The 281,312-nt window shown below is 49.8% G+C and overlaps 9 protein-coding genes and 1 non-coding gene across 27 annotated transcripts; 4 read left to right on the top strand and 6 right to left on the bottom strand.

Moving 5' to 3' along the window:
* The first annotated feature begins 28,517 nt into the window (after nucleotides 1–28,517).
* On the top strand, nucleotides 28,518–46,487 carry LOC104674267 (protein FAM131C). Of its 2 annotated transcripts, none has more exons than XM_030913021.1 (7): nucleotides 28,518–28,758; nucleotides 40,569–40,684; nucleotides 41,736–41,771; nucleotides 42,071–42,164; nucleotides 44,201–44,383; nucleotides 44,649–44,759; nucleotides 45,545–46,487. In XM_030913021.1, exons 1-7 carry the CDS (start codon nucleotides 28,737–28,739, stop codon nucleotides 45,823–45,825), a joined length of 843 nt encoding a protein of 280 aa, XP_030768881.1. In that variant the 5' UTR covers nucleotides 28,518–28,736; the 3' UTR covers nucleotides 45,826–46,487. The 2 variants fall into 2 exon arrangements, with proteins under 2 accessions (XP_030768881.1, XP_030768882.1); XM_030913022.1 differs by lacking the exon at nucleotides 28,518–28,758 and adding an exon at nucleotides 41,238–41,290 and having other exon boundaries at nucleotides 40,635–40,684.
* Nucleotides 46,488–46,947: 460 nt separating this feature from the next.
* On the bottom strand, nucleotides 46,948–60,493 carry CLCNKB (chloride voltage-gated channel Kb). Of its 4 annotated transcripts, none has more exons than XM_010378532.2 (20): nucleotides 60,350–60,493; nucleotides 59,647–59,753; nucleotides 58,554–58,682; nucleotides 57,589–57,717; nucleotides 56,187–56,326; nucleotides 55,811–55,888; nucleotides 55,649–55,727; nucleotides 54,999–55,124; nucleotides 54,551–54,635; nucleotides 54,339–54,440; nucleotides 53,637–53,721; nucleotides 53,189–53,362; nucleotides 52,695–52,764; nucleotides 52,422–52,532; nucleotides 51,827–52,040; nucleotides 50,454–50,587; nucleotides 48,736–48,824; nucleotides 48,487–48,570; nucleotides 47,733–47,819; nucleotides 46,948–47,384 (listed from the first exon to the last, which is right to left on the bottom strand). In XM_010378532.2, exons 2-20 carry the CDS (start codon nucleotides 59,744–59,746, stop codon nucleotides 47,337–47,339), a joined length of 2,064 nt encoding a protein of 687 aa, XP_010376834.2. In that variant the 5' UTR covers nucleotides 59,747–59,753; nucleotides 60,350–60,493; the 3' UTR covers nucleotides 46,948–47,336. The 4 variants fall into 4 exon arrangements, with proteins under 4 accessions (XP_010376834.2, XP_010376835.2, XP_030769455.1 ...); XM_010378533.2 differs by having other exon boundaries at nucleotides 48,487–48,567; XM_030913595.1 differs by having other exon boundaries at nucleotides 57,589–57,789; nucleotides 60,350–60,430.
* Nucleotides 60,494–63,295: 2,802 nt separating this feature from the next.
* LOC104674268 (protein FAM131C-like) lies at nucleotides 63,296–68,600 on the top strand. The gene is made up of 6 exons (XM_010378539.2): nucleotides 63,296–63,334; nucleotides 64,184–64,219; nucleotides 64,514–64,604; nucleotides 66,975–67,157; nucleotides 67,423–67,533; nucleotides 68,320–68,600. The coding sequence occupies exons 1-6, from the start codon at nucleotides 63,296–63,298 to the stop codon at nucleotides 68,598–68,600; spliced, it is 741 nt and encodes a 246-aa protein (XP_010376841.2).
* Nucleotides 68,601–69,723: 1,123 nt separating this feature from the next.
* Nucleotides 69,724–81,967, bottom strand: CLCNKA (chloride voltage-gated channel Ka). Its single transcript, XM_030913596.1, is given in 21 exon segments — nucleotides 69,724–70,147; nucleotides 70,496–70,582; nucleotides 71,234–71,314; nucleotides 71,840–71,928; nucleotides 72,284–72,417; nucleotides 73,452–73,665; nucleotides 74,058–74,168; nucleotides 74,322–74,391; nucleotides 74,826–74,845; nucleotides 74,848–74,998; nucleotides 75,276–75,360; nucleotides 75,976–76,077; nucleotides 76,191–76,275; nucleotides 76,645–76,770; nucleotides 77,298–77,376; nucleotides 77,460–77,537; nucleotides 77,837–77,976; nucleotides 79,197–79,325; nucleotides 80,123–80,251; nucleotides 81,192–81,298; nucleotides 81,906–81,967. Coding segments are annotated over 20 exon segments (2,058 nt in total). The 5' UTR covers nucleotides 81,292–81,298; nucleotides 81,906–81,967; the 3' UTR covers nucleotides 69,724–70,099.
* A 3,201-nt stretch (nucleotides 81,968–85,168) lies between these two features.
* Nucleotides 85,169–89,975, top strand: HSPB7 (heat shock protein family B (small) member 7). Of its 6 annotated transcripts, none has more exons than XM_010370797.2 (3): nucleotides 85,169–86,195; nucleotides 86,754–86,887; nucleotides 88,176–89,975. In XM_010370797.2, exons 1-3 carry the CDS (start codon nucleotides 85,997–85,999, stop codon nucleotides 88,353–88,355), a joined length of 513 nt encoding a protein of 170 aa, XP_010369099.1. In that variant the 5' UTR covers nucleotides 85,169–85,996; the 3' UTR covers nucleotides 88,356–89,975. The 6 variants fall into 6 exon arrangements, with proteins under 6 accessions (XP_010369099.1, XP_010369097.1, XP_010369096.1 ...); XM_010370795.2 differs by having other exon boundaries at nucleotides 85,892–86,195; nucleotides 86,742–86,887; XM_010370794.2 differs by having other exon boundaries at nucleotides 85,892–86,195; nucleotides 86,739–86,887.
* Nucleotides 89,976–98,343: 8,368 nt separating this feature from the next.
* Nucleotides 98,344–101,431, bottom strand: SRARP (steroid receptor associated and regulated protein). Of its 2 annotated transcripts, XM_010370793.2 has the most exons (3): nucleotides 101,288–101,413; nucleotides 98,687–99,114; nucleotides 98,344–98,640 (listed from the first exon to the last, which is right to left on the bottom strand). In XM_010370793.2, exons 1-2 carry the CDS (start codon nucleotides 101,367–101,369, stop codon nucleotides 98,687–98,689), a joined length of 510 nt encoding a protein of 169 aa, XP_010369095.2. In that variant the 5' UTR covers nucleotides 101,370–101,413; the 3' UTR covers nucleotides 98,344–98,640. The 2 variants fall into 2 exon arrangements, with proteins under 2 accessions (XP_010369095.2, XP_010369094.2); XM_010370792.2 differs by having other exon boundaries at nucleotides 98,344–99,114; nucleotides 101,288–101,431.
* Nucleotides 101,432–108,733: 7,302 nt separating this feature from the next.
* Nucleotides 108,734–117,368, bottom strand: LOC115900720 (TBC1 domain family member 3B-like). The gene is made up of 10 exons (XM_030942315.1): nucleotides 117,320–117,368; nucleotides 116,559–116,681; nucleotides 115,669–115,736; nucleotides 114,746–114,845; nucleotides 114,212–114,358; nucleotides 113,047–113,247; nucleotides 112,764–112,992; nucleotides 112,538–112,638; nucleotides 112,153–112,295; nucleotides 108,734–108,820 (listed from the first exon to the last, which is right to left on the bottom strand). Exons 1-10 carry the CDS (start codon nucleotides 117,366–117,368, stop codon nucleotides 108,734–108,736), a joined length of 1,248 nt encoding a protein of 415 aa, XP_030798175.1.
* Nucleotides 117,369–129,208: 11,840 nt separating this feature from the next.
* On the top strand, nucleotides 129,209–163,556 carry ZBTB17 (zinc finger and BTB domain containing 17). 5 transcript variants are annotated; one of them, XM_010370790.2, is made up of 16 exons: nucleotides 129,209–129,358; nucleotides 132,192–132,278; nucleotides 156,832–157,038; nucleotides 158,192–158,380; nucleotides 159,078–159,218; nucleotides 159,528–159,653; nucleotides 160,217–160,473; nucleotides 160,572–160,714; nucleotides 160,811–161,111; nucleotides 161,516–161,603; nucleotides 161,696–161,812; nucleotides 161,892–162,012; nucleotides 162,221–162,351; nucleotides 162,684–162,893; nucleotides 163,002–163,091; nucleotides 163,170–163,556. In XM_010370790.2, exons 3-16 carry the CDS (start codon nucleotides 156,834–156,836, stop codon nucleotides 163,451–163,453), a joined length of 2,403 nt encoding a protein of 800 aa, XP_010369092.1. In that variant the 5' UTR covers nucleotides 129,209–129,358; nucleotides 132,192–132,278; nucleotides 156,832–156,833; the 3' UTR covers nucleotides 163,454–163,556. The 5 variants fall into 5 exon arrangements, with proteins under 5 accessions (XP_010369092.1, XP_030769491.1, XP_030769492.1 ...); XM_030913631.1 differs by having other exon boundaries at nucleotides 162,981–163,091; XM_010370791.2 differs by having other exon boundaries at nucleotides 129,218–129,358; nucleotides 159,056–159,218.
* Nucleotides 163,557–164,938: 1,382 nt separating this feature from the next.
* Nucleotides 164,939–268,044, bottom strand: SPEN (spen family transcriptional repressor). 4 transcript variants are annotated; one of them, XM_030913627.1, is made up of 15 exons: nucleotides 267,722–268,044; nucleotides 234,038–234,358; nucleotides 230,500–230,976; nucleotides 196,194–196,354; nucleotides 194,707–194,907; nucleotides 189,449–189,600; nucleotides 186,378–186,503; nucleotides 185,910–186,023; nucleotides 184,454–184,567; nucleotides 183,071–183,171; nucleotides 169,164–177,327; nucleotides 167,744–168,253; nucleotides 167,383–167,577; nucleotides 166,539–166,697; nucleotides 164,939–166,099 (listed from the first exon to the last, which is right to left on the bottom strand). In XM_030913627.1, exons 1-15 carry the CDS (start codon nucleotides 267,802–267,804, stop codon nucleotides 165,968–165,970), a joined length of 11,010 nt encoding a protein of 3,669 aa, XP_030769487.1. In that variant the 5' UTR covers nucleotides 267,805–268,044; the 3' UTR covers nucleotides 164,939–165,967. The 4 variants fall into 4 exon arrangements, with proteins under 4 accessions (XP_030769487.1, XP_030769488.1, XP_030769489.1 ...); XM_030913628.1 differs by having other exon boundaries at nucleotides 165,506–166,099; nucleotides 196,194–196,351; XM_030913629.1 differs by lacking the exon at nucleotides 230,500–230,976 and having other exon boundaries at nucleotides 165,506–166,099.
* On the bottom strand, nucleotides 195,011–195,111 carry LOC115892587. The gene has a single exon (XR_004052453.1). It is a non-coding gene; the product is annotated as a small nucleolar RNA U13 (small nucleolar RNA).
* Nucleotides 268,045–281,312: the final 13,268 nt, after the last annotated feature.

Genomic DNA, 281,312 nt, shown 5'->3' with positions numbered 1-281,312 from the left:
ATAAATAAATAAAATAAATAAATAAATAAGAAAATAAAAGAAAAAGGGAAGAGAGACAGAGAGAGCAAGCTCCTGTTTATCTTCTTCTAAGGGCACTGATCCCATTCCTGAAGGCTCCATCCTCATGACCTCATCTCCCCCATCTCCTAACACCATCCCATTGAGAGTTAGGATTTCAACCTATGAATTTGGCAAGGGGGACACAAACATTAAGTCTATGCTACTATGAAACACGTATTTGTATTTTGACGAAGTGCAATTCACGTTTTTGTTTCTGTTTTTTTTTTTTTTTTTTGCTTTTATTTATATGTCATGTATTTGGTCTCCAACTCCATTTCCTGGCACACAACTCCTAAAACCCTTAGAATCCCCAAAGTGACATCTTTGTGTGTGTTAATAAGTGGACTAATGGCTAGCTGCTCCTCAGTAACTTTAGGCTGGGGCTGGTCACCAGAAAAACCAAGGCATGATTAAGTGCTTAGTTCTTTCAGCCTCATCTCCCAATCTCTGGGAAGGAGGGAGGTACTCAAGCTTAAATTGCTCATCAATGGCAAATATTTTAATCAATCACACCTACATAATGAAGCCTCCGTAAAACCCAAAGGACCAGACCTAGGGAGCTTCCAGACAGATGAACAAGTGGAGGTTACTGGAGGGGGCGCTCACCCAGGGAGGGCATGGAAGCTCTGTGTCCCATCCACCACACCTTGCCCTTTGCCTCTCTTCCCCTCCCCTCTCTTCCTCTCCCCTCTCCTCTCCTCTTTTTAAAGACAGTCTGGCCAGGTGCTGTGGCTCACTCCTGTAATCTCAGCACTTTGGGAGGCCGAGGCAGGCAGATTTCCTGAGGTCAGGAGTTCGAGAACAGTCTGGCCAACATGAGGAAACCCTGACTCTACTAAAAAATACAAAAAATCAGCCAGGCACGGTGGTGTGTGCCTGTAATCCCAGCTACTCAGGAGGCTGAGGCAGAAGAATCGCTTGAACCCGGGAGGTGGAGGTTGCAGTGAGTCAAGATCGTACCATTGCACTCCAGCCTGGGTGACAGAACGAGACTCTGTCTCAAAATAAAATAAAATAAAATAAAATCTGGTTTTCCCAATATAATTTCTTGAAAACCACCTCCCCACTGAATTTTTTTTTTTTTTTTTTTTTTGAGACGGAGTCTCGCTCTATCTCCCGGGCTGGAGTGCAGTGGCCGGATCTCAGCTCACTGCAAGCTCCGCCTCCCAGGTTCACGCCATTCTCCTGCCTCAGCCTCCCCAGTAGCTGGGACTACAGGCGCCCGCCACCTCGCCCGGCTAGGTTTTTTGTATTTTTTTAGTAGAGACGGGGTTTCACCTTGTTAGCCAGAATGGTCTCGATCTCCTGACCTCGTGATCCGCCCGTCTCGGCCTCCCAAAGTGCTGGGATTACAGGCTTGAGCCACCGCGCCCGGCCTTTTTTTTTTTTTTTTTTTTGAGACCGCGTCTCACTCTGTCACCCAGACTGGAGTGCAGTAGTGTGATCTCAGCTCACTGAAACCTCTGCCTCCTGGGTTCAAGCGATTCTCTGCTTTAGCCTCCCAAGTAGCTGGGACGACAGGCGCACACTACCACACCTGGTTAATTTTTGTATTTTCAGTAGAGACGGGGGTTTCACCATGTTGGCCAAGCTGGTCTCGAACTCCTGACCTCAGGTGATCCGCCCGCCTCAGCCTCCCAAAGTGCTGGGATTACAGGTGGGAGCCACTGTGCCCAGCCTGCTTGGTTATTTTTGACTGACCTGCTCATTGTATTTGAAAATTATTTGTGAGAATAATTTGAGGCCTAGGATGATGACACCCAAATTGTCCCTTCAGACAAGTTTTTTTTTTTTTGCTTCTACCAAGCACTTAGGGGCACTACTACGAATCCAAGGCCACTTTAATTCAAGTTCAAGACTTTCATCTCATTCTTCTTTTCTTTTTCCTTTTTCTTTCTTTTTTTCCTTTTTTTTTTTTTTTTTTTTGAGACAGGGTCTTGCTCAAGTGCACTGCAGTGACACAATCATAATTTACTGCAGCCTCCATCTCCCTGGCTCAAGTGATCCTCCCACCTCAGCCTCCCAAATAGCTGGGACTGCAGGCGCACGCCACTAGGCCTGGCTAATTTTTTAATTTTTTGCAGAGATGGGGTTTCACCATGTTGCCCAGGCTGGTCTCGACTTCCTGGGCTCCAGTGATCCTCCCGCCTTGGCCTCCCAAAGTGCTGGGATTACAGGAGTGAGTCATTGTGCCTGGTCTCAAGGCTTGAGTTTCTTGAATCACTCAGGATTTGGTTTTCATCTGGTTCATCCTTGTTCTGAGGATGTCTCAAAGGTATTGTGGGGTATCAGGCACCTTACCTTGGACAGAAGGCTGGGCTTGCCTTTTATCCTGCCCCTCTCAGCCCCCGTGAGGCCATCAAAGCTACAGCTCAGTTTCAAAGCTGTTTCTTCCGGATTGGCAAATGCCCTCAGGGAAAATGTGGCTTTCTTCTCCGGATTCTTACCCTCTCCTCTCCTAGATTTTTGATAAGGGATTATTTCTTTTTTCTTTTCTTTTTTTAAGACAGGGTCTCACTCCGTCATCCAGGCTAGAGTGCAGTGGTACAATCACTGTAGCCTCAGCCTCCCTCAGCTCAGATGATCCTCCCTCCCTCAAGCTCCAGAGTAGCTGGGACTACAGGTGCATGCCACCATGCCCGGATAATTTTTGTATTTTTTGTATAGATAGAGGTCTTTGTTTTTTTTTTTTTTTTTTTTTTTTTTTTTTTTTTTTTTTTTTTTTTTTTTGAGAAGGAGTCTCACTCTGTCACCCAGGCTGGAGTGCAGTGGCCAGATCTCAGCTCACTGCAAACTCCGCCTCCCGGGTTTACGCCATTCTCCTGCCTCAGCCTCCCGAGTAGCTGGGACTACAGGCGCCCGCCACCTCGCCCGGCTAGTTTTTTGTATTTTTTTAGTAGAGACGGGGTTTCACCGTGTTAGCCAGGATAGTCTCGATCTCCTGACCTCGTGATCCGCCCGCCTCGGCCTCCCAAAGTGCTGGGATTACAGGCTTGAGCCACCGCGCCCGGCCAGATAGAGGTCTTTGTATGTTGGCCAGGCTGGTTTTGAACTCCTGGGCTCAGGCGATCTGCCCACCTTGGCCTTCCAGAGTGCTGGGATTACAGGTGTGAGGCACCTAGCCTGGCTGATAAGGCATTCTTATTGCCTTGTTAATTAAACAACAACAACAACAGCAACAAAAACAAAAAACCAAAACACTTTTTTTGTTGTTCAGATGGGGTTCTCACTATGTTGCCCAGGCTGGTCTTGAACTCCTGGCCTCAAACGATCCTCCCGCCTCAGCCTCCTAAAATGTTGGCATTACAGGTGTGAGCCACTGAGCCCAGCCAGAAGATGGTTTTTAAGAAACTGGATCAAGGGACTTTAGTTGTCCTCAGAAGGAGTGTTGGTTCAAATTACAGATCCTATCATGACTCAAAGCGGGAGCCCCGGCAAAGCTGTTATTTCCCACAGGCATCAGGCTGTGCCTAGCCCAAGATGAACCCTCTCTCTACCTATCTCCAATCTCAAAGCTCTGCACAGACCTTTGCCACCAGAAGCCACCCTAAGTCAAGGTCCCTTGCTCTCAATTCTGGTCCCGAGGGTGTACGTCTCCATCACTGTGGTCATTCACCATCCAACACTTATGTGGCACCCATGTACGCCAGGCCCATCCCAGGCACTGAGGATTCAGCTGTGAACAGGACAGAGGCAGGTTCTTACCCTTGAGGAGGGGAATGACAGTAGGCGACAACCCAGTGTACCCAAGTTTGGGAGGGAGAAATAAGAGCCATGGGATGCATTGCAAGGAAGTCCAACCAGGAGAGGCTTCCTGAAGGAGGTGATATGTAAGCTGAGGCTTGAAGGATGTGTAGCAATTATCAGGCAAACAGGAATATGGGAGCAAAGGGCGTTCCAAGCAGAGTGAAGGACATCTGTGAAGGTGCATAGTAGTGAATCGGAGTGGAGTGTGAGGGAGGAGGGCACTGACAGGTGAAGTGGGAGGTGGGTTCAGCACCCTTGTTGGGCTTTATGAATTCCCCTTTTCGGTTTGTTTGTTTGAGATGGAGTCTCGCTCTGTTGCCCAGGCTGGAGTGCAGTGGCACAATCTCGGCTCACTGCAACCTTCACCTCTTGGGTTCAAGTGATTCTCCTGCCTCAGCCTCCTGAGCAGCTGGGACTACAGGCGCCCGACACCATGCCTGGCTAATTTTTGTATTTTTATTAGAGACTGGCTTTCACCATGTTGGCCAGGCTCGTCTCAAACTCCTGACCTCAAGTGATCCTCCCACCTCGGCCTTCCAAAGTGCTGGGATTACAGGTGTGAGCCACCGCGCCCAGCATGAATTCCCCTTTTCCCTCTTCCCCTCCAAAAGATGGGGCTGGAAGCCTGGAGGATCCCACACTTGAGGGAAAACGAACTCTCTGGATCTTCCGTGTGAAATGATCCCTTTTTGGAAAGGTCACTGCCCTTGGTGCACACTTCAATCCTCAGCTTCTGCCATCTTCTCTTTCTGCCCGGGGCAGAATGGAGGATGCCACATCCCCTTGGCGAATGAGAGGCAGGATTTGAGGCTGAATGGAGCCACAGAGACTGTCTTCCTCAACTGCCTGCCAGCATCCTCCTTATAAACCCTGAGGCTCCGCTGGGCCCTTCCTGTGGCACCTCCGGCTCTGTCCTGGTCATCCTATTTGACTTGGATGTGGTCCCTGATCCAAGGAACGAGGAAGGATGGGAATGGAAGGGTACGGAGCCCTGACCTTGAACCTTGGAAATGGCCACAAGCAACACTTCTTCCTACCTGGCCAACAGTGTAGTGATTGGGGACACATGGGATCCCTGGGTCTCACATGCTCCTCAGGTTACCCCAGCATCAAACCTAGAAGGAAAAGACTTGGTTAACCCTCAGGGAACCAGGGCTTGATAGAGGAGACTAGAAGATTCCTGTCTTGACCACTCAAAGTTTGATAGAAGGGAAGTTTTAGTTTTGTTTGCTTGAGACTGAGTCTCACTCTCCCACCCAGGCTGGAGTACAGTGGCGAGATCTTGGCTCTCTGAAACCTCTGCCTCCCAGGTTGAAGTGATTCTCCTGCCTCTGCCTCCCAAGTAGCTGTGATTACAAGCACATGCCACCATGCCCAGCTACTTTTTGTATTTTAATAGAGATGGGGTTTTACCATATTGGCCACACTGGTCTCGAACTCCTGTCCTCAGATGATCTGCCCGCCTCAACCTTCTAAAGTGCTGGGATTACAGGCATGAGCCACTGCACCTGGCCGATAGCAGGGAGTTGAGTGAGTAGTTTCAACTGGGGAAGGGCTCCCTTTAACCAGTTATCCCACTTGCCTCCACCCCACCCCATTGTCCAGATGGATAAACTGAGACTTGGTCACATGACAACTGAGAGGCAGAGGCAAGACTGAACCTGGATCTCCTGACTCCTGGCCCAGTGCTTGCTGCTTTCTGCCATCCTCTCCACACAGATGCCTGATGGTGGTGATAATGGTGGTTGTGGTGATGGTGGTGGTGATGGTGATGGTGGTGATGGTGGTGGTAGTGGTGACAGTGGTGATGGTGGTGGTGGTGGTGGTGGTGGTGGTGGTGGTGATGGTGGCGGTGGTGGTGATGGTGATGGTGGTGGTGACGGTGGTGGTGGTGGTGGTGACGGTGGTGATGGTGGTGACGGTGATGGTGGTAGTGGTGGTGGCGGTGGTGGCAGTAGTGATGGTGGTGGTGGTGATGGTGGTGGTGACGGTGGTGACAGTGATGGTGGTGGTGGTGGCGGTGGCGGTGGTGGTGGTGATGGTGGTGGTGGTGCTGGTGGTGGCAGTGGTGGTGGCGGTGGTGACGGTGGTGGTGGTGGCGGCGGTGGTGGTGGTGGTGACGGTGGTGGTGGCGGCGGTGGTGGTGGTGGCGGTGATGGTGGTGGTGGTGGTGGTGATGGTGGTGGTGGTGGTGGTGATGCTAGTGGTGACAGTGGTGGTGGCGGTGGTGGCGATGGTGGTGGTGGTGATGGTGATGGTGGTGGTGGTGTTGACGGTGGTGATGATGATGGTGATGGTGGTGGTGGTGATGGTGGCGATGGTGGTGATGGTGGTGATGGTGACGGTGGTGATGGTGGTGATGGTGGTGGTGGTGGTGGTGACGGTAGTGGTGGTGGTGATGGTGGTGGTGGTAGTGGTGACCGTGGTGATGGTGGTGGTGGTGATGCTAGTGGTGACAGTGTTGGTGGCGGTGGTGGTGATGGTGGTGGTGGTGGCGATGGTGGTGGTGGTGATGGTGATGGTGGTGGTGATGGTGGTGATGGTGCTGGTGATGGTGACGGTGGTGATGGTGGTGGTGGTGGTGGTGACGGTAGTGGTGGTGGTGATGGTGGTGGTGGTAGTGGTGACCGTGGTGATGGTGGTGGTGGTGATGCTAGTGGTGACAGTGGTGGTGGCGGTGGTGGCGATGGTGGTGGTGGTGATGGTGATGGTGGTGGTGGTGGTGGTGTTGATGGTGGTGATGATGATGGTGATGGTGGTGGTGGTGATGGTGGTGATGGTGATGGTGATGGTGGTGGTGGTGATGGTGGTGATGGTGATGGTGATGGTGGTGATGGTGATGGTGGTGGTGGTGATGGTGATGGTGGTGGTGGTGGTGGTGTTGATGGTGGTGATGATGGTGGTGATGGTGGTGGTGGTGATGGTGGTGATGGTGATGGTGGTGGTGGTGATGGTGGTGATGTGATGGTGATGGTGGTGCTGGTGCTGGTGGTGGTGGTGATGGTGTGGTGGTGGTGTGGTGTTGCTGGTGGTGGTGATTGGTGATGGTGGTGGTGGTGATGGTGGTGATGGTGATGGTGGTGGTGATGGTGGCGATGGTGGTGGTGACGGTAGTGGTGGTGGTGATGGTGGTGGTGGTAGTGGTGACCGTGGTGATGGTGGTGGTGGTGACAGTGGTGATGGTGATGATGGTGGTGGTGGTGGTGGTGATGGTGGTGGTGGTGGTGGTGGTGGTGGTGGTGGTGGTGGGTGTGTCAAGGCTTGCATTTGGGTTGTGGTGAATGGAGTTGCAGGGCCAGCAAGGAGTTAACCTTCTCCACCCAACAACCTGGAAATGCGGCCTCCTGGGAACAGCTGGCGATGACAAGGCCCTTTCTCACCTTGTCATGCTTCACTGGAGGCTGACATTTTCCTGGCCCCTGGCTCCAGAGGCATCAACAAAATGGGCTGAACAAAACACGTCTCGTTCAGTTGTTCTAAGACCTTGTCAATGCCTTCTAGCCAAAGACCACCAGAAACACACCTGGACAAAGCTGAGTTTACTGCTCATTGATACGAAGGAAGACGCACACCTCAGGAAAGCGAGGGGTGTCTAACAGGGTGCAGGAAGGACTTAGAGGATTCGGGCTCATGTTGGATGCTTTTGAGGAGGGTTCAGGGAAGTGGAGTTTGCTCTGAATTTTATTCTGTCACGAAGCGGGAGGTCATTCTTTGATTGGAGATCTTAGGAATTTTTATCTACAGGGGGAGAGGAGTGAACTGAAACCAAAACTGTAATTGGCAAAGAAACCATCGTCATTTGTTTAGCCAGGAGAGAGGCACGTTTGCTCATTTTTGTGATTTGGGTCGCTTTTGTTTCTTTTTGTCTGTGTTCAGATATAATTGTGAAATGGTCTTGTTTTTTGTCTTGATCATCACGGTCATAGGGTGACCTTGTGTAATGCTGGTGATCTGTGAAATGGAGTCTCTCTAACAGGATCACACCAAGGGCTAGATGGGAGGGCCAGGCAGCTCCAGGCTGTCAGGGGCCGCTTCCCTCTTTCTTCATTTGAAAGCAAACAGCATGGAGCCTGGAAAGCTGGCCGCATCGCACAGGGTACTCATGAGGGGCAAATGTTAGCTAGGTGTCATTCGCGAGCCCTCAGCTGCAGAGGAGGCTCTGCTGAGGTCAGGAAGCTGGAGAGCCTTTGGCATCAGATGGGTCCTAATCTTGGCTGCTCACACTTTTGGTCGCTTTGCAAGTCACTTTCCCCTTTGCAACTTCATTCTTTGAACAAATACTTAGTGAACAGCCATCATATGCCAGGTTTTGGGGACCTTGGGCCAGTGCCTTAACTCCCTGGGACTCAGTTTATCCCTCTAGAAGATGAGACTATCCTAGCCTGGACAATAAAGCAAGACCCTGTCTCTACAAAAATAAAAATAAAGAAAATTAGCTAGGTGTGGTGGTGCATGCCTGTAGTCCCAGCTACTCAGGAGGCTAGGGTGGGAGGATTGCCTAAGCTTAGGAGGTCAAGGCTGTAGGGAGCTGTGATCACGACACTGCCCTCCAGCCCAGGCCACAGAGTGAGACCCTATCTTAAACAAAACAAAACAAAATAAAACACACACATGCACACATACAAAACAAAAATCAAAACCAAAAAAAAAAAAAGAAAGAAAGAAAATGAGACTATTGCTGGTACCTAAAACAAATTAGTGCTTACTCCCAGGGTTGCCATGAAGTCAAATGGAAAACTCAGTGTAGAGGTTCAGGCACAGAGTCCTGTACATGCCACCTGGACCTCCCAGGGGTCCTCTGGGCCTCATCAACCACTTCTGCCTAGTGGCCCTTTATTAGTAGAGAACCAGGGCCCATTCCAGGTTCAGCCTGCTCTGGAGAACAAGGCCCCTGCCCCACAGCCCAGGGACCTGAGACCCCAACTGGTCCCCAGGCAGATCTGGGAGTGCACAAAGCAGGAGGAGGAGATCCTGGGGTTTGGACCACCCTCTCCCGTCTACACTTCCAGCTGCTCTGGAGGCTGGACCATGTGACACAGTAGAGGACTGGTCCTTGCAGGCAGCCGAGCCCCTTGTTCATCTGACACTGCCCAGGTGTCAGCTCCACCTCCGCAGGCAGGGTGCTGCCTGTTCCTTGGGCTTGAGACTGACCCTCCATACGTTAGGGGGATGCCCTTCCAGAAGTGACATTCTGTGACTCTCTGGCCTTCTCTGGAGCAGCAGTGGTGCCAGTGCAGCTGCTGGGCCTGGGAAGGCAGAGAAGGCACCAGGGCTGTGGGGGTGGAAGAGGGCATGTACCATCCTGCCTCTCAGGTGTGGAGGAGGGGGTGGTGACAAGGAGGGTGTGAGAACAGCACAGAAGGAAGTCTGTGTACCCACAGACTTCCAAAGACCACCAGAAACACACCCCAACAAAGCTGGATTTACTGCTTGTTGATATGAAGGAAGACACACACCTCAGGAAAGCGAGGGGTGTCTAAGAGTGTGACTGGGAGGTGACGGTGGGAGGGCCCTTTGCATGGACTTGAGTGGTGTGGGTGGGGGTGTGTGCCTGGGTGCACCCGCATGGGTGTAGATGTGTATATGTGGGTGAGCAGGACTCTGACAGAGGGGTGGGTGCATGTTTGTGTGGGCAGGTGTGATGCCCCTTCTGAGACCTTGGATGGGTCTCAGAAGCAGCCTGAGTTTAGGGTTCAAACTGGCCTGAGTTATCCCCAGTTGAGCTCCTTTCTGGCTGTGTGACCTTGGCCAGGTCACTTGCCCTCTCTGAATCCCATTCATCCCTTCCACAAGTACACCTTGAGATCTTGCTGTGTGCGGGGAGCAAACAAGGCAGAGAAGGTCCAAGCCTTCATGCAATTGGTGGTCTTGCCTCAGTTTCCCCATCTTTAAAGTGAGGGTGGCAATATCTGTCTTCCAGGCAACATCTGTCAAATGCAGGGTACGGGGGGCCAACTGCTCAGTGGAGGTCTGTTTTCTTCCTCCTTCTGGAAACCTGGAACTGCACGCCTTCTTCCAAGGGACACAGCTCTCAGCTGGTGGACAGAGGGAGCCAAGCTCCCTCCACTTAAGGCACGACCCAGTTCCCAGATGGCCCTTGCTCTGTTGTGCTGGCAAGGGCCCTGGGAGGGAATGGCAAAAGCATCTGGGCTGGGTGGGTGAGACAGGGGCCTTGGCATTCCAAAGAGCTGGGCGCTTCTGGACAGTGGAGGGGCGCAGGTCTGGAGGACAAAGATCCTCTGTTGGCCCCCATCAGAGTCCCCCCCACACACCCAGTACAGGCACCGGGCACCCATGTACGTGGGATGGAAACTTCTCCAACAAGTTGGGACACCCTCCTTCTCTGGGTGGGCGGGGCTCACGGGGCGGGGGACTGGGGATAGAGCAGAGGAGGTGGCTGCCAACCTCCCACTGGGCAGTTGTTTACACCCAAGTGATGAGCTGGCTCTTGGCTTCATCACCTGCTCACCTGGCCAGGTGTGGCAGGAGAGGCTGGCTGTTCCTGCCTGGCCCCAGTCAGCATTCAAGGTTCCGGCCCCGCTGGGAGAAGGCACGAGACTGAAGGGGTGGCCAGAAGAGGGATGGCTGAAGGTCTTTGCTTAGAACCCGATGTCTGATTTCCTGTCTGCCTGATTTCTCTCACGTGCCCACAGCAGCCCTGGGGTGTGAGGAGCTGCAGTTCCCTCTGCGGGGGAGGCTGGCAGAGATTTAGGGCATCCCTGGCCCAGAAAGGATGATGCCCTGCAAGAGGGGTTGGTGACCCCTCTTTTCCACGTCAGTGAAGCTTTGGGGATCTTGATAGAGGTGGCTGCCATCTGCCAATCCAGCAGGCAGGTGAAGAGGAAGTAGTTTGTACCCGAAGTAGGAAGGACTCAGGTTAGACCCAAGAGAGTCATTGCAGCCCACAGAGGAGTTCTGGAGTCAGAAATGGATGCTTCCTTGCAGGACCTGCCTTTGGTGGGCTTGGGAGGTAGAAGAGAGGCCAGGACAGTTGGAGGAAGGGGGTAGGTCCCCTCTCCCTCTTGCCAAGTGAAGAGCATGTGGAGCCTGCACCCAGCTACCCACCCACCCATTTCCCTCCACGTTGCCAGCCAAGAGAACCCAGGCCTAGGAGTTGCACAGTTAGAATTGTAGGGAGGTCATGAGCAAGCTCCTTTAACTTCCCTGGCCCCAGTTTTCATCTTCTGTATGATGGGCAGCATGTATTTGACTCTCAGGGCCTGGGTGAGACCAAACTGTGTACCAGGCACTTCGTATGCACCACACACAGTGTACCAGGCACATCATATGTGCCACGCATGGTGTACTGGGCACTTCGTATATGCCACGCACGGTGTACCAGGCACATCGTATATGCCACGCACGGTGTACCAAGCAATTCGTATGTGCCACACACAGTGTACCAGGCACATCATATGTGCCACACACAGTGTACCAAGCAATTCGTATGTGCCATGCACAGTGTACCAAGCACATCATATATGCCACGCATAGTGTACTGGGCCCTTCATATGTGCCACGCACCCTTGTACATGATGCCCTTGGCTGCTGCTTCTGAGGCAGGCACCATTATAGACCCATTTTACAGATAAGGAGATTGGGGCTTAGAGTCCAAAGGAGACACCAGGTAGGGCAGGATATGTCCCTCCCGTGGGTCCCTGTCCTCTTCCAGAGAGCAGGCAAGTGAGGCAGGTTCTCAGACTGTGGTATGCAGGAGAGGCTGACGGCTCAGCTTGGGCTTGCACTGGCTCCGGCTCGGGGAGTTCTTATTTTCTAGGCAGGATGTTCTCTCCTGGTCGCCTTCCAGAGTTTCATTTCTTTTTTTTTTTTTTTTTTTGGTTTTTTGAGATGGAGTCTCGCTCTGTCCCCCAGGCTGGAGTGCAGTGGCGCAATGTTGGCTCACTGCAAGCTCTGCCTCCCAGGTTCACGCCATTCTCCTGCCTCAGCCTCCTGAGTAGCTGGGACTACAGGTACCCGCCACCGTGCCCGGCTAATTTTTTGTATTTTTAGTAGAGACGGGGTTTCACCGTGTTAGCCAGGATGGTCTCAATCTCCTGACCCTGTGATCCGCCTGCCTCGGCTTCCCAAAGTGCTGGGATTACAGGCGTGAGCCACCGCACCCGGCCCAGAGTTTCATTTCTTGAAGCAATGCGTCACAGCTGCAGAGTTGGTCTCCCCTAATAAGGATGTGGGAGCACTGGCAAGTAGGTCCCCGTGCCTGCTGTCCTCAGCTCACAGGGCTCAGCTCACAGCCGGCCCCTCCGCTGTCCAGGCAAGAGTGCTACTCTCTAGCCCTGTGGGTAGCTCCTGCTTCCTTGCATCTGTTTCTGGGTTCTGGGCATCCGTGGCCCAGGTTGTTTGGTGCTATGGTGTCGAGAGAGGCGGGAGGCTTTCTTTGTTCTGCCTCAGTTCCAACCTCACTTTTGTTACATTCAAAAGACAAGAGGGATGGACTTCACACACCATCAGGTACACAGTGGGCCACGACACCAGGAAGAGGAGGGGCTGCCTGACTCCAGTGCCTGCACCTCCAGTTTCCCTCCCTCCCTCCCTCCCTCCCTTCCTTCCTTCCTTCCTTCCCTCCCTCCCTCCCTCCCTCTCCTCCTCCTCCTCCTTCTTCTTCTTTTCTTCTCTCTTCTTCTCTTCTCTTCTCTTCTCTTCTCTTCTCTTCTCTTCTCTTCTCTTCTCTTCTCTTTCTTCTCTTCTCTTCTTTGACAGAGTCTTGCTTTGTCACCCAGGCTGGAGTGCAGCGGCGTGATCTTGGTTTACTGCAACCTCTGCCTCCTGGGTTCAAGCGATTCTTGTGCCTCGGCTTCCCAGCGTGCTGGGAGCCACCGCCCCCTCTCTTCCCCCTCCCCCTCCCCCTCCCCCCTCCCCTTTCCCTTCCTTTTTTTTTTTTTTTTTTGAGACAGAATCTTGCTTTGTCACCCAGGCTGGAGTGCAGTGGTGCAATCTTGGCTCACTGCAACCTCCACCTCTTTGTTTCAAGTGAGTCTTATGCCTTGGCCTCCTAAAGTGCTGGGATGACACGTGTGAGCCACTGTGTCCAGCCTTCAATTTCTTTATTTTTCTTTCCTCCCCATCATTCATAGGCATCCATTAAATCTTATTCCCTCACCCCTCTTCTATCATCTCACTGAGGCCCAAGCTGTGGCCTCCTCCTTTCACCTGGGCTCTACCCACCTCCCTCTAGCCTCCAGCCTGGCCCCTTCCTGCACCCTCATCTGATCACCTCCCACCCCGGTGCTGAATCCTTCAACAGCTCCCCTTTGCCTCCTGATGAAGTCCCAACTAGTGGCTCTGGCATTCAGTGCCTGCCCTGCGGAAACTGGCCAAGCGGTGAACCACGTGGGCCTGCGGGGCCTTCTTCTGACGGCCAGTGTCCAGGCGCTGAGTCAGCCCTGTGTGTGGAGGTGAGGGAGACAACGGCTGCATGAGTCGCTGGGGAAACTGAGGCCCCAAGAGTGGCCTCAAGTCCCATGCTCCACGTCCCATGGTGGGGAAGCTCAGCAGAGGCCCTGCCCCTTTCCCCTGGGTCTTGCCCCTGTGGGCACTGGGCCCCTGGGAGCCAAGTGGCCCATGGATAAGGCTGAACCCTCCTCCTGCCCTGTTGGTTTCTCAAATCCCCATAAGTCAGAGGTGAAGAGTGGGTGGTATTCTGCGCAAATCACCCTCAGTGCTGTGTGTACCCATTGGCCCCGCTGCCCGCCTGCCCGCCTGCTGCTCCCCGGGGCCATGCATATCAAGGAAGCAACGAGCCCAGCTACCCTTCACAGGCAGGTTTGGGGCACAGGCCCCTGAGAACTCCTCCCAACTCTGTCCCAGGGGAAGCCTGCAGCTCGGCCCACTTCCCCCTCTCCAGGCAGCGAGGTCTCCACCCTGGTGCCCACCCTCCTGGCCCTGCCCAGGCGGCCTCCAGCAGGTTGTTTTCCCGGCTGGGCCTGGCTCAGCCTCCGGGGCCTGCCGGTCACGTAGCCAAACTCGTTCCTCTTCTCCTACTGCCCAGGCTGCTGAGCACAGCGGTTTCCTGCTGGGGAGAGCACAATGGAGCCCGCCCCAAGGGACCCACCCCGGGGAGGCGCCAGCCCAGCCAGCTGTGAGCGCTGTGTGTCCCAGGACCGGGCCCACGCCCTCTCTGAGCCTTGGTTTCCCTCCTGAGAAGTGAGGAGGTGAGGCGAGGTCATGGGAGGCCACTCTCCAGTAGTAACAGCCACCTTTCCCTGAGCGCCAAGCCCACGCCAGGCCCAGCATCCCCACGTCCTCACCACCAGCCTGTGGAGGGGGGCAGGGGCCAGGACAGAGTGAGGTTAACTCACTTGGCCACAGCCGAATCTCCCTTTTCTGTCCAACATCTCAGAGCTTCTTCCTGTCTCCTGTTTGGGAATCTGCTCTCCCTGTCCCCATCCCTGCCCTACCATCCCCTTCTTCCTCTCAGGAGGTGCCCAGCCAGGGCTGGTGCAGAGAAATAGGAAGAAGTGTTAGAAAGTACAAATTAGATCAGAGGGCACCTGGACCAAGGTGGTCCTGGTCTACCTGCCCCAGCTGGCTGGTGGGAACGAGAAGGTTTGGGAGCTGTGGGGAGAGGCTGAAGTGGAGAGGCACAGGGAAGAGGGAGAGGGACTAGGGAGGTTCAGAGGCTGAGTCAGTGGCCCTACAGAGTTCTGTTCCTGCCTCCTTGCCCTCCTGCTTCCGCCCTCAGCCCGAACAACCTCTTACTCCTCTTCCACCTAAAGCCTGGGACCCAGGGCCTCTCAGTGGTGGGAAGGAGGGAGAGGGCTACCCTCCCCACAGTGACACTGCCCCAGGATGTATCAACGAGCAGGGAGCAGGGAGGACTCCCCAAGTTCTCACAACCTCAGTGTGCCTCCCCAGTGTAAAGCCATGTTGATGGGCTCCATTCCCAAGTCCTGGGTCAAGTTGAATTAATCCCAAGTTGGAGCACTAGAAAACTGTTATTTGCAAATATTATTGTTACCATTTAGAAATATGTGCACAACCTGTTTTGTCTTTCAAGAAAACTATCCACCTATAAAAAACTACCTTGACAAAAACAGTTCTGGTTTGACTGATCATTTTGTTTCTTTCTTTCTTTTCCTTTTGAGATGGAGTCTCATTCTTGTTGCCCAGGCTGGAGTGCAATGGCACGATCTTGGCTCACTGCAGCCTCCACCTCCCAAAGTTCAAGCGATTCTCCTGCCTCAGCCTCCCAAGTAGCTGGGATTACAGGCACCGGACACCAAGCCGGCTAGTTTTTTTGTTTTTTTGTTTTTGTATTTTTCATAGAGACAGGGTTTCACTATGTTGGCTAGGCTGGTCTCGAACTCCTGGCCTCAGGTGATACACCTACCTCAGTTTCCCAACGTGCTGGGATTACAGGCGTGAGCCACTGTGCCTGGCCCATTTTGTTTCTTTCTTTCTTTTTTGTTTTTTTGTTTTTTGAGATGGAGTTTCACTCTTTTTGTCCAGGTTGGAGTGCAGTGGTGTGATCTTGCCTCACTACAACCTCCGCCTCCCGGTTTCAAGCGATTCTCCTGCCTCAGCCTCCTGAGTAGCTGGGATTACTTATAGGCATGCACCACCATGCCTGGCTAATTTTGTATTTTTAGTAGAGATGGAGTTTTACCATGTTGGCCAGGCTGGTCTTGAACTCCTGACCCACCCACCTCCGCCTCCCAAAGTGCTGGGATTACAGGCGTGAGCCACCGTGCCCAGCCTCGCATTTTGTTTCTTTAAGCAGTAAGTGTATGCAGTGTGGGTCCTGGGTGAGCCAACATTGCACGGTGGATACATTTCTATGTCCACGTGCTATTGGAACAGAAGGCACCCTAAATAGAAATGTTGCTTTGAAGCAATATTTACAGAACATGCAAACTTCTGTGTTTGTATTTGGAAAAAATAAAACAGATTCTTGTTGCTAAAGGAAAAAAAAAAAAAAAAAAGAACAAGGCGCCGGCACAACGGCCTAGGCTTGTAATCCTAGTACTTTGGGAAGTTAAGGTGGGAGGACCGCTTGAGCTCAGGAGTTCAAGACCAGCCTGGGCAACATAGCGAGCTCCATCTCTACAAAAAATTTAAAAAATTAGCCGGGCCTGGTGGCATTACTACTCAGGAGGCTGAGGTAGGAGGCTAGCTTGAGCCTGGGAGGTTAAGGCTGCGGTGAGCTGAAGCCAAGCCAAAAAAAAAAAAAAAGGCAAGCAGGCGTGGCGGCTCGCACCTGTAATTCCAGCACACTTTGGGAGGCTGAGGTGGGAGAATGGCTGGAGTCCAGTAGTTTGTGACCAAGCCTGGGCAATATAGTGAGACCCTGTCTCTATTTAAAGAAAAAAAAAAAAAGGTGACTGGGCTTGGTGGCTCATGCCTGTAATCCCAGCACTTTGGGAGGCCGAGGCTGGTGGATCACCTGAGGTCAGGAGTTCGAGATCAGCCTGACCAACATGGTGAAACCCCATCTCTACTAAAAATACAGATATTAGCCAGGCATGGTAGTGCACTCCTGTAGTCCCAGCTACTTGGGAGGTTGAGGCAGAATTGCTTGAACCTGGGAGGCAGAGGTTACAGTGAGCCGAGATTGCGCCACTGCACTCCAGCCTGGGCGACAGAGCGAGACTCTGTCTCAGAAAAAAACAAACAAACAAACAAACAAAGGCACAGCCCAGACCCTCCACCTGACAGTGCCATGGTGTGTCCCCAGAAAAGTGGGTCCCCAACACGGGACTTCCTCAGAGCACCGCTGAGGTTTCTGGTGAGAACCAGGGAGATGGGGAGGAGGAGTCCTTCCTTGGCAGGGCCTGGGAGGCTCCCTTAAAGGAAAGAGGAAGTGACTACTGTCCCCAGAGCCACCTCTCCCCTCCTCAGTCCGAGGCCTGGCAAACACGCTTGAAGCCCACCACCCCCAGCCCTCCAGGATCAGAAAGCTTGACCTTGCCACTGCCTAGCCCTGAGAAGTGTCAGCAGAAATCCAACCCTGAACCCCGGGGTCCACAGAGGGACCTGCTCCAGCCCAGCTGACCCACGCTCTCCTCCTCCCCTCCTATCTCCACCTTGAGATACGGAGAGCTGCGCTCTGGATGCCCTCTCAGGTGATGGAATTTGGAATCCTAGCACTTGCCTCTCAGAGCCTCCGTTTACTTATCTGCACAACCATCCTCTAAATAATCCCACTTCCTCAGCTGGTCGTGAGGACGAAAAGGGATAATGTACATGAAGAGCCTCACCCAAGAGGTACAGAATCATATGAATGTTTATTTATTTTTTTCTTTTCTTTTCTTTTTTTTTTTTTTTTGAGACGGAGTCTCGCTCTGTCACCCAGGCTGGAGCGCAGTGGCGGTGATCTCGGCTCACTGCAAGCTCCGCCTCCCAGGTTCACGCCATTCTTCTGCCTCAGCCTCCCGAGTAGCTGGGACTACAGGCGCCCGACACTACGGCTGGCTACTTTTTTTTTTTTTTTTTTTTTTTTAGATGGAGTTTCGCTCTTGCTGCCCAGGCTGGAGTGGCATGGCGCGATCTCGGCCCACCACCTCTGCCTCCTGGGTTCAAGTGATTCTCCTGCCTCAGCCTCCCGAGTAGCTGAGACTACAGGCATGTACCACCATGCCCAGCTAATGTTGTATTTTTAGTAGAGACGAGGTTTCTCCATGTTTGTCAGGCTGGTCTCAAACTCCCAACCTCAGATGATCCACCTGCCTTAGTCTCCCAGAGGGCTGGGATTATAAACATGAGCCACCGTGTGCAGCCTAATTATTGTATTCTTAGTAGAGATGGGGTTTCGCCACATTGGCCAGGCTGGTCTCGAACTCCTGACCTCAGGTGATCACCCTCCTCGGCCTCCCAAAGTGCTGGGATTACAGGCGTGAGCCACCGTGCATGGCCATGAATGTTTATTTCTAATTGTTTCACCCACCTTCTGTGTCTCCCACCCAGCCCTTTCTCTCCTACACGTCTGGCTTTTTAATTTCCACTGTTGCCTCCTCTTTGGCCTCTAAGTCTGTGGAAGTTCCCACTTCCTGATAAAACGTGTCCTGGAGCCTGTTTCCTCTCACCCTTCCCCACCTGGCTTCTGTCTTTCCCAGCAGGTTTTAAAGCCCAGTTCAGGGAGCCAGGTGTGGCGGCGGTGCCTGTAGTCCCAGCTACTCGGGAGGCTGAGGCAGGAGGATTGCTGGGGCCAGGAGTTCGCGCCTGCAGTGAGCTGTGATTGTGCCACTGCACTCTAGACTGGGAGACAAAGCAAGACCTGTGTTTTAAAAAAGTGGGACGTTGGGGAAGAATTTTTGTTTTTTTTTGAGACAGAGTCTTGCTCTGTTGCCCAGGCTGGAGTGCAGTGGTGTGATCTCGGCTTACTGCAACCTCTGCCTCCTGGGTTCAAGAGATTCTTCCGCCTCAGCCTCCTGAGTAGCTGGGACTATAGGTGTGTGCCATCAGGCCCGGCTAATTTTTGTATTTTTGTAGAGATGGAGTTTTACTATGTTGGCCAGGCTGGTCTCGAACTCCTAGGCTCAAGTGATCTGCCTGCCTCAGCCTCTCAAAGTGCTGGGATTACAGGCATCAGCCACCACTCCTGGCCGGAATCTTTTTACAAGAAGGGAAAAAAGTCCCATTTGGGGAGCTCCTACATCAGTCCCTTATCCCCTACCCCAGCAGGGAGCTCAGAGTTCCTACCAACTCAAGGAACCAGGACCTGGTGGTGAGCAGTAGGGGTGGCAGGACTGTAGAATCTGCACATTCAGTGAGTTTGCTGGGGGGCTTCTGCCCACTGTTTTTCCCCAGGAAGGAACATCTTGCAGGCAGGTGAGCCCTGGGGCTCACCCCTCAGCTGGCACCACCCTGACCTAGCCTTGTGTCCCCTCCACACCTCTGCTGGGAAAAACACTTTCCCACAATGTGAGTTTCTCCCCCACTTTCCCACCCGTTTTTCGGATTGGGAAGGCAGGAATGGGCTGGGCAGGGCTGGGCAGGGCTGGGCAGGGGAGACCAGCTGGGCTGTGTTTGTTTTTGGGGTTTTCCTCTTAGACTGGTTCTCTAAACAAAAGGCCTGGATGGTTGTGGAGGCAGAGCCAGCCCCAGCCCCTCCTGAGGCCAAGGGGGTTCCAACAGAAGATTATGTGGGAGGGGGGCATTTAGAGTCCCCCCAGGGCCATGTCCTCTTAGGGAACATTTGAAGCCCAGTGACATGGGTGCTATTTTCCTGTTTTACAGAGGAGGAGACTGAGGTTCAGAGAGGCCCAGTGATGCACCCAGTGACAGCTGAGAAGGGGCTGGCAGGGGATGTCTCAGCAGGAGGGCTTATTTTGGCGTTGCACTGGGTGCTTGGCTACCCTCTTCTCCTTCAAACTCCCTCTCTCCCCTCATTGCACCCTCCCCCCGAAGTCGTGTTTCCTTCCCCAAATCTCCCAGCCTGCGCCTCTCGCTCTTTCTTCTCCAGGCAGCTCCATCCTCAGCTTTGTCCTCATCCGCCTTTCCCAGTGTGGACATAAGCCCCTGGTGGCAACATCCAAACCACTGACACCAGGTTATAACAATGCCATTTCAGGCGTTTGCATGGGCCACACTCTGTTCTAAAAGGCGTTACCCAAAATTAGCTGCTCATTCCTTACAGCAGCTCTGGGAGGTGAGTATTCTTCTTATCCTTGCTTTGCAGGTGAGAAAGCTGAGGCCCAGAGAGGGGACAAAACTGACCATAGGTGGCAGAGCTCTATTCAAACCCAGGCAGCCTGGCCCCAGAGCCCACACACTTGCTTCTCCAGGTTTCCCCTCTGGTTCTCCAGCCTAGACCTCCGACCTGGGCTCTCCCAACTAAGGAGAGATGGCAGCTATGGTGGCAGAGGTGCCCTGGGCACCATCCCTGCCTAGCCCCCACCATAGCTCCCATCTCACTCTGCATTCGGCCTAGTTGCTCCATGACCCCACCCCACCCCCTTGGGTCCCATTCATTCATGGTCACGTCCCCATGCCCAGCACAGCAGACGTGGCACACAGTAGGGCCTCAGCATGTGTTCTCAGAGGAACAAAGCGGATTCCAGTCTTAGATCCAGCCCCAGCTTCCCCAGAGTGCCCTCTGCTGGTCAGACCAGACACTGCCCCAAGGCCTCCAGGCCGTCAGCCCTGCTTGATCCCGCATCATCTAATAAATCCCTGGGTTTATAGAGCTCCTTTCTCCCACTGAGCTCAAAGCACTTTCCCATCTGTGATCTCTCTGGCCTGGGACCCGCCCCAGAAGTGTGGGAGGGCCGAGTATTCATCTCCCCATTTTACAGAGACGAACCAAGGCCTGGAGAGTGATGGGACGAGCCCCAGCGTGCTGCTGGCAGCTGCAGAAAAGAACTTACAGGTCCATTCATCCAGCCCTCTAGGGTACAGATGAACACACTGAGGCTCAGAGGGGAACAGACTTGCCCGAATGAGTCCTGGGCTAGAACCCCGGTGTCCTAAATGCCATCCAGGGCTTTCCCACGACATCAAGATCTCTGCCTGCAGAGACAAGGAGCAAGGCCTTGACCAAGTCATCAAACACAAGGAGCCTCGGCTGGGCATGGTAGCTCACGCCTGTAATCCCAGCACTTTGAGAGGCTGAGGCAGGCGGATCACGAGCTCAGGAGATTGAGACTATCCTGGCTAACACGGTGAAACCCTGTCTGTACTAAAAATCCAAAAAAAATTAGCCGGGCGTAGTGGCGGGCACCTGTAGTCCCAGCTACTCGGGAGGCTGAAGCAGGAGAATGGTGTGAGCCCAGGAGGCGGAGCTTGCAGTGAGCCGAGATCACACCACTGCACTCCAGCCTGAGCGACAGAGCTAGACTCCATCTCAAACAAAACAAAACAAAACTAAACAAAAACATAAGGAGCCTCTATTGTCCCGTTGTACTTCCTGCTCCTGCCTTCCTCCCATGGGATGACTGACAGCGAAGTGCCACAAGGCCAGGTGAGGCCAGGTGAGGTGGTGATGAGAACACTGGCCCCTACTGCAGATTTGGGCGGGACCCTCACCCTGCCTGGCATAAACAATGACCCAGGAGGAGGCCCCCTTCCAAGGCTTTGCTTTCAGAGGGGCCAGTGTTCTCATCACTGGCCTGCTACCCAACCCTGCCCTGGCTGACCTGGTCGGGGATCAAAGGTGAAAATATATGGTCAAGCAGTATGACCCTGAGCGTCAGTTCCTGTTCCCTGTTGTACCCCTCCTGGCACTTTGGATTTGTCAACTTATTTATTCCAGGGACTTGTTAATGTTGTCTCCTCTGCCACACTCTAAGCATCATAGTTCACTGTAGCCTCAACCTTCTGGGTTCTAGTAACACTCCCACTTCTGCCTCCAGAGTATTGGACTACAGAGGCATGCCACCATGTGTGGCTAATTTAAAACATTTTTTTTGTAGAGACAAGTACTAACTATACTGCCCAGGTTGGTCTCGAACTCCTGGGCTCAAGTGATCCTCCCATTTTGACCTCCCAAAGTGCTGAAATTATAGGCATAAGCCACCAGGTCCAGCCTATTTCAGCTTTGAGGGCTCTGCCATCTCTGTCTACACCACTCTGCCAGGGGAGGGTGAGGTAGCCAGAGACAATAGGTAAACAAATGAGTGTAGATATGTTTCAATAAAACTTTGTTTAGGCCGGGTGTGGTGGCTCATGCCTAAAATCCCAGCACTTTGGGAGGCTGAGGTGGACGGATCACCTGAGGTAAGGAGTTCCAAGACCAGCCTGGCCAACATGGCGAAACCTCCATCTCTACTAAAAATACAAAAATTAGCCAGGATTGGTGGCACACACCCGTAGTCTCAGTTACTCAGGAGGCTGAGGCAGGAGAATTGCTTGAACGAGGGAGGCAGGGGTTGCAGTGAGCCGAGATCATACCACTGCACTCCAGCCTGGGTGACAAACTGAGACTCTGTCTCAGATAAATAAATAAATAACATAAAATAAAACAAAACCTTGCTTACAAAAACAGACTGTTGGCTGTATTTGGCCCATGGGCCATAGTTTGCTGGCCCCTGCTCTTATCTCCAGAACAGCTGGACCACCTCCAGACCATGGATGTGGCCTGAGCTGTTCCCTCTGCCTTGGAGTCCGAGTATGGCTATTCACTGTCAGCTGTAACCCATTGTAGGTGCTGCTTCAATCAATATTTGATGAATAAAGGTGTGAACGGAGAGTGAAACAGGCAAGACCTCTGTGGGACTCGAAGGATGTGTGAGGTATGGATTGATCGTGACAGGGTGTGCAGCTTGTGCACATGTCCAAAGGCAGGAATGGGGGGCGACCCTCAGGCCCCAGGGGTTACCAGGCTCAGAATCGCCCCAGGGTCAAGACAGAGGGGAATGCCGAGAGTCTAAGGGCTGCCCCAGCATGGTGATGGCTTGGACCACCTTCTCCCCCTCCTAGGGTTACTGGGAGGGTGAAACAGGACAGGAGGGAGGGTGTCTCCAGAAAGCTCCCAACACACAGAAAGGCCTCAGCTGCCATGATGATTATCGGTACTCTTTTGTTTTTTTTGTTGTTGTTGTTGTTGTTGTTGTTTTTTGAGACAGAGTTTCGCTCTTGTCGTCCAGGCTGGAGTGCAGTGGCGCGATCTTGGCTCACCGCAACCTCCGCCTCCCGGGTTCAAGCGATTCTCCTGACTCAGCCTCCCGAGTAGCTGGGATTACAGGCATGCGCCACCACGCCCAGCTAATTTTGTATTTTTAGTAGAGATGGTGTTTCTCCATGTTGGTCAGGCTGGTCTTGAACTCCCAACCTCAGGTGATCCTCCCGCCTTGGCCTCCCAAAGTGCTGGGATTACAGGTGTGAGCCACCTCGCCCGGTCAACTATTGGTTCTGTTAATAACCCAGACACCTGAAACTACCCCTCAAGCTGCCACCAATGGCTTGACCTGGTCAGCAGGGCTCTCGCCACACTGGGGCTGGGCCCTCGTAATGGCCATGAAATGTCTCTGGAGGAGCTGGGGACACCTGTTTACTCACCAGGCTAGGAGATTTCCCAGCACAGGGACTGGATTCATCCATGTTCCCAATGCTCAGGACAGGGCCTGGCAGCATGGCTGTGTCTCCTGCATCAGACTTGGAATTCCCTAAGGGCTCTGTCTCCCCCATCAGACTAGCGGCTTAACTTTTCTGTCTCTCCCTATCCCACCTAGTCCAGCTGGTTGCCTGGGAAGCGCTCTGACCTGACATCCAACTCCAGTCAGAGCCTGGAAGTGAGAGTGGGTATATTCCAAGAATGGCCTGTGACTTTCTCAGGCTCCCCAGAAAGGCCCCAAGCCCCAGCCCCGGGGAACCCCCAGGTAGGGCCAGGACACAAGAAGTGACACCTAGCACCTGACCCCTCCAGACGGGAGCAGGGGGTCCTGCTGGCTGTGGGGTTCCAGTCCCAGCTGTGCTCCTAACTGGCCTTGGTTCCTTTCCTGGGGCTCAGTCTCCGCATCTGTACAATGGGGGTCAGGACCACATGTCGTCTGACTTCAGGAGCCTGGCTAGGCTATACAGAGACTTTGTGCAGGTATGTAAAAGGTCTTCCCTCTGGGTAGATGCACCCTGTGAGTGCACAGCTTAGCGGAGGTGACACCTTTGTGCTAGGAAAAAACCCGCCCTGTCCTGGGGCAGACAGAGCTCTACACAATGGTAGAGCTCAGGGCTTTGGGACCAGAGCATGGGCAGGTTTTGGTCCCCTCCCGCTTAGCCAGGCACCTCTGTGCAGGGTGCAGCATGCACCACCTGGAGCCATGACTGGGGCTGAGTTACCAGCGGGGTACTTTCTGGGTCAGCTGACCGCAGGAAGAAGGAAAGGAAGGCCACAGAGAATGATGCTGTCCCAGGCTGCCCCCTGATGGCCAGCGGCTGCCTCACATTCACAGCTCTGGAAAAGCAACGGTTCTAGCAGGGGGCCTTCCTTCCCACCTGCAGAGATCCTGAGATCTAGGAATTGGGGTACCAGCCCTCTGAACCTTGAGGAAGGGACCCTATCACAGAGCAGCCACCATGGGCCAGGACAGGGCCGGGCATCTTAGAGATGAACTCAGGGCGCGTTTTTTTTTTTTTTTTTTTTTTTGAGGTAGAGTCCCGCTCTGTCATCCAGGCTGGAGTGCAGTTGCGTGATCTTGGCTCACTGCAACCTCCACCTCCTGGGTTCAAGTGATTCTCTTGCCTCAGCCCCCAGAGTAGCTGGGATTACAGGCACGTGCCCCCACATTGGCTAATTTTTTTGTATCTTTAGTGGAGACTGAGTTTTGCCATGTTGGCCAGGCTGGTCTCGAACTCCTGACCTCAGGTGATCCTCCCACCTCGACCTCCTAAAGTTCTGGGATTACAGGCGTGAGCCACCGTGCCCAGCCCGGGACACCTCTTTTCCCACCAGGCTGGAAGCTCCCAGGGAGCGGGCTGGTCTCATCCCAGTGTCCTCGTGCCCGGCACAGTGGCCGTGTCTCCTCTGTTAGGCTTGGAGTTCCCTGAGGGCTCTGTCTCCCCCATCAGACTGAGAACTTACCCTTCTCTCTCTCTCCCCAGTCCAGCTGGTTGCCTGGGGGTGAGGCAGAGAGATGACCTAACACCCAACTGCAATCAGCAGCCTCTGGGCCCGAGCCTGGAGCTGAAAGTGGGCCCATTCTGAGGTCAGCCTGTGGCCTTCTTTCTCATCCTCCACCAAAAGGCCCCAAGTCCTGGTCCCTGGAACCCCCAGGCAGGGCCAAACCTCCAGAGAAAGCAGATAATTCTCCTGGAAACTCATTTGCGCCTCCATCTCACCGAGAATGAATGGAGCGGGATTTGGTTCACAGATGAGGAAACAAGAGATGTGCTTTGGACAAAGACTGGATTCCACTGCGAGGCCCTGCAGGAACTGCCATCTCTATCCTCCTCCTGGGACCTGGTCCCTCCCTCCCACCTCCAGGCGGTGACCGTGGCCTAGCCTCTCTGCCTTGGAGGCCCTTCCCTCTCTCTGCCTAGCTAAGTCCCACCCATCCATCAGCTGTGGGCTCTGTCACTGTCATTTCTCTGGATGTGCCCTTCATGCCTAGGACCAGATGAAGTCCTCTTCTCCACTCTCAAGGGCTCCTTTCTGAGCGCTTCCAGGGCCGTGATTGTAAATGTATCTGGGTCATTATTGGATTAACACCTGCCTCCCACATCAGAACCATAAGCTCCAATGAGCAGGGCCCTTGTCCGTCTCATTCATGCTGTAATCTCGGCACAGACTGCACTTGTCACACAGGAGGTGCTCAGTGAGCAATTGCTGGATGAATGGAAAGTTGAATCAGTCCCACGTTCTAGATGTGGGACCTTGGAAGAGTCTCACTTTCTTGCATTCATTCAGCAAATACTTACTGAGCATCAATCTACTGCATGTTGGTTTTGGCACAGAATTCAAACCCAGATCTGACTGGCTTCCGATGCTGTTCTCTTTCTGCTTTTTAACCTCGGCCCTTCTTGCGATGTTTGGGGCCTGGGGAAGGGGTCCAGCCCCACCCTCTCCCACTGGCTCCTGGATGTCATATATGCCAGTCTGCTGTGGCCCCCTGCCTCCAAACCTTTGTGCACACAGAGTCTTCTACCACCAACAGCCCACCTGACCTTCAAAATCTGCTTCTAGGGTCATGATCGCCTGAAAGCCATCCCCACAGCCCTTGGCAGAAGTGACTCTCCTGTCACACACTTGGCTGGCATGGAGATGCAGCACTGTCCACCCTGACCCTGTGCTATTTATGCACATGGGTCCTGCAGCGTCCCCACCCCACCCCCCAGGGCTGCCAGGGCAGGGCCTGGTCTGATTCATCACTGTAACGGTTGGCCTTGATTAATCTTTCTCTGATCAAACCCTGCAGCAGCTCCTCTCCACACTGCAGCGCCCAGCCAACCAGGGCCGGGCACTCAGGGCTGGGGCATGCTCAGAGCAAGGCCACAGGAGTGGGGGTTCTGCCTGGATCCCCAAAATCATGACAGGAGAATGGCCTGCCAGGTGTGAAGGGCACAGCATGGACACTCTCTCCTCCCCCCTTGCCCCAGCAGTGGGCATGGCAAAGAGGACCCTGGGGGCGGAAAGTGGAAGGTCACAGGGCAGATGGGCTGTGCGGTGAACTGGGAAAGGACAGTGTGGCCCCAGGGAGGACAACCACACAGCTTGGAGCTGTCTGGACATCATCTGCTTCAGCAGAATTCCAAGGTGAATGTGAGCATGCAAGGAGAGCCACTGCTCCTGCGTGACCTGGTCTCAGGCTGGTGCCAGGGCTGGGCTGACAGGCAGGAGACCTGGGTTCTAGTCCCCACTCTACCGCTGATTTGCTGTGTGACCTTGGGCAAGCCCCTGCCCCTCTCTGAGTGCCAATGTGTACAAGGAGAGGCTTGAGTCAGTGTGGAACTGACCAGCATGAACACCAGAGGCTGCAGAGCCAGATCTCCAGCCCAGCCACATCTCTGAGTGGGTCAGCAAGGGACTCCAGGTGGGGCCACTGCCTAGCCCTCCCTCCTGTCCCTGGCTTAGGCTAAACAGGGCACAGTGGGGTGCCCAGACATCCTCTCCCTTGTGAGCTGCCCTGTCCTCTTCTCAAGGGTCCTTCTCCCCGTCCCATCTACCCCCAAAGCTGTCAGGCTGCCAGCAGGGAGCATCAGCTGCCATGACGGAGCATCCTGCGTCATAGTGAGTCAGAGCCCTCCTTCCAAGCCAGATCCAGTCACTCTGTGACAGGAAGAAGAGGACACCGCTGCCTTTCCAAGCCCAGGTCACACAGGATGGGACCCCAGAGCCTGGCACAGGCAGATCCACTTTTCCCTCTCTGCACGAGGGCAGGCACACACCTGGCACTGGGGCATCCAAGGTGATAGAGGGCCATCCCTTCTGAGCCACGCCCTCCAAGGCCAGACCTGGAGGGTACAGTTAGGGAGGCTCTGAGCCACTGTGACTGAATACAGTGCTGACTCAAGGATTGGCACATCTGTCTTGTTCACACTGGCACACAGTAGATGCTTTATATGTATCTGTTGAATGGAAGTTCTCAGGCTTCCCTGTGGTTGTCGGGAAGCTGTGGTGGAGTAATAACACATCATACCTGTTTTTGTTCACTATCACTATTATTTAATTTTACTCCTAAGTTGAGTACCTACTACATGCCAGTCATTTTGCATATATTAATTTCATTAGCTCTCACAGCAATCCCATGAGGTGAGATTTTTACCCTAAGTTAACAGATGAAAAAACTGAGATTCAGAGAGGCGAAGCAACTTACCTTAGGTTACACAGCTTGTGTGAGCTAAGCCCTCATTCACCCAGGTCTGCTGATATCAGGGTCAGGCACAGAACTGCTCTCCACCTGGGATTACACCATATTCAGCTTTTTTTTTTTTTTTTTTTTTTTTTTTGAGACAGAGTTTCTGTCTTATAGCCCAGGCTGCAGTGCAGTGACACGGTCTTGGCTCACTGTAACCTCCGCCTCCTGGGTTCAAGCGACTCTCCTGCCTCAGCCTCCTGAGTAGCTGGGATTACAGGCACCCACCACCACCATGCCTGGCTAGTTTTTGTATTTTTAGTAGAGACAGGGTTTCACCATGTTAGCTAGGCTGGTCTCAAACTCCTGACCTCAGGTGATCTGCCCACCTCGGCCTCCCAAAGTGCTGGGATTACAGGCGTGAGCCACGGCGCCTGGCCCCTCCTTATTCATTCTTTAAAACCTTTCTCTGCCGCCACCAGCGAACCTGGCTGCCTCAACTGGAAAACAGACACAAGAGTGCCTGCCCTGCCTGGTGCACAGGTGGGCGTGAAGGAGTGAGATGCCGTGTGAGAGTGAGGGTCTCAGATGCTGACACTGAGTGCTGTGTACATGGGAAATTTTGCTAAAGGATGTTCACACCTCAGGAGCTGGGATGTGTGTGTGTGTGTGTGTGTAAATGCAAGGTGCTTCAATGTGAGTGTATAACTGTCATTGTGTGGGTGTGAGTGGTTATGTACACATGGGAGACTGTGTGTATTCATGTGTAGGTATGTGAGTGTGCGTGCCTGCGTGTGAATGCAAGTGTGCATATATATGTGTGTGTGTGACCATCAGTGTGTGAATGAGGGTATGTACACATGGGAGAGTGTGTGTGTAGGTATGTGTGTGTGAGTGTGAATAACTACAGAGGCTGTCCAGGGCTGGGAAAAAAAAACCCATGCCTCAGTTTACTTTGCCCTAGACAAGCCCTGAGAGGCAGCCTTGGCCCCCTCTTCAACCATCGCTGGAGACCCTTCATCCAGCTGCCAGGCCGCCAGCGCACTATCTACCCCCACTCTCTCTACCCCACCTCTGGGCATATATTATTTTGCGTATGTTAATTTCAATAGCTCTGAATGAGGCGTTGACAGTCAAAAGTCGCTGAACTCACAGCTTAGGGCTCTCAGGCAAGGCCTCTAACTTCTGTGAGCCTCACTTTCATCCTCTGCAAAATGGGCCCAACGGAACTGTTGTTCTTGTGCACACCCCTCCTCGCCCCCAAACCCTCGTGCCCAGTCGTCGCTGTTGTGGTTAAATTCATGTTGTTTACTTTGTGCCCCAAATGCCAGGAGTCTCCCCGCCCCCTCCTTCCCCATCCCTGACCTTCAGCCCGGGCAATCCCGGGAGGTGAGGGAGGCCCAAAGGGACAGAGGCGGCACTCCCGCGCGCCGCGGCCACAGGTGCGCCCAGGCCTCCGGGCTGCGCTCCCCCGGGCCCCGCCCGCCGCGCCCCGCGGTGTCGCCCTCCCCTGGCAGCGGCGGGCGCTGCGCGGGAGGCAGCGGCGCTGGAGGCGGCGGCGCGAGGCGAGCCGGGCGCGGCGGCAGCGGGGACGACCCGGGCTGGAGCTGAGGCCGAGCCGAGGGCGCCCGAGCCCCCCGCCCAGCGCGTCCTCTGGCTGCGCAGTGCTCAGCTCCGGGCCCGCGGAGACATGAACGCCCCGCGGCCCCACGCACCCCGGGCGCAGCGGCCCGGCCCCGCGGCCCCGTGATGGGCTCCTGCGTGTCGCGAGGTGAGGGGGCTCGGCCGGGGGTGGGGGGATCGGGCGCCGGGGACCCGTGCAGTCCCCTCGCCGCTGGGAGACCTGGGGGGTGGGGCTGATGACCCGCCCTTCACGGCCCGGCCGCACCCCCGAGGACGCGGCGTCCTGAAGGGGACAGGGCTGGGGACGGTAGGGGGCGGGGAGCAGCGCAAAGAGCGCACGTGCAGAGCTCACTGCATCCCCGCCCCGGTTTGCAGCCCCGCAGGTGACACGAAGCAGGGTCCAGTGCCGCGCTCTCATCCCTACAGCCACACACCCCCTGCCGGGTGCCTGGGAGGGGAGGGAGGCTCCGGTTCATCCTGGCTTCCCGGAGGAACTGCGGGGCACGGGGAGAACTAGCAGACCTTCCCCGTCCCACCCTTCCCCAAGACACAGGCCTTGCCAGCTCACCCCCACAACCCCTTCCCACGTCTTACCGGGTGCCCCCATCTGCAGAGCCCCTGAACCCTGTTGTCAGGAAAGGGTTAATGGTGGGGAACAGGTTATAAAGAAGGTTCCCCTGCCCCCACCTTTATCCCTAATCCTCCTCCCCACCCCATCATTGGTCAGGGGACAGAAGAGCCAGAGCACAGCTGATGTTCCCAGTTACCGCCTGGGTCTTTCTTGTGTCTGACCTGTCACCCTCTGCTCTCCCTGAGGTGGTACCCAGGGAGGTGGAGGGACCTGCCCTTCCCTGGGGGACCAGGGCAGGCCCTGGCCTCTTCTATCGGTGAGTAGGGGACACAGAGTCTTGCACAGAGATTGGGGGATGGGCAGGTTGGTCTTTGGAGCCCCCTACCTCCACCCCCACCCATCACCACCAGCTTTCCAACAGGCCGCTGGGCAACATTTTAGACAAGTGATTGGGCTGAGCCCTTCTCCCACCTTGGTCTGTTCACCCCACAGTGGGATCAGGGGGGTGTGGCTGGGAGTGGGGGTGGCTTTGGCCTTGGTTCAGGGTCTGCAGGCTGAGGCCAAACCCACTGACCACCACCACACCCATCAACCCTAGTAGCTTACCCAGAATAGAGGGGACCTTGTCCTGGGGGTATTGAGCAGGCAGCATAACGCCCTTCCCCCCATCCTCTGGACCCTAAGGGCTTCTATTCAGGAGTTCCTGTGGGCATTCAGGTAAGTGGCTCAGGATGTCTCTGGGAGGTATCAGGGGCGGAATCACGGCTGGGGAAGGGGAAGGCACAGGGTTAGGCTGTGTGAGGTTCCTTTACTTATCTATGCATTAAGCTGATATTAACATGATAGCTGCCATGTGCCAGGCACCGTGTGCATGCTGGGCATCCAGCAGGAAGCAACCCAGCACAGCACCTGGTCCATGAGTCCTGCAACCTAGTGGGAGGGGAAGGGAGTTTGAAGAGTGAGGAGTGCTAAGGATTCTTTAGGAGCACCAGGCTCCAGAAACCCCAAAGATTCTAGGCAGTCTCTGGCTCCAGGTGGAGGGGATCTGAGTGTTTCCTCAGTGGCCAGGTCCCTTCCCCTTCATTTGGCCACCCCATGCCAGGCACCTTGGGGTCCCAGCCCCAGTGGACTGGCATTTGAGCTGAGGACCCACTGAGCATGGGACAGAGGCTAAGGAGGAAGAGACGCCTGCTAAGGTCACCCTGAGAGGCTGGGGCCCAGGTCCTCTGACCCCACACCTGGGGGTCCCTCCACCGCCCCCTCTGCCAGGGCTCTTTGGGGCCACAGCAGCCAAGAATGCGCTCCCTCCACTCTTCCTTCTGCAGCCTGGGCTTCCCCAGTGCCCCCCAGATCTAGTTGTATAGTCCAGCCTTGTCCCCCTCCTGAGAAGATGGGGCCCTTGACAGTCTCAACATGCACCCAAAAAGTTGGATTGAGGTGAAAATAATATGGGGAGCCATGTGGGCAGGGGCCAGCCAGGGTCCCAGAGACGCTGGGTGGCTGCATCACTGACCCACCCAGTTCTCTCCTCCTCACTGATGCTCTCCGAGCGCATACTAGTCTGAAAGTTTTAGGCAGATAAAGCTAGTTTGGGTTACATATGAACACAGTCCTCGTCTTACGAGTGGGAAAACTGAGGCAGACGGCAGTGGAGAGACTTGTCCAGGGCCACACAGCTAGGAAAGGATAAGCCAAGATTTAAACCATGGCATGCTGACTCCACAGGCTGGGGCCTCAGTCTCTGCACTCACAGCCAGCCCTCGGCCCTGGTGCCTGCAACTGTCTACTCTCCTGGAGCTGCAGGCTCCTGTGGGCTCCTGTGCCCCCACCTGGCCCCTGCACTGGCAATCAATTGCTAATCGTAGCCTCTGAGTGCTAAGTGCCTCCTAGGCCAGGTAGGCACTGCTGCAGAAGGAAGGGTGAAGGGAGTGCGTCCACCCTTGGCCAAGGCCAAGGATTGCAGGCCTCCGGCTGATGCCCATACTGAGCCCAGAGCTTGCACCCAGCTGGGGCCATCCAGCCAAACCCCAAAACCTAGGTCAGGCCACACCTGGGAAATTCACCCCATCCCAGCATTGGCAGCAGTTAGCATCTGCATACTTGGTAGAGAGGCTAGGAGTGCAGAATAAGAAGCAGGGCTCCACCATTTACTAGCTCTGTGACCTCAGCAAGTGACTTGACCTTGTGTGTGTATCTGTGTTCCCATCTCTAAAATAGGAATTATAATATTATTGATGTCATAGGGTTGCTGGGCGGACTAAATGGCTTAATTCATGTAAGGCGTTCAGACCAGTACCCAACACATAGTAAGCACTCATACATATTAGCTATCGCTCTCATTTTTGCTTTTAATTTTAATATTGTATATATTATAATAGAGATAGGCTCTCACTATGTTGCCTTGCCCAGGCTTATCTCAAACTCCTGCCCTCAAGCCATCCTCCTACCTCAGCCTCCTGAAGTGCTGGGATTACAGGTATGAGCCACTGTGCCCGGCCTTTAATTTTTATTACCTGTCTGTGCAGACAGCTAATGCAGGCCTTCATGGCTGAAAGGGGAAACCTACGGAGGTTTTCAGCCGCATCCTGCCTCATGGGAAAGGCAGTGGGTGGCAGGCACTTGAGGTGTTGAGGACATTGAGAAAGTGATTGGGACCAGATTGAGGGAACAAATGCTGTTTCCAGGAGCTATTTTGTGTTCATTATCTATTTTTAAGCTACCATTTGTTGAGCGCTTATCCTGAGCCGGGCTGAGCCTTTGCTCTCCTGACCTAGTTAGTTCTCATTCAACCTTGTGACAAGGGACATGGGGCTCAGAGAACGGGAGGGTCTTCCCTCAGGTCACATGACCAGGGCATGGAGAGGCAGGACTTGAATCCACGTCAGTGCGACCCCAGAGCCTGAGTGTGGAAACCCTGTCCTTTGCTTTCTTATGTCCCTATAGAGAGAGAGGTGCTGTGGCTCACGCTTATAATCTAAACACTGGGAGGCTGAGGTGGGAGGATCACTTGAGGCCACGAGTTCAAGACCAGCCTGTGCAACATAGTGAAACCTCATCTCTACAACAAAACTTTTAAAAAGTTAGGTGTGTTGGTGTGCGCTGGTAGTCCCAACTATTTGGGAGGCTGAGGCAGGAGGATAGCTTGAACCCAGGAGGTCGAAGCTGCAGTGAGCAACATAGTGAGACCTCATCTCTACAAAAAAACTTTTAAAAAATTATCTATGTGTATTGGTGTGCGCTGGTAGTCCCAGCTATTTGGGAGGCTGAGGCAGGAGGATGGCTTGAACCCTGAAGGTCGAAGCTGCAGTGAGCTGTGATTGCTCCACTGCACTCTAGCCTGGGCAACAAAGACCCTGTCTCAAAAACAAAAAGAGGTGCTCAGTATATGGCCAGTGCTTAGAAAAACAACCTCTTGGAAAACTTGAATGGTCCCTATTTGTTTGGGGCTCTGCAACCAGTGGCAGTCTGTATGGAACAGAGGGGAATATTTGCCCTGCTTCTCTCCAGTTCCAGGGGCTCAGTACCTACTTCATGCCCTTGGTGCCATAACCACACTGCCTGCCCACTCATGCCCCAGTCCTCTCCTCCAGGCCAACTGATCAGCCTCCTGGCCCCACCTTGGGGGTCTCCAATGCCCTGGGGGTCGGTGGGGTCAGGGGTGAGAGTAGAAACGAGAGACCGAGAATTTTCTTCTGGAAAATCAGACATCTGGTCATGCCTGGGTGAAGGCACAAGCTCTAAGGGGACTCACCAGAGCCACCCATAGCTTCCAAGTCCTGAGCAGTCCTACACCAGGGACTGAGGAAAGGGTAGGTGGGACCTTGCCCTTCAGGAGCTCACAGGCTGATGAGAGAGGTACAGCTTTGCCCGTGGAGTAACCTAATGGGGGAGGCAGGATGCCTGAACCCTTGGAAGGATGACCTGAGGACCCTGTCTGGAGATCAGCCCTGTTTAGTGGTTGGGGCACAAGCTTTGGAGTTTCACACGGGCCGAAGTGTGACCCACCCTCATCTCTGCTGCTTATTAGTGGGTGACTTCACGTAAGTGATTTATCCTCTCTGAGCCTCTGTTTTCCTATCTGTAAAATGGGCATAATACCTACTTTGCAGGATTGTTGTGTGGGTTAAATGAGAGATCATGGGTGAATAGGCCTAGGACAGTACCTGACACAGTACTGTCACACCTGCTCAGTAAACAGTGGCGGCAAATCACTGCAGGCCAGACTTTGGCCATTAGGGCCACAGGTGAGGGAGTCACCTGATCCAGCAGAGGCCAATCTGGGCAGGTTGCTTGGGGGAGGTGAGGCTAGAGCAAGATGTTCCCAGAGACCGGGTCACAGGATGGGAGGGAGCCTGGGGAAGGAAGTGGGGAGGAGCAGGAGTGTGTGGAAGTCCCGGGGAGGAGCCCATTTTCTCTCTCCATCCTTGCACAGGGAGGGAAAGGGACCCCTTTGGATAGCTCTGAGCTGAGCCAACCCATGGATGAGCTACTGTCACGGCTCAGGTGACCCGTAAACAAACGTCCTGGGGAGGAAGGGGACACTCAGTCCACTCAAGGCCTGGCCTCTGCCAAGCTCTGTGACCTGCTGCCCTGGTAGTGATTCAACAGGCAGAGAGGCCAAGGACTCACCCTCACGGGCTTCCCTCTGCGGAGCCTCCAGGGCCAGCTCCAGCCCTGGGGACAGGACCAGAGGAGTGGCTGACCAAGATGTGTCCCTTGTCCAGAGAGAGACACTGAGGGGAGAGGGGTGGAGCGGCTGCTGTCTACGGACTGCTTGCTGTGGTAGGTGCGTCGTCCCTGCTGCAGCCCTTTCCGGGCTGGTATTATTTCACAGATGAGAATCCAAGGCTCACAGGGGCTAAGTCGCAAGCCCACCCCCTGAGCAGAAAGTGAGAGTTGGGACTTAAACCCAGCTCAGGGACTGTAAGAGGAATGCCTTGGCCACTTATGTTCTCTTCAGAGCCAAGGGCAAAGCCCGACGCGTCACAGCTGGGCAGTACATACCCGGCAATGGTTGGCTGGAGGGGCCGCATCGGCTGCAGGTCCCCTGAGAAGCTGAGCGGAGAAGCCCGAGGCTGGCCGGGGAGGAGCATCAGGGGACACTTAGACCCCAGGCTGCTGCTCAGTTCCTGTGTGGTTTCAAGAGGATGTTTACCCTCCCTGGGCTGCTGCAGAGTCAAACATGGTCCCTCTCTGCCCTCTGGGGTACAGAGCCCTGGGAGACACTCTTGGGGTAGATGGAAACCATGGTGACTAATGGGCTGGGACACAGAGCCCCAAAGAACGGCTTAAAGGAGTTGGAAGACCCTGAAGCAGATGAGAAGAGCCTGAGGGGTTGTGCTGCAGACTCACCCAAGGATCAAGCAGAGAAGACGAGTATGGGAACTGCAACAAGAGGGGTTTAGGCTGGACATCAGGAGGAACTGTCTGGGAGGTTAGACTCTAAAGCAGTTTGAAGAGGAGCTGGCATAGGAAGGCAGGAAGCACCCTCAAGATGCAGAGGAGAAGCTCTGGTTGAAGACAGAGCGATGGAGGAGGCATCTGGTTGACACCCTCTCCTTGAAGGATCAAGATGGCCCTTTTCAGGTTGCCATGGCAACCAGAAGCCTGTCACTGTTGTGGACAGAGGAGGTGGGGGAGGGAGGGGGCAGGTCTGAGAAGGGAACTCTGACCTTGAGGTCAGGAGAGTAGGATGTGGACTGAAAGAAAGGGGGTGTCCTTCTGGGAGAGGGAGCCACAGGAGCAGGTGCTAGCGGTCCCCTCGGGCTGCCTCCCAGCCCCCATGCCACATGACACTCTGTGTTTTTCCAGTTGCCAGTGGTGACGTGGCCACCAGTCCCAGCTGGGCGAAGAACAGCCTGTGATTTCACCCTGGGCTGGTTCATTACCTGACGTCCCCATGGCAACCAGCCTGTGACATCACGGGGCCAAAGTCCTCAGGGGGAGCAGGCAGCTTTGGCGAAGACACCCGAACCCCAACTGAGGTGGGGAGCCAGGCGGACTGGGGAGGGGGTGGGAGCCAGGAGTCCTCCAAGCCCACAACCATCTCAACGAATGACCTTGTTCAAGTCATGCCTCTGCCAGGCTTTGGCATCACCATCAGCCTCCGCCGTGCCCGGCTCCCCTCCCCATCAACCTCACTCCCTGTTCTGTGGCTGGAGAGTTGTAAAAAAGCTTCAGGGGGTGACCAGGGGTCCTAGAAATACCCTAACGCCTCTCAAGTTCCCAGGGTCAGCCTATGGCCAGTACCATCTGTCTGTACCTTGGCAGGCCCTGGCTTGTCCAGGATGTGCAGAATTTCCAGAACCTCAAGATTGGCAACTTGCAAACTTTTTTGACTGGACCCATAGGAATAATATATTTTGCATCATGACCCAGAATACACACACAGAAAATTTTTACTGTGTGTGTGTTGTGCACACACATCTGCACAGACTTGTGTCTGCATAAACAGAAGCTTCATAAAGTAATACTTAACGTGACTTGCAGTAATACTTAACGTGACTTGCAGTAATACTTAACGTGGCTCTGATATTTTCCGTTCTATGCCATTAAAATAAGGCCTAATCAATAAATGGCTGCATGACCCATTGAAAGATGCACCCCCAGTTTGAACATTGCCTTTGAAGGGCCTGGACAACATGGCCTTTGTAGAAATGGAGGCCCTGGAGCCCAGAGAAGGGCAGGACTAGCTCAGGGTCACATAGCGGGGACTCAGGAAAAAGAACAAGATGAGCTGAGTGCTATGGTGTGCAGGCACACAGCTCAGCCCACATGATCCCATGTGGTGGGATCTCCTCCTTAGGCCTCTCACCTCCTTAGGCCTGCCTGGGTCATGGATGGAGTGGTCAGTAAGATCTTTCCTTGGCTCCAGTCTCTGCCTCCAGCCTCCCTTACTAGCTCACCTGCTTACCTTTGGGTAGATCCCAGAAACTTACGGTCTCTTCTGCAAACTAAATCTAAACCAGTTGGGATGAAAACTTTAATCTCAGGCTGGGCGCGGTGGTTCACACCTGTAATCCCAGCACTTTGGGAGGCCGAGGTGGGCGGATCACTTGAGGTCAGGAGTTCGAGACCAGCCTGGCCAACATGGTGAAACCCTGTCTCTACTAAAAATACAAAAATGAGCTGGGTGTGGTGGTGGGTGCCTGGAATCCCAGCTACTCGGGAGGCTGAGGCAGGAGAATCGCTTGAACCTGGGAGGCAGAGGTTAGAGTGAGCCGAGATCGCGCCACTGCACTCCAGCCTGGGTGACAGAGCAAGATTCTGTCAAAAAAAAAAAAAAAAAAGAAAGAAAGAAGAAAGAAAGAAAAAGAAAGAAAGAGAAAGAAAGACAAGAAAAGAAAAGAAGAAGAAGAAAGGAAGGAAGGAAGGAAAAGAAAGAAAGAGAGAGAGAGAAAGAAAGAAAGAGAGAGAGAGAGAGAAAGAAAGAAAGACAGACAGGGAGGGAGGGAGGGAAGAAAGGAAGGAAGGAAGGAAAAGAGAGAAAGAAAGAAAGAAAAAGGAAGAAAGAAAGAAAGAAAGAAAGAAAGAAAGAAAGAAAGAAAGAAAGAAAGAAAGAAAGAAAGAAAGAAAGACAGACAGACAAAAGGAAGGAAGGAAGGAAGGAAGGAAGGAAGGAAGGAAGGAAGGAAGGAAGGAAGGAAGGAAGGGAAAAGAAAAGAAAAGGAGTCCTTAATCTCACCTCCAACTGAATGCCCACCTTCCCCTGCCGGCTAGGGCTGGTGACCTGCAGGCCACAGTGGGATCTCTACCCTGCTGACCTCTGTCCCCTCTTGGCATTCCTTTTTCCTCTGGCATGCTGGGGTGTGGCATGAGGGATTTCAGAGAAAGGGTCAAGACTTGTTATTTTATCAGGGGCTTTAGGGTCTCCCTTGACCAACACCGGCTCACTGTTGAGATGTCTGTGTGGCAGGCACCCAAATATTCATGCCTTCATTCTTACCCAAATATGCAATGAGTGCCTATGTGTGCCAGGCCCTATGGCAGGTGCTGAGATGGCTGTGGTGAAGGAAACAGACAAGGGGCCAGCCCTTGCAGAGCTCATATTCTAGTGAGAGTCAATGAATGAGATGGACACTCACGATGAGGAGGGAGATGGGAGCTATGTCCCAAACAGGATGGGGACCGAGAAAGGGTCGGCTGTAAATCAGACCATTGGGGGAGGCCTCGCTGAGGTCCCAGCATTGGAACAGAGACCTGCGTGGAGTGAGGGAGTGAATCCCTGGGTGTCTGGGAGGAGGGAGCTCCGGACGTGGGGAGGAGACCGCCAGTGCAGAGGCCCTGAGGCAGGTGTGTCTGGGCAGCTCTGAGGATGCCCCAGGAGAGGGATCAGGGTGGCCGGAGGGGAGTGAGAGGAGACAGTGGTGGGGGTGAGGTGGAATGGGGTCCTGGATCTCCCAGCTTAGCCTGTGTGAGTTCTCTGGGGAGCCATCTGGGTGTGGCGGGGGTGGTGGAGGCTGCTGACTATAGAGCCCCTGTCATGGAAGGCCTGACCTGGCTTGACCTCTTCCATTCCCTGCCCATCTTCCCTCTCCTCCTAAAGTGTTCCCCTTGCAGCATGGGGGCTGTGGTCCCCTCACCCTGCAAGCAGCCCTCTTAGCAGTCCCAGTGAGGCCCAGCCATGACTCCTTCCTAGTTGCCTGCTTTGCTTTGAACATCTCACCATCCTTGCCATAGCACAGGCTAGAGGGCTGGCTGCTTCCCAGCCCACCCCGCCCCCACCTACCCCCACCTGCTGTCTCTCACTGATTATAGAGATATTTAACTGGGGCCTCGTCTGCCTCTGCAGGCATCCCACATTTCTGCACATGATCCTCTGGGAACCTCCTGTTAGCATGTGGGGAGATGTGGTTGGTTGGAGTCAGAAGGATGGTTGATGGCTGGGGTTGCAGAGCCCGTTTCGGCCACATTAGAGATGGGGTCATCTCCGTCCCCACTGGCGACAGTGGCTTGCTTGGAAACACAGGGGCTTCAAGGCTTCCGTGTTCTCAGTTTTGGATCCCACTAGACAATTCCTGAAGAACAAGAACAGTCTCGCTCAATGGCCCACTCTACAGATGAGGAAATGGGTGAGGGGAAGGCACTTGCTCAGGTCTCGTAGGTGGTAAGGGTGGAACTGGGATTTGGACAGGACAGTCTGGCTCCAGGCCCTGACCCGGAGAGCTTTGGAGCAGCTCCTCAGAAGCTGCCCCTGAAATGAGGATTTGGGTACAATTGATATGAGGTGAACCTTCCAGAGGACGCCAGTAGGGAACGGAGCGAGAGGAGGATAGAGAAGGCCAACCAGGCAGTGGGGTGGTCTCAGGCCTGGCCTCAGCCTCATCCTGCAGGGTACTCTGGAGGGCAAGTGAAGGGGAATTTTCTGATCCCAGACAAAGGAGTCCTGCAGCTGGCAGTCACGGGATTGGGGCTGCTCCAGGTGGGGCCAACAGAAATTTACCCAGGGCAGCCCCTGTAGAAAGAGCCACAGGTGGTGCCTCTTAGAAGCCATGCAGGGCATGGGGGGCAAAAACAGGAAAAAGGAATCCAGGGGAATTGGAGGCAGCACCCATATGGTCCCCTAACCCCAGTGACACAATCTGGCCTAGAGCATAAAGTCCCTCCGCTGGCGGGCAGAGAGTAAGCGCAGGGACCATTGTCTTTCAGGGAGGGAGGATGCCTGCAGCAGGGGAGCCCTGGGAGAAGGGAGCGGGGAGACCTGGAATAGACCTAGGAGAGGGCTAATAGCATTTGCCGGTTTACTGGGTGGTCCCCGGGAGAATGGGGGAAGGCAGGACCCTGAGAAACTCCTAGAGTTGTAGTTGGTGCAGTGGGGGACACGGGGGGAGGTAGACCCGGATTTGGGAGTCCTCTTTTGCCCAGGTGTGCTTGAGGTGTCCCTTGGGCATCCATGTAGAGAGCTGGAAACTCAGTTGGGAGCTCAAGTGAGGAGTCAGGGCTGGAGGTGTGCACATGGGCAGTGGGCAGCAGAAACACGAAGGTGAGGCCTCCTGGGGAGAAAGGGTGGTGAAGGGCCAGGGCGGAAGTGTGGTGCCAGCCAGTGGGCAGGGGTGAGCCAGGGAGGAGCCACAGAGGGGACCCAGGACAGCAGCCAGAGAGGCCGGAGGCCAGGATAAGAGCGAGGCTCAATAGGGCGGGCAGGCTGCACAGCTCTAGCTCCAAGAAGAGGCTGGAGCGGCCCCCATTAGAGTTGGCCCCATGGAGGTTCCTGGCAGCTTGGCAAGGGCTGCCTTATGAAAGCCTGCTTGGAATGGGGGGAGGAGAACTGGAGGACAAGGAAGTAGAGGTGGGACACAGCTCTCTGCACGTCCGGCGAGAAGGGAGCAAAGGAACGGCTAAGTTGCTGGAAGGAAACAGTGGTCACAAGCTTCTCAAAAGACAGGAGATGCTGGGATGCTGATGGCCCCACCCAGTGGTAAGGGAACAGAGGCGTGAGAATGTGGGAGAAGGTCCAGAGCCCAACAAGCATGGCAGCGTATGCGGTGCTGGCTGAACGCTTCGAGGCGGACGGAGTGGAGAGAGCAGTGACTCCGCAGGAGGGAGAACAGAGCCCCTGAGGCGAGGGCAGGGGCAGGACCCAGCCCTGGGTAGATGGGCCAGAAGGTCTTGGGTGCAGCAGGAACAGCTCTTCCTTCGTTGCAGGAGAGAAAGGCGATGATGTGGGCAAAGGTGCAGGCAGGCTCTGGTGATTTGGGTGGAAAGATCCAGGTGACACCTTTCCAAGGATCCTGGACCCAGTGAGGGAGGGGCAGAAGCCCCCAGCAGTGTGTGGGGTAGGGGAGGGAGTGTGTTTCATGTCTGAGAAGGAAAGTTGGGGTGAAGTTGTCAGCCTGGCAGGAAACAAAGGCAGCAGGAAATGGAGAAACAGGGAAGGATCCGGGCAGCATCCCACAGGAGGCTGGGGCTACAATCTAGCACGTGGCAGTCACTTTCTCCAGAAACATTCAGCTCCTCAGATCAGATCCAGGCACAGGGCAAGAGGGTCAGACTCAAACCCGGGTGAGAGGTAAGGGCATCTGCGAGAGAGAGCTCAGAGGCCGTGCCGGAGGGTCAGCCGGGCCAGGAGCAAAAGAGGAGCTAGTCGGGAAATACCAGGGCAAATGGATTAAACGTCTCCACGAGGCCAAAAACATGCTGGAGTGTGGGTGCTAGAAATTGCGAAAGGGGGGTAAAAAGAAGATAAGGCCAGTGATTCCCACTGAAGGGCACAGGCAGGAGGACATCTGGCTGGACCCCTCCCCTGCTGGGGACTTGAGTCGGCTTCCTCTACAATGATGCTGGATAAAAATAAGGCCACATCCATCTTATGGGGGGACCTTGAACACGCCTTGTAAGCAAGAGAGGGCCGGGCTTTGCTGAGTTCCTCCTCTTGCTCTTATTTCCAGACCTGTTCACAAGTGCCCACAAGGACTGCCCCATGCCCCAGGGCACGGACCCCTTGAACCCAGACCTGCCCTCGGACCACACTCCCACCGTGGCTGTAGACCATGTCACTGGCAAGGTAACTGGTTGCTCCTCATCCCTGTGCTGCCTGTGCCCCAGTTCCCGGCCTGTCCCTTACAGTTTCCCGCAGGGAACAGAATCCATTCCAGTCTCCTTCCTTCCCTGCCAAACCCTCTTCTCCCTGCGGGACCAGGGGCCCTAAGGCCTGGTATTCAGCAGCATGAGAGGCTGGACTGGGCTGAGCATCCAGGGGCTGGACCAGGCTTGTTTAGAAGACCGTCCATCCTGAAGGTCTTCCTGCACAAATTAACTCTGCCTTGCAGACAACACATTCTGCTACCAGCCCACTACTCCTGAGCAGCCTCACGAATGTTATATATAAGTTATGTAATATATATAATTATATATTATAATTTATATAAATTATATATAAAAATTTATATTATATAATAAAAATATATTATATATAAGTATATATAAAATATAAATAATATATAAGTATGTATTATATGTAAATTGTGTATTATAATTTTTATATACTATATTATATATAATTTATATGAATATAATTTATATATAATATATATTGAAATTTTATATATGTTTCTCAGTCCAGATTGATTTAGAAGATGTCACTAAGGATCACAAAGGACCCCAAATTCTGGTGCATAATTTCCACCCTTGCCTTAGGGTCTGTGGCATGAACTCATCAGTTGATGTAATTACCATTCCCCCTACCAGCACACCCCTCCTGCTAAGCACCGCACTCAGCTCTCAGCCTCCATTATGTTATTTAGGCCTCACCACAACTCGTGAGATGAATGACATTGTCACCATTTTGCAGAGACATGTTTGGCAAAGTGAGAGCCCACACCCAAGCCCGCTTTATAAGCTGCCCCCGCTGCCTCTCCTCCCAGCACCACTGTTGCCCCCTTCTTCTTTCTCTGCATGCCGGGGGACACCAGAGCATGACCCATGAGAGGACAGACCCAGACCTCACGGAGCACCAGAAAGCTGACCCCCATCCCCACCCACGGCCGCAGGACTCGGGCCATCTGCTGGCACAGCGTGCCAGGCCCTACCTGATCCTCTCTCTCCTCTTGTTTTAGGACAAACAGATGGATTTCTGTTGGGATCCTTGGCAGGTCAGTGCACTGTGTGTCCCCCAGTCTAGCCAGCCCCAGCTGACACCCCCATCCCTCTATCCTTTGTGCCCAGCCCAGGCACACAGTCCTGCTGGCCCTGGGGGAGAGGAGTCTGATGAAACAGTGGGTGGGGGTGGTCCTGTGGGAGTTGGTAGGATCTCCCTGATTTGAGCTGCCCTGTCCCTGCCCACTGGCCAGAGGACCTGGTGGTCTGGGACACAGGGATGGGTAGTGGTGCTGGAGGGATGTTGGCCAGCAACCTGGCCCACCCTGCTCACTCCTCCTGCCCCTTCCTCCAGAGGTGCTTCCAGACCACCAACGGCTACCTGTCCAACTCCAGGTCCTGCCCCAGCAACTACAACGTGGCAGCCCTGGCCACCTCGTCCCTTGTGGGTAGGTTCTGGCTACTCTCCTGCCCTTGGAGAATGCACAGTCCCACCGTAGACCCTGGCTGTGGGAAGGGCACAGCTGAGTTGCAGGTGGGAGGACGGCAGCCCTGTTGGATTCTCTATTTTCTAAATGCTAGAGTCAATGCTGGGTTATGCGGGTCACCAGGGGACCAGTGGCTCAGGGTTCTGTTTCCATGAGTTAAACTGCTAGGTTCTCAAGAAGCTCTGCGGAGGTGGGGCATAATTTTTCAGATGTCTGTCTGGCATGGTCTCCCTGCCTCTCTGCCAGTCACATCACCTTAGTTCAGGTTCCCTGGAGGCAGAGCCTGACACGGCATGACTGTGCAGGTGATTCCCTGGAGACTGGCCCTCAAGAGAAGCGAGCAGGCAGCGGGGGAGGCAGAGGGGGCTGGGGAAGGGGTTCAGCAGGAGTCTAGCCCTGCCCACCTGGTCCCACTGGGAGCGTGGGAGCACGAATAGTACCCCAGAATTGATGGGGCTGGACTTTATATTCCCCCATTGCTGCCTCACTGGCTGCCCCTGGGGAGGACTCCGCAGCCTCCCGGCATCTCCAGGTGAGGAGGCTCCCAGGAGCTCAGGGTGGTTCTCCAGATAATGGTGTGAGCTGACAGCAGCAGCACCTGAAGCAGCTGGGCGTGGGCTCCCAGGCCAGTAGAGGGGGTTTCGGTGGCCACCACAGCATCAGGTGGCCCCAGCACTAAATCCCACCCAGCTCCCCTGAGGCCCCTGGGGCCCTCCCTCCCCACATTGGCCTGTGCCTTTCCTCCATCTCCAGCACCTTCCTCCACCTCAACTGCCCATCAAGGGCCACTTGAACCCCCACTTCCTACAAAACATCCTCTCCAATTGCCAACACTCCCCAACTAAGTGGGTGGGAGGGAGAGTCTCTGTTTTCTTCCACACTCCCATCTTTCCTGTTTTCCCCACTCTCTAATTACCTTTGTGGATACTTCCTCCTACTTAAATATTGCCATTCCTCACATCACATCATGGCTTCGGGGACCTGGGTGACTCCCAGATCTGTTCTCAGCCTTGCTTAATGGTGGTGCTGACCCATTCCTGGCAGCCTCCTCTCCATTTTACACATCCAACAGCTCTCCTCCCAAAGCCCCCGACCCCTCCTCTCTGTCTGCCCAGCCCTTGCCAGGTGTGTTACTGGGTCCCTGCAGTAACCCCTAATCCTCCAACTGGGGTGTCTTCCTAAACAGCTGTGCTAACTGCTCACTCTCTTGCTCATTACCCTGCTGGGGCTCCCCACTGCACAGGAACGTCTGAGCCCTCCACCTCATTCTCCCCAACCCTGTTCTGGCCCTGATCAGCTCCCCACTTCTCCTGTCACCCGGTCCTAGTGTGGACCCCATGTCTCACCCCAGCTACTCCTGAGCTCACACCAGACTCTTCCATGCCTTCATCCTCTTCTCATCACTGAAAAAGCCTCCAGTCTTGCCTCCATCTGTTCAAACCCTACCCACCTTCAAATTTCAATCCCAGGTCCCCTCTTCCAGGAAGCCTTCCCTGCCTGCTCTACCCACCCAGGTCTCACCTTCAGCAGAGCTGGCAGGCTACAGAGATGCTCTCTCAGAATGTATTTAATGGATCATGGAGAAAGCTGGGGACTCATGAATGGTCCTCGGGTGGATCTCCTTGGGCGGAAGGGTCTGAACTTAGTCAGAAAGGGAGTGAGGGGTGTGGGCGATCTGGGGAAGAAGCACCCAGTGGGTGGGAACATGGACTAGGGGTAGGATGCTGGGAGGAAATGTGGATGCCAGTGGGTGGGGGCATTGAGGGGAGGGGGCCGCAGAGCTCAGAGGGTTCAAGGCAGGAGTGAGAAGGAGGCTTTGGAGGACGGGAAAAGTTAGATGGGTATAGGCCCTTGGGGAGGTGTGGGGCACTGATGGAGACCGTGGCACACTGAGGGAATGTGGGGTACAGGCCACCGGGTGGGCCTGAGGCATGGAGGCCAGGCCCTGGGCTGGGTCTTGTGTCAGGACAGTCACCCAGATGCCCTCCATGCCCCAGGGGTGGTGCAGAGCATCAAGGACCACATCACAAAGCCCACGGCCATGGCCCGAGGCCGCGTGGCCCACCTCATCGAGTGGAAGGGCTGGAGTGCCCAGCGGGCAGGCTGGGAGCTGTCCCCAGCTGAGGACGAGCATTACTGCTGCCTCCCGGATGAGCTGCGTGAGGCCCGCTTTGCTGCAGGTCAGTGAGGAGGGGGACTGGCCAGGGCTCTGTGGGGGTGAAGCTGGGACCTTGGGGGGCCCAGATCACTGCATGGGCATTGTCTGGGCAGGAAAAAATAATAGCAAAGGGTGGGGGGCTGTTAAGTGAGCATTCTTGACCACTGGGGCGTGGATGGGCAGCGCTGAGAGGCAGCCACCCTCCAGCCTGTCCTGGAGCAGCTCCATCAGGCACTGAGGCTGTCCCCACCCATCCCCCACCAAGCCAGATCTCGCTGTCCCCCCAGGGGTCGCTGAGCAGTTTGCCATCACAGAGGCCACACTGAGCGCTTGGTCCTCGCTGGACGACGAGGAACTGCACCCCGAGAACAGCCCCCAGGGCATCGTGCAGCTCCAAGGTACAGCCCAGGAGGTCCGGGGGCGGGGGGGTGAGCAGAGCGGAGCTGAGGCTGGATGCCTGCCCACCACCAAATGCAGTGTGACCTCGGCCAAGCCCCTTCCTTTTCTCAGCCTAAGTTTCTTCATCTGCAAAATGCGGCAGTGATCCTTGCCCTGCCCATTGCCCGGCAGTGCCAGGAGCAGGAAGGAGAGAATGAGCACAGTGGGGGCGGGGATCGAGTGCTTACCGCACTGAGGGCTGTGCACCAGGCATCTCACGGAACCCTCACAGCAGCCCTAGGGAGGGGGTCCTGTTGTCCCCATTTTACAAATAAGGAAACAGAGGCACTCAGAGGTTCAGACACTTACTCCAAATGACACAGTTAGAAGTGTCAGAGCCGGATCTGAAACTTAGCACCAGACGCAAGCAACCGCCTTTCTAGAAGCCCAGGTTACTATTGAGGGCTTCAAGGAGCCTTGGCCCTGGGGGAAGCCTGCACTTAATCCTCCCTGACAGATGGAGAGGGACGGGGAGGGGACAGAGGCCCAGGGGAGCACTGGTTGTCCCAGTTCTCAGAGAGCACAGGCTGGCTCCAAGCCCACTCTTGACTCCTCCGTTTACTGCCTCGAGGAGGAACCTGGGGCTCAGAGGGTTTTGGTGACTTGACCAAGGTCACAACGCTCGCCAGTCACACAGCTGGATTTGGAGGCAGGTCTTCTGCCCCTTGCCCTTTCTCACACCCCCAGAGAGGGCGAAGAGCCGCATTCGGGACGCCATTTCCCCGTCATCCCGTTGCTTTTCCAGATCTGGAGAGCATCTACCTTCAGGACAGCCTTCCCAGTGGCCCCTCACAGGATGACAGCCTTCAGGCCTTCTCCTCACCCAGCCTCTCCCCTGAGAGCTGTCCCTCACCTGAGGAGACCCCCGGCACCGCTGGCATCCCGCAGCCCCCCAGCTCAGAGCTGCAGCATCGGCGGCGGCGGCCCAGGCACCAAGGACCTGAGGGTGGGACGCAGCTACCGGGCTCCCTCCCCTCCGTGGACAGCGGTTCCCTCTGGGAGGAGGACGAGGTGTTCTATAACTGAGGCCGGGGCTGTGCTGGTCCAGCACCTGCTCACACCATGACCTCGCCTGGTGGGCAGTCCAGGCATATCTGGATCCCGGGGTCCAGGGCAGGGCATCTCTTGACCCCTTGGGTAGGCACAGGGTAGGTGTGGCAGGGATGGGGCCAGCGCTCATCATGGCCTCTCTGTGCCTCGGCAGACCTGCCCCAGCAGTGGCAGCCATAACCCCTCCCCCTTCATTACTTCACTCAGGTGGGCACCTTCCCCTGCAGGGTGTCTGCCCTCAGGGAACTCAAGGACTCTCAGAGACACCAGGGCAGCCTGGCCCAGAGGAGCAACTGCCAGGCCCCCAGGACAGCTATGGAGAGAACTGAAACCCACTTAGAGTGGGGTCTGGGAACCCTGCCTGTACCTGGGGCTCAGTCCCTCCCCACTCTCTCTGTGTGTCTGACCCCAGCAAAGGTGGGGTGGCCACTTCTGGTAGCTCAGCCCCTGCTCCCCGGCTATCCTCACCAGGACATCTGTCTCTCTAGAGTGTCTGTCTGTCTGTTCCTCCCTCTCTGAACTTGCTTCCTCGGTGTCCCCTGCTCCTCGCCCCTGGGAGCCCATTCTCGCTCCTTGCAGCTCCCTCCCATCTCACTCAAGGTTCTCTGAGGACGTTAAAGTGGTCGATTCACCCTGGATGACCTTGGCCTGGTCTCTGCTGGGAAGATGTGACCTTGGGCCCCTGGACGAAGTCCGGAGGGAGTCAGGGAAGGTCCCTACTGCCAACGCTCACATAGCTGGTCAACCTGCTCCCACCTAGCCAGAGAGGGCCCTTGGAGGATGCCCAAGTCTCTGTGGACTCCTCAGGGAGCTACACTTGGGGACCCAGCTGTTTGAACTGTGGCTCAGCCAAGCAGGAGACTAGGGCTTGAGCGACACAGGGTCCTGTTAATCCATAAGGTCAAGCATCATAGACCTGGTGGGGGACCCTTTCTGCCTGGCATCTCCCTGCCAAGAAGTGCAGCATGAGGAGGAGCCCAGGGGCCCCAGCCTGCAGTGTCCACGTGACCATGGGAAACTCACTCTGGGCCAGCGCAGGTGAGGAGCTCCAGTCCCAGGTCAGCAACCTTGCAGCTGAGATGAGGGATGGACAGCGGCTCTGGGAACCAGCTTTATTTTTCTCTGGAGCCTCTCATTGGGAATCAGACAACCCCAGAGGGCATCTGTGCTTGCCCTTGGTGACAGCGTACTCCAATCTCATTATTCATTAATTGGATGGCCAGTCACTGAGCACCTGGCAGATACTGGTTTTCCGTCATCTCACACTCAGCTCTGTCCAAGGTGGGATTTGTCTTTCAAGGCAGGAGCCATCGTCACACCCAGGATGAGCCATCTTCTTCCGGGCTAGGTTAGAGTTGTCTGTTATGCCAAGGAATGGAGCTGGGTTGGAGTGGGGGTAAGTGGTGGTGGGGGAAGAGAGGCAGGGTCTCAGCCCAACCTCAGTACCAGGGCAGCTGGGGTGTCCTGTTTCATCTTACTGGACTGGCTCACTTTGGGGCTGGTGGATTTGTCAGGTTGGAAATTGCTTTCTTCATCTAGAACAGAGAAAGGGGGAGGGGGCTGGAGGAGGGATGTAGAGGAGGTTGACAGGGCGGCACCAGCATTTTTAGTCCCCTAAGGGTGGTTTCTGGGTGAATAGTAGAGCCCGTGCCACCCCATTGCACAGATGGGATCACTGAGGCAGAGAGGGGCAGGCTGGCCACTGGCCAGGAAACAAGATAGGGGAGCCAGGCCCAGTGGCCAATCTGGGCCAGGAAGAGGGACTCATCAGTATCCTCTGAATCCCCCCAGGTTTGGATGGGAGCATGCTGGTGTCCCCCCCACCTCCCCAGCCTTCTCAGGCATGGGTCCCCTGCTTTGCTCTGCCCCCGGGACCCCAGTACCTCCACCCAGGACACGCAGCCCACAGCTCTGCCCCGCCATGTCACGAAGACGGACTGAAGGTTCAACAGCTCAAAGAGGTTGTGTGCCTGGATGGGGGATTGTTAGGAAACACTGGAGGGTAGAAGGCACCCAGGCCCACCCTCTGGCCCACTCTGCCACGCCTCTGAGCCAGGAAGAGGGGCCGGGCCTGATGTGTGTGGGAGGCAAGAGAGCCAGGCCTGCAATGTCCAGTGTGGCCACTGGGGGATGCCAGAGTCCATGCAAGGGTCTGGGCGATGCCGCAGGTGGACAGGACCCACTATCCAGCACCCTCCAGCAGCACAGAGGGGGCAGGACCATCTCCAGGTTCCCTGTGGGCCTCTGCCCCTTCCCCGCCCATGTGCCAGGCTCTGTCCTGAGTGGCTAAGTCTTTTGTCCAAGATCACACAGGGAGAATGTGGTGGACCTGAAACTGAAACGCACGTGTGCCCTGGTTCAACTCCACTGTCTTTTCACCCAGATACTTAAACATTTGCCACTCTCCCACTTCCCTCATCTCTCCACATCATCCCCGCAACCCTGGCAGTGAGGGGCGACAGGGCAGGAGCTGCTTTGCCCAGTCTGCTGATGAGGACACAGGCCCAGGAGGGGAAGGAAGCAGCATAAGGCGGGCGGGGGCGCGGGTTGGGAGGGGAGGCTGAAGCCTGAGCTCCTCATCAGCTCTTTCCCCACCCAGGGGCCTCATGTGTCACACTCCCCAATTCTCCCTGTTACCTCATGCAGGGAAGTCTCTGGGGACAGCTTCAGGGTCACTGGTTCCGTGGGGCAGCCCCCAGCCAAGATGTCCTGGAGACACTGCTGGGGGTGGGGAAGGGTTACAGGGGAAAGGTTACAGGTGCAGGGCCAGCCTCTCCAGGATGCCTCTCTCAGACCACCTCTCCCTCAGGAGATCAGCGGGCCCCTCCTGTCCCAGCCCTGCTGACCGACCCCCACCCCATCCCCACGCCCCTCAGGAGTACCCACCTGGTGTCCTGGAGCCCAGGAAAGAGGCTCAGCCTGGAGGGCCTGCACCAGCTGGGCCCTTCGCACGATGCCCACCAGGATCTGGGACTCTGGCAAGTGGAGAGGGAGAGGGAGGGAGGCACAGTAGGAAGAAACAGGAACTCACATTACTGAGCGCCTACTTAGCCAGGAACTGTGCTGGTGTTCCTAGGGGGCTATTGTAACTATTGTCTCCCATTAAAAAGGACAGGAACTGAGGCTCAGAGACAGACAGGCTAATTGTCTTGCCCAAGGTCATTCAGGTGTGGTAGCTGAGGGTGGCTGAGTGAGGCTACCAGGGGGCCAGGAGGGACCCTGGCCACCACTGAGATCCCCCACATTGCAAGGCCTCAAGACAGGAGCAAGCTGGGGACGCTGGCACGATGAAGTCTATGTGTCAGGGCTGGGCTTTCTCCTTCGTTTTCCAAGAGGCTTCACATCTGGCACAGCCCCGTGAAGGTGTGAACCCAGGAGGACCCTGTGTTCTGAGGTCCTACTGTGTGCTGGGGCCTTGGCAAGCTTCACTCCGGCCCTGGGGTATCAATGGCATTGTCGGATATTTAGTTTTGAGGGCCCAGCTTGGTGTTTTTGCTTTCTGTTGAGTGGAATAAAAACTTGACACTTAGACATGTAAATGTCCCCCTTCCCTTTTAAATGAACAATGAAGGCTATTTCTTGGGTAAGCAGTGGGGTTCCACAGCCTGGGCCTGTGTTGGTTGGAGCACTTTGCTGTGGCTCTAAGGGTAAAAGAGGACTTTGTCTTCGAGGCTAATTCTTTCTTTGCTCCAGGAGGTGAAGACTCTTGGGGGGCTTATCCGAAAGCAAACATTTGCAGATGAGATATTTGGCATGTTCCACAGCATAATGCTAACAGTCTTCCAATTCGTGGGGAAAGAAGGGCCTAGCATTTGGAGTGAGAATGTCTGGCAATCATATACTCTCTTGATCCCTACTTTCAAGATGATGAAAATGCAGTACATAAAGCTTAAGTGGTATACTCACAGTTATTTAGCTCATAAATGGCTTTATCCCTCTTGGGGTGGGCATAGGGGTGACCTCACTGCACAAGGTGCCTACCCAAAGTGCAAGTGGAGACCAAAACCCAGCTGTGATGTGCTTCCCAGGTGTGCACCTTATCTCATTTGCACAGGGGGACACATGGGCTGACAGCAGACTTGAGTGAGCAGGGTTACCCCCCAACCCCGCCTTATCTTCTGAATGCAGATACTGGACTTGGACCCACAGGAAATGATGCTCTAGTTAAGGTTTCCGCAAGAAGCGGGTTCCATGCCTTTTAACAAGGGCCACCATGCTTTTGTCTTTAAGGAGATGTTTTCCTTATGGCAACAGGGATTTGGGGGAGGGGTCTCATTTGGGGAATGCTTAAAGGGAGGCCTGTAGGGAAGCTTCCAGAAGACCCTGGTGGTGTCCCCATGCTCCTACCCCAGCAGCTACCCAGGTGCCTTACAAGCACCTGGCTGACTCTCTTTAGACATGTCAACCACCCCAAGGGAGGGTGGCCATGATTTCCATTTTACTGATGAGGAAACTGAGGCTCAGGTGAAGTGACTTGCCCAAGGTCACATGGTTGGTTGCTAAGTCACAGAGCCTGGATGCAGATCCTGTCTGCCTGACAGGTCCAAGAAGGAGGCAGAGGGCATCCCCCACCCCCGACTTCCTCCTCCCTTCCGGCTGGGCACCTGCGCTCTCCACCAGGGGATACTCGGCCACGTCTGTGGAGGTCACGACCTTGACCACCTCCTCCAGGGGCGTGTCCTTGGCCAGTGTGGTGATGCTGCGGTTCATGAAGTGCTCCACCCTCACTCGGTGGGAGCTGCAGGCAGAGGGGCTCCCATCAGGTCCCGGAGTCGGGGATGTGAGACCCAGGCCGGCAAAGGGATCTGGGGGGAGCTTTGCTTGAACTGGGGACCCTGGGGACCCACAGCTCTGGAGTGTGGACAGGGCCGGAGAGGTTCGTGGAATGAGGGACTCCTGGAATCCACGGTGGGAGGAAACCTGGGGACCACGACGCCAATGACCCAGTTCCTAATTCCCAGCCCCCTGGACCCCCATGTCCCCCAGACCAGCTCCACTTTGTCCTGTTTAACCCAGCGGCCTTCCCTGGAAATTTTAATTTGAATAAAAAGTATATGCGGATGGGCACGGTAGCTCACACCTGTAATCCCAGCACTTTGGGAGGCCGAACCAGGTGGATCACTTGAGGCCAGGAATTCGAGACCAGCCTGGCCAACATGGTGAAACCCCGTCTCCACTGAAATTACAGAAATAATCTGGGCACGGTGGCACATGCCTGGTCTGAGCTACTTGGGAGATTGAGGCAGGAGAATTGCTTGAACCTGGGAGGTGGAGATTTCAGTGACTTAGATTGTGCCACTGCACTCCAGCTTGCGTAACAGAGTGAGAAAGATTCCATCTAAAAAAAGAAAAAGAAAAAAAAAAGTGTATGCCTCCACCAGGGAAAAACTTGAAAGTCTGGAAACCACTGGGGTAAGCAGCCCTGTTTTCCAGATGGGGAAACAGGTTCAGAGCAAGGCAGCAGCTTGTTGTATTTGGAGCGGGGCCTCGGACCCAGGGACTCTCAGAGCCTCTTTGGTCTGCCTCTCTGGCACCAGAAGCTGCTCTGGTCCTATCTGGTTGAGTGAAGACCTCAAAGCCCATTTCCATTCTCGTTCCACCTCCTGCTCCCAAAGTTCCAGTGAAGGCTGCAGAAGTGGAGAGAGGGGAGGAGACCCAGATCTGGTGCTGGAGCAAGACATGGCACCTCTCTGAGCCCCGGTTTCCTCAACCTGTACACGGGGCAATACTCATCCTCCTGCTGTGGAGCCCTGCTGACCCCTAGACAGACACTGAGGCCTCAAGGCCAACAACTTGCCCAAGGTCACCCGGGGCACTGGGGAGAATGGAGACCAGAGCACAGCTGTATGTCAGCCCCTCCCAGCCCCCATGTCCAAGGTCTGCTGTGGTGGCATTTCTTTTTGGAGGTGCCCTCCATCCCCCGCCCTGCACGGACACTATGACCCCCTTCAGCCAGCCTGAGGTGGGCACTGCTCACCCGATGTTGCGGCCCAGAATCCGTGGCAGGTATGGCAGCTTCTTGACAATGATGGTGCCATCGTAGAAGGAGGGCTGGCAGCTCTGTGCAATGGCGTTGGCTGCCAGCACCGCCATCAGCAAGGGCAGTGCATGCACTATCTGGCCGGTCAGCTCAAAGGCCAGCAGCGCCGTGGAGATGGTGTGCGTCACAGCCCCTGAGAAGGCTGCAGCCCCTGCAAGGGCAGAGTCAGGCAGGGCAGCTGAGGCCAGGGGCCAGCCTCATGTGAGGGCAAAACTGGCATAGCTGCAACCAGGGGCTAAGTGTGATTTGTAAGAGGTTACAGCCTGGGCACTGTGGGAAGTGCCCAGTGCCTAGGCTTGGTGAGAGGAGAGGGATAAGGGAGGCCACAGGGCTGGGGACAGGACAGGAACCATGAGGGAGTGATGGGCCCCGGGGAATGGTGGGACTTAGGAGGGACAGACCCCCATGAAGGGTGCAGGGCTCACTGGGAGGCTCAGTGATGGCTCTGTGCCCTGTGGAGCCACCGGCCAATTCTCCAGGTCCAGCCCAGCCCCACGATGCTGCCCACCCAGCAGGGCCCTGACCCACTCACCTGCCAGGGCATATCCCCCAGGTATGATGGGATTGGTAATCCCTCCAGCCACGATGCCCTCAGGGAAGATGAAAGAGAGAGTCTCCCCAAAGAGGCGCCCGATGACAGCTCCTGGCCACAGACTTAGGGTGAGGGGGAGCCAGGCTGACCCTGCCCCCACAACCCTCCATCCCTGAGGACCATCCTCAGTACCATCTGGGGAGGGTGAACCAGGAGCCATGGCCCTGCCCCAAGAACCCCGAAATTATCAGAACCTCAGGACTCCAGACTCACCATAGATGAAGATGGGCATGAAGCACCCGGCAGGGATGGGGATGGTGGTGGCCAGAATCAGCATCCAGAACTGTGGAAGTGGGGAGCCCAGGGCAGAGGTTAGAGGCTGCTGGGCAAGGCATTGACCAGGGAGGACAGGACAGGGGACAGGGGAGTGTCCTAGAGAGAAAGAGGGTGCCAGCCATGCACCCATTGCCAGAGTCTGGCATTAGGGGAGGGTCCTCACCCTGAGAAATGCCCACTCTATGCCTGGCACTGTGCCAGGTACATTCCTTTCTTCCTCCTCAGTCTTCCCAGTAACCACCCCATTTTAAAGATGGGAAGACTGAGGCCCAGAGAGCTGAAGTCACTTGTCCAGGACCATGCAGTGGGCAGGGGACACATCAGGAAGTGTGGGTGGAAGGCCTGGGCTCCATGCCACCAGGTGCAGGGAGGCACCCCCTCCCCACCAGAGCTGGTCCTGGCTCTGTGCACACCTGGGACCGGAGGCCCACCTTCATAACCAGGAAGAAAGCAAGGGTCCCAAAGATGGTGAACTGCGGGTGGTACCATTCCCACCACAGGTGCTGGGGGTCAAGCTCTTCAGGCCAGGGTGGGCTGGAGTTCCGGGTCATCAGCCCCCAGGCGTGGTTGTCGAACAGTGAGTCCAGATGCTGCTTCATGGACAGCTGTGGCAGGGCAGGTGGGAACTGGACATGAGGGACCCCGAGTGGCAGACCCCAGCCGTCCCCGCACTGCCTAACCCTGCCTGGAATCCTCCTCTGCCACTTCCCACTAGGAGCCCTTGGGCAAGGCTCTGACCTCCCAGAGCTGTAATATCATCTATAAAATAATGCCTAGGCATCTCCCTTATGGGGTATTGGGGGGATTAAGTGAGATACATGCAAAGGGGGCAACTAATAGGGCTTCCCCACTCCTGCCACCCCACTTAGGGCCCCTTACCCGAGAAGCCAGGAAGCGGCCTGCACTTGGCGGGTAGGTGATGGAGGCGAGAACCAAGGTGGCCAGGGCGGAGTACACAGGCTTGCTGTAGGGGGTAGGTGGGCTCTAGGGCTGGCCCGCTCTTTCCCACATCCCCAGGAGAGGGAAGCAGGGCCTCGCAAAGGCAGGACAGCGAGGCAAGGACCGGGGAGGAGGAAGAGCAGGAATGGGGGACATGAACTGGGCCAGCTCCAGGGGACAGCACCTGTGGGGTCAGCTCCACACTCCTGGGTATTTTTAGGGGTAGAGGCTGATAGGAGAACTGGGGCACAGACACGCTGGGAGGGAGGACAGATTGGGGCCAGACTAGGGCAGGGCTCATGCACCTGGGGCAGGAGGGCTTAGCCAATGCCACGGGCACACACGGTTTAAAGGGAGAGAGGGACCAAGAAGGGGTTAAAGGTCAGTGAGGGGGTTGGGGTTCACTGAGGGGGTATAGACTCAAGGAGATATGAGGATTAAATGGGGAGGTTTGAGGCCAGTAAAGTAGGGGGGCAGTGACTGTGGGGACTTGTAGGCGGTGTTAGGGGCTCCTCATGTGGGGCATGGGCTAGGACGGGCTTTAGGGGCTCAGGTGGGGGGTGGAGCTTTCTGCATAAGGTTGGGAGTACGGGTGGGGGAGGCGCTTGCTGAGAGGTCCCCAGCCCCTAGCCTGGAGCCTACCTGGTGGCCAGCAGTTTGGAGCTGAACCGATTGTTCTTGATGAAGCCAAAGAAGATTCGCTGACAGAAGAGGAAAGCGCAGCTCAGGATGCCACAGAGACCCCTGAGGAGCATGGAGACGAGTCCAGAGCCTGACCCCAGTACCAGGGGTCGCAGTCCAGGCCTGGGGGGAATGCCTTGTTGGACTCTCAGGGACCCAAGGCACCCACTCACCCCAGCATCACAAAAAAGAAGATCTCTGGCAGGTCGAAGGGAATGTCCACCCGGAAACTGGTCTTGTAGAGGAAAGTGATGGTCTCTGGGGAAGGAGAGCGGTGGGGAGCCGAGATGGCACTCCCATCCCACCCAAACACAAGTCCCAGACTAACAGCCCAGGGTGGAGGGGTGCCAGGTCTTGACCCAGAATCTGTCCTGGCATTCCAGAGCCTGACAATCAGGCTCCTGCCTCCCTACCCAGCCTCATTCCTTCTACCCTCAGGGCCCCTGGCTTTCATGCTCAACACAGGTCAGCCCCTTCCATCCTCCCAGAGAGGTGGGAACAGGGAGGAGGAAAAAGAGAGGGGGGGGGAAGGGAAGAGCAAGGGGTGTACACAGGGGAGAAGGGAGGGCACCTCGCCCCAGCCCCCAGGCAGGGCCAGGGTCAGGCAGCCCGGGGGCTCACCCTGCTCGCTGTTGAAGACTGGCAGGACCCGGAACATGAAGGCCCCGCAGGTGGCCGCAAAGAAGCCCCTCCAGTAATCCCAGACAGAGAAGTGGGAAGACATGACCTCAATGCTGAACAGGACGCCTGGGGGCGACACTGATCTCAGGTGGGCCCCCCACCCCCACCCACCTGTGGCTGTAGGGCCCCCTCCCCATGTTACCTCCTCCCTGACCCATCTGTCCTGCTCTGCTACAGCCCGGACAGGGACAGACAGGAGGGGAGGGCAGGGCATGGGCCCTGGGCAAGGAGGAGCCCGCTGCCCAGAGACCCGTCCAGCCTGGAATGCGGGTGTGCGTCCTCTCACTATTGGGTGAGGATGGTTGCGATCTCCATTTTATAGAGGAGTAAGCCGGGCTCAGAGAGGCCAGCGGGCCAGGGTCACACGTGAATTCCAAACCCAAGTCTGTGTAATGTTACCCTGAAGCCTCTCAGCACCGCCAATCATGTCACCCCCCAGTGGGGGGCGGTGGCTATACCCAAGGCGGGGCTGAAGTAAGAACTAGAATGAGACCCACCCCCTCCTTCAGGCTCTCAGCTGGGCCGAGGGAACCCAGGGTGTGAGGGGAGGAGCTTGAGGGACCTGGGGGCGGGGCATGAGGGGGTCTCACCGCTGAAGGGAGCTCCAAAGACTGTGGCCACGCCCACTGCCGCTGCTGCCACCAGCATTTCATTTTGCTTGCTTTTGTTCTGGGGGATCCGAGTCCGGGGCTCAGCGTCAGCCCCCTCCCTCCCCACTCCCAGTCCTCCAAGGAAGCCCCCGAGTCCCTAACCTCAGGCTCCCCGATGGTCGTGGTGCGCACACGGCCCAGGTAGGCAGCCATCATCACAGACAGGTGCACGAAAGGGCCCTGCAGAGGGAAAGGTAGGCCCAGGGCCCAGGTGAGGGCAGCACAGACAGCCTCATCCAGAGGCAGCACGGCTTCCCCACCACACCCCGTCCTCCCTCTCTCCAACCCCCAGGGCTGTCCTCAGATGGCTTTTGTCACACTCCGGGGACCTGTCCTGGCTCTTCCCCCAAGACTGAGCTTCTCAAAGGCAGGGACAAGCCCAAGTCCCCTCTGACCCAGCTTTGGTGGGGTGATGGGGTTGAGGCAGGGGTGGCTGGGGTGGGTGGGGTGCTTGGGGTGCCCTCACCCCTGCCCATACCACTTTGCCCAGGAAGAGGGTGCTGCCACAGGCCAGGGTGCAACACACGCCCACCACCTTGGCCCCAAAGTTCTTGATATCCAGGTAGTCCTCCAAGACCACACCCGACAAGATGGTCTTCACCTCTGGGATTCCAGAACCTTGGTGGGGGTGGGGAGGGCCAGGAGAGGGACAATCTCCAGATTAAAAATCTCAACACTCTACCCGCGAAGTGTTTTCACATTACGATCTCGCCAGATCAGCAGAACCCTCTGAAGTTAGGATTATTTTCCTTTGGGGACAGGGTCTTGCTCTGTTGGCCAGGCTGGAATACAGTGGTAGGATCATAGCTCACAGCAGCCTCAGATGCCAGGGCTCAAGTTATCCTCCCGTGTCAGCCTCCTGAATAGCTGGGACTATAGGTGGAGACCATTTCGTCCGCCTTACTTTTTTAAAGAGATGGAGTCTGGCTATGTTGCCCGGGCTGCTCTAGAACTCCTGACCTCAAGCGATCCATCCGTCAGCTTCTGCCTCCCAAAGTGCTGGGATTATAGGCGTGAGCCAGTGTGCCCAGCTGGGTTAGGATTCCTTTGTTTGTTTGTTTGTTTGTTTGTTTGTTTGTTTGTTTCAGACAAGGGTCTCACTCTGTCACCCAGGCTGGAGTACAGTAGTGCAAACACGGCTCAGTGCAGGATCAAATTCCCCAGCTCAAGCAATTCTCCCGCCTCAGCCTCCTGAGTAGCTCGGACCACGGGCACATGCAATCATGCCCAGCTGATTTTTTTCTATTTGTTGTAGAGAGAGGATCTCCCTGTGTTGCCCAGGCTGGTCTCAAACTGTAGGCAAAAAGCGATCCTCCTGCCTCAGCCTCCTAAATTGCTGGGATTACAGGCATGAGTCACCGCACCCAGCCTAGGGTAAGGTCCTTAAACTCATTTAGCAGATTTGGACGCTGAGCGTCACAGAGGGAATGTGAGTTGCTTACATTCCTCCCGCCAGACCTGGCAGAAAGCTGTGGTAGGATAGGGGGAGGATGGATGAAATCTCAGGCCACCACTGAGTGAGCCTTGAGCTCCCCTCTGCGAGTCTGGAGCTGGAGGCCGGGCTGAGCGGCCAGGTGGAGCTGTGCCTCCTCCACCAGCTCTTCCCTGGCACTGGCCACTGCAACAGGCTTCACAGAAAAACCTCCCACCAGGCCTCCCATCAAGTCCCAGAGGAGCCCCTGGAAAGCAGGTAGGTCCAGCAGTGACCCAAAGGTCAAGATCTGGCCTTCTTGCTGTGTCCCTTTGGGCAAGCAACATGACTCTTCTGGGCCTTTGTCTGTGAAATGAGGCTGCCGCTTCCCGACTCCCCCCATCAGAAGCCCCCTGGGATCTGAGAAGGTTTTGGCCAGCAGGGACTGGCGTGGTGACCGTGGACTCACCTCCAGAGGAGGGCGTGATGCTCTGGGAGAAGCCCGTAGAGAAAGAGACGAGGGCCACAGGGTACACAGTCCAGGAGAGATACCGGAGCAGGTGGCTGTCCCCAATCTCTCCATACAGCCACTCATGCGCTGCGGACAGCTGCGTATCAGGGAGCCACCCATAACCTCTGCAGCCCTCGGGGCTAGACACTGTGGTGCCTACTTACTGACCAGGAAATGGAGTCACAAAGAGGGAAGACCCAGGCCACCCAATGAGGAGAAGACCCCCAAGAAGAGGCAGGAGTATGACCCTGGGTCCATATCCCAGGTTTACCACTGCTTAGCTGAGTGACCGTGGGCAAGCCACTCAGCCTCTCTGAGCCTCAGTTTCCCCATCTGTCAAGTGGGCTAGTGATGGGCTCTCCTTCACAGGCTCACTGAAGACTAAAGAGGGCCACTGAGAACTAAATGACACAGGTGTGAAGCACCAAACACCTGCTTGTAGGTGTAGTAGCTCCTGCTTCCGGCAGCTGAGGGTCTCCAGAGAAAGTGTCTTAGACCCTTCCTGGCCCACACCCCCTCTTCCAGGGAGGCCTCAGGGTGGAGGCAGGCTGCTGAGAGAGCGGGGATTGGGAAGGAGGCTCCAAGCTTAGTGTTATAGGCAAGTGCCCCCACTCCCACCCCAGGGCATGGAGGAGGGAAGGAGAAGGAACGGGGTGGCTGGAAGAGGAGGCAGAGAGCTCAGAGGAGGAAGGGCTCTTGGGAACATTCAGGCCTCTCTCCCTTGTTCAGATGAGATGACTGAGGCCCAGAGAGGGGCAGGAGCCTGCCCAGGATCACACAGCAAGTCAGGAGTAAAGCCAGGACCAGATCCCCACCCAGAGCCCTCCTCCCACCTCTGCTACACCTGGCGACATCCACCTGGCATCCCCAGAGCGAGCTCAGAATCCCCTGGACCAGAGCAGCATCTGCCATGGAGGGGTTACCTTGGACAACACTCCCGACAGCCAAGTCGATGGCATAGCTGACCAGGGCCATGAGCACCCCGAGGACCATCAGGAAGTACCAGTCCTCGCCCAGGCGGAACAGCTTCTGCTTCAGCCACTCCAGGCAACCTGGGGCAGGGCATGGGGTCATGGCACAGGGTGGGGCAAGAGGCACAGGCAGTCCCATCCTAGGAGGCCTGCTGGGTTCCAGGCAGGTAGGCTGGGGCAGTGGGGTGGAGCTTGGTGGTGGACTCTGGGGTAGTCCTGAGGGGGACCTGCCTCACGTAAGTAGCCAGGCAGGATTTGTGGCAGGCAACAGTGGTGACACAGTGGGTGCCAGGACTGCTGCCCCTGCCGGAAAGCCTTTGACCTGCCCACCCTCTGCATCCCTGCCTGTATTGGGAGGTTCCTGGGGGACAGGGAGTGTGGAGGAGGCTGGCAGCTACAGCTTTCACCTGTATCCCCGCAGGGTCCGTAGCTTAGAGAGCACCAGGGTCTAGCAGACTCCTGCGTGTCCCAGGGCCTGTGGCACAGGTATCCTCTGGGTTCCCAGCAATGCCCCTGGCCAGCTGGCTACCAGCCCAGCCTGGGAGCTAGCCCTCACTGGCTGTGGGCACCAGCCCCTGGGGCTGCACTTAGCCTCCTTCTGGAGTTCCTACTTGCTCTGCCCTGTAGCTGAGGGGACAGTCAGGTTTCAAAGTGAACAAGGCACATGGGGCTCCAAGGAAAGGCAGCAAGTGCAGATTGCCCCAGCCCCTTGCTGTGGCCCCAGCTGTCCCAGCAGCTAACCCCCACGTCCCCTCACTGGCACAGGTAGGTGAGGGAGAGGCCTGGGTGGAGGATGGGCACAGTGACCAGGCCTTGGGCTATATCTCCCGAAAGGCAGAGGGTAGATGCCGGGCCCATCTGACCCACAGACAGTTGGACAGACAGACCCCTTCTCTCCCTGCCACCCAGGAGACTTTGGGCAGTGAGGTCTTGGACAAATGCCAGGAGGAGGATGGCTCCTGGACAGGGAGGTGGGGTGGGAGCTGGGCAGGAGTGATATCCTGAGTGGCCCTCCAGGGGGAAGGGAAGAGGACCTGGCTCTCACCTCGGACGCCTCGGCGGATGCGGGGACAGGGGCCCCACAGCTCCTGCAGAGTCACAGGGTCCCCTGAGGAGCCCTCACGCAGCCCCACCAACTCCTCCATCAGGCCCCTGGGGAAGCAGATAGAGGGAGGGACCCAGGTGAGCTGCTGCAAGTTCTCACGCTGCCTCTAGGCCCTTCCAGTGCTCTCCCCACCAAATCAAGAGGAAGGATTGTGCTTTTGTGTGTGTGTGTGTGAAGTTATCACACTAGGTCTGTGTGTGCCCTCATCCCTGAGGTTCCATCACTGAGGGTGTGTACCTGTGTGTGTCATTTTGTGGGATGGGGGTGGGATTCCTAGGTGTCCCCCTGTGTCTAGCAGCAGACTGGGCACAGGCTGGAGCCTAAGCCCTGCTCAGAGCCTCTTCCCCTTCTGTGGCCGCTGCTCCCACCCTTCTGGGTCGCTTGGCACTTCCGCTGCTGGAAGCAGTCTCTGCCCAGGGCTGTGACTCTCTCACTGCAGAGTCCCATGGATGGCTCTGATTCTCCCTGTCCACTGCTGAGCATCCCCCACCCCAGCCCAGGCCACAGAGGCAGGAAAAGCCCAGGCCCAGAAGGAGATCCCTCCAAGGCCACAGTGAGGTGCTGGCTTCTGCCCCTACCACCTCACACTCCGCCCTGCCTGCCTGGCCCTGGCAGGCCCCAGCTCCTTGCAGCGACCCCTTACCTGTCAGTCCTCCTGCTGTGACTGAGCTGGCCCTCCTCTCACAGAGCCTCCAGCTTCCCTGCACCTGGACAGGTGTGTGTTCCAACAATCAGCATCCTCCCCCCTTTGCTGCCGGGCCCAGGGTTTATGGCGAACACTTAGAATGTCCTTGAAAACCGACCAGAACTGCCCAGGCTGGAGCAGAGCAGAGCAGAGCTGCCAAGAGGGAGGAGAGCAGGAACCTCCCCACCCACCACAGTGGCACAGAGGGTGGTGCCCGGCTGTCCTCAGGCTCCTGGGTGCTGCTGGACAGGGGCTGGGGAGAGGGAGCTCACACACACAGCAGGACAGCGAGGGGCCATCTGCCAGGGCTGAGGCTCAGGGCTCAGGAGTCTCAGAACTGGACATGGAAGGTTTGGAAAAGCACAGAGGGAGAGGGGAGGAGGCTGGGCAGGGAAGGAGAAGGCAGGCCGGCAAAGGTGAGTGGGGTCAGCATGACCACAGCCTCCCTGTGTGCCAGGTAGAGAGTCAGCCTTCCCCAGATTAATTACCCTGAGTGCCCACGGAAATCCCACGAGGCAGGCAGTGTGATCCCGTTGTAGAGAAATGGCGTCTCAGGGAGGCGAGGCTGCCTGTGCAAGATCACAGAGGCTGAGGCAGAACCGGGATTCCCAGCCCAGGTTTGCCTGGCTCCAAAGCCTGCAGGCTGTGCCACACGGTCCTGTCCTGATGACCCATCTTGTCCAGGGCTGGCAAGGAGGTCGACACCTGGGGCAAGGCAGTGAATTGGGGTCAGGAACTTGGACTCGAGCCTTGTGTCCAGACCCTCCAGGCTCAGGAAATGCTTCTCAGAAAGCACACGTCCAAGAGCCAGCGGCTCTGTCTGGGGACTTCTGGGTAATTCCACAGACTTTGTCCTACCCTAACAGAGGATGGGAGCACAGGTGTGAAGGGACATGGCGAGAAACAAGCATGTGCCGTGTGCCTGCTACATGTCAGGAGCTTCCAGTCTGCAACTCAAGTCCTCCTCCCACACCCTGTGAATGGGGAGAGCATCGCCATTTTGTAGATGATCAGAGAGGTGGGTCACTCATCCAAGGTCACACAGCAGAGGCTGAACCCAGCCCTCCACTGTGCAACTCTTTCCCTCCCCGAATCTCCTCCGCTCCTGAGGCTGAACCAGGGCAATGGTTTGGGCACAGAACAGAAGAGTTGTGTCTGATGCCACTTTTGGGCAAGAGGTTGGGGGCAATTGCCTCCACTCCTACCCAGACAAAGCCACCCTCTGAATAACATGATGGCCCTTGAATGATTGTTAAAATCTGGGACCCTGGGCTGCCCTCTGCCTCTAGATGCCAGGCAAGTCAAATCAAAATCGAAGGTGTGTGTTGTAGGAGGTGGGACCCGAGCCCCCTTTCACCTTGGCCACCCCGACCTGTTGACTCTGCACAGCACCAGAACTGGCTGCCGCGTTGACATCCTAACCCGCAGTGTCTGGTCTGGGGCAGCTGCTGGCTACGGTCCCACAGCCGGCACCGCACTTTCATATCCACCCCCACCCCTAGCCCTGTGAACACCAGGAGGCCGAGAAGAGCGCAGCCAGGGGCCGCAGGGCCCAGTGCAGGTCCCTCCCAAACCCACTGCCTCCACATCAACCCTAATTTCTCCCCTTACACATCAGTCGCCTGGCAGCAGTAGCGGGGGCTCAGTAGAGCGACAGCAGGGGAGAACCCAGTGTGGTTCTGGGATTCTAACGCCAGCACCTCTGTTTCCTCCTCTGTCAAATGAGCTGAGCCTGAGACCTGGGTCTCTGTCTCATGACAGGATAAGGGCGGGAGTCAGGCGCCCAGGACCCGCACAACCCTCTCGCCTCAGAGCAGCTGAGGACAGGGGATGGGGGACAGGGCACCCTGAAAGAGACAGGGAGGGTATTGGTGGGAGCAGGGCGGTGCAGAGAACCCACATGCAGAGGTCACTGAGTCCCCACACTACTTTGCAGCCTGGCAGGTGACATGAAGCAGGGTCCCCTGCCCTGCTTTTATTCCAACAGTTACACCCCCACTGTCAGGTGCCTAGGAGGGGAGGGAGGCTCTGGTTATTCCTGACTTCCCAGAGGATCTGTGGGGACAGCTGGGGAGCTAGCAGATCCCCCATCTCCCACCACTCCCCAAGACACAGGCCTTACCAGCTCACCCCCACAGCCCCTTCCCATGCCTGACCTGGTCCCGCTGTCTTCAGCGAGAGGGGAAGGGAGTTTGAAGAGTGAGGAGTGCTGGGGGTTCTTTAGGAACGCCAGGCTCCCAGAGTCTGAGGGTGGCTCCAGAAACCCCAAAGGTTCCAGGCAGTCTCTGACTGGGACCAGCTCCAGGTGGAGGGGATCTGAGTGTTTCCTCAGTGACCACGTCCCTTCCCCTTCGCTTGGCCACCCCATGCCAGGCACCTTGGGGTCCCAGCCCAGGTGGACTGGCCTGTGAGCTGAGGGCCCACCAAGCACGGGACAGAGGCCGGAGAGGAAGAGATGCCTGCTAAGGTCAGCCCGAGAGGCTGGGGCCGACACAGCCCTCTGCACATCCTATGAGAAGGGATGCTGGAGGGAAACAGTGGTCATGACAAGGTTCTGAAAAGACAGGAGATGCGGGGCCGGGCACAGTGGCTCATGCCTGTAATCTCAGCACTTTGGGAGGCCGAGGCCAGCAGATCACCTGAGACCAGGAGCTTGAGACCAGCCTGGCCAATTTGGCAAAGCCCCGTCTCTACCATAAATACAAAAATTAGCTGGACAGGGTGGTGCACACCTGTAATCCCAGCTACTTGGGAGACTGAGGCAGGAGAATTGCTCGAACCCGGGAGGCAGAGTTTGCAGTGAGCTGAGATCGTGCCACTGCATTCCAGCCTGGGTGTGATTCTGTCTCAAAAAAAAAAAATAAATAACAAAACAAAAAGATTAAAAAAAAAAAAAGACAGAAGATGCTTGGGCTGCTGGGGTGCTGCCAGCCCGACCCAGTGGTAAGGGGACAGAGGGGAGAGATTGCAGGAAAAAGTCCTGAGCCCAGGAGATGTGGCAGCAAGTGTGATGCTGGCAAGATGCTTCCAGGCTGATGGAGCGCAGAGGGCAAGGTGATGCCGCAGCACAGAAAGCAAGGGCAGGGATGGGAGCCAGTACGGGATGGATGGGCAAGAAGGTCTTGGGTGCAGCAGGAACAGCTCTTCCTTTGTTGCAGAAGGAAAAGGAGGTGATGTGAGCAAAGGCGCAGGCAGGGTGGTGATTTGGGGTAGAAAGAATTAAAAAAAAGAAAAAAAAAAAGAATTCTCCATCTAGATATATTTGGAAGATGTCGCACAGGGTCACTAGAGGCCCCACATCCTGGTGCATAATTTCCACCCTTGCTCCAGGGTCTATGGCATGAACCCACTGGGTGATATAATTACCTTCTCCCCAGCGGCCCTCACCTCCTGCTAAGCACCGCACTCAGCTCTTAGCCTCCATTATGTTATTTAGGCCTCACCACAACTCGTGAGGTGAATGATATTGTCACCATTTTGCAGAGGAGGAGACATGTTCAGAGCTGTTAGGAATAGGCTAGGGATACCAGCTGGGAAACGGCAAAGTCAGAGCCCACACCCAAGCCTGCTCTATAAGCTGCACTGGCTGCCTCTCCTCCCAGCACCACTGTCGCCCCCTCCTTCTTACTCTGCATGCCGGGGGACACCAGAGCATGACCCATGAGAGGGCACCCCGACCTCACGGAGCACCAGAAGGCTGACCCCCATCCCCACCCAGGGCCGCAGGACTCGGGCCATCTGCTGGCACAGCGTGCCAGGGCCTGCCTGATCCTCTCTCTCCTCTTGTTTTAGGACAAACAGATGGATTTCTGTTGGGATCCTTGGCAGGTCAGTGCACTGTGTGTCCCCCAGTCTAGCCAGCCCCAGCTGACACCATCGCCCCCTCTATCCCCTGTGCCCAGCCCAGGCACACAGTCCCACCAGCCCTAAGACAAGAATCTGATGCAACAGTGGGTAGGGGTGGTCCCGTGGGAGTTGGTAGAATCTTTCTGGCTTTAGTTGCCCTGTCCTTGCCCCCTGGCCAGAGGACCTGGTGGGCTGGGAGACGGGATGGGTGGTACTGGAGGGATGTTGGCCAGCAGTGTGGCCCACCCTGCTCAGCCCTCCTGCCCCTTCCTCCAGAGGTGCCAGACCACCAACGGCTACCTGTCCGACTCCAGGTCCTGCCCCAGCAACTACAACGTGGCAGCCCTGGCCACCTCGTCCATCGTGGGTAGGTTCTGGCTGCAACTTTCCTGCCCATGGAGAATGCACAGTCCCACCCTAGACCCTGGCTGTGGGAAGGGCACAGCTGAGTTGCAGGTGGGAAGACGGCAGCCCTGTTGGATTCTCCATTTTCTAAATGCCAGCCCTGCTGGATTCTCCATTTCTAAATGCCACAGGTCACCGGGGGTCCAGTGGCTCAGGGTTCTGCTTTCACGGGTTAAACTGCTGGGTTCTTAATAAGTTCTGAGGGGGTGGGGCAGAGTTTTTCAGATGTCTGTCTGGCATGGTCTCCCTGCCTCTCTGCCAGTGACATCACCTTAATTCAGGTTCCCTGACATTGGCATGACTGTGCAGGTGATTCCCTGGAGACTGGCCCTCAAGAGAAGCCAGCAGTCAGCGGGGGAGGCAGAGCGGGCTGGGAAGGGGCTCAGCAGGAGTCTAGCCCTGCCCACCTGGTCCCACCGCAGCTTGGGAGCATGAATAGTACCCCAGAATTGATGGCACACTATGGCAAGAGGCTGGACTATTTTATTTTATTTTATTTTAATTTTATATTTTATTATTTTATTTTATTTATTTTAGAGAGACAGAGTGTCACTCCGTCACCCAGGCTGGAGTGCAGTGGTGTGATCTTGGCTCACTGCAACCTCCACCTCCCGGGATCAAGCAAGTTCTCCTGCCTCAGCTGCCCAAGTAGCTGGGATTACAGGTGTGCGCCACTACACCCAGCTAATTTTTGTATTCTTAGTAGAGACAGGGTTTCACCATGTGGACCAGACTGGTATTGAACTCCTGACCTCAGGTGATCTGCCCGCCTCAGGCTCCCAAAGGGCTGGGATTATAGGCCCAAGCCACTGCGCCCGGCCAGGGGCTGGACTTTATACTCCCCCACTGCTGCCTCACTGGCTGCCCCCGGGGAGGAATTTGCAGCCTCCTGGGCATATCTGGGTGAGGCAGCTCCCATTGGCTCAGGGCGGTTCTGCAGAGCCGTGGTGTGATCTCGGCTCACTGCAACCTTCACCTCCCGGGTTCAAGAGATTCTCCTGCTTCAGCCTCCCAAGCAGCTGAGATTACAGGCACATGCCACCATGCCCAGCTACTCTGTGTGTGTGTGTGTGTGTGTGTGTGTATGTGTGTGTGTGTGTATGTGTGTGTGTGTGTATGTGTGTGTGTGTATTTTTAATAGAGACAGGATGACAGGATTTTATCATGTTGGCCAGGCTGATCTCAAACTCCTGACTTCAAGTGATCTTCCTGCCTTGGCCTCCCAAAGCACTGGGATTACAGGCGTGAGCCACCGCAGCAAGCCTCGTCTTTCTTAAATATCATCATTCCTCACATCATGGCTTCGGAGACCCTGGTGACTCAAAGATCTGTGTTGTCAGACTTGGTTAATGACAATCCTGAACCATTGCTGACAGCCCCTCTCCATCTTCCACACACAACTCCTCTCCTCCCAAAGCCCCCAACCCCTCCTCTCTGTCTGCCCAGCCCTTGCCATGTCTGTTGCTGGGTCCCTGCAGTAACCCCTAATCTTCCAACTGGGGTGTCTTTCTAAACAGCTGTGCTAACTGGTCTCTCTCTTGCTCATTACCCTGCTGGGGCTCCCCATTGCACAAGGAGAATATCTGAGCCCTCCACCTCATTCTCCCCAACCCTGTTCTTGCCCTGATCAGCTCCCCACTTCTCCTGCCGCCCAGCCCTAATGTGGACCCCATGTCTCACCCCAGCTAGTCCTGGACTCATGCCAGACTCTTCCATGCCTTCATCCTCTTCTCATCTCTGAAATGAAACTTCCAGTCTTGCCTCTATCTGTCCAAACCCAACACCCCTTCAAATTCCAATCCAAGGTCCCCTCTTCCAGAAGCCTTCCCTGCCTGCTCCATCCACCCAGGTCTCACCTCCAGCACAGCGGGCAGGCTACAGAGATGCTCTCTCAGAATGTATTTAATGGATCATGGAGAAAGCTGGGGACTCATGAGTGGTCCTCGGGTGGATCTCCTTGGGCGGAAGGGTCTGAACTTAGTCAGAAAGGAAGCGAGGGGTGTGGGCGATCTGGGGAAGAAGCACCCAGTGGGTGGGAACATGGACTAGGAGTAGGATGCTGGGAGGAAATGTGGATGCCAGTGGGTGGGGGCATTGAGGGGAGGGGGCCGCAGAGCTCAGAGGGCTCAGGGCAGGAGTGAGAAGGAGGCTTTGGAGGGCGGGAAGAGTTAGATGGGTATAGGCCCTTGGGGAGGTGTGGGGCACTGATGGAGACCGTGGCACACTGAGGGAATGTGGGGTACAGGCCACCGGGTGGGCCTGAGGCACGGGGGCCAGGCCCTGGGCTGGGTCTTGTGTCAGGACAGTCACCCAGATGCCCTCCATGCCCCAGGGGTGGTGCAGAGCATCAAGGACCACATCACAAAGCCCACGGCCATGGCCCGAGGCCGCGTGGCCCACCTCATCGAGTGGAAGGGCTGGAGTGCCCAGCGGGCAGGCTGGGAGCTGTCCCCAGCTGAGGACGAGCATTACTGCTGCCTCCCGGATGAGCTGTGTGAGGCCCGCTTTGCTGCAGGTCAGTGAGGAGGGGGACTGGCCAGGGCTCTGTGGGGGTGAAGCTGGGACCTTGGGGGGCCCAGATCACTGCATGGGCATTGTCTGGGCAGGAAAAAATAATAGCAAAGGGTGGGGGGCTGTTAAGTGAGCATTCTTGACCACTGGGGCGTGGATGGGCAGCGCTGAGAGGCAGCCACCCTCCAGCCTGTCCTGGAGCAGCTCCATCAGGCACTGAGGCTGTCCCCACCCATCCCCCACCAAGCCAGATCTCGCTGTCCCCCCAGGGGTCGCTGAGCAGTTTGCCATCACAGAGGCCACACTGAGCGCTTGGTCCTCGCTGGACGACGAGGAACTGCACCCCGAGAACAGCCCCCAGGGCATCGTGCAGCTCCAAGGTACAGCCCAGGAGGTCCGGGGGCGGGGGGGGTGAGCAGAGCGGAGCTGAGGCTGGATGCCTGCCCACCACCAAATGCAGTGTGACCTCGGCCAAGCCCCTTCCTTTTCTCAGCCTAAGTTTCTTCATCTGCAAAATGCGGCAGTGATCCTTGCCCTGCCCATTGCCCGGCAGTGCCAGGAGCAGGAAGGAGAGAATGAGCACAGTGGGGGCGGGGATCGAGTGCTTACCGCACTGAGGGCTGTGCACCAGGCATCTCACGGAACCCTCACAGCAGCCCTAGGGAGGGGGTCCTGTTGTCCCCATTTTACAAATAAGGAAACAGAGGCACTCAGAGGTTCAGACACTTACTCCAAATGACACAGTTAGAAGCGTCAGAGCCGGATCTGAAACTTAGCACCAGACGCAAGCAACCGCCTTTCTAGAAGCCCAGGTTACTATTGAGGGCTTCAAGGAGCCTTGGCCCTGGGGGAAGCCTGCACTTAATCCTCCCTGACAGATGGAGAGGGACGGGGAGGGGACAGAGGCCCAGGGGAGCACTGGTTGTCCCAGTTCTCAGAGAGCACAGGCTGGCTCCAAGCCCACTCTTGACTCCTCCGTTTACTGCCTCGAGGAGGAACCTGGGGCTCAGAGGGTTTTGGTGACTTGACCAAGGTCACAACGCTCGCCAGTCACACAGCTGGATTTGGAGGCAGGTCTTCTGCCCCTTGCCCTTTCTCACACCCCCAGAGAGGGCGAAGAGCCGCATTCGGGACGCCATTTCCCCGTCATCCCGTTGCTTTTCCAGATCTGGAGAGCATCTACCTTCAGGACAGCCTTCCCAGTGGCCCCTCACAGGATGACAGCCTTCAGGCCTTCTCCTCACCCAGCCTCTCCCCTGAGAGCTGTCCCTCACCTGAGGAGACCCCCAGCACCGCTGGCATCCCGCAGCCCCCCAGCTCAGAGCTGCAGCATCGGCGGCGGCCGCCCAGGCACCAAGGACCCGAGGGTGGGACGCACCTACTGGGCTCCCTCCCTTCCGTAGACAGCGGCTCCATCTGGGAGGAGGACGAGGTGTTCTATAACTGAGGCGGGGGCTGTGCTGGTCAGGCACCTGCTCACACCATGACCTCGCCTGGTGGGCAGTCCAGGCATATCTGGATCCCGGGGTCCAGGGCAGGGCATCTCTTGTCCTCAGGTAGGCACAGGGTAGGTGTGCCAGGGATGGGGCCAGCGCTCATCATGGCCTCTCTGTGCCTCGGCGGACCTGCCCCAGCAGTGGCAGCCATAACCTCCTCCCCCTTCATTACTTCACTCAGGTGGGCACCTTCCCCTGCAGGGTGTCTGCCCTCAGGGAACTCAAGGACTCTCAGAGACACCAGGGCAGCCTGGCCCAGAGAAGCAACAGCCAGGCCCCCAGGAGGACAGCCATGGAGAGAACTGAAACCCACTTAGAGTGGGGTCTGGGAACCCTGTCTGTACCTGGGGCTCAGTCCCTCCCCACTCTCTCTGTGTGTCTGCCCCCCAGCAAAGGTGGGGTGGCCACTTCTGGTAGCTAAGTCCCTGCTCCCCGGCTGTCCTCATCAGGACATCTGTCTCTCTGGAGTGTTTGTCTGTCTGTCCCTCCCTCTCTGAACCTGCTTCCTCGGTGTCCCCTGCTCCTCGCCCCCGGGAGCTCACTCTTGCTCCTTGGAGCTCCCTCCCATCTCACTCAAGGTTCTCTGAGGACATTTAAAGTGGTGGGTTCACCCTGGTGATCTTGGCCTGGTCTCTGCTGGGGAAGATGTGACCTTGGGCCCCTGGAGAGAGTCCAGAGGGAGTCGGGGAGGACCCTTAACCCCAACACATACACAATCAGGCAACCTGGGCCACCCAGGCGTAGAAGACTCATGGAGGATGCCCAAGGCTCGGTGGACTCCCCAAGGAACCACACTTGGGTCCTGGCTTTATGAGCTGTGGCTCAGCCAAGCAGGAGACTAGGGCTTGAGTGACACAGCATCCCACTTATTCATGAGGACAAGCATCATAGACCTGGTGGGAGACCCTCTCTCCCTACCATCTCCTTGCCAAGAAGAGGGCAGCATGAGGAGGAGCCCAGGGGCCCGAGCCTGCAGTGTCCATGTGACCACGGGAAACTCACTCTGGGCCAGCGCAGGTGAGGAGCTCCATTTCCAGGTCAGCAACCTTGCAGCTGAGATGAGGGATAGACAGCTTTATTTTTCTCTGGAGCCTCTCATTGGGAATCAGACAACCCCAGAGGGCATCTGTGCCTGCCCTTGGTGACAGCATACTCCAATCTCATTATTCATTAATGTGATGGCCAGTCACTGAGCACCTGGCAGATACTGGTTTTCCGTCATCTCACACTCAGCTCTGTCCAAGGTGGGATTTGTCTTTCAAGGCAGGAGCCATCGTCACACCCAGGATGAGTCATCTTCTTCTGGGCTAGGTTAGAGTTGTCTGTTATGCCAAGGAATGGAGCTGGGTTGGAGTGGGGGTAAGGAGTGATGGGGGAAGAGAGGCAGGGTCTCAGCCCAACCTCAGTACCAGGGCAGCTGGGGTGCCCTGTTTCATCTTGCTGGACTGGCTCACTTTGGGGCTGGTGGATTTGTCAGGTTGGAAATTGCTTTCTTCATCTAGAACAGAGAAAGGGGGAGGGGGCTGGAGGAGGGATGTAGAGGAGGTTGACAGGGCGGCACCAGCATTTTTAGTCCTCTAAGGGTGGTTTCTGGGTGAATAGTAGAGCCTGTGCCACCCCACTGCACAGATGGGATCACTGAGGCAGAGAGGGGCAGGCTGGCCACTGGCCAGGAAACAAGATAGGGGAGCCAGGCCCAGTGGCCAATCTGGGCCAGGAAGAGGGACTCATCAGTATCCTCTGAATCCCCCCAGGTTTGGATGGGAGCATGCTGGTGTCCCCCCCACCTCCCCAGCCTTCTCAGGCATGGGTCCCCTGCTTTGCTCTGCCCCTGGGACCCTGGTACCTCCACCCAGGACACGCAGCCCACAGCTCTGCCCCGTGATGTCACGAAGAGGGACTGAAGGTTCAACAGCTTAAAGAGGTTGTGTGCCTGGATGGGGGATTGTTAGGAAACACTGGAGGGTAGAAGGCACCCAGGCCACCTTCTGGCCCACCCTGCCATGCCTCTGAGCCAGGAAGAGGGGCCGGGCCTGATGTGTGTGGGAAGCAAGAGAGCCAGGCCTGCAATGTCCAGTGTGGCCACTGGGGGATGCCAGAGTCCATGCAAGGGTCTGGGCGAGGCCGCAGGTGGACAGGACCCAATATCCAGCACCCTCCAGCAGCACAGAGGGAGCAGGGCCATCTCCAGGTTCCCTGTGGGCCTCTGCCCCTTCCCTGCCCATGTGCCAGGCTCTGTCTCAACTGGCTATATAATTTGTCCAAGATCATACAAGGAGAATGTGGTGGACCTGAAATTGAAACGCACGTGTGCCGTGGTGCAACTCCACTGTCTTTCTCCACCCAGAGACTTCCATTTGCCAAGCCCCCTACTTCCCTTGTCTCTCTGCATCATCCCTGCAACCCTGGCAGTGAGGGGCGACAGGGCAGGAGCTGCCCTGCCCAGACTGCTGATGAAGACACAGGCCCAGGAGGGGCAGGAAGCAGTATAAGGTGGGCAGGGCAGGTTGGGAGGGGAGGCTGGAGCCTGAGCTCTTGCCCTGCCCCAGGGGCCTCATGCGTCACACTCCCCAATATTTGTTACCTGGTGCATGGTGGTCTCTGAGAATAGCGTCAGGGTCACTGGTTCCGTGGGGCAGCCCCCAGCCAAGATGTCCTGGAGACACTGCTGGCTTTCTTGGCCTGGTCTCTGCTGGGGAAGATGTGACCTTGGGCCCCAGGACAGAGTCCAGAGGGAGTCGGGGAGGACCCTTAACCCCAACACATACACAATCAGGCAACCTGGGCCACCCAGGCGTAGAAGACTCATGGAGGATGCCGAAGGCTCAGTGGACTCCCCAAGAAGCCACACTTGGGTCCTGGCTTTATGAGCTGTGGCTCAGCCAAGCAGGAGACTAGGGCTTGAGTGACACAGCATCCCACTTATTCATGAGGACAAGCATCATAGACCTGGTGGGAGACCCTCTCTCTCTATCATCTCCCTGCCAAGAAGTGGAGCCTGAGGAGGAGCCCAGGGGCCCGAGCCTGCAGTGCCCACGTGACCATGGGAAACTCACTCTGGGCTAGGGTTGTGGGTGCAGGGCCGCCTCCCCAGGATGCCTCTCTCAGACCACCTCTCCCTCAGGAGATCAGCGGGTCCCTCCCCTCCCATCCCTGCTGACCGATCCCCACGCCCCTCAGGAGTACCTACCTGGTGTCCTGGAGCCCAGGAAGTTGGCTCAGCCTGGAGGGCCTGCACCAGCTGGGCCCTCTGCACGATGCCCACCAGGACCTGGGACTCTGGCAAGTGGAGAGGGAGAGGTAGGAAGGCACATTACGAAGAAACAGGCCTGAGGCCAAGCTTCCGGAAGACCCTGGTGGTGTCCCCATGCTCCTACCCCAGCAGCTACCCAGGTGCCTTACAAGCACCTGGCTGACTCTCTTTAGACATGTCAACCACCCCAAGGGAGGGTGGCCATGATTTCCATTTTACTGATGAGGAAACTGAGGCTCAGGTGAAGTGACTTGCCCAAGGTCACATGGTTGGTTGCTAAGTCACAGAGCCTGGATGCAGATCCTGTCTGCCTGACAGGTCCAAGAAGGAGGCAGAGGGCATCCCCCACCCCCGACTTCCTCCTCCCTTCCGGCTGGGCACCTGTGCTCTCCACCAGGGGATACTCGGCCACGTCTGTGGAGGTCACCACGTTGACCACCTCCTGCAGCGGCGTGTCCTTGGCCAGTGTGGTGATGCTGTGGTTCATGAAGTGCTTCACCCTCACGCGGTGGGAGCTGCAGGCAGAGGGGCTCCCATCAGGTCCCGAAGTTGGGGATGTGAGACCCAGGCCGGCAGGAGGATCTGGGGGGAGCTTTGCTAGAACCAGGGACCCACGGCTCTGGAGTGTGGGCAGGGCCAGAGAGGTTCGTGGAATGAGGGATTCCTAGAACCCACGGTGAGAGGAAACCTGGGGACCACATTACTGATGGCCCCGTTCCTAATTCCCAGCCCCCTGGACCCCCATGTCCCCCAGACCAGCTCCACTTGGGTCTTGTCCCAGCTTGGGTCTGTCTCACACCCACAGAGCTGTGAGATGACAGAAAACCAGTATCTGCCAGGTGCTCAGTAACTGGCCATCACATTAATGGATAACAAGATTGGAGTACAGACCCAGCAGCCTTCCCTGCATAGCTCCATTTGATTATAAAAGGGTATGTCACCCCCAAGGAAAAACTTGGAAGTTTGGAAACCACTGGTATAAACAGCCCCGTTTTCCAGATGGGGAAACAGGTTCAGAGCAAGGCAGCAGCTTGCTTGTGTTTAGAGTGGGGCCTCCAGCTCAGGGACTCTCAGAGCCTCCTTGGTCTGCTTCTCTGGGGCCAGAAGCTGCTCTGGTCCTATCTGGTTGAGTGAGGACCTCAAAGCCCATTTCCATTCTCGTTCCACCTCCTACTCCCAAAGTCCCAGCAAGGACAGCAGAAGTGGGGAGAGGGGAGGAGACCTCTCAAATCTGGTGCCGACTCTCCGTGTCACCTGGAGCAAGACACGGCACCTCTCTGAGCCCCAGTTTCCTCAACCTGTACAGGGGGCAATACTCATCCTCCTGCTGTGGAGCCCTGCTGACCCCTAGACAGACACTGAGGCCACAAGGCCAACGACTTGCCCAAGGTCACTCGGGGCACTGGGGAGAATGGAGACCAGAGCACGGCTGTGTGTCAGCCCCTCCCAGCCCCCATGTCCAAGGTCATCTGTGGTGGCATTTCCCCACCCCCAGCCAAGCCCAAACACTGTGACCCCCTTCAGCCAGCCTGAGGTGCGCGCCGCTCACCCAATGTTGCGGCCCAGAATCCGTGGCAGGTATGGCAGCTTCTTGACAATGATGGTGCCATCGTAGAAGGAGGGCTGGTAGCTCTGTGCAATGGCGTTGGCTGCCAGCACCGCCATCAGCACGGGCAGTGCATGCACTATCTGGCCGGTCAGCTCAAAGGCCAGCAGCGCCGTGGATACAGTGTGGGTCACAGCCCCTGAGAAGGCTGCAGCCCCTGCAAGGGCAGAGCCACACAGTTTGGCTCAGGCCAGGAGCCAGGGGCCAGGGGCCAGGCGCCAGCCTCATGTGAGGGCATAACTAGCCTGGCTGTGGTCAGGGCCTAAGGCGGGAATTGTAAGAGGCCATAGCCTGGGCACTGTGGGAAGCACCACAAGGCCTGGGCTTGTGAGAAGAGAGGGATAAGGGAGGCCATGGGACTGGGGACAGGACAGGAGCCATGAGCGAGTGATGGGCCCCGGGGAATGGTGGGGCTCAGGAGGGACAGACCCCCATAATGGGTGGGGGGTTCACTGGAGAACTCAGTGCCCTGGGGAACCATCAGCCAGTTCTCCAGGTCTAGCCCAGCCCCACGACATCGCCCACCCAGCAGGGCCCTGACCCACTCACCTGCCAGGGCATAGCCCCCAGGCATGATGGGATTGGTAACCCCTCCAGCCACGATGCCCTCAGGAAAGGCGACAGCTAGAGCCTCTCCCAAGAGGCGCCCGATGGCAGCTCCTGGTCAGACTTAGGGTGAGGGGAAGCCAGGCTGACCCGGCCCCCACAGCCTTCCATCCCTGAGGACCATCCTCAGTACCACCCGGGAAAAAGGTGAACCAGGATGCATGGCCCTGTCCCGAAACTCTCAGAACCTCAGGACCCCAGACTCACCAAGGATGAAGATGGGCATGAAATACCCGGCAGGCATGGGGATGGTGGTGGCCAGAATCAGCATCCAGAACTGCAGGAATGGGGAGCCCAGGGCAGAGGTTAAAGGCCGCTGAGCAAGGCATGGACAAGAGAAGACAGGACAGGGGACAGGGGACAGGGGAGCGTCCTAGAGAGAAAGAGGGTGCCCAGCCATGTGCCCACTGCCAGAGTCTGGCATTAGGGGAGGGTCCTCACCCTGAGAAATGCCCACTGTGTGCCTGGCACTGTGCCAGGTATATTCCTTTCTTCCTCCTCAGCCTTCCCAGTAACCACCCCACTTTAAAGATGGGAAGAGTGAGGCCCAGAGAGCTGAAGTCACTTGCCCAGGACCATGCAGTGGGCAGGGGACACATCAGGAAGTGTGGGTGGAAGGCCTGGGCTCCATGTCACCAGGTGCAGGGAGGCACCCCCTCCCCACCAGAGCTGGTCCTGGCTCTGTGCACATCTGGGGACCAGGGGGCCCACCTTCATAACCAGGAAGAAGCAAGGGTTCCAAAGATGGTGAACCGCGGGTGGTACCATTCCCACCACAGGTGCTGGGGGTCGAGCTCCTCGGACCAGCGAGGGCTGGAGTTCTGGGTCATCAGTGCCCAGGAATGGTTGTCGAACAGCGAGTCCAGATGCTGCTTCATGGACAGCTGTGGTGGGGCAGTTGGGAACTGGACTTGAGGGGCCCCGAGTGGCAGGCCCCAGCCACCCCCGCACCGCCTGACCCTGCCTGGAATCCTCCTCTGCCACTTCCCAGCAGGGGGCCTTGGGCAGGGCTCTGACCTCCCAGAGCTATGGTCTCCTTATCTATAGAATGATGCCCAGGTGTTGCCCTTGTGGGGTGCTGAGGGGATTACGTGAGACACATGTAAAGCGGAAAACAAATGGGGGTTCCCACTCCTGCCACCCCCACTCAGGGCCCCTTACCCGAGAAGCTAGGAAGCGGCCCACACCAGGCGGGTAGGTGATGGAGGCGAGAACCAAGGTGGCCAGGGCCGAGTATACAGGCTTGCTGTGGGGGGTGGGTGAGCTCTAGGGCTGGCCCTGCCTTTCCCACATCCCAAGGAGAGGGAAGCAGGGCCTGGCCCAGGCAGCAGCAGAGCAAGGATTGGGGAGGAGGAAGGGCGGGAGCAGGGAACATGGCCCCCTCCAGGGGGTGGAGCCTGTGAGGTGAGCCCCTCACTACTGGGTATGACTGAGGGCAGAGGAATGACACAGGAGATTAAGAGGAGAATTGGGGCAGAGGCAGGCTGGGAGGGAGGAGAGAGTGGGCTGTGCCGGGGCAGGCCATGTGCATCTCGGGGCAGGAGGGCTGGCCAATGCTAAGGCCAACACCAGGGGCCACACAAGATTTGAAGGGGCTAGGGTTTGAGGCTCAGTGAGGGGGTGGGGGTTCGCTGAGAGAGTGTAGACTGAAGGAGGGATGGGAGTTCAATGGGGGGTTCGTAGCCCAGTAAGGAAGGGGGGACAGTGACCATGGGGACTTGGAGAGGGGTGATAGGTGCTCCATGGGCTAGGGAAGGATTTAGGGGCTCAGTTGGAGGATGGGGGTGGGGCTTTCTACATAAGGTTTGGAGTCCACAAGGGGCTCGCTGAGAGGTCCCCAGCCCCTAGGCCCAGAGCCTACCTGGTGGCCAGCAGTTTGGAGCTGAACCGATTGGTCTTGATGAAGCTGAGGAAGGTTCGCTGACAGAAGAGGTAAGCACAGCTCAGGACGCCACAGATGCCACTGGGGGGGTGGAGGGAGGTAAGACCAGAGCCTGACCCCAGTGCCAGGGGTTGCAGTCCAGGCCTGGGGGGAATGCCATACTGGACTCTCAGGAGCCCAAGGCACCCACTCACCCCAGTGCCACAAAAAAGAAGATCTCTGGCAGGTCGAAGGGAACGTCCACCCGGAAACTGGTCTTGTAGAGGGAGGTGATGGTCTCTGGGGAAGGAGAGCGGTGGGGAGCCGAGATGGCGCTCCCACCCCACCCAAACACAAGTCCCAGACTAACAGCCCAGGGTGGAGGGGGTGCCAGGTCCTGACCCGGAATGTGTGTCCTGGCATTCCAGGCCCCCACAACCAGGCTCCTGCCTCCCTGCCCAGCCTCATCCCTTCTACCCTCAGGGCTCCTGTCCTTCATGTTCAGCACAGGTCAGCCCCTTCCATCCTCCCAGAGAGGTGGGAACAGGGAGGAGGAAAAAGAGGGAGAGAGAGGGAAGAGGAGAGCAAGGGGTGTACACAGCGGGGAAGGGAGGGCCCCTCACCCCAGCACCCAGGTAGGGCCAGGGTCGGGCAGCCCAGGGGGCTCACCCTGCTCGCTGTTGAAGACCGCCAGGAGCCGGAACATGAAGGCCCCGCAGGTGGCCGCAAAGAAGCCCCTCCAGTAATCCCAGACAGAGAAGTGGGAAGACATGACCTCAATGCTGAACAGGACGCCTGGGGGCGACGCTGATCTCAGGTGGGCCCCCACCCCCACCCACCTGTGGCTGTAGGGCCCCCTCCCCATGTTACTTCCTCCCTGACCCATCTGTCCTGCTCTCCTACAGCCTGGACAGGGACAGACAGGAGGGGAGGGCAGGGCATGGGCCCTGGGCTGGGAGGAGTCCGCTGCCCAGTGACCCGTCCAACCTGGAATGCAGGTGTGCGTCCTCTCACTATTGGGTGGGAACTGTTTGATCCCCATTTTACAGAGGAAGAAGCTGGACTCAGAGAGGCCAAGGGGCCAGTGGATTTCAAACCCAAGTCTATGTAATGTTACCCTGAAGCCTCTCAGCACTACCCAACCATGCCCCCCACTACCCGCCCCCCGCCGCCTCTGGGGGTGGCTATACCCAAGGCGGGGCCGAAGTAAGAACTAGAATGAGACCCAACCCCTCCTCCAGGCTCTCAGCTGGGCCGAGGGAACCCAGGGTGTGAGGGGAGGAGCTTGAGGGACCTGGGGGCGGGGCATGAGGGGGTCTCACCACTGAAGGGAGCTGCAAAGACTGTGGCCACGCCCACTGCCGCCGCTGCCACCAGCATTTCGTTTTGCTTGCTCTTGTTCTGGGGGATCCGAGTCCGGGGCTCAACGTCAGCCCCCTCCCTCCCCACTCCCAGTCCTCCAAGGAAGCCCCCGAGTCCCTAACCTCAGGCTCCCCGATGGTCGTGGTGCGCACACGGCCCAGGTAGGCAGCCATCATCACAGACAGGTGCACGAAAGGGCCCTGCAGAGGGAAGGGTGGGCCCAGGGCCCAGGTGAGGGCAGCACAGACAGCCTCATCCAGAGGCAGCACGGCTTCCCCACCACACCCCATCCTCCCTCTCTCCAACCCCCAGGGCTGTCCTCAGATGGCTTTTGTCACACTCTGGGGACCTGGCCTGGCTCTTCCCCCAAGACTGAGCTCCCTGAAGGCAACCACTGGCCTGAGTCTGCTCTGATCCAGCTTTGGTGGGGTGATGGGGGACAGGCTGGGGCAGGGTTGGGTGGGTGGGGTGGCTGGGGTGCCCTCACCCCTGCCCATACCACTTTGCCCAGGAAGAGGGTGCTGCCAGTGGCCAGTGTGCAGGAGAGGCCCACCACCTTGGCCCCAAAATTCTTGATATCCAGGTAGTCCTCCAAGATCACACCCGCCAACATGGTCTTCAGCTCCGGGATTCCAGAACCTTAGCCAGAGAGGACAGGAACAAGAAGGGGACAATCTCTAGATTAAAACTCTCGGCTGGGAGCAGTGGCTCACGCCTGTAATCCCAGCACTTTGGGAGGCCAAGGCGGGCAGATCATGAGGTCAGGAGTTTGAGACCAGCCTTGCCAACGTGGTGAAACCCCATCTCTACTAAAGGCACAAAAGATTAGCTGGGCATGGTGGCAGGTGCCTGTAATCCCAGCTACTCGGGAGGCTGAGGCAGGACAATCACTTGAACTTGGGAGGTGGAGGTTGCAGTGAGCTGAGATCATGCCATTGCACTCCAGCCTGGGCAACAAGAGCGAAACTCCATCTCAAAAACAAACAGACAAACTCTCAACACTCTACCCACACGGTGTTTTCACATTAGGTTTTTTTTTTTTCCTTTGAGACAAGGTATCACTCTGTTGTCCAGGCTGGAATGTAGTGGTTTGACCTTGGCTCATTATAGCTCTGACCTCCTCAGGCTCAAAAGTGATCCTCCCACCTTAGCCTCCCAAGTAGCTGGGACTAGAGGCAGGCACCACCATACCTGTCTAACTTTTTGTTGTGGTGGTTTTTTTTTTTTTTTTTGGGTCATTTTTTTTTAGAGGTGGGGTTTCACCATATTGTCCAACTTGGTCTTAAACACCTGGGATCAAGTGATCCACCCACCTCCCGAAGTGCTGGGATTATAGACTGTTACTGCACCTGGCCCTATTATGATCACACAGAACCCTCAGAGGTTAGGATGCATAAACTCATTTTGCAGATTTGGATGCCAGAGTCAGAGAGAGAATGCGAGTTATCCATGTTCCTCCCACCAGGCCTGGCAGATGGCTGTGTCAGGATGGGGGAGCCCTGAACAGATTCTCAGGCCACCACTGAGTGAGTCTGGAGCTCCCTCTGCTGGCCTGGAGCTGGAGGCAGGGCTGAGCGCCTGGGGGAGCTGTGTCTCCTCCACGGGCCCCTTCCTGGCACCAGCACAGGCCCCGCAGTGGAATCTCCTTCCAAGAAGCCCTTGGAAAGCCAGTGGGGCCAGCAGTGACCTAAGAGTCAAGATCTGGCCTTCTTGCTGTGTGCCTTCAGGCAAGCCACATAACTCTTCTGGGCTTTCGTCTGAGAATGAGGCTGCTGCTTCCCGATTCTCCCCATCAGAAGCCCCCTGGGATCTGAGAAGGTTTTGGCCAGTGGGGACTGGCGTGGCGACCGTGGACTCACCTCCAGAGGAGGGCGTGATGCTTTGGGAGAAGCCCGAGGAGAAAGAGACGAGGGCCACAGGGTATACAGTCCAGGAGAGATACCGGAGCAGGTGGCTGTCCCCAATCTCCCGGTACAGCCACTGGTGTGCTGGGGACAGTCAGGTATCAGGGAGGCACCCACAGCCTCTGCAGCCCTTGGGGCCAGACACTGTGGTGCCCACTTACTGACCAGTCAATGGAGTCATGAAGAGGGGAGGACTAGGCCACCCGGTGAGGGGCAGACCCCCAAGAAGAGACAGTATGACCCTGGGTCCGTATCCCAGGTTTACCACTGCCTAGCTGAGTGACCTCGGGCAAGCCACTCAGCCTCTCTGAGCCTGTTTTCCCATCGGTCAACTGGGCTAGTGATGGGCTCTCCCTCACAGGCTCATTGAAGACTAAAGAGAACTAAATGACCCAGGTGTGAAGCACCGAACACCATAGTAGCTCCTGCTTCTGGCAGCTGAGGGTCTCCAGAGGAAGTGCCTTAGACCCTTCCTGCCTCACACCCCCTCTTCCAGGGAGGCCTCAGGGTGGAGGCAGGCTGCTGAGGGAGCAGGAGGAAGGCTCCAAGTTGGGTGATCTAGGCACGTGTCCCCACTCCTGCCCCAGGCATGGAGGAGGGAAGGAGAAGGAACGGGGTGGCTGGAAGACGAGGCAGAGAGCTCAGAGGAGGAAGGGCTCTTGGGAACATTCAGGCCTCTCTCCCTTGTGCAAATGAGATGACTGAGGCCCAGAGAGGGGCAGGAGCCTGCCCAGGATCACAGAGCAAGTCAGGAGTGGAGCCAGAGCCCTCCCCGCACCCAGATCTCTCCCTGCACCACTGCACCTGGCGGCCCATCTGGCATCCCCAGAACGTGCTTAGAATCCCTTGGCCCAGAGCAGCACCCGCCAGGGAAGAGTTACCTCGGACCACACGCCCGATGGCAAAGTTCATGGCATAGCTGAGCAGGGCCATGAGCACCCCGAGGGTCATCAGGAAGTACCAGTCCTCGCCCAGGCGGAACAGCTTCTGCTTTAGCCACTCCAGGCCACCTGGGGCAGGGCATCGGAGTCCCAGCTTATGTTGGGGCAGGGGCACAGACAGTGCCTTTCCTGGAGGTCTGCTTGGCTCCAGGCAAAGAGGACCCTGATAGTAGAATCTGGGGTAATCCTGAAGGACCCTGTCTCACACTGGGGGCTGGGCAGAATTTGTGGTGGGTGACAGTGGTGGCACAGTGGGTGCCAGGCCTGTTGCTCCTGCCGGAAGGCCTTTGACCTGTCCACCCTCCCCATCCCTGCCTGTACTTGGAGGTTCCTGGGGGACAAGGAGTGTGGAGGAGGCTGGCAGCTATAGCTTTCACCTGTATCCCCGCAGGGTCCGTAGCTTAGAGAGCACCAGGGTCTAGCAGACTCCTGCGTGTCCCAGGGCCTGTGGCACAGGTATCCTCTGGGTCCACAGCAATGCCCCTGGCCAGCTGGCTACCAGCCCAGCCTGGGAGCTAGCCCTCACTGGCTGTGGGCACCAGCCCCTGGGGCTGCACTTAGCCTCCTTCTGGAGTTCCTACTTGCTCTGCCCTGTAGCTGAGGGGACAGTCAGGTCTCAAAGTAAACAAGGCACATGGGGCTCCAAGGAAAGGTACCAAGTACAGGTTGCCCCAACCCCTTGCTGTGGCCCCAGCTGTCCCAGCAGCTAACCCCCACGTCCCCTCACTGGCACAGGTAGGTGAGGGAGAGGCCTGGGTGGAGGATGGGCACAGTGACCAGGCCTTGGGCTATATCTCCCGAAAGGCAGACGGCAGATGCCGGGCCCATCTGATCCACAGACAGTGGGACAGACAGACCCCTTCTCTCCCTGCCACCCAGGAGACTTTGGGCAGTGAGGTCCTGGACAAATGCCAGGAGGAGGGAGGCTCCTGGGCAGGGAGGTGGGGTGGGAGCTGGGCAGGAGTGATGTCCTGAGTGGTCCTCCCAGGGAAGAGGACCTGGCTCTCACCTCGGACGCCTCGGCGGATGCGGGGACAGGGGCCCCACAGCTCCTGCAGAGTCACAGGGTCCCCTGAGGAGCCCTCACGCAGCCCCACCAACTCCTCCATCAGGCCCCTGGGGAAGCAGATAGAGGGAGGGACCCGGGTGAGCTGCTGCAAGTTCTCACGCTGCCTCTAGGCCCTTCCAGTGCTCTCCCCACCAAATCAAGAGGAAGGATTGTGCTTTTGTGTGTGTGTGTGTGAAGTTATCACACTGGGTCTGTGTGTGCCCTCATCCCTGAGGTTCCGTCACTGAGGGTGTGTACCTGTGTGTGTCATTTTGTGGGATGGGGATGGGATTCCTAGGTGTTGCCCTGTGTCTAGCAGCAGACTGGGCACAGGCCAGAGCCTAAGCCCTGCTCAGAGCCTCTTCCCCTTCTGTGGTCGCTGCTTCCACCCTTCTGGGTTGCTTGGCACTTCCACTGCTGGAATCAGTCTCTGCCCAGGGCTGTGACTCTCTCACTGCAGAGTCCCATGGATGGCTCTGACTCTCCCTCCCCTTCTCGGAGCACCCTCCTCTCTCCCCAACAGCTCAGGCCACAGAGGCAGGAAAACCCCAGGACCAGAAGGAGGCCTCTGCAAAGCCAAAGTGAGGTGCTGGCTCCTGCCCCTACCATCCTCTCTGCCCTGCCTGCCTGGCCCTGCCAGGTTCATGCCCCAGTCCATGCCCAGAGACCCCTCACCTGTCCGTCCTCCTGCTGTGGCTGAACAGGCCCTCCTCTCACCAAGGCTCCTTTGCTCCCAGCTCCAGTGCACCTGGACAGGTGTGTGCTCCACCAAGCATCATTCTCTCCCCGCCACCCCCACCCCCCCACCCCGCCCCGGCCCGGGGTTTACAGTGGAGATTAAAAATGTCCTTGACAAACCAACCAGAACTGTGGAGGCCAGAGCCATGCAGGGCAGAGCTGCCAAGAGGGAGGGGAGCCGGAGCCTCTCCACCCACCACAGCGGCACAGAGGGTGGTGCCCGGCTGTCCTCAGGCTCCTGGGTGCTGCTGGACAGGGGCTGGGGAGAGGGAGCTCACACACACAGCAGGACAGCGAGGGGCCATCTGCCAGGGCTGAGGCTCAGGGCTCAGGAGTCTCAGAACTGGACATGGAAGGTTTGGAAAAGCACAGAGGGAGAGGGGAGGAGGCTGGGCAGGGAAGGAGAAGGCAGGCCGGCAAAGGTGAGTGGGGTCAGCATGACCACAGCCTCCTGTGTGCCAGGTAGAGAGTCAGCCTTCCCCAGATTAATTACCCTGAGTGCCCACGGAAATCCCACGAGGCAGGCAGTGTGATCCCGTTGTAGAGAAATGGCGTCTCAGGGAGGTGAGGCTGCCTGTCCAAGATCACAGAGGCCGAGGCAGAACCGGGATTTGGAGGTTTGCCTGGCTCCAAAGCCTGCAGGCTGTGCCACACGGTCCTGTCCTGATGACCCATCTTGTCCAGGGCTGGCGAGGAGGCCGACACCTGGGGCAAGGCAGTGAATTGGGGTCAGGAACTTGGACTTGATCCTTGTGTCCAGACCCTCCAGGCTCAGGAAATGCCTCTCAAAGCACACGTCCAAGAGCCAGCGGCTCTGTCTGGGGACTTCTGGGTAATTCCACAGAGTTTGTCCCACTCCAACAGAGGATGGGAGCACAAGTGTGAGGGGACATGGCGAGGAACAAGCACATGCTACGTGTCAGGAGCTTCCGATCTGCAACTCAAATCTTTCTTCCCGCACCCTGTGAATGGGGAGAGCATCGCCATTTTGTAGACGATCAGAGAGTTGAGTCACTCATCCCAGGTCACACAGCAGAGGCTGAACCCAGCCCTCCACTGTGCAACTCTTTCCCTGCCCGAATCTCCTCCAGCTCCTAGGCTGAACCAGGGCAATGGTTTGGGCACAGAACAGAAGAGTTGAGTCTGATGCCACTTTGGGCAAGAGGCTGGCGACAATTGCCTCCACTCCCACCAGAGAAAGCCACTCTCTAAAGCTTATGATGGCCCTTGAATGATTGTTAAAATCTGGGACCATGGGCTACCTACCCTCTGCCCCTAGATGCTAGGCAAGTCAAATCAAAATTGAAGATGTGTGTTGTGGGAGGTGGGATGGGAGTTGCTGCTCTGTACGGACTCGAGCCCGCCTTCACCTTGGCCACCCCAACCTGTTGACTCTGCACAGCACCAGAACTGGCTGCCCTGTCGACATCCCGATCCCCAGTGTCTGGTCTGGGGCAGCTGCTGGCTACAGTCCCACAGCCGGCACTGCGTATCCACATCTGACCTCACCCCCAGCCCTGTGAGCACCAGGAGGCCGAGAAGAGGGCAGCCAGGGGGCGCAGCAGGATGACAGGTTTGAAGCCAGCACAGCTCTGCTGACCCTAACTCCTTCATCAACTAGAGCCTCAGTGTCCTCTTCCGCCTGATGAGGTGAGCCTGGAAACAGGGGCCTGTCTCTGCCTTATTCATCTCTGAGCCCTTCGAAGCCTAGAACAGTTCCCAGCACCTATTTATAGCACGGTTTCAATGAATATCTGCTGAGTGATGAGGGCTTCATCACTGGCCTACGAGCTGGCTGTGTGGGGAGCTGATGGGAAGAGATGTGAAGTCCCTTCTCCAGATCCCAAATCAAAATCCTCAGGTCCAAAGAAAGGTCCGTGTTTGTGAAAAGCCCCCCTGGGTGACTGGGATTCAAAGGACTACATCATCTTTGTCGCTTCCTCTGTCCCTGTGATCTGAAGGTAGAGGCAGGGGAATGGCCTTGATGACCTTTTGAGGTCCCTCTGGGCCAGTGAAGCCAGAGGACCAAGTATTTGTGTGGGTGATGCCTCGGGAAGTGGGGAAAAGGGGAGGAGGGATGGTGGGCGGGGTGGGTAACGGGATCTGACATCCAGGGGCAGTGACTCAGGCCCTCAGCACCATGACAGTGTGTCTGCATTTAGCCACCGGCTCCTGTTTCCCTGGCGAGCAGCAGGCTCTGGGCCCCCCACCCTGCCCCACCCTCTCTCCATCTCACCTCAGTGCTGGTGGCTTCCCAGTGGCCCTAGAAACCCCTCAGCCAGGCTGGGTGTCACAGGCCCCGACACGGGCAGGAAACTCTGCCAGGGGTGACAGGCCCTGTTGCTCCAGCAACCAGCCTGGCCCACCACTGTGCCCTGTGCCCTGCTCTGCTTCCACTCCACATACCACTAGCACCGCTAAGACCCCTGTAGAAGGAGCCCTCCAGGACGAAGCTCCAGACTGGGTTGTAGGGGGCTCTGATAAAACAAGAAACTGCCCATCTTCAGGAACCTTCAATCTAATAGGAAGACAGGTGAACCCTTGCCCCCGTGGGAACTGCCAGTTGGATAGGGAAGAAGAGACACAGCAGAGAGTCACAGCACACAGGAAGAGCATGTCACACTGCCAGGTGCTGTGGGAGGACTAAGACAGTCAGTGCTGGGGGCATCTGGACTGGGTGTGGGCCCATGTGAGCAGGAGCAGTCAGAGAGGCCTCCCTCTGGGAGGAGGCATTGGAGCTGATCTGGGGTGGTAGGGCCGGATTGGAGAGGACAGCAGAGGCCCTGAACTGCAACCTGGGCAGAGCAGAGGGCCTGGCTGCCTCTCAGAATGGCCTCCACCCTGGCCCAGTGCAAGGTCAGTCCTGGCTTTGCTGAGCAAGCAGGTGGGTAGGGAGGGGCTTCTCTGGCTCTTCTGGGCCAGCCTGTCTCCATAGGCATATGTTCAAACCACCTCAGCCTCTGAAGGGCTTTGGGTCCAACACACCTGGGTTCGAATCCCAGCTCTGCCACTTATGCAAGTGCGAGCTCTGCCCTTTCCAAGAGGCTTCACTTCCCCTTGCATAACATGGGAAGAGCGCCTCCACCCTCCCAGCTGTGCGGGGATCAAACGGGGCCACACTTAGACAGCTTGCAGCCAGGAGCCTGTGCCCGGAAGGCACTCCAGAAGTCAGGGCTAGAATAATTGTCTTCCGGAATTCTCTTTTACCTCTGAATGAAATCCCACCTAAGGCAGTCGCAGGCATCACCTCTGACACAGGGTGGAGCAGACAGTTGTCAGAAACATAACCTTCTAGACCTTTAAGGAGAAAGCTGCCGGCTTTGTCCTCTTGGGGCCTCTACATGTTCTGAGAGTCAGAGGGGGTGCAGGTACAGAATCCAGGTCCCCGTGGGGGCTGGCAGGGGACAGCTGCACATTCTCCACCCCCTGGCAGGGCTCAACCTTTCCTTAGAGATGGGCTGTGAAAGTTGTCTGCCTTGAGGTAAGGAACTCCTGACGTCACACAGCAGTGGTGCTTCCGCCTACCCCGTCCCCAAAGAGCCTGCACACTGATGGGGGAGGCACAGCCATGGAGGAGAACCAGAGTCTCGTGGGGAGGCACAGTCCTCAGGAGCCCCCAGGCTGATAGGGGAAACAAAACACACAAGAAACCCCAAACTTTCAAGGTTCTGGGGCAGGCACCGGGGTCCAGGTGGCAAGGAGACAAGATCCAGCCCTGTGCAATGGTGAGGAGGCCCCTGGGGCTGCTGTGGTCGGCCTGGAATGTCAGGCTGTGAGCTCAGCCCTCTCGGCCTGCGTGTGTCGGGCTGTCAGCAGGGCCGGCGCACGGGAGAAGATTTCCAGCCCCCTCTGGGCCATGGAGAGGCCTAAATTTAGCTAGTAGACAAGGGGCTGGCCCCAAGCCCAGGGACAGTCGGCCTTATAAAGCGGCCGCAGTCGGGGCTCGGCACGCTCCCCCAGAGGCCTGTGCCCACACCCTCTCCTGTCCAGCCCTTGCCCGCCTGGGCAGGGCCCGGCGCCGCCCGTGGATGAGCCACAGGACCTCTTCCACCTTCCGAGCGGAGAGAAGTTTCCATTCCTCCTCCTCTTCCTCGTCCTCTTCCACCTCTTCCTCGGCCTCCCGTGCCCTCCCGGCCCAGGACCCACCCATGGAGAAGGCCCTGAGCATGTTTTCCGATGACTTTGGCAGCTTCATGCGGCCCCACTCGGAGCCCCTGGCCTTCCCAGGCAAGTGATCCGGGCCCTGAGGGGAGGGGAGGCGCACAGGGAGGGGACATCTGCTCCAGGGCGCCACTGAACAGGCTGTGGCTGCTGGTCGGCCTGGAACAGGTGCTGCACAGCCTGCAGCCATGTGTGGCCACCAAGACAGATGTGGCCACAGGGACAGATGTGGCCATGAAAACAGGTGGGCCTCTAAGGAACAGTCGTGGCCCCGGGGGTTGGACATGGTTCCATGGCCACCCATGCTCTGGAACTGCAGCCAATCCCAGCTGGAGCCCTGGAGGGCTGGACGGGGTGAGGGGTGGGAGGCAGCCCCCAGGCTCCAGTCCTGGGGTGGGGTTGTTACAGATCTAGCCTCATATACACACACACTGTGTTGGGTGAGGCCCCACCCCCACCCCAGAAAAGGTGGGCTGTAGGAATGAGGAGGAGCTTAGGGAGAAACAGCTCGGGGGGAGGTAGGGCCTGGGGGAGCCGCCCCTTGCCCCAAGAAAAGGAGCTGGAACCCCCGGATCTGCATGCAAGGCCTGCTCCATGCCTCACTCACAGCAGCCCACCCCACAGCCCGCCCCGGGGCGCCAGGCAACATCAAGACCCTTGGAGACGCCTATGAGTTTGCAGTGGATGTGAGGGACTTCTCGCCTGAAGACATCATTGTCACCACCTCCAACAACCACATCGAGGTGCGAGCTGAGAAGGTGAGCCCCCCCCACCCTACCGCTGCCCAAATTCGCTCCTGGCTCCAATGCCTCCTACTGCCCCTTCTCATCCTCGGACCCCAGACCCTGGCCAGTGTCCCTTCCCCACCCAAACACCCCCAGGGCTAATTGAAGGGCTTGTCCCTGCAGCCCATGGTCATGGGGCCCCTCACTGCCTCTCTTTGCACCAGGGTTCCCAGATCCTTTCTTCCAGGGTCCTGGGCAGCTGAGGGAGCCTCCGGGGAATGGGAGAGGGATGGAGGGATGTGGGCAGAGGGAGCCTGAGGTCGGGGGGGCTTGAGGGTGGGAGATGATGGGTGTGAGATGGTGATGGCAGAGTGAGGACAGCTCCTCTGTAGAGGGTGGATGCGGGTAGGTGGGGAACTCACCTGGTCTGTGGGGGAGGGGTTTCTCCATGTGACACACCTCAAGCCCTCTTCCTCCCACAGCCAGAGATCCATCCCCCATCTTGGGACTCCTAAATTAGGCCCAAGGCTGGGCAGGAGCGCTGCAGTTTAGGGTCACACACACTCCAAACCACACACACCGTCTGCCCACAGGTCTCAGGGTCACTGGGTCTCTAGGGTGTCTGAGTCCAAACTTGGATGAGGCACTGGGGCCTCCACCCTGGGGAGGGCATGACCAGACCTGAAGAGGGGCGTTGCCCAGGAACAGCCACGGCTGCCAGGAGAGAGGAGAGGACCTGCCCCAGGCTCCCCCTAAGCCCCCAAGGGCTGGCTTCCTCCCCTCCACATTTAAGGGTGGACTCCTGGGCGTCCCTGTCAGGGATGCCATGGACTGGGGGCACCAGGACCCGCGGGCAGCATGTGCCAGCCCTGCCACCCCCAACAGTGACTCAGCCGCCCCAAACTCCCCTGGACACTATGTGCTGGCTGAGTTGCGGGGGAGGGGCCAGCACTCAGCCCTGGTGGGCAGATGCCCAATGTGTCTGGGGATCCAGGAAGGCACGGCTCTCCTCTGTCATCTCTGCGTTCCCCACGAGCCCCAGATGCTGAGCCACTGCCATGGAGCCGCCTCTCTCTCCAAGCCTCACCTCTTCCCCATGCCCCTTGCCTGTCCCTTAGAGCTACTGGAGCTCCGCGGAGCACCTCTGCGATGTCCCTGCAGAGCCCTCGGCCTGTGGCCATCACCACCCTGGGCAGCCCCTCCGCACCTGAGGGCAGAGCCCCTCGGCATGTGGGGCCTGGCTGCGGTTAGAATAGGGAGAAGAGGGCTGTAGCAGGACAGGGATTAGCGCAGCCTGCCTGACGGGTCACTCCTTCCCCAGCTGGCGGCTGATGGCACTGTCATGAACACCTTCGCTCACAAGTGCCAGCTGCCGGAGGACGTGGACCCGACGTCAGTGACCTCAGCTCTGCGGGAGGACGGCAGCCTCACCATCCGGGCACGGCGTCACCCGCATACAGAACACGTCCAGCAGACCTTCCGGACAGAGATCAAAATCTGAGGGCCTCTCCCTTCCCTTTCCCTGTCCCCCTGCCCCACGCCTGCCAGCAAAGCCTTCCTAACCCCATTACAACAGCCCCAGGACATCTCAGCCCAGGTTCCAGCCCCGATGCTCCCCAGACCCCAGGTGGACCATCCTCCCAAACTAGGGCCCTCTACTCTACCCAGAGCAGGCCAGGGACTCCCTGGCCTGCCCAGATTTCAGATATGGCCTCCCCCACTTAATCCAGAGTACAGGGGCTGGGATTGGGGAAGGAAGATCTAAAGAACCCGTGGTGGGTAAGGGGAATGGGACCAGCAGGACACCTGGGCAAGCTCTGCAGGACAGACAGACAGAAAAACCCTCTGATCTATGAAGTCTCTGCAGGGCAAGGGGACCAGGGACCTGGAACTCCCTTGGCCAAGGGAAGTGGGAGAGACAGAGGGAAGGTCACAGGCAGGGGTGCCTATCTAAGTGGAACTAACGCCCGAGGGCTTAGCAAGGCCAAGAGGAGACAGTCGTGCTGGTAAACTTCCCCTCTGCCAGCCTCCAAGCCCCACACCAGCGAGCAGGCTGCCTGCCCACCCTGTGCCCCCAGCCAGCTGGCTGTGCCAGGGCAGAGCCACGCCACATCTGTATATAGATGGGGTTTTTCCAATACAGCTGGTTCGTGATAAACTGCATGAAAGTCCTGCCGTCCCATGCGTGCTGGGGCCTCCAGGCAAGGCCACGTGGGGTTGGGGGCGGGGCTGGTCCTTCTCCCTCCCACAGGCCTGTGTTCCTGCGGCTGCTCCCATGCAGACAGGGTGTCAACAGCTGCTCTCAATTCCCCATCTCTGGGCACTGAGGAGTATTTCCCCTCATTCTACCTAACAGAGATGAAAGCCAGGGCATGGATGGAGTTTTGGGTCCTCAAGGTTGGACCCCAGCTTCTTGCCACTTTCCCCTCCAATTAGTCGCCTCCCCATCCATCCCCCTCTTTAATCTATGAATCTATAGCCTCGGTGTGTGTAACACACACACACACAAACCTATCGTCCTTCGAATACTCAGCATTACCATTGGTTGAGGCCAAATTCAGAGCTTTCTCAAATCAGATTTACAATCTCCATTTTCATCAATGGGGAAACAACGCTGAGCCACTGAGTGCCCGACTTCGTCGCTGAAGGTTAGATCTGAACCCAGGGTGTCAACAGCTGCTCTCAATTCCCCATCTCTGGGCACTGAGGAGTATTTCCCCTCATTCTACCTCTCTAGGGCTATGCACCCCTCCCCACATCTTCCAGCTGGGGGATGGGGGGAGTCATAGGAAAAGCCCCCATCTCCCATCTGGTATAGGGATATTCCATCAGCCTTAACCCTGGGGAATGCCTGCTGCCCCCGGTGACTCTTGGCTTCATCTCCCACATACAGAAGCAGGGTGGAGGGGAGGGGTGAGGAGTGGGTCTCAGTTAGCAGCAGTCCCCAGGGCAAGTGGCAAGCCAGCCTCCTCCCTCCATGCCTCTCTGATCAGTGTGCCTTAGGGTGGCCTCTCACTCCCACCACTCTGGGCCCCTTGGGGGAGGACTGGGGAGGGGTCTGTGGGAGAGCCCTGACGCTGGAACCTGTATACACAATAAAGGACAGTCTCACAGACTTCTGGAGGCCGCCTGCCTGGAGTTCTCTAACTTAGGACAGGGCTGGAAACCCCGAGAGAGAAACAGACACACCTTCTTTGAGATTTGGGGGTGGGGGTTGTAGCTCAAGTTAAAGCTGAAGACCTCACAAAATATGGGTGTTCCTCGGCCTCTTCCATGAACTCCCCAGACACCCCTGGGCAGGAACCCCAGGATTGTTTCTGGAAAACCCTTGCAACAGCCTCTCTTCCAACTGCCTGCCCTTCCCTTTTCATTATTTCTTTCCTTCCAGAGATATTTACTGTCCTGCTATGTGGCGGGCACTGTGCCGAGCACTGTCTCGTCCCAGGCGCAGGGACGCAAAGGTGGGCAGGCGAATCTTGAAGCCCTTCCTGTACCTAATGGGGATTCTGCGGCCCAGAGAGGCTGAGTGACTGGCCCAGGGTCACAGCCCCAGAGGCAAAGCCAGCTGGAACTTGGTGGGGGATGTCCTGGCTGGTTCAGGGAGCCTGGGGAGGGGAGCACTCCAGAGGGGTCCCCCACCCCTCACATCCCCAGGCGTGCTCGCCAGCGCAGCTCCACCGGCTGCGGTCAGGAGGAGGGGAGGGGATCAGAGCGGGCGCGGTATTTCCAGTCTCCATGACTCACTGATTCCACTGAGCTATTTGCAGCCCCGACACTCATTGGCGCGATGTTGGGGGAGGAGCCAGCCTGGTTCCCCTTCCCGCGCCCCCCACCTGGGGTCAGGCTCACCTTGGCGTATCGATCCCAGAGAGCCCTCCCTTGGCCAGCCCGTGCTGGGAAAGGAGGCAGCTTCCCAAGTGGTCAATGGGGCCGAAACCCCCGCCAGCCCCCAGCAGCCTCCCCCCCCACCCCGAGACAGCAGTTTGCGAGGATGAGGACAGCTCAGGGGACCAAGCAGCCGCTGGGCCGCTGGGGCACGTCGGGTCTGAGGGAGCCCTTGGCCGCCAGCCCGACCAAGGTGACCCTGCGGCAGGGGAGGGCGGGTCGGCCGCCGGGCTTTCGCCGGCTCCGCCCCCTGGGCGCCCAGACTGGCAGCCGCGCTTTGTCTCCCAGCGCCCCCAACCTCCTTCCAGGCTAAATATAGGCCTGGCTGCAGGCGCTGCGCCCCGCCCCCACCCGGAAGAGTAATTATAGCCGCCCCATTCATTGAGCAACTAGTGTGTGCCAGGCGCGCTGCTGATTCCCACAAGAGTCCTGCAAAGCAGGTTACTATGATTAACGGTGTGCCGAGGACACGGACGATCAGCGAGGTCAGGCAACTGGCCCAAGGTCACCCAGCCTGGAGGTGGCACGGTTGGGATGTGAATCCTTGCTATGGCTCTGGAAAGCCCTCTGCTGGGTCAACCTGGATCAGTCGCCACCACCAAGGGGCCGAGACAGCTCCCCTCCTCCTACCCTGGCAGCCCCCACATGGAAAGGTGATTCTTGCATCTTGTAGCTTTGGGGGTGAGCCCGGGCAGGAGGTAGGGGAAATTGAAAAGACGCAGCTCTCTGGGGCTGGAGACCTGTGAGAAAGTCCAGGTCAGGTAATACCAGAGACTGGGACGGGCAGAGAGGACCTAGAAGGTTTCCTCACTCTGAAGGCCTAGCCCAGGCCAAAGGCCTCCTCCTCCAGGAAGCCCTCGAAAGCCAGAGCACAAAGAGCCCAGGCAGATGTTCAAAGCCCCTTCCTAACTGAGTTTGAGTTGTCTTCAAACTCAGATGGAAGTAGCACATGCTCAGGAAGCTGAGGTGAGAGGATTGCTTGAGCCCAAGGTTTAGAGACCAGCCTGGGCAACATGACAAGAGCCCGTCTCTACACAAAATATGAAAATTAGCTGGTATGGTGACATGCACCTGTGGCCCCAGCTACTCGGGAGGCTTAAGTGGGAGGATCGCTGGAGCCCAGGAGATGGAGGCTTCAGCGAGCCGTGATCACACCACTGCACTCCATCTTGGGTGACACAGTGAGACCCCGACTCAAATAAAATAAAATAAAAAATGGCCAGGTGCGGTGGCTCACTCCTGCATTCCCAGCACTTTGGGAGGAGGGTGCTGAGGAGGGTGGATTGCCTGAGCTAGTACTCGATAAATACAAAGCCTCCCGGTACCCGCGCCTGTGCGGACCGAGCCTCCCCGACGAGCGCCGCCGCCTGTGCTGCGGCACCCGGTCCCATCGACCGCCCAAGGGCTGAGAAGTGCGGGCCCACGGCGCGCGCCTGGCAGGCAGCTCCGCCTTCAGTCCCGGTGCGGGATCCACTGGGTGATGCCAGGTGGGCTCCTGAGGCTAGCAGGGACTGGGAGAACCTTTATGTCTAGCTAAGGGATTGTAAATACACCAATCAGTACTCTGTATCTAGCTCAAAGTTTGTAAATACACCAATCAGTACTCTGTGTGTAGCTCAAGGTTTGTAAATGCACCAATCAGTGCTCTGTATCTAGCTAATCTAGTGGGGACTTGGTGAACTTTTCTGTCTAGCACTCTGTGTCTAGCTGCAGGATTGTAAACGCACCAATCAGCACTCTGTGTCTAGCTCAGGGATTGTAAACCCACCAATCAGCACTCTGTCAAAACGGACCAATCAGCTCTCTGTAAAATTGACCAATCAGCTCTCTGTAAAATGGACCAATCAGCAGGATGTGGGTGGGGTCAGATAAGGGAATAAATGCAGGCTGCGGGAGCCAGCAGTGGCGACCTGATTAGGTCTCCTTCCGCACTGTGGCAGCTTTGTTCTTTCATTGTTTATAGTTAGTCTTGTTGTTACTCACTGTTTGGGTCCATGCTGCCTTTAAGGGCTGTAACACTCACAACGAAGGTCTGCAGCTTCACTCCTGAAATCAGCAAGACCTCTTGAACCCACCAGAAGGAAGAAACTGCGGACATACGTGAACATCTGAAGGAACCCCACCAGAAGGAAGAAACTGCGGACATACGTGAACATCTGAAGGAACAAACTCCAGGACACACCATCTTTAAGAACTGTAACACCGTGAGGGTCCGCAGCTTCATTCTTGAAGTCAGCAAGACCAAGAACCCACGAATTCCAGACACACCACTATACTCCAACCTGGGCGATAAGAGTGAGAACCTGTCTCAAAAAAAAAAAAAAAAAAATTACTTTTTGTATTTGACATCTTTCACCTAGCATAAAGTTTTCGAGATTCACCTATATTGTAGCATGGACCAATAATCTGTCTTTTTTTTTTTTTTTTTTTTTTTTGAGACGGAGTCTCGCTCTGTCGCCCAGGCTGGAGTGCAGTGGTGCAATCTCGGCTCACTGCAAGCTCTGCCTCCCGGGTTTACGCCATTCTCCTGCCTCAGCCTCCCGAGTAGCTGGGACTACAGGCGCCCGCCATCTCGCCTGGCTAGTTTTTTGTATTTTTTAGTAGAGACGGGGTTTCACCGTGTAGGCCAGGATGGTCTCGATTTCCTGACCTCGTGATCCACCGGTCTCGGCCTCCCAAAGTGCTGGGATTACAGGCTTGAGCCACCGCGCCCGGCCTATCTGTCTCTTTTTAAGGCTGAAACATACTCTGCTGTATGGCTAGGCCACAATTTGCTTATCTTTTCATCAGCTGATGGATGCTTGGGTTGGTTCCACCCTTTGGTTTTGGTGATTAATGTTGCTCTGTGCACTCGTGCAGATTTTGTTTTTTTTCTTTATGAGATGGAGTTTCGCTCTTGTCACCCAGACTGGAGTGCAATGGTGCAATCTCAGCTTTCTACAATCTCTGCCTCCCGGGTTCGAGCGATTCTCCTGCCTCAGCCTCCTGAGTAGCTGGGATTACAGGCATGCACCACCACACGTGGCTAATTTTATATTTTTAGTAGAAATGGCGTTTCACTATGTTGACAAGGCTGATCTCGAACTCCTGACCTCAGGTGATTGACCCACCTTGGCCTCCCAAAGTCCTGGGATTACACTGGCCACCATGCCTGGCCATTTGTGCAGATTTTCACATAGATGAATGTTTTCACTTCTCGAATATATATCCAGGAGCGGAATTGCTGGATCCTCTGAAAGCTCCATGTTTGTTTGAGGAACTGCCAGACTGTTTCCCAAAGTGGTTGTACCATTTTACATTCTCACTGATGATTTTACTTAACTCATGGTTAATGAAGGAACCAGTAAGATGTTACAACCAGTTCAAAGAAGAAGGCAAAGAACAGATGATATCTGTAGGTCAGGGAATATTGAAATGAATGCACAGAGGTAACACTGACCTCTTCCACAATGGGGAAGGAGAGTCTACTGGACTTGAACAGGACAGGACAGAATCTGCTTGTCTGCAGACAAGAAGTATGTTGCATTTCTATGGGCTACTTACAATAGACAGAGTTGTAAAATAGCTCAAAGGCAAAGAAAAATGCTCACCCCCTGGAGAATCAGACAATGCATAGATGGTATTGGATATTTTTTGTGGTTTTTCTGCTTATTTCAGATTTTTCACACCTCTGTCACCTTGGGCCTAAAGGAAATAATGTATACAGTGGTCAATTTCCAAAACAAAGTGGCTTGAATAGGTTTCAGTCCGCAAACAGAATATACTAGGCCCCTGCTTTGGTAGCTGGCGCCTGCTTGTCGGGGCCCCCTTAGTTGCCCTCGCCCAAACTAAAAAAGTTGAGTCTAGAATGAAAGTTTACTAGCCTGCAAAATAGCTCGCTTTGTCTATTCTTAACAGCTTGTCTGACTACCTAGGTCATTAAGTGAAATACTTGAGAAAGCCCTAAACTGACTATGATTGCAATGTATTGTGGGCTGCAACAAAATGCAACAAGAAAATCCTAAAGAAAACACCTAAAACTCCTACCCAACAACCAATAGGCGACATCCAGGAAGATTGTGATCCTACAGTACTCAGCCTACAAGGAACCAGGGGAGGGACCTGCGCACTAGGGGATAAATTGCTTGTAACTGTGCTGGGTGTGCCTGCCCACCAGACACCTGATCTTGTAAGACCGTCATTAAAAGTCTCTCTTCCACTGTTGTCCGTGCCTCTGAGTCCATTCTTTGGGTTTGGACAGGTAAGTTGGTTTCTCACAGGGCTGATGACTGGTCTTACACCTCACCTTCCCAGAGCACCTTCATCACCAACCTCTATACCAATGCAGCCCCATTGCCAGCCTCATCTTCTGACCAGAGCTCCAATGGGGAATGGGCCACCATCTGCCTGCATCCCCCGCCCCCGGCATGTCCCACAGTCCCTCACGCAACATCTGCCTCCTGAACCTGTCATCTCCCCATGTCCCCACTGGCTTCTCCACCTGTGTGCTCCGTCTCAGCGAGGGCCCTACCACCCATTCAGTCCCCAGACACTCCCCACACGCTGCCAGGTCCTGCGCTGGGTCATTTTTCACCCACTCATTGAACAGCTGTGACCAGTGTGTTCACAGCACAGTATGGGACTGCAAGCGCAGTGTGCAGTCACGCTGCCTGAGGTTTGGATTTGGGCTCTACTGGTTTCCAGTTAGTGATCTTGGGCAAAGTATTCAACCTCTCTGTGCCTCAGTTTCCTCTGTAAAATGGCAAGAGAAATCATGCCAACCTCACGATTGGGGTTAGGTGAACTGATGAGGTGTGGGGTGCATATTCAACTGCCCTGTAATGACGACAGCTATAGTAACTGACGACATCAATAGTAATGATGACAGCTCCCTTTCCAGAGCGAGGATAAGTGGTATAAGTGCCTGGTTCCTCTGAATCCTCACCAATACCCCCAGGGTTCAATTCTGAAATGTCACTTTGCTGGGTGCCTGGCATAAAATAAACATTCATTATTCCGGATGAAAGGAGTATTGGTTAGAATGAGTTTGGCTTCTGAAAAACAGACCCAGCAGGTCCACACCTTCCTCCCTGTCCAGGCCTGGACCCAGTGTCCTCCAGTCTGATGAGAGGGCGACACCTGCTGGTGAAAAGCTGGCTGTGCAGCCACAGGCCGCCTTTCTCCTTGAGGGTCTCAAACTCCCTCTGCAGTCTTGTCCTTGGGGCCTTCAGGAGAGTGGAATGGGCATATGTCACCCAGATTGTACTGTAGCCTCTTCTCTGGTCCAAACCGTTGCTCTCCTTTGTCAGGATTAAGACTCAGCCTCCTGTGCCTCCTCCCCTGCAGGCAGAAGGCCGGGAGGGATCCTTCTCAAAGGTATGTCTGGCCATGACGCTGTCTGCTCACAGTTTCCAGTGCTGCCATCTGGGAATAAGATCTAAGATCTAAAGGTCTTGTTGCAGCCTGCCAGGCCGCACCTGATGCAGCTCCTGCCACTTTTCTTTTTTCTTTTCTTTTTTTTTCTTTTTTTTTTTTTTTTTGAGACAGCCTTGCTCTTGCTGTCACCCAGGCTGGAGTGCAGTGGTGAGATCTCAGCTCACTGCAACCTCTGCCTTCCAGGTTCAAGCAATTCTCTCGCCTCAACTTCCCAAGTAGCTGGGATTATAGGTGCCCGCCACCACGCCTGGCTAATTTTTGTATTTTTAGTTGAGACGGATTTTCACCAAGTGGGCCAGGCTGATCTCAAACTCCCGACCTCAGGTGATCTCCCCCCGCCTCCCCCACCTCGGCCTACCAAAGTGCTGGGAGTACAGGCATGAGCCACTGGGCCTGGCCTCCTGCCACTTTTCTGATCTGTTTGTTTTGTGCGTGCACATTGCCTGTCTCCCCAACTAGAGGATAAGCTCTTTCGTGGCTGGGCCTCATTGTCTTATTCATTGCTCCATCGCACGGTCTAGCCCAAAGCCTGGCATTCAGTGGGTGCCCAATAAATACTTGGTGAATAAATGAATGAGTGACGATCACCCTAGCCAGACTGAATGACTGCTCCTTCTGCCCAGAGCATTCCCCACTTGCTCCCCCACCCCCACCCTTTCGTATAGCTTAGTCACTGGTCAGATCTCATTTTAGGCATCACTTCCTACAGGAAGCCCTCCCTGATCTCCTCTCTCCGGAGTGGAGTGGTTGCCCTCCAGCATCATTCTGTGTTGCCCTTACTGTGGCACTTCTCAGAAGTTATGGCAATTGTCTGCCTTCTTTCTGGCTTCCCCCACCTGGCTGTGAGCTCCTTGAGGCCAGGGTTAAACTTATTCTCTGTGTGCCCTCTCTGCCTAGAAGAGACTCTACCAGGATGAGAGGGTATATACCTCACAGTTAGGAGCAGGAATATGGGCACCAGGCTTGCCTGAGTTCTAATCTCAACGGTACCAGTCTATGGAACTTTGAGTCCATTCTTCAACCTCTCTGTGCCTCAGCTCTCTAACCTATAAAATGGTCGCAAATATAGTGCCCATGTTGTTTATGTGACACAGAGTAAATGGTCAATACATGTTAAATGTTAGTGCTATTATTTGTAGGAACCTAGTAAAATAGTCATTGAATAAATTAATGACCGGGTACGGTGGCTCACACCTGTAATCCAAGCACTTTGGGAAGCTGAAGCGGGAGGATAGCTTGAGGCCAGGAGTTCAAGACCAGCCTGGGCAGTACAGCGAGACCTCTTCTCTACTAAAACTCAAAGAAGTCAAGCTGGACAGAGTGGTGCGCCTATAGTCTCAGCTACCCGGGAGGCTGAGGCAGGAGGATCACTTGAGCCCAGGAGTTTGAGGCTGCAGTGAGCTGTGATTATTCCATTGCACTCCAGCCTAGGTGATAGAGTGAGACTCTGTCTCTAAAATAAATAAATACATAAAAACTAAGTGATTTTTATCTGGGAGCCTTCAGACTGACTTCCTTAAATAGGTTGATTTAGGGTTTTTTACAGTCCTGTGCATCTCTTAGACTTACAGACACCCTCACACCACACCAGTAACCCCACCTCCTACTCAGGGAACACAGTTACCCTGAGGGGTGAACCTCCTCCCCTAACCTTTTTTTTTTTTTTATCCTTAGAAGGCAGCATGAGCCTGGTGTGCAGTAGATGCTCAATAAATAATATGTCTTATTTTCATTCGTTCAAATATGATACTCTGTTTCTGAGCACCTCCTTCCCTTTTGAGAAGCCAGGTCCCCTTATTTCCCACCTCAGATCCCCAGGTCCCACCTGGGCTGCCTTCTGGGACGGAGTCTCCTGGGAGCCAACTTCCCTGAGCCTCCCAGCCCCCACTGGCATGCTTTTGCAGTGACCTACACGTTCGCCTCTGAGCCAAGATGGCAGTAAGAGACCCGCTGCCCCTCCCCGTCATGCTGGGGCATTCTGACCTCCCCTCTGGCCTGCCCTGGGGTAAGATGACAGCAAGTGACCCTGGGGAGGGTGGATTTTCTCAGGGCTGGCCCCTTCTCATCTTTTAGATCGCACTTTTTTCCCTGCGCAGAGAGGCCCTTCCCAATCACTGCATCAGGGAAGGTCTTCACCCCAATCACTCTCCATCTAGCATCCTGTTTCAGTTCCTGCAGAGCATTCGCCACTGTACAAAATCATCTTTATTTATTGGGTTACTTTATTTATTTGGGTTGGGTTCCCTCTACCCCAAAAATACCAGCTCCAAGAAAACCATAGTATCTCCCCAGGACTTTGCAGGGCCTGGCATGTAGAAGATGTACCAGTAATACCTGCTGTATGAATGAATGAATCTCTTCGTGTGCGGGTGCCTTATCCTGCCTCTGCCACTCGATGGATGTTTCAGATGCCACTTAGCGGATCTAATGATCTTTCCTTGGCTCAAGCACAAAAGACTCCTGCTTATCTGGGGAAGCAGGGCCAGGCCCTGGGAATTGCAGCCTCTGGGCATCAGAGCCTGGCCTTTCCAGCTAATCTGCCTGCCCACAGACACAAGAGGAGAGGGCTTTCAGCGAGTCCTTGACTGTTCCCCAAGTCGAAGACCTCACAGGCACAGCCTTCACGGGTTTCTCCTTAGCCTCAGGAACCTCCTGGGGGCAGAGCGGGCTGACCGGGAAGGAAGCTGAGGCCGCAGCCCCTCTGCAGAGCGGCAGGGTGGCCCTGGCCTGGGCAAGGCATCCCCCACCCATGGGGGTCACCCGAGTCAGATGGGGCCAGTTTTCCCCACAGAACACAATGTAGGTCTTCATTGGTGGGGTGACAAGCCCTTGACTGGGACTGGGGGCTTGGGGTCGTGATGCGGTTGCTGCCAGGGAGAGCTGCTTTCCCTGGGTGCAGTCAATAACAAAAGTCAGATGAGCCGTGGGGACGGTCTTCTGATGCCCGGCCAGCTTCCCACCTAGAAGGGAGGAAGAGACTGAAAGTGAGCACAAGGAAGGAACTTTTTCCCCCCGAGACAGGGTCTCGTTCTGTCGCCCAGGCTGGAGTGCAGTGGCACGATCGGGGCTCACTGCAGCCTCAGCCTCAGGGGGCTCAACCCATCCTCTCATCTCAGCCCCCTAAGTAGCTGGGACTACAGGCTCATGCCACCACACCTGGTGAATTTTAAATTTTTTCGTAGAGATGAGGTTTTCCTATGTTGCCCAGGCTGGTCTCAAACTCCTGGACTCAAGAAATCCTCCTGCCTCAGCCCAGTCAGCACTGGGATTACAGGCGTGAGCCATCGCACCCCACCAGGACGTGCTTTCCTGAATTCATTTGTTTATTCATTTTTTTTTTTTTTTTTTTTTTGAGACGGAGTCTCGCTCTGTCGCCCAGGCTGGGGTGCAGTGGCTGGATCTCAGCTCACTGCAAGCTCCGCCTCCCGGGTTTATGCCATTCTCCTGCCTCAACCTCCCAAGTAGCTGGGACTACAGGTGCCCGCCCCCTCGCCTGGCTAGTTTTTTGTATTTTTTAGTAGAGACGGGTTTTCACCATGTTAGCCAGGATGGTCTCGATCTCCTGACCTCGCCATCCGCCCGTCTCGGCCTCCCAAAGTGCTGGGATTACAGGCTTGAGCCACCTGCGCCGGGCCCATTTGTTTATTCATTCGATGGGTTCAACTGAGTTGGTTGATACACCAACAGAGGAGCACAGTCAGGGTTTAAGTGTATGGATTTCAGCATCAGAGAGACCTGAGTTCAAGTCTCTGCTTACCATCCATCCATCTCTCTTCCAGGAGCACAGAATCCAACATATCAGTGCCTTTCAACTTTGCTGTTCCCATGAGTTGCCTGGGGAGCTTGTTAAAATGCAGAGTCTAGTGCAGTGGGGCTGGGGTGGGGCCTGAGACTCGCATTTCTTTTTTTTTTTTTTTTTTTTTTTTTGAGACGGAGTCTTGCTCTGCCGTCCAGGCTGGAGTGCAGTGGCCGGCTCTCAGCTCACTGCAAGCTCCGCCTCCCGGGTTCATGCCATTCTCGTCTCAGCCTCCCGAGTAGCTGGGACTACAGGCGCCCGCCTCGTCGCCCGGCTAGTTTTTTTTGTATTTTTTAGTAGAGACGGGGTTTCACCGTATTAGCCAGGATGGTCTCGATCTCCTGACCTCGTGATCCGCCCGTCTCGGCCTCCCAAAGTGCTGGGATTACAGGCTTGAGCCACCGCGCCCGGCCGAGACTCGCATTTCTAACAAGCCCCCAGAGGATGCGGATTCTGCTGGTCCATGGACCACATTATGAAAAGCACAGTCCTCAACCCAAGAGAGGAAAGCCCTGGCCATCTTTCCAGGTGAGAAAACTGAGGCTCAGCCTGCACAAGTGTTGGTAGGTCTTAGGGAGCATCTTGCTACTCTCCCCCTCCCCACATAATCTTGTCCACAGCCTCAGAGAATCCCATGGGTACCTGGTGGCATCTGCCCTGGCAATCCCCCAGCTCAGATCCCAGCACAGGGGAAAGGGATGGACAAACCAGCCAATAGATTTATCAATGAAGCAGGTGTCTGAGCAAGTGTATCTGAATCTAAAGCCTGTGCTCTTAAAAAGGGAACTTTTTGAGTTACCCAAATAACATACACATCCATTCTTTTAGCTACGTGCTGTGAACCACGACGTGGGCTCAGAAGGAAACTTATGTTCTAGCAGGTTGGCTAGCACAGGAAATAAAACAAGCCCGCCCTTGGCTTGAGAATCCCAGCAACCTGAGGGAGGTAGCATGTTTGCCATCAGACCCCCACTCCCAGTTAGTCTTTCTTTCTTTCTTTTTTTTTTTTTTGAGATAGAGTCTCACATTGTTGCTCAGGCTGGAGTGCAGTGGCGCAGTCTCAGCTCACTGCAACCTCCGCCTCCCGAGTTCAAGCGACTCTCCTGCCTCAGCCTCCCGAGTAGCTGGGATTACAGGCGCCCGCCACCACACCATACATTTTTTGTATTTTTAGTAGAGACGGGGTTTCACCATGTTGGCCAAGCTGGTCTTGAACTCCTGACCTCATGATCCACCCACTTCAGCCTCCCAAAGTGCTGGGATTACAGGCGTGAGGCACCATACCCGGCCCCCAGCTGGTGTTTCTGTGGGGCTGGGGTCCCTTTGCCACCTCTTACCAGAGCTGGTCTCCAGGTCCGTCTCACGGATGGTGCCTTTGAGGTTGGCTCTCCAGTCCCTGTGGTCTTCTGAGGGGGCCATGTGGCTACTTCGGAGCCTGCTAAGCTCTGGCAGGAGGGGAGCTGTCCTCGGCCACTCTTCCAGGATGTGGCTCCCCTACTGCGGGGCCAGACCTTTTATACTGACCGGATCCGGATTCTCTGAATGCGTTCCACCAGGAGCCAAAGGAACCGGCCCAGAGCAGTCAGGGGATCGCTTTGATCAACAGGGTTATGTCAACAGGATTATTGTTGGGTCAATGGGAGGCAGGCCTCCTACCAAACAGACCAAACAGACATGATTTCTACCAACTGCAGCTGCTTCCTGATTTAGGTTAGGCCTCTGGAACCTTCTCATCCAGCCTCAGTATCCCAAACCTCAGTCATTATCCAGTGGTTCCACCAGTTTGTTTTTTTTTCCCTGTCTAGGAACTATATGTAATACTACTTACTTCACATGTCCTTGAAGTCAGCCAACTGTTTTTACTGAAAAAGAAGTGCACTTGGCTGGGTGTGGTGGCTCATGCCTGTAATCCCAGCACTTTGGGAGGCCAAGGTGGGTGGATCACAACGTCAGGAGATCAAGACCATCCTTGCTAACACGGTGAAACCCCGTCTCCACTACAAAAAATTAGCCGGGTGAGGTGGCAGGCACCTGTTGTCCCAGCTACTCCAGAGGCTGAGGCAGGAGAATGGCGTGAACCTGGGAAGTGGAGCTTGCAGTGAGCCGAGTTTGCACCACTGCACTCCAGCCTGGGCGACAGAGCGAGACTCCGTCTCAAAAAAAAAGAAAAAAAAGAAAGAAAAAGAATTGCACTTTATTTTATGTATGTATGTATGTATGTATGTATGTATGTATGTATGTATTCTGAGATGGAGTTTCGCTCTTCTTGCCCAGACTGGAGTGCAATAGCACGATCTCAGTTTACCGAAACCTCCATCTCCCAGGTTCGAGTCATTCTCCTGCCTCAACCTCCCTAGTAGCTGGGATTACAGGCATGCACCACCATACCCGGCTAATTTTGTATTTTTAATAGAGACAGGGTTTCTCCATGTTGGTCAGGCTGGTCTCGAACTCCTGACTTCAGGTGATCTGCCTGCCTCGGCTTCATTACAGGTGTGAGCCACTGTGCCTGGCCGGAAGTGCACTTTATTTTAATATTATTATTATTATTATTATTATTATTATTTTAGGTGGAGTCTTGCTCTGTTGCCCAGACTGGAGTGCAGTGGTATGATCTCAGCTCACTGCAACCTCTGCTTCCTGGGTTCCAGTGATTCTCCTATGTCAACCTCCCAAGTAGCTGGGGCTACAGGTGTGTGCCACCACACCTGGCTAATTTTTGTATTTGTGTGTGTGTGTGTGTGTGTATATGCATATATATCTATATAAGCATATATATTTTTTTTTAGTAGAGATAAGGTTTCATCATGTTAGCCAGGCTGGTCTCAAACTCCTGACCTCAAGTGATCCGCTTGCCTCAGCCTCTCAAAGTGCTGGGATTACAGGCGTGAGCCATCACACCTAGCCTATTGTATTTTATTTCTGCTACTGGCCCAGATGAAAGAAATGCACTTTGAAAGGAAATTTGGTATTGCTATACTAAATAGAAACAGTATCATTTCCAGAAATAAGAGGTACCTATGCCTGGTAGCCAAGTTAGCCACCAAACATGTCCACACCCTCATCCCCAAAGCTTGTGAATATATCACCTTACTGGGCGAAAGGGACTTTGCCGATGTGATCAAGAGTATGAATTTTGAGAAAAAGATATTATTCTGGAGTACGTGGGTGAGCTCAATCTAATCACATGAGTCCTTAAAATTGGAGAACCTTACCAGGCGCAGTGGCTCACACCTGTAATCCCAGCACTTTGGGAGGCCGAGGCGGGCAGATCACCTGAAGTCAGGAGTTCAAGACGAGCCTGGCTAACATGGCAAAACCCCATCTCTACTACAAATATAAAAATTAGCTGGGCGTGGTGGAGCACACCTGTAATCCCAGCTACTCGGGAGGCTGAGGAAGGAGAATCGCTTGAACCTGGGAGATGGAGGTTGCAATGAGCTGAGACCGCACCACGCCTGCATGACAGGAATGAGACTTCATCTCAAAAAAAAAAAAAAAAAAAAAAAAAAATTGGAGAACCTCTTCTGGCTAAATTAGAGAGATGTGATAACGGAAGAAGGCCAGAGAGATATGAAGTGAAGACTCAACCCTCCCTTGCTGGCTTTGGAGGGGGAGGACGGGGTCCTGAGCCAAGGTATGCCAGTAGCCTCTAGAAGCTGGGAAAGGCAAGGAAAGTGATCCTTCCCTGGAAACTCCATGAAGAAACTTCCTGCCAACACCTTGATTTTAAACCAGTGAGACCCACGTTGAACTTCTGACCTACAGAGAAAAAATTTGTGTTGCTTTAAACTACTAAATTCTGATAATTTATTTAGTATCAATAAAAAACTAATACACTGTGCAAATAACAAAGAAAAATTTTTAAAACTAAATTTTAGCTAATTGTTGTTGCCTGTGTTATATGACTTAAAAAGTAACTGAGTAATTTATATCTTACTACAATGTCTTGCTTTCTTCAGGGTCTCACTCTGTTGCCCAGGCTGGAGTACAGTGACACAATCATGGCTCATTGCAGCCTCGACCTCCCAGCTTCATGCAACCCTCCCCCCTCAATCTCCTGATTAGCTGGGACTACAGGCTCATGCCACCTCACCAGGTTAATTTTTTAAAAAACCTTTTGGCCGGGCGCGGTGGCTCAAGCCTGTAATCCCAGCACTTTGGGAGGCCGAGACAGGCGGATCACGAGGTCAGGAGATCGAGACCATCCTGGCTAATACGGTGAAACCCTGTCTCTACTTAAAAATACAAAAAACTAGCCGGGCGACGAGGCGGGCACCTGTAGTCCCAGCTACTTGGGAGGCTGAGGCAGGAGAATGGCGTAAACCCGGGAGGCGGAGCTTGCAGTGAGCTGAGATCCAGCCACTGCACTCCAGCCTGGGTGGCAGAGCAAGACTCCGTCTCAAAAAAAAAAAAAAAAAAAAAAAACCTTTTGTAGAAATGGAGGGTCTCACTATGTTAGCCAGGCGGGTCTCGAACTCTTGGCTTCAAGTGATCCTCCCGTCTTGGCCTCTCAAAGTGCTGAGATTATAGGTGTGAGCCACCGTGCCTGGCCCACAGTTTTTGTTTGTTTTCTTTGAGACGGAGTTTCGCTCTTGTCACTCAGGCTGGAGTGCAATGGCATGATCTCAGCTCACTCCAACCTGCAACCTCCGCCTCCCGGATTCAAGCAATTCTCCTGACTCAGCTTCCCGAGTAGCTGGGATTACAGGTGCCTGCCACCACGCCCAGCTAATTTTTGTATGTTTGGTAGAGATGGGGTTTCACCATGTTGACCAGGCCGATCTCCAACTTCTGATCTCAGGAAATACGCCCGCCTTGACCTCCCAAAGTGCTGGAATTATAGGTGTAAGCTGCTGCGCCTGGTCCCACAAGTTTTTTAAAGAAGTAACTGGACACGTGTGATAGCAGGCACCTCTGATACCATGGGACAAGAAGGGTACTTCATGTCTGTGGTCTCCAACCCCAAAACTCCTAACCACAGTCTAAATATGACAAAAACACTGGACAAATCCAAACTGAGGAACATTCCGTAAAATCCATGTACAATCCCCAAACTCTCAAGATCATGAAAAACAAGGGGAGACAAAAACTGTCCCAGGCCAGAGGGGACTAAAGAGACATGAAAACTTGCTGCAATGGAGGTATCCTGGATTGCATCTTGAAAAGGACGTTGCAGAAATACTGGTGAAATCTGAATAAAGCCTGGAGTTTAGACGCTAATAATGTACTGATGTTGCTTTCTTAGTTTCGACAAACATTCCACGGTCATGTAACATGTTGGCAATAGGGAAAATTGGATGTGGTGTGTACAGCTCTGTACAACCTTTGCAGCTTTTCAATACATTGGAAATTATTCTAAAATTTAAAAATTATTATTGGTCAGGCATAGTAGTTCATGCCTGTAATCCCAGCACTTTGGGAGGCTGAGGCAGGTGGATCACTTGAGCCCAGGAGTTCTAGATCAGCCTGGGCAACATGGTGAAACTCTATCTCTATTAAATATACAAAAATTAGCCAGGCTTGGTGGTGCATGCCACAATGCACAGTGCACAACCATAGCTCACTGGAGCCTCAAACTCCTGAGCTCAAGTCATCCTCCCGCCTCAGCCTCCCAAGTAGCTAGGAATACAGGTGCACGCAACTATGCCCAGCTAATTTTAAAAGTTTTTGTAGAGATAGGGTCTCACTATGTTGCCCTGGCTTAAAAATTATTATTATTATTATTATTATTTGAGATGGAGTCACACTCTGTCACCCAGGCTAGAGTACAGTGGTGCAATCTCGGCTCACTGCAACCTCTGCCTCCCGGGTTCAAGCGATTCTCCTGCCTCAGCCTCCTCAGTGGCTGGGATTACAGGCACACACCACTACTCCTAATTTTTGTTTATTTTTGGTAGAGACATTTTTCACCATGTTGATCAGACTGGTCTCGAACTCCTGACCTTGTGATCAGTCTGCCTTGGCCTCCCAAAGTGCTGGGATTACAGGCACGAGCCACCACACCCAGTCAAAAATTATGTTTTAAACTGTGCATGGTGGCTCATGCCTGCAATCCCAGCACATTGGGAGGCCGAGGCAGGAGGATCACTTGAAGTCAGAAGTTCCTTGCCAGCCTGGGCAACATGGCAAGATCCAGTCTCTACAAAGGCTGGGTGGTTCGGCTTTGGTGCAGTCACATAGCTCCCTGCTAACTGAGCTGAAATTAAAACCCACTCAGGGCCAGGCACAGTGGCTTATGCCTGTAATCCCAACACTTTGGGAGGCCAAGCCAGGTGGATCACCTGAGGTCAGGAGTTCGAGACTAGCCTAACCAACATGGAGAAACCCTGTCTCTACTAAAAATACAAAATTAGCCGGGCATGGTGGCACATGCCTGTAATCCCAGCTACTCGGGAGGCTGAGGCAGGAGAATCACTTGAACCCGGGAGGCGGAGGTTGCGGTGAGCCAAGATCACGCAATTGCACTCCAGCCTGGGCAACAAGAGCGAAACTCCGTCTCAAAAATAAATCAATAGAAAACCCATTCAGTCTGGCTCCTACATGGCTCATGGGGCCTGTGGACTGGACTCTTCTTTTCCCTCCACACCGCATCTGCATTCACTCCACAAGCAAATCATGCAAATGGCACCTTCACAATGATGCTGAGGTGACACTTCTCACCACCTGCCTTCTCCTACCTAGTTTGAGCACTCTTCATCACTTACCCAGACTAGCCAGCTGGTCCCCCTCTCCTTCCCGATGGTATGGTGTGGTCTGTTAACACCCGAGCCACAGCTGAGCCCTCCTCTGCCCAGGACCTTCTGCTGGCTCCCCAGCTGCTCTGAGTAACAGCTAGAGCTTTGCAACAGCCGCAGGCCTCTGAAGCTGGAACTTCTGTGCCTGAGCTGCCTGCCGCTCTCCCCTGCTCACACCAGGCCGGATGCAAACTTCTCCTCTGGGTCTCAAGCATACAGATCACGCTCCTGCCTCAGGGCCTTCGCATGAGCCATTCCCGCTGCCCGGAAAGCTCTCTGGTCAGACAGCTGCTTGGCTGACCAATCACCTCCTACAAACCTTGTTCAGACCTTGCCTTGAACTCTTGGCTTCAAGTGATCCTCCTGTCTCGACCTCTCAAAGTGCTGAGATTATAGGTGTGAGCCACTGTGCCTGGCCCACAATTTTTTTTTTCTTTGAGATGGAGTTTTGCTCTTATCGCTCTTGTCACTTGGCCATGCATCTAGAGGGCGTCCAGCACAGAGTATGTGCTCAATACACAGATGAAGAAGGACAATCCACGAGACAGCTGTCCCGCTCCCAGGACCCTGGCAAATGCTGGGGATGGGGAACATGTTCAGATGTCAAGAGGAAGAGGGTCTAGTGTCTGGGCTGTTATTTGAGTGCTCTTCCTGTTCACAGGAGTGGATGGGCTGCACAGTTGGAGCAAAACCAAGATGAGTTTTAAGGGCCGCTGAGCATCTTCCCCACTGGCAGCCTTTCCCAACGTCCAGAGAGATGCACAGCCGTCTCCTGTGTGGTCCTGGATCCCTGGAGGAGGGGCCAGGCTTGGAGGTGGAAGGAGAGCTCAGTGAGGAGGGGGTAGAGAAGGGACTGCCCAGATGTGACACATCTGGAGTCTCCAAATCTGCACCAGGACAGATGAGTAGAGCTGCATTTTCCCCACCCTGCTCATATCGGCCTTTTGTGGACTTTGTTTCTGCCCTGTCTGCATTGCCCTTAGGTATTCGTTGCTACCTGTTATCACTGGAAGAAAAATGGCCATGGGCGTTCTGCTCTTCCTTCACCTCTTTCTTCTCCATCCCTTCCTTCTTCCTTCTTCATCTGTGTATTGAGCACATACTCTGTGCTGGATGCCCTCTAGATGCATGGCCAGCGTTGTCCTCATTGACGAGGCAAGATCTGAGCGAGGTTTGTAGGAGGTGATGGGTCAGCCAAGCAGATATCTGGGCAGAGAGCATTCCGGGCAGTGGGAATGGCTCGTGCAAAGGCCCTGAGGCAGAAGCGTGATTGGTATGCTTCAGGCCCAGAGGGGAGGTCTGCATCTGACCTGGTGTGAGCAGGGGAGAACGACAGGCAGCTCAGGGAGAAAAGTCCCAGGTTCAATGACCTGAGGGCATTGCAAAGCTTTAGCTCTTGCTCAGAGGAGCTGGGGAGCCATTGAGCAGTGCAAGAGCCAAACTGAATGGGTTCCAATTTCATCTCCGGCTGGGCCAACCCACCTGTGCATGAGTGACAGCACCCCGCGGGTTCCAGAGCTCGCGTGTCCGTGATCCAGCTTAGTGCCTGGCACGCCAAGAATACTTGGGAAATGGCAGGTAAGGACTGCTGCCTCGGGAGGGTCTATTCTCAGTTCCAAAGCTGTCTTGTTTGGTGAAATGCATACAGACACTGGAGATACATCCATAGACTGACCGAGTTCCCTGCCCTTGTGCTGCACTCCCCTTGATGAGACAGATGATGGGGTCATGTAAGGAGCTAAGACATCCTGAGCTGGGAAGGAGGGAAGCAGGGGCTGAGGGAGGGAGGCAACTGGTGGGGGCAGGCAGGGGTGGCCGGGATGCCTGGAGCCCAGTACTGGGGCTGGACTCTGCACTACTTTGCTTGGGGACCTACCTGGGCTCTAAGTCACTAGGGCAGACAGTGGCCAGGGTGAGGCTGGCACAGTGCAGCCCCTTCCCCACTGCTGAAGACACCACCTTTGTGGGGTGGGAGCACAGGTTTTGGGGAGTTGAGAGCCATCCTCATCCTAGAGGTGGTTGTTTCTGGAAGCAAAAATCCAGGGTTTATGCTCTTGGGACAGGGGAACCCTGGGGCCTCGCGTCCTCCCCATAACCTTCGCATTGGACAGCGAAGGCGTCTTCCTGTTGAGTCTGAGGGAGAGAGAAGTGGTGTTACTCAGGGTGTCAGCTTTCATCTCACTTAGTCCTCACAGTCGCCCTGCGAGGTAAGGACCACGATTAGCCCAATTTACAGATGAGGACACTGAGGCTCAGATAAGTTACATGGTTTGCCCAAAGTGACACACTAGGTGGCTGAATGGGGTTGAACCCAGGTCTTTTTTTTTTTTTTTTTGAGACGGAGTCTCGCTCTGTTGGCAGGCTGGAGTGCAGTGGCATGATCTCCGCTCACTGCAACATCCGCCTCCCGGATTCAAGCAATTCTCCTGCCTCAGGCTCCTGAGTAGCTGGGACTACAGGTGTGTGCCACTACGCCTGGCTAATTTTTGTATTTTTAGTAGAGATGGGGTTTCACCATGTTGGCCAGGATGGTCTCGATCTCTTGACCTGGTGATCTGCCCCTCTCGGCCTCCCAAAGTGCTGGGATTACAGGCGTGAGCCACCGCACCCAGCCTGAACCCAGGTCTTTCTGAGACAGCCCAAGCTGTTGATGGAACCCTCTGGCTAACAGAGGAGCAGGTAAAGTGAAACAAACACTTTAGAATGCTCTGGGAGTGGGGGTGTAAGGAATTGAGCCTTGTATGGGGCCTGAAAGATTTATAGTTGTCCCTCGGTGTGTGTAGGGGAATCAGTTTTACCACTTCCCACAAATACCAAAATCCACAGATGCTCAAGTCCTGATATAAAATGGTGCAGGATTTGCATACAGCCTAAGTACATCTTCCCGTAGACTTTAAATCATCTCTAGATGACTTATGCAATCACATGTCAGGTAACGATATTTCAGTCCATGCCAGAATGCACATACGATGGTTCTCCCATAAGATTATAATGGAACTGCCCTATGCCGGTGCACATCACTAAAAATTGATATCTCAGAAGAGATGGGGTCTTTTTATGTTGCCCAGACTAGTCTAGAAGTCCTGGGTTCAAGTGATCCTCCCAGCATGGCCTTCTAAAGTGCTGGGATTGTCAGTATGAGCCACCACACCTGGCCAGGTGTACAATTTTTTATCATTTATACTGTATTTTTATGATCCTTTTCTGTGTTTAAATACACAAATAGCCACCATTGTTTTTGTTTGTTTGTTTGTTTGAGACAGAGTTGCACTCTTGTTGCCCAGGTTGGAGTGCAATGGTGCGATCTTGGCTCACTGCAACCTCTGCCTTCTAGGTTCAAGAGATTCTCCTGCCTCAGCCTCCCGAGTATTTGGGATTACAGGTGCCCGCCACCATGCCTGGCTAATTTTTTGTATTTTTATAGAGATGGGGTTTCACCATGCTGGCCAGGCTGGTCTCAAACTCTTGATCCCAGGTAATCCAGCCCCCTTGGCCTCCCAAAGTGCTGGGACTACAGGCGTGAGCCACCACGCCCAGCCCACAAATAGCCACCATTGTGTTACCATTGCCTACGGTACTCAGTATGGTAACATGCTGTAGAGGTTTGGAGCCCAGCAGCAATCAGCTCTGCTATTCAGCCCACGTGTGTGTTTGGCTGTAGCCTCTGGAGGAAACTAAGGAGCAGTGACCTAAAGGCAGAGGGTGAGTCTGAGGTGGGATCCCAGGACAGGTACAAGAAGTTAGGCAAAAGCGGATGAAATATGAATAAATTTCACTGTGTTAATGTAATTACTGCATTAATAACCTTAGATAATAGCTAACGTTATTATTTAGTTAACAGGAGTGCACCCATGTTAAATTAATTTTTTTAAAGAGGTGAATTCTCACTCTGTCACCTAGGCTGGAATGCAGTGGTGCAATCATAGCTCACTGCTTCCTGGAACTCTTGGGCTCAAGCAATCCTCCTGCCTCAATCTCCTGATTAGGTGGGACTATAGGCACCCGCCACCATGCCTGGCTAATTTTTTTCACTTTTCTCTAGAGACAGGGTCTACCTGTGTTGCCCAGGCTGGTCTCAAACTCCTGGGCTCAAGTGAACCTGAACCTCCTGCCTCGACCTCTCAAATTGCTGGGATTACAGGTGTGAGCCACCACAGCCAGCCTAAATGTCTTAGTTTGGACAAATGTGCCATGGTAATGCAAAGTGTCATTACTAGGGGCAACTGGGTATAAGGTATAGAGTACACTATAGTGCCTTTTCAATTTTTCTGTGTATCTAAAATCATTTGAAAAGTAAACATTTATTTTAAAACATGAAGGTGGTTATCCTTCCATGAGTGTAAAGTACAAAACACAGGCTCACGGTGTCATCAGAAGTCAGAACCCTGGTTGCGGGCCCGGGGGCGCTGGAGCGGCTGGCCATGGTTAGCTTTGTGATCTGGGGGCTGGTGTGTTCCATCTGTGAATGTCTTTTGAGCTGCACACTTATCAGGAGGTAAGTCATGTCTTAATACATTTTCTTTCTTTTTTTTTTTTTTTTGAGACGGAGTTTCGCTCTGTCGCCCAGGCTGGAGTGCAGTGGTGCAATCTCGGCTCACTACAAGCTCTGCCTCCTGGGTTCACGCCATTCTCCTGCCTCAGCCTCCTGAGTAGCTGGGACCACAGGCGCCCGCCACCACGCCTGGCTAATTTTTTTGTATTTTTAGTAGAGACGGGTTTTCACCATGTTAGCCAGGATGGTCTCAATCTCCTGACCTTGTGATCCATCTGCCTCGGCCTCCCAAAGTGCTGGGATTATAGGCGTGAGCCATCGCACCCGGCCTTAATAAATTTTCTTACGTTTAGCACCAAATAAAACGAGGATGAGAAGCTTGTTTGAGTTGTGGGGATTTGGGTGCTTATCCAGCCATGAGCCCTGGCCTAGATGCTTCTAGAAGCCTGGAGGGAACCAAGAACATTCCAAGTAGAGGTGGCAGAGCCAAGACCCTGAGGTGGGAACACACTGCTGCATGTCTCTCACTGTGAATGAGGTGCCCTGATCGGAAGCAGTGCTGTGTGCCCTGCAGGGCCGGCAAGTCCGTGTCCACATTGTGGCTCAGTGCAGTGAAAGCCAATCTCAGCCCCCTCCGCAGTGTGGTCAGCCTGCCAGCAGGTGGCCAGCTGGTCCTCCTGGGAAACTGTGCCATCCAGGGACTGGGTGCGAGTCTTTTGTCCACAGACAGGGCACTCAGCAGTGGTGTCAGCCTGGTGAGCCTTGGTAAGGGCACGTGCAGGATGCTGAGCCGCTCCCGTCCCCATGACCTTCTTAAGGCCACTTGCTCGGTGGGCATATCCAGCAGGTGTGGTGGCCAGGAAAGAAGCAGGCTCCATCCACAGGGCGTGCCGTTTTGCTCAACTCAGGACCCAGAGCATCCTCCATAGTAATTCTCTTCGGTGGGAGCACTGGGAACATGAGCCACAGATACCTTCCGAGTCTGAGCTGCTGAGGCAAGGGCTGCAGGGCGCCCGGCTGTCAGGAAAGCCTGCACCGGCAACTGGAAGGCACGTGGTGGGGGCGCCTGCTGCGGCTGCAGCGCTGGCTGTGAGGCTTTGGAATCTCGTCCAGCTTCTGCGAGGTGAATTGTGACAGTGCAGAGCTTTGCAGTGCCAGGGTCCCCTGAATGGTCATTCTGACTGCAGCTGGGAGCCCACCACATCCCTGGTGCCCCTCTCTTCCCAGGGCTGGGGTCTAGGCCAGACCCCTCTTGGCTTGGGAATTGTGCCCTGGGAGGGGGACACTGTCCCATAGGTGGGGACAGAGGCCCCAGGTATGCTGCTGGCTGGCCGGGACTGCGAGGACGTCATGCTCACCTTTCTCTCTTGTGGCCTTGATGGGACCAGCGTCCCCATTGAACAGGATTTTCCGAGGTGTCTGGGGCTGTGGTGCAGCTTGCGGGGTGCCACACTGACTCCTTCCAGACACGCCAGTCACTGGCCACCGAGGGGGCCAGATACGGGTGCCATGCTGCAGTGGGGGTATATCCCGACCTCCCTTTTAGCCCTGATGAGCCTGGGCAGGGCCTGGTGTTGGGGTTGCCATGGGATTCCTGGGCTAGGCTGTCCCATGGTCCTGGGGCTGTCCAGGACACATTTGGAAGGGACTTGGACCCAGCAGCTCTGTTCAAAATCATAACGGGGGCAACAAGGGCCCCCCACATCCAAATTCATAGGAAGCCATGGCATGGAGTTCCAGTGGAGGAACCTCCAGGAAACCCGAGGTCCCCCATGAGCCAGGGCCAGACTGGGCACATCCTGAGTCCCCAGTGCCCCCAGAGAATGGCCTGCTGCCCTGGGTTCCATGGACGCCTCCTCATGCCACTGGGCCTTGGCCTCATGGACAGTCCCATCAGGATGGGGTGTGAAAGGACGAGGCGCCCATGGCGGGGAAGCTGACCAAATGGGCCACTGGAACCAGGTTGGTGGGCCAGGAGGGGCCTGCCTATCCCCCTGCCAGAGGGTCTTCCTGCCAGGTGAAGCCAGCACAGGCCTGGGTGTCAAGGACCCTTGCTCAGGTTTGGCTGAAAGAAAAACAGACATGGTCAGCATCTCCAGTGAGCCTATGCAGTCCTTTCTTGGCCGGGCTCTTTGGAGTCCTCAGGGTCTCTGTGTGGCCCCTGTGGTCTGACACTGAGGACACACCTGCAGGCTGCTGATCCCAGAGGGAGGGGTCTGTGCCTCCTGTGGTGGGAAGCTGTCGGGGTACAGCAGGTGGCTTCTGGGACTGCCCTCCCCCAGGGTTCATTCTGACTGGGGGCTTCCTGCTCCACACCCTCATCCCAAGACTGTTGGGCCTGGGATACAGCCTCCAGTCAGAACTCAGGTGGGAGTTCTGGATGTCACCCAGCCCCCTTGCCACCTCACATGGGGACCTGTCTCCATGGTGGGTGAGACAGCCCAGATACAGAGCCCCCTCTACCCTCCTGGGCTGCCCAGTCCATGCCAGGACTGACTGTTTCCATACCTGGCTAAACTCTTGGCTCCGGCTCTGGTCCAGGGATCCCCCCTGTGCCCACCCCCTAAATGCTCTTGGGGGGTCCGGGACACAGATTCCCTTGTCTCCCTGGCTGAAGGCTTGTCCTGGCACCCTTGGAGGAGTGTTCAGGAGTGAGGGCCCTCTGCTGCTCTATGAGGCTGTCAGTGCTCACAGGTAGGGGTGGGGGATCCCACAAATGAATCTGGCTCCTCCAATGCCCTTGAGGGCCCTTTAAGGGGGAGAGTGGAACATGGTGGAAAGTGGGAGAGCTTGTTGGAGAGTCTTGCCCACATCCCACCCCTGCTTGCACAGCACGTCCAGTACACACGCACTGAGCACCTGCCCTGAGGATGGGGGGGCCTATTGTACTTTCTTAGAGTCCAGGAGGAAGAGGAGGGAGAACAGGTGAAGAGAAAGGCCCAGGTAGTAGTGTTGGGGGTCCCGGGCACTCCCCGACTACTGACTGCCCCAGAGGGTGACTCGGGAGGGGACCTGGTACTGCAGCCCATCTGGGGGTGGCAGGTCCCCACGCTTCCTTGTTAGTTTCCTCATAGAGGTCCGAGGGTGTCTGAGAACTGCATCGTCATCCAGGGCCCAGGTATGGGAGAACTGGTCCTGAAAACATGCCCACGGCCACCCCTGGACATCTTCATGAGGTGCTTTAGGGACAGGGTGGGCATCAGGCCAGGAGAGTTCCCTGGGAGGGGTCAGAGCCCATACCCCGTTGCTACCTTAGCCACCTCCCACTGGGGAGTGCCAGATCACTTTGTGGCCACCCCAGGGTTCCAGATGTGCACAGGAGGCTGTGGCTAGGGGCAGCCTGCCCAGGGAAGTGCTCACCACACTCCTGACTTTCATCTGGGTCATGTGAGGGATGGGCTCCTACAGGAGGGGGTATGTCACTGTTCCCTGCCCAGCCCACCCAGCCAGACCTCCCTCTGGGCCAGGGCAGAGGATCGTGGGGACAGTGTGAGGAAGCTGCCACTGGGCCAGTCGGGGTCTGACCCCTGTGCTCCCCAGATCCCACTGGGCACACGTGGACTTACTCCTCTGAACCTTAAAGACAGTGAGTGCCATTGGCATCAACACCTGTTCCACTTCTAACAAATACACGTCCCAAAGGCTCAGGGTGAGCCCAAGAGAGATCTGTGGGGACACCAGGTGTGGGAGGACCTCGCCTTTCCAAACTGGGGCTGGTGACTCAAGCTGGGCCTACTGAGGCTTCAGTCCCCCCAGTCACTGACCCTTCTCATGAGGGTCATCAGACCCCTTCAGGAGGCTGGGTCAGACAAGGTCTTGCAGCTTCTCATGGGGGAGCACTCATTTCAGTGGGGATGTGGCTTCTGGAAAGAGGGCTTCCCCAGGACTTGAGGCTTCCTTGAGCTCTCCCAAGTGGGTCCTAGCCCAGTTTGCCTATGAGGCTGGGCCTGAGCCCCAACCTCTGCCGTGGGATGACCCCTCTTGGGCAGAGGGCTTTGCTTGTGTGTACTACAGATATCTACCTGTGCCTCCTGTGGGCTGGGGGTGAGCCGGACCCCTGGGCTGGGGGAGCAGGGCCCTGCAGGGCAAGGAGGGTCCCTGAGCCAGAGTTTCCCTGTGCCCCCTTACCCCATCGATCAAGCTCCAAAGAACCAACCTAATGAGGAACCCTGAATGCATAGCTCTTCCTTGTCCTGATAGGAGGAACAGAGGTGCTCAGGTCCCTCTGGGTTGCCCTAAAAACCTCCCTCTTCCAGGGCCCTCTGAAGATCCTTCCCCAAGTGCAGAACACTGGGCGGTGTCCAGGGCTCCTTACACCTCCCGCTTCCCACACTCCTGGCAGACACACTGTCCTTAACCCTGCTCTACGGGAACTAGCCCCAGTCCCTGTGCCTCTGTCTCCTCCAGGGCAGGAAAGGAAAGCCAACTCCAGATCCATGGAGAATCCCCACGTCCCAGGTCAGGCCGTGGCTGGAACTCAGCCTCTCACCAGCCCCACCAGGGTCTCCAGCCCCTGGCTCCTCCGGCCCCACAGGATGCAGAGCCTCTGGGGAAGAGCTGGGGGGGGGGACCATAAACTCACTGCGTGCCTCATAGTTTTGTGGTATGACGTGGGTGCCACAAGCTCCTGGTGGTCTTGGAGTTCCTGGACCCTTGTGATATTTGGGCTGTGGAATCCCGAGAAGCCCCCAGCCCGTCATGAAATCAGCCCGCTCCCAAGATGTGGAACCATCAGCTGGAAGAGCTGGACAGCTGCAGAGGCCCCTGAACCCCAAGGCCTCCCACCCTCCCATCTGGTGAACCTGCCATGTGGCCTTGGCCCTGGGGACGAGGGGTGGGAATATCCCCTGACGCCTGGCTGGAGGTGCTCCTGGAGGCCTCCTGGACCAGGGTGCTGGGAGGGCAAGCCTGACTTTGAGGCCATGACAAAGGGCAGGTGCTGGACTTCATGATGCTGTCCTGGAAGTGGGTTCAGGCCAGGGGAGACAGGATGGGGAGATGCTGCCATCAAGGTTTTATCAGCCCATCTTTGGGTACCAAGGGCAGCTGGAGCCCGGCCAGCTGGAGGGCAGGACTCTCAGGGAGGGGAGAGTCAGTTGCACAGAATCAGAGCCAGAGGGCTGGCTCCAGGACACAGAGGGTGGCCACGGGAATGATGAGATGCCCTCTGCTGATGGGGGTGAAAGGCATCTGACTCAGGATCTGGGGGTCCCCGTTCAGCTCCGGGCCCCTGTGGGACCCTCAACAGAGACATCCTAAAGGCTCCAAACAAGCTGGCAACACAAGGAAGGTGCCTTCGCTGAAAGTTGAGATCACCTGCCCAGGGTGGCCGCCCCTGGGTCTGGCTGTGTGAGGCCCTGAGGGCAGCTGTCCACCTACCCTGCGGGGAGTGCCTCTCAGCAGCCAGCAGCTGGGCCAGTGCCCAGAATATGTCCTCCTCAGGCAGATAAAGGAGGAACAAGGCGGTGACGTGGCTCAAGGTCCCTGCAAGTAGCCCACCTCCTGAGACAGCCAGAGTTATGGTGGAAAGATGTCACCTGAGAGGGCTGAGGTCACCTGGGAAGGCTGAGGTCACCTGGGAGGACTCATGTCATCGGAGAGAGCAGAGGTGACTGAGGAAGCTTCCTCTGGAGAAGAGGCTTCCTCAGGATGCAAATTCATTTTGTGACAAGAGCCATGTCCATCAGGCAGTTCAGCAACGTGTCCAAAATGTCTCTGGAGAACACTGTTCTGTGTGCGACACTGCCAAGCTTTGGAGCCCAGTGGTTGCCTTTGGTTCCTGGATCCAGGGAGATTTCTGGAGCCTGTGCCTGGGGCTTTCTAGGGGTGGAGGTGGTGGGGCAGGGGAAAGGGTGGGAGAGGAGGCCTTGCATGGTAGAGTTCAGGGCAGGAAGCCAGCCAGGGACCCATTTGCAGTGACTGCTCCCATCCCCACCCCCACCTCCAAACCCACCCCTACCCTACCCTGGTGCAGGGTCGGGCCTGGGCAGATGTCCTCTGCTTTGGCCTCAGCAGATCACAAGGAGAAAGCCGGCAGCCCGGCGGGTGCACCACTCGAGCCAGTGGTGACCTACAGCTTCTGCTTCATGGAGCGTGGGGCACCCACCCACGAAAGCCCAGGCATGCCCCACACCGCTGACCTTGAGGGCATGGGGAGGTGGGGGACCAAGGTTCTGCAGCCCTGTGCATGTGTCCTTAAAGGTGGCCTAGGAGTCCTGTGTGCACCAGAGGGGCCCAGAAGACTGAACATTGGCAGGGAGGGAGAGAGAAGTGGAGAAGAAGGAGAGAAAAAGAGAGATGGGGAGAAGGGAGTGAGATCGAGAGAGGAAGAGAGATGGGGAGAGAGACAGAGGAAGCTGAGAGGAAGAGAGAGAGAGAGATAGGGAGAGAGATATAAAAGGCAAAAAGAGAGACAGGGAGAGAGAGGTGCATGAGTAGGAGTTCAGGTCACTCTTGATGCCAGTTCCCAGTGCAAACTTCGGTTACTATCACCTATCCACACATGCAATAAAGTCTTCTGCCTGCTGCTTATAGCCCCCAAGAACCCCTTCTCCTGGAGAATAAAATCTTTTTTTGTGTGTTGTGTGAGACGGAGTCTCGCTCTGTCGCCCAGGCTGGAGTGCAGTGGCGTGATCTTGGCTCACTGCAAGCTCCACCTCCCAGGTTCACGCCATTCTCCTGCCTCAACCTCCCAAGTAGCTGGGACTACAGATGCCCGCCACCATGCCCAGCTAATTTTTTGTATTTTTAGTAGAGACGGGGTTTCACCATATTAACAAGGATGGTCTCTATCTCCTGACCTCGTGATCCACCCGGCTCGGCCTCCCAAAGTGCTAGAATTACAAGCATGAGCCACTGCACCTGGCCTCCCTTTCCTTTCTTTGATTCATTGTTTGAATCTTTTGAGGATCGAACAAGTGTGAAGTTCAACTGCATAGTGCCTTCACTCCTGACAGTCACATTCTCAGTAATTGGATTATACCTATAATAAAGGAGATAGATCAGAACCACACTCCTTTAGCTGGGGTACCCAAGCCCTGGGAAAACAGGTATGCACAGAATGTGTGGATCCTTCAGATAAATGTGGTGCATCTTCCTAAAGAGATGAAATTTTAACGTTGAGTAACTTATTATTTTTTAATACATTGATTAATAAAGAACAGACATGGATATACTACAAAATATGAACAGTTTTTTAAAAAATATTTTTTTCTTTTTGAGATGGAGTCTCCCCCCATTGACCAGGCTGTAGTGCAGAGGTGTGATCTCAGCACACTGCAACCTCCGCCTCCTGGGTTCAAGTGATTCTCCTGCCTCAGCCTCCCGAGTACCTGGAATTACAGGCGTGCACCACCACACCTGGCTAATTATTGTATTTTTAACAGAGATGGGATTTTACCATGTTGGCCAAGCTGGTCTTGAACTCCTGACCTCAAGTGATCCACCCACCTCAGCCTCCCAAAGTGCTGGGATTATATGGGTGAGCCACTGTGCTCGGCCTGGGTTTTTAAGATTAAGTAAATGACTTCAAAAGAAAGTTAGTTCTTGTAGTGGATACTCACATGTCTCCTGGAATTTGAATTCACTTGTCTTCCATCAGGGTATATGGGTGGCAGGGTGCGGTGGCTCACGCCTGTAATCCCAGCACTTTGGGAGGCCTAGGCGGGTGGATCACCTGAGGTCAGGAATTCCAGACCAGCCTGACCAACATGGAGAAACCCTGTCTCTACTAAAAATAAAAATGTTAGCTGGGCTGTGGTGGTGGGTGCCTGTAATCTCAGCTACTTACGAGGCTGAAGCACAAGAATTGCTTGAACCCAGGGGGCAGAGGTGGCAGTAAGCTGAGATCATGCCCTTGGCACTCCTGCCTGGGTGACAGAGTGAGACCCTGTCTCAAAAGAGAAGGGAAGGGAAGGGAAGGGAGGGGAGAGGAGAGAAGGCGAGGAGAGTCACAGAAGACCACCTGTTGTATGATTCCGTTTATATGAAGTGCCCAGAATAGGCAAATCCATAGAGATAAAGCAGATTAGTGGTTGTCAGGAGCTGGGAGGGGAGGAAGGAATGGGAAGTGTCTGTTAATGGGCATGAAGCTTTGTCTGGGGATAATGACACTGTTCTGAAATTAGTGGTGATGGTGGCACACCTTTGTGAATATACCAAAAACCACTGATCTGTACATTCTACAAGGATGAATTGTATGTATGTGAATTATATCTCAATAAAGTTGTTGTATTTTAAGAAAGGAAATAAGCTCTATGCTGCCTTTCCTCAATGAACCATATTTTCAGGTAACTGCGTTACCCTGGTTGATGCGGGGAATTCCTGTTTACAGAAGAATTCCAGCTAATGGATGTGGAAAGAATGATAAAAATGCATTATTTTACAACCCCTAATGAAATCAATGACTCAGAGATCTTCAAAAGAAAAACCCATTGCTTGGAAGGTTGATGGGGAAATTCCCAAAGGCGAAGTCTAATTGCTGCCACGCACCCCCACCAAGGGGGCCCATGATGTGACTTCCCAGAAGCACTCAGCAAAACCTGTGAAATGCTCCTCCCAAAAAAAGTTGAATCTGGGCCGGGCCTCGTGGCTCATGCCTGGAATCCCAGCACTTTGGGAGATCAAAGTTCAAGGACTGCTTGAGCCCGTGCTTGAGTTCGTGCTCAGCCTGGGCAACATAGAAAGACACTGTCTCTATAAAAAAAAAAATAATAGGCCGGGCGCGGTGGCTCAAGCCTGTAATCCCAGCACTTTGGGAGGCCGAGACGGGCGGATCACGAGGTCAGGAGATCGAGACCATCCTGGCTAACACAGTGAAACCCCGTCTCTACTAAAAAATACAAAAAAACTAGCTGGGCGAGGTGGCGGGCGCCTGTAGTCCCAGCTACTCGGGAGGCTGAGGCAGGAGAATGGTGTAAACCCGGGAGGCAGAGCTTACAGTGAGCTGAGATCCGGCCACTGTACTCCAGCCTGGGCGACAGAGCGAGACTCCGTCTCAAAAAAAAAAAAAAATAATAATAATAATAATTAAAAAGTTAGCCAGGCATGGTGGTGCATACCTGTAGTTCCAACTACTTGGGAGCCTGGGGCAGGAGAATTGCTTGAGCCCAGGAGTTTGAGGCTGCAGTGAGCCATGATCACACCACCACACTCCAGCCTGGGTGACAGAATGAGATCCTGCCTCTAAAACGTAATAATAACAATAATAAATTTTTAAAAATTAGACCCGGGCCTGGGTGTGGTGGTTCATGCCCATAATCCCAGCACTTTGGGAGGCCAAGGCAGGTGGATCACTTGAGGTCAGAAGTTCAAGATTAGCCTGGCCAACATGGTGAAGCACCACCTCTACTAAAAATACAAAAATAAGTTGCGCGTGGTGGCGCGTGCCCGTAATCCAGCTACTCGGGAGGCTGGGGCATGAGAATCACTTGCACCTGGGAGGCAGAGGTTGCAGTGAGAGAAGATTGCACCACTGCACTCCGGCCTGGGTAACAGAGTGACACTCTGTCTCAAATAAATAATAGAACGTTAGACCTGAATCTACTGAGACCTTGAGGGCTTATTTACAGGAAAGAGGGAGACAGAGAAGCTAGTTAAATGACAGTATAAGGAAGCAAACAGAGAATTCCAGAATGTGGGAATGCTATGGGACAACAGGCTCTATTTTTGGTTCAAGGCAACAAGAGGGAACAAACGAAAAACAAGGAAATGAAAGACTTTGGAATAAAAGTGACTCAAAAGACAATTTTAAAAGCACCACCACACAATTGTGACTGTGGTGGGAGGACTTTGTATGGATCCTGATTTGAACAAAGCAATCATAAAAAGATACTTGGAGACAATTAGCAAAATTTGATTATGACTGAATATTACATTATTCCAAAGAATAATTCTGAATGTTGTTAGGCATGATCAGGGCATTGTGGAATTTTTTTTACAGATGCACACTGAAATATCATCTTCATGCATGCCACAATGACATGATCTGGGATTTGCTTTAAAATACTTCTTCAGGCTGGGCGCAGTGGCTCACGCCTGTAATCCTAGCACTTTGGAAGGCCGAAGCGGGCGGATCACCTGAGGTCAAGAGTTCAAGACCAGCCTGGCCAACATGGCAAAACCCCATCTCTACTAAAAATACAAAAATTAACCAGGTGTGGTGGCAGATGCCTGAGGTCCCAGATACTCAGGAGGCTGAGGCAGGAGAATCACTTGACCCTGGGAGGTGGAGATTACAGTGAGCCGAGATCACACCACAGCACTCCAGCCTGAGCAACAGAGTGAGACTCCATCTCAAAAAAAAAAAAAAAGAAAAAAGAAAGGAAGAATATATTAAGAATATGTAGCAAAACTTAACTATTGAAACTGGATGATGGAAATACAGAAAATGTCTTATTACTTTCACTTTTGTGTAATTTATAACATTTTCAAAAATGGATGGGAACTAAAAAGTATATGCCAAGGATTTCTGGGAAGAGTTAAGAAAACCATTTCATGACAAGTAAACAGGAAGAAAAGCAATATTTATAAATTAATACGCGGCTGTGTTACATAATTTGCGATTTTTAAGATTTGTGCAATCAAGTTGGTAAATTGTATAAACAACTATTCGTCTATCTACAGCTCTTCAAGTTTATGTCTACAAGGTTTATCTACACTTCTTCAAGTTTATGTCTACAGGGTGACCAACTGCTTAAAAAGTTATCCTTATAGGGAAAATGCAGGGTTTCCCACATGTGAATAGTAACTGAGCTTTGGCAGGGCATTAGAGTAGAAAGTGGATGAGGTTTAGGCTGGAGACATCTGGAGATGGTGAGGGGTGCTGTGTGTCACTTTGGCGGCTGACTGAGGGTGGGGCAAGAATATTGGAGGGGAGAAGCTTGGGGCTGAGGGACCTGGTTAGTTATATAACTGAATCAATGGCACCTAATGAGAAACCAGGCAAGTTGTAATCATTCACTCACTCAATCAACACATGTATACTTAACTCCTGTCCTGTCTCAGTCATTAAGTGAAAATTCTTGGATTCCTTCTTCTGTAATATTCTAAGCAGTTTCTGGCATCTCAACTCAACTTTGTTTTATAAAGGCCATTGTCAATCCAGATTTTAATCAACCAGTTGACCTGTTAGAACCATTTCCAGCTGGAATTTTAAAACCCCAAATCTCTGTAATATATTATATTGACAAATTCAGCCAAATGTTACCTTCTTTCCTCTCTGACCTAGCACCCATATTCCCTAGGCTTCAGCTCACTCAATTAGCTAAGACTTGTTTGTTTGATTGTTTTATTTTGTTGTGGAAGCTATATCCTCCTTGGTCAGACTCTGTGCCTGTCTCCTGGAGCATCCTGGAATCTGACTTTCATTTAGATCTGGAAATGAACAATGGGCAGTGGAGTGGTCATGAGGATTAGAATTCTCTTGTAAAATAACTTCTCTGGCTGAGGTCATTACACACTTCCCAGAGAAAGCAGAATCAGCCTGGTCCGATGGAAGGAGGGGCTGCTTCTACTAGCAAAGGAATCTCACTGGACTTTGGATATGGGTAGTCAGGGAACACAAAATCATCAGCATCCACCCAAACATCCCTATTTCAGTTCCTGAGAGCCACTTTTTCCTGTTTCATGCACCTGGTCAGGCTGTGAATACAACATACATAACAATTATATTACAAATCAGCAACCCATGGGATCAGCTCTCTTCAATTTTTGGCTACATGAGCCCTGTGGCTATAAGAGATGATACATCTATTGCAGTAGTCAGGAATGACACCAGGTTATCTGACCCTGCCCTGAACCAAGAATTTAAACCCCAAATCTTTTCTTATTTGAAGCTCTGTGGTGCAATTATAAACAGCCATGACCTTGCTTGCCAGCAGATATCAGCCAAAAGCAGCAGGACTATGGCTACAGCCTCACTTCCTTCTTCCAAATCCCACTAATTGGCAGAACCCATCCATATCTGGGATTCTAATTGCAACTGAGTCTGGGAAATACATTTTTCTTTTTTTGAGACGGAGTTTCACTCTTGTTACCCAGGCTGGAGTGCAATGATGCAATCTTGGCTCACTGCAACTTCTGCCTTCCGGGTTCAAGCGATTCTCCTTCCTCAGCCTCCTGAGAAGCTAGGATTACAGGCATGCACCACCACACTTGGCTAATTTTGTATTTTTAGTAAAGATAGTGTTTCTCTATGTTGGTCAGGCTGGTCTCAAACTCCCGACCTCAGATGATTCACCTGCCTTGGCCTCCCAAAGTGCTGGGATTACAGATGTGAACCACCACACCAGTGGAAATACAATTTTTTAGCTTTTTAGATTCTGGAAAGAATGGATGCTGAGTCCTGGTTGATCACATCAAACACAGATAGACCCAGGGATAGATTTGTATGCTTAATATTGGGAAGACAAGAAGGTTCCTAACAGATTTGCTATTATTCTCCCTGTAAAAGAAGAGGTGAAATACAAGTGTTGGTAAGGATGTCGAAAAATTGGAACCTTTGTGTACTGTTGGTGGGAACACAAAATGGTGCAGCCACTATGAAGAACAGTATATGGGGATTCCTAAAAAAAATAAAAATAGAACCACCACAGGATCCAGAAACCCCACTTATGGGTCTTTATCTAAAAGAACTGAAATCAGGAACTTGAAGAGATATTTGTGCTCTACTGTTCATTGTAGCATTTATTCACAATAGCCAAAATGTGGAAGCAATCCAACCGAGGGTCTATCGACAGACAAATGATTAAATAAAATATGGCATATACATAAAATAGAATATTATTCAGCCTTTAAAAAAGAAATTCTGCAACATTTGACAACAGTGATAAACCTTAAGAGCATTGTGCTATGTGAAATAAGCCAGTCACAGAAGGACAAATCCAGCATGATTCCACTGTAAACTAAAAATAAAATCCCAAGTCCCCCAACGACTGAACGGACCTCCTTTTGGCTAAGGGGACCCCAGAAAAACCTTAGAGACTGAGTTCCCAGCTACAACAGGGTGGGACGTTAGACACGTGATATGGTTTGGCTGTATCCCCACCCAAATCTCATCTTGAATTGTAGTTTCCATAAACCTCACATGTTGTGGGAGGGACCCAGTGGGAGGTAATTGAATCATGGGGGTGATTACCCCCATGCTGCTGTTCTCAGGATAGTGAGTGAGAGTGAGTTCTCTGGACATCCGATGTTTTGTTTTGTCTTTGTTTTTGTTTTAGATGGAGACTCGCTATTTTTAGCAGAGATGGAGTTTCAACATGTTGGCCTGGAACTCCTGACCTCAAGTGATCCACCCGCTTTGGCCTCCCAAACTTCTGGGATTACAGGCATGAGCCACCACACCTGGCCTTTCTGATGGTTTTATAAAGGGCTTTGCCTCCTTTTGCTAATTCTCCTTCTTGCTACTGCCTTGTGAAGAAGGATGTGTTTGCTTCCCCTTCCACCATGATTAGAAGTTGCCTGAGGCCTCCCCAGTCATGCCGAATTGTGAGTCAACTAAACCTCTTTCCTTTACAGATTACACAGTCTTGGGTATGTCTTTATTAGCAGCATGAAAATGGATTAATACAACACACCTTGATATACCTATTAGTGTTATTTATTTATTTATTTATTTTTTGAGACAGTCTTGCTCTGTCCCCCAGGCTGAAGTACAGTGCCGCAATCTTGGCTCACTGCAACCTTCGCCTCCTGGGTTCAAGAGATTCTCCTGCCTCAGCCTCCCAAGTAGCTGGGATTACATGTGCATGCCACCATGCCCAGTTAATTTTTGTATTTTTAGTAGAGACAGGTTTCACCATGTTGGCCAGGCTGGTCTCGAACTCCTGACCTCAAGTGATCCATCTGCCTCAGCCTCCCAAAGTGCTAGGATTACAGGTGTGAGCCACCACACCTGGCTCTATTTGTGTTTTAGACATAACAACTGATGAGCATTAAAGTTAAAATAGAGACAATAAGACTGACAGAACAGACTGTGGCAATAAAATCCCAAATTATAGACAGGACCCAAGGCTGTGCCAGGCAAGGGTTAAGCCATGCACCCCTACCTTAAAGAATAAACTATGTTCAATTGCCACAAGGTTTTTCATTTTCTGTCGCAGCTAAATGAGTACTTGCCTCAAGATAAACAGTATTAAAACAATTATGACTCGTTCAGCTCACAGACGCTGACTGGAACCCCTGTTCCACCAGCCATAACTACAGGTTGGGACAAAGAAGTTGATTTCAGTAACTTTCTCCAGCTAAGAAGACCACCATTCATTGACTGGTTCTGGCCAGTTTACAGAGGCTGTGCACTTGAATGTTTTTGTGCTCCGAAAAAGACCTTTGACATATAGGGCCTAATTATAATACATTTATTAAAGATTTTTTAAGAGACAGGGTCTTGGTTTGTCACCCAGGCTGGAATGCAGTGGCACAATCATAGCTCACTGCAGCCTCGAACTCCTGGGCTGAAGTGATCCTCCTCTCAGCCTCCCAAGTAGCTGGGATTACAGGCATGCATTACCATGCCCAGCTAAGCTTTTATTTTTAGTAGAGATCGGGGGGAGTCTCACTATGTTGCCCAGGCTTGTCTCCAATTCCCAGTCTCGAGCGATCCTCCTGCATTGGCATCCCAAAGTGCTGGGATTACAGGCATGAGCCACCACACCTGGCCTGTAATATATTTAAATGCTAAGTCCAAACATTAGTTCAACCTAAAGTAAACATGGGTCATGTATTACCACCTATGTAACAAACCTGCACATCCTGCACATTCTGCACATGTATCCTTGAACTTAAAATAAAAGTTGAAGAGAAAGAACAAATTCTTAAGAGGACAGATCTCATGTTTCCTTACCATGATTTAAAAAAAAAATTTTTTTTAAGAAGTGGGGAAGTATGGAACCAAAAAGGGGCCTACATAGCCAAAGCAAGACTAAGCAAAAAGAACAAATCTGGAAGCATCACATTATGCACCTTCAAACTATACTACAAGGCTATAGTCACCAAAACAGCATGGTACTGGAATAAAGTAGGTACATAGACCAATGGAACAGAATAGAGAACCCAGAAATAAAGCCAAATACTTACATCCAGTGGATCTTCAACAAAGCAAACAAAAACGTAAAGTGGGGATAGGACACCCTATTCAATAAATGGTACTGTGATAATTGGCAAGCCACATGTAGAAGAATTAAACTGGATCCTCATCTCTCACCTTACACAAAAATCAACTCAAGATAGATCAAAGACTGAAATCTAAGACCTGAAACCATAAAAATTCTAGAAGACAACACTGGAAAAACTCTTATGGACATTGGCTTAGGCAAAGACTTTATGACTAAGAACCCAAAAGCAAATGCAACAAAAATGAAAATAAATAAATGGGACCTAATTAAACTAAAAAGGTTCTGCACAGCAAAATAAATAATCAGCAGAGTAAACAGACAACCCATAGAGTGGGAGAAAATTTCCACAAACTATGCATCCAACAAAGAACTAATATCCAGAATCTACAAGGAACTCAAACAAATCAGCAAGAAAAAAGCAAATAATCCTATCAAAAAGTCACATGCTAAGGACATGAATAGACAATTTTTTTTTTTTTTTTTTTGAGATGGAGTCTCGCACTGTCGCCCAGGCTAGTGTGCAGTGGCACAATCTCAGCTCACTGCAACCTCGGGCTCAAGCAATTCTCCCTGCCTCAGCCTCCTGAGTAGCTGGAACTACAGGTGCCCACCATGATGCTGGCTTTGCTTTTTGTATTTTTTAGTAGAGACGGGATTTCGCCATGTTGACCGGGCTGGTCTCGAACTCCTGACCTCAGGTGATCTGCCCTCCTTGACCTCCCGAAGTGCTGGAATTACAGGCATGAGCCAGCATGCCCTGCCCGACAATTCTTAAAAGAAGATACACAAATGGCCAACAAACGTGAAAAAATGCTCAATATCACTAATTATCAGGGAAATGCAAATCAAAACCATAAAGTGATACCTACTCCTGCAGGAATGGCCATAATCAAAAATTTAAAAAAATAGATGTTGACATGGATGTGGTGAAAAGGGAACACTTTCACACTGCTAGTGGGAATGTAAACTAGTACAATCACTATGGAAAACAGTACGGAGATTCCTTAAAGAACTAAAAGTAAATTTGCCATTAGCTCCAGCAATCCCAATAGCGGGTATCTACCCAGAGGAAAATAAGTCATTATACAAAAAAGACACTTCCACACACATGTTTGTAGCAGCACAATTCCTAATTGCAAAAATATAGAACCAGCTCAAATGCCCATCAGTGCATGAGTGGATAAAGAAAATGTGGTATATATATAACATGGAATAATACTCAGCCATAAAAAGGAATGAGATAGTGGCATTTGCAGCAACCTGGATGGAGCTAGAGACCATTATTCAAAATGAAGTAACTCAGGAATGGAAAACCAAATATCGTATGTTCTCACTTTTAAGTGGGAGCTAAGCTATGAGGATGCAAAGGCATAAGAATGATACAATGGACTTTGGGAACTCAGGGGGAAGGGTGGGAGGGGTGAGGGATAAAGGACTACATCTTGGGTACAATGTACACTGTTTGGGTGATGGGTCCCCCAAATTCACAGAAATCACGACTAAAGAACTTATCCACGCAACCAAACACCACCTGTTCCCCCAAAACTACTGAAAGAAAAACTAAAAATATGATTAAAAAGAATGGGTGAAGTTAGCCAGTTGTGGGTGCACATGCCTGTAGTCTCAGCTCCGGGGGAGGCTGAAATGGGATGCTTGGGCCTAGGGGTTTCAGTCTAGCCTGGGCAGCATAGCGATTCCCCATCTAAAAAAAAGAAAAAGAAAAAGAAAAGAAAAGACGGCCGGGCGCGCTGGCTCACGCCTGTAATCCCAGTACCTTGGGAGGCCGGGGCAGGCAGATCACGAGGTCAGAAGATCGAGACCATGCTGGCTAACGCCGTGAAACCCCGTCTCTACTAAAAATAAAAAAAATTAGCCGGGCGAGGTGGCGGGCGCCTGTAGTCCCAGCTACTCCGGAGGCTGAGGCAGGAGAATGGCGTAAACCCGGGAGGCGGAGCTTGCAGTGAGCCGAGATCGCACCACTACACTCCAGCCTGGGCGACAGAGCGAGACTCCGTCTCAAAAAGGAAAAAAAAAAGACAAGAAGGGGTCAACTGCTGGGCTTTTTTATTTCTCTAGCCATTGTGAAGACAGGAGTGAGTTGCCAGATTGGCATATGTTGCAGTCCCACTGAAGGCTAGTGGACATGAATCTCTAGGGAACAGTCTCGCCACTGCCTACTTTCTTCAGCTGTGCTTGGCTGTTTGGGAGCAAACAAAGAGAAAAGGTGCAGTTGGATTCACACAGCGTTGGTTTTCTTACCAAATCCATGTGACAAAAAGACAAGGGAGCAAAGACCTTATAGTAGTGGCAAGAGTGTTGTTAAAATTATAGATTATGGAAAATAATCAGGCCTAGCAGTAAATAAAGAAGAAAGCCCTCAGACTGTGAGAAAGTGGAGAAGCCAGTGGCCTAGAGCTACCAGAAAGGTAGAAGAGGGGCCACAGAGGGGCCGTGCAAATCTGCAGACGCTTTTGTTTTCAGACACCTTTATTCACGTCCAAGATAATCAGGGAAGGGGATAATGTTCGGTTCGGAAGGTAGAAAAACACAACTGGGATCTGCAGCTTTGAAGCCGCAAGTAGATTCACATCTCCGGTCCACCACTTACAAGAATCTGTGACCCTGGACAATTCATTTACACTTTTTGAGTCTGTTTCCCCTTTTTTAAAATTAGGAGAATAATACTATCTTATAATTGGTGAGAGGGTTTAAAGAGATAATGCATGTAAAGCGCTTAACACAGTGCCTGGCACACAGTAAGAGCTGAACACATGATGTTACTGTTGTATTTGGAAGAGAAACCAAGGCAGGGGTACAATGAGGACAACTCAGCGCAGAAGTACTGTAAGGTGGAACTTTTGGACAGCTAGGCGCATGCGTCTGTCTATGGGCGCTCGCCTAGCGAGGACGCTGCGCATGCGCCGGAAGTTGCAGCCGGGAAGCCTGCGAGGTCGGTTCCGCCCGACTCTAACATGGCGGCGCCCTTTGTCTGCTCTGTAGTGCTGTCCCCGGCCTTCTCGCGGCCGTGATGCACCTCCCTCTGCGGTGGGGTCCGGGACATGGCAGGTGAGGGTCAACAATCGCCCGGGGCCGGGGAGGTCCCAGGAGCCGGGGTGGAGGCGGCAGAGGATGGGGCGCGGTGGGACGCCGGTGACGGTTGTGTGGGGGAGGGGAGGGAAGTGGAATGGGATCCGAACCGGGGCTGAGGGGACACCGCCGGGCGGGAGATTGTGGGGTGGCGGGGCAGGGGGCGTCGCCGGGCGTGCTGGCGGGGAGTGGGGCGGCCAGAGCGACCGCCCGGGCGAAGGGGCGCGTGTCACCTCCCGGGCTGGATGACACCCCAGCTGGTAGCATCTCCGCCCCCGCCGCCCGGCTGTCACCGCCCCTTGACCCCGCGCGCTGTAGAGGGTGGGCGTTCTGCGGCCGCGAGGGAGCGCAGTGCCGGGGCAGCTCCGGTCGGCCGGCTGGGGCGGGAGGGAGCGAGGCTGCCCGGGCCTAGGAGGAGCTGACAAGGGAGGAGGCCGACGCTGTCCCTGTATAAAATCATTTCATTCATTCATTCGTCCTACGGACGGTGGTTCAGCACCTGATAGATGCTGAAGCTAGAGCGAGTGATGCGGACGGACTCGATCCTGGAGTAGCGGTTAGGAGTTTGAACCGTGGAGCCCAGCAGCGGGGTTTGAATCCCCACTCCCTGCTGTGACCTTAAGCACTTTTGGCTTTTTCTTTCTGCCTGGGTTTACTCAGCCTTTAAGCAGAGATGGTAATAAAATCTGCCTCCTAAGATTGTAATAAAGGGGAAATGAGGTTCCTAGAACACTTATGGGCACAAAGCAAATGCTGTGTGTTTGTTGCTGTTATTAATTGTATCCCCATCGTCACCCAGAGCTCAGAGACCCATGTGGGAGACATACAGGTAAATCAGCAATTCTGATACTGCTGCGAGGGCAGAAAGCCCTCCTTCATCTGGAGCACAGAGACACATCACTCAGCCAAGGGGGACTCCCGGGAGGCTTCTGTCCGCCAGAAAACTAAGATCTAAGGGAAGCTCAGGGGAGTGAGGCAGAAAAACGAGTATTCTCAGTTGAGGGTGTAGTTTGCGAGAAAACTCATCTTTGCAGAGAGAGAGGAGAAAGATCAGTTTAAATAAAGAAGCAGACTGGGCCGGGCGCAGTGGCTAACGCTTGTAATCTCAGCACTTTGGGCAGATCACTTGAGGTCAGGAGTTCGAGACCACCCTGGCCAATATGGTGAAACCCCCGTCTCTACTAAAAATACAAAAATTAGCCGGTCGTGCTTGCGAGCGCCTGTAGTACCAGTTACTGGAGAAGCTGAGGTATGAGAATCGCTTGAACTCCGGAGGCAGAGGTTGCAGTGAGCCCAGATGGCGCCATTGTACTCCAGCCTGGGCGACGAGCAAGATTCCGTCTCAAAAAAAAAAAAAAAAAAGAAGCAGCAGCAGCAAGCCGTGGTCTGGTCTTAGGGGATGTTGTAAACCTAGTTAAGGACTTTACATTTTAGGTTAATGGGAAGCCATTTAAGAATCAGATCTGTGGCCAGGTGTGGTGGCTTACTCTGTAATTCTGGCACTTTGGGAGGCCAATGTGGGATGATTGCTTGAGCCCAGGAGTTTGAGACAAGCCTGGGCAACATGGCAAGACCCCATCCTTATAAAAAAAAAAAAAAAAAAGAAAGAAAAGAAAGAAAAAAAAAGCTGGGCATGGTGGAGCACACCTCTGGTGGTCCCAGCTTCTTGGAAAGCTGAGGTGTGAGGATTCTTTTATTTCCAGCCTGAAATAAAAGAATCAGATTGTTTGTTTGTTTTTTGAGACTAAGACTTGCTCTGTCACCCAGGCTGGAGTGCAGTGGCAGCATAATCGTAGTTCACTGCAGCCTCGACCTGAACTCAAGCGATCCTCCTGCCTCAGCCTCCCAACTAGCTGGGACTACAGGCGTGCACCACAACACCTGGCTAATTTTTTAAATTTTCAGTAGAGATGGGTTCTCACTGTGTTGCCCAGACTGGTCTCGAACTCTTGGCCTCAAATGATCCTCGCGCCTCAGCCTCCCAAAGTACTGGGATTATAGGCATGTGCAACCACGCCTGGCCACGAATCAGATTTGTGGATTAGGAAGCTCTCTCTGGCTAAGTGAAGAATGTATCAAAGGGAGTGGGCCTGTAGGCTAATTAAGAGCCTGCTAGAATAATCCAAGTGAGAAATAAAGGTGTGAATTAGAGGCAGAGAGTGAGGAGAGATGGTTTTAGAGATAGAATTGACACAATTTGGTGATTAGTTTGATGAGAGTTAGGGGCAGGAGGGAGTCAGGATCACCCCAGTTTTTGACTGATAGGTGTTGGATGCTGCTCCATGTGATAGGGAGCAGTACAGGGAGCAGATTTGGGGGAGGGCAGATATGTTTAGTTTTGAACATGTTGGAGTTGAATGCCTGTAAAGCATTCAGGTGCACCTGTTCAGCGGTGATCTAACAGTTGTCACCATCAAAGGTCACTGAAGTCATGGGAGGGGATGAGCTCGCCTAGGTTAGAGTATGCAATGAGAAACAAAGTGTCCAGGATATCCCAGAGCAGCGCCAATGCTGCAATAATGCTTGGGTACAAACCTCATCATTTTTTGCTTCTCAGCATTGTGTCCTGTCTCTCACTCAGCAGCAGATCCTGAGAGCAGGGCCTGAGGCTGAGTCTGTGCATCTTTGTGTCCCAGTGTCAGCATGTTGTCTGGCACAGAGCAGGCTATTTATTCAGCACTTCCTTGGCCAGACTCTGTGCTCAGCACTCCGTATTTGTCTATGTTTGCTGGATGCATGAAAGGGCAGCTCTGAGGGAGCAGGTACCCTTTAGGTTCTCATCAGATTTTCCACTTGTATGTCATTGATTCAGGTAATGAGCCGGAGGAGGGGAGCCAACCTGGAGTTTACACAGGCAAACTGTCAGAAAAGAGTAGCCTGGGCTATCTGGAAATCTGAGGTATGTCTGTAATACTCACGGATGAAACAAATCAGATCAGTGTCCTTCTTCTCTAGGTTCAACATGATTCAAATGATTCTTTCCCAATAGCCTTTTCTTCAAAATTATACAGTAATGACAAAATCCCAGTTATAGTTTGGTTGGGAAATTGTTGATATTACTATTATTGTTTTACCTACAAAGAGAGGCCAGAGTGGATGATCACCGGGCAATGCTCACATCTTTAGTTAGGTGAAATCTACAGTGGCGGAAAGAGAAGTTTATTCCTTGCTCCTCAACATTCTGGAAGTACGCAGTCCAGAGCTGGTAGGGCAGCTTGCTGTGTTCTGTGAGATCATCTGGGAGCAGGATTCCTTTGATAATGTGGCTTTTCTTACTCAGACTTAGGCTTCCACCTCATGGTCCAGGCTGGCTGCTGTAACTCCTGCCATCATGTATGATCTCCCTAGGGCAAAAAGGGAAACAGAGCAGCGAGCACACACTCATTCCTTTTAAGGTTCTAATGTTTAAGGAGGCATTTTTGTATAACATGGTTCCCAGACATAAGCCAGTTCCTGCATCTGGTGCACAGCTGAAGAACAGATTATGACTGTTTCAGTGCTGGAGAAAAAGCTGGCTGAGAGAACCTTCTCTGTTTTCAGTCTGTCTGGATTACTGTCTTGGGGGTGTGATCCCCGCCTGAGGGGAGGTCCACTGAGTCCCCAAGGCAAGCTGCTCTGGCTTTGGGTAGGTTTACAGGGCTTGGGCCCAGGGAGGCCAGGCTTGTTTATCCATTCATTGTTTCTGTGTCCAACATGTGTCAGGCATTGTGCTGGGTGCTAGGCATGCTGGCACGAGTAAGACTGAATCCCGGGAGCAGGTGCTCCCAGCCATGTGTATCCTCACAATGCAATGCAGGAAATACTTTGGAGGGCTGGTAGAGGGTGTTGCACACAGAGGGAGGTTGCACTGGCGCTGGAAGGCTTTCCTTGGCGGGGTGAAGATGCTGTGAACGGCACATTTTGGACTGATCACTGTAAAATTCCCCTTGGACAGATAGAGGCAGCTAAGACTCTGGAGTCAGGTGTGAATCTGCCCTCCCGTTGAGTGGCTCTGTGTCCTGATAGTCAGTTCCTTCTGAAACTGTGTCCCAAGGAGTTAAAAAAAAAAAAAAAAAAACCTAATGACTATTAATTTTCCTAATCACAAGATTGTCTTCTGACACATCAGACAGCAAGCCCTTTTACTCAGTTTCATCTCTGAGCCTCAGTTTCCTCATCTGTAAAATAGAGATGAAAACATCTACCTCACAGAATTGTTTGGAGAATTACGTGAGGTCAGGCAGGTAATTCACAGGGTTTGCTGCATAGTGCAGCGTTCCCCAACCTTTTCGTTTCTTTTTTTTTTCCTGTCGGCAAAATATATATTTTATATATATAGATACATATATAGAGAGAGAGACAGACAGAAGGTTTCCCCCACCCACCCACCTACCCAAAACATGTCTTAGTGTTTGATTTTTTTTTTTTTTCATACACAGAGAATAGGGAATTTCAGAATTTGTACATACATGTTAGCAAACAAATTTTGATCTATTGGCTTCTTGGTACAGTAATGGTGCCAAAGGCTCATACTATGACAAGGAAGTTGTGAACACTGATTTCTCAGGAGGTGAGGCCAGCTCCACATGAACTTCTCTTGCATCCCTCTGGTCCACGTGATACATAACTACTTCGACTTCTTTTTGTTCCTCTCATGAATCATTAGACATTAAAAATGGAACAACCGAGTCACAAAGGGCCACATGCTTTTCAGTAGAAAGCATTCTCCTTCTCTAGGTTGCTGTCACAGGGCAGACCTGACTGCCTGAATATGCTCAGGAGATTTAGTCAGTATTGTCTGTATTTGGTTATGGAAAAGGCTCTCCTGGCCGAATGTGGTGGCTCACGGCTGTAATCCCAGCACTTTGGGAGACCAAGGCGGGTGGATCATGAGGTCAGGAGATCGAGACCATCCTGACTAACATGGTGAAACCCCGTCTCCACTAAAAATACAAAAATTAGCCAGACATGGTGTCAGATGCCTGTAATCCCAGCCACTCGGGAGGCTGAGGCAGGAGGATCACCTGAACCTCGGAAGTGGAGGTTGCAGTGAGCCAAGATCGTGCTACTGCGCTCCAGTCTGGGCGACAGAGCGAGACTCCGTCTCAAAAAAAAAAAAAAAAAAAAAATTAGCTAGGTGTGGTGGCAGGTGCCTGTAGTCCCAGCTACTTGGGAGGCTGAGGCAGGAGAATCGCTTGAACCCAGGAGGCGGAGGTTGCAGTGAGCTGAGATCACACCACTGCACTCTAGCCTGGGCGATAGAGTGAGACTCTGTCTCAAAATAAATAAATAAATAAATAAATAAATAAATAAATAAATAGGCTCTTTTTTTTTTTTTCTTTTTTCTTTTTTTAAGTCCATAGTGAGAGCAAATCAAAAGCATTGTTTTTTCTTCTGAGCATCAGTTTCATCTGAGCATCTTCCCATGAGAGGATGCTCAGATGTCTCGCCTTTGTCCTCCTCACTCTCCAAAAATAAAAAATAATAAGAGAGTCAAGCACTTTAGACATTCATCAGCCTGGCAAATAAATTTTGCAGCACATAGAAGTCCTACTATTGTAAAGAAAATTGATAAGACAAAAAGTACATAGGATAACCCAACTACTGTGTTGTTGGGTAATTTATAAGATTGACCTCCGGCCGGGCGCGGTGGCTCAAGCCTGTAATCCCAGCACTTTGGGAGGCCGAGACGGGCGGATCACGAGGTCAGGAGATCGAGACCATCCTGGCTAACACGGTGAAACCCCGTCTCTACTAAAAATACAAAAACTAGCCGGGCGAGGTGGCGGGCGCCTGTAGTCCCAGCTACTCGGGAGGCTGAGGCAGGAGAATGGCGTAAACCCGGGAGGCGGAGCTTGCAGTGAGCTGAGATCTGGCCACTGCACTCCAGTCCGGGCGACAGAGCGAGACTCCGCCTCAAAAAAAAAAAAAAAAAAAAAGATTGACCTCCAACTTCACTGATGTAAAATCCTATTGGAAATATGAGGGCAGCCATACAGAAAAGCATCATTCCAGTGAATGCTATTCGTTGAACATATATTGTAGCTTCTCTTCCCCAGGGGGAAGCCACCAGCAAACCACGTGTGACAGTCAAATGATTCCCATGATAAAAAACAGCGTGGTGACCCACTCCAAGGGAAGCTGGGGAGGGATGCACACCCCCTCTGGTCCATGGATGGTTTGACGCTGTCCCACGAGGCCCACAGTGAGTGCTCCCACAGACTCCCTGGTGTCGAGCCAGTCTGGGTTGGTGATGCTGGTGATGGCGAAGATATTGGCAGCCAGAAAGAGACATCCTGAGATAATGGTCAATTTATCATCTCCCCGCCCTGCTCCACCTGCTCTCCGAGCCCCTGGCAGGCAGTGGCCTCACACCTCCCACCCCATGGGCATCCTCTGGGACCCGGAGTCCCCACACTGCTGCCTCGTGCCCCTCGACCCCCATGCACCTGGGACCGCCAGCCATGGCACGGCCCATAACCCTCAACCTTTTTGGCACCAGGGACCAGTTTTGTAGGAGACAGTTTTTCCATGGACAGGAGGCTGAGGGGTAGGGGTGGGAGGTGGTTTTGGGTTGACTTAAATACATTACATTTACTATACACTTTATTTCTATTATTATTACATTATAATATATAATGAAATAATTGTACAATTCACCATCATGTAGAATCCGTGGGAGCCCTGAGCTGCTTTTCCTGCAGCTAGACGATCCCATCTGGGGTTGATGGAAGACAGTGACAGATCATCAAGCATTAGATTCTCATGAGAAGCACACAACCTAGATCCCTTCACATGCGCAGTTCACAATAGGGACTGAGCTCCTCTGACTATCTAATGCTGCTGCCAATCTGACAGGAAGCGGAGCTCAGGCGATAATGGCGAGCAATGGGGAGCGGCTGTAAATACAGATGAAGCTTCGCTCACTTGCCTGCTCCCTCGCCCGCCACTCACCTGCCATGCAGCCCACTTCCTAACAGGCCACAGATCAGTAGTGGTCTATGGCCCATGGGTTGGGGACCCCTGGTATCATGGACATTTATGAAATGTTACTTTCCTCCTGCTGCAAGGTACAGGCTAGTTGGAAGCTGGAGACCAGTCAGGATTGAAGTTGAGGAAGGCCCAAACCTGTGGGGAAGCCAGGTTGCCATCCTGCTCTGTGGCAGGGGCTATCCAGGTTTTGCATGGAGGGTCAAGGACTGCTCTGTGCTCCCCCCTGTTTTCCGGGAGAGTTCCCCCAAGCTTTCTAGTTAAAGTAATCAAACCTTGGATACTCAGAGACCACATCCTGAGAGATCTGGTAAGGAGTGTTTTGAGGATTCTATCTGCCTGTTTAATTCCTTCAAGTCCAGATGCTTCTGGGAAGCCTTTTCTGAGCCATTCCCACTTCCCCCAACCCAAGTGAGTTTGGAGCCCCTCCCCTGCGATTTCTTAGCATCCTGTTTTTGATCTCTATTGACACATTTTCACCTTAATTATAATCCTAGGTTTCCTTGCCTGTCTTTCCATGAGACTGCCAGCATCTTGGATGCAGGGACAGGGTCTTATTTATCCTGGTACTGCCTCTGTGTAGCTTGTTTCCTGGCACACAGCTGGTGCTCAGCAAATGTTGGATGAGTGGATGATCAGTCTTGATTGGCTGAGGAGGAAATGGCATTTGGGGCTGGAGAAAACGCCATGTGATTGAGGGCTGGGCATGCTGCTTGTTTATTGGGCATTTGACTGTCATATGGGAACTAGACATGGTGAACTCTGACCTTAACTGTGAGAGTTTTGGTCAGAAGACGGTTTCTCTGTCTTTTGTCTTGTTCCAGCATAGCAGGGCTTCCCAACCTTGACACTTCTGACATTTGGGGCCAGATAAGTCTTTGTTGTGGGGGGTGGGTTCCTGTAGCATCTCTGGCCTCCACCCATAGATGCCAGTAGTAACTCTTCTCCAGTGGTGACACCCCAGAATGTCTCCTGATATTGCCAAATATCTCCTGGCACAAAATCACCCCCAGTTAAGAAACCCCTGCAGTATAGGGTAGCAGTTAGGAACATAAACTCCTAAGCCAGGCATATCTGGGCTCATGTTTGCTTCTTATAATTACTAGCTGTATGCCCTTGGGCCAAGTACTTGAGCTTTCTAGCCCTCAGTTTCCTCAGTTGTAAAATGGGGATGATAGTTACCTTGAATATAACTTTATTGGGTGGAATTATTAATAAGGTCATGCATGTAAAGTGCTTAGTGGAGTCCCTGGCTCCGTAATTACTGTTGTTTGATAGAAGAAGACTCTTGAGGGTCAAAGAAGAAAATATGCAGAGTTTAGGAAGAAAACAACATTTGGTATGGGAATGCATGCACCAGGGAAGGTTCTCAAGGGTGTACCTGTGGAAAGTAAGTTACCACCCTCTCCTCCCAGGAAACTTTTTTTTTTTTTGGTAGAGACAGAATCTCACTGTGTTACCCAGGCTGGTCCCAAACTCCTGGGCGCAAGCAATCCTCCTGCCTCAGCCTTCCAAAGTGCTGGTATTATAGACTTGAACCACCAAACCCAGCCTCATATAACTTTTTTTTTTTTTTTTAGGTTAGGACCTTGCTCTGTGGCCAAGGCTAGAGAGCAGTGGAGCTGTCATAGTGCACTGCAGCCTCGACCTCCCTGGCTCAAGCGATCTTCCTGACTCAGCCCCCAAAGCTGGGACTACTAGCACACACCACCACACCTAGCTAATTTTTCTGTTTTTTGTAGAGATGGGGTTTTGCCATGTTGCCCGGACTGGTCTTGAACTCCTGGGCTCAAGTGATCCACCTACCCACGCCATCCCAAAGGACTGGGATTACAGGTGCGAGCAGGGGTGGTGTCCTGCGGGGTGACCCATTGTTGGGTTTGACATTTGACATCACAGTAGGGAGGGACCTCAGCTTTAATGAAAACAAAAAACTCCAAATACATTTTGTGTACAAAACATATTGTCCTGGAGATCATAATCTACTTCTTTTGCTGGCTGCGGTTTTTTTAAATTTTTTTAATTTTTGGGACAGGGTCTTGCTCTGTCGCCCAGGTTGGAGTGCTGTGCTGGGATTGTAGCTCACTGCAGCCTCGACCTCCAGGGCTCAAGCGATCCTCCCACCTCAGCCTCCCGTGGCCACAATTTTTAAATGGTTGAAATAAGAGAGGTCAGAGAATAAGTACTGTGGCTCAGAGTGATTGAGCTTTGCTGCAAGCGTGTGTGTGGAATGCCAGCACAGGGACTCCTTATGGACATCAATAACTTGACAGTCCCTGGGTGATTAAGGTTGACCTCAGTAACGCAGTCAGCACAAATATGTGTAGAAAACTGGGGCTTAGGCTCTTGGATTCAAACATGCTTGTTATGAATTGAAGAGAGATGGTTCTTAGGGCTGGGTTTCAAAGGAAGGAAGCAAAGGGCATGGTTAGAATTGAGAGTTGTTCACTCATGTCTAAACAGCAGTGTGGACAGAGGCTCAGAGGTGGGAATTCCCGCTGCGAGTGGAGAGCAGGCCAGAAAGCAGGCTTGGTGGGTTCATTGTAACATCAAAAATCTACTCAGCTTCTGGTCTTGAAAGGTCTGGCAGTAAAATCTGTTCTCCCCACCCCAGCCGCACCACTTCCTATACTGGAACTTATTAACCTAAGCAGTCACTTTCCTGTCCTGAATGGCAGGCTCCACTTGAATTTCACCAACCTGCCCCATGGGAAGCTGTATCACCAGAGCTCAGAGAGCAAAGCACTTCTCATTTCTGTAGTCTCAGGGCCATGTGGGCCCCTCAGGGATTTTCCCCAGTTACTGTGACTCAGTCAGCAGCCCAAACTAATGCTTGGCAACATTGTTTAAAGTAAGAAAGAAGTTGTTTAACTTTGTAAATCATTTTTGTTAAATGTTGACTCCATACAAAAGAACGTGTTCAGTGTAAAGAATAAGGATACAAGAAACATCTTCCATGTACCCATTACTCAGTTTTCAAAAAGAACTTACTGTTACCTTTGGAGTTCCCTGTGTCCCCTCCCTGATCTCACCCGGCCCAAGTCATCCCTGAGTTTTGCTTTCATCACTCTTTTACTTTTCTTTATAGTCTTACCACGTGTTTGTATTGCTAAACAATGTACCGTTTAATTTTTCAGGTTTTTGAACTTAATATAATCATACTGTTTTCTTCAGTGCCTTGACATTAATCCACGTTGCATAGAATGGTATTTCATTTTCACAGATGAATAATGTTCCATTGTATGAGAATTTATTTATCCTTTCTATTGTTGGGGGACATTTGGGTTGTGTCCAGTATTTTGCTGAGACAAACAGCGCCACTGTTCACATTCCCGGGACATGCATGCACAGCCTCTCCAGGGGCTGCAGCTGGGAGTGGAGTTGAGTCATGGGGTATGTGCGTCTTCAACTTAACCAGATAATGCCAAGTTGTTTCCAAAACAGTTTCCCCAGTTTACCCTTCAACAATTCCGTTTGCCTCATATCCTCTCAACAATGGTATTTTCAGACTTCAACATTTTTACTTATCTGGTGGGCGTACAATGACATCTCATGTGGTTTTGATTTGCATTTTCCTGGTTCTGAGTTGGGCATCTTTTCATTGCTTACTGATCGTTCAGATTTCACCTTCTTGGAAACATTGTCTTGCTCATTTTTCTATTGGGTGGTTTGTAGACATTTTGTTAGTTTTTCGTTTTTTTTATTTCTTATTCTGGATACTAATTCTTTGTTAGTTATATGTGTTATAACTACCCACTTCCAGTTTGTGGCTTGTCTTTTCACTGTAGGATTTTATTTTCTGTTTTTGATGAACAGAATTTTTTTTTTTTTTTTTTTGAAACGGAGTCTCGCTCTGTTGCCCAGGCTGGAGTGGCACGATCTCGGCTCACTGCAAGTTCTACCTCTCAGGTTCAAGCGATTCTCCTGCCTCAGCTTCCTGAGTAGCTGGGATTACAGATGCGTGCCACCACACCTAGCTAATTTTTTTTTTTTATTTTTAGTAGACGGGGTTTCAGCATCTTGGCCAGGCTGGTCTTGAACTCCTGACCTCATGATCCACCCGTCTCAACCTCCCAAAGTGCTGGGATTACAGGCGTGAGCCACCATGCCCGGCCTGTTCTGTCTCTTTAAATACCACACTGACTTGTAAAATACATCATTTTAGAAAACTGGTGACCTGGTGTCTAGTAAATCCTTGGCCTATTGCTCTTCCATTTTCATTTTATTTTTTTCTGAAACAGGGTCTCGCTCTATCACCCAGGCTGTAGTGCAGTGGTACAATCTTGGCTCACTACAGCCTTGACCTCCCAGGCTTAAGCTATCCTTCCACCTCAGCCTCCCAAGTAGCTGAGACTAGAGGCATATGCCACCACGCTCAGCTGTTTTTGTCTTTTTTGTAGAGACAGAGTTTCACCATGTTGCCCAAGCTAGTCTTGAATTCCTGGGCTCAAGCAGTCCTCCCGCCTCAGCCTCCCAAAATGTTGGGATTACAGGCATGAGCCATCTTGCCTGGCCCCATTGTCATGTTAGATTATGCATGTCAAATGCCGTAACAATTGTTGGTATGTTTTATTAGAATTGCATTGAGTTTATAATATATAAAATTGGGTAGAGTTGACATTTTTGTGATGTTGAGTCATCTGATCCATAAATGTGGTATAGCTTTCAATTTATATAACTTATCAAAGTCTAAATGTGGTCAGTGTCTTTATACCTTACTCTCAAACAGTGAGGATCTGAGAACACTTTAATTCCTGTCACTTCCTCTTCCACTTTTATTCGGTAGGTGTGTATTTTAGTTCTTTTTAAACATTTTTTTTTTCTCTCTCTCTCTCTAGAGACAGGGTCTCACTCTGTTGTCCAGGCTGGAGTGCAGTGGCACAATCACAGCTGACTGCAGCCTTGAGCTTCTAGGCTTATGCAATCCTCCTGCCTCAGCTTCTCGAGTAACTGGGACCACAGGCACTCGCCACCACACCCTGCTAATTTTCACTTTTTTTTTTTTTTTTTTGGCAAATACAGGGTCTCTTTTGGTAAAGACATGCTGGTCTTGAACTCCTGGACTCAAGCAAACCTCCTGCCTTGGCCTCCCAAAGTGCTAGGATTAGAGGTGTGAGCCACTGTGCCAGTCCTTTTACAACTTTTATGAGCATCATTATTCAGCATTTGTTTAGGTTTGCTCACTTATATTTACTATTTTCATTGTTCTTCCTTCCTTCTTGCGTTTAATACTTTCTTTCTGGGATCACTTGCATCTGTCTGAAATATGGGTTTTATAAGGTGTAAATTTGGGCTGTAGTCCTTTTGGGGGACTGCGAATCATTATACATTCTCAGGGAAGATTTTTCTCTCCCTCGCTGGGCACCAAGATTTGATATAGGCTGTTTCCATATTGTCTTCTTTCCACCGAGGTCCCGTGGGACCTCCCCCTGGGGATGGGGTGGAGAGTGGGGCTCGATCTTGCCCAGTTCTGCAAATGTCTTTCCTTGAAACCCGGTCTCAAAGTCCCACTTGCTCTCTGGACTTCAGCCCTTGTTTAGATATGTTTTGACCTCTCCGTATTACTTATTGACCTGTCAGTTCTTTGATATATTTTAATTTATTTTTAATTCCTCTTACTATCATTCCCAATCTTTGATGCATTTTAAAAGATGTCTTATACTTTTTATTCAGCATTTGTGACTGCTGGCAATAGGAGAATTGGCCAGGGTACCTTTGCCAGAAATGGAGTTGTTTCCTAGTTTTAATTTTGCATTTCATCTGGCAGCAGCAAACTCTGAATATATTACTGCTTAGTAATGTTCACTTCTGGATTGTGTGAGCTTTTTAAAATTAATTAATTTATATATTTTTTAGAAATGGGTTCTCACTATCTTGTCCAGGGTAGTCTCAAATTCCGGGGCTCAAGCAATCTGTCTACCTTGGCCTCCCAAAGTGTTGGGATTACAAGTGTGAGCCACTGTGCCCAGCCTTGGATTTTTTTTATTTTTTAAATTTTTTTTAGAAACAGGGTCTCACTGTGTTGCTCAGACTGGAGTGCAGTGGTTGTTCATCGGTGCAGTCAAAGCTCACTACAGCCTTGAACTCCCGGCTGCAAGTGATCCTCCTGCTTCAGCCTTTTGAGTGGCTGGGACTACAGGCATGTGCCACCATAGCCAGCTACTTCTGAGTTTTATACGATGTTTTAGAGCACTCATTAGTATAAGGAAGAGAGATTGTTATGTGCCTGTGATGACAGAGAATGTGTCCGTTTGGTACAGGCTCAGAATCTGATGAACCTGCTCTTCTGTGTTTGTCCACAGAAGTTTTGTCCTTTTCTGTAGTGGAAAGGGCACAGTTTTCAGACTATGATGGACTTGGCCTTGAATGTGGGCAGGGCAGTGCAACCTAGGTCAGCAACAAGCTCTTAAACTGTGATTTGCTCATCTGCTCAATGCGGGTGGCTGTGTTAGTTCCTCCTCCCAGGATCACTGTGAGTACTGGTGAGGCGCATGGAAGTGTGAAACACTGTGGGTGGGGCACCACAGCAGCTCTGGCCCTTACTCCCTTCATGGCTGTTGTGGGTTAGGGTCTGTTTGCACGGGAAACAACCAGCCCATGAGTTTCTCTTGCCAGTAACCTCCCCTGGAGTCTCGGCAGATGGAGCTGTTATTAGCAAGGCTGAGTTTCCTCTCTGCACACAGGGCACAGTTCCACCCGCAGTCTCTTACCAGGACTCACAATTTTTATTTCATTTTATTTTACTTTTTATTTTATTCAAGATAAGGTCTCGCACTGTCACCCAAGCTGGAGCGGCAGTGCCACAATCTCAGCTTACTGCAGCCTCAACCTCCCAGGCTCAAGTGATCCTTCCACCTCAGCCTCCCAAGTAGCTGGGACCATAGACACATGCCACCATGCCCGGCTAAATTATTTTGGATTTTTTGTAGAGATGGGATCTCACCATGTTGCCCAGGCTGGTCTTCAACTCCTGAGCTCAGGCAATCCTCCTGCCTCCGTCTCCCAAAGTGCTGAGATTAGAGGCATGAGCCACCTCTCCCGGTTTACTGATAAAGCATATATATTAACATAGTAAAATATAGTTCTCCACTGGGACCCCACCCCCGTCATCACTAGCTGTGCCTCCCTCTCCATCCCATTCCTCTCACTTCCCTGGTCTTATTAGGACCAGGAGCCAGGCCACACTTGGGGGTGGTCTCCAAGTTTCTCTCAGAAGTTTGCACTTCAAAGCGGCTGGTGGGAAACCAGCCAGGGTTGCAAGCCTTCCGTTTCAAGGCTTGGCCTGGGAGCAGCTTTGCTGATTCATCGCAGCCGCAGGCGGTAGGGATTTCAGGGGCTGGAGGTCAGCCCCACTGTTTGTTGAAGGGGAGCCCTGTGCCCCTGAGCCTCTCCTAATCCTTACTGGGCTGCTTCTAAAAACTCTGCTGTAGGACAGCACTTCTGCATCCAGATTGAGAAGCCCAGCAGTTTTTCAACATCACTGGAAACTGAGACATTGAGTCTTGACCACTGATTATTGAGCCCCAACTTAAGGCTTTGGGATTCCCAAAATATTCCTCTAAAATATTCTCTTACTCATTGAGTTTTTTCCCAGTGAAGTTTTATAGAATCTTAGCTTAATCCTATTTGGAATAAGAAATATAAAATCTGATGTTGGCTTCTGCCATATGTATTTCATAGTTGGTATTCATGTCCTATACAGTTCATGTTCATAGTTGGAAATCTTAAAGATAATACTGTAGGGAAAGTTTTAAGTGGAAAAAATCTGCTAACTGCTAGGTAAATGCCTCATTTTAATTGTCACACTGCATCTGTTATACTTCGAATGCATGGCACTCATTAATGATATCATTCATTCATTTATGCAGCATTTCTTAAATCTTTTTTCTTTTTTCGAGATGGGGGGGTCTCACTCTGTTGCCCAGGCTGGAGTGCAGTGGTGCAATCACTGCTCACTGCAGCCTCGACCTTGTGGGCTTAGGTGATCCTCCCGCCTCAGCCTCCCAAGTAGCTGGGACCACAGGCACGCACCAGCACACCTGGCTAGTTTTTGTATTTTTTTGTGGAGATGGGGTCTCGCTATGTTGCCCAGGCTGAAGCATGTATTACATCTTATCACTACAAGGGACCTTGGCAATTACCTAATCCTAATGAGGATACAAACCCAGAAAAAGTCAGTCACACTTGAAGAGGCTGTACTACATGGAAGTCCAGCTATATCCATTTCCAGTTCATACTTAACCTGCTTTTTTCTTTTGGCTTGAATTCTTGATCTTCAAGAGTATCATGGGGCATCTAGCCCTTCCCTTGTGATTGTCACGTTCTTCTTCCTCAATGAAAGCCTCTTTGCTTCTGCAGTCCTTGTGTCCTTTGTAGAAAGAAGGTGGCAGGTTACCATCAAGTATTAAGCATTTATGCCTTTCATTCTGATTCCTATCAAGTGGAGTAAGCATTGCAGTGTGTGGGGCCTTTGCCTTTTTTCAGGTTGAAACTTCATGGGTGCCTGGATTACTGATGAGATTTTTACATCCATTTTTGGAAGATAGGACAAGGATGACAGCATTGGGCTGTGTTTTTTCTATATATATTTTTTCTTTTTAAAAAATTAAAAACAATTTCAAGCCAAATTTTTCTATAATTTATCAGCCTTGCTGGCATGGGTTTATGTGTAATGATAAAATGATGGTGGCCAGCAGTAGCTTTATGAAGAAGAAACTTTTGCCATCATCTCTATTTTACAGAAGAGGAATTGAGGTACAGAGATTCAAGTACTCCTGCCTGAGGCACTTCACTAGCTTTGGCTGGATTCCAGGGTAGGGGTGTTTTAACTGGGTCCTGGGAGTAGCAAGCCCCGCACAGTTGCATGTTGAATTGTGTGTGGGTGTGTCCCAGGGAGAAGGACTTCAGTTTCATCGCCGTGCCAGGGGCTTCCTCTGGATTTGAACACGAGAGCCCCAGCTGCTGTGCTAGGGGCGTCCCCTCAAGGAATTTTTGCTCATATTGTTTTCCTGAGTAATACATTGATTCTCTGTGCACATTACCACAATTTTCCATTTCCCTCATGAGAAATTTTTTCCTTTGAGAAGTTTTCAGTCACCAGATCTTGTAGAAAATGTCTTAAAGATTTTATGGTAGATAGAAATAAAAGACTTAGGTCTCTGACTTTGCAGCCTTTTATTTTCTTTCTTTCCTGTCTTTTTTATTTTTACTTTTTGACAGAGTTTTGCTCTGTTGCCTATGCTGGAGTGCAGTGGTATGATCATAGCTCGCTGCAGCCTCAGAACTCCTGGGCTTAGGCGATCCGCCCATCTCAGCCTCCCAGATAGCTGGGACCTCCCTTCCTCCCTTCCCTCCCTCTTCTCCCTCTCTTCCCTCCTTCCCTCCATCTCCTCTCTCCTTCCCTCCATCTCCTCCCTCCCTCTCCTCCCTCCTTCCCTTCCATCTTCCTTCTTTCCTTCCTCCCCTCCTCTTTTCCTCTCCATTCTTCTTCAGCTTTCTCGGTTTTAAGTTTTTAATAGATAGTGTTTACAAGTGGTGAACAATACAGAAAGGATATATAGTGAAAAGTTCAGCTCCTTCCCCACTTCCCCTGCTCCCCTGAGGGGCTTCTCATTACCAGTTTCATGTATACCCTACAGAAATGTGGATGTTGTCTTTTAAAAATAAGTAAGATGTATACATTCTTAGCCTGGGCTTATAGTTTTGGACAGATGGCATGGCCCACCTTCCACTGGGAAGGGTCAGATACTAAATTTTAAGAGACTTTGAGCTACTCCAAGAACAGGTGCTTAAAACTTTTAGAGGATTTAACAGTATTTAGTGGGAGGGTCATTTGTGCAGTCTGCCAGAAAGAATCATGTGTGTGTTGGATTCTTGGCACCAGCTAAACCCTTCTAGGGCCACCTGGGGGTGATATCATCCCATTTTTCCCATCCCAAGGATCCAGCCCAGTGGGACTTCATCTCCCCCTTTCAAGGTGCAGTGTGGCTCCTGACTGCCAAGGTTGTCACTGAGTCCTGGTGTGGTGGTCCCAGCCCAAGTGCCTAGTCCCAGCCTGGCCCTCCAGCTGTGTTTCCCATCACTTTGTCCCCTCCTTCCTCTTGTGTGCTGGGGCATGATCCCCCTTCTCCCCCTGGCCCCTCAGCTGTCATTGCTTATGCTGTCCCCTGCCCAAATGTCTTTCTTGCCTTTGTCTGTCTTTAGGTGTGGTCACATCCTCCCAGGCTGGCACTCGGCAGCACCCATTCAGCACTCATCACACTGTCCTTCTTCCCCAGTGAAGGCTGAGGGGCTGGGGCTCAGAGCCAGCCTTATCCCAGGGCCCCGGGCACTTTGCAGTGGACTTTGAAGTAAACATCCACTCCACCATCCCCTCAGCCCACCAATTATGGAGATTGGACCCCCGAATCCTTCTATATTGAACTTGAGTTCCCAGGCCTTCTGCCCTAAGCTGCACCATAGCAAAGGCCTGACGGTGGAAGCCTGCAGCCAGAGAGAAGCAACACCTGTGCACTTTTTTTTGTCGTACTGGACCAGGCTGCGGCTCTGTTGGCTTCCATCAGCCGCCCTCCCAAGGCTTTGGCCAGCTGCTGTCCTCTTTGGCAGGAGCCCTGTGCTGCCCTGTACGGAGAGGCCACTTGGGTTTGTTTTTGTTTTATTAGTTCATCATTTTCCTTTTGTTTTAACTGTGTATCAGTCACAGAGCTGTGTTAGAGAAGTCATATCTAATTCCACTTTTGCCAGTATTTGGGCAACACTTCCTATCTGCTTGTTGTCTCATTGAACACTCGTATTTATGGTGGTTTTCCTGTTTTACAGGTGAGCAGTTTAAAACTCAGAGATTGCTTGCCTGAGGTCACTGTGTTAAGTTTGGAGCTGGGATTCTGAGTCCATTGGTTTCTTCTCTTGTTTATCCAATACCTGCTTCCATGGATATCTTGTTCCACCTTGTGGCTTTAATTACCGTCTCTACAAGATGTCTTGAGATGTCTCTACAAGACATCTCAGCTGTAATTGGCCAGAACAGAACTCAGATTCTCCCCAGGGAATTTCCTCCTGCCACTCCTCCTCCTGTCTGGAAGTGGCACCGCCACTGGGCCAGTGTCTCTGGGCACAGATCTTAGTGTCATCCTCGACTCCTTTCCTTCTGTCACAACACACATCTGGTTGATCAGCTCTGCCAAAACGTATTCCTAATCTGACCGCTTCTCACCTGTTTCCTACCTCCTTGGTGAGGCCACTGCTATCTCTTCACTACTGTAGTAGCCTAACTGGGGCCCCCACTAAGCCTTCTTGCCGTCTGTCTGTGCACTGCAGTCAGAGGGGCCTTTTAGGAACCTCACTCTTCTGCTCTTTTCTGTCACTCTTCGTCACTCCCAAGGCATCCCAGTGCACTTAGAAGAAATCCAGAGTCTGCTGTGTCCCTGCAAGCCTGGGCGAGCTCAGCCCCCACTGCTCTCATTCTTGCGCACACACACCTGCCAGACACACCGGCCCCTGTGCCACACACCTCCTCCTCTCCAGACACACCGGCCACTGTGCCACACACCTCCTCCTCTCCAGACACACCGGCCGCTGTGCCACATACCTCCTCCTCTCCAGACACACCGGCTGCTGTGCCACACACCACCTCCTCTCCAGACACACCAGCCCCTGTGCCAAGGTCATGCCCGCCCCAGGGATTTTGCATCTGCTCTTCCTCGTGTCTGTAATGGTCCCTGAGCATACGTGGCCTGGCTCACTCTTACACCTCATTCAGGTTTTTGCTTAAATGCCACCTCCTCTGAGGTCTCCCTTGCCTCCTTTCTTTTTCTTTCTTTCTTTCTTTTTTTTTTTTTTTCTTTTTTGAGAAGGAGTCTCTCACTGTCACCCAGGCTGGAGTGCAGTGGTGCGATCTCAGCTCACTGCAACCTCAGCCTCCCAGGTTCAAGCAATTCTCCTGCCTCAGCCTCTTGAGTAGCTGGGATCACAGGTACCCACCACCATGCCCAGCTAATTTTTTGTATTTTTAGTAGAGATGGGGTTTCACTATGTCGGCCAGGCTGGTCTTGAACTCCTGACCTTGTGATCCACCCGCCTCAGCCTCCCAAAGTGCTGGGATTACAGGCGTGAGCCACTGCACCCGGCCGCCTCCTTTCTTAAATAGTAAACAGCCCCTGCCTCTCGATCTGCTCAGCTTGCTTTAGTTTCTCCACAGTACTTGGTAGCTGCCATTGTTTATTATACCCATTTATTACCTGTCTTCCCCACTCGGTTCGAAGCTCTAACATAGTACCTAGGACAGACACAAGGTAGACTCATTAGACGTTTGTGAAATTCATTAGTCTTCTCTCTATATGTATCTGTTTCCTAATTTATAGGCTGAGCACCCCTAAAGGGCAATCAATAATTATGAGCCGATGAGCAGCTGTATCACCCACTGATTTTCTCTATATTGGGGAAATTTCTTATCCATGTACATAGAATTGTTGCTCAAATGCCTTTGTGATTGATAGAATGGGCATTCACTTTTTCATAGTGGCTTTTGTCTATTTTCTCAGTTAACAAGTTGTACCAGAAGTACAGCTGTCATTTCATAAGGGTCTAGGAAATACTTTGATATTGAGTTAGTCATTCTCAAAAAGGCCAGGGATCTCTGCTCTCAACCGGCCTATTCCCCACTTGATCTGTAACCACTTGAGAGCAGGGTTCTGGGTAACGTGCTATAAACAGCTGTAAGGAATAAATAAGTAGCCCCACCTTGCAGTGAGTTTATTAAACTGGTAGGAGAGAGGGGGTGACACATTGTATCATTTAAGGCAGTGTCAGTGCTGTTGCTTGACACTCGGGAAGTATTTGTGGCTAATGGGTGTATGTGCCTTGGGGAATGATCAGGTACTGCCCAAGTCCCACATGTCGTGATTCTGTCTTTTTGGCAGGAAGGCCCCTTAATTTACCGTGTTGAGCTTTACAAGTCCCTGGAGCGCATACCAGCGTAGTGGATTCTAAGCTGGCCTGGGCTGCTGGAATCCTGGACAGCTCTTTTTCAGGGCCTGCCAGCCTTCCCTTTCGTGGATAGTCCTAGAGCAGTGGGGTCCATCAGGGATCAGGCAGGGGGGTGTCTGCCCCCTCAAAAGTGTGGCTAAACTTTTGTTGTTGATGTTGATAGGGTCTCCCTCTGTCACCTAGGCTGGAGTGCAGTGGTGCAGTCATAGCTCACGCCCAGCTAATATTTTAATTTTTATTTTGTAGAGATGGGGTCTCACTATGTTGCCCAGGCTGGTCTCAAGTTTCTGGCCTCAAGTGATCCTCCAGCCTCGGCCTCCCCAAGTACTAGAATTACAGGTGTGAGCCATTGCACCTGGCCTAAATCTGAAAGATAGCAGTAGTTGTATAGTTTGAAAAGCAAAGTCAGCATTGTAATTTCATTTTGTATTTACACATGTTTAAGATTTTAAAAAATCTGTTTTTTTTTTTATCATACATACAAACTTCTGAAAATACTACTGAACCTTGGCTGTTGGGAGTGTGTAGAGATAGCAGTGATTCTTAAGCTCGGAATGGGCACTTTCCAGTGGAAATACCAGAATTGGGTTGTCAGGAGGGGCCAAGATTTATATGTTTATCTAAAGGAGAAAGTGATTTTAGAAGTTTGAGAAATCCCATCTTAATACAAGAAGGGTGTTTGCTGGGTGAGGAGGAAAGTGCCAGCAGGGTTGGTTTTGTTCATCTTTGCTTTTCTGCCATCCCTTGCACTCAAAGGGATGTGTTGTCAAACTGGGGTGGTTGGTGGGGTTGGGCAGGTAGGTTTCATGCTCACAAGCCTGGCCTGGTGTGAACTTCCATTTTCTTGGAAGTTTTCATTTGTTTGTTTGTTTGTTTTTGGAGACAGAATCTCACTCTGTCACCCAGGCTGGAGTGCAGTGGTGTGATCTTGGCTCACTGTTACCTCCGCCTCCTGGGTTCAAGTGATTCTCCTGCCTCAGCCTTTTGAGTAGCTGGGACTATAGACGCGCACCACCACACCTGGCTAATTTTTGTATTTTTAGTAGAAATGGGGTTTTGCCACGTTGGCCAGGCTGGCCTCAAACTCCTGACCTCAAGTGATCCGCCAGCCTTGGCCTCCCAAAGTGCTGGGATTATAGGTGTGAGCCACCGCGCCTGGCCAGAAGTTTTTTTTTTTATTTGTTTTTTTGAGACAGGGTCTTGCTCCATCGCCCAGGCTGGAGTGCAGTGGCACAATCACAGCTCACTGCAGCCTCGACCTCCTAGGCTTAATCTATCTTCCTCTCTCAGCCTCCTGAGTAGCTGGTACCACAGGTGTGTGCCACCACACTCAGGTAGTTTTTTAATTTCTTTTGTAGAGACAGGGTTGTACCATGTTGCCTAGGCTGGTTTCAAACCTCCCACAGTCCTCCTGCCTTGGCCTCCTAAAGTGCTGGGATTACAGGCGTGAGCCATTGTACCTGGCTCCTTTGGAAGTTTATGTTGATCCACCTGTATTTCTAGAAAATCAAGAATGCTGAGCAACTGGAAGCCAAATGGTGATCCTTCTCACGTGCCCTTAGGTTCCTCAAGCACCTGGACACCAGATGGCTCATGACAAGGCTCATAGCTGGGTGCAGCTTATTCTGGGAGCCGGGGACTGTTGTTTGTGAAGATCAGTGTCTCCCTATGGTAGGCCAGTTGCTTCCTGGCTTAATGGCTTCCCTTTGAGGCAGTGTGGAAACCCTGCAGGTAGTTTAGTGCACACTAATAACCTGGGTAACACTTCATGTTTGACAGGTGTCCATTTGACTCTGAGATGGAGCTGTGCTCTCTGGGGCCACTTAGCGCTCTGGGCCTGCACTCCAGCCTTCGCCTTGGAGCACCCTTGGAGTTTAACAGAACAGTTGTTCAATATAAAGTGCCTCCTGGCAGAGACAATAGCTCTAGATGTCTCTCCACTCAGTGCCCCTCCCGTCACTTCCTCCCTCTCTTCATGCTAATTGTGCTCTGGGATTTTTCCAGATTGCATTTAGGAGTAATGGGTTATGATTACAACCTCTTAACAAGGTCAAGTCACCACATAGTTTTCAAACACACCCAGTGTGCCCAGCATAAAGGGGTATATAGAAACCATCTGATAAAGTCTTTGGCCTAAAAAAACAGAACTATCACGTGCATCTGTGCTTCCTGGTCACAGTAGTTTGCTGCATGCTCACGATGTGCCGGGCACTGTACCGGGCCTTGACATATGTTACTTAATTTAATCCTGTCACAAAGGAAGTCATACCCTTAGCCGCATTGGCCATTGGAGAAGCTTTGCTGGAGATCACCTGCGAGTGGCTGGTGGAACCCGGATCCAGATCCTGCTTGGCCTGTCCCGGGAGGCTCTGCTGCTTCCACGGGGCTCAGCTGCCACTGGAATCCCTGCGTCGTGGAGGCAGCAATGTGGAACTTGGCACCAGAGTGGATTTCATGGCCCAAACAGAAACCTTTCTTACTCAGCAGCCTATGGTGCTTTGGAACTGCAAGACAGATGCAATGGGTTGTGCTTTCTGGGGCCAGCCCTTCTCAATCCCACCCACAGGAGCCTTGGTGGCTCTCTTAGCTCCTCTGACCCTCGCTGCCATGCTGGGCCTCAAGGCAGCCCTGGTGAGCATGGCCAGGAGTGTGGTTGGGAGCAACCCAGCCTTGGCCTGCACACTCCGTGCCATGACTGGATCAAATCTGGCAACTGAATCTCACTTTTTCTTACTAAAATTTTTGAAAAATGACTGGGTGCAGTGGCTCACACCTGTAATCCCAGCACTTTAGAAGGCCAAGGTAGGCAGATTGCTTGCGCTCAGGAGTTTGAGACCAGCCTGGGCAACATAGTGAAACCCTGCCTTTACAAAAAAATAATAATTTTTTAAAAAATTGAAATAGTTTTCATGTAAATGTACATGAAATATACACGTTTAGTTTAAGTAATAAATCCAGGGGCCTCCAAGTAAAGAAAGAGAACTCTTCCAGGATCTCAGAAGTCCCCTGCTTACCCTCCCCCATCCAGGGAGAACCATCATCCTGAACCTTTGGCTTAATCACTTCCTTTTCTTTATAGTTTTACCGTCTGTCTCCTATCTCTTGCTGCACAGCACACCACCCCAAAACCCAGTGGCATAAGTCATCAGTGAGTCAGTATTTCTTATCGTTTTATGGATGAACGGGCAGTCGCTTGCTCCGAGGTGTTGGCTGAGGCCGTGCGTGCAACAGCGAGCAGCTGGGCTGGGAGGTCCAGGGAAGTGTGTCCCTCGCCACAGAGCGCTGGTGCTGTCAGAGGCCTCTCTGCTGTTCTCCGCGTGCCCTCTCCCCAGAGCCCCTCCATGTGTTTCCCACTCACACGGGAGCCTGGACTTTCCTCCAGCTCGGTGACTGGGTTCCCAGGAGCCAGAGCAGGATCTTCCAGGCTTCTTTAGGGTTAGGTCTGGAATTGGCACAGTCCCTGCATCCTGATGGTCAGAGACGTCACTGGGCCATCCAGATTCCAATGGAAGGGAAAGAGACAGCGTCTCTCCATGGGAGGCGTGGTGGCCTGGCAGGGGAAGAATTGCTGGCCATCCTGAGAGGGGCCCTACATCGTCCACGTCTGTTCCGCCGTGTCAGTTCCGCTGCGTCCGTTCCGCTGTGTCAGTGTGCTTGTCCGGACTCACACTGCAGGTGTCCTCAGTGCCTCACTTTTTTGTTCCTCAGTGAATTCCTTGTGAGGGAGCCCAGGGCTCTGTGTCCAGCTAAGCTTTTGGTCATCAGGACAGCCTCCCAGCTCTGACACCCGAGGTCAGGGAGGAAAACTGAGTGACTGGAGGTGTTCGGAAAAGGTGCCCGATTGCAGCCAAGACTTTGTGAGGGGGTGGTCAGGTCAGTCGGCATCTAAAATGAGGACTCTGGGCTGCTGGGCTCTGTGGTCTTGTTCTGTTGGCGTTTTCCGTGGGTCTAAGGTTTTTGGATCTTCCTTAGAAGTCGCTTTAACTAGTGCCCGTATTTATCGCCCATCACGCAAGATGAAGTAAAGACCACAGACCTTGACACTTGTGCTTGAGTGATGGTCACCGTATTCCAGGGGTGGGGTGGGGGGCAGGCTGCCTGGTGGGAACAGTATTTCTTCACCGTCTGTGCCCGCACAGGTGATGGGGAGCAGCTGGCTGTTGATCTGATTACTGTGGTTAACGTCTCCTCAGACAGCACGTCCTAGCATGTACTTGGGAGGCGATATGCTCCTAGGACCTGCACGCCCCTTCGCTCCCAGACCCTCTTCCTGTGTCCATCTAAGCTTAGCCATCCTGCTGGGCTCCTGTCGCTGAGGAACAGATAAGAGAGGAACTAGGACACAGGCCGGTGATCCCTCCAGAGCAGTTCGCGTGGGTTGGAGGTGGAGGACTGCCTAGTTCTAGCTCAGCCCCTCTGAGGGAAGGACCCAGCTGGCCATACCTCCCATCTCACCACGGACCTTGAGAGAGGGGCTGTTCGAGCTTCCCGGCTGGGGAACAGCCTGGGGGACCCTGAGCTCCACTTGCCCCATGAGGGTGGGGCTCGGGTTGTAAAGTCCACGGTGACACAGTTCTGTGGGTGACACCATTTAGCACTTGGTCCCCCCCCGGCCCCCTCGAGCTGCTCTTGCACCCCTGGGAGGCCAGTCCCAGATCGTACTAGTAAGTGCATTTCAGCTGCCGCTGATCTCTCTGTGGGTACAGGGCCCCTCCCTCCCTCCCTCCCTCTCTCCCTTACTTCCTTCCCCTCTCCTTTCCTTCCCTTACTTTGCCCATCTTCACTTCTTCCTCCCTACCTTTTATCATTTCTCCTGTTTTCTTCCCTTTTGGTGCATGTCTCTGTTGGAGCGGCCTCAGAGGATTACAGACGCCTCTGTTTCTCCTCCTAACACCCATGTGTGGGAGGAGCCCACTTCTGGGTGGGCATCTTGCATTGGAAAAGTGAACGTTGCTCATGGGCACACAGCTGCTCTCTTGGCCGGTGGTGGTATGTCCTCAGGGCCTTTACTATTTTATTATCTAGCAAATGTGTCTTATCTAATCTATTGAGCTTATCCATCCATCCATCCGTCCATCCATCCATCCAGTCCCAGGACAGCTGTATGGCTGGGCGGGGCTGTGCTTGCCAGGAAGCCCCAGGGCACATGGCCACAGGGAGGCTCATCCCAGACTTGGGCCCAGACAGGTGGATTGATCCTGTCCCTCCCCTTGGCTAGGAGTCTTCTCACTTGTCTCTTCCTGGCAGGTCAGATGGTTTTCCTGCTAGAGGGTTGTCTGTACCTCTGGGGGTTCAGCTGATGCTCCCCAGGTTGTTTTAGCACCTGGGTGGCTCAAATTTCAGGTTGGCTCCTGGGGAAGGTGAGGAAGCCGGGCACACAGCCAGGAGAGAAGGGTTGGGCCTCACTTGCAAATTCCAGATGGGCTGCTTCTGAAGCCGGTTGAGGATTTTACCCTGTGTGGGCCCTGGTATTCCCCTCTTCTGTACTTGGGGCTCCTGGGTATGTAGGGGGTGACTAGCAATTGAGACCCAGGGCTTGCCACCCACACACCTGTGTGCTCGCGTGACCTTTTCCACAGCCAGGAGAAGACAGCTCTAGGGTTGACGTGGCCTGGGCCCACCTCGCCCCTACCTTTGGTTCCTTCTGCACCCACATTGCCCTTTGTGCCCTTGAAGTCTTGATCCACAAGCTGGACATTGGTGCCTCCCCACGTCCAGTGCATAGGAGCAGCACAGCCACAATTCTCCCTTGTGTTCCTTCAGGTCACAGATGGGAACCTGCTGCTTCCAGGGACTGAGGACAGGAAAGAAAGGCCTCTATGCTGTGCTCCAGGTGGCCGTGGGCTGCTGCCAGCCACTTGGCTTTGGTGCGGGGCCAGCTGCCCCAGGGCCTTACCTCCTGATTTCGGAGCTGGCCCTGGCTCTCCAGTGCTTAAACTTAGGGCTCTAGCCACAGCCATTTAGGAATGTCACTGGGAGAGCCGAAGCTGGGGCAGAGATGTGTAGGGGGAGGGAACGGCCATTTCTGAGTCTCCAACAGCAGCCGCAGTGCTAAACTTGTGGCTCGGAGGCTGGTGCGCTGTGGCTCATGCCTGTTGCCACTGCCATGCACCCCATTATTTGTTGCGTCACTTCCCCCACCTCAGCAGATACCCCCACTTGTGAAAAGTTTCCAGACATCACATGGTAGGGGGCCTTGGCGCCCTTCAAGGCCGACCTGTGCTGGTGTGAGAGGTGTGGCTTCCTCTGCGACTCATCACAGCCCAACAGCCATGCATGGCCACAAAAGCTGCCGCGGTGATTCACCCCCAAGATGCTGATGTCACAGGGGAGCGCCCAAGCTGGGGCAGAGCTGCCGAAACTGGGGGCAGAGAGCCTCAAAGTGTCCCTCTCAGCTGCCCAGAAGCAGGGATCCAGCCCCGTGCCGACTCAGGCCTCAGAGAAGAGGAGTAGGCAGAGAACTCACTACCCCTTAGCAGATCCTGGGCCAGGGCGTGACAGCCGTGCCCAGTTGAATATGTCTAATGTGGCCCCAGACAGTGGGTGTTGACTTTTCTCTTCAAACATTCTGAAATGGGTTCTTTCTAGAAAAGAGGGCCTGCTTATTTTCCCTAGACAATTGCTGATGTTGACGCCGACTATGGGTGGTAGTGGGACAGGAGGGAGAGCTGTTTTAGATAGTTACTTAGTCACAGCTTGTGTGGTTCAAGACTGCTCGGCACCGGGCCGTGGAATTTTCCTGAGCATTTTCACTTGTGGGATTTCCAGGCATTAAGTGAGGCCCTTGACAGAGAAGTTGTGGCCAGGTCAGCAGCTCTTGGTGTCAGGATCAAAGTTGTTTCTCCTGGGATGGCCACCAGGACACAGGTTTCTAGAGTCAGAAGACTGCAACTCTAGGTAGTTCCCATGAGTAGGAAAGAGAGGGAGAGCTAGGCTTTGGCGGGGGATGGGGTATGCGCAGAGCCTGAGAGGGGCCAAGTTCTGCAACGCTGGCTGATGAAACACCGTCTTGTCTTCACCTGTCCATGAGAGAATGAGAAAAATAACAAGATAGGAAAGTTTTCTTAAAGAAAACAGTTGAAACATCTGTCCTTTATTCTGAGATTGTCATGCATTTTTTGTAACAAATGTTAAAGTGACCATGTCTTTTCATTTTTGAAATGATGACACATTTCAGTGTTCTGTGTTTGTTCCCTTTTTTGACTTTTTCATGTGATTACCAGGCTGGATACAGAGGCGGCTGCCTCGTGTTGGTGCCCCAATGCTTTTTGGTTTGGGCCACTTTTCCTGGCCAGTAAACCCAGGAATCCAGGAACCACCAGTTGGTTGAGTTGGGTTTGCAAGGGGTATCTGGAGTGAATTGCCCTTTTGTGGCAGAAATGCCCTCACTTGTTTTAATTCTGTCTTCTCCATGATGCTTGCCTGGGAGTTTGGGAATGACTGAGTGTGTCTGAGGTCCTTTCTCCATGCTAACCCCAACGCCCTTTGGCTTTCTGCAGCCATGGACTTTCCCCAGCACAGCCAGCACGTCTTGGAACAGCTGAACCAGCAGCGACAGCTGGGGCTTCTCTGTGACTGCACCTTTGTGGTGGACGGTGTTCACTTTAAGGCTCATAAAGCAGTGCTGGCGGCCTGCAGCGAGTACTTCAAAATGCTCTTTGTGGACCAGAAGGACGTGGTGCACCTGGACATCAGTAACGCGGCAGGTACCCCTTCAGGGCTGGGGCTGAGCTTGCTGAGGGCCAGAAGCTATGGCTGGCCCTGTGCCATGCTAGGCCCTCCAGGGGCAGCACCTGCAGGCTGTGGGATGCAACAGGCCTCCCACACAGGCTTCAGGCCATGAGCATGTCAGTACTAAGTTCCACCTTTCGGGGACGTGTCTTGATTGGGAGTGGAGTGGTAAGGGGAGAACTGGCAGGAAAGGCTCATGATGAGCTCTAGGCCGCAGTGAACACAGGAAAAGCCTCATTGGGAAGGGCAGAGAGCAGGCAGACTCTATGCCCTCTGGCCCCTTTCCATGGGAGAGTCAGTCCTGAAGCATCTACCCCAGTGCTAACTAGAAGTGTGGGGAGAGGTGATGGGGAGGGCCTGGGGCTGGGAGCAGTGTCAGGAAGACCTTGGGGTTGTGGAAGGAACTGGTCCTGGATTCGGACTCCCAGCCCAGACTGGCATGACATGCCATGAGAGGGTATTCTCCCATTTTATAGATGTGGAAACTGAGATCCAAAGAGGTCAGTGACTGGCCTGGAGGTCAGTCAGATACAGAGTTGGTAGCAGAGCCCTGATGAAAGTCAGGTTGGAGTGTCCTCTGCTGGTAAAGTGTAGCGGCCAAGTAGAGGGTGTGGAGGGCAGGTGTTCGCACCATCTCTCCCCGATGCGGGGTGGGCATTCACACCTCTGTCCTCGTTCAGGGCAGGCATTCACACTGTCCTCCTTGCAGAGTGGGCATTTATACCCCCGTCCTCTGTGCAGGGTGCATATTCACACCTCCTTTTCTCCATGCATGGGTGGCATTCACAGCCCATCCTCCTCCATGCAGGGTGGACAGTCGCACCTTCTGTTCCCTGTGCAGTGCGGGCATTCACACCTCCTGTCCTCTGTGTAGGGCAGGTGTTCACACCTGTCCTCTGTGCAGGGCAGGCATTGAGACCCTCAGTGAGCACTTCTTTTCAGGGGCTATTGGCAGTGCTGAGATCCTCCAGGTTACCTGCCTCCTCCCCCCACAGGAGATGGGGCGATGCAGGCTTGCCACTCAGCTGTTCCTAAGTCCCTGCGTCCTGCTGCTGGGTGGAGTGGTGGGGCAGGCTGCCGGTGCCGGATCTTGAGGTGGGTCTCTGACAGCTGTCCTGTCCTCGGCAGGCCTGGGGCAGGTGCTGGAGTTTATGTACACGGCCAAGCTGAGCCTGAGCCCTGAGAACGTGGATGATGTGCTGGCCGTGGCCACCTTCCTCCAAATGCAGGACATCATCACAGCCTGCCATGCCCTCAAGTCACTTGCCGAGCCGGCTACCAGCCCTGGGGGAAATGCAGAGGCCTTGGCCACAGAAGGTGGGTTATTGGCAGCTGCTCCCAAGCAGATGGCCAGAGACCTTGGCTCTTGACGTGGGCTCTGCCTCTGACTTTCTGGGTCTCAGTTTCCTCATCTGGCCCTGACTCGGTTGTGGGTGCTGGCGAGAGTTTGCCTCAGGTCTGAGGGTGGCCTCTCTGCCTGCCTTTCCCCTGCAGAGCACCCGGGAGCCGTGCCTGGTTCAGTGCCTTTGCACATGGGTTCCCCTGCAGAGCACCCGGGAGCCGTGCCTGGTTCATTGCCTTTGCACATGGGCAGGGTTTGCTCCTAAACCCTCCTGTGGGTCTATTCTCCTGAGCCCCTCCTTCCACTCCCCTTAGCTGCTAAGATAAAGACCTCAGATGCCCACTATGGGCCAGGTGCCTTGCTGTAGACTTCCAGAGGCCACATTCCTCCCTTTCCTAGTACTGACCTCTGATCAGCTCCATTAGTGCACACATGAGGTCTGCATATCCCACACAAGCAGGAACCATCACTGTTGTATTCCCACTGCCCAGCCATCAGCTGACATGGAGTGGGTGCCCTGTGAATAATTTGGTGAATGAACAAATCAGCAAACCACTACTTAGAGGTACCCTAGGGAGGACGAGGAAGACCTAGCAAGTTCTGGGCCACCTCATACCTCCAAATGGCGGGCACTTGATGGGAAACGGCAGGTCTGCCCTGTACCATCTCCAGGAGGGGACAAGACAGCTAAAGAGGAGAAGGCGGCCACCAGCATGCTGAGCAGGCTGGAGCAGGCAGGACGCAGCGCACCCACAGGCCCCAGCAGGGACCTCAAGGAGGAGCGTGGCGGTCAGGCCCAGAGCACAGCCAGCGGTGAGTCAGATGCCAAGGACCCAGCTGGCTGCCCTGTCACCTCCCAGCGGCCTGGGCACAGGGTAGTGAGGGCTGCCTTGGGGCAGGTGGCATGGGCACCTGCACCTCTTGAGCTTGTGTTACCCAGAATGACCTATTGTGTGTCCCAGGGGGTCTGTTTCAGAGCAGACACAATAGCCTCAGCTAAGGGTGTGCTGGGGCCTCCCCTCCTGGGCCATACACAGCCACCACCAACTGGCTGGTCCAGGAAAGGTATCCCACCCCTGGGGAGAGGGTAGCAATCCAGTCTCTGGTGCTTCCTCCACCCAGGTGCAGAGCAGACAGAGAAAGCCGATGCGCCCCGGGAGCCGCCGCCTGTGGAGCTCAAGCCAGACCCCACTAGTGGCATGGCTGCCGCAGAAGCTGAGGCTGCTTTGTCCGAGAGCTCGGAGCAAGGTAGCCCCGCCCAGCCAGGACCAGGCTCTCCCTGGTGCATCCTCCCAGGGCCCTGCCTCCACTGCGCACTGGGGCCTCCCTCTCTCCTCCTGCCTCCAGCCAGTCCCACTTGGAGTCACCATGCACTTCAGCTTTGGGACACCTTGGTCTTCGCATGTTCTTGAGTCTCGAGGTCGTTCCTTGGCTGGCCATGCTAGCCGTGTGTCTGTGAGCACAGGCACGTCCTTCAAAGGCCTGGAGCTTCTGCTGCTTCCCAGCTTTGAGCACCGTGCAGGGGTGTCTTCCCACCCACAGCAACCCTCCAGTGCCTGCTGGCCGACAGCACCCACCCCAGCTGGCTGAGCCCCCACCTGCATCTGCCAGGCAGCAAATACCCAGTTCACACGCCCCCCGGGGGCTTTCCTTGGCCAGTGCTGGGGCCATTTACTGTCCCTTCCACATGTTGCCGGTGCCCGTGACAGGCGCTCAGGCAGAGAGGGCCGTGTGTGGGGTCCAGACCCAGGCCTGGCTGCGAGGTCCCCGCGCCCTCTGAGGCGCCTCCGTGCTTGCCCTTCTCTCCGCAGAAATGGAGGTGGAGCCCGCCCGGAAAGGGGAAGAGGAGCAAGAGGAGCAAGAGGAGGAGGGCGCAGGGCCAGCTGAGGTCAAGGAGGAGGGTCCCCAGCTGGAGAACGGAGAGGCCCCCGAGGAGAACGAGAACGAGGAGTCAGCGGGCACAGACTCGGGGCAGGAGCTCGGCGCCGAGGCCCGGGGCCTGCGCTCAGGCACCTACGGTGATCGCACGGAGTCCAAGGCCTACGGCTCCGTCATCCACAAGTGCGAGGTGCGGGAGAGTGTGGCCAGCCCTCCCTGCCAGCCTCCCTCCCCTCCGGGCTCCCACCGGCTGCCCCCTCACACCCCGCTTCCCTGCTGCACCCGCAGGACTGTGGGAAGGAGTTCACGCACACGGGGAACTTCAAGCGGCACATCCGCATCCACACGGGGGAGAAGCCCTTCTCGTGCCGTGAGTGCAGCAAGGCCTTTTCCGACCCGGCGGCCTGCAAGGCCCATGAGAAGACGCACAGGTACTGCCCCAGGCCGGCCTCCTGACCAGGCCCCTGCCAGGCCCGGCCTTTCACGCCCCAGCGAGCCCTGCCTCCTGTCGCCTTCTGGCCCTGCAGCCCTCTGAAGCCCTACGGCTGCGAGGAGTGCGGGAAGAGCTACCGCCTCATCAGCCTGCTCAACCTGCACAAGAAGCGGCACTCGGGCGAGGCGCGCTACCGCTGCGAGGACTGCGGCAAGCTCTTCACCACCTCGGGCAACCTCAAGCGCCACCAGCTGGTGCACAGCGGCGAGAAGCCCTACCAGTGCGACTACTGCGGGCGCTCCTTCTCCGACCCCACTTCCAAGATGCGCCACCTGGAGACCCACGACACGGACAAGGAGCACAAGTGCCCACACTGCGACAAGAAGTTCAACCAGGTGTGTGGACCCCTCCCGGAACCAGCGCCTGGGAGCCCCGGTGGTTGCAGCCGCATGCATGCCACGTGGTGGGGCGGTGGTGGGGAGCACAGTCCCGCCTCCAGGAGCTCATCAGCCTGTTCACCCAGGAAACAGGCCCAGGGAGAGCCACTCCCACGGGGGAGCTCCCGGCTGCTCTGCAGAGGGCACGTCGAGTCAGGGAGGGGTTTGGTTCTGAAAAAATGGGGTGGGGCGGCTTACCTCTCACCATTGGCACCTGGGACCTCTCCTAACCCAGGAGAGATGGATCTCTCCACGGACCCTGGCAAGACTGAGAGTCGATTGCTCCTTTGTGGGAGGGGCAGGTGAGGGGGCCCGGGGCCGAGCTCTGTGGGGTGGCCCCCCTGACCCCTCCCTGGGCACAGGTAGGGAACCTGAAGGCCCACCTGAAGATCCACATCGCTGACGGGCCCCTCAAGTGCCGAGAGTGTGGGAAGCAGTTCACCACCTCAGGTAGGGCCAGGGCTGCCCTGGCTGCCCTCACACCCCTGCTCCTCGGCCACCGGTGGTGCCCCACGCCAGGTTCGCCCTCCGTCTCGCCACAGGGAACCTGAAGCGGCACCTTCGGATCCACAGCGGGGAGAAGCCCTATGTGTGTATCCACTGCCAGCGACAGTTTGCAGACCCCGGCGCTCTGCAGCGGCATGTCCGCATTCACACGGGTGGGTGGTGAGCAGCCATGCCCAGGGCTGGGAGGTCACGGGGAGGAGCAGGCACCAACACCTTCTGCCCGGTCCCCAGGTGAGAAGCCGTGCCAGTGTGTGATGTGCGGTAAGGCCTTCACCCAGGCCAGCTCCCTCATCGCCCACGTACGCCAGCACACGGGGGAGAAGCCCTACGTCTGCGAGCGCTGCGGCAAGAGGTCCTGCCCCCTCTCCACCACACCCATTGCCCAGGCACCCCACAGTGAGGGGGCTCAGAAGACAAACTGGGGGCTTGGCTGGGGACTTGGGCTAACTGCTGCCCACGCCCCAGGCTCTGGTCCCAGGGGTCCTTTTCAAGTCTAGAGGGTGAGGCGGGAGGCCCAGGTTGGGGCAGTTCCATGCGAGTCCCTCCCTGTGGCCCCACAGATTTGTCCAGTCCAGCCAGCTGGCCAATCATATTCGCCACCACGACAACATCCGTCCACACAAGTGCAGCGTGTGCAGCAAGGCCTTCGTGAATGTGGGGGACCTCTCCAAGCACATCATCATCCACACTGGTGAGCTGTGGCCTCCGCCATGCCTGTTCCTTCCCAGCCCCTGCTGCCAGGTGGGGAGCAGGGGGAAGGAAGGGACCCCCAGACCCCAGCCTCGGGTGCTAGCTCTTGCTGCAGGTGGCCTTGAAGGCAATTCCGTTCAAACGAGGACTCCATTTTCCTAGAGCTTCCAGAGGTGCCAGTGTCACTAGAGGTACCTGTGCAGCTCTGGTGGCTGCCCCAGAGCACCTCCTGCTGTAAAAGACAGGCTTGCTGAGCAAATGAGTTATTGAGGGCCTCCCACCCCACCCCTGTAGCCCCTTCCCCAAACCCAAGAGAGAACCTTGCTCCCCCAGGAGAGAAGCCTTACCTGTGTGATAAGTGCGGGCGTGGCTTCAACCGGGTAGACAACCTGCGCTCCCACGTGAAGACGGTGCACCAGGGCAAGGCAGGCATCAAGATCCTGGAGCCCGAGGAGGGCAGTGAGGTCAGCGTGGTCACTGTGGATGACATGGTCACGCTGGCCACTGAGGCACTGGCAGCGACAGCCGTCACTCAGCTCACAGGTGCGGGCTGTGGGCAGCAGAGGGAAGTCACAGGCAGCTTGCTGCCAGGGTGGCGATGATGGGGCAGTGCCCGTGCCTTCACCTTAGGCCCTGCGACTCTGCCCGCAGTGGTGCCGGTGGGAGCTGCAGTGACAGCCGATGAGACGGAAGTCCTGAAGGCCGAGATCAGCAAAGCTGTGAAGCAAGTGCAGGAGGAAGGTGAGGGGGGCCACCTGCGTGTGAATGTGGGCAGAGCCCGGGGTTCTTCCCACTCTGACTGCTGTCCCACCTCCACAGACCCCAACACTCACATCCTCTATGCCTGTGACTCCTGTGGGGACAAGTTTCTGGATGCCAACAGCCTGGCTCAGCACGTGCGAATCCACACAGCCCAAGCACTGGTCATGTTCCAGACAGACGCGGACTTCTACCAGCAGTATGGGCCAGGTGGCACGTGGCCTGCCGGGCAGGTGCTGCAGGCTGGGGAGCTGGTCTTCCGCCCTCGGGATGGGGCTGAGGGCCAGCCCGCACTGGCAGAGACCTCCCCTACAGCTCCTGAATGTCCGCCGCCTGCCGAGTGAGCTGGCGGCCCTTCTCCTGACTGTTTATTTAAGGATGGATGGCACCCTGGAACCGGGAAGGGTGGCCTCTTCCCTAGAGAGAATAAATTGGATTATTTTCTAATGCTGCCTATAGGTCCCTGTGGGGTGGGTGGGGAGCTGGCAGCTAGAACTGATGCCACAGAAAGGCTGTACCACCCAGGGACCAGCCTTCCTGGGAAAGTCAGACCGTCCCTCTTGCTGAATGCAACTACAACCAGAGCCAGGCTGGCTGCTTTGCCCCAAGTTGAGGAGTGGGCAGTACACTCAGGCTGGAGAGACCTCGGCACCATGTGCCCCATGCCCTCATCCCATCTTGTTTGGAGGCTTCTCACCTGCTCATCTTTACAGCCTGGCCTCCCCTCGCCCCACAGCTATGACCCTGCTCCCCTTCTGCCCAGGTTGGGGAGAGATTGGGAAGTTGGGGAAGGGACCAGCAGGGGTGGCCACCAACTGCTTACCAGGGCACAGGCAACCCAGAGCAAGCCTGGCTTACAGGCCACTGCTGCCAGGCTTGGCTCAGGGGTCCTTCCAGCCAGAGTGGTCAGGTAAGCCAAGGAGAGTGCCAGGCCCAGGCCACTGCCCTGGCTCTGATGGGCCTAGGGGAGCAGATGGATGCCACACTTGCTTCAGAGTTACCTGGCCTGAGGACTAAGGCCAAGCCAGTGCCATCATCTTTTGGGAAGGTTCAAAAGATGGCATCTCTGCCACCAGGCTGGGAGCCCAGAGGGACAGGAAGGAGCAGCCAGGGGCTTTGATGGGGAGGTAGGGAGCTGGTGGAGCAGCTTTCTCACTCCTCTCAGCAAGGAGTCAGGAGGTACCATCTCGACTCCCTTCCTACAGTTGGCCCCGGCACCTGTGGTCCACCGTTCAGAGGGGGATACCATCTTCTCAACACCAGGACAGGCCCATTTGTAGGAGCCCATTGGTATTGCAAGTGAGACCACCAACTTCGTAGTCCCCATGTCCCTGCCCCAACTCCACAGCTTGTAGAGGATCCAGCTGCAGGGGAAGCCCGTCCACAACTCCCATCTTCCTGTCTAGAGGCAGATACAGGATCATATGAGTCCCAAGGGGCCCCAGCAGGCCAATGCCTCTGCAGGAGCCAGCCTGTTTCACACTGGAAGAAGGGAAGAGGGGGCAAGAGACAAGAAACCAAAGCTTGCTAAGATGTTTCTGAGATGGCATGGGGCGTGATTATATTCTGTATCAAAATTGGAAGTGCCTTCCACATTACCTAAGAACCAGTTAGGACCTGTGAGAAATGGTTCAGTGTCCGTGACAAAAATCTCCTTTGTACAAGATAAAATTATCCTTGGGGAGGAGTGACTAGGAGGCAGAAGGGAAATAGTTCCCATGTACAGACTTGGCATGGGGAGCAAAAGCGTGATAAGGGCTGACTGTTCCCATTAGCCAAGGACCCATGGTTCGTCCTCCCACCCAAGTGACAATCACATTCACACTTGGTGTGTTTTATATTTTTTAATAAAGTTTGTAATCCAATGGACACACAAAACAAAACTGCGCTGAGAAAAACAGTTTCATAAATTAATAAGTGTTAGGAAGTTGGGGAAGAGGTCAAGGTAATAGGAAGAGGGGTTAGCCAGTCTTTTTGTACAGGTGCCATGTGACACTTCCACATCGCGGGAGCAGGACCCGTGCTGTACCGAAGCGCACTTATACAAATGAGTGGGCAATACAAAGTCTGAATATGAAAATAAGATTTCCTCTGAAAACACATTTTTGGCACAGATTAAAAAAAATGTATGTCGGGGGATTTGATTTTTTAAGTCAGTATTATATATATATTTATATATATTATATATTTATATATACACACATCCCAAGTTCTGCATATCCCACCAAGAGAAAACCTTTCTGTTTGCTCTTCAACTGTAAACTGTACATCCCGGTGAATCAAAGACGGTGGCAGCAGGAAAATTAAGGTGATGCATCTGAATGAGCAAGGAAGATGGGGGCGGACAAAAAACCCAATGAAATGTTCCTTGACCCCAAAGTCTCAGCAGAAGTTTGAAGTCCTTCCTGCGTTAGGAGCCCACGATGTGTGTCTACACACACCGAGACATCCAGAGTGTCACAGCCTGTCTTCACTGGGCAAAAGTCCAAGTCACTAATTTAGTGCAAAGGCAGTTCTGTTTTCTTGTTTCTTAAAAACAAAAAAAAATTTTTTTCATTCCACTGCCCTGTTCCTTTTCTCCAAAAAGAGGAGAGAGAAACCCAGCCCCAGGGTGTCTGCGAGTCCATCGGTTGGTGATGTGTCCTTGGGCTAAAGCATCATGTAAACATACAAGGTAGCAGCACCACTCCCAGAGGAAGTCTGTCCGACTGAGCCGGGCGGCAGGACAGCGAGAGGCTGGCCGTCTGGCAGTGGAGTCTGTCCCCTTCGGCAGCTTCTTCCTCTGCTTGGCTGGGTTGTCCTTTGTTTTTACTGCAGAGCCCTGGGAAGATTCACTGAGGTGATAACCACTCAGTGGCTCACACGGAGGCAATGACAATCATGAGGTGGGGAGAGATGTTGGAGATGCTGGCAAGGAGGTCAGGGGCCAGGCGGGACAGGTGACTCTCAGAGAACTCACAAGGCGGGAAGATCTGCAGCACGTAGGCAGGCTGGAGACAGGATAGAGAGCAAAGTGGGACCCTCTCTTGACCCCTCACAACACCATTTCCACTGGGGGGCCCTGAAGAGGCCCAGTGCTAACAGCCAGGCCAAGTCAGTCCCCAACCAGCAAATGTCCCAGGACTACGTCCACTGGAAGACCTAGCAGGTGTCAGAAAACTACACACAGGAACCCCCCTGGGGCCCTCTTCCCTACTTTAAACTCATGGAAAACCTGTGTTCTCAGCGGTTCCCTGGGTTCTCCTCAGGATGGGTGATGGTGCCCCGCCCCATGTGCTCTATTGACTTCTGTCCAAAATGCCCCTTGACCCACCTCTGGGAAGCTCTGCGGCCAGATCTAGTGGGTACCAGAAGAGTCAATCCACCTACCAACCCTGACCAGCCCCACCTGTGGGTGTATATGTGAAGGAAGGACACAGGACAACCGACCTGATTGGAGCCAGGATTGGGAACGTTGATGATCCCTGCCGCCTGCTTAGCCTGCAGGTAAGTGATGAAGGCAGCCTTGAGGGACTCAGTCTGGCTCACAACATCCTCTTGGTCGCGGCCACAGGGCAGAGCCAGCAGCAGACAGTAATCTGTCTCCACCTGAGGCAGAGGTCAGCCGCCAGTGAGCAGGGGCCTCTTAGTCAAACAGCAGCCCACATCCAACCCACGGTATCAGGTCCACAAAAACCCCCACCTCTGAGGTGACTTTAAAGTCTACCCTGATATTTGAATGAAAGAAAAAAAAAAAAAAAGCTTTTTCAACCTGAGAAAGCTGATTTAAAAAATAATAATTTTTAAAAACTGTTAAGCCTTGTTTCTGAGTCTAGAGGTACTTTACATCCCCCACCCCAAGTAGAAGCATAGTGAACCCCTTCATTGCTTACTTCAGTAATACCAGCCAGGCACAGTGGCTCAGGCCTGTAATCCCAGCACTTTGGGAGGCCGAGGCAGCCAGATCACTTGAGGTCAGGAGTTCAAGACTGGCCTGGCCAACATGGTGAAATCCCATCTCTACTAAAAATACAAAAATTAGCTGAGCATGGTGGTGCCCAGCTACTCAGGAGGCTGAGGCACAAGAATGGCTTCAACCCAGGAGGCAGAGGCTACAGTGAACAGAGATTGCGCCGCTGCACTCCAACTTGGGAGACAGAGTGAGACTCTGTTCCAACAACAACAATGAAGTTAACGCTTCCATGACAGATCAGGGAGATGGGCTGGCAGGGACTACCTACGTCTTCCCTCCCTGTAAGTGGGGCAGTTGCTCACCTGGGCCTGAGAGTCTTACCGTCATCCTTCGGGCAACCCCTTCCAGCTGTGATGCCTCCAGCCGCATCCTCTGGGCGATCCTTAGTGGGGGCCCTCCTTCAGAAAGGGGCAGGGACCGATGGGCCAGGACATTGTTGCCAGAGACGAAGTGGAGCTGCACAGCAGCTGTGTCATTTTTCAGGGCCAGCAGGCCCTGCCACACGATGGGGTACTTCTGCACACAGGGAAACAAACGGAAGTAAGCTCATGGCCGGAGGGCTGAGCCACGCTGGACACAGCCAGAGGCTGTAGCTTGCGGGTCTGTTAACTAGGGCATCTTAGTACATTTGACATGGCATAAAATCTAGGGGCCAGGAAGGGCAGCCCCTGCTCATGCTTACCTTCAGAAGCTGAACCATATCCACGGGTCTCTGTGAAGTCAGGTGTGGAGAGGAATCTTGTTTAGGGGTTGGCTGGAATTCAGTGTGTGGCAGAACCAGTCCTGGTGGGGTGCTGGGGCCAGAGGTTGTTGGGACAAACAACGGCTGTTTTGGGGCAGTCTGAGCGGGAAGAGGGACTGGAAGGTCAGGCTTCATGGAGACAGACACAGGGGAGGGGAAGGAAGTCGGGCCTGTTTCCACTTGTGCCCTCTGAACCTGGGTGTGAGGCTCAGGCTGCCTGTTTGCAGGTCCAGCTGGGAGGCGAGGCTGCTCTACTCCCGTCTGAGTCCCCTTTGCCTCCTGGGACACTTGAGGCATCTTGCCGCTTGGTGGCTGGCCGGGCTGGCTGAGTTGGGAGGGCGGGCAGGGTGGTGCTGTCTGGGCAGGCTGTGTGGACTGCACAGGCTGGGCTGGCTGTGTGGACTGCACAGGCTGAGGGGGCTGCAGGGGCTCACCTTCAGGAGGAGGGCCCTGGGGTTGGGAAGGAAGGCAAAGGGACAGAGTTAGTCTGTTGTGCACAAGCCCCAGGGCCCAACAAATGACCCAAAGGGCCATAGCGAAAGGGTAAGATATGGCATCTCCCATTAAGTCAGGCCCACAGAAGGAGCCTGAATCAAAGGAGCTGCTCTCGGGGTTCCAGGTAAGGAGAGATCCCTGATTACCTGCCTCCCACCAACGCCACCCAGCAAGAGCTCCCTCCCCATATGCAGAGCTCCCCATGATGTAATCTAATTCTTTCATCTCAGGACTAAGAAAGCTCTTTAAACTCATGAAAAGATCAACATCTTTAGGAACTAGCTGACCAGTTCACTTGTACTCAACCACTATCTTTACCAAAAGGCAGATTTCTTTTTAAGTAGGGACAGGGTCTCACCATGTTGGCCAAGCTGGTCTTCAACTCCTGACCTCAAGTGATCTGCCGGCCTTGGCCTCCCAAAGTGTTGGGATTACAGGTGTGAGCCACTATGCCTGGCTGTTTTTTTTTTTTTTTTTTTTTTTTTTTTGAGACTGTGTCTCACTCTGTCATTGGAGTGTAATGGCACCATCTTGGTTCAAAGCAACCTCTGCCCCCAGGGCTCAAGCGATTTTCCCACCTCAGCCTCCCAAGTAGCTGAAACCACAGGTGTATGCCACCACACCTGGCTAAATTATATATATATATATTTTGTTGTTGAGATGGGGTTTTGCCATGTTGCCCAGGCTGGTCTCGAACTCCTGGGCTTAAGCAGTCCTCCCGTCTGGGCCTCCCACAGTGCTGGGATTACAGGCATAAGTCACAACACCTGGCCCCTGATTTTCTTAACACATCTTTGCTTAAAAGCCTGCTGAGCCCCACAAGCACATGCCCAAAAGACAGTGGGGAGATACCTGGCTAGCTCACCTGAGCAGCTGTCTTGGTCCGGGAAGGCAGGCCAACAGAGGAAGCAGCAGGAAACTGAGTGTGTGTGAGCTGGGCTGGGGGGTGGTAGGTGCGGATATCGCCGTACCGGTACTCTTGAAACAGCTCCCCGCTGGAGTGCACAATCTGCACCCCGTGGGTCACCACCACAGGAGGGGTCAGAGGCAGCCCCTGGAGTTGGTTACTGGGGGTAACTGTGAGGATACGGGCCTCACTGTGAGGGGCAGGGGCAGGGAGGGGGACAGGGACAGGGACGGGGGCAGGGGCGGGGGTGGCTTTGGCATCTGGTGTCTTGGCAGCTTCCTTCCCTGGCTGCTGAGGGGCCTTGCTGGCTGGTGGCACCTTCACGACCCCATCCGCGGCCCTGGGTTGCTCGCTGACTGCTGTCACATGTGGATGCACCATGATCCTCACATCCCGCGGCACGGTATAGGGGTGCAGTCGGTACTCAGACTGCATGACTAGTACCTCTGACTGCACAGGGGCTGTGGCTCGAGCGACGGGAAGGTGATAATGCACTTCCTCCTCAGGAGGGTGCTGGGAGGCCAACGCGGGCACGCCAGCTGGGGCTGGCTGCGGGGTGCTGGCACGCTGTGGGGCCCTGACCTCTATTTGCTGGGGCTGCAGTGGAGCCCGAGGAGAGTGAAGCGCTTCTGGCCGGATGCTGTAGGTGATACTGGGCAGCGTGGGAGTGTTCATTCTCACCTCACCCTGCGAGAGGTGGCTCAGGGACACAGTCTGGGTGATGCTGTGGGGTGGCATGATGACAGACTGCTCTGGGTGGATGCTGGAGATGAACTGGGGCACTGGAATGCCTGCAGCCAGCATGACTGTGGCATTGGTGGAGAGTGCCGTGGATGCAGTACTGCTAGGGTGGCTTGCCCTTGGGAAGGAGGACGGCCCAGGTCCACTCGGTCGAGGAGAATGAGCATCTAGCTTTGCGGCTGCCAAATGGGAGACAGTTCGATCTGCTGGGATGCTGGGCCCCGAGGGGACATGGTTTACTTCTGTAGGCAGTTTGCTGGGCAGAGCAGGAGGGTGGTGAGGCGTGAGCGTGGACCCCAGGTTGGCCGGCTGAAGGACCTTGGTCTCAATTTTAAGGGTGACGGGGTCAGCAAGCTTTTTGTTTGTGGTGACAATGCTTGGGGTGAGGACCAGCTGGTTGTGAACCAGCACAGGGGGCGTGTTGATTCCCTGGGTGAGAACCTTCACCGTGCCTCCCTGGGTGACAGGCGTGGACACCGAGAGGTGAATGGGCTCGGGCTTCTCCAAGGATGGCCTATCAGCCTTCACAGACGAAATCACAGGAGAGGCGTTATATGTCTGGGCGGTCAGTACCAACGTGGAATGGGTGGCCACGTTTGCATAGCCTGCAGGAGCTTGAGGGCCTTTGGATGGAGGCTGCGATGCTGTGACAGAATCGGGTTTGACCTGCGACTTGGACACCGACTGCTGAAATTCAATGTCCATTGCACTGGCCGGGGGGATCTGGCTGATCTTGGCGCTGATCCGCTGTGGGCCTTCAGTCTTCTGCCCTGAGTAACTCAGGAGCACAACCCCTTCGGAAGTGTTCACACGCAGTCCCGCCCCTGAGCCTGCATCTGCTGGACGATCGTCGATCACAGGCATGGACCCTGGGTGGAACCGACTGTTTTCATTAGCACTCACTCTCTGTTTGCACTTTGCTGATGGCGCAATCACTGCCCCTGCCATTGTCACCGTGCCTGTTGTGGCCGTCACGCCACCAGATGCAGCAGTAACCGCACCTGCTGTGACGGTCACTGCACTTGCTGTGGCATTCACTGCACTCGCAGCAGCATTAACCGTGCCTGGGGCGGCATTCACTGTACCCACCGTGGCGTTCACTGGAGTGGTGAGAACATTCACTGGCCCCGTAAGAACATTCACAGGCCCCTTCAGGACGTTCACGGGTCCAGCAGGGGTGCTCACCAAACTTTTCAGTGTGGTCACTGAGCCCTTCACGGGACCTTTCAGGGCATTCACTGGGACCAGGGAGACGTTCACCAGGCCAGTGAGCGCACTCACCAGGCCAGTGAGGGTTTGAGGAGCTGGTTTTGCCAAGGTTATCTTCTGTGAATTTTCCAAGTCAATGCTGACAGGCATTCGGCTAATAACAGAGGTAATTTTGGGAGCAATGACTGGAGCCACCTTTTCCTTGTCAGCAGCTACCGGCACCTCCGAGGCTTGTGTCTCAGAGTTGTTTGTCACTGGAGCTGTTGTTTTTTCTTCTAAAGGCTTTTTAGATTCAACTGGAGGGGGCGGGGCCTCATGTAGGCAAGGGGCAGCACTGACAGGCTCTGCAATGGCCGTGGTGACACTCGTGGAAGTGACACCTGTTGCAGACACATACTTGGGATCCATGAGAATCTTCCTCAGGGTGCTAGAGCTGGTGTCGATGTCAGAGGCCTTTGTGTCTGGGGGAAGAGCTGGAGATGGAGTGGACTGACCCCGTGACTCCTCCTGCCTTGTGATCCACTCTGTCACCTTAGCAGGGGGGCTCTGATGTGGGATCCCCCCAGAGGAGACAGGGGGTGAAAGCTTTGCTGCAGTTACAGAAGGCAGTGTGGGTATGGGGATGCTTGGATCGCTGGGTGGGGTCACCGGGTCACTCTCAATGATGGAATGCACCCTGAACCTGGCTTGAGGTTCCTCATCCACCGGCACTGGCTGGGGGGGCTGGGGAAGGTCTGGGGGCACAGATGCTTTAGTTGGAGTCCTTTCCTCAACACTGATTTCTTGGGACGAATTCTCTGTGGTGGGAGTCTTGCTTGGGTCAGAAGTGCATGACTGAGGAGGAGTGGAATGGGGTTTCTCACTCTGCTTTTCTTCCTGTGGGGCTTCGGGGTGCTGTAGTGTTGTCCCCTCATTTGCAGCAGGACTCTTGCCTTGAGCTTGGTCAGATTCAGGGACATGGCTCTCTACAGGAGCCACCACTTTCTTGTTTGTGTTCCGTTTGCGGCGTGATCGGGTTGTCTTCTGGCGCCCTTTGTCTTTCCGAACAAGAGCAACTTCCACTTCTTTAGACCCTTTGGCTTCTGGCGCTGAGTGTGAGGTCTCACTGCTATTTCCTCTGGCTTCCTTGGTATCTGTTGGGCCTGCTGAGGGGTCAGGAGCATTGACTGGCGGCCTCGAAGATTCTGTAGCAGCCTCAGTTTCCAGGATGCCAGATACAGCCTCATCCGTCTCCATTCCTTCCTCAGAAGGCTGCAGCGCCTGTGCACCTGCGTGGGGCTGCAGATCTGTCTGGGATTCTCCAGGAAAAGGTGGAGGTGCTGGGAAGTTTTCTGGCTCCCCAGAAATGTCATTGATGATGGAGCCGATGGCCGCAGCCAGCTCTGTTTCACTTGCTTGGTGTGCAGGCTTGTCCCTGTCCTCTGGGGCAAGGCCCTCTGGTGCATCTGCCTTATAGGCAGCAGAGGCAGAGGCCTCGGCAAGCTTTGCGATGTGTTCCACGGCCTGCTCCAGCTCCATCTGCTTGGCTAACTGGGTGGCTTCTGGGGACGGCCCAGAGGCAGACGTGTCTTCTTTCTCTGATTCCTTGTCTGGATCAACTGGATCACTTTTCAATTGGGATGATAAACCATCCTCCTTTTGGGGACTCTCACTTTTCTCAGGGGAGACTGCCACCACTCCAGGTTCCCTCTCCCCTGCCTGTGCCGTAGCCCCCCTGGGACTGACAGCAGCATCCACATTTTTCAGACTTGCAGATTTGTCCACTGCTAACCTGGAGTTTCGAGATCTTCCTCTCTTTGATTTGGAGTTTTTTTCAGGGGCTGGTTTTTTCTCTACAACTTCAACAGGGGTGGCTTCAGGGGGATTTTTGTCTGTGCCAGCATCTTTTCTGTCACATTTCTGTTCGCTCCCTGCCTCCTCCTCAGCAGCCTTGGGTTCCGTGGGGCTCTCTTTCACACTTATTTGGGGGCCCACCTCAGTGGTGACCTCAGGACGTGCAGCATCCACCTTCGGTTCATTTCTTCCCTTTTTCCCTTGGGGGCCACCACCGGCTGCTGTTTTCTGGGACCGTGGGGACCGCCATCCTTCAGGTGGCTTGAGTGTTTCTGCAGGTTCCTTGGCCTCGTTCTCCTCCTCTTCATCGGCTCGCCGGCGTGTCTTTGGAGGCCTTCCCCTTCGAGGGGTGGTGGGAACCGCCGCGGCCTCCTGAAGCTCTCGCTCCAATCTCTTTCTGGTCACTCTTGGTTGCTCAATGGGCTCTTTGACAGGAGAGCGGTTTTCATGGTCACCCATGGTTGCATAGACGCTCCTTACATTACGGCGCCTTGTTCGACTAAGAGGCAAACTTGGTTCGGGATGTTCAAGGTCTGCAGCAGAGTTTTTAGAAGCAGTCCTTGTAATCTTCTCTGCCTCCATCTTCAATTCCAAAAGTTTCTGTGCTTCTCCCCGAGGAGAATTGGACCGCTTGAGTTTTTCCCGGTCTATCCTCTCACTCTTCCTTGTGACGGGCTTCTCCACGATACTCACTGCAGTTGCCTGAACAGGGGTCTTTGAACGCTTGCTTTTGTTTGGCTTTTTATCTTTTGCAGCAACTGGAGGATCAACCTCTAAATCTTCAGAAGCTGGGGGCTGAGCCTCAGGAATAGCTTCAGTTTTCTGGTTTGCGTCAGGCTCAGCATCTGCAGTGGTGTCTGGCTTTTCGACCTTTGGCTCACTGGCTTCCTCAGACTTCTGAGCTGGTTTTGAAAGTGGCTGGGTACTGTCAGGCTCTGGATCTACATTGCTCTCTGCCTGGGAAAATGAGGCCCCGGGAGTTGGAGGCTTGGCATCCAGATAAGGCAGCTGGTCACCTGATGAACCTTCCTCAACACCCACAGGAATCACGGCAGCTTCTTTATTGGAGTCTGCTCCTGGGGACAGGTCCACTTGTTCCGGCTGTTCCACAAGGGCAGGAGCAGGTTCAGACACAGGCTTTGCTTCTTCTGAGACGGTGGCTGGCTCCACAGTCTTATCTTCTGTTACCAAAGGCGCCTCTACCATTTTGTCACCAGCGGTCTTCTCTAGTGCTGATGGGGCTGACTCTAGAGTTGCGACTGTGACACTTGGAGGCCCAACGGAAGGTGGAGTTTTTAGTTCTGCATCTTTATTCTCAGGAGCAGATTCTGGGGTCTTGGGATGATTCTCTATATCTTCCTGTTTCTCAACTTCTTTGGGTTTCTGGTCTTTTTCTTTTTCTTTCTGTTGCATTCGTGTGAGCTCCATAAATCTGCTATGGAACAGAACTACTGGTTCTTGAATGGAATCAGTTGTGCTGTTTGCTCCCTCAGATGTCTGCTTACCATAGATCCTACCAGAAATGAAGTCAGAGTCTTCCTCTTTTCTCTCTAGATGCTGCAATCGCTTGGAATCTTGTTCAAAGATTGAGCTGTGTAAAAAACGAGAAGCAAACAATTCCTGCCTCTCTTGCTCTTCTTCTTTATGATCCTCTTTCTTATCATCCATTTTCCCTTCTGAATCTGTCCTAATTTTCTTCTTTTTCATGTACCAGGATGGAATAGGTCTTGGAGCAGAGTCAACCTTTTCTTTATCTTTGTTGTTTCGAAAATTTGCAAATCGGGAGTCCCAATCAAGAAAAGACCAATTTTCTTCACGAGATGAAGAGAGGGATTTAGCTCTTTCAAGCAAAGCTTTAGTGTCTGGTGTGATTGTCTTATCCAATGCAAAAGAGTAAAATTTGTTCCTTTCTAAAGAACTAGAGAGTCTTTCATCTCGCTCACGTAGCTTGTCTTCTCTGTCCCTCAATAAAAAAGACAATCGAGAACTTTCATATAATGCAGAGGCTCTGGGTGAGTGGGATTTGTGTTCACCATCTTCATCAGAATCAGAAGGCACCTCACCAGGTTCCAGATCTCGTACAGACCTTTTTCGAAGGCTATCTCTCTTAATTATGCTGTTTGGGAAACTCACATCAAATCTGCTGGCATCTTGTTTCATTTGAGAGTCCCAACGATTTAGTTCATCTTCAGAATTCAAGACAGATAGTTTTATTTTGGCCATATCTGCCATCTGTTCTCTCCTGCTAGAATCATAAGGATTAAATTTTAAAGACTCTTCCCTGACTGTTATGTTAGAATAGGGGAGGACTTTTTCATCTACCTTAGGAGACCCCTTTACTGACATTAGCCTAGGGGAGCCTATGGGATCCTCATCTTCATGGAAGGAACCATGTCGGACACTGGGAGAACCACCAGTCCTTTCAGAATCTTCGCTGATTTGGCGTGAACTTCTGTAATTCCGTTCTCTCTTGGTGCAGATATCAAAATCAACATGATCCATCCTTTTCTTTTTGCTGGGAGGAGAGTCATCGGTGACATCTTGAGGGGGTTTGCCTACCTCGTGAACAAGGCTACGTCTTTCATATTCATCTACATCTTTTTTAGGACTGCCAAACTTCTCAGACTTGGCTATTTCCATTTCCATCTGCTGTTTCCTACGACTCTGCTCCATTTGTTTTCGGTAACTCTGCGTGTGATCGATGTCAATGCCAATTTTTTCTTCAGTATTTACTGAATGTGATTTCTCTTGGCCTGATTTATGTTCAGGTGTTTCATCACGAAGACTGCAGTAGTTTTTCCTAATGTCTTCTCTCTCTGGTCCTTGATCATCTAACACCTGCAGCTGTTTGAGCTGTGGTTTTGAGGGAATGGGTTTTTTTGATTGGATTTCTTGATTTTCCACAGATTCACCTGCTGGTTCTCCCAGTCTTGCTTGTAGGTCTGAGCTGGGCCTTGAGCCAGACCCAACAGAAACATTGGCAAGCTCCTGACAGTCTTTGGGGCTGGCAACAGTATTCAGTCTGTCCAGTTTGATTTTTTTAGATTCTCTTTTAAGAATTTCTTTCCTCACAGGCTTTCTTTCGGCCTCTCCTTCCCTCAGCAGAATGACCTCTCTAGAGGATACGTCAGGCTGCTTTTTTGAAAGCATGCGAGCATCCTCCATCTCTGGACTGCTTTTCTTGACCTCTGGTTTTTGCTTTTCTGCTTTTAAATTGGAATCTGCAAAGCGCCTTTTCCTTGCTTCCAGCTTCTCCAGATCCACAGCACTTACCCCGTCTGCAGCCTGCTCAGGCTTGAGGTGCTTCCTGGCTTTAAGCCTGCCCTCCTTCTCCACCACTTCAACATGGCTTGAAAGCCCCTTTTCCTTTGGTACTTTCATTCTAACAGATTCCGGTTTAGACAAGTCAGACTTTGCAGGCTCCGTCTGAGAGACCTGAAGTTTCTGGTCCAGGGCAGAAGATTTGATAGCGTCATTATCAAGCTTGGCTTTCAACTTTTCCACAGGAGTGTGGTCAATGACCTTTCCCTCTTTCTCTTTTACTCGAGTCAAAACCACGCAAGGCATGAGTTCTAGGCGGTTTTTTGCTATTCCTTCTTTGTCAGCTTTCTCTCTGCTCAGTTTATTAGAACTCCTTGGCTTTTCAGGGCTTTGTTCTCGCTCATTTTCTTGGTCGGTTTCTGAAGACTGAGAACTAGGGGAGTGAACCTTTCCTTTGCGTTTTTGCTTGTCAGTTTTGTCCTTTTCCACTTTTTCCTTCCGTATTAAGCGTCTCTCTCTCTCCACTCTCTCGGGATCAAAAGTTCGTTCTTTATCTGTCTTTTCATTTTTTGTATAGCGCTCCAAACGAGATTTGTCAAGTTTCTCATATCTTGGAGGGGAAAGTGAGCTACAGCTTCCACTCCGGTCTGAGGATCGGCTGTAAAGCCTCCTCTCAGAATCACTCGGCAACCTCTCTGCCTGAGAGGGAGACGCTCCAGGACTCTGTGGACGTCGCAAGTGAACTGGACTTTGACTTCGTTCAATTGGCCTCCTCTCATGGTCTCTGTCCCGGTCGGACTCAAATCTTTCACGTTCTCTTTCTCGTTCCCTTTGCCTGTAACTATATTCCCTAATATCTTGTTCATAAGGATCATTCCTGTAATCCCTGTATTCCCGAGGATCATCGTAGTATCGTGATTCATAGTAGTCTCCTTGGTAAGTTTCCCATTCTGAATAAAACTCTCTCCCTCGAGCTGGATAGTCCCGCCTGGAATCCTCAGGATAAGTACCTGGAGTTCGAACACTCTCATAATATGTACGATCTTGGTTATAGTCATAGGATGCCCTTCGTTCCTCTCTGCCAAAAAATAACAAAGATATTAGTTCTTTTGTTTCCTCATCACTTATGCATGAAATCATACACATGAAATCAGAAATTCCTGCTTCTAAAAAATCTTTGACATTATTTAATCATTTGTGAAACGATTAGTTTGTAGTGGTTATCCACTATAGCTTCAAGTAGCTACTAGGCACTTGAAATCTAGCTAAATTGAGACGTGTAAAATACACACTCAATTTTGTAGACATAGTTTATAGAAAAACAACAACAATTTAGACCGATATATGCTGAAACAATATTTTAGCTATATTAAAGAAAATTAATTTCACTGTCTTTTTAATGTGGCTACTAGAACATTTAAAATTACATATACAGAACTTATATAACTTACATTATGCTTCTATTGGACAGTGGTGATTCAACCCTTTTTTAATGTTTCTGGTAACTCCGGCGTTGTGACAAAGCAGACACTAGTTACTGGACAATATCCCCACACTCCTAAGTCTCCCACAAAATTACTATATAGAATAATAAAAAGATATTCTTACCACAACTTGGGAAATAAATCCACTGTTTAGAAAAACAGATAAAAATTTTAACTAAAATCTTACCATCTATGTGACCTGTATGATACTGGTAACACTTCTATGTAATTCACAATTTTTTAAAAATACACTAGAACCTGGTTAAACTCTCTGAACTCAGTCTCCTCACTCATAAAATGATGGTAGCTTTTCCTCATAAAGCTCTTAAAAAGATTAAGATAATATCTGTAAAAACTTTCCTAGCATAATCCTAGGCAGGCACTTGGCCTCAGTAAATGTTGTCACTTTCCCCCAGGCTGCCAACTAACAAACCAGGGATGACTGCAAGCACCGTGAGAGAACTTTTCCAGTTTTAAGGAACTCACTACAGGTTTTCTCCCACAGGGACCTGTCTGGTGCATTCAAAATAGGATTAAATTTACACACAAGAACATATATTATATGAAATTAAATACACCTGTAACAGAGGCCAATTACTTCCTTCGCTCGTTCATTCTCAGCAATGTTTGTTCTCTCACGTAGATACACCTGGCTCATTCTAGACACTATTACCTTCAGCAGCTCACTGAAAGAACACTAGAACTTAATCCCCATAAAGTTACAGGCTTTGTCTTCTTGGCCAAAATTTCTCTAGCTCTTACAATAGCACTTGGCTCAAAGGACTCAACTGAATATTTGTTGAAAGAATGAACTTTAGAAAAATATATCAAAGCTGCTACTAAATAATGTTCCAACTCCTTTGAACAGCAAACGAAGCATCTAGACAGAACATTCCAACACCGGAAACATCAATAACACATTATTTTATATATATCTATATCTATATGTGTGTGTGTGTGTGTGTATATATATATATATTTTGAGACAGAGTCTCACTCTTTCACTCAGGCTGGAGTGCAGTGGCACAATCTCAGCTCATTGCAACTTCCACCTCTGGGGTGTAAGGGATTCTCCTGCCTCACCAGCACCCCACCCTACCCCACCACTATGAGTAGCTGGGAATACGGGCATGCGCCACCACGCTTGGCTAATTTTTTTGTATTTTTGGTAGAGACAGGTTCACTGTGTTGGCCAGGCTGATCTCAAACTTCTGACCTCTGGTGATCTGCCCGCCTCAGTCTCCCAAAGTTCTAGGATTACAGACATGAGCCACCATGCCTGGCCTATTGTATGTACTTACATTGAACTTTCTCCGTTCAAAGAAAATACTTTATTGTGTATCTATGACATTTGGTTTAACTGGATTCAAGATGATCCTTCCATAGCTCCATGGGAATCAGATTCCTTGTCTAAATACTGACCAGCCAGCTCATAAATAACTGTTACTGGGCATGGAATCAGGCTAATTTAACTCATTACCACCATAAATACATACTTTGGGGATATATTTTCCACATGAAGGTGAACACATTATATACCTTCTAATATTATAAAGTGAGTAAGACACCTAGAATGGTCGTTTACTGCCCATATTAATGGTAGGATTCAGTCATATTTTAAAAACACAGCATCAAGATATCTTTTTAATTAAGCAAACTAAAACTACTTCTAAAAATATGGGCTGGGCATGGTAGCTTAGGCTTGTAATCCCAGCACTTTGGGAAGCCTGCTTGAGGCCAGGAGTTCAAGACTGACAGGATCAACACAGCGAGACCCCATCTCTACAAAAAAATAATAATAATAATAATTAATAAAAATTTAAAAAGTAGTAACATGAAAAAAGTTTTGGAAGGCAGAAATATATGTATAAACATTCATGCTGGAGCACTATTCAGCTTAACAAATACTTATTTTGCTGGGCCCCATGACAACAAAAGAAATAAGCAGTCCTACCCTCAAAGAATTCAACTGTTTAAGCAGGGACAACACAACTGGCACTTGGACCATGTACAGGGACACTGAGGAACTGCAGAAAGTCAGGTTCAGAGAGAACTCTGTTCACAAAACCAAACAGTATCCAAAGTACCATAAGTAGATGTCATCTAAATCACAATGTGACCCTGTAAATTCATCTCAAGAACCACTATAGTAAAGGGTAAGCTCAATACACTAGCAGGTAGGAACCCTAGGTTTATCCCCAGCCTAGGCCCTTACTGGCCTGTGACCTTATTAGCAAAAGTTCTTTCCATAAAAAGGGTTACCTGACAGAGTATGTGAGGGACCAAATGAAGTACTACTCGGAAAATGGGAAAGCCCTGTGCAAATATAGCTGTTATTTGCATTCCTGAGCTGAATTATCATTAGCGTTAAAGCATTTTTTTCATTCATGCATCAACTATTTAGTGAGATAACTTCCATTCTATAGAAAAGGCAAAGATCCTCAAGGTCTACGCAAGAAATGCATTCCATAAGCACTGCCAACTGAAACCACATGGGACAAACCTGGGTCACAGTGAAGTCCCACACCCTCCTGCTTCCTCATGAGGAGATTGAGAAAAAACACAGAACAAACCCAAAGCCAGTTAGTTCATCACTTATTAAAAAAAAAAAAAAAAAAACAATGAGTTTTGGCTGAGTGCAGTGGCTCACGTCTGTAATCCCAGCACTTTGGGAGGCTGAGGCGGGCAGATCACCTGAGATTGGGAGTTTGAGACCAGCCTGACCAACATGAAGAAACCCCGTCTCTACTAAAAATGCAAAATTAGCCAGGTGTGGTGGCGCGTGCCTGTAATTCCAGCTACTCGGGAGCCCGAGGCAGGAGAATCACTTGCACCCGGGAGGCGGAGGTTTTGGTGGGCCGAGATCGCACCACTGCACTCCAGCCTGGGCAACAAGAGTAAAACTCCGTCTCAAAAAAAAAAAAAAATAGGTTTTGTTTTGTTTTTTTTTTTTTTTTTTTGAGACGGAGTCTCGCTCTGTCGCCCAGGCTGGAGTGCGGTGGCGCGATCTCCACTCACTGCAAGCTCCGCCTCCCGGGTTCACACCATTCTCCTGCCTCAGCCTCCCTTGTAGCTGGGACTACAGGCACCCGCCACCGCGCCCGGCTAATTTTTGTATTTTTAGTAGAGACAGGGTTTCACCGTGTTGGTCAGGATGGTCTCGATCTCCTGACCTCGTGATCCGCCCGTCTCGGCCTCCCAAAGTGCTGGGATTACAGGCGTGAGCCAAAAAATAGGTTTTAAGTAGTAATATACAAAAAGTAACATCCACATTACATTATTCAACCCTTACAAAACTGCTGTTCTAAAATATTTAATGTACGCAGAGGATTTTAATGGATTTTCTATGTTTTTAAGTGCAAGTAGGCCTCTGGGATGCTTTCTACTCACATATAGATAATTTCTTGTAAGCATTTACTGTATTAACAATTACTTCAAATTGCTACTTGGGAAGCCAGGATGGAGAAGTTTTTCCTCTCCTGACATAAGACACACACATTCTCTTGCATGTGGCCACACAATTTTATACTCACTCTCGCTCTCTCTTACACTCACACAACTGAGAAAACAGCCTATCAAGCCTGACTTTCTAGCTAAAGGAGTGTTGATCTTTGAAGCTTTGTAATTTGGATTCCGATCTGGTGGGAAACCATCAAAACCTGACAAGTTAGAGCTTTTGAGAATTTGGCCGTAGGGAGCATTTTTCATTTAAAAAGCACCAAGTAAGCCAGGTACGGTGTCTCACGCCTGTAATCCCAGCATTTTGGGAGGCCAAGGCAGGTGGATCACGAGGTCAGGAGTTCAAGACCAGTCAGACCAATATGGTGAAACCCCATCTCTACTAAAAATACAAAAATCAGCCATGCGTGGTGGCATGCGCCTGTAGTCCCAGCTACTCAGGAGGCTGAGGCAGGAGAATTGCTTGAACCTGGAAGGCAGAGGTTGCAGTGAGCCAAGATGGCACCACTGCACTCTAGCCTGGGCAACAGAGCAAGACTCCATCGCAAAAAAAAAAAAAAAAGCACCAAGTATTCAATGACTGTTGTACAATATTCCACTAAGAAATGAATTAATATATATTAATACTTGCTATCACTTAAACAAAAATGAAATGGCAAGAAGAGGCAGTAGAAAGGGAATGCATTCAACAGGGCTTCTGGCAGCGCAACACTGACTTGGCTCATCTTGCCATGGAGCCCTTTTCATACTTTGAATTCAAGTGTCTAAAGGCGTTTTTCACACAAACTTTTTGTCTAACACGTATGTACAGGGGTGGAGACCTAGTGGGAACATTCCAGAAAACTTAATCAGAGGCGTATCTGGAAAAACAGCTTGATCATATGGACCAAATTTCCATTTTCAAAAGTAATCAGCTATTGAAGAATCTGGTGACATTATCTTAAGATGTTTTACTATATTTCAGTCTGTTCAGCAGAAAAAGGTATTAAATACTACATAACCATAACTGAAAGTATTAACAAGGGGAAATCAGGTTTGCTCTGCACATTGCCAAAGTTGCCAGTTTACATGTGGTTTGGCTTATTGATTCACTTTGAATATTTAAGAGATTCAACTTTAAAACAAAGCTCTTGATATTCTTTTGGAAGTTTTTATTTTTTCTAGTTAAATGTATGAGCACATGTGTGGTGACAACCTGGATGTTGTCATTACTAAATATGTAGCCATTTAACAGTTTATAATGCACTCTAACATATATTAATACATTTACTTTAAGAAGTAACTATAAGCAAGATGATTTGTATTTATGATTAACGGCACATAAAGCAGACCAGGTGCGGTGGCTCACACCTGTAATCCCAGCACTTTGGGAGGCCAAAGCAGGCAGATCACTTGAGCCCAGGAGTTTAAGACCAGCCTGGACAACATGGAGAAACCCCGTCTCTACAAAAATTACTCCAGCGTGGTGGCAAGTGTCTGTAGTCCCAGCTACTCAAGAAGATGACGTGGGAGGATCACTTGAGCCTATGAGGCAGAGATTGCAGTGAGCCATGATCATGTCACTGCACTCCAGTCTGGGTGACAGAGTGAGACCCTGTCTCAAAAAAAAAAAAAAGTACATTATCACCTGGCAAAACAGTAACTCAAGCTCTATGAGCATTCAGTGAGAAATCCAGACAGGTTGCTCCAAACCCATAGGAATCACCTGAAAACTGAATTCACAAAAATAAACCTGTGTTTCCATATGAAGTGATAAAAGAGAAGCGTTCTCTATTCTAGAATATAAAAGTAGGGGTAAAGAGTGAAAAATAAAATTTAATGCCATCTTAAGTTTCTGTATTAAAACTCAAGCTACACTGATAAGTTTAAAATACATACCTTCTTTCAGCTAACATTTCATAAAAGTCTCTGATGTCTTGACCAGATTTCTCCATGCAGTGATAAAAAGCCAGCTGACTTTCCCGATTTGCAAAGTCCACCTTTAAAAAAAAAAAAAAAAGAGGTGTTTGATGCAAGTTTTGAATTTTAATGATGGAAAAATGTTACCAAATTTGAAAATTCTTCACAACATAGCCCTTCTGAGAAAATGTCAGGAAACAGCAATGTATCTCAGGTAAAACTGTCCTCATCACTGAAACTATATTTTATTAACCTGAAATCTCTCAAATTCTGTATAAATCGTGATAAAGGAATGAAATTTATAAAATTTCAAATGCAATCGTGGAGTGAAAAAAGCAAAATGGAAAACTGAAACGGCAATTCAGTAATCAGATCAACTAAATCCAGCAATCTCTGTTGCCAAAACTACAGTTAGAATATAAAACAAAATATGGATGAACATTTTAAACTTTACTCACAGCTGGGCCTCAAAGTTATTCAAGCATATGATGTTCATCAGCTATCAATTATCTTATCATCTTATTTTTAAAAAACTTCTTTCAACCTAACAATCATAGTTATCAAGTGCATAAATTCCTTCAAACTACCATGAATACAAGTTTTTAAATACATAAACTGGACATAAAATTAAGCTTTCAGTGGCTACCCACTCTTCAGGGGAGTAGGAAAGGAAAGAAAGACGTATCATTCAGGATGCCAGACTGATACTATGAGGCCCTGGGTGTCAGACACCCATGGGTGACTGTGGTTGAGCCTGCGTTGAAAGTGTCTGTGTGAGCATCAGCACCCAGACACTGAGAGGCACACTTCTTTGAATAAGAGGATTTTTGGGGAAGGATCTGTGGCTAATGGTTTAAAGATGCTGTGCCCACAAGTATCTGAGCATAAAATTGTAATATTCCCCTTAAACACTAATGATACAGCATACATGTCCTGTAACCACTCCCCTGACTGGCAGGCTGGCAGTCTACAAAATGCTAGTTATTAACGGCGTGAGATTTTTTTTTTTTTTTTGGGAGATGGAGTCTCACTCTGTCACCCAGGCTGGAGTGCAATGGCATGATCTTGGCTCACTGCAACCTCCGCCTCCTGGGTTCAAGCAATTCTCCTGCCTCAGCCTCCCAAGAAGCTGGGATTAACAGGCATGCACCACCACGCCCGGCTAATTTTTTTTGTATTTTTAGTAGAGACAAGGTTTCAACATGTTCATCAGGCTGGTCTCGAACTCCTGACCTCAGGTGATCCACCCACCTTGGCCTCCCAAAATGCTGGGATTACAGGCATGAGCCACCATGCCCAGCCCAAGAGGGTGAGATTTACATAGGACTTTGTTTTGCTTCTGTTTAAAGTCATTCTGCACACCTTAATTTTATTCCCACCGATTTTTCTCCCTTTGGTCTCTTTTACAGCTGCTTGTGCATATTCAATTTCATTGTAGAGAACCAGGGCCATGCCTTTTAAGCGGTCAAACACCACCTGTAAAACAAACAAACAAACAAACAAACAAACAAAAAAGAAATAAGAGCCTCTTCCACTGGACTTAGTGTCAGTCCCAACAAAATCCTAAGTCACAAGGACACTGATGAGAAAATATATATTTTTATATATTTTATTCTATTTAAAAAACAGTGTGATGCACATTGTAGTGAATACAAAATGAAAATGTGCAGAGACGGTTTAGAATCATAGATATTATGCCTTTGTTTTTCTGTATTTCACTTTGTTTTCTATGTTCGCAAACCACTGTACTGTATTTCAGTGAAGGATTCGTCTTGTTTTGGCTGAAAACAAAAAAGCAAAGCCAACAACAACAAAAAACACCCTGGAAAGGAAGGAAAAGTTAAGAACAACAAAGATTTTCTGTGAATTTTGGCTACAAGTAGCACAACTGTCTTAAGGCTGTGGATTTTTGTATACAGGGAATCTTTAAGATGTGTATTTTTCTAAACAACAAAACCTACATTTAAAGGATTTTCTGCCAGGAATGGTGGCTATAATCCCAGCACTTTGGGAGGCCGAGGCAGGTGGATCACTTGAGGTCAGGAGTTTGAGTCCAGCCTGGCCAACATGGCAAAACCCCATCTCTACTAAAAATACAAAATTAGCCAGGCGTGGTGGCCCACAGCTGTGATCTCAGCTACTCAAGAGGCTGAGGCTAGAGAATCGCTTGAACCTGGGAGGCAGAGGTTGCAGTGAGCTGAGATCCCACCGCTGCACTCTAGCCTGGGGGACAGAGTAAGACTCTGACTCAATTAAAAAAATAATTAATTTTAAAAAAAAAGTATTGTCAAGGCTATACAATATACCTACCACAGAGTAAACACAGTTTTAAGGAACCAAAGCTTTACCTCCACACACTGAATTGGGTCTAGAGACCCTTTTCCTGTTGCTTATGGATGTATTACATAAAAAACTTTGGTTAGATGAATATTCTGTTGTGTGAACTTCCACTCATTTAAAAAAAGTCTAATTACCTATTTAGTGTAAATGTGAACAACTATATAATCAGACTATCTAATTTTAATGTAAGATAAAATTATAAAAATCCCTAAGCAACATTTCTATTTCATTCTATTTAACTATACTATGAGAATAGTTTCAAAATTAATCACCTTGGCTGGTTCAAAATAGTTTTTCAAAATACTCATAACTTAAGGCAACAGATGCAAATGCCCTTACTGACCAAATCTTAGCAAACATAATTTCAATGTGCTAGTTATTAAAGAAAAAGGCAATGCTAGCAATTGAGACTGAAGGGAGAGAACACCAAGACGAGGGAGTCAGAAGTCTGAACCACACACCAAAACCTCCCGCCTACCTTTACCACAGGCCCGTATCGGCAGAAATGTCGTGTTAAATACTGATCTGACACGTTCGAAGAAAGCCCATCTAGCCACACGCAGTTTGTAGGCATGCTCTTTCCAAAACCCAGCTGAATATAAAAAGCAAAATTTCTATTAGTAAGGTTCACAATTACTGTTCAACTACAGAATTCTGAGAAAACTGGTTTTCTATAGGAATCTTATCAAATCAACATCTCAAGTGGGAACCATCTGGTTAAAATTAAATTGAAATTTACAAAAAAGCAATCCTGCCTGGCTAATCAAGTATTAATCAGATTATAGTATATAATAGGATAGGAATGCAAAGAAGTATATCACTTGTATGGTTATCTGTCTTACTGGGATCTTAAATACTAAGGCATATGCAAAAAAAAAAAAACCCTTCAAATCCTAAAAAACAAAGCAAATCATAACAGCACAATAATTTATGCAAATTCATTTACCTTGAGGCGATTATTTCCAAGATATTCCCCATCCATCTTCTTAATAGCTTTACAAACGCTAGCAATATCACAGTATTGCAGAAACGCATATTGAGGAACTCCATTTACTTTCTTAATGTCAATATCCTGAAAAAAAAACAATGAATACGACTTAGCAATATGTCCAAGAAAATAGATTAGAATGAATTAAGTCCATATAGGGTATTTATTTCTCAAAAAAGTCATGTTCTCAATCATCATTTACTTAGTTAAAAAAATTGTACACCTTAATACAATGGTAAGTTAGTAGTCTGCTGTAAAACACATAGCATTTGTTGTCACAAACCATGAAATCCTTCCCATGTGAAGCTCTCTGCAGAGGAACAACAGCATTGCAATTCAAAATTCAAAATTTAAAATCCCTATTAACAGCATTAAGAGAAACTTAATGATAATAAAGAAAAGGCAGGCTATTTAATGAAGTCCTAAGAAATAATTCCCTTCTGCAATACCTAAAATTGTTATTAGGGGCCAGGCCATTTAAAATATGATACCTGGGTGGGCATGGTGGCTCATGCCTGTAACCCCAGCACTTTGGGAGGCGGAGGCGGGCGGGTCACTTGAGGTCAGGAGTTCAACACCCACCTGGCCATCACGGTGAAACCCTGTCTCTACCAAAATACAAAAATTAGCCAGGCATGATGGCACGTGCCTGTAATCTCAGCTATCCTGAAGGCTGAGGAGAATCGCTTGAACCCGGGAGGCAGAGGTTGCAGTGAACCAAGATCGCACCATTGCACAGGTGACAAAAGTGAAACTCTGTCTCAAAAATAAATAAATAAAATATGATATCTGAGAAGATTAATACATCTTTGTTCTTTAACCTTTAAAATTAAAAGACAAATAAATAAATAACAGATAACTGTCTAAATACAAAAGGAGCTGGAGCCCACATAGGCTACTGAATTCCACACCACCCATCTAGGTAGGCAGTAGAATTGCAATTAAGAGTATATGCTACTCCCACAAAACCAAAAGAATTTGGCAAATCAAAATAATTGAAAATGAGGTCATCCATTTCTCCATCAGCCAGTTGGGGTGAGGCTGACATACCTATCAAGGACAATAAAACTAACTACCAGGGCTTCCAGTGCTTTGATGAAACCTCAGATGTGTGAGTTTCTGGCCAAGAATCTGTAATATCATATTGTTGGAGCATTAATTGGGGGTTGCGGTTCTCTATAAGTTTTCTGTGGCTGAACCAAGAAAGAAGGCATGTGCAGATTTCTACAGAAGTTACGATTCTATGAAAGATTTTGAGGAGATAAGAAAGGCTGATATCTTACAAAATGATATATCCCAGCCCAGGCGTGGTGGCTCACACATGTAATCCCACCACTTTAGGAGGCCAAGCCAGGCAGATCACCTGAGGTCAGGAGTTCAAGACCAGTCTGGCCAACACGGTGAAACCCTGTCTCTACTGAAAAATACAAAAATTAGGCCGGGTGTGGTGGCTCACATCTGTAATCCCAGCACTTTGGAAGGCCAAGGCGGTGGGATCACCTGAGGTCAGGAGTTCGAGACCAGCCTGACTAATACGGTGAAACCTCATCTCTACAAAACATACAAAATATTAGCCAGGTGTAGTGGCGTGCGCCTGTAATCCCAGCTACTCCAGAGGCTGAGACAGGAGAATTGCTTGAACCCGGGAGGCGGAGTTTGCAGTGAACCAAAATCGTGCTATTGCGCTTCAGCCTGGGCAACAAAAGCCAAATTCTGTCTCAAAAAAAAAAAAAAAAAAAAAAGCAAAAATTAGCTAGGCGTGGTGGTGGGTGCCTGTAATCCCAGCTACTCAGGAGACTGAGGCAGGAGAATCGCTTGAACCCAGGAGGTAGAGGTTGCAGTGAGCCAAGATCGCGCCACTGCACTCCAGCCTGGGTTACAAGAGTGAAACTCTGTCTAAAAAAATAATAATAGTATATCCCAAGATTACAAAGCTGTGACCAAAATATTTTCATTTTTAAACTGACTCCAATTTTGAGTCATAAAGGAACAGAAAACTTCTTGTACCCCTTAATCTAACAATGACTTGCATAATATAATAAGTGATTCAAATTAAAACTTCCTAATAGAACTGAACTGCTAACAGACGACATCCATATTCTAGCAATCCCCAAGGTATTTCTGATGTGCACTGTGATCACAAAACAATCATACGCTAAATTGCTGCTTCTGTTTTTGGAGACAGGGTCTCACTCTGCCACCCAGGCTGGAGTACAGTGCCGTGATCTCGGCTCACCACAGCCTCTGCTTTCTGGGCGCAAGTGGTTCTCCAGTCTCAGCCTCCTGAGTAGCTGGGACTACTGAAGCAAGCCACCAACACCCAGCTAATTTTTGTATTTTTGTAGAGACAGGGTCTCGCCATGTTGCCCAGGCTGGTCTTAAAGTTCTGAGCTCAAAGTGATCTGCCTACCTCACCCTCCCAAAGTGCTGGGATTATAGGCATGAGCCACCATGCTCAGCCTGCTGCTTCATTTTTACAAACATTTTTCTCTTCCAGATTTTCCTTTCAATCCACAGGACTAGAGATGGCATTAAAACAGAACCCAAAGAACAAAGATAAAAATTGGGTAAGAACCAGCCTGGGCAACATGGCAAAACACCACCTCTACAAATAAACATGAAAATTAGCTGGGCATGGTGGGACACATCTGTAAGTCCCAGCTACTCAGGAGACTGAGAGATGGGAGGATCGCTTGAGCCCAGGAAGTTGAGGCTGCCGTGAGTCGTAATCATGACACTGCACTCCAGGCTGGGAGATAGAGTGATACTCTGTCTCAAAAAAAAAAAAAAAAAAGAGAGAGAAATAAGAAAATATATATGTGTAAACAAAGGACATATATTACATTTTTACACACATATATAGAACCATACCCAATGGGTTTCTCTGGATTATCTTTTAGCAAGAGCTAAAAGCACACAGCAATATTCATTACACCATTAAACATCACCTTTCCAAATATAATCTGTACTATATGCTTTATGTGTTATGACAAAGACCTAAAATTGTTTTCATAGTAAAAGCAACATACCACAATTTCTCCAAAGCGTTGGAAGATGTTGCGAAGGTCATGGTAAGTAGTGGTTTTTTCAAGGTTGCCAATAAAGAGAGTTCTTGTTGCTTTGGGGTGAAATTCATCTATCCTTTCATCCAAGGGGCGAAATTCATTTTCACTTTCCGTTTCTGTAAGTAGAATAGGGGCCGAGTAAAAAGAAAAGAGAGTATTTTAATGCATATTTATATATCATGGAAAAAATCTACATTTAAAAAACAAAATGGCCGGGTGCGGTGGCTCAAGCCTGTAATCCCAGCACTTTGGGAGGCTGAGACGGGCGGATCACGAGGTCAGGAGATCGAGACCATCCTGGCTAACACGGTGAAACCCCGTCTCTACTAAAAACTACAAAAAGGCGACGTGGCGGCGCCTGTAGTCCCAGCTACCCGGGAGGCTGAGGCAGGAGAATGGCGTGAACCTGGGAGGCGGAGCTTGCAGTGAGCTGAGATCCGGCCACAACACTCCAGCCTGGGTGACAGAGCGAGACTCCGTCTCAAAAAAAAAAAAAAAAAAAAAAAAAAAAAAAAAAGTCTGAAATAATAGGCTTGAATACTCACACAAACTGAAATACCATAAACACCTTCAGAAATAGCCACCCCTTATTAACTCTAAAGCAAAAAAGGAATACAAAGGCTAAAGAAACATTTTTTAAAAATTAAGGCTAAAGTAACACTTTGTTTAACCTTTAAAATTAAAAAATAAACTGATTTAAATCTGCTAAATTAGCTGGGAATGGTGGCTCACGCCTGTAATTCCAGCACTTTAAGATGCCAAGGGGGGAAGATCGCTTGAGCCCCCAAGTTTGAGCAACATGTTGAAACCCCATCTCTACCAAAAAAAAAAAATTAGCCAGGTATGGTGGCGCACGACCTGTATTCTCAGCTACTCGGGAGGCTGAGGTGGGAGAATAGCATGAGCATGAGAAGTCGAGGCTGCAGTGAACTGTGATCATGCTACTGCACTCTAGCCTGGGTGATGGGAATGAGAGAACCTGTCTCAAAAATAAAATAGAAAAAATAAAACAGATATCTTTGCTAAGGTGATCTGTTGTTGTTTTTGGGACAGAGTCTCGCTCTGCCACCCAGACTGGAGTGTACTGGCACGATCATGGCTCACTGGAGCCTCAACCTCCCAGGCTCAAGCAATCCTCCAACCTCAGCCTCCTAAGTAGTTGGGACCACCGGTGCATGCCACCATGCCTAGCTAGTTTTTTCCCCCCACGCCATAGAGATAAGGACTCACTTTGTTGCCCAGGCTGGTCTCAAGCAATCCTCCTGCCTCAGCCTCCCAAAGTGCTGGGATTACAGGCGTGAGCCACTGCACTTGGCCTCATTTGTTTTAAAAATAATCACTGACACGGAAATAATTTTAAACCCCAGCAAAAATGGTAATTAATTATTTGAGCCTAATCCTAATTTCCAAAATTACGTAGCAGGTTCTCAATTTGGAGTATAAAACTACACTCTGAAATAGATATAAAAATTCAGCTGAAAATAGTCCACCTTCATTGTTTGTTTAATTTCATTTACTTTTCAACATTTTACAAGATATTTAGCATTTCGCCCCTCTCATACTAACACAATAAATCAACTGTCTAAATGCAGAAATTTTAGATATAAGAGTAACTATGAAAACTGATTAAAGCGGTATGTTTTAAATATCTTTTGATATTGCATTGTCCCCAATGACAAACAGAAAGAGGTTAAGTGATTGTTACGACTTCTTTCCTTTTTTTTTTTTTTTTTTTTTTGAGATGGAGTTTCATTCTTGTTGCCCAGGCTGGAGTGCAGTGGAGCAATCTCAGCTCACTGCAATCTCTGCCTCCTGGATTCAAGCAATTCTCCTGCTTCAGCCTTCCAAGTAGCTGGGATTACAGGCACCCGCCACCACGCCTAGCTAATTTTTTGTATTTTTAGTAGAGACAGGGTTTCACGCATGTTGGGCACCTCAGCCTCCCAAAGTGCTGGGATTACAGGTGAGACACCACATCCGGCCTCTATTTTTTTATGATCAAAAGCCCTGGCTTAACTTCTAATTTATCATAGCCTTTCTCTGAACCTCCATTTATAAACTTGGTCTAAGGCAGGAATACTCAAGGTTTTGTAGATAACAATTATAGGAAACTACGGTGTGTTCTTTTTTCTTAATGTAAAACAAAGCCATCCAAAAAATTAGTATTTAATCAACTTTACTGAAATGAAGCATTTAGGGTCAGCCATCGAACATTACTGATAATGTCAACGACACTGGTATTTTTAAAAACTCAATTTCAGGGACCTTGAGTTAAGTCAGAATACATCTCACTTCTGAGTCCAGACTGATGGCTCCAATGGTAGCTCAATTAATCTTACCACTTTCATCAATCGGACTATGATGTACTTTCACAAACTCAAGTGGACCCAGAAACTGCCCAGGGCTCATAATAGTTGTCTCCATACATTCTGCACATGTCAAAGGAATATATCTCATTTTAAGCTCAATTTGGTCTTAATTTAAACGTGGGCAGACATTTAAGAATATTTCAAAAAATTCAGATAGAATATTGAGGTTTGTGCTCCGAAAGGCAGAATCACAAGAGGAAAGCATGATTTGCAACTATTAAAATCTGTAACGGCTTCATTCCCACCAAATGGCCTGGTACATTTACTTTCTTTCTTTCTCCCCCTTGGAGACAGGGTCTTGTTCTGTTGCCCAGGCTGGAGTGCAGTGGTGGGATCATAGCTTACTGCAGCCTCAAACTCCTGGGCTTAAGCAATCCTCCCACCTCAGCCTCCCAAGTATCTGGGACTACAGGGCCTGATTTTTTATTTTTTGTAGAGATGGGGTCTCACTTTGTGGCCCAGGCTCATCTCAAACTCCTGGGCTCAAGCGATCCTCCCACCTCAGCCTCCCACAGTGTTTATAGGCATGAGCTTGGTCAGGCATGGTGGCTCATTCCTATAATCCTAGCACTTTGGGAGGCCAAGGCAGGAGGATCACTTGAGCCCAGGAGGCCAAGGTTTTGGTGAGCCATGATTATGACACTACACTCCAGTCTGGGTGGCAACAGAGAGTAAGACCCTGACTCCAATCAATCAATCAATCAATCAATCAAAGTGTGAGCCACCACGCTCAGCAGTAAATTTTCAAGATCGGAAATTCAGTTAGCAAAAAAAAAAAAAAAAAGTTTTGCACGTGTAGTCCACTTAACCTTCACAACCAGTCAAAGTCTTAATGTCCACACACATTTGGGAAAAAATTTCTTGAACCTGTCATTTCACGTTTAGGGGACTGTAATGCAATGTATGGGAAAAGAAATCTTAGAGGCCACCAAGGGGTCTGTATGCAAAGTTAGGTTTCTTGGATTTGGATCTTTGAAAATAATCCTTGACCTAAGCAATCAGCTTAATACATTTCAATATAATATTCATGATTTAACCATCTGACAGCATAATTCCAACTAAGTCTCCATACTCAAAATTCAACTGTTTTCACATATCCCATTTAACTGGTATTTAATGTTGTCCTATCTGGGAAAATTATTTAGCTTTTCTTATGTTTGAACCAACCAAACTTCTCAAAATTTTCACTGGCAAGTAGGTAAATCCTACTTCCTAGGTGTTAAATATCTAGGTTAAAAGCTTTTTACAGTAAAAATCTCAAGCTAGCCCTACCATCTAGAGATAAAAGTTACATACTGAATGCCCTGGATGAGATCTTCCTTACTTAATAATTATAATTATAATTGGCTCTAGAAATGTATATAGATCATATGACATTCTAAATGTTTCTCAAGCAGTTCTGACCTGTTCCAAATGTGTTAAATTTTAAAGAACTCCTGGAGTTGCTCTTAGCTTAGTAAAATTTAGGGCAGTCCATCTCAAACTTGATGGAAGAAGGTCTGTGAAGGCTTAACCTATTATCCTTTGAATTGTTATGTTTCATGGTAACATCAGAGTGACCACTTTGCAGTGATCACCCTAAAAATTCCATGCCAGTTTTACTATGCAAATAATGTATTTGTGCATCCTCATCAGGGGAACTACATTTTTTTTCTTTTTAATTGTCTAATAAATGAATTCTGAGAATATTCATATTTATCCTATAACAGGCCATGTTTACCCTACAAATTCCACTTAAAAGTCTTAAAGTTCAATTGTCTCAGCTTCATAAGGTGACCATAAGTTTTTTATGCTTCTATTGATTCCTTTACAAATTTACTCACAAGTTCTCTTAAATCAGGGGTTCCCAAACTTAAGTGTGTAAATTCTGAATCAGTAAGCTGGAGCAGAGTTAAAGAGTCTGCATTTTTAAACAAGTACTGCAGACGGTCCTGAAACAGGAGAAATGCCGATGCAAGCCATGTGTGAGATTTCCTGCCTTACAACAGGTTTCACAGGTAGGTTCAAGATAATAAAATGTTCCCTGGAAATTCTCAGCGGGTTGCCCGATAAGGCTTATTCCTGTTACTCTGTCTTCAAGGTCATGCAAGCTGGAAAAACAGACCCAATTTGTATTTGGCATAATAGAAATAAAATTGGTCTAATAAGTCCCTCGCATCAATATTAAGAGGTAGTTTGCCTTCTTTTTTCTTTTTATTTATTTATTGAGATGCAATGTTGCTCTGTCGCCCAGGCTGGAGTACAATGATGCGATCTCAGCTCACTACAACCTCCACTTCCCAGGTTCACACGATTCTCCTGCCTCAGTCTCCCAAGTAGCTGGGATTACAGGCGTGTGCCACCACGCCCAGCTAATTTTTGTATTTCTAGTAGAAACAGGGTTTCACCATGTTGGCCAGGCTGGTCTTGAACTCCTGACCTCAGATGATCCAGTCTCCAAAGTGCTGGGATTACAGGTATGAGCCACCGTGCCCAGCCAGAAGTAGTTTCCTTTCTAATTCAGGGTAATTCTGTTGTCACACTCCTAGGAGCTACCTCCTAGTTTTGATAAATTCAATCCTTTTGGGAAGGCTGGACTTAATAAGGGTCTACAGTTCTGCCTTTCAGACTCTTAACAGTTACCAAGTCTCCATTATAGCAACAGAAAAATCTATCCTCCCTAACCAAAACAATGCTTTTTATTAAGTTGAACAATAAATAGAATCATCTTTTAAAACAGAAGACAATGGAAACATGTCAATAAATAAAGTCAGAATAGTGTCCTCATTCAGGATCATATGCTGCCTTCTCATACACTGCAACACAAACAGTGTGTATGATGTGTAACTCAAACTCAGCTTGCTTGTGTCTTACCTGGACCTATCCATGCTGTTACTTCAATCTGCATGCCAAAGAAAAGTTTTCCTTTTGATGCAGTCAAGGCTTTTTCTTGGTCCTCTTGCTGACGAAAGAATACCAGACCATACCTCTCTTCTGAAGTTCCATGTATCTGCACTGAAGTTACTTTTCCAAATTTCTTAAATTCATGGAAAAGACCATCTTTAAGGCTTGTATCTAAATTCCCAAACAGAACCGAGTTATTAATTCTTCTAATTTAATTATAACTCAATAAGCAACCTACTAAATCTTTAGCCCGATTTTCTCATTTTTTTGTTCATGTCAGATAAGTAATATGCCAATGTCATAACAAGGTTTGAAGGAGGCACACCACACACGGCATGAAAACCCAATAATCATGCTTATGAACCACAAATGGATCTAGCCTGAGATGTGACTTAAGTTTTACTGTCACTAAAACATTACTTTTTCAAACAAGCTCCAAAAACACATTTTGGAGATTATTGTACAAGTCTGAAAATAAACTAAGTGTTAGATGATAGTACTGGTTATTTGTTAGGTAAGAATGATACTGTGGTTATCCAGAAAAATGCCCTTATATATTATAGATATATACATAAATATATATCTGTAAGTGGGTGTGAAATAAAACAACATCAAGGATTCACCCTAAAGGTAAAAAAAAAAAAAAAAAAGAGTACGAAAGCAGGAAGACAGGAAACAGATAAAGCAAAAATGGCAAAATGATGATTTCTGAATCTTGGATATAAGGGGAGTTCATTTTGCTATTCCTTCTACTTTGGGGTATGTTTCATAATAAAAATTTTATATATATTTATAAAGTGTTAAAGACTTGAAATGGAAAGGCATCTTTCTATCTTTCCAAGGATCATCTCAATGATAAAATTGTGTGAGAAGTGTCATGTAGCATGCCAAACAATTTTAATATCCTTTACAGATGAATCATACCATCTGGGGGTCTTGTGTTAATTTGCTTTATTAGAAATATAAAAGGTGTACAGAAAGGCAAGCCAATTTTACTCCCTTGTCCATTTCTAAATTACCAAGTAGTCTAAATCAAAAGCTCATCAACACTGATGTCTCAATAACTCTATTCACAAACCTGATACATAAGTTTTTAGGCTATTTTAATAAATAATTTAAGCAATCACTGAAATACACTTAGCTAAGAAATACTTAATTTGGTCTTTGTTGGTATGACTATATACTAACAGTTTTAACTTGTTTACATGCTCAACATGACTAATGTAGGAGTAACAGTATATTATGGTCAGCTGTCAATCAAAAATATTACGAGTAAAGGAGAGACCACAGAATAGCTTAAGCAGACTTTTCCATTATTCATGGGTTTCCTCATTTAAAACGTTAATACCTTGATTTCCATCACAATTTTATGTCCAAAGTTATTTCAATGTAATGCAGTATCATACCTCATTCCTCAGTAGTAGCACAGAGGAAAGGACATTCACACAAAATTTTACCTGTAGAGCGTACTGGAAGATTCTGGACCTTGATCCCAAAACTTTTACGGGGCTCATCTTTTTCCAGAGATGAAAGCAACTGTGAAGTGGGTGCTGGGACTGCTGCAGACTGAACTGATCGAGCTGGAGAATCATCACTTGAACTACTGCTGGAATCACTGCTGCAAAAAGGCAACAATAACAACAAACTTCAGTGAAAAGACAAACAGAAAATGAGCAGCGTTAGAAAACTACTTAAAATAACTAACAGGTCTAAACTTTCGGGCTGGAACTTCTGGAGGCCCCGCATTCTACACATCTATCTCATACTCTACCTTCAGAGGTGGCAGAAGACGATAAACATGCAGGAGCACAAAAGTATAATCTTCATTTACCACCACGTACCACCAATGCAAGTGTTGCATTCTATTAATAACGTGAACAAATTTTTTCAAATGAAGTAAGACTAGTGAATTCAATTCACTTAGTGTAATAATAATAATAGTAAGTATATTGGTTTGGGATTCAGAGGTCTAGATTCAAATCTTGGATCAGACATATAGCACGTGTAAGTGGACAAATCACTTAACACCTTTGAAATAGGTTTCCTATCATAATTTTATGCCCAAAGTTACTGCATGGAACACAGGACTCTCAGCCAACATAATAAAACTAAATGAAAATAGTATTTCTAAAATTTCATCATACCCAATTTCCCCCAATATCAAATGTGTAAAATGAAAATAATCAATAATAGTACCTATATCACAGGGTTAAGAAATAAAACAGTCGGGACACAGTGGCTTACGCCTGTAATCCCAGCACTTTGGGAGGCCGAGGCAGGTGAGGTCAAGAAATTGAGATCATCCTTGCCAACATGGTGAAAACCCGTCTCTACTAAAAATATAAAAATTAGGTGGTGTGGTGGCGTGCACCTGCAGTCCCAGCCACTCGGGAGGCTGAGGCAAGAGAATCACTTGAACGCGGGAGGCTGAGGTTGCAGTGAGCCAAGATCGTGCCACTGCACTCCAGTCTGGGTGACAGAGCAAGACTCCGTCTTCCAAAAAAAAAAAGAAAAAAAAGAATTAAATAAAACAACGCACGAGTTTACAGAGTTTGGAATATGACAGGTATCCAATAAATAAAACAGAGCTAGATGTGGTGGCTCACTCCTATGATCCCAGCACTTTGGGAGGCAGAAGCGGGAGGATCGCTCAAAGCCAGGAGTTTGAGACCAGCCTGGGTAACAGTGTCAGGCCTTGTTTTTAAAACAAACAAATAAACGAAGCAGTACTGCTCAGTACTACGTTGTATGTGACTACTATGGGTATTTTTGGAAAAATACCAAATAATTTTCCGGTAGATCAATTTTTTTTTTTTTTTTTTTTTTTTTTTTTTTTTTTTTTTTTTTTTGAGACAGTCTTGCTTAGCCAGGGGAGTGCATGGGGCTCTCACTCACTGCACTTCCGTTGTTCGCGCCAAACATAAGCCTCCCAAACAGCGCCGCCTTGCGCCGGCTAGTTTTTTGTATTTTTGTAGAGGGGTTCCAGATTAGCCAGGATGGTCTCATCATTCGTTCCGCCGTCTCGGCCTCCAAAGTGCTGGATTCAGCTGAGCCACCGCGCCCCGCCGCAATTTTTAAATTACTGAAGGACTAATGAATAAATATTATGTAAGTTACTAGAGTCATGTTACTTTAGGCTTTCTTCACCGTGGATAACATGGAAAGACAAGTGATAGTTAATGAAACTAATCTCTTCAGTTTAATAAAATCCTCAAACAGAAAGATAGTCAACTGAAGGACAAGAAGGAAATGCTACTTACACAGTCAAATTAAGAAAAATATATATTTAAATAAGTTTATTATGCCTTACTTCTCAATGCAAGTTCATAGAAAAAAGTTTATTATGCCTAAGAACTATGTGAGAAACATAAAATTCTCCTTTCAGTACTGGACATGCAAGACTCTTGTGGCTTGCTTTTATGGCATTCTCAAATAGGTTAATAAAAAGTTATTTACAGATTTTACTATCTTTCTGAAATTTTGCTTCATATTCTCCTCCATGTTATAAAGCCCTCACCTTTCAAGCAAATCATTTTGAGTGGTGAATCCATCTTAAGCACACTAGCTGCAGGACAAGGCCCAGGGTAGTTTCTGTCTTCGCACTAGAACTACAGCTCTCATATTCAGGACAATCACTAATCCATCCAGACAAATGAGTCCAAATCTAGGTTGAAAAAAATTTGCTACAGCCCTTTTTTTTCTTTTGAGACAGAGTCAGGCTGGAGTGCAGTGGTGTGATCGTGGCTCACTGCAACCTCCACCCGCGGGTTCAAGTGATTCTCATACCTCAACCTCCCGAGTAGCTGGAATTACAGGCATGCACCACCGTGCCCAGCTAATTTTTGTATTTTTAGTGGAGATGGGGTTTCACCATGTTGCCCAAGTTGGTCTTGAACTCCTGACCTCAAGTGATCCGCCCACCTCGGCCTCCCAATGTGCTGGGAAACACAGGCGTGAGCCAACGCATCCAGCTGCTACAGCATTTTTTAAAAGCTAAATAAATTCTATGTTTTCTTATAGAAAACTAAAGATGTTTCTAGAAAACTAATAATTTACACACCATTTTTAGCTCTCACATGTTACAGCAATAGATGAAAACTTGACTGGGTGCAGTGGCTTAGTTCCTGTAATCCTACCACTTTGAGAGGCCAAGGCAGGAGGACTGCTTGAGGCCAGCAGTTCAAAACCAGCCTGGTCAACATAGCAACACCCCATCCCTACAAAAGAAAAATTTAAAAATTAGCTGGGCATGGTGGCACGTACCTGTAATCCCAGCTACTTGGGAGGCTGAGGCAGAGGATCACATGAGCCTAGGAGTTTGAGGTTGCAGTGAGCCATGGTCACACCACTGCACTCCAGCCTAGGCAACAGAGTGAGACCCTGTCCCAAAAAAAAAAAAAAAAGATGAAAACATGCCAGGCGCAGTGGCTCACGCCTGTAATCCCAGCACTCTGGGAGGCCAACGCAGATGAATCACTTGCGGTCAGGAGTTCGAGGCTAGCCTGGCCAACATGGTGAAACCTCATCTCTACTAGAAATACAAAAATTAGCCGGGCTTGGTGGCACGTGCCTGTAATTCAAGCTACTCGGAAGGCTGAGGCATGAGAATCACTTGAACCAGGGAGGCAGAGGCTGCATTAAACCCTGATTGCGCCACCGCACTCCAGCCTGAGTGACAGAGTGAGACTGTCTCAAAAAAAAAGAAAAGAAAAAGAAAAGAAAAGAAAAGAAGGAAAGGAGAAAAGAAAAGAAAAAAGAAAAGAAAAGAAAAAGCTTAATAAGGTTATTAGCATTTTCTGATAGTGGTTTGAAATGCAGGAAAATAAACCTCTGTCAGTACAAACTACTAGGGATAAAGGCCTTGAAATAAAATCATAAGCTGTCATTGCTAGGCCCCTTATGAATGACTTAGGTTTAATTTTCCCATCTATAAGAGGAAAAAATGATTGCCGATCATCCAGCAAAAGCAGTGTTACTAGTATTAAGTAAATACTATCCTGAATACGATATTGTCACTGATATTAGGGTTTAAGGAAATTATCTTCTGTTTTTAGCACAGAAGGAAAGATACTTGTTATACATGTTAAATACTCCAAGTAATATTAATACAAGATTATTCACAAGGCCACCAGATGACAGTATAGAATGTTATGTGACTTATCAACTTAGTCAATGGCAATAATCATAAACATTAAGGAAAATATTTTAATTACAATACTACCAATATTATATACACCAAACTTCCTTAGCAACAGTGGTTACAGAGGTAAACAATCACGAGCAAAAGCAAAATGTATGGCTATTGAAATCATTAATAAGGGCCAAGCGTGGTGGCTCATGCCTGTAATCCCAGCACTTTGGGAGGCCGAGGCAGGCAGATCAGGAGGTCAAGAGATCGAGACCATCCTGGCCAACATGGTGAAACCCCATCTCAAATAAAAATACAAAAAAATTAGCTGGGTGTGGTGGTGCGCGCCTATAGTCCCAGCTACTCAGGAGGCTGAGGCAGGAGAACTGCTTGAACCCGGGAGGCGGAAGTTGCAGTAAGCCAAGATTGCACCACCCCACTCCAGCCTGGGGACAGAGCAAGACTCTGTCCCCCCCCGGAAAAAAAAAAAAAGAAATCATTAATAAGGCAACAAAAAGTTCTACACAAGCTTGTATTATAAAAATGAAGGCCAGGCACAGGTAGCTAACACCTGTAATCCAAGCACTTTGGGAGGCCAAGGCAGATGGATCACCTGAGGTCAGGAGTGTGAGGCCAGCCTGGCCAACATGGTGAAACCCCATCTCTACTAAAATTACAAAAGTTAGCCAGGCATGGTGGTCCTTGCCTGTAATCCCAGCTACTCAGGAGGCTGAGACAGGAGAATCACTTGAACCTGGGAGGCGGAGGTTGCAGTGAGCCGAGATCGTGCCATAGCACTCCAGCCTGGGCAACAACAGCGAAACTCCATCTCGAAATATAAATAAAATAAAATAAAAATAAAAATGGAGGCGGCTGGGTGCAGTGGCTCACACCTGTAATCCCAGCACTTTGGGAGACTGAAGCAGGGAGATCACCTGAGGTCAGGAGTTTGAGACCAGCCTGGCCAACATGGTGAAACACCATCTCTACTAAAAATACAAAAATTAGCCAGGTGTGGTGGCGTGTGCGTGTAATCCCAGCTACTCTGGAGGCTGAAGCAGGAGATTCACTTGAACCCAACAGGCAGAGGTTGCAGTGAGCCAAGGTTGCATCATTGCATTCCAGCCTGGGCAATAAGGGCGAAACTCCGTCTCAGAAAAGAGAGAGAGACAGAAAAGATAATCAGTGGTGACGATGCCTTTAAAATGAAGTACAAAAATAATGGTAGAAATCAGATTTATTATAAACATGTATACATGTTTATACTATAAACATTTAAACAGATTTATTATAAACATTATCACAGGCCATTATTATAAACATTATTACAGGCATGGTGGCTCATGCCTGTAATCCCAGCACTTTGGGAGGCCGAGGCGGGTGAATTACCTGAGGTCAGAAGTTTGAGACCTCAAAAAAGAAAAAAAAAAAATTATCACACTCTCTTTGGGTGAATCCCCTGCTGCCACACCAATTCTGAAACAAAATGTAGAATTTAACTTTCAGAATCATCTGCTGATTAATGTGAGGTGGCAACTAGAAGGGAAGACTGGTTTTAAAATGAATTATGAAACAATAAAAAATGGTACAAGTTTTTAGGTCACTTTTTTTTTTTTTTTTTTTGAGATGGAGTTTCGCTCTTATTGCCCAGGCTGGAGTGCAGCTCACTGCAACCTCCGCCTCGCGGGGTCAAGTGATTCTCCTGCCTCAGCCTCCCAAGTAGTTTGTTGGTCAACATGCCCAGCTAATTTTGTATTTTTAGTAGAGACAGGGTTTCACCATGTTGGTGAGGCTGGTCTTGAACTTCTGACCTCAAGTGATCCACCTGCCTTGTAAACTGCAACGTACCATGGATTTCAAGATCCTGAATTAAAATGAGGGCATGAATGTAGGCCCCCAAATACTTTTCAGTCGTAAAAAATTGACAGAAGACCCAAATGCCTGGAATTCTTGTCCATTTTAATTTTTATGTTCACAATTTTGTTAGAGCTAAAGAATCACAACAGTTCATCAAAATGCATGATATAGTATTCAATTGTTTCTTAAAAGCCAAAAATAGTTCATCAGAAGCTAATCTGAGTTGTCTTAAAAGAAGTAGTAATAATGGTGTATTGACTAATTGTTTTAAGAAAGTGGAATTTACCCAAGCACAACAATATCACATGTTCAATATCAATTAAAAGTTATCATTCTGGCCGGGCGCGGTGGCTCAAGCCTGTAATCCCAGCACTTTGGGAGGCCGAGATGGGCGGATCACGAGGTCAGGAGATCGAGACCCTCCTGGCTAACACGGTGAAACCTCGTCTCTACTAAAAAATACAAAAAACTAGCCGGGCGAGGTGGCGGGTGCCTGTAGCCCCAGCCACTCGGGAGGCTGAGGCAGGAGAATGGCTTAAACCCGGGAGGCGGAGCTTGCAGTGAGCTGAGATCCGGCCACTGCACTCCAGCCTGGGCGACAGAGCGAGACTCTGTCTCAAAAAAAAAAAAAAAAAAAAAAAGTTATCATTCTAAGGAACTGGAAGCCAGGCATGGTGCATAGTCCCAGCTACTCTGGAAGCTGAGGCAGGAGGATCCCTTGAGCTCAGGAGTTTGAGACCAGCATGCACATGACATAGCAAGACCCCAGTCTCTTCAAAAACAACAACAATTTGAGGCCAGGCACAACACTTTGGGAGGCCAAGGCAGGCAGATCACTTGAGCCCAGGAGTTTGAGACCAGCTTGGGTAACAGGACAAAACCCATCTCTACAAAAAATTAGGCATGGTGGCATGTGCCTGTAGTCCCAGCTACCTAGGAGTCTAAGGTGGGAGGGATCACCTAAGCCCAGGAGGTCAAGGCTGTAGTGTGGTGTGATCGTGCCACTGCACTCCAGCCTGGGCTGGAACACAATTTAAAAGAAATCTAGTTACACTTTTCCTAACCACATTTCCAAAGACAATTAAGGACAAATTATTTCTTATAATTTGTAATTATTGAAAAAAATGAAGAAGTAGATCTGACCAGTATTTCCTTATGAAGAAATATAGGAGTAGGCAACTGGTTACATAACAATTCTTGATAAACAAACAGAATATACGATGCTAGGATTCTCATAAACCAAATAACGATATCATATCATCTACTAACCCTATTCCTGCAGCCATTTTACACACAGAACTACATGAGCATTTGACTTTTACCACTGAAAATGCCAAGGCACTGGGTATGCTATTTATAAGATGACTCAGGCTATATTTGTTAACATACAAGAGTGACATCTAATTACTGACTTCTGTATCCCTGTATTATTTGTAAACATTTACTTATGGCAAATATGCATCTATACTGTTTTTTTTTTTAAGCTGGAAGATTAAAAAGCATTTAACCAAATCAAGTTGAGAAACAAAACTCTGGCATAAACCAATATTTTTAGAAAGGAGCAATCAGGGCAATTAGAAAATATTGCAACTAAGACAGTTAGAAGGGCCCATATGTCATAACCAGGTATCTTCCTACCCATCAGATAGCCAATAATTTTTCTCTCCATATAATCAATATATAATTTGGGTCAATATATAATTGGGGTCAAAAGATTTTCCATCAGGTTTGGGTGCCCACTGGTCCTTATCTAATTTCTATTAGAATAATCATCTATTTTAACTTTTATTTATTTTATTTTTTGTAGAGATGGGGTCTTATTTTGTTGCCCAGGCTGATCTCCAATTCCTGGGCTCAAACGACCTGCCCACCTCAGCCTCTAAAAGTACAGATTATAGGTGTGAGCCGCCATTCCTGGCCCATAATCTCTTGAACAGAATGCATCACCACACCAAATAATAATACTTCCACGTCTCATTTTTTTTTTATAAGTCCAAATTGTATCTTTCTAGTGCAGCAGTTATCTAAGCATAAGAGGACCTGTGAGGACCCAAAATCCTTTTAGGAGATCTGTGAGACCTTCCCTATTTCAACTGTGTATCTCTGAGGCCAGATTTTCTTCATATACTTCACCCAAAAAACCTTATAATCACAGTTTGAATACAGAATTGGTTATGAGAATCTAACTATCTTACTAAACCAGACATTTAAAAGATTTTCAGGCCGGGCACAGTGGCTCACGCCTGTAATCCCAGCACTTTGGGAGGGTGAGGCAGGAAGATCACTTGAAGTCAGGAGTTTGAGATCAGCCTGGCCAGCATGGCAAACCCTCAACTCTGCTAAAAATACAAAAATTAGCTGGGCGTGGTGGCACATGGCTACAGTTCCAGCTACTTGGAGGGCTGAGGCAGGAGAATGGTTTGAACCTAGCAGGTGGAGGTTGCAGGGAGCTGAAATCGTGCCACTGCACTCCAGACTGTCTCAAAAAATAAATAAATAAATAAATAAATAAATAAAAAATTAAAGATTTTCAAAAAATAAAACGTCATTCTCACTAAAGCAAAAATTTTAAAGTTTAAATTTCAATGATATTATCCACAATAAATGAAAGCCCGATAATTTTAAAATGTAAAGTCTTAAGCCTAGAAAGTTTTAAAAACAGTTCAGCAGTCTGATGTGACACCACTACCATTTTCAACCCTACCACTTCTGATGTAACCTGAATTTAAGCCTTTTGTTGTTGTTGTTGTTGTTGTTGTTGTTGTTGTTGTTGTTGTTTTGAGATGGAGTCTCACTCTGTCACCCAGGCTGGAGTGCAGTGGCGAGATCTCGGCTCACTGCAACCTCCGATTCCCAGGTTCAAACGATCCTCCCACCTCAGCCTTCTGGGTAGCTGGGACCACAGACCACAGGTATGGATCACCATGCCCAACTGGGTTTTTTTTGTTTTGTTTTGTTTTGTTTGCATTTTTAGCAGAGACAGGGTCTTGCCACGTTGTCCAGGGTGGTCTCGAACTCCTGAGCTCAAACAATCCGCTGACCTCGGCCTCCTGGCTCATTACAGGCATGAGCCACCACACCCAGCTCTTTTTTTTCCCCTAGACAGAGTCTCACTCTTTCCCTCAGGCCGGAGTACAGCGGCACAATCTTGACTCACCGCAACCCCTGCCTCCCAGGTTCAAGCAATTCTGCTGCCTCGGCCGCCCTGACACCTTTTTTTTTTTTTTTTTTTTTTTTTTAAGGGACGAGGAGGTATTACTATGTTGCCCAGGCTGGCCTCAAACTCCTGGGCTCAACATCCTCCTGTCTCAGTCACCCTAGAAGAAGCTGGAACTACATGCATACACCACCACACCTGACTCAAGCCTCCATTCTGTCTTTTTACTCCAAAAAATAACAGGGAAATAATCAACTGGGTGACCTGCCAAGATACTTCATTTTGCCTCTTAACTTGAATTTCCCTAGCGGTTAGCAGACCTCATGATCTTTCGAGGTACCTACTAGTTTTAGCAGGGTTCTACAACATTTTTGTTGTCACAGTTGGAGTGGGGTGGGGTAGGGTTACCGGCATCTGCTAAGTACCCTACAGTGCACAGGACAGTCCCAACAAAGAATTCTCTGGTCTCAAATGTGAAGAGTGCCAAGGCTGAAAAACCCTGGCCTATGTTATTTCTTGGACTGCTTTCCTGTCTTTTGAAAAACCAACATGCTAATTTCAAGCTGTGAGCCAAATGCAGGATCCTTAACGTTGATTATTCTTCCTCATTACTAATGTATCATTTCATAAAAATCTTTGAATTGTAGAAAAAAATGTAAACTTCTGAAAATCAGACTTCCTCAAGAAGAAGCTGAGATCTAAAACACTCTGGTGTCACTTGATTTTGGAAAACATGATAAAAAGGTAAAGTATAAATAACTTTTTTACAATATGTACTTCACCATTCAATACCAAGGTCACAGTACTTTACAGATAAAACCTTTTTATAATTTTTAAACAAGTTGTAAGTAAAATATATACAGTATTGCCACTCATACTCTAGGTATAAGGTTTACATCAATGAAAACAATTCCATTCATATTGAAATGGTTTTTATAGTACAACAGCTTTCCTTACCTTCAACCTAGGGCCTGAAGGTGGTAGTTAAATATCACAATTAGATTTTTCCTCACCAAAGTACAATGCTCAGAAGAAATTAGAAAAAGGTCTATTTCACACAATAAGGTTAATGGGATATTTCGCTTTATAATTTTAAGACATTTTAAATTTCCTTTAAAAAGCACACTACAGGCCAGGGGTGGTGGCTCATGCCTGTAATCCCAGCACTTTGGTAGGCTGAGGAGGGTGGACCGTCTGAGATCAGGAGTTCAAGACCACCCTGACCAATATGCTGAAACCCAGTCTCTACTAACAATACAAAAATTAGCCAGGCATGGTGGTGTGAGGCTGTAGTCCCAGCTACTCAAGAGGCTGAGGCAGGAGAACTGCTTGAACCCAGGAGGCGGAGGTTGCAGTGAGCCGAGATGGCGCCATTACACTCCAGCCTAGGTGACAGTGACACTCTCTCTCAAAAAACAACAACAACAATAGAAACCACACTACAACTCAACAACAAAAATCAACTTGTTAAAAACTGATCAAAGACTTCAAAGACATTTTTCCAAAGATACATAAATGGCAGATAAGCACAAGAAAAAATGTGCAACATCTAATAATTAGGGAAATGCAAATCATAACCATGTGAAATTGGGCTCATACTTGTAGTTGACACTACTTGGGAGCCTGAGGCAGAAGGATAGCATGAGCCCAGGAGTTCGAGTTCAGCATGAACAACACAGTGAAACCCTGGATCTTAAAAAAAACAAAAACAAAAAACTCCACCACATGATACATCACTTAACACCCACTAGGATGGCTACTATTAAAAACAAACTGCCAGGTGCAGTGGCTCACGCCTGTAATCCTAGCACTTTGGAAGGGTGAGGCAGGCAGATCACTTGAGCTCAGGAGTTCCAAGACCAGCCTGGCCAACATGGCGAAACCCTGTCTCTACAAAAAATTACCAAAAATGATTAGCCAGGCGTGGTGGTATGTGCCAATAATCCCAGCTACTTGGCGGGGGTGCTGAGGCAGGAGGATGGTTTGAACCTGGGAGGTCAAGGTTACAGTGAGCCAAAATCGCACTACTACACTGCAGCCTAGATGACAAAGTGAGACCCTGTCTTAAAAAAAAACAAGCAAACCAAATAACAAGTGCAAGAATGTGAAGAAATTGGAACCCCTGTGCATTACTGGTGGGAAAGTAAAATGGTACAGCCATGGGGTTCCCCAAACACTAACTTACCACATGAACCAGCAATTCCACTATGGTTATATACCCAAGAGAAATGAAGACAGGAACTCAAATAGATATTTGTACACTCACATTCATAGCATGTTCAACACCCAAAAGGTGGAAGCAACCCAAGTGTCCATCGACAGATGAGTAAACAAAATATGGTATACACATAAAATAGAGTATTATTCAGCCTTTAAAAGAAAGCAAATTTTGGCCAGGTGCAGTGGCTCATGCCTGTAACCCCAGCACTTTGGGAAGCCAAGGTGGATGGATCACCTGAGATCAGGAATTCAAGACCAGCCTGGCCAACATGGTGAAACCCCATCTCTACCAAAAATACAAAAAAATTAGCTGGGCAGTAGTGGTGCATGACTGTAATCCCAGCTACTCAGGAGCCTGAGGCAGGAGAATCGCTTGAGCCTGGGAGGTGGAGGTGGCAGTGAGCCAAGATTGCACCACTGCACTCCAGCCTGGGCAACAGAGTGAGACCTTATCTGGAAAAAAAAAAAAAAAAAAGAAGAAGAAATTTTGACAAATGCTACATCATGAATGAACTTTGAAGATATTATGCTAAATGAGATAAACAGCCATACCCAAAACATATTGTATGATTCCATTTATAGGAGGTACCTGGAGCAACTTCATAAAGGCAGAAAATAGAATGGTGGTTGTCAGGGGCTGGGGGAAAGGGAGAATTGGGAGTTATTGTTTAATGGGTATAGAGTTTCAGTTGGGGAAGATGAAAACGTTCTGGAGATAAGATGGTAGTGATGGTTGCAAAATAATGTCAATGTATTTAAGTGCCACTGAACTGAACACTTAAAAATGGTTAAAATGGTAAATTTTATTTTATACACACACACACAAGATAAATTAAGAAGTAAAATACAAAGTTAGTGGTCACTCTCTACGTTCCTTAGAAAAAGATGAGCAATTTCAAACCAGTCAAAGTAAACTACCTACTGCTTTTTGTCTACAATGCTCTGCTCAATCAAGGGGTTTTACAACCTGTCTTTCCCAGGTAAAGTTCCTCAGAGATGACATCAGGGCAATGAGTCAGACCTAACTGGTGACTGTGCAACTATGACCTAACTGGGGAAAGCATTGCAGGACTCAACTGTATAAATCATCAATGAAGCCCTTTAGAGCCAAAGTTAATGAAAAGTTATCCAAACTCTTTAAATTTAGAACATGTATTAAGAAAATGCTGTGTTGATACATTAAAACGCAAAAATGCGGCCAGGTGTGGTGGCCCAAGCCTGTAATTCCAGCACTTTCGAAGGCCGAGGCAGGTGGATCACCTAAGGTCAGGAGTTTGAGACCAGCCTGACCAATACGGTGAAACCCCGTTTCTACTAAAAAATACAAAAATTAGGCCGGGCGTGGTGGCTCACGCCTGTAATCCCAGCACTTTGAGAGGCCGAAGCGGGCGATCACCTGAGGTCAGAAGTTTGAAGGCCAGCCTGACCAACTTGGAGAAACTCTGTCTCTACTAAAAATACAAAACTAGCTGGGTGTGGTGGCTGGCGCCTGTAATCCCAGCTACTCGGGATTACAAGCAGGAGAATCGCTTGAACCTGGGGGGCGGAGGTTGCAGTTAGCCGAGATTGTGCCACTGCACTCCAGCCTGGGCAACAAGAGCGAAACTCCATCTCAAAAAAAAAAAGCCGGGCGTGGTGGCGTGCGCCTGTAGTCCCAGCTATTTGGGAGGCTGAGGCACGAGAATCACTTGAATCCAGGAGGTGGAGGTTGCCATGAGCCAGGGTGGCACCACTGCACTCCAGCCTGGTGACAGAGCGAGACTCCATTTCCCCCGCCCCCCCCCCAAAAAAGGCGTTTTTATTATGTAATCAATATTTTAACTTCAACTTTGTTTGGTCTATCAGATTTCTCCCATCATCAGAAACTACAAAGATTTCTAATGGAAAAAGAGCTGATATGATAATGACTAACTGAATTAGCAGAGTGAAACTGACAAAGGAGGAAAGCTTTCTCTTACTAGACATAGGCGGAGGTGGAAAAAGAACCATAACCCACCACCAACGCTAACTTTTCTTTTCTTTTTGGGACAAGGTCTCGCTCTGTCATCCAGGCTGGAGTGCAGAGGTGCAGTCTTGGCTCACTGCAGCCTCAACCTCCTGGGCTCAAGCAATCCTCCCACCTCAGCCTCCTAAGTAGCTAGGACCACAGGCATGCACCACCACACCAGGCTAACACTTAAAATTTCTTGTAGAGACAGGGTCTCACTATGTTGCCCAAGCTAGTAATTTTTCTTCTGACTACAATGACCCTTTGCTGCTGATATAAACAACTAATAACATTTCCTAAAGATTACTTAGTACAAAATCTGGACCTCAGAAATTAACTTCTTAAAGCTCTCCTATTTTCCATCTAGACTTCACCTCTGAATATTTATAAACATCAAACAAATCTAAGCAGGTACTGGCTCCACTTGACTAATAAATTAATAGGCAAGATTTAGGCCTAACTAGATTTAGTGTTGATGGTCACTAAAATAATGGTAAAGGCTGGGCACAGTGGCTCACTCCTGTAATCCCAGCACTTTGGAAGGCCGAGGCAGGTGGATAACCTGAGGTCAGGAGTTCGAGACCAGCCTGACCAATATAGTGAAACCACGTCTCTACAAAAAATACAAAAATTTGGCTGGGCGCGGTGGCTCAAGCCTGTAATCCCAGCACTTTGGGAGGCCGAGACGGGCGGATCATGAGGTCAGGAGATGGAGACGATCCTGGCGAACACGGTGAAACCCCGTCTCTACTAAAAAATACAAAAAACTAGCCGGGCGAGGTGGCGGGCGCCTATAGTCCCAGCTACTCGGGAGGCTGAGGCAGGAGAATGGCGTAAACCCGGGAGGCGGAGCTTGCAGTGAGCTGAGATCCGGCCACTGTACTCCAGCCTGGGTGACAGAGCGAGACTCCGTCTCAAAAAAAACAAACAAAAAACAAACAAACAAACAAACAAAAAATACAAAAATATGCCAGGAGTGGTGACATGCACCTGCAGTCCCAGCGACGTGGGAGGCTGAGACAGGAGAATTACTTGAATCTGGGAGGCGGAGATTGCAGTAAGCCAAGATCCCACCACTGCATTCCAGCCTGGGCGACAGAGTGAGACTGTCTCCAAAAAAAAAAATAAAGTGATGGTAAAATCAAATGCAATAATTAATCAGTTTTATTATTTCTCATCTATTCTCAAGTCCAACAGTTTACATAAATGAGAGGAAAAAAAGAAAATCATTAAAAGACTGCGTTTTATAAAAGTGCCTTATTTTGGCAGAAAATGCTGCTTAAAATGGTGCTTAAATATGCTTTATGTGGTTAGCATGCTCACAAAAGATTAAGTATAGGCCAGGCGTGGTGGCTCATGCCTGTAATCCCCGCACTTTGGGAGGCCAAGACAGGTGGATCGCCTGAGGTCAGGAGTTCAAGACCAGCCTGGCCAACATGGCGAAACCCCATCTCTACTAAAAATATTACAAAAAATTAGCCGGGCACGGTGGCACATGCCTGTAGTCCCAGCTACTCAGGAGACTGAGCGGGAGAATCGCTTGAACCTGGGAGGCAGAGGTTGCAGTGAGCTGAGATCACACCACTGCACTCCGCCCTGGGCAACAGAGTGATATTCTGTCTCCCAAAAAAAAAAAAAAAAAAAAAAAAAAGGTTAAGTATAAGTAAATATTTGGGATCCAATTACAGCTGTAGTTAATGTTTTAAAGTTTACCACTATCTTTTGGTAGAGTTAAGCAAAAGGAGTATGTTAATAGTTGATCCACAGGGTATCTGGTAGATAATTAAAGCTTATCCAAAAATAATGAAAGAATATTATTCACCCTTATAAAGGAATGAAATTATGATACACGTAACAAGACAGATGAGCCTTGACAATATTATGCTAAGTGAAATAAGCCAGACACAAAAGGACAAATGCTGTGTGGTTCCACGTATATGGGTACCCTAGAGATGTCAAGAATTCATGGGGACAGAAAGCAGAACAGTAGTCAGCAGAGGCTAAGAGAGGGAGGAATGGAAGTTATTGTTTAATGGTAATGGATAGTGGTGATGGTCACACGATATGAATGTACTTAATGGCACAGAATTATACACTTAAAAGTGGTTAAAATGAGGCCAGGCATGGGTGATTCACACCTATAACCCCAGCATTTTGGAAGGCTGAAGCAGAAAAATCACTTGAGCCCAGGAGTTTGAGATCAGCCTGGGCAAGAGAGAGAGACACCATCTCTACAAAAGAAATAAATAAATAAAAATTAGCTGGGCATGGTGGTGCACGCCTATGGTCTCAGCTACGTGGGAGGGTAGCTTGAGTCCATGAGGTTAGGGGTGCAGTTAGGGGTGACTGCGCCACTGCACTCCAGCCTGGGTAACAGAAAAATACTGTCTCAGAAAGTAAAACAAACAAAAAATGATTAAAGTGGTAAATATTAGGCCGGCACGGTGGCTCACGTCTGTAATTCCAGCACTTTGGGAGGCCAAGGCAGGTGGATCACTTGAGGTCAGGAGCTCCTGACCAACATGGAGAAACCCTGTCTCTACTAAAAATACAAAATTAGCCAAGCGTGGTGGCACATGCTGTAATCCCAGCTACTCAGGAGGCTGAGGCAAGAGAATCGCTTGAACCCGGGAGGCAGAGGTCGCGGTGAGCCGAGATCGGACCACTGCACTCCAGCCTGGGCAGCAAGAGCGAAACTCTGTCTCAGGGAAAAAAAAAAAAAACAGTGGTAAATATTATGCTGTGCATATTTTACTACAATTAAAAAAAAAACTTTTTTGAAGCCTTCTAAGCTTTGGCATTAAAAATATAATATGGACCGGGCACGGTGGCTCACGCCTGTAATCCAGCATTTGGGAGGCCAAGACAGGCAGATCAGGAGGTCAGATCGAGCCCAATCTGGCCAAAATGGTGAAACCCTGTCTTTACTCAAAATACAAAAATTAGCTGGGTATGTGGCACATGTCTGTAATCCCAGCTATTCGGGAGGCTGAGGCACGAGAATCGCTTGAACCCGGGAGGCGGAGGTTGTAGTGAGCCAAGGTCACATCACTGCACTCCAGCCTGGTGACAGAGCAAGACTCCATCTCAAAACAAAACAAAACATAATATGGTAGTTTCTGGATCTACTATCCTAATAACAGTAGCAAAAATGGAAAGAGGCTACATTTTTGTTAATCTATTATTAAGAATCATGTGACTTATTTTCTGGTGGGCTTTACTGGACCCTTCACACTCAGAAAACCTTGTACTCAAGTAACTCAAAGCAAAAAGCATCAAACATTCATACTCCCTGAAAGCAGTAAGCAGATGTAACATGTCTGCCTAAGAACAAGAAATCCTTCCAACCTGGCAGCAGTCTTTATTTAAGAGACAAAAAATGATGAGAAAATTTAAACTGTCAAATACAATGGAATTTTCTCATTCCCTTAGTCACATAGCATATAAAATCTGGTACTTCTTGTTATGAAAAAACTACAACGTTTCAGAAGGCACAGGCCAAGAAAGCACACAGATCAAGTGTGTGTGTGTGAGTGTGTGCGTGTTTTAATTCCAAATGGTCACATACAACTGATGTAGCATTACCAAACCCACAAGCAAATTTGAACTTTCAGGTTTTTGCCTTTTCTGTCGCCCAGGCTGGAGTACAGTAGTGCAATCTTGGCTCACTGTAACCTCCATCTCCTGAGTTCAAGCGATTCTCAAGCTTCAGCCACAAGTAGCTAGGATTACAGGCACACGCCACCACACCCTAATTTTTGTATTTTTAGTAGAGACGGGTTTTTGCCATGTTGACCAGGCTGATCTCAAACTCCTGGCCTCAAGTGATCCTCAAGCCTTAGCCTCCCAAAGTGCTGGGATTACAGGCAGGAGCCACTGCACCTGGCTTGCTTTTTTAAGAGACAGGGTCTCGCTCTGTCACCCAGGCTTGAGCATACTGGCCTTTTTTCAATTTAACTTTGATACTAATTACATTTCCTTTCTATCCAGAATGAAAAAGAAGTTTGCTATTTTCCGCATCTGAACTCTCCATTAGGGCAGTTCCAGGGACAAGGAGTTAGAAAGGTACCTAACTCCCTCCCAGAAAGCCTAAACCATTCACTATTTGGTATACTTTTTTGTTTATAAATGACTACAAATTAGTAAGAAACCTCAGGTTAAAGTTGTTCTGCTTAAATATAATTACTTCTTTGCAGTTTCTTCCAGTGACAGATACAAAGCTACAGCCCAAGATGGCTCCATACACCATGACACAGCATAATCAGGAAGCTAATCTGCCCCTCTCTACCACCACTGAAAATAACATATAAAGAATCACAGACCTCTTCCAGTTTGGGTTATACAAATCATGCCTAGAAGCAACACAGATGTGTATTATTTGTGTCTTCTAATTCCAGTCTATTAGCACCAGTACGTAAACAGACATATTTTAAACCTCTATCAAAAGTATTAGCCATCACTTAAAATTGATCAGATGAAAGTGTTTTCTTTTTGTTTGTTTTGTTTTGAGACAGAGTTTCACTCTTGTTGCCCAGGCTGGAGTGCAATGGCACAATCTCGGCTCACTGCAACCTCCACCTCCCTGGTTCAAACGATTCTCCTGCCTCAGCCTCCTGAGTAGCTGGGATTACAGGTGCATGCCACCATGCCCAGCTAATTTTGTATTTTTAATAGAGACGGAGTTTCGCCATGTTGACCAGCCTGGTCTCGAAATCCTGACCTCAGGTGATCTGCCTGCCTTGGCCTCATAAAGTGCTGGCATTACAGACGTGAGCCACTGTGCCCCAACGAAAGTTGTTTTTTAAATTTTAAAAATAAATTTACTCTGGTTAAGATTATTTGATTTTCTTCTTGGGAAATTAATTTATTTAGGGGCTTTGATATTAACATATTTCTAAGCCTAGAACCTGGACTTTGAAATAAATATTTCGGTTGAGCCATTCCCTCAGTCACCCTGGAAACAAACATGCATTTTGGCCTGACCAACACCTGAAGTGTTGAAGATGGAATCTGGAAGTAGTTTAGTTTATATTTTAGGCATAACAGTCCCAAGAGCCTTTTCTATTAACCCATCATTTTCAAGAGACTAGAAGGGTTTGGGAAATTAAAAAAATAAATAAATAAACTCTATTTGTCTTTAAACAAATTCAAAAGCACTAAATTGATACACAAATTACTTCGTGATATTACAGCCTGATAGAGCTTGCTTCTAGAAGAGCACTGTCCAGTAGAAATATAAGCCACAGAATTTTAATTTTCAAACAGTCACATCTGAAAAAGTAAAAAGAAGATTGCTAGGTGTGGTGGCTCACACCTGTAATCCCAGTACTTTGGGAGGCTGAGGCGGGCGGATCACGAGGTCAGGAGATCGAGACCACCCTAGCTAACAAGGTGAAACCCCATCTCTACTAAAAATACAAAAAATTAGCCGGGCGTGGTGGCAGGCACCTATAGTCCCAGCTACTCGGGAGACTGAGGCAGGAGAATGGTGTGAACCTGGGAGGCGGAGCTTGCAGTGAGCCAAAATTGCACCACTGCACTCCAGCCTGGCCACTGCATTTTAGCCTGGGCAACAGAACAAGATTCCATCTCAAAAAAAAAAAAAAAGTAAAAAGAAACAGATGTAATTAATGTAGTAACATGCTTTATTTAACCTAATACATTCAAAATATCATTTGAACATGCAGTCAACATAAATAAACTTTTTTTTTTAACCAGGTCTCCAGAACTTGGTGTGTATTTTCAAACAGTTCTACTGAGATATATGTGAATTTATCAACATGACACCATGATATTAGTTTTTCTTAATGGTTTTTATATTAGCCCAGGTATAGTGACTCATGCCTGTAATCCCAGTGCTTTGGGAGTCCAAGGCAGGAGGATCACTTGAGGTCATGAGTTCTAGATCAGCCTGGGCAACGTAGTGAGACCCTATCTCTTAAAAAAAAATTTTTTTTTAGCTAAGTGTGGTGGCATGTCTATAGTCTCGGCTACTTAGGAGGCTGAGGTGAGGGGATCCCTTGAGCCCAGGAGTCCAAGGTTGCAGTGAGCCATGATTGCACCACCACTCCAGCCAGGGTAACAGAGCAAGACTGCCTCTAAAAAAATTTTTTTTCGTAGCAATTATTTCCAAATGTGCTAAACCTCTAAGTGTTAGCTCCTATAAATGGAATTTATTTGTTAAAACCCACACACATATATTTCTGGGCTATGCTTAAGCATGATAAAGGCCTACCATTTTCTCCTGAAGGATGATGTGCTGGTTTATTAGGGAGGTTTTTGTTTCTAGATAGGATATCCAGTACTGCAGCCACTAGTCACATGTGGCTACCGAGTACTTGAAATGTGGCTATTCGGTGCACCAGTACTGATCAATGGTATAACATGAATGAACTGCAAAAACATACTAAGTGAAAGAAGCCAGTCACAAAAGACTGCAATATGGTATGATTTTCCTTCTACTAAATGTCCAGAATAGGTAAATCTATAGAGACAGATTAGTAGTTGCCCTGGGCGGGAGGAGAAAAAGAATGGGGAGCAACTGCTAACAGGTATGAGGTTTCTTTTCGGGATCATGAAAATGCACTAATTTCATTATGGTTGCAGAATTCCATAAATGTATTAAAAAGCATTAACTGTCCACTTTTAAATGGATGACTTTTATAGCGGAAGTTGCAGTGAGCAGAGATTGCACTCCAGCCTGGGAAGCAGAGCAAGACCCAGTCCTTTAAAAAAAAAAAAAGGAAAGAGAAAGAAAGAAAAGAAAAGAAAGAAACCTGAGTCAAAATCTAAAAATGTCAACCAGCCCGGGCACGGTGGCTCATGTGTAATCCCAACACTGTGGGAGGCCAAGGTGGGCGGATCATAAGGTCAAGAGTTCGAGACCAGCCTGGCCAACATGGTGAAACTCAAATCTCAGTAGAGAATATAAAAATTAGCTGGGCGTGGTGGTGCGTGCCTGTAATCCCAGCTTACTCAGGAGGCTGAGGCAGGAGAACTGCTTGAACCCAGGAGGCAGAGGTTGCAGTGAGCCAAGATCACATAAAAAATAAAAATAAAATGTCAACTTGATTTTATTAAACTGTATATAACCCACCTATTTGTAAGAAAATGTTTTACTCCTGTACATCTCTCTTCCACACCAAATGAAAGATTTTAGAGGATGAGTGAAATTCTTAGAAACAAACTCTACAAAGACATTTTTAAAGCTATTTCACTTACTGTTTTGTCTACCTGGACATAGGAAGTTTATTTATAGTACAAAGTGGATTTAGAAAGATGTTCTATAGGCCGGGCGCAGTGGCTCATGCCTGTAATCCCAGCACTTTGGGAGGCCCAGGCGGGCGGATCACCTGAGGTCAGGAGTTCAACGCCAGCCTGGCCAGCATGGTGAAACCCTATCTCTACTGAAAAACACAAAAATTAGCTGGGTGTGGTGGCACACGCCTGTAATCCCAGCTACTCAGGAGGCCAAGGCAGGAGAATTGCTTGAACCTGGGAGGTGGAGGTTGCAGTGAGCTGAGATCACGCCATTGCACTCCTCCAGCCTGGGTGACACAAGCAAAAAACTCCATCTCAAAAAAAAAAAAAAAAGAGAAAGAAAAGAAAGAAAGAAAATGCTAATGTTTAAAATGAGAATACTACATTTTCCTTAATTTCTGGACATGCATGATTCCTTGTTTGGGGCAAGGTAAATTTGTGCCTTGGCTTCTAAGAATGACCATAGAGAACTTCCAAGTACAAACACCCCAAAAGAGATACAAGAAAAGAACAAGATCACCTGAACTGCACTAAGTTTTACCATAAGTAAAAATGATTGGCCAGGCACAGTGGCTCATGCCTGTAATCCTAGCACTTTAGGAGGCCGAGGCAGGTGGATCACATAAGGTCAGGAGTTCGAGACCAGCCTGACCAACATGGTGAAACCCTATCTCTACTAAAAATACAAAATTAGCCGGGCATGGTGGCACATGTCTGTAATCCCAGCTACTCCGGAGACTGAGGCAGGAGCATCACTTGAACCCGGCAGGTGGACGTTGCGGTGAGCCAAGATTGCACCACTGTACTCCAGCCTGGGCACCAAGAGCAAAACACAACCTCAGGGAAAAAAAAAAAAAAAAAAAAAAGAGTTTACATACTTTGGCTGGGCGTGGTAGCTCACGCCTATAATCCCAGCACTTTGGGAGGCCAAAGTGGGCGGATCACCTGAGGTCAGGAGTTCAAGATCAGCCCGACCAACACGGCGAAACCCCATCTCTACTAAAAATACAAAAATGAGCCGGGTGTGGTGACATGTGCCTGTAATCCCAGCTACTAGAGAGGTTGAGGCAGAAGAACCACTTGAACCTGGGAGGTGGAGGTTGCAGCGAACCGAGATCATGCTACTACACTCCCGCCTGGGCAACAAAGCAAGATTCTTGCCTCAAAAAAAATAATAAAATAAAAAATTTTTAAAAAAGAGTTTCCATACTTTGTTTTCAAGTCAAACAAATACAATTTGACATGGCAGTTTTTATTTTTAAATTTGTTGTTTTCAGGATGCTGAGGCGGGAGAATCACTTGAACCCAGGAGGTGGAGGTTGCAGTAAACTGAGATAGCACCACTGCGCTCCAGCCTGGGCGACAGAGTGAGACTCCATTTCAAAAAAAAAGATAAGCAAATAAAATAAAATTTGTTGTTTAGAACTTTAATCTGCCTAATTACTTATTATTTTTAATTCTGGGGTTTTTATTGAGGTGGAGTGTCCCTCGGTCACCCAAGCTGGAGTACAATGGGGCAATCTTGGCTCGCTGCAACCTCTGCCTCCAGGGCTCAAGGGATTCTCTTGCCTCTGCCTCCCGAGCAGCTGGGATTATAGGTGCTCACCTTACTACCATGCCCAGTTAATTTTTGTGTTTTTTTAGTAGAGACAGGGTTTCACCACGTTGGCCAGGTTGGTCTCGAACTCCTGACTTCAAGTGATCCGCCCACCTCAGCCTTCCAAAGTGCTGGAATTACAGGTGTGAGGCACCGTACCTGACAGATTTGTTTTTCTTTAAGAGATGAGGTCTTGCTATGTCTCAAACACCAGGCCTCCAGCGATCCTCCCACATGAACTTCCAGAGTAGCTACAAGCACATACCATCACACCAGGCTCAACTTTTTGATTTTTAGCAACATTAAAAATTTTTTTCGGCCAGGCGAGGTGGCTCACGCCTGTAATCCCAGCACTTTGGGAGGCTGAGGCGGGCGGATCAGGAGGTCAGGAGATCGAGACCATCTTGGCTAACACAGTGAAACCCCATCTCTACTAAAAATACAAAAAATTAGCCGGGCGTGGTGGTGGGTGCTTGTGGTCCCAGCTACTTGTGGTCCCAGCTATTCGGGAAGCTGAGGCAGGAGAATGGTGTGAACCCGGGAGGCGGAGCTTATAGTGAGCTGAGATCGTGCCACTGCACTCCAGCCTTGGTGACAGAGCAAGACTCTGTCTCAAAAAAAAAAAAAAAAATTCAGGCCAGGTGCAGCTCATACCTGTAATCCCAGCACTCTGGGAGGCAAAGGTGAGCAGATAGCTTGAGCCTACGAGTTCAAGACCAGCTTGGACAACACAGTGAGACCCCATCTCTACAAAAAATACAAAAATTAGCCCAGCTTGGTGGTGTGTGCCTGTAATCCTAGCTACTTAGGAGGCTCAGGTGCAATGACAGCTTGAGCCCAGGAAGTCAAGACTGCAGTGAGCTGAGATCACCACTGCACTCCAGCCTGGGCGACAGAGCAAGACCCTGTCTCAAAAATAAAAAATAAATAAAATAAATAAATAAATCGGCCGGGCGTGGTGGCTCAAGCCTGTAATCCCAGCACTTTGGGAGGCCGAGACGGGCGGATCATGAGGTCAGGAGATCGAGACCATCCTGGCGAACATGGTGAAACCCCGTCTCTACTAAAAAATACAAAAAACTAGCCGGGCGAGGTGGCGGGCACCTGTAGTCCCAGCTACTCGGGAGGCTGAGGCAGGAGAATGGCGTAAACCCGGGAGGCGGAGCTTGCGGTGAGCTGAGATCTGGCCACTGCACTCCAGCCTGGGCAACAGAGCGAGACTCCGTCTCAAAAAAAAAAAAAAAAATCATCCAGAGTAAATTAAAACCCACAAAACACCATGTCATGTCACAACTTTGCCACCAAAACCTATTTTAATTCCTTCCACCTAAGAAACCAAAATAAAAAATCCCAGTACAACCTAATTGGTAAGAATGAGAAGGGGTGAGAGGGACAGTTCATTTCAAACAGACTAACCTAACTAAAAGCAACACTCCTGGGGACTTTGGTAATAAACTCCTTGTCACCAAATGCTGACCATGTTGTGATGTGGCCAAGCACTGGCAGTGCAGAAGCAGTTTTACAGAAGCCATAGCTTCTAAAAGGTAGAAGACTAAAAGTTACCATTAAAGCAAGGGTTAATAACAGAAAGCGGTATTAAAAATAGAGTTTGCACCAGCTTGCAGTCGGGCGTTCACCCTGGCTAGATTTAAAATCCTCCTCCCCAGGAACACTAAGGCACAGCCGTCCTGCCCCTCCCACCACCCGGCCCAGTCACCAGCAGCCGGGTCCCTGTGCCCCGCCCCTGGACCGAGGGCTGTGCAGAAACTGGCAAAACAAGGAAGCCTCCAGGAGGTGGCAAGCAGCCAACTCAAACTGGATGGTTCCAGTTTAGGCTGGTTCGAGTCACAAACAATAGTTCCTAGTTTCCCCCACAATATTCAGACGCAGGGGCTGCCCGGGTGAGCGCTTCTCATCTGCTTCCAGAGCTAAGTCTATCTGGTTCTCATTCCTCTGCAGTAGAGCATCCTAATTAAACGCAAGGTTCCCACTTCAGCAATATGGGTCAGCCCAGCACTTGTTTCCAAAATGGAATGCCTATTCCATACAAGACCTTGCAGCTGACAACACCTACATATCTTTAAAAAAAAAAAAACAACTTATATTAAAATGCTGTATTTGACCAAAAAAGGAAATCCAGAAAGGAAACAGACCTATTTACAGGTATCCATTATGAGAGCTATGCCTACCAGAGCAATTAAGAGAGTACTCTTCCATGTTCCATATTTAGCACAAAAAAAGGCTTGGCTGGCTAATATGACCCCCTAAAACAGAAGGTTGCTTATTGCGCAATAACAAGCTATGCAAGCAATGCAGCAGCCAAAAAAAAGAATGTGTTTCCAAAATGTGGGCTCTTCAGTGACCTCTGCAGTTTGTCTGCCACTGATGGGGGGAAAAAAGGGTTTTTTTGGTGTATTTCTCGTCCAAAGCGCACACCGCTGAACATTTATTCCATGCTGCTAAACAGCACCAAAATAGCATTAAGGAGGGAACAAGCAAATGCTTATTATTTTGTAAAGTATTTAAGAGAACCACTCAAAATGAGGCAAGACCTAATGTTTCTCAAGTATTACAGACACTAATATGCCTGCTGTTCTTTTCTTCCCTAACCCTTCCAAGTAGGTAACCTTTTAAATAATGTAGATACAAGTATTTTAAGGAAAGAACACACTTAATCATACACAGTCAATAAAACCATTAACTGTCTCTTACAGGATTCCATCACAAAGAATAATTATAAAAGTCAAGACAGAAACTTCACGTACACTTTCTCTTGTATGCTTAAAAAGAAACTTCATGTAACAGTTGGAAAGATCCAAAGCAATAAATATGTTTTATTCATAACACTAATTTTCAGCAAGAAATTCTCCCTTTAAACCTCTGGACAATCTAAAAAAGTAATAATGAAGCAGAACAAACTAATTAAAATCAAAGAATGGGCTGGGCGTGGTGGCTCACACCTGGGCAACAGAGCGAGACTCCATCTCAAAAAAAAAATAAGAATCACAAAGCTACAAAACAAACTTATATCTACCACTGAATCCAGAAATTATTTGCCTATTCATTATTATAGATAACTTTTGATAATAAATCAGACAAATTTGTTTCTACGACCATCACCAAAAAATGATCACTAATTATTAATTCCTTTAACACTTTAAAACACTGATTTTCAGGCCAGGCTCGGTGGCTCATGCCTGTAATCCCAGCACTTTGGGAGGCCAAGGTATCCCAGCACTTTGGGAGGCCGAGGTAAGTGGATCACTTGAGGCCAGGAATTTGAAACTAGCCTGGTCAACAGGGCAAAACCCCATCTTTACTAAAAAATATAAGAATTAGCTGGTGGCGCAACCTGTAATCCAGCTACTAGGGAGGCTGAGGCAGGAGAATCACTTGAACCTGGGAGGCAGAGGTTGCAGTGAGTTTAGATTGCACTACTGCACTCCAGTCTGGGTGACAAAGTAAGACTGCCTTTAAAAAAAAGAGAGAGAGAGGGAGAGAGAGAGAGAAAGAAAGAGAGAAAGAGAGAAAGAAAGAAAGAGAAGAAGGAAGGGAGGGAGGGAGGGAGGGAGGGAGGGAGGGAGGAGGAAGGAAGGAAGGAAGGAAGGAAGGAAGGAAGGAAGGAAGGAAGGAAGGAAGGAAGGAAGGAAGGAAAAGGAAAGAAACTGACTTTTACTTCATATGTATTTTAAAACTGCTGCTAGGTCTGGCAGTTCCCAACACATCCCACGTTATCATAACAAACTGTACAGCCAGGTAATAAAATCAGCATTCCTTCTCCCAATTAACACCTGAATGCGCATACCTGTTTTTAAAAAAAGAGAGACAAATGGAAGGTACACCGTCACTTTAATAAACACGATGCCAACATTCTTAATGGTTTTCCTCACCTTTATAGCCTCCTCCACATTCTTTCACAAGACTATAAAAATGACAGCATTTTTGAAAAATTTTCTACTTGAACTTGGAAGAAAATAATTTCTCCTAACTACAATAAGTTAACTGCAAAATCTCCTCAAGAAAAGACAAAAGGATATGTGAATAAAATTCCCCCTCTAGGAAAGAAACTATAATCTATAATATCTAAATTGTTTATGATTTGCAGATATGGTCTTTACAGAAAAAAATCCTTCTTATTAGACTAGAGACTTTCATGCTTTTTTAAGTTAAACGGGTCATATTCCTTTCTATAACCTTATATCTGTTGTTAAAATCCAGAATTCATTCAATATTCTAATTACTGTTTACCCATAAAAGAATCTTAGGCAGGGCGTGGTGGCTCACACCTGTAATCCCAGCACTTCAAGAGGCCGAGGTGGGCAGATCACAAGTTCAGGAGATCAAGACCATCCTGGCTAACATGACGAAACCCCCATCTCTACTAAAATTACAAAAAATTAGCCGGGCGGGGTGGTGGGCGCCTGTAGTCCCAGCTACTCGGGAGGCTGAGGCAGGAGAATGGCGTGAACCCAGGAGGTGGAGCTTGCAGTGAGTCAAGATGGCACCACTGCACTCCAGCCTGGGCGATAGAACAAGACTCTGCCTCCAAAAAAAGAAAAAGAATTTAAATTGTCTAACATTAGGAAAAAAAGTAATAGGGTTATAGACAACTTTTGATATACTTTACTCAGTATACGTAATTTTTAAAAAAACTATACAGACAGGTTGTGCAAAGAATACCATCAGTAATAAGAAATACTTTCATTTCCCTTTCAATTAAAAAGTAAATTGTTGTAGGCCAGGAACAGTGGCTCACACTTGTAATCCTATTAGCCAAAAAATTAGCCAGATGTGGTAGCACACGCCTATAGTCCCAGCTACTCAGGAGGCTGAGGCGTGAGAGTTGCTCCACCCAGGAGACGGAGGTTGCAGTGAGGTGAGATCATACCACTGCACTCTAGCCTGGGCGACAGCACAAGACTCTGTCTCAAAAAAAAGAAAAAAAGCAAAAAAGCAAATCGTTCTAATGCAAAACTAACACACTGGAGAAGAGAGAGACATAAGGCTTTCCGTATCTTAACATGGCACAAGAGCTGAAAAGTCTGGTTACTTGAAGTTCTATATGCTTTCCTTGTTACTTTAAGCAAACATCACAAAGGCTTTCACATGTCTGCTTCCCTGCCCAGGAACTGTGTGTGTGTCTTTCTTTCCCCCTTTCTTGTTCCCAAGCTTCTCCCTTGTATCTTCTAGCTTATGACAATGCAAAATAAATTTTAATAATGTAACAACTATACAATGAAAATGTGAGAAATGCATTTTTTAAAAATCAGCTCATTCTAATTTTTTAAATATATTTAAGAAAGCTTGGTCTAAAATTCCAATTTCTGGTGGATGCAGTGACCCTGTCACCCACTGCCTCCTTTCCCCTCTCTCTTCTGGGAAGAAGGGGGTTTCCTGCTGAGGGGGGAAGGGAAACTTCATCCTAGCCCCATGACTCAGACTTGGTTGGACCCTGGGGGAACCAAGAGCCCCAGGGGGAGTGTGACCTGTGATGCTGCCAAGCAGAGCCATGAGGGCCTACCAACGTACTCTTCTGCCATCACTCTAAAACTTGAGCATTACTCAACACCTGCTAGCCCTCTAGGCTGTGCCTTTCATCCTAGTACAGGTGTGTCCCGTTGCATGTGCCCAGCATGTGCTAGCTGTCCACACCAATCTAGTTAGTGCCTGTGCATTCCTTGGCTTACGGCAAATAAGAATTTTTTTTTTTTTTTTTGAGACGGAGTCTTGCTCTGTTGCCCAGGCTGGAGTGCAGTGGTATGATCTTGGCTCACTGCAACCTCTATCTCCCAGGTTCAAGCAATTCTCCCAACTCAGCCACCAGAGTAGCTGGGATTACAGGTGCCCACTACTACATCTGGCTAATTTTTTTTTTTTTTTTTTTTTTTTTTTTTTTTTTGAGAAGGAGTCTCGCTCTGTCACCCAGGCTGGAGTGCAGTGGCCAGATCTCAGCTCACTGCAAACTCCGCCTCCCGGGTTTACGCCATTCTCCTGCCTCAGCCTCCCGAGTAGCTGGGACTACAGGCGCCCGCCACCTCGCCCGGCTAGTTTTTTGTATTTTTTTAGCAGAGACGGGGTTTCACCGTGTTAGCCAGGATGGTCTCGATCTCCTGAGCTCGTGATCTGCCCGCCTCGGCCTCCCAAAATGCTGGGATTACAGGCTTGAGCCACCGCGCCCGGCCTAATTTTTGTATTTTTAGTAGAGATGCAGTTTCACCATCTTGGCCAGGCTGATCTTGAACTCCTGGCCTCATGATCTACCTGCCTCAACCTCCCAATGTGCTGGGATTACAGGTGTGAGTCACCGCGCCTAGCCTGAAGGAAACTCTTACGACTTGATGGGGGGGGATTCCAATAATAGGGAACTATAGAAACAAAGTATGTTCAACTTCAATCAAGGGATTTTAAAATAAATGCTTCTGTGGAATTTATGCATTTAAAATGTTCTGTTGAAAAGACATGTGGCTCAATAAATGGCCATGACAGAGAAACGAAAAGACGTCAAGCAGTACATAGCAGCACATGGAGCCATGAAGGCCCAGTTCTCACCAGTTAAATACTGTAAACGGTTTTGCAGAAACAGTCGGTGTGTTATTTATAAGGACTTCACACCTAGACTGCCATTAATCCCATGTTTACTCATTTCATCAAAACTGTAACAATTAATAAGGATGGAGACTGATTAATTTCCCTATCAGTCATGAAGACAGAAGACAAACTTGTTTCTATAGGTAAAACCAAGCTATATTTTGCCCACTATACAAGTGCTAACTTTAAACATCTTTAAAGGACCTTTAGGAATGTCACAGTTTCATAAGTTTTAAAAATCAGAAGAAGTAACTTATTTCTTCCAAAAGGAAAACTGAATATTCTGAATTTCATAACATCTCAAAATATTACACTTTGAATTCAATATAATTATAGAGGAAAAGAGAACATCTAGGCTGGGCACGGTGGCTCAAGCCTGTAATCCCAGCACTTTGGGAGGCCGAGACGGGCAGATCACGAGGTCAGGAGATGGAGACCATCCTGGCTAACATGGTGAAACCCCGTCTCTACTAAAAAATACAAAAAAACTAGCCGGGCAAGGTGGCGGGCGCCTGTAGTCCCAGATACTCGGAGGCTGAGGCAGGAGAATGGCATAAACCCAGGAGGCGGAGCTTGCAGTGAGCTGAGAACAGGCCACTGCACTCCAGCCCGGGCCACAGAGCGAGACTCCGTCTCAAAAAAAAGAAAAAAAAAAAGAGAACATCTAATAAAACGGAATAATGGGTAAACTCTGAACACCAGAGGATTATTATTTCTGTACACTTGCTTCAATCACAATTTAAATGACAAACACTCCAAGCGCCGTGGCTCACGCCTGTAATCCCAGCACTCTGGGAGGCCAAGGCGGGCAGATCACCTGAGGTCAGGAGTTCGAGATCAGCCTGGGCAACACAGTGAAACCCTGTCTCTACTAAAAATAAAAAATTAGCCGGGCATGGTGGCACATGCCTGTAATCCATCCCAGCTACTCAGGAGGCTGAGGCAGGAGAATCGCTTGAACCTGGGAGGCAGAGGACGCAGTGAGCCGAGATTGCGCCATTGCACTCCAGCCTGGGCAACAAGAGTAAATCTCCGTCTCACCAAAAAAAAAATAAATAAATAAATGGCAAAAACTTTTAGCTATCTACATCAATTTTGCTTTATCCTTAATGTTAACTAAGAACTGTATCTAAGTATTTCAACTACTTATTGGACATGTATTCTGAGAAAGGCAATAGGTTCTGTGATATGCATTAAGGCCACTCAGTCTTGTTCTTTCATATCACCAGAAAGTTCATTCTGTTTTTTACACATCAGGATAATCTGATTCTTAATACAATGTCTCTCCCACCTGTTCCAAATTTCTCTTCTCTGAGGTACAAGAGTAGGAAAAACAGAGATTATGAATAAGTCACCAGTTGCCTTTCTAAAGCAGAGATCTCAACAAGCTATATCTCCTTTCTTAAATATTTTAATGGCCCTCTCTGCATACAGAATAAAACCCAAAAGTTGGGCATTGTGGCTCACACCTGTAATCCTAGCACTTGGGAGGCAGAGGAGGAAGATCGTTTGAATCCAGGAGCTCAAGACCACCCTGGACAACAAAGTGAGACTCCGTCTCTATGAAAAATTTAAAAATTATCAAGGTGTGAATGATGTGCACCTATAATCCCAGTTACTCAGGAGACTGAGGCAGGAGGATGGTTTGAGCCCAGGAGCTATGACTGTATCACTGCACTCCGGCAGCCTGGGCAACACAGCAGGATTCTGTCTCTCAAAAAAAAAAAAAAAAATCATTACCACAGTTAAACCATTCTAAATTATCTGCTGTGCTCAAAACATTCTTCCATCTCAGGTTGTTTCTTCTACCCACAGTGTTACCTGTCTAGCCTAATCCTCCTCTCTTCTTGTTGAAGTCCTGCATATCCTTCATAGCCTAACCAAATGCTACCTATCAGGTCCTCCCAGCAGTCAGAAGATTTATCTCACTGTTCTTTTTACGTATAGATACAAAAGCTATCATTGGCCAGGCGCAGTGGCTCATGCCTATAATCCCAGCACTTTGGGAAGCTGAGGTGGGTGGATCACTTGAAGTCAGGAGTTCGAGACCAGCCTAGCCAACATAGTGAAACCCCTGTCTCTACTAAAAAATACAAATACTAGCCGGGCATGGTGGCAGTGCCTGTAATCCCAGCTCCTCAGGAGGCTGAGTCAAGAGAATCGCTTGAACCCAAGAGGCAGAGGTTGCAGTAAGCCAAGATCACACCACTGTACTCCAGCCTGGGTGAGAGTGAAACTCTGTCTTTAAAAAAAAAAAAAAAGCTGTAATTACATAAAACTTGTCACATCAGTGAGATTAGAAGGAATCAATAAATTAATGAATGAGATTCAAGTAACTTACTAAAAGCAACCTGTAAATATAGGGTTGAAATCTGTTAGCTCTAGAAAATATGACTATATATGAAATGAAACCAATAACCTAAGTAAATGCTCTATAATCTCTCAGAAGGAAAAAAAAATAGTGATTCATAAAAAGGAAAAATCTACACAGACATAAGAAAGGGGGAACAGAGCAAGAATCTCTCAATGATTCTTCCCCAAGTCCACGGTAAGAAGGTGACTTCAACCAGCAGATTTCAGGATCCCTTACTTCCTTGTCAGGTATGGTCCTACAGTGCAAATCAGAGGGAAATAAAACATATAAGAGCCTAAATCTGGCCTTTTAGGTGGAAATTCCAATTTTTTAAATACTGGCAATAATTTAAAACACTATACAAGATGAATTAAATTTGTCTGCTGGGCCGGGTGCAGTGGCTCACACCTGTAATCCCAGCACTTTGGGAGGCGAGGCAGGCGGATCGCGAGGTCAGGAGATCGAGACCATCCTGGCTAACAGGGTGAAACCCCGTCTCTACTAAAAATACAAAAAATTAGCCAGATGTGGTGGTGGGCGCCTGTAGTCCCAGCTACTCGGGAGGCTGAGGTGGGAGAATGGCATGAACCCAGGAGGCAGAGCTTGCAGTGAGCCGAGATCATGCCACTGCACTCCAGCCTGGGCAACAGAGCAAGACTCCTCCTCAAAAAAAAAAAAAAAAATTTGTCTGCTGGTCAGATGTCAAACCTCTAGGTTGTAGCCTTTGGTATATAAATGAATACATCTAGCTGCCCTAACGTGATAAAATAATCATCAAAAATCCCCTCTCTCACTAACTTTTTTATTGTAATTTAGTCCACAGGCAGATTTTCTAAGTGCATCTACCCTTCTAGCAGTTATCTGAGTGCAAATATTTAGAAGCATAGAACTGCTTTTTTTTTTTTAATTACACGAGCAGGGATTAAGCTCTATCAAATTTATCAGATAGCCTCTGGGTTCAAGCTTCTGAGCCTACAATTCTGAGGGCGGATCCATTATACTCCCATCAAAGTATAATGCTACTCTGCAGGCATCATTCTCCTCTAGCAATCTCAGCTCACTGCAACCTCCGCCTCCTGGGCTCAAGCGATTCTCCTGCCTCAGCCTACTGAGCAGCAGGAATTACAAGCATCCACCACCACCCCCAGCTAATTTTTGTATTTTTAGTAGAGATGGGGCTTTACCATTGACCAGACTGGTCTCGAACTCCTGACCTCAAGTGATTTACCCACCTCAGCCTCCCAATGTGCTGGAATTACAGGTGTGAGCCACTTTGCCCAGCCTCAACACCTTTTCTTTTCTTTTTTTTTTTTTTTTTGAGACAGAGTCTCATCTCTAGTCACCCAGGCTGGAGTGCAGGGGCTTGCTCACTGCAACCTCTGCCTCCCAAATTCAAGCAATTCCCCTGTCTCAGCCTCCTGAGTAACTGGGATTACAGGCATGGCCACCACGCCTGGCTAATTTTTGTACTTTTAGTAGAGGCAGGGTTCCACCATGTTGGCCAGGCTGGTCTTGAACTCCTGACCTCAGATGATCCACCTGCCTTAGCCTCCCAAAGTGCTGGGATTACAGGTGTGAGCCATCACACCCAGTGCCTCAACACCTTTTCAATAAGTTTTGATCCAATGGAATGCAGTCACAGCTTTTTAATGAGGTAGGTTTGTGGAAAATGACAAAAACTTGAGTATTTCAGACAATTCTATGCAGAAAAAAAGTGGAACAACAAGATTTTATAATTAGTTTATATGGTTCAAATGAATTTCATCTATCATTTATCTAGACAGCATACCAAATAAAAGCAAAAGAGTTTTCATCCATGTCACAGGGCTTGAGAGCTGAGCACAGAACGCAAGTTTCCTGACTTCCTAAACTATATGCTTGTTTCATTTTAATATGCAAAATCTTCCAGAATGTTTGAATTATATCTAGATAGGCAGACGGATAAACAAAATGTTTTCATGTATTATTTTGAATAAGAAAATTTAGGAAGCCTAAAAATAGCCATTCAACTACATGACTATTTGCTTAATTTTAAGCAGGCAAAAGACAAGTAATCTGAGCCTTTTGATCAGGTCAAAGAATTTGACTGTAAATTTTAAATATATACCACCTAAACTGAAAAGTAGGACATGTGGGATTAACAAATTGAATAGAAGCATTTTTTTAAACATATACTAGGTATCAAAGTAAGCATTTTACATGAAGTTTTCATTTTAATTTTCACAATAACTTTATTAAGGTCCTTATTAAAAATGAGAAAGCTTGGCCAGGCACGGTAGCTCACGCCGGTAATCCCAACACTCTGGGAGGCCAAGGCAGGTGGATCACCTGAGGTCAGGAGTTAGAGACCAACCTGGCCAAAACAGTGAAACCCCGTCTCTACTAAAAATACAAAAATTGGCTAGGCATGGTGGTGGGCGCCTGCAATCTCAGCTACTTGGGAGGCTGAGGCAGGAGACTCACTTGAATCCGGGAGGTGGAGGATGCAGTGAGCCAAAATCACACCACTGCACTCCAGCCTAGGTGACAAGAGTGAGACTCCATCTCAAAAAAAAAAAAAAGGGAAAGCTGAGACCTGAAGAACATAAATAACTTATCCCAGATTACTTAAAGGATAATCTATACCATATACCTAGATCTGTGATTTCAAAATCCATATAACTAGGTTTGAAGCTAAGTTTCTTACTAAGATTACCTTCAACTTGCTATTTTTGCTTTTCGAATAAAACTCCTTCGTTGGGCACTCTGGCTCATGCCTGTAATCCCAGCAATTTGAGAGACTGAGGAGGGCAAATCACTTGAGGTCAGGAGTTCAAGAACAGCCTGGCCAACATGGCAAAACTTCATCTTTACTAAAAATACAAAATTAGCCAGGCGTGGTGGCACACGTTTGTAATCCCAGCTACTTGGAAGGCTGAGGCAGGAGGACTGCTGGAACCCAGGAGGCAGAGGTTGCCGTGAGCTGAGACTGCACCACCGCACTCCAGCCTTGGTGACAGAGCGAGACTCTGTCTTTAAAAAATAATTATTATTATTTGTAGAAAAAAATTCTCAGCTAGTGAGATCAGTTTAGAGAACAGTAAAGTTACAACCTGCATTCAAAGGAAGCTTTTCTACTTGAGTTTATAAACTGGTTACCATCCTGATGTTAAAATTAGCTAAAATTTGTTCATAAGTTGATTTAGTCATTGATAATAAATGTGTCAACAATATATTTCACCAATACATATTTAACCAGCTTTTACAAATCTTCAATCAAAATAATAGAAATAAATTGGTATTATATACCTACAAAATTAAAAATGTTAAAGAGATACCACATTTCAGTGTCACAAGATTTGCCTTGCACAGCTAGAGTCACCACCTCCCTTCCTCTTTGATCATTTAATTTTAATATTGTGCATCTGGAGGATAAAATAGCACTTTGCAAATCATCACTTAACTTCAAGTACTTAGAACAGTTAATTCAATAGCCACATGCCAGTTTTACTGATTACATACATACATGATCCAAGATTACTTTAAAAAATAATACTATGCTGAAACCATTCCCACTGATTGTTGAGAATTTGTTTAAACCTAGCTCATCTGTTATAACAAAAGGCTGTTAACCTACCTGTCACTGCTGGTACTACTGCTGCTGCTGATTGAATCACTACTGGAGGATCTACTTCTAGAGCCGCTGCCGCTAGGGGACCTTGTGGGTCTAGACGCTTGGCTAGCCAGTCTCTGAGGAGACTGATTTCTAGACTGGGATGAATGTGGTGACCGACTCCTGCTGTGCTGGTAATTCCGCTCTGGCCTTCTGCCTCGTACCTCCCGGGTAATATCATCCCTGTAGATATCCCTGTGTACCACACTCGGCAGTGTAAACTGCTCACGAGCCCTAGGTTCATATCGGGGGTCATGAGCATCAAAGCGATTTGGACTTCGACTCCGAGAAGCATAATAGAGCCCATGTTGTAAAGTCCGCTCTCGAGGATCTCTATAGTAATCCTGATCGTAATGTCTTGTCCGATCAAATCCTCCCGTCCCCCGTTCATGGTGTCCATAGGCACTATGTTCATAAGCACGCTCCCTGTTATCTGAAGCCCTGCATTTAGGAGGGGGAAAAATATTTAATCAGAAAGGAGCAAGCAAAACTAAAAGCAAGTCATGCAAACATTCACTTCAGCATTGTCTTTGTCTTTGCAACTGTTCATTTTTTAAACAGCATTAACCTACTTAGTAAGCAAATGCTAACAAGCTTAACATTTTACTTGACTCCAAAAATTATTTTCACAGCTGAGGAATCATTGTTTTCATTATTGGGCTTTCATGACAAGTGTTCTGCAGCTCAGTTGCTCACTTTAATTAGAGATTTTCTGACTTGCGTACATAAATATACAATCTCCTTTTCATGTTAACGGAACAAGACTATTTTAATAATATGAAAGTTTTTACACTTTCATCTGATTAAAGTATATACCAAATTTTATTTACTCACAAATTTCTTTTAGGCCACATTTCCATGCTATGTTTTAACTTAGACATGAAAGCCCTGCTGCAGCGCATGTCTCAACAGTAGGAAGGACTTTCAAGAAGTCCAGAAAAAATTTTCTAAGTTTAACTTTTTCATTAAGTTTTGACTGCTTGGATAATTATAAAAAATTACTAGACTACATAAACTAGACTACATAGACGGCACAGCGGTACCCAATTACATTTAATACTAAAAATAGAATCTCAAAAAAAAAAACCACTTCAAATATCAAAATATTAGGTTACCACATGCTATGCTACGTAATTTAAATAAAAATAAAAATTACTCCTGTGTCATCAAATTCCAAATGACTTTAAAAATGACTATTCCATGATTCAATTTCTTAATGTATAAACTTAATGGCTGCAAGAAATACGTTCTTTTAGCTTTCAGCTATACTCAAATTGCCTGTGATGAAATTAGGCAACATTAGGAACTACAAGATATTCTAAGGTCACTATTAGCAAAATAGCTCAACTTAATTAAAAAAATCATTTAGTAGGATGTGAATATCTGTCAACCTAAAAAGTACAAAACACGTTGCATGTACAATTACACGCATGGAATTATGTGTTAATATTAAAAACTAATTATAATCCTAAAAAGAAATCATAAGTTCTCTACTTTTGTAGAGAACTAGAACTCAGCTCCTGAGTTCCTAAAAGACCATTTCACTTGAGTTTCTCTTCAGCCCATCTCTGGATCTATCTTCTATCAAAAGGGATTAAGGAATCATGAAACATAAAGAATTAGAATCTCTCCAATGAAGAGTATCTGGCAAAATATTGTAACAATTAATACTAGATCCCCAGTACATGCTTAGATTCCAGGTCTCTCCACTAATATTCATTTTCACCCATCATTTCACTTAGTAGCAACCCCACCTTCCTAGGCTTAGTTTAGCTTTTCTGCTGCTATCGTGAAAAACTGGCATGATAAACATTCTATATCTTTCCTACTTAAATGTATTAAATGAGTTTCTCTTTTATTTACTACAGTTCCGAAATTTTTGTATTTCAATGTCTAACAAATAAGAGGGTTTCCTTTGAGACTTAAGAGAAAATGCCATAAATAATTAATTTAGCACCCTATCAAATGTTAATCAGTGAAAGCCATTATTAATGATTTAACAGAAGCAATAGGCAAAAAAGTTCCAGGACAATTACTGCTACAGCTGCTATTTTATAAATATGCAACATTTTTATCCATTAAGAAGACACAGAAGGCAGGCACAAGAGGTAGCAGAGCTGAAATCTAATGGCTATTCTCTGATTCACTATTAGTACTAAATACTTCTAGAGTTAGTGGGGAAAAAAAGAGAGTTTGACTTGGGTTAGGAGAGGGGCTAATATACACAGGTCAGGACATACCAACCTTTTCCAAGTGTGGAAACACGACCTATAATCCCAATTAAATCTAGGGAGAGAATTGTGAACATAACTTCCCCAATTTTGGCCCCTCTTATGGGGGTAATCCACCTTCTTAATGGGCAAGGGTGTCAAATGATATTTAGATGAACCACAAGAAAAAAAAATCTTAGTGACCAGAGAAAATAATTCCACTGGAAGCAAGTAGTCCCAGACAAACTGTAACTCTCAAACCCCCAGACTTCTTTCTTGAGATAGTAGACAATTAGAAATTTATCCACATTCATAAATATTTCCAGCCCTAAGTATGAATCAGGCAGCTGGCAGAAGAGGAAATATCCTCTACAATTCCAACAAATGAGGAAGGCACAGATGCTCGCCAATAGTTCACTTTTGTAGCCATCCAGCCCAGTCAATTTTGATTGCTGTATCCACAACTGATCATCACCATGTGTTCAAAGCTAAAGTACCTTTGATTGGACAGCAACTTAAGAAATGATAAAGTAATCCTCTTTCCCTGGGCTAGTGGAATCTTGACAGCATGACATCCCATATATCCCAGCAATTAGAAAAGAATGGCTATATTCCAGGATTTAGGAAGCGTCCATCATTTTAATTTTTCCCCATTCCATCAAAGAGTGTAATTCCAACAATACAGAAATTGTGTAGATCCAAAATGGAAAAATCAAGCATTGCCTTCTCTCTTCTTCATCCAAGAACACATTTCCATGTTAAAGTATTGTTTGTAGAATCCAAGTGGTTGAATCATTATGGTCTGCTAGATTTTTTGTGACAATCCAATTTGTTTGTACATTTTACGTAGTGAAAATGGAGAGGCAGATATCAACTTCTAAAAGAATCTGTAGGCTCTAATATTCCAGAAATATTCCATATAGTATGAACACAAAAGCCAAATAGCTCCATCAGGTAGAAGGGATATATCCAAGGAAGGACTTAACATTATCCAAGAGAAGGAATAATTAATTCTAGAAGACAGGTAACTCCAAAAATGATGCTTCCATAGGAAATCTTCCATCACATTATATCTCAGGAACAGATAGATATCCAATCAGCTGCAGGAAATATCCTCTATGATTCCATAAGATACCAGCCATTGGGACAGAAATCACTTCCGTTTCCAACCCAAAATAGGAAACATTGAGAATGCCCAAAACTTTAAATCCGTCTGGGGCCCCTAAATATGAGTTTCTGTTTCTCACCATATCAAATACAAAATACCTGCCTACAGAAACCTTGGAACTTACCCATCAAGTCTCCGCTCATAACGTCCTTCTCGTGCATGAAGTGACGGTGGGGGACCATAAGCAGGCCCTCCACCACCTCCTCTGAACCCAGAAACCTCTCTACTACGAGATGCTATGGAAACTGTATCATCCAATCCCCGAGCAGCACTCGGGATGGTGCCTGGTTCATTATAATCCGTGCGTAGGTCTCTATCTCCCATTTTGTTGACCGAGTTGTGAGCTTTCTGTGCACTTTTGATGTCCACAAAATCCACAAAGGCAGCCACTCCTCCTTCAGATCCCCTCTTGGGGAGAATTTTGACACTTTCCACGCGGCCATATCTGGAAAAAATAAAGTCAACGTTATTGCTGCATATCAGTAATTTTCCAAAATGAGTTTTTAGATTTATTTTGGGGGGGGGGGGACAATTTGCGTTATGTATGTAGGAGGGACGACCTTTTCAAATGGATCTCTTTTACACTTACATTTTTCTCTCTGGGGAAAATATCTGCACCACATTATTACATTACTCTCATTTCTTTTTTTTTTGAGATGGAGTCTCGCTCTGTCGCCCAGGCTGGAGTGCAGTGGTGTGATCTCGGCTCACTGCAACCTCCGCCTCCCAGGTTCACGCCATTCTCCTGCCTCAGCCTCCTGAGTAGCTGGGACTATAGGCGCCCGCCACCATGCCCAGCTAATTTTTTTTGTATTTTTTAGTAGAGACGGGGTTTCGCCGTGTTAGCCAGGATGGTCTCAATCTCCTGACCTCGTGATCCGCCCGTCTCGGCCTCCCAAAGTGCTGGGATTACAGGCATGAGCCACCGCGCCCGGCCTACTCTCATTTCTTTTTTTTTTTTTTTTTTTTTTTTTTGAGAAGGAGTCTCGCTCTGTCTCCCGGGCTGGAGTGCAGTGGCCGGATCTCAGCTCACTGCAAGCTCCGCCTCCCGGGTTTACGCCATTCTCCTGCCTCAGCCTCCCGAGTAGCTGGGACTACAGGCGCCCGCCACCTCGCCCGGCTAGTTTTTTGTATTTTTTAGTAGAGACGGGGTTTCACCGTGTTAGCCAGGATGGTCTCGATCTCCTGACCTCGTGATCCGCCCGTCTCGGCCTCCCAAAGTGCTGGGATTACAGGCTTGAGCCACCGCGCCCGGCCTCTCATTTCTTAAATATAATATTTATTAAACTCCCCTTCACCTTTTTACCTTTCTAGAACACTTAGCTGAAATGCACTTCTTTTTTTTTTTTTTTCTTTTTGAGACAGAGTCTCACTCTGTCACCCAGACTGGAGTGCACCTACTGCAACCTCCGACTCCCAGGTTCAAGCAATTCTCGTGCCCCAGCCTCCCAAGAAGCTGGAATTATAGGCATGTGCCACCACACCCAACTAATTTTTTTTGTATTTTTAGTAGAGACGGGGTTTCACCATGTTGCCCAGGCTGGTGTCGAACTCCTGACCTCAGGTGATCCGCCTGCCTTGGCTTCCCAAAGTACTGGGATTACAGGTTTGAGCCACAGCACCAGGCCTTGAAATACACTTCTCAGAAGCTTTTAGAAATATTTATAGTCTAAAAATGACTACTAAACCTAAGATAGAATCAAAGTAATTTAAAAATCTGTAAAACTTCCTATTAAAACAAAAACTATATATAGCTATTTTACAGATTTCATTTTAACTTAATTCATTAAGTGACAATTATACTGGAAAACTGAAGTACTCAAACACTCCTTACTTAAAGGCAAAAATAAATCCAAATATTTTTGTGTCCATTTGCAAGTGATAGTCTAATTTTTCTTTTTTTTTGAGACAGAGTCTCGCTCTGTTGCCAGGCTGGAGTGCAGTGGCACGATCTCAGCTCACTGCAACCTCCACCTCCTAGGTTCAAGCAATTTTCCTACCTCAGCCTCCCGAGTAGCTGGGACTACAGGCACACACCACCACGTCCAGCTAATTTTTTTTGTATTTTTAGTAGAGAGGGTTTCATCATGTTGGCCAGGATGGTCTCGATCTCTTGACCTCGTGATCCGCCTGCCTCAGCCTCCCAAAGTGTACCGTGACTCACACCTGTAATCCCAGCACTTTGGGAGGCCCATGCAGGTGGATCATTTGAGGTCAGGAGTTCGGGACCAACCTGGCCAATATGGCGAAACACCTATCTCTACTAAAAATACAAAAATTAGCTGGGCATGTTGGCATGCATCTGTAATTCCAGTTACTCAGGAGGCTGAGGTGGGGGAGGATCGCTGGAACCTGGGAGGTGGAGGTTGCAGTAAGTCAAGATCGCACCACTGCACTCCTGCCTGAGTGACAGAGCGAGACTCCATCTTAATTTATACAGATTAATAAATCTAAGAAAATCTTTTGATAGACCATACATTCTAATTTTTATTCCAAAAAAAGTGTACAATGTCTGTAAGGAAAAATTTTGAGATACTTGTTACATTCTGAAGCACATGAGAAATAAAATTTGTAATCACTAAAGAAAATCATGAAAATACTATAAATTTCATTAGGAGTTAACACTTACAATTTTATGTACTGGTAATTTGGCATTTTAGAAAGGCAGACACAAGCGCTTTTAAATATAACACTTATTTTGCTGACAATCGACAGTCTTAAGTTTACACTTCCTCTGAAGAAGCTGACTTTATCACAAAGCAGAATTTTTCTTTTTTGTATCCCCTAGCATGATTTAAGTTACCACCTCATACAAAGGAAACATAATCCTAAACCCAGTTTCATCAGGAAACTGAAATAGAAGTAATAAAACTATTTGGCACAAATTAATTTATTAAAATGTCCTTTTTCCCCCTTTACTGAGCAGCCCCCAAACCACCAGAATAGTTTCAGAGGGATCCCCAAAAAGGACCTTTTTAATTTAGGGGAAAAAAAAAACTGATAGGAATTGAAATAGTTCTTTCCACACAAACACAAAAAAATGCCGTCCAATGTATTTGACAAAGGACTTGTATCTAAGAACATAAGAAACCTTACAACTCTATCCATTTTTCTTTAAATGGGCAAAACATTTCAGCCAAAAAGATATACAGATGGCAGACAAGCACATGAGAAGATGCTCAAAATCTTTAGTAATTAAGGAAATACAAATCAAAACCACCATATGATACTATTTCAAGCTGGGCACAGTGGCTCACACCATAATCCCAGCACTTTGGGAGGCTGAGGCATGAAGAACACTTGAGCCCAGTAGTTTGAGACCCGCCTGGGCAACAAAGCAAGACCCTAACTCTATGAAGAAACAAAAAAAAAAAAGTAGCTGGGCATGGTGGCATGTGTGCCTGTGGTCCAAGCAGCTGCTCAAGAGGCTGAAGCAGGTAGATCACCTGAGCCCATAAGTTCAAGGCTGCAGTGAGCCAAGACTGTGCTACAGCACTCCAGCCTAGGTGACAGAGTAAGACTCTGTCTCAAAACAAAAACAAAAACAAGACATACTACTTCACACCCAAGATAATGGCTTTTCTTTTGAGTTGCAGCCTAGCTCCGTCACTTAGGCTGAAGTGCAGTGGCATGATCTCAGCTCACTGCAATCTCTGCTTCCCAGGTTCAAGCCATTCTCCTACCTCAGCCTCCTGAGTAGCTGGGATTACAGGTACCTGCCACCACGCTCGGCTCATTTTTGTATTTTTAGTAGAGACAGGTTTCACCGTGTTGGCCAGGCTAGTCTTGAACTCCTGACATTGTGATCTGCCCACCTCCGCCTCCCAAAGTGCTGGGATTACAAGTGTGAGCCACCTTGCCTGGCCAAGAATGGCTTTTTTTGTGTGTGTGAGACGGAGTTTCGCTCTTGTTGCCCAGGCTGAAGTGCAATGGAGCAATCTCGGCACACTATAACCTCTGCCTCCCGGGTTCAAGCAATTTCCTACCTCAGCCTCCCGAGTAGCTGGGATTACAGGCATGTGCCACCACACCCAGCTAATTTTTGGTATTTAGTAGAGACGGGGGTATCATCATGTTGGTCAGGCTGGTCTCGAACTCATGACCTCAGGTGATCCACCCGCCTCAGCCTCCCAAAGTGCTGGGATTACAGGTGTGAGCCACCATGCCCAGCCATGGCTATATTTTTAAAACTCTAAAAAATAAAAAAAAGTACATCCTTGCAAACACTTCTTTTCTGGTTTTTCATTTTTTTGTTTTTGGCTGGGCATGGTGGCGCATGCCTGTAGTCCCAGCTACTCAGGAGGCTGAGGCAGGGGAATCGCTTGAACCCAGGAGATGGAGGTTGCAGTGAGCCAAGATCGCGCCACTGTACTCCAGCCTGGCGACAGAGCAAGACTCTGTCTAAAACAGAAAAAGAGAGAGAGAAATTTAAATCCTTATACATAGGTGGTAGGCATGTAAAATGCTGCACAGTCCTGTGAAAAAGTTTGGCATTTTCTCAAAAAGTTAACCATAGAATTACCATATGACTCAGCAATTTCAGTCCAAAGAAATGAAAATTGGGACTCAAACAAGTATGTGTCTACCAATGTTCAGTGCAGCATTATTCACAATAGGCAAAAGGGTATAAACAACACAAATGGCCAGCAATGGATGAAGAGATAAAATGTGGAACACACATATAATGGAATACAAGATATTAAAAAGAAAGAGGTTCTGATAACATACTACAACATGAATAAAACCTTGAAAACATTACGCTAAATGAAATAAGCTAGATACAAAAGGATAAATAGTACATGATCCCTCTTATATGAGGTATTTAGAACAGTCAAATTCATAAAGAAAGTAGAACAGATTACCAGGACGTGGGAGAAAACAGGAACGGGAAGTTATTGCTTAATAGGTAAAGTTTTTATATGGGATGACGAAAAAGTTCTGACTGGCCGGGCACAGTGGCTCACGCCTATAATCCCAGCACTTTGGGAGGCTGAGACAGGCGGACGGGCGGATCACGAGGTCAGGAGACCGAGACCATCCTGGCTAACACGGTGAAACCCCGTCTCTACTAAAAATACAAAAAATTAGCTGGGCGTGGTGGCGGGCGCCTGTAGTCCCAGCTACTCGGGAGGCTGAGGCAGGAGAATGGCGTGAACCCGGGAGGCAGAGCTTGCAGTGACCTGAGATCGCACCACTGCACTCCAGCCTGGGCGTCTGAGCAAGACTCCGTCTCAAAAAAAAAAAAAAAGAAAAAGTTCTGACTATAGTAATGATGGTTACACAACACTGTGAATGTACTTAATGACACTGAATTGTAAATTTTAAGTGATTAAAATAAATTTCATATTACATATCTTTTACTCCCCCAACATACACATATACACAGTTTATCACTAAACTCAAGTTCACACAGATTTTTCTCCTACCTAAAAAATAAAAAGAACAGAAAACAACAAAGAAGGAAGCAACAAATAACTTAGCCAAAGGACATAAATGTCTAAGTTTAAATCCTAAAGAGCTGAATGCAAAAGAAATACATATGGAATGAGGAACTAAATACTCAATGCAGGTAGGGTGTGGTAGCTCACACCTGTAATCCTAGCACTTTGGGAGCCTGAAGCAGGAGGATCACTTGAGCTCGGGAGTTTGAGATCAGCATGGGCAACATGGAGAAACCTTGTCTCTACAAAAAATACAAACATTAGCCAGACGTGGTGGCATGCGCCTGTAGTCCCAGCCACCTGGGAGGCTGACGTAGGAGGATGGCTTGAGATCAGGAGGCAGAGCTTGCAGTGAGCCCAGATCCCACCACTACACTCCAGCCTGGGCGACAGAGCGAGACTCCGTCTCAAAATAATAAATTAAAATAAAGATAAAATTAAAATAAAAGCATAGATGAATGCACACAGAACAAAAATCAAAGCATAATCCTTTCTTACAAAGGTGCGCTCACTGCTCATATCGTTTTTGTATAAGGAAAGTACCTTTTGAAAACAAACCACAAATTTATCTCCAAATTTAACAAAGAGAACAAATCAACACTACTCTTTTACACTGAGAAGACTGGAAACTCCCAAATTTTAAATAAACAAAAAGGGCTGCTTAAATCTTCATATCCGTGAAAACTTAGCTGGTAATTATGATTTCCTGACTTTGTCTACTCTTTCCAAAACAACACATTTCCCTTAGTATTCAAGCATCCCTCCAGTATTCAAACTAAACCATTTACCTGACATTTATTAAGTAAAAAAGAACAAGAATAATCAAACCACAGTTAGATATATTTTCCTTTTTTTATTAACAATATCAAGCTTTAGCTATAAGTTTCCAGAGAACCTGCCTATGCAATATTCTCCAGTAATAAGTATAAATACATCAGTTTCTAAAATAACATGGTCACTGGTTATGGTAATAAGCTAACTCATTTGTAGTTTTTATTTGGAAACAGGGAGCCCAGGCTGGAGTACAGTGGCCTGATCACAGCTCACTGTAGTCTCAACCTCCTGGACTCAAGTGACCATCCCACCTCAGCCTCCCTATCAGCTGGGACTACAGATGCACAACACCACACCCAGCTAATTTATTTTTAATACAGAGTCTCGCTGTGTTACCTAGGTTGATCTCAAACTCCTGAGCTCAAGTGATCCTCCCATCTCGGCCTCCCAAAGTACTGCGGTTACAGGTGTCAACCTGCAGTGGCACCCTGTCCTCATTTGTAACCTTTAAAGAATTAAGAAAACTGAAATTGGCCAGGCATGGTGGCTCATGCCTGTAATCGCACCACTTTGGGAGGCTGAGGTGGGAGGATCACTTCAACTCAGGAATTTGAGACCAGCCTGGGAAACATAGCAAGACCCTGTATCTATTTAAAACAATTTTTTAAAGAAAATCAAAACCAGAGAGAAAATAAAGCTAAGAAATTCTACTTGAATGCTACACAGTGCAGTATAAAACAAAGAGTTTGCCTTAAACAATTTTTAAAGACACTACTAGGTGGATCACGAGGTCAGGAGATCGAGACCCTCCTGGCTAACATGGTGAAACTCCGTCTCTACTAAAAATACAAAAAATTAGCTGGGCTTGGTGGCAGGCCTGCAGTCCCAGCTACTCTGGAGACTGAGGCAGGAGAATGGCGTGAACCTGGGAGGCGGAGCTTGCAGTGAGCCGAGATCGCGCCACTGCACTCCAGCCAGGTGACAGAGCAAGACTCCATCTCAAAAAAAAAAAAAAAAAGACAATACTAAATTGGTTATGTTTAAAAAATCTTTCACAGCTAAGCAAGGGGCTCATGCCTGTAATCCCTGTAATTTGGGAGGCCAAGGTAAGAGAATTCTTGAGCCCCACAGTTCGAGATAGTGACAAATAGTCACACCCAAAAATAAATAAATAATTTTTTTAAAAAATTAGCTGGGTGGTGGTGTAGTCCCAGCTACTTGGGAGGCTGAGGCAGGAGGATTGCTTGAGCCCAGGAAATTGAAGCTGCAGTGAGGCATTATTGTGCCACTGCATTCCAGTCTAGGCAATAGACCAAGACCCCGTCTTTAAAAAAAAAAACAACAACAACACAATGCCAGGCGCAGTGGCTCAGGCCTATAATCTCAGCACTTTGGGAGGCCGAGGCGGGCGGACCACCAGGTCAGGAGATGGGAGACCATTCTGGCCAACATGGTGAAATCCCGTCTCTACTAAGACACAAACAGAGAAAAATTACCTGGGTGTGTTGGCAGGCACCTGTAATCCCAGCTACTCGGGGGGCTGAGGTAGGGGAATCGCTTGAACCTGGGAGGCGGAGGTTGCAGTGAGCCGAGATCGCACCACTGCACTCCAGTCTTGGCAACTGAGAGAGACTCCATCTCAAAACAAAACAAAAAACTTCCCTATCACTAACATTTGATCAATATACACTATACTCTTCTAAGTTTTCAAGAAAGAATGAAAAGTTACCCAAAATAATGCCAGGTGTCCTGAATGTTTGATCTCTTTTCAATATTTAGCAATCCATATAATAAGCACTGACAGAGTTAGAAGTGCCTGAAGAGATACATACATACACATAAAGATTTTCTTTTTTTTTTTTTTTTTTTAAAGACTTGAGTCTTGGCCGGGCGCGGTGGCTCAAGCTTGTAATCCCAGCACTTTGGGAGGCCGAGACGGGTGGATCACGAGGTCAGGAGATCGAGACCATCCTGGCTAACACGGTGAAACCCCGTCTCCACTAAAAAAATACAAAAAACCTAGCCGGGCGATGTGGCAGGCGCCTGTAGTCCCAGCTACTCGGGAGGCTGAGGCAGGAGAATGGCGTAAACCCGAGAGGCGGAGCTTGCAGTGAGCTGAGATCCGGCCACTGCACTCCAGCCTGGGCGACAGAGCGAGACTCCATCTCAAAAAAAAAAAAAAAAAAAAAAAAAGACTTGAGTCTCGTTCGTTCTGTTTGCCTAGGCTGGAGTGCAGTGGCACGATCTCAGCTCACTGCAACCTCCACCTCCTGGGTTTCAGTGATTCTCCCGCCTCAGCTTCCCAAGTAGCTGGGATTACAGGCATGGGTCACCACGACCGGCTAATTTTTTTATTGTTGGTAGAGACGGGTTTCACCATGTTGACCAGGCTGGTTGTGAACTCCTGACCTCAGGTGATCCGCCAGTCTTGGCCTCCCAAAGTGCTGAGATTACAGGCTTGAGCCACCACGCCTGGCCAATTTCAGTATATTGATGACCTCAGATTTCACATTTGAGAACAATGTGATATAGTGGAGAAAACACATGGCTGGGTGCAATGGTTCACACCTCTAATCCCAGCACTTTGGGAGGCTGAAGTGGGTGGATCACTTGAGGACAACAGTTTGAGATCAGCCTGGCCAACACAGTGAAACCCCATCTCTACTAAAAATCCAAAAAAATTAGCTGGGTGTGGTAGTGCACATCTGTAATCCCAGCTACTCAGGAGGCTGAGGCATGAGAATTGCTCGGGGTCAGAATTGTGGAGGTTGCAGTGAGCCAAGATCACACTACTGCACTCCAGCCTGGGCGACAGAACAAGACTCAATCTGAAAAAAGAAAAGAATAGAAAATACATGAGAAAAGTGACTAGGGTTCTAATCCTGACTCTGTTATTAACTATATGGTTTTAAAAGCCACTGTTCAGGCCAGGCATGGTGGCTTATGCCTGTAATCCCAGCACTTTGGGAGGCTGAGGCAGGCAGATCACGAGGTCAAGATTTTGAGACCCAGCCTGACCAACATGGTAAAATCCCGTCTCTACTAAAAATACAAAACTTAGCCGGGTGTGTTGGCGCACGCCTGTAATCCCAGCTACTCAGGAGGCTGAGGCAGGAGAATCACTTGAACCCAGGAGGCAGTGAGGATGCAGTGGGTCAAGATCCAGCCTGGGTGACAGAGCCAGGCTCCATCTCAAAAAAGAAAAAAAGGCATTGTTCGAGAAGCTTAACACATCCTGGGAACAAAACAGAGATCCCTAGCCTCATGACATTTATTTACAATTTTCAGTTTGTTTGGTATATGAAAAGAAGACCCCTCCCATTCTAAAATTGTTTTCATCAACTGCATAAGAAACTCACTCCATAACTTCCAAAGCATAAATTACACAAAGCTTTAAAATCCTTAGTATGCTAAAATCCAAGGAATTCTCTCAATACTCCTCCTTTCTTTTTTTTGAGACGGAGTCTCGCTCTGTCGCCCAGGCTGGAATGCAGTGGCTGGATCTCAGCTCACTGCAAGCTCCGCCTCCCGGGTTCAAGCCATTCTCCTGCCTCAGCCTCCCGAGTAGCTGGGACTACAGGCGCCCACCACCTCGCCCAGCTAGTTTTTTTGTATTTTTTAGTAGAGACGGGGTTTCACCGTGTTCGCCAGGATGGTCTCAATCTCCTGACCTCATGATCCGCCTGTCTCGGCCTCCCAAAGTGCTGGGATTACAGGCTTGAGCCACCGTGCCCGGCCTACTCCTCCTTTCTAGAAGGGACTACATTCAACCTTTATTGGCTAGGCTATCAATAGGAACACAATTATTAATTTTAATCTCAGCTTTTGCAACTGACCTAATAAGCAATAGGAAAGAATTGCCACATACTTCTTCTCACGCAAGTCACACTACTATAGAAAACAATCCTCTCTGAGTCATTCTTGAAGCAAGACAACAGAACACCAATGAAAACAACACTTCCAAACTTTGCATCTAATCCCTCTTGGCCCAGTTAATTTCTAGAGCTAAAAAATCACATCTGAGTCTTTTTATGATCATTAACATTACTGTTCTATTTCCAGGGAATGAGATCCCACCTTCACTAGCTCTCAAAGTTTTGAAATCCTGCTATGGCAGAAAAAGTTATTACAGAATTGTAAATGAGGACAAGTATCAAGCCTTTGGAAGATGCATGCAAACTACATAGCCACCCATCCATCTAAAACCCAATATATAACTTTTGAAAGATCACATTTTTATCAAACTACCCACGGCTTTGTGTATTGCCTACTTTTCCACCTTTCCGCCTCATCATCACCACAGCTGTGCCTTATGCAAAAGCAAATGATCGGCCTGCACGATGGCTCACACTTGTAATGCCAGCACTTTGGGAGGCCAAGATGGGTAGATCACCTGAGGTCAGCAGTTCGAGACCCAGCCTGACCAACATGGTGAAAGCCCGTCTCTACTAAAAATACAAAAATTAGCCAGGCATGGTGGTGCGTGCCTGTAATCCTAGCTACTCAGGAGGCTAAGGCAGGAGAATCACTTGAACCCAGGAGGCAGTGAGGTTGCAGTAAGCCAAGACCACGCCCCTGTACTCCAGCCTGGGCAAAAGAGTGAGGTTCTGTCTCAAAAAAAAAAAAAAATTAGTCACTATAGACAGACAAAAAGCAAACAGCAAATAAACACACCATAAAGGATAAGAAAAAATCTTAAGAGACGAATATATTCAAGTTTGGCTACGCTACCTATAATGGTAGAGGTAACGGGCCAAATGTGGTGGCACACACCTGTAATCCCAGTAATTTGGGAGGCTGAGGCAGGAGCATCAGTGAAAATGGCCATGAGTGAGTCATGGCCATGCCACTCACCTCCAGCCTGGGCAATAGAGCAAGACCCTGTCTCCTAAATAAATAAATAAATAAAAACAGTAGAAACAATAAATGTTTGTGCTGGTTTTTTACATTATAAAAAGATTAAAATCATTCCTCTTTTGAACTCAGTTAAATCATAAATGTATCCATTACAACCACCAAATTATGTGGACTAATGTAGTAACATTAACACGTATATTACTTTAACACAATTTTATAAATGAATTACTAACTTACAATTCAACCCACGTGAGTTTATATTTAGACCAAAAGGGCCAGGCATGGTGGCTCACACCTGTAATCCCAACACTTTGGGAGGCAGAGGTGGGCAGATGACCAGGTCAGGAGATCAAGACCATCCTGGTCAACATGGTAAAACCCTGTCTCTACTAAAATACGAAAAATTAGCCAAGCGTGGTGGTGCCTGCCTGTAGTCCCAGAGGCTGAGGCAGGGGAATGGCTTGAACCCCAGAGGCAGATTGCAGTGAGAGGAGATCACGCCATTGCACTCCAGCCTGGGCGACAAGAGCAAAATCTCTGTCTCAAAAATAAATTAATTAATTTAATAAAAGCTGTTGTCATCTACATAACTGAAGTAGATATTAAGACTACTCCATTCACAATTACTGATAGCCCCACATTTCAACATACTAAATGTAGCATATAACTTGAAATCATATACTCAGATTACAAGACTCCTACAATTTGAACATAATCAAATAAGACAGTAAAATTTGTAATACGTCATATACCTCATATCAGTTAAAATAAATTAAAACCAAAAGTAAAATTTAACAATTATCCAGCAAGTCAATGATAAATCTAAGTAGCTAAATGACAATGGCAAACTAAAACAGTTAAAAGTTTTATTCTGGCCGGACGCAGTGGCTCACGCCTGTAATTCTAGCACTTTGGGAGGCCGAGGCGGGCAGATCACGAGGTCAGAAGATCGAGACCATACTGGCTAACAGGGTGAAGCCCCGTCTCTACTAAAAATACAAAAAATTAGCCAGGCGTGGTGGCGGGTGCCTGTAGTTCCAGCTACTGGGGAGGCTGAGGCAGGAGAATGGCGTGAACCCGGGAGGTGGAGCTTACAGTGAGCCAAGATCGTGCCACTGCACTCCAGCCTGGGCAACAGAGGGAGACTCTGTCTCAAAAAAAAAAAAAAAAAAAGTTTTATTCTATCTAAAGACATATCAAAAATAGATATAAACCTATGGAAGAGGAGAAAATATTTACAAATTACATCTCTGATAGGGAACTCTTAAAACTCAATGAAAAGCACAATCCAATTTTTAAAACTGAGACTGGACACAGTAGCTCAAGTCTGTAATCCCAAAGCTTTGGGAGGCCAGGTGGGAGGATCACTTGAAACCACGAGTTCCAGACCCACCTGTACAACACAACAAGACCTCATCTCTACAAAAACAAACAAAAAATTTTTTTAATTAGCTGGGGCCAGACGCAGTGGCTCACTCCTGTAATCCCAACACTTTGGGAGACTAAGGCAGGTGGATCATTTTAGCCTAGGAGTTTTGAGACCAGCCTGGGCAACATGGCAAAATCCCAACTCTACAAAATATACAAAAATTAGCTAAGGATGGTGGCATACACCTGTAGTCCCAGCTACTCAGGAGGCTGAAGCAGGAGGATTGCTTGAGCCCAGGAGGCGAAAGTTGCTGTGGACTGAAATCACGCCCCTGCACACCAGCCTGGGTGACAGAGCACATATACATATATACAAAGAGATGCATAAATGGCCAATAAACACATGAAAAGATGGCAAATTTAGTCCTCATTAGTCATTGGGGAAATCAAAATCAAAATCACAATTATAAACCTCTTCATACCCACTAGGGCAGCTAAAAAAAAAAAAAAAAAAAATGATAACTAATAATGAGGATTAGGAGAAATCTGAACCCTCATACATTGCTGGTGAGATAGCCACCCAGTCTGGGTGACACAGCAAGATGCTGTCTCAAAAAACAATGAATGTACAGATATTTTCATAACAGCATTTTTCAAAATAGCCAAAAATGAGAAACAATCTAAATGTCCATCAACTGATGAATGGATAAAAAACGTGGCATGAGCCAGGCGTGGTGGCTCAGGCCTATAACCCCAGCACTCTGGGAAGCCAAGGTGGGCAGATCGCTTGAGCTCAGGAATTGGGGACCAGCCTGGGCGACATGGTGAAACCCTGTCTCTCAAAAATAAAACTAAAAGCGGGGAGGGCATGCCCATTCAATGGAATACTGTTCAGCAATAAAAAAGAACGAAGTCGGGAGGCTGAGGCAGGAGAATGGCGTAAACCCGGGAGGTGGAGCTTGCAGTGAGCTGAGATCCAGCCACTGCACCCCAGCCTGGGCGACAGAGCGAGACTCCATCTCAAAAAAAAAAAAAAAAGAATGAAGTTCTGATATATGCTAAAATATGGATGAACCCTGACAACATGCAAAATCAAAGAAGCCAGTCACATACTGCATGATTCCATAATACACAAAACGTCCAAAACAGGCAAATCCATACAAACAGAAAGTAAATTAGAGATTGCCAGGGGCTGAGAACAAAGGAGAATGCAGAGTGACTGGTTTCATTCTGGGGTGATGAAAATATTCTACAATTAGTGATGATGGTTGCACAACTCTGTGAATATATTAAAAGCAACTAGGCCGGGCGCGGTGGCTCAAGCCTGTAATCCCAGCACTTTGGGAGGCCGAGACGGGCGGATCACGAGGTCAGGAGATCGAGACCATCCTGGCTAACACGGTGAAACCCCATCTCTACTAAAAATACAAAAAACTAGCCGGGCGAGGTGGCGGCGCCTGTAGTCCCAGCTACTCGGGAGGCTGAGGCAGGAGAATGGCGTGAACCCGGGAGACGGACCTTGCAGTGAGCTGAGATCTGGCCACTGCACTCCAGCCTGGATGACAGAGCGAGACTCCGTCTCAAAAAAAAAAAAAGAAAGCAACTGAATTGTATAATTTAAATGGGTAAATTTTATGGTTTATGAGTTATAGCTTAATAAAACTGTTATCTTTTAAAAACACAAAAAATACCTGTCCCTGTCCTTCAACACAAAAGATTTTATATCTCCTTTAGTCACAAACTTCTACATTATCTCACTATAAATCACCTGTACGCCACATTTATTATAAATAGGCAATCATGGAAGGCATTTTTCTATTTCAAGCATGCCTAACTAGGAACGTTACATATGACGAGGTGCTGATGATAGTCAAAATCTGCTAGCTTCATTTCATGATAATATTGAACTCTTTCAAGAAATTTATTATGAAATGGTTTTATATATAAAATGGATATATGAGCTGTTCTTAAATAACTAATGCATTCCTCCTCTAATCACTCTTTTGAGTAACAAGTATTTAGTAACAAATAATTACTAAAGATGGCAAAAGACACTGAGAGTCCCTAAAGTCAGCAAAAGAAAGTTAACTACAGAGCCCTAATTTCATTTTCAGAAAAAGCTCATACCCTGAAGTATTTCTCTACTAGGAGGGATGGGAAAAGGAATGGAAAAAGAGGTGGGCAAGAAGATTTTTCATAGTTTAAAGATATGTATTAGCTCTACGCCAAAAATAATAATTGAGTTGTCACATACTTTTGGAACTAGCAAAGAACTGGCATGATATAAAATCCCTAAACCATAAAGGAAAAGACTACATAAATCAAACCACATAAAAATTACAACTGCTGAATCACTTGAACCCAGGAGGCGGAGGTTGTAGTGAGCTGAGATCATGCCACTGCACTCCAGCCTGGGCAAGAGTGAGACTCCGTCTCAGAAAAAAAAAAAAAAAAAAAATTAGAACTCCTATATAGCAAGATATAAAGTCAAAAGACAAATCGAGAAAAAAATACTTGCAACACCTGAGAAATAAATGATTTCCTAACTATGCAGAGTTCTTACAAATCAAGCGAGACAAGATGCCCCAACAAAAAACGGCAAATGTGGCTGGGCGCAGTGGCTCACATCTGTAATCCCAGCACTCTGGGAGGACAAGGCGGGCAGATCACCTGAGGTCAGGAATTTGAGACCAGCCTGGGGGCAATACGATGAAACCCCAGCTCTACTGAAATACAAAAATTAGCCAGGCATGGCGGTGCGTGCCTGTAGTTCCAGCTACTTGGAGGTTGAGGCAGGAGAATCGTCTGAACCTAGGAGGTGGAAGTTGCAGTGAGTTGAGATCCAGACACAGTACCGTCTCAAAAAAAAAAAAAAAAAAAAAAAAAAAAAACAGGCATATACCTGCATAGGAAGAGTTTCTAAAACACACTTACTCACAAATGGTAATTAAAACACACTCGCCAGACGTGGTGGCTCACGCCTATAATGCTAGCACTCTGGGAGGCCAAGGCTAGCAGATCACCTGAGGTCAGGAGTTTGAGACCGGCCTGGGAGCAATACAGTGAAACCCTGACTCTACTAAAAGACAAAAAAATAGCCAGGCATGGCAGCCTGCACCTGTAGTCCCAGCTACTCGGGCGGCTGAGGCAGGAGAATTGCCTGAATCCAGGAGTCAGAGGTTGCAGTGAACTGAGATCTCGCCACTGCACTCCAGCCTGGGCAACAGAGTGAGACTCCATCTCAAAAAAAAATTAAAATTAAGATTAAAAACATACTCAAAGCTGCTCAATTTCACTCAAAATCTTAAAAATGGCCAGGAATGATGGCTAACGTCTGTAATCCCACCATTTTGGGAAGCTGAGGCGCGAGGATGATTTGAGGTCAGGACATCAAGACCAACCTGGACAACAAAGCAAGACCCCTCCCCACCTCCCCACCCCACCCCCGTCTCTACTAAAAATAAAAACATTAGCCAGATGTGTTGGCACTTAGTAGTAGTCCTAGCTACTTGAGAGGTTAAGATGGGAGTTTGAGTCCTAGCTACTCAGTAGGCTGAGACAGGAGCTTGAGTCCAGTAGTTCCAGGCTGCAGTGGGCGATGATCATACTACTGAACTCCAGACTGGGTGACAGAGCAAGACCTTGTCTCAAAAAAAAAAAAAAAAAAAAACAAAAACCACAAACCTAAGTTCACAAACCTAGAAATTCCATTCACAAAAATTTATCATACATGTATAATTGCACTTGTCTGCAAGTGTACAAAATTGCTTACTACAACACTGCTTACAGTATTTAAAACAAAAAAATAAAAGAAAAAAAGCAGCTGGGCATGGAGGCTCACGCCTATAATCCCAACACTTTGGGAAGCGAAGGCTGGCAGGTCACTTGAGGCCAGGAGTTTGGGAACAGTCTCGCCAACATGGCGAAACCTCCATCTCTACTAAAGTACAAAAAATTAGCCAGGCGTTGTGGCAGGTGCCTGTAGTCCCAGCTGCTTGGGAGGCTGAGACACGAGAATCACTTGAACCCAGGAGGAGGAGGTTGCAGTGAGATGGAGTCACTGCCACTGCACTCCAGCCTGGGCAACAGAGTGAGACTCTGTTTCAAAAAAAAAAAAAAAAGCAACCACTATTCTATTTGTCTTTATGGAGCTGACTACTGTAGCTAGGTACCTCACATATGTATATCATACAGCCCATTTTTCCTTCTTTTGTAACTGGCTTATTTCACTTACATAGTGTCTTCAAATGTTGTAGCATGTGTCAAAACTTCCTTTCTAAGACTGAATATTCCACTGTATAAATCCTGTTTATTACACATCTGATAAATGCATTCTGTTGATCTATTCATCGATCATCAACATTAGAGATGCATTCACCTTTTGGCTATTGTGAATAGTGTTGCTGAAAACATAATTAGATTAGTTTTATTGCTTGTTTTGTTCTGAGACAAGGTTTTGCTCTGTTGCCCAGGCTGGAGTGCAGTGATGCAATCTTGGCTTACTGCAGCCTCAATCTCCCAGGCTGAAGCAATCCTCCTATCTCAGCCTCCTAAGCAGCTGGGACTGCAGGCAGGCACTACCACACCCGGCTAATTTTTTTTGTTTTCCATAGAGATGAGGTCTCAATATGTTGCCCAGGCTGGTCTCCAATTACTGAGCTCAAGCAATCCTCTAGTCTCGGTTTCCCAAAGTGCTGGGATTACAGGTATGAGCCACTGCACCCGGCCAGATTACTTTTTTATATTAGAAACTATTTACTGGTTCTAATTAGAAAGGCTAAGAAAATTTTAAGAAAAAGAATAAGCTTAATTCAACGAATAAAACTATACCCCTATCTGTTTACTGAATCCAGGGTGAGTGCCTAGATCCCTGAACATAGAAAACTTGATAATTACAACTCCTGGGAAAAGGCATCTGTTTTCAGTAAAGCTCTGAATGTAGACATTCTTCAGAACTACTGCAGCCTTCATTACTCCAGTGAGGAAAAAATTATATGTGTCTGTGTGTGTGTGCGTGTGTGTTATTTTGTTTTGTTTTTTTGAGACAGAGTCACTGTCACCCAGGCTGGAGTCCAATGGCACAATCTTGGCTCACTGTAGCCTCAACCTCCCAGGCTCAAGTGATCTGCCCACCTAAGCCTTCCAAGTAGCTGGACTATAGGTACATACCACCACGCCCAACTACCTTTTATTCCCCATCGAGAATGGGAAAAGTGCTGGGATTACAGGCATGAGCTACCGCACTTTGCCCAAAAAAACTATTTATGCACATACATACTCACATTATATTTTACTCCAATCTAATGAGAAATTATTTATTAAGTAAAATTAACAAGTTCCAAAGTTTCTGTAATCTTTAGATTCTACTGGTCTTAGAGCAAATAAAAAGCCTGAATATTTCAGACAATCTTGGAAAAAACTCACAATGTGCTTCTTTCCCAGAGAACAAGACAGGAGTCTATACTGCAAAAATCAAAAAGTAAAGTGCAGGAATATAAATATTCCTTAATGGTCATAATGACCATTAAGCTAACATTCAGACACTATTCTCACAATAATTAATGAGTAGCTTTCATAAATCTATCTGATTTACATAGTACTTTTCTAGGAAGAACTGAAGTATAATTGTAAATAGAACTGCTAATAACCAACATAAAATATTTCTTAAAGTAATGACAGTAAACAAAGCATTTAGATTAAGAAAAAAGGTGCAAGGCAAGCTGATACAAATGCGAAGGCTGCAAAACACAAAGATGAAGTTAGCAGAAGCCAAGAGATTAAATCATAAATTAGCAAAAATCTACATTAAGGGTCCCTCGAAAGGCCAGGAATTGTGGCTAACTCTTGTAATTTTTTCGGTGGTTGTTTTTATTTTTTGAGACGGAGTCTCGCTCTATTACCCGGGCTGGAGCGAAGTAGCACGATCTCAGCTCACTGCAACCTCGGCCTTCCAGATTCAAACGATTCTCCTGCCTCAGCCTCCTGAGTAGCTGGGATTACAGGCATGTGCCACCACGCCCGGCTAATTTTTTCATATTTTTAGTAGAGACGGGGTTTCACCATATTGGCCAGGCTGGTCTCGAACTCCTGATCTTGTGATCCACCCACCTCAGCTTCCCAGAGTGCTGGGATTACACGCGTGAGCCACCCCGCCCAGCCCACTCTTATAATTTCAGCACTCTGGGAGTGGAAAATTACAAGAAAATTGCTGGGAATGGAAAGGACTCTGAAAAGGTGCTTACTAATACTGTTATTTACAGTATAATTGCTGAGAAGGAAATCAGATTCTATCCTTATTACTTACTTTTTAGTACAATAATAATTTTTAAAACTTTGGGAAATATACAAATATTTCTAATATTTGACTTAACTAGTGACTTTTATCCTTACTCCATAAAAAAGTATTTGGGCCAGGCGCACTAGCTCACGCCTGTAATCCCAGCACTTTGGGAGGCCGAGGCAGGCGGATCATGAGGTCAGGAGTTTGAGACCAGCCTGGCCAACATACTGAAACCCCGTCTCTACTAAAAATACAAAAATTAGCCAGGTGTGGTGGCACGTGCCTGTAGTCCCAACTACTTGGGAGGCTGAGGTGGGAGAATCGCTTGAACCCGGGAGGTGGAATGCAGTGAGCCGAGACCACACCATTGCACTCCAGCCTGGGTGACAGAGTGAGACTCCATCTGAAAAAAAAAAAAAAAAAAAAAAATCACTCAGCCTGACCAATGTGATGAAATTCTATCTCTACCAAAAAAAAAAATTTTTTTTAAATTAGCTGGACATGGTGGCACACAACTGTGGTTCAAGCTACTTGGGAGGCTGAGGTGGCAGAATCAACTGAACCAGGAGGCAGAGGTTGCAGTGAGCCAAGATCATGCCACTGTTCTCCAGCCTGGGCCACAGAGTAAGATTCTGTCTCAAAAAAAAAAAAAAAAAGTCCGGGTGCGGTGGCTCACTCCTGTAATCCTGGCACTCTGGGAGGCCAAGGCAGGCACAGGACAAGGTCAGGTGATCGAGACCATCCTAGCCAACATGGTGAAACCCCCTCTCTACTAAAATACAAAAAAATAGGCCGGGTGCGATGGACTCAAACTTGTAATCCCAGCACTTTGGGAGGCCGAGACGGGTGGATCACGAGGTCAAGAGATCGAGACCATCCTAGCTAACACGGTGAAACCCCGTCTCTCCTAAAAAAAATACAAAAAACTAGCCGGGCGAGGTGGTGGGCGCCTGTAGTTCCAGCCGCTCGGGAGGCTGAGGCAGGAGAATGGCGTAAACCCGGGAGGCGGAGCTTGCAGTGAACTGAGATCCTGCCACTGCGCTCCAGCCTGGGCCGCGACAGAGTGAGACTCCGTCTCAAAAAAATAAAAATAAAAATAAAATAAAATAAAATACAAAAAAATTAACCAGGCGTGGTGGCAAGTGCCTGTAGTCCCAGCTACTCAGGAGGAAGAGGCAGAGGAATCGCTTGAACCCGGGAGGTGGAGGTTGCAGTGAGCCGAGATCGTGCTACCGCACTCCAGCCTGGAGACAGAGCAAGACTCCATCTCAAAAAAAAAAAAAAAAAAAAAAAAAAGTCGCTAATGGCCGGACTTACACACCTGTAATGGTCACACTTGTAATCCCAGCACTTTGGGAGGCTGAGGCGGGAGGATCTCCTGAGCCCAGGAGTTTGAGACCATCCTGGGCAATACAGTGGGACCTTATCTCTACAAAAAAAAAAAAAAAAAAAATTAGCTGAAGCTACTTGGGAGGCTGAGATGAGAGGGTCATTTGATGAGCCTGGGAGGTTGAGGCTGCAGTGAGCTGAAATTATACCACTGCACTCCAACCTGAGTAACAGAACAAGACTGTCTTAAAAAGAAAAATAGTCACTGAAGTCTATGCCTTAAGATGTTAACTAAGCTGGGCACAGTGGCTCACGCCTGTAATCCCAGCACTTTGGGAGGCCAAGGCTGGCGGAGCACAAGGTCAGGGGATCAAGACCATCCTGGCTAACATGGTGAAACCACATCTCTACTAAAAATACAAAAAATTAGCCGGCTGTGTTGGTGGGCGCCTATAGTCCCAGCTACTCGGGAGGCTGAGGCAGGAGAATGGCGTGAACCCAGGAGGCGCTGGCAGTTGAGCTAAGATCGCGCCACTGCACTCCAGCCTGGGCAACAGAGCGAGACTCTGCTTCAAAAAAAAAAAAAAAGATGTTAACTGATCATTCTTTACACTTATTAAATACCTGAGCCTCTCCAGTCAACATTTTAATCTTCTGAATTATAGTATCTCTAGAACAAAAATCTTTCTCCAGAAATAAGAAGTATTTTTAGGAAAAGTCCTCTTGAAAATCATTTTTAAAACAAATTTCAAATCAATTCAATATACAGTAAATAAAAGGTCATAACTCTTTGAGACACAAAGCTGTGATGAAAGTTCCTTTTCTATATCTACTTTTGGAATGACAAAGCAAACAGGTTGAAAGGGAATGATCTGTGTCAAAAAAAAAAAAAAAAAAAAAACACTGTGGAAAAGGGTTCCTTCTTAAGAAAAATAGAGGTAGAAGAGACCAAAAAAGAAAAAAGAGTGCATATCTTATATATTTATAAAGCACAGATTAGTATAATGGAGTATAACAGAGCACATGGTCATTTTTTTAAAATTAACTGTGGCACACACTCATAATCCCAAGTGCATTGCTTGAGTTCAGAAGTTTGAGATCAGCCTGGGCAACATAGTGAAATCTCATCTCTACCAAAAATACAAACATTAGTTGAGCATGGTAGCGTGCACCTGTAGTCCCAGCTACTTGGGAGGCTGAGATGGGAGGATCATCTCAGAAGGTAAACGCTGCAGTAAGCCATGATCACACCACTGTACTCCAGCCTGGGTGACAGAGAGAGACCCTGTCTCAAAAAAACAAAAGAACTATAAATAGAGTGCAGTGGCACATACCTGTAATCCTGTATACCTGGGAGATTGAGGTGGAAGTATTGCTTGAAGCCAAAAGTTGGAGGCTGCAGTGAGCTATGATCTCACCTGTGTACAGCCACTGCACTGCAGCCCGGGTGACATTGTCAGACTCCATCTCTTAATTAAAAAAAAAAAAAACTAAAAAAGAAAACTGACTGCAATATAATTTAAAACTATTTGAAGGCCGGGCGCGGTGGCTCAAGCCTGTAATCCCAGCACTTTGGGAGGCTGAGACGGGCGGATCACGAGGTCAGGAGATCGAGACCATCCTGGCTAACATGGTGAAACCCCGTCTCTACTAAAAAATACAAAAAACTAGCCAGGCGAGGTGGCGGGCGCCTGCAGTCCCAGCTACTCCGGAGGCTGAGGCAGGAGAATGGCGTAAACCCGGGAGGCGGAGCTTGCAGTGAGCTGAGATCCGGCCACTGCACTCCAGCCCGGGCGACAGAGCAAGACTCCGTCTCAAAAAAAAAAAAAACACTATTTGAAACTTTACAAATACTAATTAAGGAGAGATATGTTTGATTGAAGAACATAGCTGGTTAGCAGAAGGATTCATTTCAAAGTAACTGATACACCAATGTCACATATAATAGCTATACACTATTTTGAAACATTAAGTTTTTTGTTGGTTTGTTTTTTCAAACAGGGTTTTGCTCTATTGCCCAGGGTAGAGCACAGCAGCGCAATATCGGCTCACTGTAGCCTTTGCCTCATGGGCCCAAGTGACCCTACCATCTCAGCCTCCTGAACAGCTGGAACTACTGCACCACCATGACCGGCCTTTTTTTTTTTTTTTTTTTTTTTTAAGCCTGGGTTTCACCATGTTGCCCAAGCTGGTCTGGAACTCCTAAACTCAAGTGATCCACCCGCCTCGGCCTTCCAAAGTGCTGGAATACAGGCGAGAGCCACTGTACCTGGCCAAGTTCTTTTAAAATTCAACTGATCGGCCGGGCGCGGTGGCTCAACCCTGTAATCCCAGCACTTTGGGAGGCCGAGACGGGCGGATCACAAGGTCAGAAGATCGAGACCATCCTGGCGAACACGGTGAAACCCCGTCTCTACTAAAAAATACAAAAAACTAGCCAGGCGAGGTGGTGGGCGCCTGTAGTCCCAGCTACTCGGGAGGCTGAGGCAGGAGAATGGCGTGAACCCAGGAGGCGCTTGCAGTTGAGCTAAGATCCAGCCACTGCACTCCAGCCTGGGTGACAGAGCGAGACTCCGTCTCAAACAAAAAAAAAGAAAAAAAGAAAAAAAATTCAACTGATCATCCAAATATAGTCATGCATCACTTAAGAACAGGGATACATTCTGAGAAATGCATCTTTAGGTGATTTCATCATTGTGAAAACAACATAGGGTGTACTTACGCAAACCTCGATGGTAGAGCCTACTATACACCTAGGCTATGGTTTGGGTGGTATCAATTCTGTTGTGCCAATTCTGATTTCCTAACTAGGAGGACTACAGGGTGGCAATACAGGAAAGTGTCCTTGTTTCAGGGAGGTACACACTAGAGAATTTAGAGTGGAAGGACATCATACCATAAACACAACAGAGGGTAATGGAGCAAATGTGACAAAATATTAACTGGGGAATTTGGGAGAAGGGGATGTGGGAGTTCTAGTCTCATCCTGAACTTTTTTTTTTTTTTTTCCTGGGCCCAATGACTCATGCCTGTAATCACAGCACTTTGGTAGGACAAGGCAGGAGGATCACTTGAACCCAGGAGTTCAACAACAGTCTAGGCAACATAGTGAAACCCTGTCTCTTTTTTTTTTTTTTGAGACGGAGTCTGGCTCTGTCACCCAGGCTGGAGTGCAGTGGCCGGATCTCAGCTCACTGCAAGCTCCGCCTTCCGGGTTTACGCCATTCTTCTGCCTCAGCTTCCCAAGTAGCTGGGACTATAGGCGCCCGCCACCTTGCCCGGCTAGTTTTTTTTTTTGTATTTTTTAGTAGAGACGGGGTTTCATCGTGTTAAGCCAGGATGGTCTTGATCTCCTGAGCTAGTGATCCGCCTGTCTCAGCCTCCCAAAGTACTGGGATTACAGGCTTAAGCCACTGCGCCCAGCCCCCTTTTTTTTTTTTTGAGACAGAGTCTTGCTCTGTCGCCAGGCTGGAGTACAGTGGCACGATCTTGGCTCACTGCAACCTCCAACTCCCAGGTTCAAGTGATTCTCCTGCTTCAGCCTCCCAAGTAGCTGGGATTACAGGAACGTGCTATCACGCCCAGCTAATTTTTGTATTTTTAGTAGACACGGGATTTCACTATGTTGGCCACGATGGTCTTGATCTCCTGACCTCATGATCCACCCACCTTGGCCTCCCAAAGTGCTGGGATTACAGGTGTAAGCCACCAGACCTTGTCTCTAGAACAAATTTTTTTTAATTAGCTGGACATTATGGCTCATGCCTATAGTCCCAGATACCGAGAAGGCTAAGGTGAGAGGATACCTTGAGCCCAGGAGGTCGAGGCTGCAGTGAACCATAATTATGCCATTACACTCCAACCTAGTGGGAAAAAAAATTTTTATGGAAAAAAGAAAATAGGGGCCAGGCATGGTGGCTCATGCCTGTAATACCAACACTTTGGGAGGCTGAGGTGGGCAGTTGCTTGAGGTCAGGAGTTCAAGACCAGCCTGGCCAACATGGTGAAACCCCATCTCTACTAAAATTACAAAAATTAGCTGGGTGTGGTGGCGTAGGCCTGTAGTCCCAGCTATTCGGTAGGTTGAGGTAGGAGGATCACTTGAACTCAGGAGGTGGAGGTTGCAATGAGCTGAGATCACGCCACTGCACTTCAACCTGGGCAACAGAACGAGACTCCGTCTCAAAAAGGCTGGGTACAGTGGCTCGCACCTGTAATCCCAGCACTTTGAGAGGCTGAGGCAGACAGATCACTTGCGCCCAGGAGTTCGAGACCAGCCTGGGCAACAGAGTGAGCCCTTGTCTCTACAGAAAATACAAAAATTAGCCAAGTGTGGTGGTACGCGCCTGTAGTCCTAGCTACTTGGAAAGCTAAGGTGGGAGGATCTCTTGAGCCCGGGAGGTCAAAAGGACAGTGAGCAGTGATCACACCACTGCACTCCAGCATGGGTGACAAAGTGAGATCTTGTCTCAAGAAAAAAAAAAAAAAAAAATACAGGAAGGAGAAAAGTAGATAGGCCATAGATGATGGTTGGAGATGAACTACAGGTACTTGGGATTCACTGACTATTGTGTCCACTTTTGTGTATGTTCAAAATTCCTGAAATAGAATTTTTAACATATATAACACAAATTCATCATATAGTAATATATATGTTTTACTAACACACCAAATAAAAGTAAGTAGGCCAGGCACGGTGGCTCATGACTGTAATCCCAGCACACTGGAAGGTCGAAGCGGGCGGATCACTTAAGATCAGGAGTTCAAGACCAGCCTGGCCAACATGGTGAAACCCCATCTCTACTAAAAATACAAAAATTAGCTGGGCATGGTGGTGAGCGCCTGTAATCCCAGTTACTCGGGAGACTGAGGCAGGAGAATTGCTTGAACCTGGGAGGCAGAGATTGCACTGAGCCAAGATCATGCCACATCACTCCAGCCTGGGCAACACAGCAAGACTCTGTCTCAAAAAAAAAAAAAAAGTATCTGGCAGCAGGTCTAACAGCTACTGTAATTTCCAAGTTGTGACGACTATAATGAAGTATTTGCAAAAACTGTAATACAAAATATGAAAATACATATGATTTGTATTGGTGATGAAAATAAAATCACAACTACTACCTATTAGTTTTCTCTATATTACAGTTGAAGGAAATATTAGATCCCAGTAAGAAGTTACTAAAAATAAAGATGTATTTTCCCACCCAAGTTTAGTACTTCCTCCTGAATTCTGATTGACGTGGTCTTCATTAAAGATTCTAACATCCGGCCGGGTGCGGTGGCTCACGCCTGTAATCCCAGCACTTTGGGAGGCCGAGGCGGGTGGATCATGAGGTCAGGAGATCGAGACCATCCTGGCTAACATGGTAAAACCCCGTCTCTACTAAAAATACAAAAAAATTAGCCGGGCATGGTGGCGGGTGCCTGTAATCCCAGCTACTCAGGAGGCTGACGCATGAGAATGGCGTGAACCCAGGAGGTGGAGCTTGCAGTGAGCCAAGATCGCACCACTGCACTCCAGCCTGGCAACAGAGAGAGACTCTGTCTCAAAAAAAAAAAAAAGATTCTAACATCCTTTTCATATAATAAAGTAATAAATTGTTCTTTTATCTTTTAATCCAAGGAGACTTTTAAATAATCTTGAATGCAAATGAGCCTTCACTGCAAACAGCATACATATGTGTGTGTGTGTGTGTGTGTGTGTGTGTGTGTGTGTGTATATATATATATTTTTTTTTTTTTTTTTTTTTTCTTGAAACAGAGTCTTGCTCTGTCACCCAGGCTGGAGTGCAATGGCATGCTCTCAGCTCACCACAACCTCCACCTCCTGGGTTGAAGCGATTCTCCTGCCTCAGCCTCCCAAGTAGCTGGGATTATAGGCGCTCGCCACTATGCCAGGCTAATTTTTTGTATTTTTAGTAGAGACAGGGTTTCACCATGTTGGTCAGGCTCATCTCGAACTCCTGACCTGGTGATCCACCCACCTCAGCCTCCCAAAGTGCTGGGATTACAGGCAGGAGCCACCATGCCCGGCTGCAAACAGCGTAATGTTAAAAAACTAATGGTTCAGACAAAATACTTCTACCACCCACCAATTTGATTGGTAAAAGACAAATCACTACATGTTAAATGTAGTTTTGTAAACTACAAGATGTTTTCTGAGTTCATAAGCCCCAGTTTTTAAATCAAAGGAAAAAATATGATGTGTAAAAAAAAAAACCACTTTTAGTCAAACAGTTTTAAGAATCAAAGAAACTATGAATGTATTACATGTAAAAGTACATATGTTATGTGTAACATAATGGGAATATAACTATCAAAGTCAATATAATGTATAATTAGATAAATCTTCATATCATTTGGCAATGTTCCCTAGTGACCCAAACACCATCTAATACAAAGACACCCACATGCAACCCGTGCATTTAAGACTGGACTAAAAATCTAGCACCAGGGACACAGTATAAGAAATAGTGTTTCTCGGCCGGGCACGGTGGCTCAAGCCTGTAATCCCAGCACTTTGGGAGGCCGAGACGGGCGGATCACGAGGTCAGGAGATCGAGACCATCCTGGCTAACATGGTGAAACCCTGTCTCTACTAAAAATACAAAAACTAGCCGGGCGAGGTGGCGGAGCCTGTAGTCCCAGCTACTCGGGAGGCTGAGGCAGGAGAATGGCGTAAACCCGGGAGGCGGAGCTTGCAGTGAGCTGAGATCTGGCCACTGCACTCCAGTCCGGGCGACAGAGCGAGACTCCGCCTCAAAAAAAAAAAAAAAAAGAAATAATGTTTCTCGTTTGAATTTTCCCACAAATATTCCTTAATTCTAAGGATTGGAGCAGTTCCTTAAACTATATAACACAAATCTTTAAATATGCTAGAGTTCATTTCATTTCTATACTCAAAATGAAATCATAATTAAATCCAAGAATTCACTAAATTTAAGTTAGGATTTTACAGAGCCATTCCACTATGGTTTTTTTAGATGCTTGTAATCTTCAACTTGGCAGACAGGGATACACGTAGGGAGAACAATCTGAATATTGAGATACTTTAAAATTGTATCAAAAAAATCTTCACTCACTGAAAAGCATATTTCCACACACTAAAAACCAGCAAGATATCACACCAAAATTACATGGTTTATAATAAAATGATTAACATTCTAATTGGTTTCCACAGAGAGGTACACTATTTTCATTCAAAATATGTGTAGCTCTAAGGCACGTAAAAATATTAAGTTTAAAAAATTTTTACTAGCCGGGCGAGGTGGCGGGCGCTTGTAGTCCCAGCTACTCGGGAGGCTGAGGCAGGAGAATGGCGTAAACCCGGGAGGCGGAGCTTGTAGTGAGCTGAGATCCGGCCACTGCACTCCAGCCTGGGCGACAGAGCGAGACTCCGTCTCAAAAAAAAAAAAAAAAAAAAAAAAAATTTTTAAGGCCGGGCGCGGTGGCTCAAGCCTGTAATCCCAGCACTTTGGGAGGCCGAGACGGGCGGATCACGAGGTCAGGAGATCGAGACCATCCTGGCTAACACGGTGAAACCCCGTCTCTACTAAAAACTACAAAAAACTAGCCGGGCGACGTGGCGGCGCCTGTAGTCCCAGCTACCCGGGAGGCTGAGACAGGAGAATGGCGTGAACCCGGGAGGCGGAGCTTGCAGTGAGCTGAGATCCGGCCACAGCACTCCAGCCTGGGTAACAGAGCGAGACTCCATCTCAAAAAAAAAAAATTTTTTAATCAAATAGTAAAGATTTAACTACAGACAAACATACTCTATTTAGTCTCCTTGTTCAGCAAGCTAATATACGTCTTTCAAGCGGCTGAATGGCACTTATTTCAAATCATCCAATAACACAATTCAGGAACCCAATTTAATGACTATATACACCAAGGTATTTTCAGCCTACATTATTTACTCTAAATACTGTGGACGGTTAACTACAGCTCAAACTAACAATAAAAATGTTTTAAAAATAAAAGCAAGCAGGCCGGGCATAGTGGCTCGCGCCTGTAATCCCAGCCCTTTGGGAGGCAGAGGCAGGTAGATCACTTGAGGTCAGGAGTTCGAGACCAGCCTGGCCAACATGGTGAAACCCCGACTCTAATAAAAATACAAAAATTAGCCCAGGCGCAGTGGCTCATGCTTGTAATACCAGCACTTTGGGAGGCCAAGGAGGGCAAATCACGAGATCAGGAGTGAGAACAGTCTGGCCAATATAGTAAAACCCCGTCTCTACTAAAAATACAAAAATTAGCTGGGTGTGGTGGCAAGCACCTGTAATCCCAGCTACTCGAGAAGCTAAGGCAGGAGAATCACTTGAACTGGGAAGGCAGAAGTTGCAGTGAGCTGAGACCATGCCATTGAACTCCAGCCTGGGTGACAGAGCGAGATTCCATCTCAAAAAAATGAATAAAAATAAAAATAAAAGCAAAGGCTGGGCAAGCTGGCTCATGCCTGTAATTTACCCAGCACTCTGGGAGGTCAAGGTGGGAGGATCACTTGAGCCCAGGAGTTCAAGACCAGGGCTGGGCAACATACGGAGACCTTCCATCCCTACAAAATATTAGTCGGGTGTGATGGCACATGCCTGTGGTCCTAGCTACTTTGGAGGCTGAGGTGGGAAGATCGCTTGAGCCTGGGAGGTCAAGGCTGCATTTAGCCATGATCCATCTTGGGTGACTCTATCTCAAACAATCAGTCAGTCAATTAATAAAAGCAAAGAAATATATAGTCTCCGATTGGATATGCTGGTTCTCATGGAATAGTTTAAATTTTTTTTTAATTTCAGTAAAATTTCAAACTAGGGGGAAAGAGAAACTTTTGAAAGACTATTTGGAAAAACCTCCTACATAAATTTTCCCGAAGGATTAGTGTTCACAGGATTTAAAATGTCCCATAAATCAAGCCTGAAACCTCTTCATAAGCATACCACACAATACAATCCCAGCAATCACGAGTCTACAACAAAGGTATTTAGAAAAAGGTGCCCTCTACACAAGTGAAACACTATCATTCTTCCTGGCACTGGGCCCTGTATTTTCCTCCAATCTGCCAGGGGCATTCCTTTTGGGAAATAAAATCCATTTTGTTATTTTTTATTATTTTGTATAATCTGTATGATTTTTCTGTATTATTCTGTATTGCTTTATATAATTATTCTGTGTAATTTTTAATGTTGCTTCAAGATAACTCTGAATTTTTTGTTTTATGTTTAAAATGTGCAAAAGCCTATCATGAAAATAGATATTGAAAATCAGGGCCGGGCGCGGTGGCTCAAGCCTGTAATCCCAGCACTTTGGGAGGCCGAGACGGGCGGATCACGAGGTCAGGAGATCGAGACCATCCTGGCTAACACGGTGAAACCCCGTCTCTACTAAAAAAACTACAAAAAACTAGCCGGGCGACGTGGCGGCGCCTGTAGTCCCAGCTACTCGGGAGGCTGAGACAGGAGAATGGCGTGAAGCCGGGAGGCGGAGCTTGAAGTGAGCTGAGATCCGGCCACAGCACTCCAGCCTGGGTGACAGAGCCAGACTCCGTCTCAAAAAAAAAAAAAAAAAGAAAATCAGAATATTCAAAACCAGAGGTGGTTTCACAGACGGGATGGGGGTGGTATGGGTGGTATGGCCATAGACAAGAAGTGGTTTCATAGAAACCTTCTGGTCTCAAATGAAGAAGCGATGTAACAATGATACAGGTTACAGTGAGTCAAATGTGTTTAAGTCTAAAAATATCCCTAGTAGTCAGGACAAGGAAATTCAATATTTTATATTGTGTCCCAGAGGTAAAGATATCTGAATATACATAAAATGTAATAACTATTCCATCTATTTAACTTAGGAAAACCACTGTGATCAAACATTTAAAATCAGCAAAAACAAATTACATTTTTAAATGGGTCTCATTCTCCGCTCCCCCCCACAAGACGGAGTCTTGCTCTGTCGCCCAGGCTAGAGTGCAATGGCACAATCTCAGCTCACTGAAACCTCCACCTGCCAGGTTCAAGCGATTCCCCTGCCTCAGCCACCCAAGTAGCCGGGACTACAGGCGCACACTACTATGCAGGACCAATTTTTTGTATTTTAGTAGAGACCGGGTTTTCCATGTTCACCAAACTGGTCTTGAACTCTCGACTTCATGATTCACCTGCCTCGGCCTCCCAAAGTGCTGGGATAACAGATGTGAGCCACCGCGCCCAGTCTCTAAAACAGTATTTTTACACGAGGGGCTACCTCACTTCACCTCTGCATAATCTTTAACCTAGTCTCTAAAACTGGAGTTGGATGGGAAGAACATAAATTCACAACATACTTAAAATCTGAAAAGATAAAGATTTTAAGTATTTTAAGGGTTTTATTCATTTGCTCATTCCAATTCAAGGAGTCGCCTTTGCACACACCTCTCCCTCTCATAACTAAAAGACAGGAATCAATTGTTGTATAACTCCTCCCTTCCCCCTTCAACCCAGCTAACGTACAAAGGAAAGGGCTTTCTCTATTGTGCCCCTGTAATGAATCTTTGTTAACTAAAACCCAATTCAGAAATAGTTCTCATTTAATTTTTTTAAATCAGCAAACTGAAAACTGTAAAAATAACAACAGATTTATTATTATTGCAAGAAAAGAAAAGCCAATTTTTGTAAACGTTCTGATTATGTTTTAAGGATTTTGTCTTTCTTTGGCACTGGTGGGGGGGGCCAAATCACCATCCTCCTCTCAATCTACCGTTCATTTAAAAACAAACAAAACAATCAGAATGTAAATTTAAAAATAAATTAAAATTTTTTTAAAGAATTGACTGATCTCTTTTTTCTGTTAAAACATCTCTAAGCTGTCCCCAAAGCTGTCTGGTTTAATCTTTTTGTAAAATCCAAACACTTACTACAAAAGCCTAATCACTGTTAAGAGAACATTCATCTTGAAAACGTTTTACATAATGTATTCCCAGTGTACACCTCTTAATCCTGTAAAACAGTTATTAATGTAATCAGCTGGGGAAAAGGGTAAGAGTAGGCACTTTAAGTTCAGTTTTAATATAGGTATTGCATGGTTTTTCTCATTCTGATTTCTACAAGACACCGGAAGTGAATACTATTTCATTTTCTTGCAGGGACATCATTCTGGTACAACTACCTTTTTATTCCTTTCACTTATTCAGATTTCATTTTTACTCCTAGTAGCAATCACACATTTTACAAAATATATCCCACAATAGGGATAAAAAGCCTTGAGTTCCTCCAAACAAGGTCCATTTAGCTCCACGGCTGGATCAGCAGGAACATTTCTTGTACATGCAGAAAGATAAACAAGAAACCAGAAATAGACATTACCTGGATTTTGGGGGATGAGGGGAGGAAGTGTGGGAACTGGGAATCCCAGGGTCAGAGGTGGAGATTTTTCTCTGTATACCTTTCACGTGCTTTGAACCCATAAAAATGTACTGTCTATTTAAAGAACTAAATAGATTTGTTTAAAAATGAAAAGGACCTTTGAATGATTAAAAAAAAAGACCTTTAAAATAAAAGAACATGATCTGCTTAGTTTTCAAATAATCTGCTTTTATCAGTAGCATCTGCTTTTACTCTGCAATAGGTAAGATACTCCTTTGAATGCAGTCGTGAGCAAAGTGCCAGCTAAGCCGTTTTTAATACAGTAATGTTCTTCCAAACTGCCGCTTTCCAAGGCAGCTCGAATCCTCCGCCCCCTTCTCCCTCTGTGCATTCTGAGATCGGCTCTGCTGATTCCCACATAAAGTGGGTCCTGGCCGCCATTTTAGAAAGTCATTCACCCAAGCCAGACCGCAGCACCATCCACTAAGAACCCTTCCAAAGCTGCCTGGAACGATTTCTTCTTTCTTCTCTGCCCCCTCATCTTGCAGAGGGGCCAAACTCCCCACCATAGGCATGCAATGTTTCTAGAATCTGCATAATAAGAAATGACACGTCTGGGCACATAACACTGAGCAGCGAGCGAATGCTGCAATGCACGTGCTTGCACATCGGTGCATACGAATTTCCCAGGCAGAGACCTACAGAGAAAGTCCGCAGGGGATTAAAGTGAGCACATCTAAGTGGTTTTTCCACTCCAATAATCTGCACCTAAATGATTTTTCCATCAAAACACTGACGATACGGGGGGAGACGGCAGGAGGTAGGAGGCGGGTAAGGGGTGGAGCAGCGCCAGGAAGAGAAAGTTCCCATCTGCTTCCCAATCCAGCCTGTGGTCTCCCCTTCATCCTAGGGCACAGAGGTGAATTTTTGCTCCCTGCCTCCCCCCGCCCCCGCCTGGTTTCTCAGGCACGACGTAGTAAACACCGGGAGAGTCCCTGGAAGCGCGCACCTCCCCCCGGCCTGCCGAGGACAGCTCCAGCAGGTTATGAATGGCCCCACGATTCCCGGCTCCTTTTCACACGCGGACACGCGCAGACGCGCGCTCCAGAGGCGAGGGTTTAATGCCCCAGTAACAGCAACCACCAACACAATCAATGATCCTCCATTTAAAAGACAGGAGGCTCCGCCGCCGCTGCTTCCATTTCCTTATCCAAGCGGCTCAAGGCGAGCGACGCAATGTATTTTTCCCATGGTGACTCATTAATGAGGACGCTCCATAATTTCCTTCACTCACTAACTAGTAAGGGAAATTAAAAGCAAAACTTGAAACCTTCCAGGGTCTTAAATATCGGAATAAACTGTCATTTTCGAGGACAATCACAGATTTGCTGTGGTCCCTCTGAATTTGCAGCAAGTACAAGCCAATCGTCATTTTAATAAGTGTTTTATTCGGAGGCCTATCCGTTACGGTACACAAGCATTTCACAAAGAAAACGCGCTACATGCTATTCAATAAGATGTATCAAGGACAACATTTATTATTTTAATTCACAAAAATATTCAGGGGAGGTGTTTTTTTTTTTTTTTTTTTAAGCTACACCTTCTCATCGTAAAAGGTTTGGAATGTTTTACCGTTTGATTCGGGAATTCAGGGGTGGGGGGCACCAGGGTCTTAGGGCGGCCGGGGAGTGCGACTCGAAGCTACGGGCGCCAGGGCGGGCAACCTCCTGTCAGAGTCCGCGGTCTCCTCCGCCGGGGACGAAGGAGCCCAAACGGGCGCACCAACTTATTTCACACCACTTTCCACTCAGCCTCGCAAAAACGAGAAACGTTTGCCATTCCCAGTGAGTTTCAAGGGTGCAAATCCTCCGGAGAGGTCCTAGGTGGTCTCTCCGGGTCCGTGACGCGCCCACAGTACCTACTGTGACTTCTGTTTTCGCACCGCCTTTCCCTTCGCACGGAACCCTCCCGAAGTCAGACATTGCCGAGCGCCCGCCGAGCGGCTCGGAGTGGCGGCGCCGGACCGGGCTGTCGGGCGGGCTCGGGTCCCGGCTGCTCCGGGCCCGGCACAGCGCGCAAGGACGCGACCCCGCCGTCCAGCGCGGCTCCCACCGGCTCCCGAGCCGACGCGAGGGCAGCCCCTGGGCGCCGGCTGCCTGGAGGCCGAGCCTCGGCCACCTCCCTCGTCAGGGACGCGGGCGCCCGGGCCCCGCGGGCTCTTGGAAGGCGGCGCGGCTCGACCGCCCGCACCGCCGACACCCGAGGCCCAACGCCGCAACGCAGGTCGAGCGGCTGACGAGGTCCCACAGAGCCCGTGGGTCCGGGCCGGGGTCCTCCTCACCAGCTCTGCGCTCCGGGAGGGGCCGGCAACGGGCCGGGCCGAGAAGCGCCGCCCGAGGAGCAAGCGCGGCCGCGGGCCTCGTGTCACTCACCGTTTGAAATGCTCGATGATCTTCTCTTCCCGCACGTTCTCGGGTAAGTTGCCCACCCAGAGGTGCCTGGTTTCCCGGACCATGCTGGGCGGCGTGCCGGCGACCGCCGCTGCTGGCTCCCCCTCGCCGGCTTCGTACGAGACCGTCAGCGCCGGGAGGCGGGTGCCGGGGCGGCGGCGGCGGCGGCTGCGGCGGTGGCGTCGGCAGCGGCGGCGGCTCCTCCGGCTCCCCCTCGTGCAGAGACCATCCCTCTCCCCCAGGTTCTGACTCTCGGGCCTCGCAGCTCCGCTCTGCCGCCACCACACACCCGAAGCCGACCCTCGCGCTCCGGCGGCGCATGCGCCCGAGCAGCGGCGGGCGGGGGAGCGGGAGGAGGGGCGAGCGGGACACGGGCTGCAGCGACTACGACGAAGCTGGCGCTGTGGCAGCCGGACGCTTCCCACCGGCGCGCGCGGCCCGCCTCCCGCCGCCGCACCGCCTCCCCCTCGCCGCGGGCGCGCGCGCGTCCTCCCGCCCGCCTTGTCGGAGACGCTGAGTTCCTCCCAGCTGGCGCGCAGGCGCGCCGGCCGGGCGACAAAGTGAGGAACGCCTGGCGGGGAAGCAACGCTCGCGCGCTCGGCCCCGTGCGCAGGCGCGTAGCTGCTAGTGGAGTCCCGCTGCCTGGCGGGCTCTACGTCGGGTTCCCGCGCTGGGCAAGGGGCGGATGGGGAGGCAGGGGCGGTCTTTAGCCCCTCCAGCGGTAACCCCAGGCCCTGGCCTGGTGGAAGATAAGAAGAGAAATGCAATTGGTTTCCACAGGGCTACGCGTCAAAGCGGCTGCCAAGGCCTGTCCCCTAGAAGCCAGACCCCTTCGTCCTCCGCTCACCCGGCGGCCAGCTCCCGGCGTTTCCGGGTACTTGGATCCTTGCCTGCTTGGGAAAGCGATCATTAAAAGGGTGCCCTTTTCACTGCCCTGCTGAACAGCGACGGCTTCAGAAACGCATCCCATCCAAGAGTCACTGGCTTGTAACATGAAGCAACATTTTTTTTTTTTAAACGGAGTCTTGCTTTGTTGCCCAGGCTGCTGGAGTGCAGTGGCATGGTCTCGGCTCACTGCAACCTCCGCCTCCCAGGCTCAAGCGATTCTCCTGCCTCAGCCTCCCGAGTAGCTGGGTTTACAGGCACCCGCAAACACAACTGGCTAATTTTTGTATTTTTATTAGAAACAGGGTTTCACCATGTAGGCCAGACTGGTCTTGAACTCCTGACCTCAGGTGATCCGCCCGCCTCAGCCTCCCAAAATGCTGGGATTACAGGCGTGAGCCACTGCACCGCGGCCTAAGCAACTTTTTTATATAGGATCTTGCGAAACCGTTTGCAAGATACCCTTGCTGATCGCTATGGTATACGAAGAATAAAACGAAAATGAGACAGTTAGGAATCCAATATTGTTCCCCTCAGAGGGTTTACCGTAATTTAATACTCAAACAGATAAAGAAATTAGACCTCTGGCCTTTCCAGGCCTAAGAGCTTTTGAAACCTGCAGTTGAACTTTCTCTTTTTTTCTTTTTTTGAGATGGACTTTCGCTCCTTACCCAAGCTGGAGTGCAATGGCACTCTCAGCTCACTGCAACCTCCGCCTCCCAGATTCAAGCGATTCTCCTGTCTCAGCCTTCTGAGTAGTTGGAATTACAAGCGCGCACCACCACGCCAGGCTAGTTTTTTGTATTTGTAGTAAAGACGGGGCTTCACCATGTTGGCCAGGCTAGTCTCGAAATCCTGACTTCAGGTGATCCGCCCACCTCGGCCTCCCAAAGTGCTGGGATTACAGGGTGAGCCACCATGCCCGGCCAGTTGAACTTTTACATAAAAGCCAATTTACAGATATTAAAGGAAAACCCATAAAATTAATGCAACTATATTGAGAGAAAAAATAAAATTGTTTATAATAAATATCCACAGAAATACCAGAGGTGTGCTGCTTCAGGTGCAAGCCAGATTTTTTTTTTTTTTCTTTGACATGCAGTCTTGCTCTGTTACCAGGCTGGAGTGAAGTGGTACCATCTCAGCTCACTGCAACCTCCGCCTCCCGGATTCAAGCAATTCTCCTGCCTCAGCCTCCCGAGTAGCTGGGACTACAGGCACGAACCATCACACCCAGGTAATTTTTTTACTTTTAGTAGAGGCGGGATTTCACCATGCTGTCCAGGATGGTCTCGATCTGTTGACTTTGTGATCTGCCCCCCTCAGCCTTCCAAAGTGCTGGTATTACAGGCATGAGCCACCAACCCGGCCAATTTTAAATACTTGGTCTCATGAATTGTCTCCTTAAATACAAACCAACTTACACTATTTGAATTCGAAAATATTGTCACCATAAACAATGGCACTAATATCTCAGGTCACCTAAGCATAACTAAATTGTTTCTTTGTAGTCTCAGCTACTGGAGAGGCTAAGGCAGAAGCATCACCTGAGTCCAGGAGTTCCAAGCTGTAGTGCACTATGATAGTGCCTTGAAAAGCCCCAACACTCCAGCCTCAGCGAGAAACCCCTCTCTTAAAAAAAGAAAAAAAAAAAAATAGAATTCACTATTTACATCTGGCCACTTCTGTGTCACAATTATCACATGAGGAAAGTCAGGGTAGCACCCTACGACCTAAACTCATGAACTATTCAGTAGTGTGAATGTGGCTGCAGTTAGTCAAGTGTTGAACTGATATGCATTTTTCTATAAAGCATGAATTTGAATACAAGCACCCAAGTTTGAAGCACATTTTAAAATCTGATGTAAATTACTCATTTAAAATCTGACAGGCCGGGCGCGGTGGCTCAAGCCTGTAATCCCGGCACTTTGGGAGGCCGAGACGGGTGGATCACGAGGTCAGGAGATCGAGACCATCCTGGTCTACACGGTGAAACCCCGTCTCTACTAAAAAATACAAAAAACTAGCCGGGCGAGATGGCGGGCGCCTGTAGTCCCAGCTACTCGGGAGGCTGAGGCAGGAGAATGGCGTAAACCCGGGAGGCGGAGCTTGCAGTGAGCCGAGATCACGCCACTGCACTCCAGCCTGGGCGACAGAGCTAGACTCCGTCTCAAAAAAATAAATAAATAAATAAATAAATACATAAATAAATACATAAATAAATAAATAAAATCTGATAGACTCTGAATTACCTAAAACCTCTTGGGAAAGACCAGTGTCACCATAAACAACACAGTCACCATGAAGAACAGTGTCACCTCAATTGTATTAAAAGGTGCAACTGACAAGAAGATTCAGGAAAGTGTCTTGCAATTAGAGAAATAAAGGGCATGTCTCACCTTGAATGCAGGCTTCTATTAAAATCATGATTTAGGCCGGGCGCGGTGGCTCAAGCCTGTAATCCCAGCACTCTGGGAGGCCGAGACGGGCGGATCACAAGGTCAGGAGATCGAGACCATCCTGGCTAACACGGTGAAACCCCGTGTCTACTAAAAAAATATAAAAAACTAGCCGGGCGAGGTGGCGGGCGCTTGTAGTCCCAGCTACTCGGGAGGCTGAGGCAGGAGAATGGCATAAACCCGGGAGGCGGAGCTTGCAGTGAGCTGAGATCCGGCCACTGCACTCCAGCCTGGGCTACAGAGCGAGACTCCGTCTCAAAAAAAAAAAAAAAAAATCATGATTTAAAAAAAAAAAAAAAAAAAGCCAGGTGCGGTGGCTCATACCTGTAATCTCAGCATTTTGGGAGGCTGAGATGGACGGATCACCTGAGGTCAGGAGTTCCAGACCAGCCTAGCCAACATGGTAAAACCCCATCTCTAATAAAAATAAAATAAAAAATTAGCCGGGTGTGGTGGCACGTGCCTGTAATCCCAGCTACTTGGGAGGCTGAGGCAGGAGAATCGCTTGACCCTGGGAGGCGGAGGTTGCAGTGAGCCGAGACCAAGCCATCTCACTCCAGCCTGAGCAACAAGAGCGAAACTGAAAAAGTTTTTTTTTTTTTTTTTTTTTTTTGAGACAGAGTCTTGCTCTGTCACCCAGGCTGGAGTGCAGTGGCACAATCTCGGTTCACTGCAAGCTCCGCCTCCTGGGTTCACGCCATTCTCCTGCCTCAGCCTCCCAAGTAGCTGGGACTACAGGCACCCACCACCACGCCTGGCTAAATTTTTATTTTATTTTTAGTAGAGATGGGGTTTCACCATGTTAGCCAGGATGGTTTCGATCTCCTGACCTCGTGATCCGTCCGCCTCAGCCTCCCAAAGGGCTAGGATTACAGGCATGAGCCACCGTGCCCAGCCTAAAAAAGCATTTTTAAAAAAACACATTATCAGACTGGGCACAGTGGCTCATGCCTATAATCCCAGCACTTTGGGAGGCTGAGGCAGGTGGATCACCTAAGACCAGGGGATCAAGACCAGCCTGGTCAACATGGTGAAACCTAGCCTCTACTAAAAATACAAAAATTAGTCTGGCGTGGTGGTACTCACCTGTAATCCCAGTTACTCAGGAGGCCGAGGTGGGACAATCGCTTGAACCTGGAAGGCAGAGGTTACAGTGAGCCAAGATCATGCCACTGCACTCCAGCCTGGGAGATTGAGAGTCAGTCTCAAAAAAAAAAAAAAAATTCATCATTATAGCCAGGTACTGTAGTCAAATCTAGATACAGTGATTGCATGTCAAGTATGAAGTTTCTTGCTTTTATGTTTTGTTTTGGTTGACTTTTTCTATTGCAAAAGTTCTTAATGGGGCCGGGCGTGGTGGCTCAAGCCTATAATCCCAGAACTTTGGGAGGCCAAGACGGGCAGATGACAAGGTCAGAAGATCGAGACCATCCTGGCTAACACGGTGAAACCCCATCTCTACTAAAAAATACAAAAAACCAGCCAGGCGAGGTGGCGGGCGCCTGTAGTCCCAGCTACTCGGGAGGCTGAGGCAGGAGAATGGCGTAAACCCGGAAGACGGAGCTTGCATTGAGCTGAGATCCGGCCACTGCACTCCAGCCTGGGCGACAGAGCGAGACCGCGTCTCAAAAACAAAAAAAAAAAAAACCTCTTAATAACAAAACTGATAAGTACTTGCCCTTTGCTCAGCCCCAAATCAAGTTTTTGATTTTCTCAGTGCTTTTCATTTTTGCTGACAATGCATCAAAAAACACCAGAAAAGCTTTTTTCCATTGATATTCCTGTTACAAAGCTTTACAGGGGCAGAACTTCGTTAAAGCATGTATCTTTGTTATGTTTTCAATAGAAAGGCAACCCACTCTGTTATTCTCTGATGATTTTTAATTTAACAATAATTGATGCTCATTGAAAAAGATCAAAAAGTAAGTTGTGATTTATCTATGATAAATGGATGGTGAAGCGAATTTCCTCATTTGATTATTAAAGATAATTCAGAAAGCTGACATTCAAGCAGAGCCATTTGCAAAGTGGAATTAAAATAGATTTGTTTTTAATCAGGTTTTATTTTTCACACTGTGAGAAGCTGCTGTATTTAGCATGCTAGACATGCTCAAAGAGTTCAGTCATGCGTAATGAAAGCTCAGATGGAAAAAGTGTCTGAGCCTCAAACTCAGGCTTTGAATGCTAACCCAACCAGTAGAGTAGTAAAATAATATCTCCATTTAAACAGGAGGACACGATAGTTATCAGATTTTAACAAGAATTTGGTTACAAATCAGGTCCCAAGCTATTAAAATTAAGCTGTTTCACATCCTGGCTAACACGGTGAAACCCCGTCTCTACTAAAAAATACAAAAAACTAGCCGGGCGAGGTGGCGGGTGCCTGTAGTCCCAGCTACTGGGGAGGCTGAGGCAGGAGAATGGCGTAAACCCGGAAGGTGGAGCTTGCAGTGAGCTGAGATCCGGCCACTGCACTCCAGCCTGGGCTACAGAGCGAGACTCCGTCTCAAAAAAAAAAAAAAAAAAAAAATTAAGCTGTTTCGGCCAGGTGCGGTGGTTCACACCTGTAATCCCAGCACTTTGGGAGATCGAGATGGGCGGATCACCTGAGGTCAGGAGTTCGAGACCAGCCTGACCAACATGGAGAAACCCTGTCTCTACTAAAAATACAAAAATTAGCTGGGGGTGGTGGTGCATGCCTGTAACCCCAGCTACTCAGGAGGCTGAGGCAGGAAGGAGAATAGCTTGAACCCGGGAGGTGGAGGTTGCGGTAAGCCGAGATGGCGCCATTGCACTCCAGGCTGGGCAACAAGAGCAAAACTCTGTCTCCAAAAAAAGAAAAAGAAAAAAAATTCAGCTGTTTCAGGAGAAAACATGCACTTAAAATATAAGCATTTTGGCCGGGCCCAGTGGCTCACACCTGTAATCCCAGCACTTTGGGAGGCCGATCACAAAGTCAAGATATCCAGACCATCCTGGCTAACACTGTAAAAACCTATCTCTACTAAAAATACAAAAAATTAGCCAGGCATGGTGGTATGCACCTGTAGTCCCAGCTACTCAGGAGGCTGAGGCAGGAGAATCGCTTGAACCCGGGAGGCAGAGGTTGCAGTGAGCCTAGCTCGTGCCACTGCACTCCAGCCTGGGCGACAGAGCGAGACTCTGTCTCAAAAAAAAAAAAAAAAGAAGGCCGGGCGCGGTGGCTCACGCCTGTAATCCCAGCACTTTGGGAGGCCGACGTGGGCGGATTACGAGGTCAGGAGATCGAGATCATCCTGGCTAACACAGTGAAACCCTGTCTCTACTAAAGAATACAAAAAAAATTAGCTGGGTGTAGTGGTGTAAACCTATAGTCCCAGCTACTCGGAAGGCTGAGGCAGGAGAATGGTGTGAACCCAGGAGGTGGAGGTTGCAGTGAGCCGAGATTGCGCCACTGCACTCCAGCCTGGGTGACAGAGCGAGACTCCGTCTCAAAAAAAAAAGAAAAAAAAAAAATATATATATATATATACATATATGCATTTTTTTTTTTTATTTTGAGACAGTCTTACTGTGTTGCCCAGGCTAGAGTGCAGTGGCACGATCTCAGCTCACTTCACCCTCCGCCTTCCAGGTTCAAGAGATTCTTGTGCTTCAGCCTCCTGAGTAGCTGGGACTACAGGTGTCTGCTACCACACCCGGCTAATTTTTGTGTTTTTTGTTTTTTGTTTTTTGGTTTTTTTTTTTTTTTTTGAGACGGAGTCTGGCTCTGTCGCCCAGGCTGGAGTGCAGTGGCCGGATCTCAGCTCACTGCAAGCTCCGCCTCCTGGGCTTACGGCATTTTCCTGCCTCAGCCTCCCGAGTAGCTGGGACTACAGGTGCCCGCCACCTCGCCCAGCTAGTTTTTTGTATTTTTTAGTAGAGACGGGGTTTCAGTAGAGACAGGGTTTCCCCATGTTGGCCAGGCTGATCCTGAAACACTGACCTCAAGTGATCCACCTACCTAGGCCTTCCAAAGTGCTGGGATTACAAATGTGAGCCACTGCACCCAGCCCAAAATATAAAAAACATATATATAAAAAATATATATATATAAAGTATTTCTTTTTTGTTTCTTTTGAGACGGAGTCTTGCTCTGTCGCCCAGGCTGGAGTACAAATGGTGCCATCTCAGCTCACTGCAACCTCCTCCTCCCAGGTTCACCTGATCCTCCCACCTCCGACTCCCTAGTAGCTGGGACTAAGGTGCACACCACCATGCCCAGCTAATTTTTGTAGTTTTAGTAAAGACAGGATTTCACCATGTTGGCTAGGCTGGTCTGGAACTCCTGACCTCAGGAGATCCACCTGCGCATTTCTTCTTAAAGGCATCATATAAAATTGTATTAACTGGCCAGGTGCAGTGACTCATGTCTGTAATCCCAGCACTTTGGGAGGTCCAGGCGGGTGGATCACGAGGTCAGGAGTTCAAGACCAGCTTGGCCAAGATGGTGAAACCCCCTCTCTACTAAACATACAAAAAAAATTAGCCAGGTGTGGTAGCAGGCGCTTGTAATCCCAGCTACTCGGGAGGCTGAGACAGACAATTGTTTGAAGCTGGGAGGGTGAGGTTGCAATGAGCCAAGATCATGCCACTGCATTCCAGTCAGGGCGACAGAGTGAGACTGCGTCTCAAAAAATAAGTAAATACAATAAAATAAAATTATATTAGCTAGCTATAAAATGAACAAAGCCCCAACCACATGAGAATTTGACAATACCAACAAACCCTTACTATTAGAGCCAAGTTTTTTCCCCAAAATAACAGAAAATAAAACACAACACCACTGTAATATTATCCAAGGGTGTTTGACATCTTGCTTTTTTTTTTTTTTTTTTTGAGATGGACTCTCGTTGTGTCCCCTAGGCTGGAGTGCAGTGGTGCAATCTTGGCTCACTGCAACCTCCACCTCCTGGATTCTAGCAATTCTCCGATCTCAGCCTCCGAAATAGCTGGGACTACCAGGGCACGCCACCATGCTCAACTAATTTTTTTGGCCGGGCGCGGTGGCTCAAGCCTGTAATCCCAGCACTTTGGGAGGCCGAGACGGGCGGATCACGAGGTCAGGAGATCGAGACCATCCTGGCTAACACGGTGAAACCCCGTCTCTACTAAAAATACAAAAAACTAGCCGGGCGAGGTGGCGGGCGCCTGTAGTCCCAGCTACTCAGGAGGCTGAGGCAGGAGAATGGCGTAAACCTGGGAGGCGGAGCTTGCAGTGAGCTGAGATCCGGCCACTGCACTCCAGCCTGGGCGACAGAGCGAGACTCCGTCTCAACAAAAACAAAACAAAAAAAAAAAAAAAAAAAAAAAACTAATTTTTTTGTATTTTTAGTAGAGATGGGGTTTCACTATTGGTCAGGATGGTCTCGAACTCCTGACCTCTGGTGATTCACTCGCCTTGGCCTCCCAAAGTGCTGGGATTACAGGTGTGAGCCACAGCGCCCAGCCTAACATCTTGCTATTTCTGAGGCTCAAATGGAGATAGACCAGTCTATTAATAGACTTACATTGATACAGTAAGGTCACTCTGGTGAAACTGTCAATAAATTATCAGAACTCCACCAGACGCAGTGGCTCATGCCTGGAATCCCAGCACTTTGGGAGGCCATGGCGGGCGGATCACCTGAGGTCAGGAGTTTGAGAGGAGCCTGACCAACATGGAGAAACCTCGTCTCTACTTAAAATGCAAAATCAGCTGGGCGTGGTGGTGCATGCCTGTAATCCCAGCTACTTGGAAGGCTGAGGCAGGAGAATTGCCGGAACCCAGGAGGCAGGGGAGGAGGAGGTTGCAGTGAGATCGTGCCATTGCACTCCAGCCTGGGCAACAAGAGCGAAACTCCATCTCTAAATAAATAAATACGTAAATAAATTATCAGAACTCCAAAAAAGTGAACAGTATTAGCTAGCTAGTCCTCTAGTTCTTTTTTGTTGTTGTTTTTGAGACAGGGTCTCCCTCTATTGCCCAGGTGGAGTACAGTGGTGCAATCTTAGCTCATGGCAACCTCCACCTCCCAGGCTCAGGCCATCCTCCCACTTAGTAGCAGAGTCTACAGGCACACACCACCAGGCCCAGTTAATTGTTGTTGGTATTTTTTTGTAGTGGCTTCTCCATATTGCCCAGGCTGGTCTCGAACTCCCAAACTCAAGGGATCTGCCCGCCTTGGCCTCCCAAAGTGCTGGGATTATAGGTGTGAGCCACTGCACCCAGCCTAGATCCATTCTTTAAGCAAGCTAATACTTCATAACAGAGCCAGGCACGGTGGCTCACGCCTGTAACCCCAGCACTTTGGGAGGCTGAGACAAGTGGATCACCTGAGCTCAAGAGTTCGAGACTAGCCTGGCCAACATAGTGAAATCCTGTCTCTACTAAAAATACAAAAATTAGCTGGGCATGGTGGCACGCACCTGTAATCCCAGCTACTCAGGAGGCTGAGGCAGGAGAATCACTTGAACCTAGGAGGAAGAGATTGCAGTGAGCCAAGATTGCACCACTGCACTTCAGCCTGGGCGACAGAGCTGACTCCGCCTAAAAAAAATACTTAATAAGGTACTTTACTGTTCAACCCTCTAAATAAATAATTTATTCCATGTTAAATAAAGCTAAATAATTTATTCCATGTTATTTTTAGTTTTTCAGAAATGAATATACTGGCTGATATATTTTTAAATCAGTTCCTAAGTTTCTACCATTGTTTATTCCTGGAAAGTTGATAAAAGTAACATTTTTCCCTCTATGAGGAAATACTGGTAATATACTTAATACTAAGAATTATTAATGCAATTTACCAATATTTGTGTAATTGAGTGAAAAACAGACTGGAAAGGTATTTGGGTATTTGCAAATGTTAATCATGGTTAATGCCTATGTGGTAGAATTTGAATTTTTTAAAAAAATTTTATTCCTGGCTGGGAGCAGTGGCTCATGCCTGTAATCACAGTACTTTGGGAGGCTGAGGCCAGTGGATCACCTGAGGTCAGGAGTTTGAGACCAACCTGGCCAACATGGTGAAATCCCGTCTCTACTAAAAATACAAAAATTAGGGCCGGGCACGGTGGCTCACACCTGTAATCCCAACAGTTTGGGAAGTTGAAGTGGATGGAACACGAGGTCAAGAGTTTGAACCAGCCTGGCCAACATGGGGAAACCCCGTCTCTAATAAGAATATAAAAATTAAGGCCGGGTGCAGTGGCTCATGCCTGTAATCCCAGCTACTTGGGGGGGCTGCTGAGGCAGGAGCATTGATTGAACCCAGGAGGCAGAGGTGGCAGTGAGCCAAGATCGCACCACTGGACTCCAGCCTGGGCAACAGAACAAGACTCTGTCTCAGAAAAAAAAAAAAAAATTAGCCAGGCATGGTGGCGTATTCGTCTAATCTCAGATACTTGGGAGGCTTAGGCAGGAGAATCACTTGAACCCGGGAGGCGGAGGTTGCAGTGAGCCGACATCATGCCACTGCACTCCAGCCTGGGCGACAGAGCAAGACTCCATCTCGGAAAAAAAAAAAAAAAAAAGAACAAGTGCCTGGCGCGGTGGCTCACATCTGTAATCCCAGCACTTTGGGAGGCCAAGACGAGCGGATCACGAGGTCAGGAGATTGAGACCATCCTGGCTAATGGGGAAACCCCATCTCTACTAAAAATACAAAAAATTAGCCGGGCTTGGTGGCGAATGCCTGTAATCCCAGCTACTCAGGAGGCTGAGGCAGGAGAATCACTTGAACCTGGAAGGCAGAGGCTCCAGTGAAACGAGCTCGAGCTACTGCACTCCAGCCTGGGCAAAAGAGCAAGACTGTCAAAAAAAAAAAAAAAATGTATTCCTCTGTATTTTCTTTTTTTTTTTTCTGAGACGGAGTCTTGCTCTGTCACCCAGGCTGGAGTACAGTGGCGTGATCTCAGCTCACTGCAAGCTCCGCCTCCCAGGTTCACGCCATTCTCCTGCCTCAGCCTCCCCAGTAGCTGGGACTACAGGCGCCCACCACCACACCCAGCTGATTTTTTATATTTTTAGTAGAGACGGGGTTTCACCATGTTAGCTAGGATAGTCTCTATCTCCTGACCTAGTGATCTGCCCGCCTTGGCCTCCCAAAGTGCTAGGATTACAGGCCTGAGCCACCGCGCCCGGCCTCCTCTATATTTTCTAAATTTTTCTTTGGTTAACAGGTATTACTTTTACCGTATTTTATTATTCTTTGACATAGGGTTGCTCTGTTTCCCAGGCTGGAGTGCAATGTTGTGATCACCTCTTACTGCAGCCTCAACCTCCCGAGCTTAAGCAATCCTCCAGCCTTAGCCTCCTGAGTAGCTGGGACCACAGGCCCATGCCACCACACCTGGCTTTTTTTTTGGGTTTTTTTTTTGAGACCAAGTCTCACTCTGTCACCCAGACTGGAGTGCAGTGGCGCAATCTTGGTTCACTGCAATCTCCGCCTCCTGGGGTCAAGGGATTCTCCTGCCTCAGCCTCCTGAGTAGCTGGGACTACAGGGGCACGCCACCACACCCGGCTAATTTTTGTATTTTTAGTAGAGATGGGGTTTCGTCATGTTGGCCAGGATGGTCTCGATTTCCTGACCTCGTGATCCACCCGTCTTGGCCTCCCAAAGTGCCAGGATCACAGGCGTGAGCCAGTGGGCGTGGCACCCTAAGTTTTTATCTTTATTAAAAGAGACAGTGTCTGACCATATTGCCCAGGGTGGTCTGAAACTCCTGGTCTCAAGTGATCCTCCAGCCTCAGCCTCCCAAAGTCCTGGGATTATAGAAGTGAGCCACCAAGCCCTGTCAGATATTGCTTTTATAATCTGAAACAAAAACGTTATAATAAAATGACCTGGGCCACCCTGGTGGCCCACACCTGTAATCCCATCACTTTGGGAGGCTGAGGCGGGCGGATCACCTGAGGTAGGGAGTTCGAGACCAGCCTGACCAATATGGAGAAACTCCGTCTCTACTAAAAATGTAAAATTAGCCAAGCCCAGTGGTGCATGCCTATAATCCCAGCTACTTAGTAGGCTGAGGCAGAAGAATCACTTGAACCTCAGAGGCGGAGGTTGCAGTGAGCCAAAATCACCCCGTTGTACTCTAGCCTAAGCAAGAAAAGCAAAATTGCGTCTCAAAAAAATAAAAAATAAAATAAATGACTTTTGGAAGTTAGCATCTGGGTCACTTTAGTTGAGGGTTCCCCTGAAATGTTGATAGTTGACTGCATTAAATTAACATATTTATTATATTAACAAATCCCACATGAACAAAATGTTATTACTCTCTATGTTAATTAAGAGATTTTATTAACTTTTTTTAGAGGGTGTCGTTCTGTCACTCCCGCTAGAGTGCAGGGGTAGGATCATTGCTCACTGCAACGTCAAACTCCTGGGCTCAAGGGATCCTCCCGCTCCAACCACCGGACTACAGGCGAATGCCATGGTGCCAGGCCCTCATTCAACCTTTTAAGACCCTACTGGTAATCATTATCAAAAAGCTTAACTGTTTCACCGTAAGTGATCATCACATTAGCCAAAACACCCAGGTCTAAGAGATTGTAACTTCTACAACATCAAGACACAAACAGAATGTAAATAACGCAAATCAAGACTTCTGTTTTCTTTTTTTGACGGAGTCTCCCTGTCGCCCTGTCTGGAGTATAGCTTCACAATCTCGGCTCCCCGCAACCTCCCTGTACTGGGTTCAACCCATTCTCGTGCCTCAGCCTCCCCAGTGGCTGGGATTACAGGCGCCGGCCACCACGCCCGGCTAATTTTTGTATTTTTAGCAGAGACGGGGTTTCACCTTGTTGGCCAGGCTGGTCTCAAACTCCTGACCTCAAGTGATCCCCTGCGTCAGCCTCCCAAAGTGCTGGGATTACAGGCGTGAACCACCACAACCGGCCAAAATTTCTGATTAATTCAGAGAAGGCTATCAAACAATACCAAATAAATCGTGTTTAGTAGCTTATTACATATGGATGGAAATTTTCAGCAGATTTGTTTCAGGCTCCCCTGCTGCTCCTCTCAGACACCTGGCTGTAGTTTGAAGTAAATAATTCAAACAGGCCCGACCAGTGGGTCACGCCTGTAACCCCAACATTTTGGGAGGCTGATGTGGGAGGATCACTTGAGCCCAGGAGTTCCAGACCAACTTGGACAACAAGGCAAGACCCCTGTCTCTACAAAAAATGTAAAAATTAGCCAGGTGTAGTGGTGCGCCTGCAGGTGGG

This window comes from Rhinopithecus roxellana, chromosome 12 (genome assembly GCF_007565055.1).
Source record: "Rhinopithecus roxellana isolate Shanxi Qingling chromosome 12, ASM756505v1, whole genome shotgun sequence".
NCBI lineage: Eukaryota > Metazoa > Chordata > Mammalia > Primates > Cercopithecidae > Rhinopithecus > Rhinopithecus roxellana.
The sequence above is the reverse complement of the archived record's forward strand: the minus strand, read 5'-3'. Positions and strand labels throughout refer to the sequence as shown.

What these genes read in the sequence shown, in the direction of transcription:
- LOC104674267 (XM_030913021.1), top strand. Translation starts at nt 28,737, where the DNA reads ATGGGCTCCTGCGTGTCGCGAG. An exon ending in TAGACCATGTCACTGGCAAG is followed by an intron (nt 40,685 to 41,735) that starts GTAACTGGTTGC and finishes CTCTTGTTTTAG; the next exon opens with GACAAACAGATGGATTTCTG. An exon ending in TCTGTTGGGATCCTTGGCAG is followed by an intron (nt 41,772 to 42,070) that starts GTCAGTGCACTG and finishes CCCTTCCTCCAG; the next exon opens with AGGTGCTTCCAGACCACCAA.
- CLCNKB (XM_030913595.1), bottom strand. Translation starts at nt 59,746, where the DNA reads ATGGAGGAGTTGGTGGGGCTGCGTGAGGGCTCCTCAGGGGACCCTGTG. An exon ending in TCCAAACTGCTGGCCACCAG is followed by an intron (nt 53,722 to 54,338) that starts GTAGGCTCCAGG and finishes TACCCCCTACAG; the next exon opens with CAAGCCTGTGTACTCCGCCC. An exon ending in CCTGGGCTCCAGGACACCAG is followed by an intron (nt 48,571 to 48,735) that starts GTGGGTACTCCT and finishes CCCCACCCCCAG; the next exon opens with CAGTGTCTCCAGGACATCTT.
- LOC104674268 (XM_010378539.2), top strand. Translation starts at nt 63,296, where the DNA reads ATGCTTGGGCTGCTGGGGTGCTGCCAGCCCGACCCAGTG. An exon ending in TCTGTTGGGATCCTTGGCAG is followed by an intron (nt 64,220 to 64,513) that starts GTCAGTGCACTG and finishes CCCTTCCTCCAG; the next exon opens with AGGTGCCAGACCACCAACGG. An exon ending in TGAGGCCCGCTTTGCTGCAG is followed by an intron (nt 67,158 to 67,422) that starts GTCAGTGAGGAG and finishes CTGTCCCCCCAG; the next exon opens with GGGTCGCTGAGCAGTTTGCC.
- HSPB7 (XM_010370794.2), top strand. Translation starts at nt 85,997, where the DNA reads ATGAGCCACAGGACCTCTTCCACCTTCCGAGCGGAGAGAAGTTTCCAT. An exon ending in GGAGCCCCTGGCCTTCCCAG is followed by an intron (nt 86,196 to 86,738) that starts GCAAGTGATCCG and finishes CCTCACTCACAG; the next exon opens with CAGCCCACCCCACAGCCCGC. An exon ending in TCGAGGTGCGAGCTGAGAAG is followed by an intron (nt 86,888 to 88,175) that starts GTGAGCCCCCCC and finishes CTCCTTCCCCAG; the next exon opens with CTGGCGGCTGATGGCACTGT.
- SRARP (XM_010370792.2), bottom strand. Translation starts at nt 101,369, where the DNA reads ATGGCCCCCTCAGAAGACCACAGGGACTGGAGAGCCAACCTCAAAGGC. An exon ending in GGACCTGGAGACCAGCTCTG is followed by an intron (nt 99,115 to 101,287) that starts GTAAGAGGTGGC and finishes CCTCCCTTCTAG; the next exon opens with GTGGGAAGCTGGCCGGGCAT.
- LOC115900720 (XM_030942315.1), bottom strand. Translation starts at nt 117,368, where the DNA reads ATGCACAGGGCTGCAGAACCTTGGTCCCCCACCTCCCCATGCCCTCAA. An exon ending in CACCTCCCCATGCCCTCAAG is followed by an intron (nt 116,682 to 117,319) that starts GTCAGCGGTGTG and finishes TGGCTGTCTCAG; the next exon opens with GAGGTGGGCTACTTGCAGGG. An exon ending in TGGAGACCCTGGTGGGGCTG is followed by an intron (nt 114,846 to 115,668) that starts GTGAGAGGCTGA and finishes GTGTCCCCACAG; the next exon opens with ATCTCTCTTGGGCTCACCCT.
- ZBTB17 (XM_030913631.1), top strand. Translation starts at nt 156,834, where the DNA reads ATGGACTTTCCCCAGCACAGCCAGCACGTCTTGGAACAGCTGAACCAG. An exon ending in GGCCCAGAGCACAGCCAGCG is followed by an intron (nt 159,219 to 159,527) that starts GTGAGTCAGATG and finishes TCCTCCACCCAG; the next exon opens with GTGCAGAGCAGACAGAGAAA. An exon ending in GAAGCAGTTCACCACCTCAG is followed by an intron (nt 161,604 to 161,695) that starts GTAGGGCCAGGG and finishes GTCTCGCCACAG; the next exon opens with GGAACCTGAAGCGGCACCTT.
- SPEN (XM_030913627.1), bottom strand. Translation starts at nt 267,804, where the DNA reads ATGGTCCGGGAAACCAGGCACCTCTGGGTGGGCAACTTACCCGAGAAC. An exon ending in AACGCTTTGGAGAAATTGTG is followed by an intron (nt 186,504 to 189,448) that starts GTATGTTGCTTT and finishes TTTTTTTTTCAG; the next exon opens with GATATTGACATTAAGAAAGT. An exon ending in GGACCAAGACAGCTGCTCAG is followed by an intron (nt 168,254 to 169,163) that starts GTGAGCTAGCCA and finishes TCCCAACCCCAG; the next exon opens with GGCCCTCCTCCTGAAGGTGA.